Source organism: Leptinotarsa decemlineata, unplaced genomic scaffold, assembly GCF_025532065.1.
Source record: "Leptinotarsa decemlineata unplaced genomic scaffold, Ldec_3_MD MMD2_tig00026316_RagTag_RagTag, whole genome shotgun sequence".
Classification (NCBI taxonomy): Eukaryota; Metazoa; Arthropoda; class Insecta; order Coleoptera; family Chrysomelidae; genus Leptinotarsa; species Leptinotarsa decemlineata.
The window spans coordinates 2,052,710-2,272,004 of record NW_027412685.1 but is presented as its reverse complement, the minus strand read 5'-3'; the positions used below and the strand labels follow the sequence as shown (position 1 = coordinate 2,272,004).

At 34.3% G+C, this 219,295-nt stretch overlaps 8 protein-coding genes across 12 annotated transcripts; 5 read left to right on the top strand and 3 right to left on the bottom strand.

Moving 5' to 3' along the window:
* Positions 1-20,110: 20,110 nt before the first annotated feature.
* Positions 20,111-23,549, top strand: LOC141485339 (uncharacterized). Its single transcript, XM_074181831.1, has 2 exons — positions 20,111-22,603; positions 23,335-23,549. Exons 1-2 carry the CDS (start codon positions 22,327-22,329, stop codon positions 23,535-23,537), a joined length of 480 nt encoding a protein of 159 aa, XP_074037932.1. The 5' UTR covers positions 20,111-22,326; the 3' UTR covers positions 23,538-23,549.
* A 59-nt stretch (positions 23,550-23,608) lies between these two features.
* Positions 23,609-24,133, top strand: LOC141485328 (uncharacterized). The gene has a single exon (XM_074181821.1). It carries the CDS (start codon positions 23,609-23,611, stop codon positions 24,131-24,133), a length of 525 nt encoding a protein of 174 aa, XP_074037922.1.
* A 28,662-nt stretch (positions 24,134-52,795) lies between these two features.
* Positions 52,796-83,047, top strand: LOC111513560 (switch-associated protein 70). 2 transcript variants are annotated; one of them, XM_074181787.1, is made up of 9 exons: positions 52,796-52,983; positions 59,242-60,076; positions 66,560-66,824; positions 67,063-67,211; positions 74,865-77,487; positions 77,559-77,651; positions 77,895-78,092; positions 78,524-78,666; positions 80,394-83,047. In XM_074181787.1, the coding sequence occupies exons 1-5, from the start codon at positions 52,885-52,887 to the stop codon at positions 75,119-75,121; spliced, it is 1,605 nt and encodes a 534-aa protein (XP_074037888.1). In that variant the 5' UTR covers positions 52,796-52,884; the 3' UTR covers positions 75,122-77,487; positions 77,559-77,651; positions 77,895-78,092; positions 78,524-78,666; positions 80,394-83,047. The 2 variants fall into 2 exon arrangements, with proteins under 2 accessions (XP_074037888.1, XP_074037889.1); XM_074181788.1 differs by lacking the exon at positions 52,796-52,983 and adding an exon at positions 56,589-56,608.
* Positions 78,556-142,283, bottom strand: LOC111511223 (uncharacterized). 4 transcript variants are annotated; one of them, XM_074181789.1, is made up of 9 exons: positions 142,011-142,283; positions 133,972-134,157; positions 121,235-121,535; positions 117,652-117,787; positions 102,046-102,288; positions 92,259-92,473; positions 88,211-88,225; positions 88,127-88,153; positions 87,848-88,067 (listed from the first exon to the last, which is right to left on the bottom strand). In XM_074181789.1, exons 1-9 carry the CDS (start codon positions 142,266-142,268, stop codon positions 87,922-87,924), a joined length of 1,527 nt encoding a protein of 508 aa, XP_074037890.1. In that variant the 5' UTR covers positions 142,269-142,283; the 3' UTR covers positions 87,848-87,921. The 4 variants fall into 4 exon arrangements, with proteins under 4 accessions (XP_074037893.1, XP_074037890.1, XP_074037891.1 ...); XM_074181790.1 differs by having other exon boundaries at positions 88,214-88,225; XM_074181791.1 differs by lacking the exon at positions 88,211-88,225.
* LOC141485349 (uncharacterized) lies at positions 122,331-124,235 on the top strand. The gene is made up of 3 exons (XM_074181851.1): positions 122,331-122,354; positions 122,773-122,938; positions 123,141-124,235. The coding sequence occupies exons 1-3, from the start codon at positions 122,331-122,333 to the stop codon at positions 123,677-123,679; spliced, it is 729 nt and encodes a 242-aa protein (XP_074037952.1). The 3' UTR covers positions 123,680-124,235.
* Positions 127,879-129,313, bottom strand: LOC141485322 (uncharacterized). The gene is made up of 2 exons (XM_074181814.1): positions 129,102-129,313; positions 127,879-128,810 (listed from the first exon to the last, which is right to left on the bottom strand). The coding sequence occupies exon 2, from the start codon at positions 128,807-128,809 to the stop codon at positions 127,889-127,891; it is 921 nt and encodes a 306-aa protein (XP_074037915.1). The 5' UTR covers position 128,810; positions 129,102-129,313; the 3' UTR covers positions 127,879-127,888.
* A 102-nt stretch (positions 142,284-142,385) lies between the features above and the next one.
* Positions 142,386-209,415, top strand: LOC111509496 (dynein regulatory complex subunit 2). The gene is made up of 6 exons (XM_023165255.2): positions 142,386-142,542; positions 147,741-147,854; positions 147,915-148,277; positions 195,477-195,674; positions 206,324-206,753; positions 208,685-209,415. Exons 1-6 carry the CDS (start codon positions 142,399-142,401, stop codon positions 209,176-209,178), a joined length of 1,743 nt encoding a protein of 580 aa, XP_023021023.2. The 5' UTR covers positions 142,386-142,398; the 3' UTR covers positions 209,179-209,415.
* On the bottom strand, positions 159,829-171,090 carry Obp59a (Odorant-binding protein 59a). Its single transcript, XM_074181795.1, has 5 exons — positions 170,981-171,090; positions 165,966-166,158; positions 165,644-165,912; positions 160,085-160,211; positions 159,829-160,031 (listed from the first exon to the last, which is right to left on the bottom strand). The coding sequence occupies exons 1-5, from the start codon at positions 171,029-171,031 to the stop codon at positions 159,925-159,927; spliced, it is 747 nt and encodes a 248-aa protein (XP_074037896.1). The 5' UTR covers positions 171,032-171,090; the 3' UTR covers positions 159,829-159,924.
* Positions 209,416-219,295: the final 9,880 nt, after the last annotated feature.

Genomic DNA, 219,295 nt, shown 5'->3' with positions numbered 1-219,295 from the left:
TTATTTGTAAGTAATTGTAGATATCTTTCCGCAATCACTTGTCCGTCGAAAATTATTGGCCCCAAAAGTTTTCCTCCGATAATACCCATCCAGCAATTGAAACCAAATCGCTCTTGAAAATGTCCTTGCATCAGATGTAAATTTGTTTGAGATCAGTATCTTTTATTATTCCTATTGAACATAAACAAGTTGGTGAATCGGGTTTTATCTGAATAAATAATTTTAAATGGAAAACGTACATCTTCTATGTATTTAGTCAAAAACCAGTTGCAATAAGTCAATCTTCGGTTGTGATCGTTATCATAAAGATGTTGGTGTAGTTGGTACTAGAATGATCGATAATTATATTTGTGAAGAATTCTCCAAACGGCTGAATAACTTATATCACACTCAGAAACAATTTGGTGAATTGACGCCGTACAATTCACTTCAACATAGCCCAACACGTCTGCTTCTTTTTCTTCACTGACAGTGAAGTTATTGGCATTTTCTTCTGGTTCATTTCGCATTTTTCTTTCCAGTTTTGGAAAATAATGCCGAGTGGGATGGCGACGATTACGGAACCTCTCAGCATAAATTCGAGCTGCATCAGTTGCATTCTTTTTCGTTTCTCCGTAAATTAGCAACATGTCAATTTTCCCTTTTCTAGTATAATTTGCTATATCTAATTATAAACTACACAACAAATAAATTTTTAAAAGTAACAGCGTATTCATTAGACTATTTGTTTAGATAGTCCTAGCGACAGCTTCAATTGTTTGTCATGGATAACTAGAATAACAATTCTTAGTGCATAAGTATACCGAATACGTATTATTTGTTATAAGGTATGATTGTTTCTTACAATTATTCAGAAAAAAGAAGTGAAAGTGGGTGGGATCCAATCATTCGTAAGAGAATGATCTTTCACAATCCGAGGAGACACCCCCTTTCCATTTGAAAAAATCAAGTTAACTGGAAAAATTCATATTTGTGACTGTGAAATAATTCTTAAAACGACTGTGAAGTCATAAGCCTCAAAGTCGTAGTTTTCCCATGGTACTTGATCAAGAATGAAGCGATTCACACTTTCCATGGCATTCTAGATCAAAAAATATAAATTTGAATAAAAATAATTTTATACGTCAAATATTGACAAGTGAAGTATGGTTCGATTCAAAATGTCCTTCTCCATGGAAATATGTAAAAATATGTCGGATGTCTCATTTAAAAATCGAAAGTTAGGGTCATTTCCGGTCAAACCGGTAGTACAGCAAAGCAAGTAAATATAAATATATAAAAAAATGTAAATTGGACTATAATAAATAACTTTTAAATTTCGTTTTTCTATCTCCAATAATAAAAAAGTTATAGGAGTAATCCACCTTTAAGAATCCCCCGGGATATACCTTCTCTCGGTGTTAGGACAAATGCACGTATTTTGATATTTTTTGCCCTGTAGTTGTTTTTATGAATGTATATATTGTGCTAAGTTGTGAGGATAAGTTTATGTCTTTTGATATTAATGCACCCAGATTACCCATAGGATTACGGAACTCCTATTAATTCTTAGCTGCAAGTTTTCACCTGTTTCATAAACCTCTGTAATGAGCTTGAACTCTCCGTCTAAGTATTGCTATGTGTCAATGAATGAATAATTTCAAATATTGCAGGGAAAATCATAGAAAAGTCAATATAAAACAAAACATTTTTGTATAATTCATCACTTTTAAATTAACAAGGCAGTGGAATATACCTTGTGATCAAATGACGTTCTGATGCAATGGTTTGAAAATATATTTGTGCAGACTAATTAAAAGGCTTCAGATATTTTTTTCGAAAAATCTGATGTTCAAAATACTATTCGAAGCAATATTGCTTGTGTTTTGTCTTGAAAAAGGCGTGAATTAGTGGATTATTCATAACCGTGTATCAAATATAAAACTCAGCACTACAAAAACTGAAAGGGTAAAAATGAGAAAAAAATTTCTACTAAAAAAGGAGTCGTACATGTTACTATAGGATTTTCTTACATAATGGTAATGGAATAAAAAGTTAGGAAAGTAATTAACAATAATACTTTTGTATCAAAACAACGTTCCGGAATTGTTGACAGTGCTTTATTATAAGGTTTTATGCCTGTATAAATTTTGATAAAACTTTTTTTCATTAGTTGTGTGACCAAACCATGAAGACTTGATAAAAAATGGAATTTCATTAGATTAGTTGAAAAATCCACAGGATGTTAAAAATATTGCTTAGAAAAATCCATTTATATTATGAAATATTTCAACTAGATTATGGCCTCCAACTTGACTAACTATGCTCGAACAGGATTATAATGTTCACGAGATATCAAGCCTATAAAAAAGCCGTATGTGGCATGAGAGTGGAAATTCATTTCAGAAACGATATTGAGTCAAATAGACTAATAATTACAGTTCATTATTTGAAAGTTATGTAAATGAAACAATTTCATATAGAAGAATATTAGACTTAGAAAATTTATTTGGAAGGTACTAAAATTAATGACCAATGTATGTGCTCTTCTGTTTCATCATTTTTCAAACAGAGGCGACATACACTGTCTTCCGACAGTCCAAGTCGCTGCATATGATGATTCAAATGACAGTGACCAGTAAGAAGGCCTGTTAGACATCGTAGTTCATCCCTACTGTAGTCCAACAACTATTTGGTATCAAACTTCGAAGGGTGAATAAACGCCTTGGAGTGAGCCAATCCTGGAAAATTCTGCCAGAAGTCCATAAATCTTCCTCCCATCCATCAAAATTCTTTGAAAGCTGATATGTGGAGTAAATCTTATACAACACTGTGGATAGTTCAATTTCTGAAGAATAGACGGAATAAAAATCAAGAATCTATTTTTTGAAATTACTAGTATTTCATACCCGTGCTCATATCCTCGTGTTAGAATTCATGAAAAATTCATAAATAATCTAATATCCATTAGCATGTCATTAGAATAGAAATTAGTCTGATCAAATTTCCATGGAGGATATGACTATTGTTCATAATTACAATATAAATGACGGTAATCTGGGATTAGAATAAAATTACTGTAGAACTCATAACATTTCATTCAACATACGAGGACTGTTCAAAAAATAAGGGGAATGTTCAAATTTCGCGGGCTAAGTACCTATATTCGATTAGAGATTTTATAATTTTTTTGGTGGTACATTTTCAGCTGTTCAGCATGTTCAGTATATTGGTGAGCGGCATAAAAGTTACCAGTGTTCTGCTTGTTTGGCTATCAAAAAAAATGAATCAGAGAATTTCCATCGCTTTTCGTATTAAAAATGGAATTAGGTACTCAAAAACACTTGAAATATTGACAGGGGCACACGGTGATTGTGCTCTGAGTCAGAAAAATGTTTACAAGTGGTACCCGCTTTTCACATAGCGCCCCCAAAACATCAACAACGGTTGGAAGTGTTGGGAAAGTAAGGAAAATTTTTACAGAGGATCATCGAGTCACTATTAGAGGAGTTGCTAACGATGTCAACATATCATTTGACTCATGTCATGCAATTTTTTTCTAAATTTTGGGTATGCAGTGTGTGGCAACGAAGTTCCTTCCAAAATTGCTGAATTTTGACATGACATGACATGAGCATCGTTCAGGAATTGTTGAATGACGTCAACGGCGGTCCAGATTTTCTCAAAAGGATCATAACTGTTGACAAATCATATGTGCTTATGACATTGAAATCAAAGTCCAATCTTCCCAACGAATGGGCAAAGTAGAGCCAAGACCAAAAAAAGAACGCCAAGTTCGATCAAATACCAATGTTTTGCTCACTATTTTCTGCAAGGAGTTCTTTTCATATGTTAGTACAATCAATAAGAATTATTATCTTGAAGATATGCGAGAAGCAATACCCAACTAGCAATTTCGTATTTTATAATAGTTGCGGAAACGTTTCGGAGAAACAAATTATAAAACTGCATTTCTCGTAGAAATGTTTTCAATATGTTTATGAAACTGCTATAAATAGGAAATTGGCACCGTCTTATAAAACATTATATTTAGGCCTTTTACAAACACTACAAAACAGTTTTATAAACATTTTGGCAGTTACTATAAAATTTGTCTAACGCTTTTAAAAAGTAGTTTTGTAAAGACTTTCCTTACTGCACTTTTGCAACATATTCAAGCGATACTTATAAAATAATCAGAAGACAATTTTATAAGAGTTTTTTAGTAGTTCCAAGTAGGCGTTATAAAACATACTAGAGCCGAAAACCAAAACAATAAAATAAAAAAGTGTTGAAAATGTTTTCTTGGAGACGCAAGAAGTAATTTTGTATTGGACACTAGGAAAATATAATAGATATGTCACCAACTGAAAACTAACAAATAGAAAGGTTGAAGCCATTTTAAAATTTCACTTCTGCACTTATAAAACTGTTAAAGACATTGTTTATGTTTCGAAGATTGATATTTTTACTGCAAATGAAATTTTATTGACAAATATATAGCCTATTATATTATTAGCAAAATTTAAGCGCGCCACTCATTTATAAATGTTTTCGGTGAAATTATTAATTATACAAAAATTCACTCTGTCGACGTATTAATTTTCTAGTCGCAAACTTAATTCACTTCATTCTAAATAATATAATGTTATAATATTTATGTACTTTTCAGCTGTAAATATCAGTACGGTATTTCATATTTTCAACTCATCTAATTTCAGTATCCCGGATGGCTATCATTACAAATGGCGTCGTTCTATAAAATGAATTGGTATCAGTAGCAAGCATTTCAACGTATTTACCCCTATAAAACTGTTAAGAAACACTTAGTTCTGGGAGTGATGGTATTGCGGCAGAGTCGGACTACTTTTAAAGCTTTAGGTTTTTACAAAAGTGCTAGTATGAATGAAAGATTTCTCACATATAGTTTGGATGAATATTATCTGTCTTTGATTTTTTGACTAAAAAGTTTCTTTCATCGATTATAAAGGCTAAACGAGGGGGTTTAACCATTATCATAACCTTTTCCTGATTATCGCAAGAAAAAATTGAAGCACTAGGTTAGGTGGGATAATTTAAAGTGTTTTATCAGTATTTCCAATATACAGGGCGACTTAAAAAGCTTACAGAAAGTTTTTTTATGGAACACCAAGTCATTTCTTCGTCTATTTGAAACACCTTGAACTGAATCTAAAACTATTATATACCCTCCAATAAATGTTCAAAATGGCCGCCATTGAGTTATTATTTATTTTTATTTATATATTCGGGATACAAACTGAAAAATCCACTACAGTATCCACACAATGGAATTATTATCAAATTGAAAGTATAAATTAATACACTAGTATATGCATATCATAGTGTCTAAAATTAAGGATGAATAGAAACTGATTATTAGTTATTGACAAAATGTATCAATTAATTATAATTTATAAAAATGAGTTTTCAATATTTTTTTGGCCGTAAGCTACAATGTATTAAAAATATGGAAGTATTTTGCAAGAGTGTTACCTCATAATACTGGAGTTTTCTCCCAACACCAAACCGTTCTAGACCCACTATTAAGATTTCCGACCGTATATTTTTTAATAGATGGTTTTTCTGAAATAACTGAAACAGAACCAAACTAACCCAAACCAACCGTTATCCCTTCTTTCACTAAACAAAAAATTATAAAAAAATATTTTTTACAGATAGAGTATATTCGAACCCACCACAAAAATTAATCATACGTCAATTAGTCAACATCCCAACATCAAAGCCATTTACACTAACGAATACTTATGGATACGAATACTGTCACGAATTAATTATAGAAAGCGGATAGCGAACCTATACAATTGAATTTGAACGCGAACGCATACGCTCAAATCACATAATTATCGGAAACCTAGATACTCCCAAATGAATTAAATGCCGTGAATCACCTTGTATGGTTTAGCTGCTGAAACTGAACTCTCATCCAACCCTAACAACTCATTTCTATATGAAATATTTTTTCGAAACACAACTAAGCATCCCGTTATTTTGATGGTTTTTTTACACAGAATACTAAGAATACGGCCCTATTAATATTTGTTTGCCTTTCTGCTCCGCTGTGGCTCTGCTGTCGGTACACAACTATTGTGATTGTTTATAAGTTAGTTGGCAACATTTTTGCTAATAAATGACACTTTGGAGACTCTTATAATACAAATTACTTATATCCATCACATATTACCTTTTTTATGATAAATATTCGTTGTCTAATGCTAAATACATGTTATATTAGACATAACCTATATGAACGCGGGTTAAATATTGTTGATATTTAATTTGTCGTGCGTTTAGTGGAAATGACGGGTAAGTTTTTGATGTCAGAATATATCTTTTAATTAGCTTCAATAATTGACCAGATATTTGATAATTCAGGCCTATATTTTCAGTTGATAGTTTTGTGTTTTTGAAGCTGGATTTGACTCATTTCATCTACGTTTTAGGTATATATGTTCACCATAGTTCCGTCATCATGGGTAAATAATAACCAACTCTCATAGCCAAAAATTGATGCTGATAAGCTAATACGGAACCACAATTTTATGCCCGAAGCCAGTTGGTTGGCAATGATGTATAAACTAAAACAAAGTCATTTGATGACCTATCAAATTGCTGAAGAAGACCTATTAGAACGAATGCTGAAGAATGACGATACAGAACAAGATGAAATTATCAATTCTATGCAACCCAAAAAGCAAGCAGGGTTATTTTCATTCAAACAAGTTGTCACAAAAAGTGTGAAAAAGCCAGAGTGTGAAAAAGCCCAATGCCTTGAAAGTATTGAATTTACTTATGGGGTACCTATATTCAACAAAAATCAAATATTTAGAAGTTGCTGAAGAACTAATTTCCACCACGACATCGATGGTGCCACACTTGAATAACTCAACAAAAATATTCTCACTAAATACAACTAAAATTTTGAAGAATTTTCCAAAGCTGTGATTAGGAATCGATGTCAGCTTGTTGTTCTCAAATGCTGCATTTTATTCTTTGTGGCAGCAAATATATATTATCAAAAGCAATTTGATTTTATAACAGTTATGTTAGTGTTTTGGAATTGTAGTAAATATACCTTACTATAAAATAGTTGGGAAATTATCATTGAAGTGACAATATAGTAATGAAGATAAAATTGTGTCTGAAAGCATTTTAATAAAATAATTTCGTTAAAGCTACAGAAAACAGTTATAAAATAAGCTTGAAATAGTTTTATAACTATCATAAAATCTCGCAGAAAAGTGTTATAAAACTGCTACAAAACAATTCACTTTTATAGGAAAATAAGTTTTATAAGTTAGTTGTAAAAACGTTTCTGTGATAATCTCCTGACTATTTTATAATGGTTTTTCAATTTTATTTCATAAACATTTCTATGACAAATTTATAAAACACTTTTATTATCTACAACTGTATTGTGTTCACCGATCATCTAATACAATCAATTAGCATTTTGAAAGTAATTATAAAAATACTAATAAAATAAAACCGTTGCAACACCATGGAATTATAAAACAACTTTGCTGGTTGGGTACGAATAAAACGTCTGGTATTGTGGAAAAACAATTCACGAGTTCTGCATCACGATAATTCACCTGCTCACTCGTCATGCTTGCTCGTTAGTTTTTGGCCTGAAACAGCAGCGTAATCATGCCTTAGCCACCGTATTCACCAGATTTGCTCCCATGCAACTATTTCCTGTTCCCAAGATCGAAGCGATCCATGAAACAACGGCGATTTGCGACGATTGAGTAGATAAAAAGCGAGTCGCTGAGAGAGCTAAACGACATACCAATAAGTGCATATATAGGAACTGCTTCGAGGATTAGAAAAACCGCTGGCACAAGTTTATTATATCTAAGAAGGTTTACTTTGAAGGGGACAAAATAGAAATTGAAAAATGAATAAATATTTTTTGAGAAAAGTGAATATCACCCTTAATTTTTAACAGACCTCGTACATATATACCCTGATATATTTTTTATTTCAAATGAGTTTGATATTCGAATACCTGATATCGCTTTGATTCTCACGGTATTGTCTGATCATAATTTGGCAATGAAAACGTTAAAGTAAATTATTAGTATAATTTCTGATCCAAAATCCATACTCTACTCTCCTAAAAGAACATCCCAATTCGAATTTCAACAATGCTTTGAATATAACAATCTCCAAAGACTATTATGGATACTATCAATGGAAAAGTCGTAGCTCAATTTCAAATCTTTTCCACCATATTTCTAATTTGTACATCCTTAGAATTTCAGATATTGTTAACAGTTCAGTTGGTGCTTTTATACAGAATGTAACTGAATAAGTGTAAAACATTTGAGGTGATTCCTTATCGAAAAAAAGATAGGATCTTTCATACAAAGAAGTTCCATTGGAGCATCTCTTGTTAAGATAAAGCCCCTTAAAAGGACATAAAATTTGTAAAACAATTTTTTCCACAAGCACTAAAAAAGTTACAATATTGAAACTACCCTGACGTTTTCTACTACCAAAATGACACTTAGCCAGAAATTTATTTGGTTTACCTCATGTTCGTAAGGGGTGGAAAACGCAATCCCTAAAATATATTTCCAATGTAACTTTTTGTCTTATTATTTGTTTACCATTGTTTACCATTTGAAAATGTATTTCCGATAGCCTGTTTCATTCTAAACAAAAAATGTTTCTTGGGTTTTTTGCCCAAAATAAAACAGTTCGCAGCAAATCACTATTTTAGGAACAACTTCAGAGATACATCGTCATAAATTCGAAAATACGAAACTAATCTATCTAGTAGGTCGCTATTAGCGATAGTGACAATTAAACTGGTATGAAGCTGTCAGTTTGTGAATTTTCGAAATTGAATTAATACTAATTGTGAGTTGTTGTTCTGTTCTTAATTTGTCACTTTAATAATTCACTTGTTATTAAAATGGCATACACAAATGAGGAAATGGCTGATATGCATTACGTGTACGGTCTGTCGCAGGGAATGGGTTAGAAGCTTCTAGAAGATATGTTGAAATGTATCCTCAACGGTAGCATCCTTCACATAGAATATTTGCTCGACTTCATCAACGATTACAAGAATATGGTTCATTCGACAAAAGAACGCAGGATTGTGGTCGCCATCGAGAAGTACGAACACCACAGCTTGAGGAAGCAGTACTTAATTTGACTGAAGAACAACCTACTACCACTACTAGAAAGATTGCTTTCCAGTTAAATGTTGATCATATGACGGTATTTCGAATTTTAAAGGAACATACCCTTACCATCTGCAACGAGTACAGGCACTGTTACCACGAGACTTTCTGAACCGTCTTGAATTCTGCAATTGGATGCTGGAAATGATTAGAAGAAATTGTGACTTTCTGAAGACGATAGAATTCACAGACGAATTTAGTTTTTCTCGGAACAAGATTATTAATTTTCATAATTACCACATATGGGCTGATGAAAACCCTTACGCTATTGTCGAAACTAACCATCATGATGATTTAATTGGGCCTCATTTTCTACCTCTTCGATTAAATGGTGAGGCATACGTTCAATATTTGAGAGAAGTGCATCCAGTACTGCTGGAGGAACTTCCTTTGGGCGTCAGAAGGGATATGTTTTTTATGCATTATGGGACTCCCACCCATTTTAGTCAAGTAGCACGTCAGCATTTAACTGAAACATATGCAAATCAGTGGATAGGTCGATGAGGACCACAGAACTGGCCCGCTCGATCCGCGGATCTCAATCCTCTCGATTTCTCTATTTGGGGCCATTTACAGCATTTGGTTTATCGTACTCCTGTTCGCGATGTAGAAGACTTAAGAAACCGCATCATCGATGCGTGCAGGATAATCAGAGATACTCCAGGAATATTTGAGCGAATACGTGGCTCAATGCGCCGCCGTATAGACGCATGCGTAATGTCTGAAGGTAGACATATTGAACATTCACTATTATTTCTACATGTTTTGTGCGTTTTGTTATTAATAAATTAGTTTTGTTTATTACCCTTCAATCGTTTAATGCAGGTACCAACTACAAAATAACAATAAATCCAGTTCACATTTATGACGATGTATCTCTGTAGTTGTTCGTAAAATAATTTTTTGCTGCGAGCTGGTTTATTTTGGGCAAAAAACCCACGACACATTTTTTGTTTAGAATGAAACAGGCTATGGAAAATACATCTTTAAATGGTAAACAAATAATTAGACAAAACGTTACATTGGAAATAAATTTTAGGGGTTGGATATTCCACCCCTTACAACCATGGGGTAAAACAAAAAAATTACTGGCCAAGTGTCTTTTTGGTAGTACAAAACGTCAAGTTATTTTCAATATTGTAACTTTTTCAGTGCTTGTGAAAAAATTATTATACAAATTTTATGTACCCCCTTTAAGGGGCTGTATCTCAACAAGGGATGTTCCAATGAAGTTTCTTTATATGAAAGATCCTATCTTTTTTTTCGATGAGGAATCACCTCCTTGAATGTTTTACACTCATTCAGTTACACCCTCTATATCCGAGTTTCAGGGAGTATATCCATTCTATCAAAAAAAAAAAACGTGTGCGTCTCCGGACGCCCGACAACTAATCTAAGTTGATCTATTTGATTTTGACATTGTTCAACTTGAGACAAGCTTACTTTAATTTTATGTATATTAAAATGATATGAACAGAGTATTTATTAATAAAATATTTTAGTGATTATTTTGTGAACGTACATATATTATAGCTACCATAAGCCAATTGTCACTTAAATAATGATACTAATAACGTACATACACAAAATTATATCATCATTTTTAAGCCATGTTTCACATAATGAAAGAATATTACTTACGTGCTTGCTGGTTAGATTTTTACAGTAATCATAAGCAATATGTATATATACATACGCGCGTTTAAGCCGTTGCGTGTTTTATTTTGAAAGTAAATTTAGGAAATTTTGTTCCAAAGATCATTTTCTGCTTGTTTCATCAAATTCTCTTTAATCGCTTTCAAAAGCGGTGATAGTTTTACGTTGTTTGCTCACTATCAACAGTATACATTGTGTTAATTTTTAAACTCACAATGGGCTATATCTTACGAACGAAAGCTGATATCGAAACATTCTTGAAACCGTTTCTAGGATAGTGAGGGAGAACTAAAGTGACATGAAAGAGAACTCAACCCCATCAACCCCCTAGGCTCCACCCACCAAAACTCAAAAAGTTGAAATTGCAAACCCCTACTTATGATACATCATTGAAAAGACTATAAAAAATGCTATCCATTGGTACAAATGATAATTGTACAGGGTGAAGCAATAATTGTGAAACTTTGGCTTATAAGGAATATTCAATGAGGTTTTTGTTGAACTACAAATTTATTGAAAATGTCAATTGAGTAAATGTTCAAAGTGAGTTCCGCTGTTTTTTGAACAATAATACAGCGTATTGTCAAAGTCTGGACGAACTTTATTATCAGCCGGTTTACTATGACTTTTTAATTTGTAATGCTACCTCCCGGACTATTATTTTGAATGATAAGTGTCCGTTGATACTTTTTTGTTAAATAAAAACTTAATTTGCCGTTTTTGCAAAACAAGTTGGAAAGATCTGTTTTTTGGGTTCTGTCAGAGTCAATAATTTTTGGTTTGTTTGAGACTTTTAAATGTCATTACTTTTCATCATTTATACAATCTGTACTGTCATTCAGCTGTAGTTGTCACTATGGTTTACAGTATACCTGAGCGCGTGAGGATAATTTCCATATTTGCCTCCCAGAACCCGTGTTATTTAAAAACAGCTCAAATAGTTCATGAAAGGCATCCGAACAAAAATGTAAGTCCGCGATTTAGTTGAAAAGTTTAGAGAAACGGGATCAGTGGAAAATAAAAAAAGGAATGCCCCAAGATTTCTGAATGAAGCAACTCAATTTGAGGTCCTTGGAAATTTTGCAATGGAGCCTACTGCATCAACACGTCAAGAATCTGCAGTGACAGGACTTTCACATGAGTCGGTTAGAAAGGTGTTGAAATTACATAAGTTTCACCCGTACAAAACACAAATTCTTCAAGAACTAGGCGATGATGATCCAGACCGACGAATTGAGTTTTGTGAACTCATGACAGAAAGAATTCGCGTTGAACCGAAAATGCGAAGCCGCATCGATTCAGAGAAGGTCACACTCAATATCCTGAAAAACTGAATGTTTGGGCAGGAATATTAGGCGATGCTATAATTGCTCCCTTATTCATACCAGGCAATTTGAGTGGCGACATTCATCTCGATATGCTGGAAAACACCATCGAACCTTTAATTGTGCATGAATTAGAGAACCAGGGACAACCATGGCAACCTAGCTGTAGACGACGATTTGCTGCACTTCCAACAAGATGAAGCACCTCCTCACTATGTAGCTCCAGTTAGGCACTGGTTGGATATTAATTATCCGAACAAATGGATTGGAAGGAGAGGTCCCATTGAGTGGCCACCAAGGTCACCAGACTTGGCGCCACCTGACTTTTTTCTGTGTGGTCACCTCAGGTCAGTTGTTTATGAAACTCAACCTGCGTCATTTGGGGAATTGCGAAAGAGAATTAAGCAAGCATGTCGCGCCATTACTAGAATAATATTTGCCAAAGTTCGTGCAGAATTTGAAAATACGCTGTATTATCGTTTACAAAACAACGGAACACACCTTGAACATTTACTGAATTGATATTTTTAATAAATTTGCAGTTCAACATAAACCTCATTGAATAATCCATTCAAGCCAAAGTTTCACAATTTTTGCTTCACTCTGTACAATAATTATTTATACCATTGGATAGCATTTTTTATAGTATTTTCAATGATGTATCACAAAAAGGGGTTCGCAATTTAAACTTTTTGTGTTTTGGTGGGTGGGCCTATGGGGTTGATGGGGATGAGTTCTCTTTCATGTCACTTTAGTTCCCCCTTACTATCCTGGAAACGGTTTCAAGCATTTTTCGAAATCAGCTTTTGTTCGTGAGATATAGCCCATTGTAAGTTTTAAAATTGACACTATATGTTGATCGCACACTGAATACTGAGTCATATCAAGCGAGGAGAGAGAATCGTTCTTCCGAAATATGGTCAGCGCTATGGGTAAGGGTGAGGAGAAAGGGAAGCCAGACATACTGGCGCCGTTACGCGTTACGTTACCAAGCGGTTCACCCCCTCATAACCTCTGGCACACAAATCGACTATTTTGCATCAAATCTGGAATACTCCATATGTAACAACTATGTTGAGTATCTCAACATTAGTGATCATTTTGGATTGATATTTGTTTAAAAATTGAGAATATCAATAATGAAAGTACACAGAATGAAAAAAATCTTTATAAAACGAATTATGCATGACCCTAATTTGCTAGGATTCTAAGCACCGAGGATTACCAGTCTGTATATGAAGGTAACCTTGACGTCAATGAATGTTACAAACATTTTGTCAATATAACATACGCTTCAGACCTTCACTGTCCACCAGTTAAAATTAGAAATTTACCTAGAATTTAAAAGTAATGGATGTGTAACAGATGAAATTAAAGAGGAGAGTAGACGATTAAAAACTTATACTGGTTAACACTGCACTGCACTGCAGTAGAGGTGTATAATGTAATTATTTGCATGAGAAATAAAATATCTGTAGGTTTTGACCACTTACCTAATAATATTTTAAGTTTGTCGCCTCGTCTATTTCGGAACCACTTAGTTACATACTAAATAAGTCTGTCGAACAAAAAAACCATGTCCGGATACTTTGAAAATAGGAAAAATTATTCCTATATTTAAGAAAAATGACCCGCTGACCCTGAACAATTATCGACCCATCACGATTCCAAGTTCTATAAGCAAAACCATCGAAAAATGTATGCATAATAAATTGCTTGATTTTTTGTTGAGTAATAATATTTTGAGTTTCAGTAGTTGTTTGTCTGAATGGATCGACGGAAGAAGAGACTGCTACTTTCATTGAACAGATTTACAACAATGTTGACAAAGAAAAGTATGTCGGTGCACTCTTTTTCTTCGTGGAATATTTTAAAACTGGATATTATCATATGTAAGGTATAAAAGGGTATACGTTAGATGAAATGGTGTTGATTCGGACATGTTTGTCACTCCACTTGGAGTTCCACAGGGATCCATTTCGGGGCTGTTAATATTTCTGCTATACATTAATGACCTGCCAGAGTAAAGATCGGATCGTGTTTTCATAGCTCAGAAAAGGATTCTTCGCCTAATTTTTCACCTAAAGTCTCTCCAAATCCAAGATAGAGTAAAACAAAACAAAACCGAAGGGTGATGTTCACGTGATCGCCCAGTGTCATATGGAAAGGGCAGCGTTCATTGGTGAATTCGCCTTCTTGATACTAGTACCAGCACAGGGTTGTAATCAGTCGTTTGTGTGGCGTGCGTTATAGTATATTGTTCAACATTGTTTTCCAAGATGTCCAGTACAGACATTGACACTATGAGCTATCCTCTGAGTCCAGCCAGGAAAAGATCCAAAAAAAGACATTTGAGTGTTGAGATGAAAGAAGTGATTTTAAATGTGTTCAAGAAAGAGATGGAAGAAATTGAGACATCGACTGTCGACGAAGTCGTATCGAAAGTTTCCGATAAAATTGGAGTGTGTTGCGCTTCGATTCACAATGTTTTACGGGAATATAAACAAAATCATACATTTTCCAAACAGAATACAAATCAGAATCGTCAAATCATTATAAAATCAATAGATGATGCTGATAAACATACAATCAGGAGGAAAGTGCATGGGTACTTTTTCAGAAATGAAATATCCACGATAGACAAAGTACTCACAGAAATAAATGAAGATGTTTTATTGCCAAGTTTTAAGTGGTCAACATTCCATAAAGTATCGAAACATTTGAATTTTGTATGGAAAAAACGAGGGCGCAATAGTTTATTATTGGATAGAGAGGAAATTGTGTTATGGAGAAGAGAGTATTTGACCAAAATTGAATATTATAGGGAACAACAGAGAACAATTTATTATATGGATGAATCCTGGGTTAATGCTGGTCATACTATCCCTAAAGTATGGGTCGATGAAACTGTGACCTCATCTAGGAGGGCCTTTCTAGATGGATTATCGACCGGATTAACAAATCCATCAGGTTAACTTATATTTATATTGAGACCTGCCTCAATCTCAATATATAAAAAGTAACCCTCGTATTTTTTTTATTTACCTACATACCTCTTCATAATTTCAGGTAAAGGAAAACGGCAGTGAGAATGGGTTTGTTGCTGAAGGGCTGTGGTGTTTCGAGTCGAAAAAACTGGAGATTATCACGAAGAAATGAACGGTGAATCTTTCGAACAGTAGTTTTCCAAAGTTCTACCCCATCTGGAGGATAATGCTGTGATTGTAATGGACAATGCACCTTATCATTCGCGACGGTTAGAGAAGATTCCGACAACGTCTTCAAAGAAGGTTGAAATCCAAAATTGGCTGCGATCAAAGAATATTAGCTTTGAAGACTCAATGCTAAGAGTACAGCTACTAAAAATTGTCAAGGAGCGCCAGCTTGAATATCAAAAATATATAGTCGATGAGATGGATGGCAGCAGGCCAAAACAAAATTGTCCTTCGCCTGCCTCCATACCACTGCGAGCTCAATCCCATCGAGTTAATATGGGCGGATGTGAAGAATTTTGTAGGTCAGCATAACACCACGTTCAAATTTGCAGATCTCAAAGTACTTTTTGATGAGGCTTTGAAAAGAGTCACAGCGGAGAAATGGGAGAAATGTGTTCGGCATGTGATATCGGAAGTCGAGACAAAGATGTGGAAGCTTGATAACATAAAAGAGGCATAAATCGAGCCACTGATAATTCAGATTGGTGAGGATGACACTATTGATGAAGAGACAAATTCATCCATCAATAAAGAAATAATTACGTCACTTTTCATATAATGCTTGAGTGCGCTGTGAAAAATCCAATGAAAATCTTTTTATATTACACATATCTGTATTTTTCCTGTTAAACTGCAAAACTTGTACATTTCACTAGTTATTATAAAAAAGTTTTCCTGAGTATGATATAGCATTTGCGATCAACAAGATGTTGGTTCTGAATACGACCCTGGCCAATTCTTGGGATTTTCAATATCATGTGCGTAGGGAATGTCAATGTTTACATCCACTCTATCTTGGATTTGAATTTGCTTTAGATAGAACCGAATCATGTAGGCCCTCATTTAAACAAAATAAAATTTTGAGTTTCCCAGCAAGTTATATCTATGGTTGTTTGGTCTATACGTGGAAAAATATGATTGACTACGAGTCCAATCCGCAGTGTCATCGATATCCCACAATTTAATTAAAATTTAACAACATAGGACTTCAAGCTATGAAAAGCCTCCCTTTTGGCCGGAGCAAGACTTTTCAATTGTCTACGTACTCTCTAAAAAAATTCTCTGATATCAAAAAGTTCAAAACTAACCTCAAAGAGTTTTTAATTGATTGGACCATTTATTCAGTGGAAGACTTCTATAAAAGTGACCGTACATAATGTGTGTATTATTTATATGTATTTGAATGTATATTGTATATAATAAAATGTTTTTTACTTGATGTAACTTCGTTATATTTTATTCTGCATATTCTATTATTATTATTATCATCACTTTAAAATATATACGAAATATACCATTTGCATCGCGAAGAACTCCTTTGAAGGTTCAGATTCACAAGACCAAGAAAAACATTGAATTGAACAGATACATGTAGCCGTTTGATTATAAATGAATCCAAAACATAAATCTAATGGATACGTTCACTTTTTTAGTATATTGATGAAGAAAGAGAAACTGAATATATATTGAATAAATTTCACCTATCTATCATCACATATGATGCAAAATGGATGGTGACTTTGTACATGTGAAAAGTTGGAAATATAACAAATTGTCACCATCAACATAAACGAATAATTATTGTTATTCACTGATTGTGTCGAGGGCTTATGAAGAAGACCCGGAAAAAATAGCAGGGTTTTATGAATTTTGTGTGAAGCTTTTGACAAAATTCAACTGCTATAGAGATTAAAGTCACACAATATTGTTTGCACCGTAAATTTGGACCGTGGGCCTAGGGAAATATTTTCCAAATAAACATTCTACGAATAATTCTACGATACGGATCTGTCAAAAAGTTATTGTCGAAAGACAGATGTTGAACTGTAAAGATAGTGTGTCAATTGGACCTCCAGATTATACCATGTATGCATTACCGCAGTGGTAGAATGCCCTAAATCATATTCAAACATTTATGCCGTGAAATTATCTATGAAATAAAATATTTTTGGTGTTTCATTTCCATTTCACTTGTATTCAAAGTTCCGAAGAATTATTTGAAAAAACAGCCACAAAATAGTATTGAATGGGTCATGTTCACCTTTCAATTGTGTAATAATTTTCGTTACCTACTTGTGGTTGTAAAGCTCTTGTTTTTTTATTGCTATCTACTCATTGAACTGAAATAAAAAGCGAAAATATCATTCATGCCTTCATCAATTTATAAAAAATATATGAGTAATGTGTCGACATTCACTCGGTTGACTGTTCGTAACAATAATAATGTAGATAGGTTTTGTTACTGATGCGTTACGTAAAACAATAAAATTATTTTCCCGACCTTACAAACCATTATTAATGTAGTGAGAATGAATATACGCCAAAGTTATGTCACGACTCTTGAATTCTTTTGTAAACGCGTTGTCAGGTAATTAACATAATTACTCTCGTGATTTTCATAGCGATTTTCTAATATCCTGGGATATACCAACTCTCGAATATGTTTTGTTGCTTATTTACATTCATTGAAAATCGGCAGATACTTGATGAAAATCCATAACTAACGTATTCTAACAACACTTTATTAAGACACGCCCGAGGAAGCCATTGTACGGCGAAACACGTGTTGCGTTTTTCTGAAACTGTCTAGTAAAAATCACACAATAAAGTTTTTTTAGAATACGTTCATTGAAAATGATTTTTTTTCAATATTAATTGGTGATTCAAGATAGTTGATACTATTTTCTTTGAACTTGATAATCATTGAAGAAGCATGCTTTTTACAATAATTATGATGTTTTAACAATCTTTCAAAAATTAGGAATTGTCAGTCGTTTGGTTCACATAATAACACTTGGGCTGAAAAATCCCGGGCCTAAGAGAGAAGACGCGTTTTTTTTTGTTCAAATTCACTTCATTCATTTACGAGCCACACAATCATTCCAGCGCCGTTCCAACATTTCAGTACCACTTTTGTAGAACGATTTATCTTTGGCCTCAAAATAGGCCTCGGTTTCAGCAACAACCTCTCCATTCGATCGAAATTTTTTACAGGTGAGCATTTTTTGAGGTCTGCAAATAGCCAGTGGTCGCTGAGTGCCAAATCTGATGAATATGGAAGCCATTTTATGCAATTTTGCCATCGTTTTCATTGACGTGTGACACAGTGCATTGTCTTAATGAAGCAGTACTTTCTTTTTCTTCAAATGAGGTCGTTTTTTCCGGAATAATATTCACTGTTTACGGTATTTCCCTTCTCGAAATAGTCGATGAATATCACACCACGCATATCCCAAAATACCGAGGCCATAACTTTTCCAACCGATTGTTTTGCTTTCGGGCGCTTTGAACGAAGTTCACCAGTTGCTCTTCACTCAGATGAAGATAGTTTTGTGAAGTACATCACTTCACCATGTTCCATGCGTTGTCACACATAGACAAAAAAATTCCGGTTCGCTATGTTTAAACATAAGCAAAGGCTGTTCAAAAACATGAAGATGTTCTTGTTTTTGGTCGAATGTTAGATTTAGAAGGTATGTTTTTATCATTCCCTCTGTATATAGATTTTCTATTTAGTTTATGTGATGTCTGATAATATTTTTAGTTGAATCAAGTTTGTTAGTAAGAAAATTTTGATTAGAGATGGCAAATAAATAGAATAGAAGTCAGTAAGACTTTATTTGATAATAAAATTATATCCATCCCATATTTAAAATAGTGGCGACCGTGACAGGACTAAGTTATTGATGATGGATATTATCCAGAAAGAAAGACAGCAGCTGCGAAGACATTTTCGCAATACTAGCAGCGGCCTAGATGTAGCCTTGGGTACGAAGCAAACGGGTAAGGCACAAATACTATCACTCTTGAGACAATTGGAAGACAAGAGTGATCGAATATTCACTATTGATGAGAACTTCAAGGAGCAGTTATTTTCCGGAAAGTTCAACGATGCCGAAGTTCAACAAGAGTTCGATGATATGGAGTTTTATAGAGCTGAAATAATCAAATATAAATCTGAATGCGAAATTCGATTGGCAGATAACTAAATGCCAGCAGATTGTGGAACCAGTTCACACATTTCTTATGGTGAAAAAATTAATCGAAAATTCCGATTGCCAAAGTTAGAGCTGACCAAATTCGACGGAAATGTAAAAAGCTGGATCGGGTTCTGGGGACAGTTTAAAAAGATAGACCAGGATGAAGATATCGATTTAGAAGACAAGTTTCAGTATTTGGTGCAGACAATGGAACAGGGATCACCAGCACGAGAACTTGTGGAAAATTTTCCTCCATCCGGCACAAACTACAAAAAAAGCACTTGACCAGTTGAAAGTACGGTTCGCTAGAGACGAATTTCTGATTGAGGTTTATGTGAGAGAGTTGCTGAACCTATTTCTTCAACAGGTAAACAAAAATAAGACAGGTATGTCATTATCATCTTCATACGATAGTTTGGAGACTCAATTACAAGCGTTAGAGTCATTAGGTGAGACAACTGAAAAGTATGCTGCAATGCTTTTCCCATTGGTTGAATCCGCACTTCCGAGTGAGTTACTCAAGATTTGGTAAAGACATCGTAGTTCGAAGGTGAAAATACATAGTAGAAATAAAAGAGATACTTTTGCTTCTGATAACTATCTTACAATGTTGTTAGATTTCTTGAGAACCGAGGTGGATTCAGAAGAAAGAATAAATTTGGCAAAAATAAGTTTTGAAATTGAAAAGGAGCAGCCGAAACATAATAGTAAGGGAAAACGTTTACTGCAAGGTGAGCCTGAACTATATTCTGCTGCAGCATTGCATATTCCTCCAAAGGTAAGAAACCAAACTGTATATCTTGTGATAATAGTACCCATGCAAGTCAAGATTGTTTTGCTGCACAAAAACTTTTTTGGAAGCAAGTTGTGGAAAATAATCATATCAGCAAAAATTGCAAAGCTTTTGTAAGATGTTTAATGTGCGCACGGAAACATTTTCCAATAATGTGCTGTGATTTAGATTTAAAAAAGGTTCAACCAGATGAAAATTCCAAACAATAATTGGAAAATGTTTTGACAAGTAATTTTTCAACTGACACACTCTTACAAACTGTTATTGTCAAAGTGACAAATAATTGTAAACATTAACTTGTCAGGGCTTTGCTGGATTCCGGTTCTCAAAGATCATATATTTCATCGAAATGTGCAAAAGATTTGAATTTCAAGCCATCAGGAAAGGAAAATATTATAGAAGATGTTTTTGGTGGTTTTCAATCGTCTCCTAATCTCCATAATATATACGATATCGCAATGAGTGACATTAAAAATTACTTCACTTGCAAATTATCAGTATTGGAACAGAAAAAGATATTATAAACATTATTTTATGTGATATCAGTATACATAATCCTCCACAAAAAATTGAATTGGTGCTAGGGGCAGATATTTTTGAAAATTTAATTACAGGGTATATTGAAACTTTGAATAATAGACTTGTTGCCATAGAAACGCATCTTGAATGGACTATAATGGGACAACAAGTTCATAATACAAGTAACAATCTTATTTTTTCCGGTTTTACTGATTTTTCTATTGCTGATTTGTGGGAATTAGATGTTTTGGGTATAAAAAAGCCCGCAAATACCACACCAGAAGAAATTATTGATTTTAAAACGAAAAAGTATTTTAAAGAAACGATTTTGCAGACAGATGATGGTAGATATCAAGTAAATCTTCCTTGGAAAGAAGGTCATTCAAAACTTTCTAACAATAAAGAAATAGCTAAAGCAAGATTATTGTCTTCAACAAAAAAGTTAATCAGTTTTTGAAGATTATAGTAAGGTTTTTGCAGAATGGGAATCATTAGGTATTATAGAAGAAGTTAGGGAAGATTCAATTAATAGGCCTCGCGCCGTTATTAAAGAAAATAGTATTACTACTAAAATTAGGCTGCTATTCGACGCATCAACAAAGAATAATAACGGAAATTCACTAAATACATGTTTGGAAAAAGGTCCCAATCTGTTAGAATTGATTCCTTCATTGAATAGGACTAATAGGAGTTACATCTGATATAGAAAAAGCTTTTTTGCAAATAGATGTTAATCCTAATGAAAGGGACAATTTGAGGTTTCTTTGGTGGAAAGATGAATCAAAAACCGAAAAGAAAATCTTCAGGCACTGTCGGGTAGTTTTTGGTTTGCGACCTAACCCTTTTTTGTTAGGTGCAACTATCAATCATCATTTGTGTAGGGCATCAATTCATTTGAAAAACACTGCTGATAAATTGAAAACATCGTTTTACGTTGACAACTGTGTCACTAGTGTCAATAATATTGAAGAATTGGACACTTTTATTAGTCAATCAGAGTTATTGTCGACTGGAAAATTCAATCCCATACAATGGGTATATAATTCATCGGATAATTATGCTGGCGATTTTTTTAATGAAAGAAATGTGTCTCTTTTAGGTATTTCATGGTATTCTAAAAGAGATGTTCTATACTGTGATTTCTCCAGTCTCATTGATTTGAATATTACACCTAAAACGAAACGAGGTTTATTATCAATAGCTCAAAAGATCTTTGATCCCATTGGTTCCACATGTCCAGTAACGTTGATTCCGAAACTGTTATTACAGTTAACATGAACACTAAAAATTGATTGGGATGGAGAATTACCTAGTGACACAATCGATAAATTTGAAGAGTGGATGAAACAATTACGTTTTCCTAATGTATATAAAATCCCTAGATCTTAATAATTTAAATCATTTCATTCAGGAAAATGTTTTTATTCATGTATTTTGCGATGCCAGCAAAGCGGCATATGCATCATATGTATTTTTAAGAACAGAAACAGATAAGGAAGTCGTTCTACAACTCATTCAGGCTGAATCTAGAATAGCACCAAAAACACCACAATACCAAGGCTTGAGTTAATAAGTACAGTCATTGGAGTAAGATTATGTCAATCTATTAAGAGAGTGGAAGAGATGAAACACTTGAAAACATATTATTGGAGTGATTCCATGGAAGCCCTAACATGGATAAAAACAAAAGGGTCCTGGAATACTTTTGTGGGGAATCGCGTGAAAGAAATAAATTCGTGCAGTGATATTGATGATTGGTATCATGTACCAGGGGACCAAAATCTGGCAGATATTGCATCACGAGGATGCACTGCCAATATACTGATTGAATTAAAGTGGTGGGAAGGTCCTCAGTGGTTAAAACATAGTCCAGAAAATTGGCCCCATACAGAAATAATTTGTTCAACGGAGGATATAAATACTGAACAGTGAAAAATGATTTCTGTTAACTTCGCACAAAATGAAAATGTTTCCAGACATTTCGTACTTCTTTAAATAAACGAAAATTGTAAAAATGATGGGTTATATTTTGAGATTTTATAATAATTCTTTAAAGAAAAATCAAATCAAAACTGGCGAATAACTTTCAATGAAAAGGAAATGGCAGAACTTTGTATTTTAAAACTTATACGTAGGGAAAGTTTTGGTTTGGATAAGAAATCGATTGGAAATCTTCATTCAATGATAGACAGAAACAATAGTATACGTGTACAAACTAAACTTATACTGGGTGATGACCGTAATGATTTCAAGTATCCTGTTGTTTCACCATATAAACATGATATTGGTAGAAAATTGATCGAGGAACAACATAAAATACATCTTCACGCAGGGGCTCAAACACTTCTAGGAATACTTCGTGAAAGATGTTGGATACTGAAGTGAAGAAAGTTTGTTAAAATGTTATAGAAAAATATGTCCAGTGCAAACAATTCAGAAGTAAATGCATGAATACACCTTTTGCTCCACTACCGAAAGATAGGATAAACAATGTGTCCGCTTTTGAGATAACGGGAGTAGATTTAGCTGGACCATTGTACTTGAAAGAGGGAGAGAAGTCCTGGATCGTACTGTTTACCTGTAAAGTATATCGAGCAGTGCATCTGGAACTGGTGAAATCTTTATCAACAGACGCATTTTCATCATCACTGAGGCGATTTATAGCGAGAAGAGGAAGAGTTTCGGTTATATATTCTGACAACGGGACAAATTTTATTGGAGCAAAAAATTATTTGAAGAAGATAGACTGGAATAAAGTTATGGACTACTCTACAGTTAGAAAAATCAAATGGCATCAGAATCCTCCAACAGCCGCTTGGTGGGGCGGTTGGTGAGAACGCATGGTCAGAGTAATTTAGGAATTCGTAGAAACTTAGGGAAAGCAACTTTAACATATGAAGAATTGATGACGACTTTATGCGATTGTGAAGCCATAATCAATGCAAAGCCTTCAACTTATATTTCGGATGAAGATAATTTAAAACCTCTCAGCCCTTCTATGTTTATTTCGGATATATCTACCAGTGAAACTCCAGATTTCGATATCATAGACAGACATCATTTAGTGAAACGACATAGATACCTGCAAAAGATAAGAGATGGACTCCGAAACCGACTCAGAAAGGAGTATCTAGCCGAACTCGTACATACTGGTCAAAGGAAAATAGGTAGTTCAAAAATTGGAGATGTTGTTCTTGTCAGCAGCAACAATGTGAAGCGAATAAACTGGCCTATAGGAAAAGTATTGGAAATTTATCCTGGAAATGATGGCATACCCAGGATAGCGAAAATAAAAGTGAACAGTGGGGAACTTATTCGACCATTTCAGCGTTTACATCCTTTAGAAGTTACGACAGAACAGGACTGTAAGAATTTTCTTCAAATTGAAAAGAAAATGATTGAAGTCAATGGTAAAACTAATGGGGACTAGATAATAGAGGAGCAAGACATCAAAGAGAAAATTGAAGAGATAGTCACAAAAAGGGGGGGAAAAGTCAGAGATCCGCTTCATTATGGTTTCGAGTGAAATTTATAATGTTATTTTGAAATTTCTCTTTAGTTTTTTATTTCAATTTCAAAATGGGGGAGAATGTTAAGATATAAAATTTATGTTTTTATCATTTCCTCTGTATAAAGATTTTCTATTTAGTTTATGTGATGTCTGATAATATTTTTAGTTGAATCAAGTTTGTTACTAGGAAGATTTTGATTAGAGTTGTCAAATAAATAGAATTTGAAAACGTCAGTAAGACTTTATTTGATAATAAAATTATATCCATCCCATATTTAATATGGACAGTGAGCTCGCGCGGCACCCAGTTTGAACACAGATTTCTCATAGTCAAAAGCTCATGCATTATAAAACCAACATATTCTCTTGATATCTTCACAATGTCAGCTAACACTAACTTGTGGATTTTTTTAAGTTTTCTGGTGTTACTCCTCATTTGTACGTCCACTGCGTTGTGCATCATCGGTGTCTCTATGACCATGTTTGAAGTCAGAAAAGCAACATTTAATTGTTGTTTCTGATGAACCGGAGTCCTTATGACACTTTTCAAGCCATTGCTTCGTTTGAACGGTATTTTTCCCATCAAGAAGTATTGTAAAATTGAAACACAAAATTGTTTTTGATCCATTGTTTTGAAAATAATAAAAGTAGTGTCACGCTTAGCACAATAACTAACAAAGTTATAAGTGGAATACAATGAAATTTCCACAGCTCTCTGTTGAAGGCTAGTACTAACTAAAAAAGCGCTGAATGCAATAAGGCAAGCGCCATCTATATGTTAGCCCCGAGACTGTTCAGTCCTTGTAGTATATGTCATATTGGATGAAGTAGATTTCATAAATGTTTGATATAACTTCAATATCTTTTGGAGAAAAAATATTTTTGCTTTCTTCTTCTCCATCTCTACAGGAAAAATGTGGGGAAACTTCCGAAGAAGAAAAGAAAGCAATTTAATTCAAAATAAACTATTAACAAAGATGTATCGATCTTGCATGGAAGTTTATCTCTGTCTAGAACTGGAAGAAAACAAACTACTTCCACTTGAACGTTGGAATTCACTTTAGCTCGAATTCACTTCCTCTCCGAATGAACAAATATCTGTCAGAGTGAAAGATCATATTTCATTCACATACGATTCTCTCCGATATTTTTTTCCTTGAAAACTCATACCTGATCAGTCAAAAATAAACCAACATCTAGTTCCAAATACAAAATACAACATATACCTACTATGATAACCCACCTACCAAAATAAGACACCAAAACCATACCTTGACAATAATATCAAAAAAAAACAACGAAAAAAGAAAAAAAGAATATATGAAATTAGTTCAATAGTATCTGTGTAAATATTACAATACAAAATTGTTGTTCTAATATTAATGATAATTATATATATATATATATATATATATATATATATATATATATATATATATATGGATAAGTACTCTTTGATCATTCCCATATTGATTTCAATTTAAGAGCCACCGGTAGACAGCTGTTTCAGCCTATTGGGCATCGTCAGTACCGGGCAGGCGGTCCTCGATTGAAGACAAAATGAGAAAAAACCAAGAAAGTACTTGATAAAAATAGCTGCGTAAACGCAAGCGAAACATAAGTGGAACCACCTATTGGTGTGACACCCAAGTCAACTTGCCAAGTTTTTATGTCAGTGTTGGTGGTTTGACCAATCAACCGACAACTGCGGTAGCAGAAATTTGGGAAGCTAACCTGAAATGCCATCGGAAAACGAATCCACATGTTTCTAGAAATGATATGAAATCTAGAAAAGTTAAAGCAGTCAAGCTGCTGGAAAATAATTCCATGAAAATCAAAAAATAAATGGATAAGTACTCTTTGATCATTCCCATATTGATTTCAATTTAAGAGTATACAGCTGTTTCAGCCTATACAACCCTTGCCCGGTACTGACGATGCCCAATAGGCTGAAACAGCTGTATACCGGTGGCTCTTAAATTGAAATCAATATGGGAATGATCAAAGAGTACTTATCCATTTATTTTTTGATTTTCATGGAATTATTTTCCAGCAGCTTGACTGCATTAACCTTTCCAGATTTTATATATATATATATATATATATATATATATATATATATATATATATATATATATATATATATATATATATAAATTACAATGTAGGTTTTCACGGATGGTAGAATATGATGTGTTGTTTTTCCGGGTGTTCATCCGTTGTGTACTATTCGATAGTCCACGTTTCGCCATTCATCTCAGATGTCATTATCAAGACGAGTTACTGCTTCGCTTCGAGAGGTGTATATATATGTATATATATATATATATATATATATATATATATATATATATATATATATACATATATATATGTATATATAAACAGAAGTTAATATCGGACATAGCACTCATGAAAGTGGCAAACCATAGACACATGTTTCGGGCTTTTGGCCCATCATCAGTATGGTGCAGCCAAGTGTAAGGATGGGCAACACTTGGTTACCAAAAGATAGAAATACAAATGCACGGAGCCACCAACAGGAGCCAACCGCACACTTGTGGTTTCAGTTGATAGATCTCGTGTTCACAAGAAAACTATCAAAATCACCACGGAGGCAGCTATAGATACCTGCGTGACATCCGGGTCCAGGAAATTATACAAATATGAAAGTTATTGAGTGTCTTGATATATAAACAGAAGATAATATCGGACATAGCACTCATGAAAGTGGCAAACCATAGACACGTGTTTCGGGCTTTTGGCCCATCACGAGATCTATCAACTGAAACCACAAGTGTGCGGTTGGCTCCTGTTGGTGGCTCCGTGCATTTGTATTTCTATCTTTTGGTAACCAAGTGTTGCCCATCCCTTACACTTGGCTGCACCATACTGATGATGGGCCAAAAGCCCGAAACACGTGTCTATGGTTTGCCACTTTCATGAGTGCTATGTCCGATATTAACTTCTGTTTATATATCAAGACACTCAATAACTTTCATATTTGTATATGTATATATATATATATATATATATATATATATATATATATATATATATATATATATATATATATAAAATATATATTTGGTATTTGATCCGTGTATGTGATATTATCTCTAATTTCACCGACGTTTCGACAACATCTCATTTGTCATTATCTAGGTGTGCTGTTACGTGTTCAGAAATTTGTTGATCCTGCTCAACTCACTTCTTACTATACTGGTAAAATGGTATTCGTTACATGTTCAGAGATAGAGTATCCATAAACTCTCTACTATTAGAATATTAAACCTAGATAATGACAAATGAGATTTTGTCGAAATGTCGGTGAAATTAGAGATAATATCACATACACGGATCAAATACACGGAAAAACCAGTTCAGCATATTCCTATCCGTGAAAACTTCAGATTTAATATATATATATATATATATATATATATATATATATATATATATATATATTACTGTTGTATCCTATACTATATAAATATAGTATCACTTACCCCGCACCGTGGGGTAAGTGATCATTGGATCCGAGAATCATGTGACCTGAGCAAACGCAGTGAGCCAAGAAAGACAGTCTTCTGCATCTGTGCGGCTAAGATTATTATTATCATTATTATTTCTCATCAAAATTGCAAAAAACACATGTCTGCATTTTCAAAGTTGAGAGTGGTTCAAGTGAGACGATAATATAAAATCTTTAAGAAAACATTTTCAATAACGTGTACTTTTCATTTATGTATTTCTCATATATCTTCAGAACCAAAAAATCAGAATCGATTTCCTGGTCTTACTAAATAGTTCTCTAACTCGTGAAATCCCCGTTCCATAAGGAATTTTAAGATTGTTATGGTGTCACGTTGATAAAGTACCTAGTCATGGAAACCCTGACTATATGTTTTTTGAATCAGTTGAAATCTAAAAATCAACATTTTAACAAGACACACTGTTAACTTCATGAACTACCACTCACGATTTGATCTCCACAAACTGAAAACATCGAATAGAAGCCAGCCAGCACAAGATGTCATAAAAACGGGAAAATGAAATGGATAAAGAAATTGCAAAAACTGGAATATAGCAAGAGGGACAACGCCAATATATACCTTAATCAACAAAAAAAATGGAGATCAAATAGTGACTTGTAGTTTGTCAAATTATTATGGATCTTCATCAAGTAACGGCCGAATCAATCAAAAAAAAAAACACTGTTAACATTTTCGAGCAAACAAGGTATTTATTCAATATAATTACAATTCAATTAAGTTTCCTACAACAGAACAAAAACACGGTAGGTATTCACAAAAAACGCTTCATTGTGAGATTTTAACTAAACAGTTTTACAAAAACGCAATACGTGTTTCGCCATATAATGGAATCTTCAGCGTGTTTTTACACGCGTGTTGCATTTTTATAAAACTGTTTAGTGTTTTTTGATAAATGTATGGATTTGCATCCAGTATCGGCCGATTCCATCAAATAACAAAATACTGTATCTCCATTCGTGTTTCGCTAATTTACTGAACCAGTTTTAGTCATCCCCTGATGATGATAACTTAGTCAGGGATACGCGCATGAAGAGACAGTATTTTCTTCTAGTGAAGGAAATATGTTTCCAATAAATTTATTTCACGACGGAGTTTAAATTTACCCCTTGTCAAACATTTCATTATTTTCCGTTTTGAATGAGGATGAACTAAGTAAGGTTTCTGCCATCGACCAATATTATATTTTTCATTATTGGGATAGCTGCTCGTCGTTTATTATGATTTAGTTTCTCAATGTTTTGTCGAAAGGTTAGCATCTTCAGGATGTTGAGACCGTGAGAACCATGAGAGCTCATCCAATTCAGCATCAACCTCTACAGGAAGGAGATAAAAACGCTTTATAGAATACCGAAACGTTTATAAATAAAGCACATTTTTGGTGCCTGCGCAACGCCTTCAAGAAGAGTTGAAGAAAAGTGATTGTATTGAAAAAATATCCCTGTGTACGATCCACAGAGGTATTCTTCCACATTTTGACGATTTTTTCCATTATTTAGAATCTTCAATCGTATCGAGTTGAAGAAGTTGTAACAAAAATTTTCAGGCCGAACACTCTTCGCCCGTTCTACGGCCAATTGATCTCGTTACGCTAGTTGCACACACACCGATTTTGGACGGCCAGTATAAAATCGGCCGATATTTTATTGGTAGCGGGTGCTTGCAGTCTCACCGAATTTCTACCGGTCACCGTAATTAGCACGCGCAATACCAAAAGCAAGTTAATACGTAGTAACTACAATTTCACCGAGCAGTCGAAACTGGAATGGTCGGTAAAAACCGGTGACTATGCAAGAGTGTATTTAGCCACGTTCGCCACCACTTTCCGGTACTGCCGGCGATACAGTGGCAGTGGACGGCTGCCACATGTGAACCACATGTGGGAACGAGACCTGGTGACGACGCCGATCACCGGTCGGCGTGTGTGCCAGGTCCCGTACCCACATGTGTTTCACTATTGGGATTTGGACGACCGGTATAAAATCGGCCGTCCAAAATCGGTGTGTGTGGAATTAGCCTAACGAGTGTAGTTGAAGGACTCACGTACAACCTTTTTAAAATATTTTCAAAGTTTTTCGTTTTTTTGGTCTTATTGTTTCAAGATGAACATTGAACAAATCTAGTTCCGTTTAAGAGCACCCTACATTCTAGGATATGAGAAGTAAAATTTACTACCGTGGTGATGTACAGAGAAAACTATAGGCAAGAATTGCTGAGGAAATGAATGAAATGACAAACTGTTGGAAGTTGATTTTCAGAAGTATCTTAACTTCAATGTAGATATGTTGTGAAATTATTTGATTGAAAATTTTTGTTCAATGTTAATGAGTTATTATTAAATACCACTCACGTTAAGGGTACCGCTAAGCGTTCTTTTGGTAATATAACTTCTCCGAAATTTTACAATTTCGGAGAAGAAATGTATTGTATTGTCCTGAAACTCATTCGATAGTAATTAAAAAACTTGACAGTTTCCCCCTGGAGCTTGGTATGTAAATGGTGAAACGCATCAAGGCGACACCTTTCTCCAAGAATCGGATGGATCCAGTATTTTTGTGTTTTTATGCCTTCCATTTCTTTACATAGTAGAGAATATCTAATAGTTATATTAATTTCTCCACATTCATTTCAATAGCCCGTAGCTGGAGACATTCAACTGGTAACTGACGTCCGAACGACGGCTATTACAATGGACGGTCTTTCGGTTCTATTGCCGGCAGTCTGTTATTCGGTCCTATAACTGCCGAATACGGTTCCAATAGACGGCTAGGCTTAAATCAACGTCAAATATTATAAATAAAATGTAAATATAAAAAAAAACATTGCAACAAAAGAAAAACATAATAGCTATTTATGATATGAGTGTTAAAAGGTTTTACTCTCTGAGTGAACAAAATAAAACTTACTTTCAACAAAAATATCATACAAAGTTACAACTGTCCTGTTTTCATAACGAAATGAATTATTTCTATAAAAACACATTTTTACATCTCTTCACAGGTAACTATTTTCATGTTATCGCATTTGCTATGAAGTGGCCGTGTCAGGTGACGCCGAATCACCTGGTTACCAACAGACAGTATTGTTTACTTGCTGGTCAAAAAAAAATCGTGTTGAAAATTCTTTAAATACTAGTGTAAAAAATATGAAAGTTGTAAAAAAAAGGCATTTATGCTTTTGAACGTCAAAGCAAAGATACTATTTACTACCACTTTTTATTTGGCCCTTCAATTGACTATCATGATAGAGAAATCCCAAGATCAAGATATTCAGTTTTATCATCTCAACGACAGATCACTTATTTTGATAACGACAATAATAACAACGAGACAAATATATACACTATATACCCAGGTATACTCTATTTTTCACCTTTGTTATCAAATATGACCAATATTGGGGTCTTTTCGATGAAAAATGAATTTGTTGTCCTCTCGCCAATTTGCAAGGTTGAATACACGGATACATACTAATGCTTTTTTCATTCGAATGTAACGTTACTTCCATTTCTAATAAAGTCTTACGTCCTTTCAATTATAAGAAATCCCCATTAATTCGAGGGTCAAAGCAACATTCGGTGTTTAGCAATTATACAGTCTTATTACATATTATACCCTTCTGTAACAGACAAGTTTACGATCAAATGCTCGCGTGAAAAGGTCATTTTTGCATTTACGTTCACAGAATATTTATTGAACGTTTCTTTGAACTTCATGTTTCATTCAATTCGGATATAGCTTAATAGGTGGTTATGAATTTAAAGATTTCAGAGAAATAAGTATATTGCCAACTTTGTCGAAAGTTCTAGAGAAAGCTATGGAAACACAATTAAGTACGATTTGTTACTAAACATGTTACATTATATAGGTTTTTCAGAAAATTCACGATTGCTAATAGGCAATTATCTTAAGAATAGGCAGCAAAAAGTTGTTCTCGAAGATGAGAGCTCTGAATATTTGAAACTCAAGTCAGGTGTGCCGCAGGGATCTATAGTAGGACCTCTTCTGTTTACTATATACTCCTCACTCCTCTCATTTGGTGACTGAAATAAAAACCTGCAATATTCATTTATACGCTGATGATACCCAACTTTACTAGAGTTTCCTTCCGCATATGGTGGATGATGCATGCAATATTATTAATAATGATCTTGGGGCCTTCGCAAAAGCTGTCGAAAATCAAAAGTTGCGTTGTTTGGAAGTAGACTTCAGCGTAAAAAAGTGGAGGACTCTATCAATATTACGGTAAATAATAAGAAGCGGAAATGATATATAATATAATAATCGACATTTGTTACGCATTAAAGTTAAAAAATCATTATGTGAAACGCTAGTTTTATCAGCCTTAAATTATGTTGACATTAATTCAACAACACTCTATAAAAAAAGATACAGAAACTGCAAAACTCATGTCTGAAAATAATCTACAGTATTTGAAGAGGACAAAGAGTTTCTCATAAATTGAAAGAAATCGGGTGGTTGAATGTGGATAATAGAAGAAAACATCATGCTGTTGTTCTCTACTATAAAATAATTAGAAAACAAGTTCCCTCTTACTTACATAAGAAAATAACTTACCGTACAGATGTACATAATCTGACTAATTGAAATGAAGACCTACTGACTGTACCTCCCTTTAGAACGGAATAATTTAGACGGTCATTTGGCTACCAAATCTATTCTCTGTGCAATCCGGTTCTAAATATTATAAGACCACAAAATGCTCACAAATTCAGATAATTTCACAAAGAACATCTTCTTGAATCTCAAATTTTATTAGAATGTTTTTTTTTAGTTTTTAGCGAAATATGTTCTTTTTTTTTCTTGTATCATTACACAGGTTTGTTGGGGTTAAGTGGAAGAATATTTTCTGTCGTGTTTACACAACAGAAAATAAACTTCGCCCTTCATTTCCATATATGAACCTTGATTTCTAATATTTATTGTATTCTTCTGAATGTGGAATATTTTTATGTACTTCTCCTCCTTTACGATTCGTGATAAAACATCAAAATAAAACTTTTGCTGCTCGTCATTCATCAAAAATTTTGTGAATATGATAGTTTGAGATATAAAATGATCATCCCCATAAAATAAGATATTTATGCCGATATTGACATCAATATCACTTTTACACAAGACGTCGAAGAACCCCAATTATTTCGAAAATTCAAAAGTTTAATCGCCTTCCTTGAAATTCATGGTAACTAGTATAAATACAAAGAAACACTCAAGGCATAATTCAGAGAAGCATTATTTACACCAGCATTTTCCACAACTAGCAGAAGAGGCATCATTGAATGTCGTCTGGGGTCATCAAATTTGTCTTCCCTTGATATTTTTGTACAAATAACGTGAACCAACAAATATAACCTGGAAAGTGAAATACATAACAAAATCTGGAGAAAGTGATCTGATAGATCACTCACCAATTAAAGTAATTGGGTCGATTAAGAAGCTGAATTTATGAAAAATGAGAAATGAAAGTTTCTATGTTTTTTACCACTTTCATTTTGTAACTAACGTTTCTGCAGTTTCGTCCTATGAGGACATTTTCAAACTATTACAATAAACTGAAAATTAATTGATAATATCAGTCCTTTTCGTTAACCAGCTATCGCACCCCTACGAACGATAACTCTCACAAGTCGAAACTTGTGCGAGCTAAGGACAAACGAGGCCTTGCCTCTTAACGTGTGATTCCTAACACGGGTTGGACATACATTGAAAGCTGTCGAAATTTCAAAAGAAGCGATATATGGTCTACTTTGGCTTGATGTAATATAGCTAAAGTGTGAAGCTTACATTCGTTGTACGGTATGTTGAAGAACATATCTAATGAACAACTTGTTGAGACGTTTTCCTAGTTCCCTTACCAGACTGTTTATATACGAAATTACCAGTCTTATAGGGTTATCTGGGCTAATTTTGGTTGGTGGAAATGTGAGCTACAATATACCCTCGTGTGTTAAGTAGAGGGTCGACCACCTTGAAGTCATAATGGAGATCTTTCTTATGAAAGTGACGTAACACTATTTTTCATGATGCAATATTTTTGAAAAATTTAAAAACATTTCGTCACAATCAGTGAAACAGAAACTTTACGTGGAAAGTTCCTATATAATATCAAATCATATAAATAATAATATTACCAAATGCAATGCCAAACATTAATCTCATTCCTCTTCTACATAGCGATATTCGTTATTTGATTACGAAATAAAACCGTAAATACCTCAACGTAGTTGTTCTGCTCCGTGCTCAGTGAAAGATTTTATAACGATAGTAACTTAATGGAAACGAAACACTAAACACTAGACCCTTTAGGTTCTCTCCGTAGCTTGTAAGATTTGCTCTGTATTGACTTTATATAATGATTCGAACCGATTTCGGCAACTTCCTGATGCTGGACAAAAAAGTTTATCTAAAACCTGTCTTCTGTGAAAGATTTTCGATATAATTCAATATCCATATTGGTGTATGGCAGGATTTAGAAGTAATCTTCCAAAAATCGTTTCTCTCTTTTTGACTGAAAAAGGTTTCAGATAAGAATTGGTGATACCTTATTTTTGTCACTGAAAAATGAAATATGTCATGGCACAACCTGGATTTTGTATACTATTCTCTGTCGCAATGAATAGTTTAGCTGAGGGCACCAATTAACAAAAAATCGAGATCGAAGCTTGTCTTTGCAACTGATCGCCTTCGGGAGCCTCGTTTATCTTTGATATTCATAGATTGAGTAGTTTGTCGATATCATAGATGGCATCTTCGTAGGGAAAGATGTCATCGACTCCACCAGCATGCTTGTCTTTTTGGGGACAGTTCAGTGGTTCAGTCTAGCACCACTGATGGGACCTGGTGGCTCGAAACAACCCTGTCTGGTGTTGGTTCATCTAGATACCTACTTAATGACTTTCACTAGCGTTCACGCATGAACTAATCAAAAATTCAAACATTATGAAACAAAAATTCCAATTCATTGAATGGACATTCTTAATCTCTGTCCATCCAACAAACAAAGTAACCCAAACAATGATAGATGCGTGATCAAAGAATGATCACTACGTACATTTGCCTCTATTGGGTGAAATAAACAAGCCTCCTTACGCTGGCCAATCATCTTTAACTGCAATCGGCTGGTGGAATTTATTATTTCAGGTATATCGCTAATGGGTTGGAGTGGTGTAGTGGTGAGTTAAGCTTTAACGCCTATGGAGTGTACATACCTACTGATACGGCTGAAGAAACTGCTAATTTGTGTTCCTATACTCCACCTTAAAAAAATGTCTATACCCAGCTGCATATTATTAAAAAAAAACTTGTTGTTTCTTAGTGCGACTCTGTACAAGCAGCCTTGTATGGGATTTCACATGCACTATGCATGATAATGTTTTTGGAACACTCTATTACTCAGATGGACAAAGTATAGACATTAGATACATTAGAAAACAATTCATTTCTATTTGGCTATTTAGTAAATGTCACAAATTCTTGAATCTAATAATTTTCATCGACATTGGGAGCCGAAATTCGATTAGAGTTTCTGACAAAACAGGTAGATTTTGAAAAAACAACAACAGGTAATTTATGTTAATTATTCACATTCTTCGAAAATAAGTTTAACAGTGGTGAGTAAATAATTTCTTGTTGGTCGTTTAAAACAAATTTGAATGTTTGTTTTTGTTGATTTCCAGAGATTGCAGCAGGTTTGCTTTTTGTTCTTTATTTTCTGTACGTGATGTGCCGAAGTGCATGTTAAAATCGTGATTATTCTCTGAAAGATGGCAAGCACAGGGGAAATTGGTTTTCTTGAATTCAAAACTTCTTTCACTGTCGGAGATTTTCGTTTTGAAATTACTTGAAGCCTTTTTTATTGTTACGTTTTTCCCTGTGGGTTGACCAATAATTGACTACACTGAACAATAATCAGAGTTAACTTTATTTCACTTCGAATACAACAAACACTTCAACTATTATTCGAATGTATATCGCCTTACTAGATCTCTCCACGTGCCGCACTGTAATTTCCACTTTACTGTCTCGATGGGCGAGTGGATGGCGCTTTTATAAGGCAATCGAATGCGCTGGAACATTCCTCGGAATTTCATCGAAGTCGGTGGAATATTCGCCGGGAAATGTCGGTCAAGATTTACAACATAACATACACTTTTGGGCACGATCCGCTATGTTATTGTTCTTTTTTGTTGATAGTCTTTTCAATTTATTTTTACATTTTCCTTTATATGTGAGTGTTATGCAGGTGTTAATGTTATTTTGAATGTAGGGGTACACTGGGTTAATGGCTTGTTTGCAAAGTTTTTTGTCAAGGATGTGAAGAATCATGTTAGAGTTGAAGTTGTTCACTGCAATTTGTTTTATTGCAGGTGATTAGAATGTTTATTGATAATTGTGTTTATTAGTTTATAGATATTTGCGAAATCACGTTTATTGTTGAGTTCTATTCATTCATTTATTTGATTATTCATTGAGAAAATACATCCAACAGGTGATGAGACCCAATTACAAGAGTACATAATACAAAATGAACAGCTTATATTAGTCCTGAAAAACAAAAATTAAAACATAAAACGAAATTTTTATCAGCATTACATACCATGTAACATTAAATCAGTTATGTAGTGCATTATATATTGCTTTCCTAAACTGAGATAAGGTTAAGAAGAATATATCGATATTTTGTAGACTATTGTAGCTTCTACACATAGATGTCAAAGGACAGTGAAAGTGGTGTTGTGAGTTAGGTACGTCGATGTAAAAAGTTATCTGTGACCTGGAAGTTATACGAGGAACGTTTAAATTCAATGATGAAAGTAAAGTAGAAGAGTCGATTTGATTACGTATGATTTTGTACATAAAAATCAAGTCGTTAATTTGGCATCGTGATATATAGTTGAACTCTTCTAAGAGTATATCTTGTAATTTTGAGGTCCAAAAAGTAAATCGAACCATTGGTTTTCAGTTCTATAGTGAATTTTATGTTTACGTGAATGAAGTTGATGTATTGCAAAAATTACTGTTATTGTCGATGTGTTCCTATGGAACAGGCTATACCATCGTCAACATACCGATACCAATAAATACATTTTTGGAGAATGTGATGATGCTGAATAGTTTTTTGAAATTGTTCATAAACAAATTTCAGCATGGTGGAGCCTCGTAATGACAAGCTTCGGTTTAAATGAAAACACCATACCCTTGCCTGTCATGTGAACCTACGACTTTGTAAGTACGTGTGGTAGATACCCAAGAGGGAAACAACAACTAACCCAGTTAATGATGTGCAGAAAGCTGAAGTAAAACCATCAGACACGTGAGCCAGACATTAATTTATGCTTTTCATATAAGGTCAGGTGGGGCAAGTGCGATTTTGGGGAAAGTGCATCCAACGACCCTGAAAAATTAATTTCTAAAGTTTAGGGTGCGCCATCTATGGATTTTAATTGAAACGTTCATACCTCATCGTTAGGAATCGATAAAACGCGGAAACAGTGCGTGTCACTTCGGCAAAACCTGTTGGAACGCCAACGTGAATTGTAATATCCTTGTGTCAATTGGATTATTTCGTTCTGATAATTGATTTCTATGTTGTCGTTGGGTAAGTATAAAAGTGTTTTTATGTAATAGTGTTCGCTTTTGGTATAATTCAATGGGGGCATGTTGGTTTTTTAGAGATTAAGCTAAGAACAGAAATTCACTTAGGTGTGCACTTCCCCCTGCAAAATTTGATATTGGGAAAAGTGCGCATTTGTCGTAAGGGGGAAGTGCACATGGACTGTGCTCTTACCCCATTACATTTTCTTTATTTTATTTTGTAGTTTTTTTACAAAATGCCACGAGTTCACGTGAAAACTTCACAGCGAGGACAATCGTACACCCAAGAAACCTTGATACGTGCCGTGGAAGAAATTCGTAATGGTGTAATAAGACCAAAACGAGCTGCAGCGTTATACAGAATTCCATTATCAACCATTCGAGATCACCTAAAAGGAAGACGTGGAACGAAAAGTTCATCATTTGGTAGACCGCCTGCACTTCCAGAAGAACATGAACGAAAATTCGCAAATTGTTTAAAACAAATGGAGGCGTAGGGATTTGGCTTGAGCCGGTTGGAGTTGCTTGATATTGCAATACAATATGTTGACAAAAATAATTTAAAAACACCATTTAAATTCAACAAGCCTGGAGAAGACTGGTTTATTAACTTTAAAAAGCGGCATTCACTATCGATAAAAAAACCTCAGAGTATCGAATATGCACGGAAAAATATGACAGATCCTTTTATTATATATCTCTACTTCAACCTGCTTTAACAAACGCTTCAAGATCTCGAGTTAATGAATCGGCCAGATAAAATCTGGAATCTGGACGAGTGAAGTTTATGTCTTGATCCCAGCAAAACTAAAGTAGTGGGTGGAATTGGAAAGACTGCTTCAAGAACTGTGAGCAGTCCTGGAAGGGAGAATACAACCATATTGGCAGCTGTAAATGCTGCAGGAAAAAAGCACCGCCATTGATATTATTTAAAGCAAAAAATCTTTGGAATTTTTGGATTCCCGAAAATGAAATTTTTCCCGGTACCGCTCATGGCGCTACCAAAAACGGATGGATGGAAGCTGATGTTTTTTACAATTAGCAATTAGCAAAAACACTACTTTCAACAATGGGCGCGGAAAGACCTCAACTACTGATATACGATGGCCACAGCACACATGTGACTGAGAAAGTGATCGAACTTGCCATTCAAGAAAATATTACAATTCTTAAATTGCCCTCACATACGTCCCATTTATTACAACCGCTAGATCTATCAGTGTTTAAACCTTTGAAAGATAAATGGGACGCAAAATTAGTTACATGGCAGAGACACAATATAGGTGTTGAGGTACCAAAGGCTACATTTTCCACCATAGTCCAAAGCTCATGGCTAGAACTCCTTACGGAAACAATCTCAAATGGTTTTAAAAAGGCAGGTATTTTCCCGTACAATCCGAACGTGATATCTGAAAACGTGTTTGATCCCGAAAGCCTTAAACGTTGGAAGAGGACGCAGGAGGAAACACCTCAAGAAACGCAGGAGGAAACACCTCAAGAAACGCAGGAGGAAACACCTCAAGAAACGCAACAAGAAACAACTCAAGAAACCCCTCCTCAAGTAGAAAATATTGAGCCTGTAGCGAGTACTTCTGCAGAGCCAAATCTTCCAAACGGCAAAGTTTATCAACCGCCAAACGTTTCATTTGAGCAGCTTTTGTTGGAAACTATCAAACAATCCAAAAAAGACCCGATCACTAAACGTAAGCGTATCGCCCCCGGTTCAGAAATCATTACCTCCAAACAGGCTAAAACAAAAATGGAAGAGGTGGCAAAGAAGTCATGTAAAAAGAAAACCGAGGTGGCACCTGAAACAAGCGAATCTGATGACGCCTCCATAGATTATATTGATTCCGAGGACGATCTGGATGCGGAAGTCTTTTCTGATGTTTCTGACGAGGAGCAAGACTGTTTCTTAGCAATAGGTAAATGGGTGCTAGTACAATATAATACCAAAAAAACACAAAGACATTATATTGGACAAATCATTTAAAATGCTGGGGTAGAATGGACGATAAAATTTCTCAGGTCATACAAGGGGGCATTTATATGGCCTCAAGGAGAAGACTTTGTTACAATCGCAGAGGAGAACATCGTTAGAATTATTCTGCCTCAACCCACAACTGATCGACGTGGAAGACTTACTTTTTCAATAAAGTTCAGTGGAATCAAAAATTTGATGTGACTGCGTGCCAAAAAGTACAATTTCTCATTAGAGGTTAATATTTTCTTATGTTAGTTCAGGAAGATCATTTGTGTTGATTTGTTCAAGTTTTAAGTTGTTTAAAGCCAAATAAAAATTTCTGGCATAAAATTTAACATCTTCTGACTTTTCACTTTACCGACATCTTATCCATAAAAGCTTGTAACTCCCTTAAAAATTATCCAAATTCAATCTTCCTTATATAAAAATGTTCGTGAAAAATGGAATAAAACGCACTTATCCACAAAATCACATAATAAGAATGCAGTCATTAATCGCACAAAAGTATGCACTTGTCCCAATTCAATGGGGTAAGAGCATACCTACACATTGTTTTAAAAAAACTCAAATATTTTAACCAAATTGAAATATTTTGCTTCCCAAATACTCTGATATATTTGCAAAGGTATCAGGTACTTATAAAATCATAGTGAGAATTTGATCTTAATTTTTACTAATTTTGGAGATAACCAAAAAATTCAATTTATCGAAAATGGGGGTGCACTTACCTCACCTAACTTTACAGGGCTTCCTAACTATGGTACGAAACTTCAGAAGCAGTTTCAAGAAAAAAAGTTATTATTAACATATGTCCGGAGTTGCTTCATTTCTTAGATACAGGGCGTTAAAAAAAGGTATTTATATATAAAATATATCCTTACTCTGATTTGGTTGAAATTCGGTACAGTTATTTAAAGTAATAAGGCGCTTACTTAGCCCTAACTAGATTGCAATCATTAGGTACAGTAGAGTCTCAATGGGTACCACAGCCAACAATATTGGCAAAGTTAACTAGTTTAGTGATCCAATAATTTTTCTGTAGAACGGTTGTTTGGGTAAAAAAACCTCGTCAGTGCAAGGTAGTATCTATCATCGAATGGCAGTTGTAGAGCCAACAGAGTATTACAGAAATAACTTCAGTGAATAATCCTGCACTAACACCTGTCGAATATAATCCAATACCCTTCGTGGTATCAGCCCACGTTGTTCTCTGATGAGCGTCAGTCCATTAACCTACTGTGTAGGTAATTTCAGACTGGCCTGAATTAATTATTCTCTCAGAGAATTTTATTAACAGCCAGTCTCTAAGTATGTCCACTCAATTTGTGAAGTTTTTTTCCTCATTCGAGGGAGTGCGCAAATTTTGGATAAGCGGTTGGTAACCTCATTCACAGGCGAATGGGGTGATGAGAAACTTGTTGTTTGTCGTTCGCTTCAGCCTAGTTCGAGAAATGATGCTCTGAAGCAATTCGATTTTCAATTATCTGAAATCATCGACTTTATGTTGATGATAGACACTACCTTGCACTGACGAGTGGTCAGATAGCCCGGAACCGGGATATCTGACCACTGTGTGTTCAAATAATTGAAAATCGATTGCGGCAGTTGTATCGCCAACAGCCTATGCAGGAATAACTTCAGTGCACTAACACCTGTAGGATATAATCCAACGCCCTTCGTGGTATCAACCAGGAGAGTAGTTGTTTTCTGATAGGTATCAGTTCGTTAAACTACAGTGTTGGTTATTCGAGATTGGCCTGAACGAATTGTTCTTTTTGATAATTTGATTTTACAACCAGTCTTCAAGTTTGCCCACTCAATTTGTCAACTTTTTTTCTTAAAACGACCTAACGAATCATCCTCTGAAGTTTTGTACCGTAGTTGGGAAACACCCTGCATAAAAAGTAACTTGAGACGAATCTTCCAACTGGAAGACGTTGCACAGGTACCTGATGGTTTTACTTCAGCTTTCTGCACGGGTTTAGCTGGGTTAGTTGATGTTTTTCCGTCGAGTATATGCTAGAGACACTGTTTTTCATATTTCTTCTGGATATTTTATCCTACAAGTATTTGAATTGAAAAATGATATACTCAAGACACTCAGTTTGGCGTAGTCATATTTCAAATAATAGTTGGTGGAATCACCGCCATCATCCTGGATATTTATTTTTGAAGGACCTATTTGTTTTTTACCAAGTACATGCTCTATTTCAATCTATTTCATCTCTTGTTGGATTGAATATCAATATCTCAGAAGTCACAGCACGGCTCAGTTTTGTTTTCGTTTCGAATGGCTCTTGAATTTAATAAACAGAACACTTCCACCGAATGTTCCGAGAACCTTCCGTATGACCTTGGCAATATTTTTTTGCTCATATATGTCATTCATTGTCAATGCCTAACTCAATATGTATAAACTTTCAGCCTTCACATTGGAGAGAAACCGAGGCATACATTATTATGATGTTCACGTCTATCGCATACTCAAAGTGAATAATACCATATTTGGTGTAGTAATGAGAATAATTGCAATCATTCATTTGATTTTTTTACTGTATCCGGTAATCATTGTGAAAAATTGTGAGAACGTGCTAGTGGATAACAAATCAATTTACACGACTTTTTAGGATAATAGGATATGTCATGTACTCATGTTGATGCAATGAATGGAAACTGTTGAGGAACTCGTGAATACATTGCTCAGAAAATCAATCAAAGAATGTAACTTTAGGAACAGGTCAAACTTTTCATTCACTTCATTTCCGAAATCCTTAAAAAACTGGAAATTGCTCAGATCCGTCGAATTGTAATTCGAGGTAGAACTTTTTCCCCAAAAGATGTCTTTGTCCTATAAATTCCCTTCTCTTAAGCATCTACTAGGAAACCTTTAGTTGGACTACTTACTTGTGATATATCACTTTGAGGTGAATTCAATAGCATATATATGTTTGTGTGAAGTAATTGAGCAACAGGAGATGTGTTATGGAAAATTAAAAATGAAACGTCTTCAGAGCTCGATTCGTAGGAATAAAGATGTACAGAGGTGGGAATATGCCAACATTTTTTGTGAACAACAGTGAGAATATCTCAGAATATTATATCACAAATATTTTTTTATTCCTTCGCGCGGTGTGACGATGTAGTCTAGTTCACAAGTTAAAAATGGTGGAACAAGACCATGGTCGGAAAAATACGTGCGATTCGATTCGGAATGATATCTAGAAAAATATTTTGAAACCGTGTTTTAGCACATCCAAAAATATAAAGCAAATCAACAAATCAAGATGTAAAAATGGTATTTAGGTTTTGGCAAATATTTCAAAAACTATAAAGAATTAGGAAAGTCCCAACTGCCGAAACTCGTATCTTTTTAGCAGCCATATCAAATATGAATTCAAAAATTTATAAAACTTAGAGTGTATTCTGAATATCACAAAAATCGAATATTTTTAAAGAAAGTCTTAAAGTGAATTATTGAAAAAGCTAGAATTATAATTCAACAATATGTAACTTGACTTGCGTCTTCATTAAACACCACAAAACATGTTAAATGATTTTACAAAAAATTTTCCGCCTTGTGGAGTAGCTCTTTTCATCGGTGTATTAAATAAGATCACGTAATTGTTTTTTTGATATTTTGTTTATTATAATTTTTGTATAGCGATAAAGATAAATAATCGACGTATCGTTATGATTTTTTTAACTAATTTTCATATTCTCGTTTTTTCATTGAATAAAGACAAACGAAAAATGTTTAACGCCATTTGTTATGCTCAGAAATTGTTAATAAATAAATAGGCTATGTGAGTATTCGGGAAAAAAATATAATATTGTTTTCTTCATAATATAATAATTTAAAAAAAGATTTCTCAACAACAATCTTCTATAGTTTATAATCGTTTCTTTATGTTTCAAATGTTTTAATAATTAGTAAGTGAATGTTTCCTATTTTGAATATAAAAATTGACACTTCTCTACGAATTAAATGTTTCATTGATAATTTCATTGCTTATCAACTGAACAATTTTTTATGAACAAATTCCCAACCGCGATATATTTTTTTCTCAATTACAAAAATTACAAAAACAATCATACATTTCAAACTTTGAAAGATTTTTTTTCATTTTTATTTTGAAAATTATGTGACTGTTGAAGATATGAAAATAAACATTGAATACACTTTTATAGAAAATTGATAGATCTTTCAAGTGAATTTTTCAGCAAATCTTATACTATCATGAATCAATTGTTATTTGCATTTGTTTATAAAAATATAAAAATATCAGGCACTTTTGACGTTTTTTGATATTTTTTCACTTCCAGTATAATAAATTACGCAAATATGATAATATACCTTTAAGAAAATGTCATTCATTGATTCAATCTGCAACCGATGCAATTGTTCGTTTGAAAATCATTTGGTTTTGCATCTATTAATGTATTTTGTTTGAATGAATTGCAAAAAAATACATCAATACATGAAAAACCAAATAATGTTTAAATAAACCTAATCAATTTTAAGTAAAAAAATGGAGTGGTTCAATCAACTTTTGTAGCTCATAATAAAAGTACAATGAAATATCTAAAAATATTTTCGTCGAAAGTTTCGAAAGTATGAATATTTTTCAGCAGTTTGAGAAAAAAAATCATCGCGGTTGAGAATTTGTGTATAACAATTGGTTTAGTTAATATACAATAAGATTAATAATAATTTTTTTGTTAATTTGTAAAAATGTCAATTGAGATTTTAAAAATGAAAAACATATTCTAAATGATTATTTGAACATTTTAAATATAAAACAAGCTTATATATAATTAAAATAAAAAGTGTTATTGAGAACAAAATTTTCATCTAAAAATCATAACATAATAGTTTTTGAAAAATTTTCAAATTTTTTAAATTTTTGAAAAATTGCAAAAATTATGAGCCATCGCTCATAATTTTCCGAGCACTATCTCTATTTTTCAGCATTTTCAGTCTATGAACTGAACTAATATGAGTTTAATTAGTTATTATAGCGAGTATACAGGATGTTTCAAATTCCTCACCATTGGGATCTCGGAAACTATGAGAGATACGAAGATAGTTAAATCGAGACAGAGTTGCGTATTTAAATGACTAACAATCTGCTGTTGAGAAAGTTCTGAAATTCCGAGTATATCCGGAGAAATCCGGAAAAAACAGAAATTTCGAAAATGGTTTTTATTTTTTTCTGACATTATTTTTCGAAGGATTCGAAAATGAATTGCATTTCCACACTGCCACTTCTTCCCTGCTACATAATGGTTTTTTCAGATTTGCTATCCGACATTTCGTCTTCTGGCCACCATCATCAACTTTATTTTTTCTTAAGAGCGCTTCAGTGGATTCTTTTTGTTTTGAACACATCCAGATTTTGCCTTTTCAATGATGTATCAAAAGGTATCATTCTTTTTCTTTGATGTTTCTAAATTTGACTTTCAATTTGTTACACTCAATGACATTTCGTTATAGTACAAGTCAATGAATTTTTGGAGTAAAATGGTTTTAACGAATGAAGAAAAAAGAGATATGATACAAATTTATTACAAATCCAATAGAAATAGTGTTAGGACATCGGAAATGTTTTTAAACTTGTTTCCCAAAAGATGACACCCACATCGAACTATGTTCAAGTTATTGGATCAAAATTTCACTCGGCTTTTCAATGAACCAAAGTTCATTTGAAATCTACTGACCCGTGTTTCGCTAACCAAATTAGTATCATCAGAATATGACGATGTTATCATTTTCTGATGATGCTAACTTGGTGGCTAGCTAAATTTGCGTCGAGAGACAATATTTTGTTCCGGTGTGGGAAAAGTATTTTCAATGGATATGATAGATTTTTTTAATTTTATCATTTTAAAAAACACCAAAAAGAAGTTAAAAATCATTCTTTTTCGAAATTTTTCATTATTATTGTTCATTTAATTTATGCGTTATTTCATTGACATACTATATTTTTGTTCAAATCCAGGAATTACCTTTTTCATTCACTACATTGAGTAATGTTTTAGTTCCATTATGAATATTTGATTTACAAATGACAAAATTCAATATCCGCAGGAAAACTAGTTGTTTCAGATTCTCTTTGATTTATTGAATCTTGGTTATCTACTTGGAGAATTTCCATTCTGTTTTGAATTCTGAAAGAGAAGGAAAAATCAACAATAGGCATTTTGAAAAAAATTTGCTTTCATCAAACAGTTTTGCGAGAATTTGCTATTTCAAAAATTGAAACTGAAAAAAAATTCAACAGTCATTCGCATAATTAATGTGACATGATAATATTCATCACTTGAACGATACCAAACAATGTGGAAAACGGAAATATTCTCCAGAAGTTAATAGCAATGAAACGAATACCAAACACCAGGAAATATGTGGTTGAAAATCACAGGTTATTTATTATTCGTAATTTCTTTTGGAAGTATGTTTTTATTCCGACTGGCTTTCAAAGCATTCACGATAAAACTGTTTTATATAGTTTAGTTGATAGCGCCCTCTAGACGGTTGTTAGAGAAGTATAATGAAGTCCACGTATAACATCCAATACGATATGTAGGTAACTGTATTTCTTTGCGGTGAATAGCATAGGTCTCTCGGTTGATTCATGATAGATGACGGTCTTGTACATGTGAAAGGATGTAGTATTGAAAATGATTTTTGAATCTTTTTTTATTCATTCATTTTATAATTGATTTCGCAATCTCCCGCAATTATTGAAATACATTTGACCATCCTGAAAACGATAGATAACTTAAGATAATGATAATAATTCATTCAAACGGAATTTAATGAAAGTTAATATAGTAAAAAATTTGAACTAACGAAACAGCGGAAATCTGCTGTTTTCATAACTATAAAATATAAAATCGAATGAGATAAATCAAGAATGCAATGAAGTGAATAGAGAAACAAGAAAATGAAACAATAAAATATAAATTATTATTTTTCATCAATTATTTTAGGTAAAACTACTACTTCTGGCTGAAATCTTTGGCGAGGTTGTTCAATAACATTAAGGTCCCATTCCTTTGAAGAGATTTATTTGAAATCTTTACAGAACGAATTCAATAATATGAGAGACGATAGAAGATCAGGAAACATATTATGTAATACTTTTTATATTTTGTTTTTTTTTTAATTTATATTTTGAAAAAAACATTGCATTATTTTTGAGTTTTCGCTCTATTATGAAACATTTACAAAAAAAAATTTATTCATAATAGCTCTAATAGACTTTCTGTAATTGTCTGAAATGAATGTTTCACATCCCATAGTTTTATAGTGGACATGTGCATGTTTTATTAAAAAAAAACTTTATCTTGTGACCGGTGATATTTTATGCAGGAAATGTTTCATGAAAATGAGTTAAAATCGTCTCGGAATCTCAATATCCATTTTATATCTCCAGAATTAGTCATCGATTCCAAACAGCTTGTTTAATAATTTGGAAATGTTACCCCTACAAGACGATGATGAATCCATAATAGCGTATGTATTCTAGCAAACTTTTGAATTTCGGCTCGAGAGCTGAATATCTAGTTTTTTTGAGGAAACAAATGAATATCTTGAGAATGGTTCATTTTTGGTTTAGGATGTATTACTTCAACTCACTGTTGCCGGTTCATTTCTATGTATCGGTTTCTGTGGACTTTGAGAGTGCCGCCAACTTTAAGAGTGCACAATACCGTTTTCTTCGACTATAGCTTCGAGTATTTTACCACGCACAATGTGTGAAGATCTATACTCGCAATTATTCAGCCACTGCTGAAAAACTTCCTTGGTGAATAATTTAAGGTATATTTTTACATTTTGAATACCTGGTGAGTTGAAGTAATGCATCCTAAACCAAAAATAAACCATTCTCAAAATATTCATTTGTTTCCTCAAAAAAAAAACTAGGTATTCGGCTCTCGAGTGATTCCCCCATGAAATTCAAAAGTTTGATAGAATACATAAGCTATTATGGATTCATCATCGTTTTCTAGGGGTAACATTTCCAATTAAACAAGCTGTTCGGAATCGATGACTAATTCTGAAGATATAAAATGGATATTGAGATTCCGAGACGATTTTAACTCATTCTCATGAAACATTTCCTGCATAAAAAAACAACCGGTCACAAGATATAGTTTTTTTAAATAAAACTTGCACATGTCCACTATAAAAGTATGGGATGTGAAACATTTATTTCGGACAATTACAGAAAGTCTATTAGAGCTATAATGAACTATTTTTTTTTTGTAAATGTTTCATAAAAGAGCGAAAACTCAAAAATAATGTTTTTTCTAAATATAAATAATACCCATTGCAGGATCTGCATACACAATATTTTTAATATAGTCCATAGGGGACAAATCGAGAGAGGGTGATGGCCAAATGTACGGCCCATTATTTGCAATCCACCTATCATATTATAATTGATTGAGTAATACGCCTTTAGTCCCTCAATTGAGAGATGGTGTCCCATCCTGTTGGTACCAAATATTGGTACCGCGTCTTCATTTGATAAATTATTCCCTGCAATCTCACAATATTTTGTAGTATATAACAGTTTCCTTTACCATTCAAATTTTTATCATATATGTACAAACATAGAATCCTTTAGTGCTTTATTACATAATAAACGTTAAAACTCCTGAGCAATTTAACTCAGGGATACTTCCTTGTTCTCAATTTTTTTGTTTTTCACAAATCCCATATCGAATGGATGCTACTTTATCATTATTGTGAATCTTTTTTGAAGCCACCTACAACGCCGATTTCATTATCGCCACCACATTCAGTAACCACATTTCCTTTTGGAGGCTTCTTTTCGTCAACTATTTTCGATACGTTGAAAATATCTATGATTAGGTTGTCGTTGTTCAGGATACAATTCCTGATACACTGCCAAAGATTTGGCAGCATTTCTCAAACATCTCGAATAAACAAAACGCATATTCACTTTTTCGTCATTGGAAAAATTAATGTTTTTTCCTTAGAATCGCTTACCAAATTCTATTTTGTGTTTGACAAATAACTCAACATTCACATTCATGTATTAGAGTACATTTATTTCAGTACAAAGAATGCATCGAAATAAGGACTATAGTATTAGAAAAAGACAATATCTGAAAAACTGTTCATATTAGGTATAGGGAACCTCGAAATGAAATGAAAGAAAATTGAATTTTATACTGTTCAGACCAAAAAAATACGGGGTGTTCTATTTGAAATAACAAAGGTATCTTTTACTTATAATGTACTGTTTGGAACCTTTGGTGTAGTAATGAATATTACTGGAGTTTTGTCCCAACACCAAATCGTCATTTTTACACCTCGACACGTGTTTCGATCACCAAGTGATCATCTTCAAGAGGAAGATAAAACTCAGTTCCGTTGACCTGGCCGTCATTATGTACTTATGGTCTACTGTTTGGAACCTTTGGTGTAGTAATGAATATTACTAGGGTTTTTTCCCAACACCAAATCGTTATTTTTACACTTCGACACGTGTTTCGATCACCAAGTGATCATCTTCAAGAGAATTAATGAGAAACCTAAACTGACCTTAACATAGATTAACGAAAAATTGAGTGGCAGCGAAAAAACACAAGAGTCATGGCTGATTTATTTGAGTACATATTACTCTAAGATTGTAGATAATTTCGTTTGTCAATTAAAATTCACGATGAAGTGCATACACTGTGGACACTCATCTGTAACTTTCGATCCTTTCTGGAATTTTTCACCACCCATACCACAAAGAACTGGCGAATTGAGTTTATCACAAGAGGAAACTTTAGATGGATATGAAAAACCGACGTGTTCGAGTTGCAAGGAAAGAAGAATATGCCACAAACTCTCTATCTATCCATATGTTTTCCTATATTTTAGTCATTCATTTTAAAAGATTCTCGCTAACAGAAAGATTTAGAGGCAAATTGAATGGTGCCATCGAATATCCTCTGGATGGATTAGATATGAACAATTATGCAGCAGACAATGTTGACTCCTTGTCGTTGTGATCTATATGCACTTTCGAATCACAGTGGGTCTACCTATAGCGGACATCATACAGCATTCTGCAGACATCCCTATACTGGAACGTGGCACGAATACAATGATTCACACGTGTCACCAATTTCACCAGAATCGCTTGTGAGTGGAGATGCATACATCCTCTTTTATAAAAAAAAGGAAATGAGCGTTTTGAAAAGTTATTCTTGAACTGTTAAATTTAATATTATAATGAATTATGCCTATATTATTATGTAAATATCTGATGTACCTTTAAGATTCCAATATATGAAGGGAGATAAAACAACTACTTTTATGTGAATATGGAATTATACAATAAACACTTTTTCCCATTGAGTTTTTACTCCAGAAATTCGTTATGGAATTGAATCAGATAACATTCACAGGATTGCTACACAATATAGTATATGAAAAAAGAAAAATTCCACTTACATTGAACACTCTCATCCTCAATGGTGGACAGCTGATGTTTCAGAATGAGTCACTTGTCTTATTGCCTGTTCAACACCAATCTGAATAACATTACAAGATAAAGCATTCAGTTCATTTATAAAATTACAGCTTCACGTCATGAATGAGTTCAATCTACTAATCTCATTGATGACAGTACGTAAAGACATTCATAGGCTAATTTTATTTAATTTGATTCAAAAATAATAATTATTTGATATAAGTAAAATAAGCGAAATAATGTCATCTGATTACTTTTCATATATACTAATAAACTTTGTAGTTTACTGATGGTTGCAAAATGTGTTCAATTTCAGTATCATATGTTATGGATTATTTATTATATCTAATTTTGGTTGGTGTCGTATAATGTATCGATTCTTGTCGGTCCTGACTTAAAATTTCGTCATGATCTTCTATCGTCTTTTATATTATTGAATTCGTTTTGTAAATATTTCAAATAAATCTCTTCAAAGGAATGGGACTTAAATGTTATTGAACAACCTCGCCAAAGTTTCAGCCAGAAGTAGTAGTTTTACCTAAAATAATTGATGAAAAATAATCATTTATATTTTATCGTTTAATTTTCTTGTTTTTCTATTCACTTCATTGCATTCTTGATTTATCTCATTCGATTTTATATTTTATAGTTATGAAAATAGCAGATTTCCGCTGTTTCGTTAGTTCAAATTTTTTACTATATTAACTTTCATTAAATTCCGTTTGAATGAATTATCATCATTATCTTCAGTTATCTATCGTTTTCAGGATGGTCAAATGTATTTCAATAATTGCGGGAGATTGCGAAATCAATTCTAAAATGAATGAATAAAAAAAGGTTCAAAAATCATTTTCAATACTACATCCGATTCACATGTACAAGATCGCCATCTATCATGAATCAACCGAGAGACCTATGTTATCCACCGCAAAGAAATACAGTTACCTACATAGCGTATCGGATGCTATACGTGGACTTCATTATACTTCTCTAACAACCGTCTAGAGGAAGCTATCAAGTAAACTATATAAAAGGACCCCACATTTCAAACAGATAACAAAAGTTTTGAGTAATTATAACTGCACCAATATCGAATTTCAACACTCAAGTCGCGATCAGTTCCTAAACTGAACACGACGGCGATAACCATCCCCGCACTCCCGATTTCTGTTTTTTATCGCAACATGAAATTCAATTTTATAACTCTTCAGCCAGTTATAAAATTGAATTTCAAGTCATGTTACGGTGACAAAATTGGGAATGCGGGGATGGTTATTGCCGTCGTGTTCAGTTTAAAAACTGATCGCGATTTGGGTGTTGAAATTCGATATTGGTGCAGTTATAGTCACTCAAAATTTTTGTTATCTGTTTAAAATGTGGCGTCCTTGGACAAGTATTAATAGTAATAACAAGTGTGATAACAACGCAGACTTTTTCCAGTGTAGTGATTCCAAAAGCGATGGTAAACAATGCGAAAAAGAGATACCAGTGAATAAGATTCGGATGCATTTGAATATTGAAACACATAGAGAATTTTTCAATGCATATAAGAATCTACAACTCAAGTTTGGTTTCGAGGAAAACAAACTAAGTATTACAAGCAACATCAGATTTGACCGAAATTCCTTTCTCAACTGTACGTGAAAAAGTCAAAAACAAACCTTATGAACGCAAGACGCGATGTGATACAGGATTACCAAAACCTTTGGGGTGTTCATCTAATGAAAACTCTTCAGAATTGGTTAAAAAAAGACGAGTGGCAGAAAGGGATTAAAATAGTAATTTTAGTTGAAAAAGACTATATGGAGATTGAACACTTCCATATTAATGGTGGAAATAAATTCATTATTGATTTAAATGACGATATTGATAGTGAAAAACCAATAGGTGGTTCCACTTATGTATCGCTTGCGTTTACGCAGTTATTTCTCTTGAGTACGTTTTTCACATTTTGTCTTCAATCGAGGACCGCCTGCCCGGTACTGACGATGCCCAATAGGCTGAAACAGCTGTATACCGGTGGCTCTTAAATTGAAATCAATATGGGAATGATCAAAGAGTACTTATCTATTTATTTTTTGATTTTCATGGTATTATTTTCCAGCAGCTTGACTGCATTAATCTTTCTAGATTTCATATCATATCTAGAAACATGTGGATTCGTTTTCCGATGGCATTTCAGGTTAGCTTCCCAAATTTCTGCTACCGCAGTTGTCGGTTGATTGGTCAAACCACCAACACTGACATAAAAACTTGGCAAGTTGACTTGGGTGTCACACCAATAGGTGGTTCCACTTATGTTTCGCTTGCGTTTACGCAGCTATTTTTATCAAGTACTTTCTTGGTTTTTTCTCATTTTGTCTTCAATCGAGGACCGCCTGCCCGGTACTGACGATGCCCAATAGGCTGAAACAGCCGTATACCGGTGGCTCTTAAATTGAAATCAATATGGGAATGATCAAAGAGTACTTATCTATTTATTTTATATATATATATATATATATATATATATATATATATGGTACATAGTTCAGTTGAACTATACCAAAGAGAATGAGTATTCACTGCTCAAGCATACTCATTGGTATTTTCAGCACCAACTTGATATTCCGATTTCTAGCTATAATTTATGGTAGCTTTGATCATTTTTGAAATATTTCAATTTTGTTCGTAATGAATGTCAATATTTGAATATCGATGATCATAGATGGTGGAAAATAGTAAGGGATATTTTTCAAGAATGTCTTAATAAACAAAAAGTAAATAATCTCGTTTATAGCTTTGACCCGAATAAAAATAACGTATCGCTCACATGTTTTTGAATTTCTTTCTAAAATTTGATCTCTTGCGCCTAATTCTATTGGACTACGGAAGGAAACTGGTGTGTACCATTCCATCCAAGAAACTATAACAATCAACCAGTGGCGATCAGCTGGTTAGTGGGATTGTCGGCAGATATCGCGTTAACCGATGATTCACTTGCGTTAACTACGTGTTTGCAGTGAGCAATGTGAGCATGGCTGTGTTACTCGAAAACATATCAAACTGCGTTTGGCTAGCTTTCGAGGCCCTTCAACAAGATAAATCCGGGTTCGTGAATAAATCTAAGTTAAAGGTAGTGTAGAAACCAGACAGAAATGTATTTGGGTGTGAGATGAATCACAGGTGACACTAATAACATCACTAATCCTGCTTATTAAAAATTGGAAAGTGCGCGAAAATTTTGATTATAACAAATAATATAAGCACTTACACTATTTCCTGTTTACGTTAAAATAATTGTAATGACAACACAAACGTTTGCTGTCAGCTATTCATGATCCGCTTTTTCTATTCAGTGCATTATTTGACTTTTTTCGGTTGCGCCCCCTCAAATATAGAAAGTAAGAAGTGCGTCTGAAGTTCAATTGTGCCTAGATGTATCAGTAATGCTTTCATTTACGAAAAATTGAACAGATGGTGTTTTCACAATATGTCTAAATAAGGAAATTGGTTGAACAGGTTGATTTTAATGGAACGTAGTAGTGTGTCAAGGTTCACTGCAGTGCATTTACGAAAATAATACATAAGCTGTTAATACATAAGTATATTCATGTTATATTAGAAAAATAACATGTACTTATATTTGACCAGGGATAAAAAAATTACGAACATCAACGGTGATGTTATTATCTATTGCTATGTGGTAAAAGCGGTGACGAATGTTTGGGTCTTATCTACGAATAATGAGTTTGCATACTTGAAAAAGTTTTTCTTAACTGCATGAATTTATTAGTTGTTCATTCTAACATATTATCCATCGGTCGGTAGCCAAGCGGTTCGGCGTGGGTGATTTGTTCACTCACTCGAATTGACTGCCGTGTTGTTCGGTGGTTCAAGCCCTAGTCTGAACGATCGATCTTCACTTGCTATCGTCCAACCCGTGTTAGAAATCACACGTTAAAAGGTAAGACCTCGGTAATCCTTAGCTCGCACAAGTTTTGACTTCTGAGGGTTGTCGTTCGTAGGGGTGCGATAGCTGGTTAACGGAAAAACAGACAGATTTTTAAACAGATCTTCGTATGCTGTTTTGAAGGTATTTGTCCATTTTGATGGTAAAGCCGTTGTTTAAGAAGATATCCAGACAATATATTTTTGAAACTTAGTTGAGTTAGTATTTTAGTAGGTTTTAAACGAAACCTCCCAACTAGCAATTTCGTATTTTATAATAGTTGCGGAAACGTTTCGTAGAAACAAATTATAAAACTACATTTCTTCCGGAAATGTTTTCAATGTGTTTATAAAACTGCTATAAATAGGAAATTGACTCCGTTTTATAAAACATTATAGCTGCTATAAAATTTTTCTAACACTCTCAAAAAGTGGTTTTGTAAAGACTTCCCTTACTGCACTTTTGCAACATATTTAAGCGGTACCTATAAAATAATCAGAAGACAGTTTTATAAGAATTCTTTAGTAGTTCCAAGTAGGCGTTATAAAATATAATACAGCCGAAAACGATAACAATAAAATAAGAAAGTGTTAAAAATGTTTTTTTGAAGACGCAAGAAGTAATTTTGTATTGGACACTAAGAAAATATAATTGATATGTCACCAACTGAAAACTAAGAAATAGAAAGGTTGAAGTCATTTTAAAATTTCACTTTTGCACTCATAAAACTGTTGAAGACATAGTTTGTGTTTCGAAGATTGATATTTTTACTGCAAATGAAATTTTATTGACAAATATATAGCCTATTATTAGCAAAATTTAAGCGCGCCACTCATTTATAAATGTTTTCGGTAAAATTATTGATTATACAAAAATTCAAATTCAACATAATTTTCTAGACACAAACTCAACTCACTTTATTCTAAATAATATAATGTTATAATATTTATGTACTTTTCAGCTGAAAATATCACTATATGTGCGGTATTTCATATTTTCAACTCATCTAATTTCAATATCCCGGACCGCTATCATTTAAAATGGCGTCCTTCTATAAAATAAATTGGTATCAGTAGCAAGCATTTCAACGTATTTTAGCTACTATGTTACCCCTATAAAACTGTTAAGAAACACTTAGTTCTGGGAGTGATGGTATTGCGGCAGAGTCGGACTACTTTTAAAGCTGTAGGTTTTTACAAAAGTGCTTGTAAGAATAAAAGATTTCTCACAGTTTGGATAAATATTATCTATCAGAATGTTTTGGCTAAAAAGTTTTTTCATCGTTTATAAAGGCTAAGTGACGGGTTTTAACCATTATAATAATCTTTTTCTGTTTATCGCAAAAAAAATTGAAGCACTAGGTTAGGTGGGATAGTTTTAGGTGTTTTTTTAGTATTTCCAATATACAGTGCGACTCAAAGCTTCCAGAAAGTTTTTTTATGGAACATTTTCATTTCTTCGTCTATTTGAAGCACTTCGAACTGAATCTAAAACTATTATATACCCCCCAATAAATGTTCAAAATGGCTGCCATTGACTTATTATTTATTTTTATTTATATATTCGGGATACACACAGAAAAATCTACTACAGTATCCACACAATGGAATCATCATCAAATTGAAAGTATAACATATATATATATGTATATATATATATATATATATATATATATATATATATATACATATATATATATATATATATATATATATATATACATATATATGCATATCATAGTGCCTAAAATTGAGGATGGATTAAAAATATTGAATTTACTTATGGGGTACCTATACTCAATAAAAATCAAATATTTAGAAGTTGCTGGAGAACCACGATATCGATAGTGTCCAACTTGAATAACTAAACAAAAATATTCTTATTAAACATAACTAAGATTTTGAAGAATTTTTCAAAGCTGTGATTAGGAATCGATGTTAGCTGGTTGTTCTTAAATGCTGAATTTTATTCTTGGTGGCAGCAAATATATATTAGCAAAAGCAATTTGATTTTATAACAGTTATATTAGTGTTTTTGAATTGTAGTTAATGTACCATTCTATAAAATAGTTGAAAAATTATCATTGAAGTGACAATATGGTAATGAAAATGAAATAGTATCTGAAAGCATTCCAATAAAATAATTTCATTAAAGCTACAGCAAACAGGTATAAAATAAGCTTGAAATAGTTTTATAACTATCATCAAAATCTCGCAGAAAAGTAGTGTTATAAAACTGCTACATAATAATTTACTTTTATAGGAAAATAAGTTTTATAAGTTACTTGCAAAAACGTTTCTGTGATAATTTCCTGACTATTTTATAATGGTTTTTTAATTTTATTTCATAAACGTTTCCATGACAAATTTATAAAACACTTTTATTGCCTACAACTGTATTGTGTTCACCGATCATCTAATATAATCAGTTAGCATTTTGGAAGTAATTATAAAATACAAATAAAATAAAACTGATGCAACACCATGGAATTATACAACAACTTTGCTGGTTTTGGGCTATAATGAGGAGAGTAAAAAAATTATTTTTAGAAACTGGTGATTGAAGACTGAGGACATTCCGGAATATTTTTAAACATAATTAATGATTATTACCTCATATGAATCAACCTCCTGAATTGTTGAGAGACTTTGTTGAAACGTCATTTCAAGCCTTGAAATTATTTGGGAATGCAGGAAAAAGTAAAAGCCAAGGTATACTTTCATAACATTTTATTTCCAATATTTCGACAATGGGTATTGTCATCATCTGGGAGCTGCAAGATGATGAAAAGGATTATATTCTTTGAATGGTAATATGATAAATTAGTTAATTCTTACAGTGTCAAGTGAGGTTGTTAGGCGAAATGTTGATATAATGTAAAATAGTTAATTGTTAAGTGTTTAAATACATTAATTGAAATTGCGATTAAAAAGTAATAAAAAATGAATCATTTGTGAGTGAAAAGTATATAGTCAATCACAGTTCGAAAAGATATTGGAAATTATTTCATGTATAAACCATGAGAAACTCAATCAGGTTAGAAACGAAACGAAAGTGTCATTTGAATTACATGAGAGAAGAGATTACTTGGCCTAAGCTGCTTCGGCAGCTGGGTCAGTGAGGTGACCAGCAAGGTCTCCAGACTCAAGTGTTATGGAGACATTCTTATGGTATACACTGAAAAATTGATTTTATGGTCGAAGGAATATCAAAATATTAAGGACGTTCAACACAGCATTGTTAGAGAGTTCGGAAGATTGAGGAGGAGGGAAATTAATCGTGCAGTGAATAATATTCGAAAAAGGGCCAGCATTTTGAGCATTTGCTGTGATTTACTTTCGTTTTTACATTTTATTTAATTATTGCAATTTGTTCAAAGTTCTATTTTCATTGAAAAGGACATAATGTCCAATTTACCTCATACGCACCCCATTTATCAAATTTTGATTGTTGATTCTGTCTCCGTATTTTTTCATTGGTTTTTCAAACGAACCAAACCCGGTGAAATTTTGATCCAATAACTAGAACATAGTTCGATGTAGTTGTCGTCTTTTGGGATACAAGTTTAAATACATTTCCGATGTCCTAACACTGTTTCTATCTTATTTGTAATAAATTTGTATCATATCTCTTTTTCTTCATTCGTGAAAGTCATTTTTCGCCAAAAATTCAATGACTTGTACAATAACAGAATGTCATCGAGTGTAACAAATTAAAATTCAACCTTAGAAACATCAAAGTCAAAGTCTATTACGATAAGAATTAATTTTTTCCATATCTCCAATTTTCCGAAAAAGAATCATAACTTATGATACATCATTGAAAAGGTAATATCTGGTTCTATTCAAAACATAACAAATCCAATGTAGCGCCCATAAGAAACAATAAAGTTGATGACGGTGGCCAGAAGACGAAACGTCGGATAGCAAATCTGAAAACACCATTATATAGCAGGAAAAAAGTGGCAATGTGGAAATGCAATTTATTTTCGAATCCTTCAAAAAATGAAGCCAGAAAAAAATAAAAACCATTTCCGAAATTTCAGTTTTTTCCGGATATCTCCGGATATACTTGGAATTTCAGAACTTTCTCAACGAAATATTGTTAATCAGGTAAATGCGCAACTTTGCTTCAATTTAACCATCTTCGTATCTCTCATAGTTTCCGAGATCCCAATGGTGAGGATGGAATTTGAAACACCCTGTATATATAATTATTCATATATTATTATTCATTTGTAGTTGTAATTTATCTTGTAAATAGTTTACCAAGAATTGTCAATCTTAGTACGCGAAATTAACATTGGAATATCCTGCTAAAATTAGTGGCAACGTATGATAGTTTTCTTCTAATTCAGAGCCTACTCGACCGTAAATGTGAGATTGCACATCTCTCTCTTGCCCCTACGAAACGTAACTCTCTCTCTTTCTATCTCTACTTACTTATACCTTCCTCTCAAGTTCTGTTCGCGTCGCCCGATCACACATTTCGTAACACTCTCGTCACGCATTCACCAGCTTATTCCCCAAGTCAAGCGCGCGTAAAGAAGTTTTACTTCAAATCACGTTTTGTAGGATTGTCAATCACTCTTTCAGCTCTTTCATGATCCCGTTTTCATTATTTTTTTCCTATAATTCTACTCTACGTATTCAGTCTCCAATGAGTTTAATTGTAAACTACACATTTTCCCGTCAAATTTTTATTAAAATAATTGAAGTATGTACTTACTTCCTTTTTTTTAATTGAAATGCTCTCAATTAATTAAAATATAAACAGGTGCAGCACAAAAAATGGTGGCATCAGTGCAGAAAATATGTAAATATATTTTCATTTTACAGATCTTGAGGATTTTCTGTTCATGAATCAACAAGAATGATCGATTACTGCAAACAGAATTGAAAAAATTTTGATAACTTCTTGAGAAAATGCCCATAGAAAAACCATTCACAGAAAAATGCTCCGATATTTGAAAAACCGATGTCTCAGAATATCGAAAGATATCAAACATATTTATTTATTGCTTAGTAAAATTAGTCAAATAAAAACCAATCAATAGAGTTTATTCTATGATTTTCACTATAAGGGTTAGGGTTTCAAGCATAACTTGAAGTAGCTATTGTATAGCGAAACACGTGTCGCGGTTTTCGTAAAACCCTTATAGTAAAAATCATAGAAGAAACTCTATCGATTAGTTTTTTAAATATGGATTTTCATCAAGTATCGGCCAGTTCTATTCAATTAAGTCAAAATATAATGATTTTAACTAAACATGAATTACGAATTTTCTCAAAACATCCTATTTTTGGGTTCATCTCTACTTTCCACCACTACCACTACTTTACAAAATGATGACAGTTGTATTTTAAGAAACGCAAAATTCCATAATTTTCCTCCAATATATCTATGTCTTTCAGTTCATTCACAACTTTGATCGTTTTATAGGTCCTAACCGCCAATATAGGCACTCTCCTGGATCTATACGGTGTTGAAAAGGGTCTGGAACATTTCCGTAGCACTTCCACACTCAACTTCGACCAGTTCAAGTACTACCTCCAGAGGGAAGTTTTCTCTTCATTACCAGCTAAACTTCAAGTACCCGAACTTCGAATTTACGAAACTAAAATAGCGGAAGTATGTTGGCTCGTTTGCAGGAAGAAATATATTTCGAGGGAACACAGAATTTTTTCGGAGCATTCTCTTTTCCAAATATTCCGCATTTTTTGTGTTTTGGCAGATTTAGTGCCGGATAAAACCAGTGAGAATACATATCAGGTGCTGTTGCATCCTTCTGAGGTGTGCCCAATTGCTCAAACCTTAACAAATTCTCTGGGATGCATCTTTGACGAAGAGGACTTCGCTTGTCTCAGTATCTCCATGGGAAATTTTCGGCTGACTCCTTTTATAGCAGTTCTAGAATCCAAATGTTTGAATGGTGTCAAAGACGATGTAGCAATAAGTGAAGCTGTTACTGATATATACCAAAAAATAGTTGAAGATGTTATTAAAAAAGGGTTTCTTTCAAAAAAAGGCTACATACTCCCAACAATGAGAGAGTACTGGTTTGTTCTTAGGCCATTTGAACTCGTTTATTACAAAGCCAGAAATGAAAAAGATCGGTGCGGTTCTTTTCCGATAGAGCCTGGATGTAAAGTTGAACCGAAATCTGGTTACAGAATCTCGTTGAACACTTCAGAAAGAACTTTGGAGTTGGGTACATCAAATCATATGACTAGGCTGCAATGGATATCTGCTCTTCAGCTGGCATCTGATCATTCCGGTAAGAGAATATTCTCAATAATTGATATTATTGTACCCTATTAGGGATTTTTATGCTTTGAAATGTTGACCATACCAACAGTATTTACCTTAGTTTCAGTGTATAGAATAACATGTCCGCTTTGAATATCCAACTTTATAGTAAAAAAAAATCCATTTTCGCTTTTTTGCTCAAGAACAAAGTCTCATAAATAAATAACTCTGGTTCATGATGATTATATTTAGTACCCTATTGAGAAGGTTAGTCAGTTTCTCATATAGAAGCAGTATTTGTGAAAATAAACTATTTTCATGAACTACACTTTACGATTTGATCTAAACAAACTTTATGTGGGAATTATATCACACATGTTTCGCTAATACAGTAGCTTCTTCAACAGTGATTTGAATATTACAAGTTGCTTCTCACGCTAAAATGTATATACCACAGGTAACTACAATTGAGACTACCTTCATCAAATTACCTAAATCTCTACAACTTTTATATACCAGAGGTACCTCTTCAATTATGATTACCTGAAGCATATTACCTCACTTCTACATGAAAAATAATACAATAATACTTCCTCGGTTTTTTCAACAAGTTTAACAATGGTGATCTATTCAAATCCAGTTGGTCATTAATTAGAATGTTTGAATTTTTGAGTTTATAAATTTCCATTGCTTGCAAATGATTCAGTTTCAAACCTTTATTTTGTATGTGTAAAATTTCGAACTCTTCGTTAAAGATATGATTTTCTTCTAAAAGATGATTCGAATATGTTGAACTTGTTTTCTTATTTACATAGCTCAAATTATGTTAATGGATTCAATTCCTAAATGTTCTGCCAGTTTGACCAATATATACCTTTGGGCACGTTCCACACTCCTAGGATATATATTGGTCAAACTGGCAGAACATTTAGGAATCGAATCGAATTGAAATAAGTTACGATGAACAACAGAATTTTTAGGAAAAAGTAAATTATGAGAGCGAATCAGAAGGTTTTTTTTCACTTGCAAAAATTCTATTATTTTTTTTTCAGATTTTGAACGGTGAAAGTTCCATCAGAAATACTTGTTTTGGTTATATTTTTTTTAGATGTATGAGCAATGTCTTTGCATCTGAACTGACAAATTGAAGGTACAAAAAAATTTCGTAGTGAACGAAAGTAATATTTTCTGGTGTGGTCACGTTCACATTTTCTTTGAATTGTAAAGGGTCACATGAAAGTTTGCCATTGAACGTGTTCCCATTTGTTTCAGACGTTATCAATATTTTCGTTGACAGGATATCATTTTGAATGACATTCATTAATTTCATGTATTTTTTCCAGATATCATTGAATTATTATTGGTTATTTATATCATTTGATTAGCATTTTTATATTTTTTTTACTCAGAACTACTACGTAACACTACTTTCGGGGTGCCAAAGACTAGTCACAATCGATAACTCAATTTGGTATTTATTTATTATTTGGTATAGAATTCGTATATTGTCTGATGTTGAATACTCATTGTCAAGTCTATCGAAGTCATTATTATTAGGTTGTTTCAAATATTTTGTCTATTTTTATAAGTCGACTTCAAACTGTAATATATCTCAGTAAATACTTATTCAGTGCACTTTTGCCAACGTAACACAAGTCGATTAATTCCGTCAGCATGAAAATTGGATGAAGTTGAAGGCAATTGTTGCCTGGTCCTGATTTGTGAAGGTTCTACCGATGAGAAATTCAAAAGAAGTGCTTGAAAAGATGGAAGTCGGCCGGCAAAGAGTCTGGGGAGTATGGTGGTTGAGGCATAACTTCGACGCTCAATGTGTTTAATTTTCGGACGATGATTTGTGAAAAGTGCGGACGAGCGATGTCATCGAGCAGAATTGGACTTCTTCCGTAGACCACTGCCGGCTGCTGCTGCTAACGCAATTTTCGGTACATTTCGTCAGTCGAAATCTGACAATTTCTGGAGATTGTTCAAATCGTGGAGCACCCAGTTTTCGAGCTTTTTGAGCTTTCCAATATGTTTTGAAACATCACATACCGCATGAGAGCTGATGGCCAGTTCTTCCGCCATCGCACGCACCGTTTGTGATGGGCCAGTTTCCACCAGGGTCATTTAATCCTTGTAATGGATCACTGTAGGTCGACCACTTCGTGGCTCATCTTCGAGGCTGAAATCTCTGGAACGAAATTTTGCAAACCAACGTCAATGGGTGCGTTCAATACCACTATAATTGACAAATGTCTGGGAAATTTTTTGGGCTGTTTCGGCACCGCTTTGGATTTGAATTCGTACAGAAAATTTGTCTGAAAATCGCTCAACGACATCATATAGTATTAACCTGGAAAAATGCAAAAAATGGAATTTGGAAAAAGAAGCACAGCATATATATAAACTTGAGTACAAACTTTTCTATCGATCTGTAGGTATGTACTACGTTTCATAAGAAAACGTATTTAATGACTTATGAAGCTATAAAAACATATGACATTAAAACGGGTAAAACTTTTTAAACGATCTAATATTTGACATACTAGAAATTTGAATATAACAAATGTTTTTCAGAGTGCATTGGTTATTTATTGGGATATTCTTTTTATTCTTTCATATTTGTATATCTTCTTGTTACAACTTCAAATTTGATTCAAAGTTCATTGACCAACCACAATCTAACTTTCATTCCTGTAACTTCGGAAACCAAGCGACTTAGGTTAGGTCCAAAGTGAGTGGCTCTATTCAACCCTCCACCGCAACCTACAAAGGTTTATTGTGGCTCACAGTTATTTACACTCGATCAAATGAACCCAGCTTCTTAACGAAGCTTATTAGATTGTATGATGAGTGGTCTTCCAGGTCAGATGGTAAGAGTCCGGCTCCGCCAAACTCTTAAAACCTGATTTAGCCTCCAGCGGGCAGGCACAAAGTATTTGCTATACTGTTTTTCAAACAGAGGCAACACACACTGTCTTCTGACAGTCCGAGCGTCTGCATATGATGAAGAAAATAATAGTGGCCTGTTAGAAGGTCTATTAGACATCGTAGTTCATCCCCACTGTAGTCCAAGATGACAAGATCATCTGCATAAGCTTGCAGATCTACTTTTCTTCTGTCGAGGGCATCAAGGGGCGACCACAGAAGGTGAGATAGTACCCCACCTTGAGGGCAGCCTCTCGTGACCCTGATATGCATACTTGTGGTTATTTGGGGGAAAAGCATATAATAACATCCTCCCGATGTGTCAGTCCAGTATCCTCTCAAGTCCTCTCAACAGAAAGGATGTGAGGCTGATTGTCGTACCGATTTGGGGTGTGGGTCTCTTTGACCCACTTTAGATATACAACGTGACTCACGGTCGATGGTAGGTTAGACGTTTCTGGAAAACGCAAAGCATGATTTTTCTGAAAATTTCACCTTTCATATTTCATTACCTGTTCTATCGATCTAAAATATTTCCAGCATTGCGGCGTTGCCACTTCTATCAAAAAGTTCTAGCAATTATATTTTTTTAAATGGAACACCCCGTATATTAATACATTTTTGGAATCGCTCTAGTATTTTAATACTTTTTTGTTAATAATGTCCTATACCTATCTCTATCTGTTTTCGAGATAAAAAACAAATTGTGCTAAATATGGTCCAAAACATAGGGTTAATTGAAATTAAGTACATCAGTACTCTCAATTCATGAAAAGTTAATATTTTGATGATAGTTTGGACAAACTCGAAATATTCAAATAACATCAAGAAATCGACTCCATATCATACAGGGCGTGCTGAAATTACTATTATTTCCATTGTGCATAAAAGTAGTCGAAAGTTCATTTTTTCAAATGAAACCCTCTATATATTACTCGATAAATTGAAAGATGGTGAAAAATGCTTCAAGATGATGTACATGTCCCTATACCTAAATCGTCAAGTTTTCTTAGTAAGGCCGTTTTTGTGGAAAAATAGTTATTCACGTTTTACCTACAAGTGTTGAAAGTGGCATTTTATTTTTGTGAGTGGGGATTATTGCAAAACGGGCGTCAGCAAGTGGAGCAAACTCACGAGCAAAATAAAATCACTTTCAACAAATGTATCATACAATTTTTTTTGTATAACGTTACTGCTGATAATAAAAAAAATTATAGGGTTTAGAATGTAATGAACAACATTTTCAGCATTTATTGTGAAAATGTGATATTTTGTTTACAATTTTGTTATTTTGAATCATCCTATTCTGTTATTGTCTGTACTTTCACATGTTTCAGCCCACAAAATCTTACTTTTTACCTAGAAATGACTGATTTTTGGTACAGTTGTTCCCTGGAAACTTTGAGCCATAGTTAAGGAAATTATTTTGTAACCTTACAAACTTCCTCTCGTTCATTGGTGTTAATTCAGGATACCTACATTTGGTTGAATTTTTTACACTTTCTGACAATGATTTGATCACTTTGTTCATGTGTATAATAAATAATTTCATAAGAACTCCGTTTGAATAATCGATATTTGCATTCATTTAGGAAGATGATTCGAAACACCGTCGATAACTCTTTGTAAATTACTTATAAAAGTAACCGAACTGCTATAAGCTTGATAATTCCACTGCTACCCAAATCCAAATTCTAAAGAAAATAATGTTTCTAGAAGAAGCGACTTTATTGAGAAAACTTGACGATTTAGGTATAGGGATATGATGTATCATCTTGAAGCATTTTTCACCATCTTTCAATTTACCGAGTAGTATACAGGGGGTTTCATTTGAAAAAATGAACTTTTGACTACTTTTATGCACAATGGAAATAATAGTAATTTCAGCACGCCCTGTATGATATGGAGTCAATTTCTTGGTGTTATTGGAATATTTCGAGTTTGTCCAAACGATCATCAAAATATCAACTTAATTTCAATTAAGGCTATGTTTTGGACAATATTTAGCACAATTTATTTTTTATCTCGAAAACAGATAGAGATAGGTATAGGACATTATTAACAAAAAAGTATTAAAATACCAGAGCGATTCCAAAAATGTGGCAACGCCGCAATGCTGAAAATATTTTAGATCGATAGTACAGGTAAGGAAATGTGAGAGGTGAAATTTTCAGAAAAATCATGCTTTGCGTTTTCCAGAAACGTCTAACCTACCATCGACCGTGAGTCACGCTGTATATACCACCCTTGTTGCCAACCAACTGGGTGGTATATAGTTCCACGCCAGACTAACTCTATACAATTTTATGAGAATAGGTGAAATTATTTCCAGTCCGTTTTGAAGGAGAGCTGGAAATATGCCATCCTCTCCAGGAGATTTGACCAACCAGAATCTAATTTTTATTACTGTAACTTCGGAAACCAAGCACACCGACCTATATTGTCAGCTACAGTTTCTGTTCAAGATAATGAGGATAAAGTTTTTTGAACTCTAAAATTGATTTCAGGAAGCTGAACCTTTTGAAAGAGGTTAACAATAGGAAAGATAATCAGGGGATTCATTTTTTATTTATGTTCATTTAGTTGATGATATTATATCTACTATCTTCTGATAGCTTGAAAAGAAGAGTGGCAGTTGCACACATCATCAAATAATTTTAAAATCTGAATTAACCGGTACATTTTTGAACTCTTTTTCGAAACATTGTTTCTATTTATACAATTTTTATACAAATATAATATGCACTTCAAATTTGCCATTTTCACCCATTATTAAAAAAATCTGTGTGAGATTGCCCTTTTCGAGCCCTGGTTTCATCTGGTTGCCTGACTGTGGAAGGAAAGACGTGAGGCAACTTCTCGTTCGGGCTATAGGAATGTAGGCTTTCACGGCTGGTGTCAATGTTTTGGTTGGTTTCCGGGAAAGGAAGAGGAAACATCTACTAAAGATCTGGCACACAGCATTGAAAAGCGCCAAACGAAGCCAATTCAACCAAATCGCAGGGGAAGTACGAGCAAAACTGCCATTACAGAAAGTGCGCGAAAAACTAGTACTAGGAATGAGATGTTCAGTTTCAGTTGACACGTCAAGAAAAATACTTCGACCACGCCACTGAAGATGACTACCGCAATTGCAGTTGAAACGTTTGGAGATTATAACCGAAGAAGGCCACGGCAGAACCCGGAGACCAACCAAAACATTCCCGTTCGGTGGTCGATGTCGAAGCTCAGCATTGCGACTAACTTTTCTTTATTGTAGATAAGTAAGGTTTGAGTCTTCTATCAATCTCATAGATGGCGTTATCGTAAGTAGAGATGTCAATGCTCGCACAGAATTGTTTTTTAAGGACAGTTGAGTCCAACGAACAGTTCGTAGTCCAGCGCAGAGCCATTGATAAGACCTGAAACTTGGAAAAAGTGAACTAGTTTCCAGTAGTTCCCACCCTATGTGTTATGTTAGATATGTTCAAGAGTTTTTTTCGCAATATTTTCCATCAGTGAGATTGTAATAGAATATTTCACCTAATTTTTATTGTCTTTACGTTGAATGAAATTCAAAACTTTGTCTTGTAAACTTTTTCAGGAGGCTTTCAAAGTTTTCAACGACTCCAAGCAGCTAAGAGGCGGCTGCAGAGGCAAGGAAGAGTGCAAGAAATGATTAGGGCCCGCGCACAACTGCAACAGGAAAGAAATGCTAGACAAGCTGCAGAAGGACAGGCTAAAGAACTTGAAGCTGTTGTAAAAGAAGAAGCTAAAAAACTGACAGAGTTGGAGCAGTTGAGAGTGAAGTTGGAGAAATTATTGGAGGAAGAAACGCAAGCGAAGAGAGACGAGGAAATAGTAAGGGCGTAAGTGGAACAACTTTTTTTGAATTAAAAATTAGGATTTTTTGACAAGTAAACAGTGACCGCATGGTAACAATTAGTTATAGACTCTTGATTAGAAGATTGCATGTTCTTACTAAAGAAAACAATTACGAGATAATAATATCACGGTTATTGGAAGGGTTTGAAAATTATTTGATGATATGAAACATAAAAACCATCCCACATACTACCTTGAACTTTTAGTATGTATATATTTCAGATTACAAGCTAGAGTTTTGGCAGAGGAATGGGAAAAGAGGGAAGAACTAGAAACCCTACAACAAGAGCAGAGACTGCTCTTGGAGGAGGAAAGACAGAAACGAAGAGAATACGAGGAGCGTCAGAGGGAAAAAGAAGAACAACTTAGAAGTGAGTGTGTAATTTAAAATATACTTATATTGTTTTTATTTGGTAGGTGACAATATTGAAAATGGTTCAACAAACCTTTTTTTTCACACTGCTGTTACTAAGTGAGAACTTTTCAATAAAATGTCTCACACTGAAGCCGCATGAACCATTTTACTTTTATTCTGATGCATGGGGTCCGAGAGAAACCTTTATCATATCCTTGTCTATATAGCTGGTTGATAGGCATAGAATTTCTCAACCCTAGTTGCAGGCTCTGATGCTGTGGGCCTGACACAATGATTTATTAATCTGTATCTTTCAATATAATGCGGTATTGTCTAGACACCATTGTTGTCATATGGTGAAAAAAATATTGAATCTTTCACATAGAGTAAAAAGCTGAATTCATTGGAACTATGTAGCTCACAAATTGAGCCAGGTACAACCTAGTAAGTAACGAAATATTCTTCTTGGGCGAAACCAGTATCGTTCCAGGAAATAATTTTAAAAACATATGAAAGTATCTAGTTTTTCAACCAGTCGGTTGAAATGGGTCAGAATATAGTTGTCTCCGATGGAATGATAAATTTTCTACTCTCAAACCTCAAAATGATACATACTGGCTTGTCATAAGGTAAGAACACGATTTTTGGTCCCAATGATCACCCACAATGCAGGAAAAAGTTGTCATTAGTCGATGACATGTCCACCATACGGATCAGAAATTAGGACAGAGGGTATGTTTCTCAAAATCATATAAGATGAAACGATGTTTCTTCATCATCTGTAGAAGAAACCTTAAAATGATAAATGGTATTTTGATATCGTTGACTGGTTTACAAAAAATACGGTTTATACTATGGTGTGAATTCTTTGATGAATCATCTTGTATGTATGAACACTTATTCTCATCTAGAGCAAACTTCTACAAAATTTCCAAAAATAGGAAATACAGTTAGTTATATCCTGTTTTTTTCTCGTCATATTCACCGAAAAATAATTGGATAATCAGAAACATTTATTCCATAGTCTGTAATTCATAGAAAAACATCTACCAACACTAAATTTGATCGTGAGGCCCATAAAAAATCAAATGTGGGTTTGTTACAGTTAAACGTAGGCGCTTATATTTATTTGATGTATGTGTCTGTTTACGTAAACTAAAGATCAAGTATAATCAAGAAAAATATGAAAAATTAATTTGTCTCAATTCTTCAGTACCTAATAGTTGACTGACTGAATTGTTCAAACAAACTTGAAATAATAAACATGACAGTGAGTAAAATATATGGTGAAATCATCCTTTTGTGTTTATACGCTTGAAAAAATTTTGATATATTTAGTAAACAAGGTCATGAATTCATTCTATCGATTATATGAAATGTCGACACGGCTTTGAATATAGAAATTAATGAATTAACAGCTTCCAAACAGGTACTTTTTTCAAAGACAAAACACAAGCACTACAGGAAAATCCTGAGCGGTGCCTGTGCGAAAGTAGCGATTCACATTATATTTGAATCGCTGAAGATCCAATGATCACTTACCCCACGGTGTGGGGAGTGGTCATTGGTTGATAATGCTGGCGCGCCCTCCCGAATATATCGGGGCTTCGGGGGATAGGGCCTGACCAGCGCACACTACGGTGAAAAAAAAAAATAATAATAAGAAAAGAGGAGGAAAAACGGATTTAATATCGAGATTTTCTCTTCGAACTCCACTGACTCTATCCAGATCACTCTGTCAAGATGGTTGTTCTGATTATTGGAGTCCTTGGTGGAATGATGTCCTCTATACTCTCGAATCTTAAAATCATACCGGCTTGCCGCACTGAGTCAGAAATCTTAGCCGCATAGATGCAGAAGACTGTCATTCTCGGCTCACTGCGCTTGCTCAGGGCATATGATTCTCGGACCCAATGATCACTTACCCCACGGTGTGGGGAGTGGTCATTGGTTAATAATGCTGGCGCGCCCTCCCGAATGTATCGTGGCTTCGGGGGATAGGACCTGACCAGCGCACACTACGGTGAAAAAAAAATAATAATATACTTTATTGTCATTAAGAATAAATCTTGTAGACAAAGCTTGTGAAAAGTACTTACAAATGTAAATATAGAAAAGTAAAGTAAAGAACATACACTATAGTTCAATATCAAAATTTTGTTTCAACATGGTTGTGTACAGACTTGTTTAAAACCATAATTAACACTTATATAATAGACTTATGAACATATATATATATATATATATATATATATATATATATATATATATATATATATATATATATATATATATATATATATACTTATATATAATATAACACAAATAAACACACCCATTGAACCTGAATTCAAATATGCCCATTTTGTCACGTAAATTTATCATTATAGAACTCTTGCAAATTATAATAGGGTATATCAGCCAGAAATGTTTTTACTCCTATTCTAAATATTTGTTGGTCAAATTTGCCTGTTTTATATCTGAGGGCAAGTGATTAAACATCTTGACCCTATTGTAATAAATAGAATTCCTGACCAAATTTGTTAAAGGAATTGCCAATTTCAACGCGGTAGAGCGGGTGCTATAAGAATGGCATGAAGCGTCAAATAGGGACATATTTTTGTAAATGAGGCAAACCGTTTCCAAAATAAACAAAGCAATCACTGTTAAAATCTTTTCTTCAGCGAATTTGTGTCTGCATGAATCACTAGGTTTAATTTAACACATATACCTGACACATACAGTAATACATTTCTGCAGTACTGATACAGACAGAAGTGCTGATGAATTGCATATTCCCCAAAACGGTATTCCATAACGTAGGTGGGATTCAACGAGAGCGTAATACACCGTTCTGGCAGTTTTGATTCCCAAATTTATTGAAGTTACTCTCACTGCATAACATACAGAACAAATTTTACTTTTAAGATGTTTAAAATGCTCAACAAATTTGAGCTTGTTGTTAATATGAATACCTTGATATTTAGATTGAGTCTCGTTCCTGATCACTAAGTTATCTCCGAATGACAGGTCATCAAGAGCACATCTAAATGATAAAATGTTTGTTTTAGTGATATTGAAGTAAAGCAAATTAGCATCACACCACTCCTTGATTTTTTCTATATCAGTAGATATTGCATTGTGTAATACATTTGAGTTTTTGTTGTCATCAGCGAAAAGAGTAAAATTTCCAGAAATGCTCAAATTTGCAATGTCATTGACATATAATAAGAATAAGATGGGTTCCAAAACTGATCCTTGGGGAACAACACACCAAATTTCCTTTTTTTTTCTGAAAGTGCTGTTGTTCTTACCATTTGATTCCTTCCTGAAAGGTAAGATTCAAACCATTTGAGCGTCATTTCTCTGCAGCCGTATTGGTGAATTTTTCTTAGTAAGATCTTATAATCAACGCAATCAAACGCCTTAGAAAGATCACAAAAAACCGCAGCTGCTACACTACCAGAATTAAACTTGGAGTAAATATCATAAAGAAACGAAAAGATGTCGTCGTGCGTATTTTTATTGCTTTGAAAACTGATCTGACTTTCACTTAAAATATTGTGGTGATGTAGGTGGGCGAAGCGCGCGGTACGTTGCCCGAACAGAACACCCATTTTAATAAAACAATTTTATTAATTTTACGTGTTGTTGAATGATATATCCGTTCACGGTGATTTGGCCAAACAGACTCTATAAATGACAAATAATTTGACAGATGTAACTTCAACTAGATGGCCGTTATCAATTGTCAAAGTTCGTAACTTCCTGTTGGAGGACTCTTCTTATTTGTATGTGTGTATGTTTGTCTACACATTTCTCCAAAACTACACATTTTAATTGCTTGCATCCACTCCACCTTAGGAAACAGTGCAAGTTTCATCAAAACTGGTTCAGTAGTTTCCAAGATATGAACCAATACAGATAAGTGTGTTGGCCTAGCTTGTTGATTCGAGCTTCTGGTATAGTGTCAAAAAAAAACAATTTGAAACTTTTTTCAAACTCTAATGCATCTAAAAAAGCAATTAACTGGCCTCATGGTAAAAATCCGCGGCGAGAATTACATAATTAATAATGAGATTGACACGCAATACGATACGAGTTAACTGAAAATTGTAAAATTGAAAGCAATTCAACTAATTATTATAATACAAACATCAAAGTAACCAACAAATCAAAATCAAAAGTAGTTATATACGAGATAAATTAGGGGTAGCCAGCACTGAAGAAAAGAATCTGCTTTCCACCTACTTTTGAATTCGTTTCATTCCGTGTAGATACACATTATTTCATACACTCTGGATAATTTCTTCTCTAACTCGATCACATCAACCAATTGAAAATACTTCCCCAACACCAGAACAAACATTTCGGTCTCTCGACGTGCGTTTCGCTAACCAAGTTTGCGTCCTCAGGAGATCATTATGACTAAATTTTACTACGTCAGTATTTTCATATGCTAGAAGCTCAACTACTACATCTTAGTATCGCCTAACTAGACTGATTAGCATTATCTAACTACTACCTGTTTTCAAATACCTCTAATTTGTTATGTTAGTGGTTATCTCTAATATTTATCTGTTTTTCATAGGGCTGTTCGGAATAGGACCTTTGTCGCTATTCATAGAACTCATTTCGCACTTTTCGATTTCCAAGATTTCAAAGGCATCCAGAAATATGTTGTCATGTACCGGTCTCAACGATTTCAAACATTTCTCACTTATTCTATGATCGTTCTATATGGCATGTTGAGTGACACTAATTTCTCCGGTCTATGAAACTGGACATGCGAAACATGTTCCTTGCAGTGAGCTAATATAGTCACACATGCGAAAAAGGGAAAATGATGAATCTATTGGAATCTATGGAAATAAACAAGTCAAAGAAAAATCAAAATTCTATTGTCCTCAACAAACAACTTGATCTAAATAATAGTCCTTTCCTGAATCTATAATCTAGTTCCCAAAACCTACATTCTATCAAAAGCTTTGTTTTGTTATGTTCATGGATATTACAGGTATACAAAATGTAGGTACCAAATTATTTATGATAGGATAGGCAACTTAGGTATAAATTACTCAGATTTAAATGTAATCAGTTAGTTTTGAAAATGGTGTAATAGCCGAAACTAGTCAACAATAAAGAAATATCGTGAAAAATAGACAAAAGTGTGTTTTTGTAGTGTATCCTCAGCTAAAATAGTCCGTTTGGTTTGACCAATATACTTCTTATCACAATCCTTGCAGCTTATTTCGTAAATCCCAGACTTTTGTTTTTCGGACTTGTTGAAGTGTACGTGCAGTCTTGAAAACCACTCTTATATTCAATTTCTTGAATATTCAGACCAACCCATTGGTTTATTTGGGTTCATACAGAAGCACTATGAATTTTGAATCTTTCTCTTCTCGAAAAGTCGAGGCATTACGAAGATGCTCCCTCATTTTTGTTTTCTAATTAATTTATCCAATATGCTTGGTGGATACCTGTTGCTTTCAACCACCTCCCTAAAAACTTTCTTCTCAATCTCATACCTTCCTTTGCTCAAGGGAAATGTGAGCAGTCTATGGACAAGAAATTGAAGTCCTGCCATTCTTTATTGTGGGCAATGATGGATGCTGTCAAAGTATATACCTGAAAGTGCTCGTATTCTTTCAATATACATCAAACTCTAGACCCTTTTCGACATTTTTAATAACTAGTACACCCAGGAATGGTAGTTCTTTGTTATTTTCAATTTCATACGTGAATTTTATACTTGCAAGTCTGTTGTTGAGGAAAATATGAAATCCTCTACCTTACTCCTGAATCGATTTGATCATTTAACAGGTTGTATTCGCAGTGTTTATGCTTGTGAATTTCTGAGGATTCTAAATAATTTAGTTTGTAACCCTTCCTTGCATAGTGCAAAATTTCCAAGTCATGGTTTGAAAACGTCGAATCATTTTTTTCTACCCTGAAAGACCTTTCATGTTCAGCATATCGTTTTGGGAAATTTGGACCACATTGTCCCAAGCAAACACTATTACACGCCGGATACTTAAGCTTATAAACTCCAGATTTCTCTAACTTGTCCACTTCATCTTCGGCATTGAAAAGGAAATCAGATAACCTGGTATGTTGTCTGAATGCCACTTCCACATTGTTTTTTCTGAAGGAACCCGCAATTATCTCTGTTCTTTTTCTAAAATATGTTAGAGTTACCCATTTCTTGATTTCTGGATGTTTGACCTGAGGATATATAGGTACCAATCTGTATATGAATTTACGGCTTTGTTTTCTAACTAACTTCTGGATAGTATCTGCGTTGAAACCATTGTTATAATCTATGTGTGTAATTATATCAATTTCCCTAGCTAGATTGTTAGCAGACAAAGGCAGTGAGAATGCTGTGTGCAACATTGAATTGTAGGCTACTAATTTATGATTTTCTGGATGGAAAAAATTGCTTGGGATGGTAATGTCTGTATAGCTAGGTTTTCTGAAAATATTGAACTCGAATTTATTGAGATTGTGTGTAATGGTCACGTCTAAGAAATGTATCTGTTTCTCTATCTCTGTTTCGAGTGTGAACTGAATGTTGCTATTGAGATTATTCATGAATGTCATAAATTGATCCAGCTGTCGTGTAGTACCTCTGAAACAGGCGAGAATATCATCTACATATCTGTACCAAAAATGAATATGTTTTTTACCCAGGTCGGAATTTACTATAGTGGTCTCCAAGCTGTTCATAAATATGTCTGCTGAAAGTGGACCGAGGGGTGAGCCCATTGGTAAACCTAGATCCTGTTTATTAAATTTGTTGTTGAACTGTAGGTATCTCTGATTTAGGCACACATCGAAAGTTGTTGAAACTTCAAAGGAAGTGCTATGGTCTACTTTTGATTGATCTAATATATAAAAAATGAGAGACTTACACTTGTTGTACGGTGTGTTGGAGAACATACTCTTTACAACGAATGAAACTAAAATAGAATTATGTGGCGTGGTTTGGTTCCTTATGTTTTCTACTAAAGTCAGTGAATTTTCAATGCTGTGAGGTGGGACGAAATGGGTAATGATTTTGAACAACTTGTTAAGACGTATTCCTAGTTCTCTCACCGGACTATTTGTATACGAAACTACCGGTTTTATGGGGTTATCCTTTATGTGTTATTATCAGGCCATATATGTACTCAATAAAGACAAGTACCTGTATTATTACCTACAGGGTTACCATTGTTAGTTCAATGTATAAGTTTGAAAATGTCCTTATAGGACGAAACTGCAGTAACGTTAGTTACAAATAAAAGTGGTTAAAACATAGAAAGTTTTCAATTATTTCTTTTTCATTACCATTCATTTCATTTGGCTCTCCTGTCTCCACAACTGAGTTTTCACTACATAAAAGGACGTGGATAATTTGAACCCTGCATATTTTGGCATTTTTCATTGTTAGTTGTTGTTAAACGCATTCATAATTTGACTTTAAATTATCTTACCTGTCGAACACTGTTTGCTTTTCAATCCACAACTATTTAAAAATATGAATTTTATTCGAATCCATCCCAGATACTCAATTAAAAACGATTCCACGTATTCGAATGTAATCAACAATTCCGTTCAATTCTGTAATGAGAGTATCCTGTTTGTTTAACACAACAATACAATTTATAAAATTATTTTACAGATGCCGAGGAACGACTTGCCCAACTTGAGAACGAACGACGAGATTTAGACAAACAGCTCAAAACAGCGAATGAAAAAATGAAGTTTGCGGAGGACAAAAAAGAGCTACTCGAAGCGAAACTTTATCAGGTCGCTCCAGTGCTGAGAGATGGAGACAGAGTAAGGAGGGCTCATTCCTTCGTTCCGAGCACTAAAGAGAGACCCGTTATTTTGGAAGTGCGTTCTGCAACTCTGAAGAGAACCAACAATAAATCCTGATCTATATTTTGTTATAGGTCCAATGTTTCGAGATGTTACATTATTGATTTATTGAAAATGCCAATTATTTATTTTTTTGAAATTCTTTCTGTATGCATTTTTTATTATTGTAGATAAATATTTTATAAATGATATTTATTCGTAGATTCATAACAAAACTATTTTTCTATTGTACAAGGCGTCATCCCTCCATTCCAAGACAAACCGAAAGAACATTGAAAACTACACCATATACTAACGACTCTTTGGACTAATCCTACCACTAATGAATTTTGTTGTTTCTCGAGAAGACCAAGGAATGGACGACATCTAGGTATTTGAACGTCAACGTCTAGAAAAACATTGATTACTTTCATAATACATGTTTTCATTTCAACTTTCCCAAAAAACAAAATGTGTATAAAAAACACATAAACATATTCAAAGATAAATTGTCAAATGTGAAAATACTATCCATTCAATAAATATTTTTTGTACTTTGAATTTTAGAACAAACTTTGTTTTTAAACTTGGCGACAGCTCATTATTCAACATGAAACGTTTTCTAATTTTCATTTTTGGTTTGTTTGAATGTAATTCCTGAAATACTCTCGTGATAATTATGAATGAAATGATTTTTAGTGAATTTCAAACTGCTGAATTTTTCATTTATAATGGTATGGTGAATGAAGAAACAAATTGCCAAATAATAAAATGAATCGAAATTTATTAAGCTTCTCAGTTTATACAAATTTTCGGTTGTCGAATTTTATTTCGAATTTGCTTCTCAGTTTTAACCAAACTTAGGATCTCTTGTTACATTCATAACCGGAGAAAGCTTATTAACTTTCGCACTATCTATTTCCACTCTGGATAGGACTTGCAAACAGTATTGTTATCAGTTATATTATTTTTGATATTCTATTCAAAATCAAGAACTATATTTCTCTTGAATTAAAAAACATTTATTTCAGTCTTACATACTCAAAACTGCATTATCTTATTTCTATTTGGGGATCAGCTGAATAATCCATAATAACACCTTTGAAATCTTTACAAAATAAAACTATTCAATGCATATATACAATATTGTACTCGGAACATGGACGTAGAAAAATAAATGGACTCAGTTATTTACCTCATTAAATGAATCCGGTGAATGGGAGCATTCTAAGATCACGATGTGGATATGGACGTTGCCATATTGAATCCGTGATAAATCTTTAATATCACCAATGCTGTGCGGAACTTCAAAACTAACAAATTACATTCAACAGCATGAAGTTATGACCTCTATCATGAGGTTAAAATAGACATCAAACATTTCGGAACCTAAACTAGTGCCACATTCACTTCGAAAATATTTGTCATTACCATATAAATCGGCACAGTTCGTTACAAGTGAACTCGTGGCAACACTGTCGAATTTGTCGTTTGGAAGCCTACTACCTGCCTTGCCGTGATTTCAATTTGCCAGTAATTACTGCATTTGCAAGTAATCCGATTATTCAGAAACTAAAATGCAGTAATGAAGATATGCAAGGAAGTTGTAAGGACTTTCGATATTCTGCAAGGATTTTGGATGTCTCTCTTTATATAGTTATATATAGTGAGAGAGAGGGAAAGAGAAACAGTTGATTGAATAGAATAATTACATCGGCGACAGGTTGGTATGCATTTTGTACAATTCCCATTGGCAACACTGCTGCCTTGTTCTGTTTGTCTATGTTATCCTCGAGTGTTTACTGGTTCCCTCCACTTCGTATTGACATAGTTTGGTTTGTGATATTTATTGAAAATAGTGAATTTGTTACTGTGTTTGGTTTATATATAGTTGAATAATAGATAGAAACTAATAATGGCGCTTTACTGTTGGATTTGCAAGCAATCCCAATGTTCTAACCAAAAATTGACTTTCTTCTTCTTCTTCTTATGGCTCGGCCTTTTCGGCAATTTGCCAGAAAAATTGACCTTACACAGGTGAGTGAATACAGGATTTTGCTCATAGGCGTCACAGTGAGTTTCGAATTGCTATAGATAGGTACTTCAAAATGAAACCGAAATTCATTTTGCATGGCACGCAGTGAAATGCAATGTTTTCAGATGAAAATATTTTAAATATACAAATTCTAATAATTTCTATCTACACGTATTAATGAATAAAGAGCAAAAATTTTCAGATTTCCAACTGATGCCAATGAAAGAGCAGTTTGGTTTGACAATTTGGGATTGAAGCAACGCCCCGAAAATACACTAAAGTATGCGAGAATTTGTTCCGTTCATTTTGAGGGAGAAGCGTTTGAAGTGAAACCCAGTGGAAAAATATTCCTGAAAGAAGGTGCCCGTCCTTTGTCTTTTAATCAAGAGTATATTCCTACAACTTCAAGGTATAGTAATCATTCAACAGTTATCATTTTCTAACAATATTTTTTTCGTAACATAAATTAACTTTTTTCAGAAAGAATGACTCATCTACAGATTCAACAGATACAGCTTCAGAAAACAATTTTTTGGAAGTTAAAAAGTCTATTGATGGCCCTCCACTAAAGAGGTAAGATCAAATCCAGGTGGCGTAACATGATTGAGGCTCATTTTTATAACTATTTCTGCTCCTGGTATTGTGCTAATAATTAAATAATGATCTTTTATGCTCACGGAATTTTGTACTCTTAGTGCTAAAAAAAATATCAAAGGAAAACTGAATTGATTCCAATGTTTCCTGTGGGATTTTGAAACTAATAGTGTTGTTTTCCATTTAGAAATTGGCCCAATCTGAGCATTCTATAATTTTTAGATTAAGAAGCAATGTGCAGACTCATCAGACCGAAATATCTCATACTCTGACTCCAGAAATGGGCACACATTAAAAAGGAGAATATGAAAAATGTATTGATTCTAGTTCAGAAATATTGACTGCATCAGAAACTGAACTAATCCATAACTTAGTCACAGAAAGGGAAACAGACTCGCCCACAAATTTGCAGAAGAGAAAGTAAGTGAAAAATAATCTAACAGAGAAATAGTTTTAAGAAGTTATCACAAGCAATGGGTTAGCTGTATTTGTAAGCTAATTTTAACCACGATTCCCAAATCTGTATCCGTCAATAGTAACAATATGCGTTCAATAATAATAATTTCAGTTCATTTTGATATCTTAGGCCAGTATTTTTCTGCTTGTCATTTCAATGTAAATTAATTATTGTTGATATTTGCAGTCTAATCTTATAGTGCTTGCATGTGCTTGCTTGTGAATACAAATAACAGCTGGAACATTATTATTATTATTCTTTATTAATCCCAAGAAACATAAACGATGTTCATACTAGGGAAGTAATACTAAATTAATAAACTTCAATATAACAATTTAAAAAAAAGATGAACAGTTTCTGAAAATAAACTGAATTTTATTTATATTCATTTCAGAGCTCCTGATGACCTAGCTGCCAGTGATTTTTCAAATCCTCGTAAAGTCAGAAGAAATCTGAAAACAATGAAAAAAAATCTTGACAGGCCAGAAAACTAAAATTAGAACTTTACAACAGTTAGTGCGGAGTCTGCGGTCCAAGGTAACAAACTTGAATTCACTGATAAACCATTTGAAAGCTAAATCTTTGGTCCGTGAAGATTGTGAAAGTTCATAGAGAGTGAGTTAATAAGGTTTCAATCCGTTTCACCACCATGAAAATTATAGATTTTTGTAGAGTTGATTGCTCATGAACTTCTTTGCCGAGCAGAAAATATGATAATGATAATGAAATAGTCATCTTTGATGTCATAAGGAAGTGAGAGAAAAATTTTCGGTGCTATAATATGTAGCGCATTATGGGATATATTGGGTTTTGTGTTTATTTCTTTTCTATACACTTCATTTCAAGTAGCATTATGGGTACAGTTTAAACATATACAAAAATATGTCCTAATATTGAAGATAAAAAGTTTCGAAAGAAATTTAAAAACACTCATTGAGAAAATAAATATTCATTCACTACTTCCAGTTCTTATATAGTAGGACCTGGTTAATGCCCGGAAAACAACGATGAATCTTTCAGAATAGCAGTAGGACTTAGGACGGGTTTATCTACTTGGGTGCATCATACTTGTGTTTGCGGTAGTGTAGTTTATGAGAAAGGTACGCACGGTTTGAGTTGCAGGAGAAGTGCAGGGCGTACATCTCGACATCATCAGGTGAACGACATATTGAAACGAGCTATGTTGTCAGCGGATGCTGCTGCAATCGTGGAACCCTCAGGTACCAGTCGAGATGATGGTAAACGACCAGATGGTATGTCCCTCATACCATGGAAATACGGTAAACCTGTGGTATGACACTTGCGTTGACACGGTCGCAGCTTCCCATCTAGAGCCGAATCGATCCTTCTACGAAACCCTTCATCACTTGGAAGGATCGATTGCCGCTTGAGAAATGGTTTCGATACAGATTTTGTGAAACATATTCTCTCTTACGAATCATTAGACAGAAGTTCTGAAAATCTCGCGAAAAAAATTGGGTTAAATAATTTAGGACACACTTGCTACATGAATAGCATTTTACAAGTGTTGTTCATGACGAAGTATTTCAAGAACGAAGTTTTAACGATGGACGAGAACGAGTATGTTTCCTACTTATTCACCAAACTCAAACAATTGTTCATGCAGTTGCGGTTTCGTGAGAATATATCATCTCTCCCAGCAATCGATTTCCTGGAGTCTTTGAAGTCCACTAGATACTCGTTAGGACAACAAAAGGATTGCTCCAAATTCTTTGGATTCTTGTTGAATACTTTTCGTGAGCAAAAAATAGCAGAATAACTACTCCTGACCGCTCTGGATTGAATGATTCCGTACAGTCTATCTTGTAGATCTTGTGGTTGTAGATCTTTTGCTGGAAAAATCTTCACTTGTTAACTTTATAGTAAATGTTCAAGAGGTAGCAAAAACGTATGTTATTATCTGGAACTTCAACCAGCGTTTCCTAATATGACTCATAACCAGTCCGTGCAAAGCTTATTGTTAAATCATCTGAAAATGGAACTTTTAACGGGTGATGATCAACTGTAATGCCAAACATGTGCCAAACTCCTTTTTTTCCACTAACTCTATCTATGTTTATCATCTCAACAATTTGTGAAGGAATTGAAACAGAAGTTTTCTTTTATGAATAATCGACTCATTCTAAGAAGTTGAAAGTTTCAGCAACTTACTATTTTATGTTCTTTTGAATTCGTACATACTCTATCATGACAAATCATTTGATAACAACTTTTTGATCTTCAAAGATATCTTTTTGTTGCAGGCTTCTATGTCAGAGTCAACATCTGAACTTTTCAAAAGGATGCTTAAGGGTCCCAGAACTCAAAAATATACACCAGCACTTAGATCATTTGCTCTAACTCTGAGCTTTTATTCTACTAAGGCATATAATTATGTTAGGACGACATTCAATAATTCTTTACCGCACCCGACAACTTTATCAAAATGGTACCAATCAGTTGATGGTGCTCCTGGGTGGACAAAAGAAGCGTTAACAGCATTGAAACTGAAAGTTGATGCAGCTAAACAAAAAAAAAATGTGATATTATTTGTAATTTAATTTTTGAGGAAGTGCCCATTCGAAAACAAGTTGAATGGACTGGCAAAAAGTTTTGTGGGTATGTAGATATTGGTACTGATTTGGATAGCGATCAACTTCCTGCAGTTAAAGAAGTGTTGGTGTTTATGCTAGTTTGTTTGAACAGTTATTGAAAAATACCTGTTGGATATTTTCTCATAGATGGTATTTCTGGATCTGACAAAGCTGGTCTTGTTAAGAAATGTTTATAGTTGGTTGATGAAACTGGGGTAATTGTGTCCTCTATAACATTTGATGGTACTGCAGCCAATTTCAAGATGGCTTCAATTCTGGGAGCAGATTTCAATGTTTCACCAATGAAAACTCATTTTAATCATCCTGTTACGAAGGAAAAGGTATATTTATTTCTAGATCCATGTCATATGATAAAATTGGTAAGAAATTGTTTGGGATCTTATAAGAACTTGCAAGACTCTGATAAAAATCAAGTGAGTTGGAATTATTTTGACAAATTAGTTAACATTCAATATAATGAGGGGTTACATGCTGCAACAAAACTGCGAAAACGTCACATACTGTGGACTAGAGAAAAAATTAAAGTCAAAATCGCCACACAAACGCTAAGTAAAAGTGTAGCAGATTCTTTGATATATCTATGTAAAGATTTATTACTGCATGAATTCCAAGGAGAGGAAGCAACTGCATTGTTCGCCCGTTACTTCAATGATTTATTCGACATTTTCAATGCAAAAAATAGATTTGCTGAATATAATTATAAAAAACCTTTGTCTCCTGTAACGAGTAAGCAATTTTTCGACTATCTTGACATTATTAAGGAATATATATTGCATCTGTCTACAGGAAAAGTTGAGGTATTGAAATCAAAGAGAAAAATTGGTTTTTTTGGATTTCTTATTTGTATAGAGAGCCTCAAAGGCCTTTACAAATCTTATGTCGAATCTGGAAATCTGAAATATATTCTAACTTATAAATTATCCCAGGATCATGTTGAATTGTTCTTTGGAGCAGTTAGAAGTCGTGGGGGATTCAATAACAATCCAACTGCTAGACAATTTGAGGCTGCTTATAAAAGGTTGATAGTTCATTCAGAAATAAAAGCTGGAGATACGGGAAATTCTTTGAACTTAGATGCAACCTCGATATTATTTTGTAACAGTGGTCGAGTTACCATCAGTGAGAATGGGGAAGATCTTTCTTCGACTACTGACCAAGCAATATTTGAGAATAAACTGAGTGAAAACATACGAGCGTTGGATTTTCTCCATTCTTCTGCTTGGTGTTTAACAGATTATGTTAATGATATTGTCTGTTATATGGCGGGTTATGTGTCGAGGAGCCTGGAAAATATTGTTTCATGTTTTAGATGTAAGTTGTAATGTTCAAATTTCATTCTAAGAGTACATTAGTAATTACACGCCCTGTATGTGAAATCAATCTCATTTATTCAGCACACTTGTACATACAATTTAAAAATAAAAGGAATATCCCATTCCAACGAATCCGCCTCTGGTTGTTTGACTGGAGCTGAAAAAAAAAAGAATGTGTTAATTAGTTTAAGTAGAGGAAATATTTGTTATGATTTTATGGTGAATCGAACAATTCACTGTTAACGACCACATACCTAAATGATGAGGCAATACTCACCTTATTTCAGTAGTTGCAGAATAAGAGTCATAAGGGTTTTGTATATTTGTTTTCCTTAATCGAAAATCACTGAACGTAAACATTGTCCCGATCAGCTGATTCGAGTCGGACATCTAGCTAGCTTCTTCGAAGTCTAGTCGATAGTATTTTATAGGTCACGAGAGTCTGTAGTTCCTTGAGTAGCCGTAACTCGAGGAAAACTTATTATATTATATAGTAGATTGCATATTTGTACATAGAATAATCTTAGTAACGAGTATTTAGAAATTTAGGACACGAATATACGTAATGTTCGGATGTTTAGGTTTGTTTTGGAATTATTATTTAAAACATGCGTGAGCCATCTATGTGTAGAAGTGATAGGTAGGGATTTGTCATTTTTGATTAGGTCGAAAGGTGTTCACTCCCGTTTGGATCGTGTCCTTTTGAAAGTAAGCACTGGTTGAATTCGAGGTGTTTAATGATTTTTCAATCATCCTCAGTTGGGATAATCTCGAAATTCACCATTAAAGAGTCCTGTAGACTGTATAGTGTATTTGATGGGTTTGTTAATTTGAATACAATTCAGAACTGATCTAGTAAGAGGATTTTTAGTGGTATTTTTTTTTACGACAGAGTACAACGTTTACACGATCCTGTAAAGCTGTTACCATCTTGTGTGATACGTGGCAATTCTCTACAGTTCACGGAAGTGATAAAACCCCTTAGCAAGGGTAAGTTAACCTTTGTATATATGTATTTATTGAGATTTGTGTAATATTTATGTTTCAATAAAGAGACTACTGTAGGGCAGATTTACCTGACCCTCCACCTCAGCTTGTTCTCTGTGGTTTAGCTGTGGTGAAATTGCAGTCTTTCGTCTTTAGAAATTAATTGTCGTTGTTTTTCTTGTTTGTTTTGTGAACCGACAGAAATGTGTTAGAATCCTGTTCTGTTGGGAATTTAAATAACCATATAAGCTTTTAAGGCATACTTCTTTTTTAGGTTTTTTTTTGGGTAATTTTTATTTTCGTACCTGCTACGCTAGATTCCAAGCATTGGAAGCACCTAACCTAGAGGCAGAATTCCACACATCAACTGGGTGATCCATCACAACAGGCACCACCACCGGTGTGATTTTCCACTGTGACCCGGAGCATACTACAGGGTGTCCCGAGTTCTGAGGACTTTGAAGCTGGTACTCAATGCCGTGGGAGAGACGCAAGTTTAGATTCCATTTATCTTAAATATCTATTGTGCTATTGTGCTTATATATCTGCTTCATTGTAAAGGTGAAGTTTAATGCAAACTATTTGATACTTTATTATCATACATGTGAAGGGAAAATTTAATGCTTACTATTTTATGCTTGATTATGATACTGTGCGCCTACGCTTGAGCTCTCGCGACGCCGCCCTCAAATGTTGCATGCATTTTAATTTCGGCCCTGATATTTTTCGATACGATTCATGCTCGTCTTTAGTAGGTGGTGACAGATTGAGTTGACGCTTACCAGATTTGCTTGTGCTTTTATTTATTAGTGTTCGCATTGCTTCGCAAGTTAGATTCATCCATGTATAAATGTATATATATGTTTAGCTAAAATTTTGCTTCGTTTATGGAAATTGGTGTTGATGCTGTGAAATATAGTTCATGGAGTATCATGGTATCACGACTGTATATATAATTTGGATACTTGTGATCAGAGTTGCACATTTTATATTGCTATAAATTGCTACTGCTATAGCTACCGTCACTCACGCTAAATTATTATAGGAATTTTTCAGAAGGAGTCATCAAACCATCCAGTTGACTTTTAAACTTGTTTATGTTGAATAGTTCAGTTAATTTGCATATGTTGTTGTACACCGGTTCTGAATAAATCTATTTTATGAACCCGTTGTTTCCATGTCTTTTGGTAAATTAGGGATATAGGCACATAACTAAGGGTATTTGTGGGTAAATTTACCTGGTGCCCATTATTATTTTTTTAATACATGTTTTTAACGAACCACTCCCGTCTTTACTGAGTGTAGCCGCAAATACCCACTTGACACTTGTCGTTGGTCAAGTGCAATGCGTCTTTGATAGATCTGAAGGTCGCAAAGTCACTTTTATTTGATGAAAATGATGAAACTACCTCTACACTGCTTATAAGAAAGGAATATCGAAACCTCACTAAAGCATCAAAGTTAGTAGTAGAAGTTTGTGTTGTTGCTGAAAAGTATTTTAGATTTTTCCATAAAACTAACAACATATTCAGTAATAGAATAAAAAACCTAATGAATGTTTTGGTGAATAATACTCTGAAAAACATGTCACCAAAAATATATGATTATTTTGGTGATCACTTGTATGGTGAAGATGCCATTGGTGGTCATTCATTGCAGCTATTGAAACTGATTTTAAATAAATATTTCAACATTAGAATTCATCATGAAACATCCTCTAAATTAGATTCATCAACAAAACGAGTTAGGAGTATATTGACAAAAAATGTTTTGTTTCGAAATCAAACTGGAATCACTCGCACTCGACGCTCGTTCCACTAACCAAGTTAGAGCTAACTTGGTTAGCGAAACGTATGTAGAGTGCGAGATTCCAGTTTGGTGTTTGGGTTTTCATCTTCTTCAAAGTTCCTAATTTCAAACAACTATTTCTGAAAAATATTTCCATTCATATTATCGAGTGGGTTATTTATCAAAATTATTGGGTAGTTGTTTCAATATGATTATATAATACTATATAATTGTAAAAGGTTAATTTTTAATTGACTAGTTTCAATTGTGAACCGACAATATTTTTCATATAATATTATTCGGTATGGATTCATGGATATATTTATATTTGGTTCCTTTTCAAATTGTAATAATTTTTTTTATTGTTGTTATTGTTGTTTATTTTGTATTGTTTTATTTGTTCATTACAGTTATTCTTCAAACTCGAGTTGTTTAATTTACAATCCTACCTCAGAACAAGAAAAAGATACCATCTGAGATGCAAATAAAGACTTCCTCTTCGTGCAGGAAGCCGAATTCAAGCTTTTTCGAAAGCCTTATGAAGTTGATATAGTTGCAAAATATATCTGGTGATAGCACAAAAATAATAGTTGATGTAAAATCTAACAATGAGTTTTGATTTCAAAGAGAGGCAATGACACTTTTGATGATTTTCGTTGTTAGAGAGAGAAAGTCTGCTACGACAAAATAATGGTGGGTTGAAGAAAATTAGACAGTCAAATTGTAAATTCAATCAAGAGGTGAATATTATCTTCTTACTAATTAGTTTAGTAACCCATCTACTCTTAAAATTATAAAGAAATACCGTTTTGTGATTGTCATTTTGTACCTTCAATATAGATCAAAATACTCAATTCAAAACATTGTTCCTTTTTCCTCTTTTTTTATTTATCAATTTTCAACAGTTTTTTAAAGGAACCGACTTTTTCGAGTAATTATATTTATTTCGAATAAAATGAAGTTTTCCTGTAATTGATATCGGAAATATCTATAATCTCTAACAATAATTGATGAATAGATCTCTGAAGTTTTCATAAGTATATAACATTTTGCATATTTTCGTTTACATTGCCCATATTGAATTTATTGCGTGCGCCACTGTCGTTGGAGGGTATGTCACAGTCTATCGCAAGATTCCTCTTTCCCCGTAACCCGCTCGCCCAGAACCGAGAGGCTTCAAAACATTCTGTGTTGAAGGTATTGGTTTGCCGAGTGCATTTATTTTTCTACGTCCATGACTCGGAACAACGGGGAATTTGTATAAACCAAAAAATGTATTCGATTTGAACGCACTATATAAACAAAAATGTACTGTTTCTTTTATTCGAAAATAAATGAATAAAAAATTTCTAACATACATGTTATATTAGAAGAAACACAACATACATTTCATATAAAGCAATAATTTTTATATTCAATACACTAGAAAAACAAAATTATCATCAGTAATTTTAAATCTAATATTGGGCAGAAGTCAATTTATCATGATGGATTTATAATATATAATACAATTCCTGAAGAAATTAAAAAATCAGTTGAAAAAGTATTTAATGAATTGAATTGAAAATACAGGATTTCATGATTTTCATACAGGCAGAATACCCTAAATATTTTTATATCAAATATGGATATTTTCACATTTGACTGTTTGCTCATATCAATTATTTTACTCGTGTTTTCTGATTCAACTATTCATAATTTTTTAAAAAGTCTTCTGTTTTTAATATTTATCAACAAACTCATGTTCACTGCCCATATCAATTACTTGTATTTCTTGTTTAATATTTCATTATTTTGTATTTTCAGTAAATTTAGTTAATCCCTATTCATAAACATTGTATGTTTCTTGGATTCATAAAGACAATAAAAATATCATTTGTTACCCCTTTTTGCATATATTTTATGCTAATGTTAGACATTATTTCCAATAATGAGACAGTTCTGCAACAATTACAAGTCAATTCTGAGCAATTTTAAGAATTCAAGGATGCTCAATGAAAAAATGAATTCGTTCCAAAATAAAAATTATGTTAAGCTATCTCTTCTCAATAGTCAAACACCAATTATTCCAAGGAACCTATATGAAATATATTTATATTTCTTTTATGAAATATTCTTGTGATATATCCCGAACACCAAAAATGACACAGTTTAGGCCCCTATTGTTTTGATAAATATAAATTCCGAATCATAATGGAAATCTATAGATTCCATAAAATGGAATCTTCTATCTTTTTACGATAATGAAAAAAATAATCAGAAACGACATAGCAAGAAATGAATCCACTTCGACAGTAAACTATGGAATATTTTCGTTTCCTCAAAAAAAAAATATTTCCTGAACAACAACCCATTACATATAATGACGATTGTATGTAATAGATGGATAGACGAAAATTTGAAAGAATCTGGAAGAATTATCTTGAAAATCTGAGAAAAAACCTTTTTTCCTGATCGTTGTCCCTATTGTTGAGTATTCACAGTATACTACATTGATTCTCTTTTAGTAAAAAAATTATCAGAGATCGACGTGTATAAAATTTACATTAATGATAAATTTTCATAGGAACATAAGAATTCATTAATTTTACAATATGAGCTCAAATCAAGATTTCAAAACATTCCAAGAGTTTTGGTGGGAGCAATTTCGAACCAAAACTTGAATATTCCAAAATAAATTCAAATTATTACTGTTATCATTAATGCTATTGTTCTATTTCATCAAAATGTGGGAGTTTTTTGAGAAAGATTTAATCGTCAATGAGTAGTTTCCAATTATTAACATGTGCTATTGATGATTTTTATGGTTTTTCTTTAGGGTCTACAATGAATATATTTATTCTATGTCTTGAAAATATTATTATCATTCGATTCTATTTTAGTTTCCCCTCTTTGATATTTTCATTCTCCCGAACACTTCCACTACTTCTAGTGACTCCGATAGAGAAAAAAATGTAAGTTCACCGCTAGAATAAATCCCAGAAATTCTCTTAATTTGAGTGATGAACAATAGTATTAATATTATCTTTTTATAACTTCCTCTTTTCTGATACAATTCTGAAAGATATCAATCGATATGGCAACTGTTTTCACATGACAGTAGGTGTGGATTTTTGGAACAAATCTGGATCTTTATTCTCCAATTCTTCAAAGACATGGTCCTTTATCTTCCTATCGCTAGCAAGAGCAAGATTCGGATCACTGGTCCTAGTGACGGTTGCCTTCTTTGGTGCAACTGGAATTCAGTTCAGTTTTTCAATACTACCTCAAATAGAATTGATGTGGTTCACTCACCGGGTTCTTTCACTTTCTTCTTTTTCTCTTGTAAAGAAAAATTAGACTAATTAGTAGCTTTTCCTGAAGTTGGAGTTTTCTTACCACCTTTGCCTTTTCCTGAAAAAGGAATCAATACACCAACAATACACCAACAACTCTCATTCCATTTCAAAAAGAATATCATGAAAATAACATAAAAGAGAATAAACTTGTTTTCGTAAACTTAAAAAATCTGCACACCTGAAGTTTTATAGTCTTTAAATTTTGTTTCAATCTGTTTTATATTTAAAATGAGGTGAAACTATAATAATATCAAGGTAACAGAACAATTCAATCGTTTATTTTAGAAACCTGTCTAGGGACTTTTTTGGTGAAAATGAGAACCACAGTAATTTTCATTCGCATTATGTAAACTAAGATTTTCGTGCAAAAACCCATCATATGCCATGCCACCTATTTTTTTGTGAGGAAAATTAGTGTAAAAAATATGTCCTAATATTGAAGATAAAAAGTTTCGAAAGAAATTTAAAAACACTCATTGAGAAAATAAATATTCATTCACTTCTTCCAGTTCTTATATAGTAGGACCTGGTTAATGCCCACCGGAAAACAACGATGAATCTTTCAGAATAGCAGTAGGACTTAGGACGGGTTTATCTACTTGTGTGCATCATACTTGTGTTTGCGGTAGTGTAGTTTATGAGAAAGGTACGCATGGTTTGAGTTGCAGGAGAAGTGCAGGGCGTACATCTCGACATGATGTTCCTGCAATCGTGGAACCCTTAGGTACCAGTTGAGATGACGGTAAACGACCAGATGGTATGTCCCTCATACCATGGAAATACGGTAAACCTGTGGTATGACACTTGCGTTGACACGGTCGCAGCTTCCCATCTAGAGCCGAATCGATCCTTCTACGAAACCCTTCATCACTTGGAAGGATCGATTGCCGCTTGGCAATGTGAAACATGGTCTCTCTTACGAATCATTAGACAGTTGTTCTGAAAATCTCGCGAAAAAAATTCGGTTAAATAATTTAGGAAACATTTGCTACATGAATAGCATTTTACAAGTGTTGTTCATGACCAAGTATTTCAAGAACGAAGTTTTAACGATGAACAAAAACGAGCATGTTTCCTACTTATTCACCAAACTCAAACAATTGTTCATGCAGTTGCAGTTTCGTGAGAATATATCATCTCTCCCAGCAACCGATTTCCTGGAGTCTTTGAAGTCCACTAGATACTCGTTAGGACAACAAGAGGATTGCTCCAAATTCTTTGGATTCTTGTTGAATACTCTTCGTGAGCAAAAAAATAGCAGAATAAATACTCCTGACCGCTCTGGATTGAATGATTCCGTACAGTATATCTTGTAGATCTTGTGGTTGTAGATCTTTTGCTGGAAGAATCCTCACTTGTTAACTTTCTAGTAAATGTTCAAGAGGTAGCAAAAACGTATGTTACTTTCTGGAACTTCAACTAGCGTTTCCTAATATAACTGATAACCAGTCCGTGCAAAGCTTATTGTTAAATCATCTGAAAATGGAACTTTTAACGGGTGATGATCAACTGTAATGGCAAACATGTGCCAAACTGACTGACTATTATAAGAATACAAGTATAGCTGAGGCACCAGTCAACTTAATAATAACACTGATGATCTTCAAACATGACTCAACCTCTGACGGAAAAAGATGAACACTTCAATCTAGCAGACCACTATTATAATTTTCACGCAGTCATTGTTCATTGTTGTTCTGGCGTTGAATCTGGCCATTATTACGCATTGGTCAAAGACGAAACAGACTGGTTTAAGTTTGACGATAGTCGTGTCACGAAGTGTTCTGGCGATGTCTTGAATTTATTGGAGCCTCTGGAGAAACCCTACATTTTGTTTTACGAAAGAGAGGATATTGGCAAATCAAGATGATGGGGTGCTGCAGAGTTTTCCGAATTTTCCTGCAGCTGAAAAAGCAAATACGCCACTGGAATCAGTGAAGTCGCCCCGGAGCGCCAATTAATTTTTGTTGTTTCATAATTTCATAGTTTTTATTACTTTCTTATATATTTGACATTATAATTCAGATTAATAAATAGTACTCCTGCCTTGGATAATATCACGGTGGACGTTTATTCATGAGATGAAACTGCTACTAGTTAAAAAATCCTTCTCCCAGACGATGGTTCCTTGAGGTCAGTCCCAGGTACACTATTGTTTTGGTCGGAACTTTCTGACGACAGGTAGTACCCGAGAAACAGGTAGAAACAGGTCTGTAGATGGTCAACTCGAATGATTTCACCAAGGTCTTGCTGGTAGTTCATTTCGTGAACCTGAAGACATCAACTTGGTTGGTGAATTGGGCGTCGAGAAGTTTATTGCATTTTTGAACGTATGTATCTGTCCTCGATGTTTTCACGAACCGTAAGAAAGAACGACAATGAGCGTTGTCTTCTTTTAAATGGTTAATGTGTACATAGATACATTTGAAATGAAACAACAGATTGGTTTTCACGAACATGGATCCCATACGTGTAGAATGTATTTTTCATTTTTGACACAAATAGTAATATGGTAGTGGATTTTGTGTCTTGTCTCGACAACATTGACCCCCAAATATAAAGTTCACGTATGAAATTGAAAATAACGAAGTGCTACCGTTCCTAACTAAATGTTCTGGTTGAAAGAAAAACCTACAAGGGTTTAGAATTCGATGTTACTCCCCATCATTGCCTATAAAAAAAGCGGGAGCACACTTTTTAATCTATAGACTGGTCACATTCCCCTTGGGCAGAGAAAGATATAATGTCGAAAAAGAATTATCAGGGAATTAACATTTGTAGAGTATCTTCGTAACTCCTTGAAAAACAATATAGTTTTTTAAGGACAAAACAGAAGCACTACAGAAAAATTCGCTATTTCAGAGTGGTGCCTGTGCGAATGTAGCGATTCACATTGGATTTAAATCGCTGGAGATCAAATCTATTTGGAAAAACGTTCTCAGGATGTGTATTCCACATAAACGCAGTTCTCTAGATGAAAGATTTCTTAAACAGTGAAGTCCGAGGTTTAATGAGTTGATCCTCAAAACGATGAGTATTTCTGATATGTGCCGCTCTCGGTGGAATCAAATGTGCCAAATCATTTGAACACTTCCTGTGAAAGTATCTATAGAAGAGACTCAAATCTCCAACCCTTCTTCGATGTTCGCCTATCCAATCAGGCGGATGGCTCTTTTCTAAATGGAATCCAGCAACTTCAGGCTATGTTTGGGGGCAGAATCCTATACATAAGAACAATATTCCAAAGAAGGTCAAAAGATACTGAGGTATGTGAAGTTTTCTGGTGCAGAACAGTGTTTCAAGCTTTTGAGGAGCAGTCTTTGCAATTCCAGCGACGTGATTAATCCAAGACATATTGGTGTCCATTTTAACCCCCAACAAACTTATCGAAGTAGAAACCGGAATTGTCTGACCTGACATTATTATATTCGGTTCGGACACATTTATCTTCTTGGAGAAAACCGATGCCTGGGTTTTTGTGGAATTGAATTGAACCTGTTTACTTTCACCCCAATTCGAAATCACTTCTAGATCCTCATTAAGATATGCAACCTCCTGCTGCTGGTGGCTGCCGATGTCCTGGAATCAACAGCTCTTGATTCTCCATGTTTCTCGATGGCGTTATTTCAAATATGGGTGAAATAATGAATACAAACAGGCCTCATATATGAGGAATTGAGTGGTACTGATAAGTTTTTGCACGATTTCAAACATTACGCACAGGATCGGGCAGACGCGAAAAACTACCTTTGTGACGTTGAGGACGTGGTCTTTAGAAGCCTTTGCAGACTCAGAAATCGAAAAATGGTAATGAATTGAATTCGATATCGGCTGCTAATTTTCCTTTATTTTCAGTATTTTAATATTAAATTTTACAAAAAGGATTTGAAGCTTTATATCTTCTATTAATTATCTGCGAACGCTTTCGACAACTGGTCGTACTGTCGTAGTGCCTAGAGGATATATATAATATATATATATATATATATATATATATATATATATATATATATATATATATATATATATATATATATATATATATATATATATATATATATATATTCGATAAAAATCCTATACACTACCTTTCTTTCCTCTTCTTCTGGCTCGCCTCTCTCTGTAAGCTCTCCAGTATCTCTGTATTTTTCTAGCTGATCGATTCATCAAAAAGTGATAAGCCATTTCATTATAAATTCTCTCCTCTTCTAGTCGTTTCTCTTCCATAAGTCTTATATATTCTTCCTCTTGTTCATCTATTAATTCTTCAAATTTATCCATTTCTTTCTTTTTTTCGTCATATCTGTGATAATATTACTTTATATACATACAAAAGTGATTGTTATTACAGCTTAGCAAATCCAGTTGTGCCTCTGAGATGCGCGAACGATAGAGATGGTAATTATCCACCACCAACTTTTATCAGAAAGTACAGAAATTTTGACTTGAATGAATTCGGTCGACAACTAACTGCACATCTTCCAGTAGGGGATGGAGATCCCATGGAGAATAATTAAAAGGCAATGAGAAAAATATAATTGCAACTAGTAGATAAACTAACGACTGATCATTGAGAGATTATTGACTGCATAGTCGATAGAAATTATTTTGAAACGTAGCAGAACATTTAATGCAATGTTGTTAATAACATGCCACTATATTTTTTTTGTACCTTGGGAGCTGTCTGACTTATCCATTCAGTCCCAGTCTCCAGAAAACACTGCAGCCTCTTGGGCTTATTGCGTTTATCCTCCCATCTTCTCATGACACCCATTCCATCAGTCACGTTCCCTGTACTAGTTTGTATAGGTTCCGTGTTGGATGTTCGTCATATTCTTCTGGGGGTGATTTTGTACGTCCATATATTGCCTGCCTCCTGTGATTCAGTACCTCACATTCGCATAAGATGTGTGTTTCTATCCCTTCGTTGCATAATCTGCAGCTGAGGTCTCCGTTGTACTGCCCCATGTTATTCAGGTGTCCTCTAAGCGGACAATGAACGGTTAGTAACCCTGTAATTATTCTGAACCGATTCCTACTATATTGAATTTATTTGTTCTTCGGTTCTTTTCTCGGACGGTTCCCTAATGAAGGTTCTACTGTGTTTGTTGCCAGGTACTTTTGTCCAGTACTCTGTGTGCTTCTTATTGGTCCATGTCCTAATCTGGTACGTGCCAATGATTTTGGTACCTCCAGAGCTAGCTGAGGACCTATACGTGAAGTTGATGACCCGCGTCTAGCGCATTCATCAGCTTTATCATTACCTGTGATTCCTAAATGCCCTGTCACCCAGTACAAAGTTAATTTGTTTCTGTTTGCAAGTTCATTCAGTTCTTCATGTCATTCCCAGACCAGTTTTGATGTCACCTTCGTGACATCAAAACTGGTCTGGGAACTGTCACCTTCGTGACATCAAAACTGGTTTGTCAGAGCCCCTAGTGCGCTCTTGCTGTCTGTAAAAATATTGATCCGCTCATTTCTTTGAGGTCTCAATTTAATAAGCCTTGCACACTGCATGCTAGCATACACTTCCGCGTAAAAGATGGATGTGTATAGTCCTAGCGAATAGTTGTAGTTCAGATTTCTATCCTCTCGGTATATTCCAGCTCCCGTTCCATGTTTGGTCTTCGATCTATCTGTAAACCAGGTGTTTTTTCCAAACATGTTTTCGGGATGACTAATGGTCTTACACTTTTGACGGCTTATGATTTTGGCCGCGAAGTTTGTGTTAAAGGTGTACTTCGGTGTCATGTGGTTCGTGCACATATTCCACTTGTTCCGAAATTTCTGTTCGGTCCGATCTTTTGTAGTTCGGTGAGTTATTCAGTCTGAATCCCTTGGAGTAGTTCTCATTGCTCTTCTTATTGCTCCCGTCATTCCCAAACATGCAAGTCTTTGCACCTTGCCTAGTTTGTTGATGGCGGTTGCCTGCTTCATCTTCGGCCACCAGGCCAGAGATGTGTATTTTATCATGGGTTTAACCACCATCGTGTATAGCCAATATACCATGTCTAGTTTTAGCCCCCATGTTTTTCCATAGGTGCGTCTGGCGAGCATCAGTGCTACCTCCGCTTCCTTCTTTATCCTGTCCAAGTGTTGGTTCCAGGTACAATGACAAAAAAGTGGTATAAATATTTTGGAGCACATAAGAACATAATCTTGTTGAAAGAAATTACAACTAGTGAATGTATAAATAAAATTGTAAATAATTATTTTTTTATATTTTATTATTTTTCTCCTTTCGAATACTTATAGTAAATGACATATTTAGGGTGACTGTAGTAGGTGTGTTTGTAATAATTGAGGTGTAGGTCATATTTGGCCTTTGTCATATTCAGGTATTCTCTTATAGTCTGTTTGTTGTCAGCTTTGCGTGTATGCATGCTATATACAAACGGTTGGTGTTTTAACTGTAATTACTTTTTGAAAGTTTGGTTGACAAAATCATGAAACAGTGTCCTTTCGGAACGCAGAATCCAACTTTTTATAAATTTTTTCATAATAGAACTATTTAATTTTTTAATATACTCTGGTAGCATATTATGTAGGCGAGGTCCGAGATAATCTGAACATCGTTGTCCAATTGCTTTTTCTGATCTAAGTATCTTGTTTTGTTGGTTCCTGGTACTATAATTGTGATCGACAGATTCAAGTTGTTTTTCACATTAACTAATGCATTCGATGCAGTAAGCCTGCCTTACGTCAAATACATTGGCCTCTTCAAATAACTTTCTTATTAGTCAGTGGGCTATGCTTGAAGACTGGCCGTAAACAAATCTAAAGTAAATGGAACTTCAAACGTTCAAGCCAGTCTCTATATACCTACACAGTAGGTTTAATGGACTGACGTCTATCAGAAAACAACTACTCCCCTGGCTAATACCACGAAGGGCGTTGGATTATATCCGACAGGCGTCAGTGCAGGAATTTTCACAGAAAATGCCCTGCATATGCAATTGGCAATACAACTGAGAGAGTCGACCTTCAATTATGGAACGGGCACACTTGCAGACCGGTTTCGGGCTTATTAGCCACTCATCAGTGCAAGATAGTGACCATCATCGACCTAAAGTCAATGATATTCCACAATTGAAAATCGGAATTCCTTCAGAATATTTCATTCCTCTTCCAACGTTGAAGCGAACATCACAAAATGTCGCTCCATCTAGTGGACGAGGTACTAACCAACTGCATATCCGTAATTTGCCCGATTCCTCTGAATAAGGAAGAAAAACTTTTTTATTAGTCAGTGGGCTTAGTGGTATTAGCCAGGGGAGTAGTTGTTTTCTGTTTTCTAAACCTACTGTGTAGGTATATAGAGACTGGCTTGAACGTTTGAAGTTCCATTTACTTTAGATCTCTTCAAATAATTTTTCACTGGAGTATGTAGCTCTTCTTCCAAGGATAATTTTCAGTATCCATTTTTGAATAACATTGAGCATTTCCAAGTGACAGTCATTAACACCTCCCTAGCCAATTATACCGTAAGATATATGTGACTGTACCAGAGCATAGTATAATGTTTTCAAATGATAAATATCTATACATCCTTTCAAGAATTTGAATTTGAATGAAAGACCTCTCAGTTTTCCTACTATATTTTTAATTTGAAAATCCCATCCCAGATGTCTGTCTATCACAATGCCTGAGTATTTGATGGAGTTTACTTCTGAAATTTCTGAGTTATTTCCGAATCGTAATGAACCCATATTGGATACGTGATTGGAATAAGAAGTAAATGATAAGTACTTTGTTTTATCTAAATTCAGAGTTAATTGGTTATACCCAAACCACTTATCTATTTTACTAAAATCAGTTTCAGCTTTTATTTTTAAATTCAACCAAGTATCAGATTGACATAATATTGCAGTGTCATCTGCAAAACTCATTATTTTTCCCTTGGATTCAAGGTGTGAAATGCTGTTCATATACATTATAAATGGAAGAGGACCCAGTACTGTTCCTTGAGGTACGCCATATGTAACAGTCATAGGATCACTGAGAGTACCACATATGTCAACTTTTTGTTCGCGATCTGATAAGTACCTTTCTGAGATTTTATGAGTATTTCCTCTTAACCCATAGCATTCTAGTTTGTTCAGAAGCTTCTCATGAATTACCGTATCAAAGGCTTTTGAAAGGTCGACAAAGATACATAAGGCAGGTTTTTTTGTCCAATACATTATAAATATCACTTGTGAGATAATAGATCGTATCTTCTGTTGACTTTCCAACTGAGAGCTAGAAATGATGTTATGTTTGTTCAAGAAGCTCAGAAGTCTCATTTTGAGTATTTTTTCAATTATTTCGCTTAATTTGAGATGAGTGAAATCGGTCTGTAGTTGATTATGTTCAATTTATCTCCAGCCTTGTAGAGTGGCTTGATAATTACAATTTTGAGGATTCTTGGAAAACACCCTGTATCAAAGCATCTATTTATCAAGTAAGCCAGAGGTTTTTTGATTTCATTAGATATAGCCTTCAGTGTTTCCGAACGGATGTTATCGGGACCTGGTGATTTTAAGTTTTAATTCCATGATTACTTTATGAACCTCATTTTCATCAGTGTCGCAAAGATACATGGTGTCTTGCAAAGTATTTTCAGATTCATTGAAATTGTGAGGTACTGAAATTCCATCAGCTAATTTTTTTCCTATTGTACTGTAATGGTAATTGAAACTATTAGCGATTCGTCTATTGTTCTGTACTATTTTTCCATTTTCTAGTTTGATTTTTTCTATTTTGGTTTCGTTTCAAGTTTTATTGCAAATATTATTAACATACTCCCAAAGCCCTTTTGAGCCTATTTTTATCTATAATTTTTTTCGAGTAGTTCTTTTTCGCTGTTTTTGTGAGCTTGTTCAGCTTATTCCTATATAAATTATATTCTTCTCTCAAGACATGATTTTCAGGGTTTCTCAGTAATTTTGTGTGCATTTCACTTTTTTTCTTGATGGATTCATACAAAGCAGGAGTTATCCATTTTTTCCTAAAATTTACAACATTTTTCCTCAGTTTAACATCGCGTGTATTTTTTTCTATCAATGAATTTCATTTTGAGATGAAATGGAATATTTCTCTCTGATGACCATGACTACATATCGGCTTTTTTGATCGATGTCTTTGGCATTTCATCGATTAATTTTTTTTTTGAGGACAAAACACAAGCACTTCACGAAAATCCTTGAGGCGCTCTCAGAGCGGTGCCTGTGCCACAGTAATGATTCATATTGGATTTGAATCGCTGGAGATTAAATCCATCAGGAAGTTTATTCCACAGTTCTCCAAATGAAATAGTTCTCAATCAGTGAAATTCAAGGTGTGCTTAGTGGAACCGCATTACGATGAGCAGCCACAGTCCGTCGCGTATTTCTGATATGTACCGCTCTAGGTGGAATCAAATATGCCAATTCACTTGAACACTCCCCGTGAAAGTATATACAGGGTATTACTAAATAAGTGTAAAACATTCAAGGAGGTGATTCCTCATCAGAAAAAAGATAGGATCTTTCATATAAAGAAATTTCATTAGAGCATCCCTTGTTAAGATACAGCCCCTCAAAGGGGTACATAAAATTTGTAAAACAATTTTTTTCACAAGTACTAAAAAAGTTACAATATTGAAATTAATGTGACGTTTTGCACTACTAAAAAGACACTTAGCCACAAATTTATTTGGTTTACCCCATGGTTGTAAGGGGTGGAAAATGCAACCTCTGAAATTTATTTCCAATGAAACTCTTTGTCTTATTATTTATTTACCATTTGAAAATTTATTTTCGATAGCCTGTTTTATTCTAAACAAAAAATGTCTCTTGGGTTTTTCGTCCAACATAAACCAGTTCGCAGCAAAAAATTATTTTAGGAACAACTACAGAGACACATCGTCATGAATACGAAAATATGAAAATAATCCATCTAGTAGGTATCTATTAGCGATAGTGACAATTAAATTGGTATGACACTGTCAGTTTGTGAATTTTCGAAATTGAATTAATACTAATTGTGTGTTGTTGTCCTGTTTTTAATTTGTTACTTTAATAATCCACTTGTTATCAAAATGGCATACACAAACGAGGAAATGGCTGATACGCATTACGTTAACGGTCTGTCGCAGGGGAATCAACGGCAGCATCCTTCACATAGAATATTTGCTCGACTTCATCAACGATTACGAGAATATGGTTCATTCGACAGAAGAACAGTTTTCTCTTAATGTGTGGCTCTGAGTTATTGAGGATCATTTAATTGGGCCTTCTTTTTTACCTCCTCGATTAAATGTTGAGGCATACGTTCAATTTTTAAGAGAAGTGCATCCAGTACTGCTGGAGGAAGTTCCTTTGGGCGTCAGAAGGGATATGCTTTTTATGCATGATGGGGCTCCCGCCCATTTTAGTCAAGTAGCACGTTAGCATTTAACTGAAATATATGATAAATCAGTGGATAGGTCGAGGAGGACCACAGAACTGGCCCGCTCGATTCCTGGATCTCAATCCTCTCGATTTCTCTATTTGGGGTCATTTACAGCATTTGGTTCATCGTACTCTTGTTCGCGATGTAGAGGACTTAAGAAACCACATCATCGATGCGTGCAGGGTAATCAGAGAGACTCCAGGAATATTTGAGCAAATACGTGGCTCCATGCGCCGATGTCTAGACGCATGCGTAATGTCTGAAGGTAGACATATTGAACATTTACTATAATTTCTACATGTTGTGTGTTTTGCTATTAATAAATTAGTTTTGTTTATTACCCTTTAATTGTTTAATGCAGCTACTCATTACAAAATAACAATGAATCCAGTTCGCATTTATGAAGATGTATCTCTGTAGTTGTTCGTAAAATAATTTTTTGCTGCGAACTAGTTTATTTTGGGCAAAAAACCCAAGAGACATTTTTTGTTTAGAATGAAACGGGCTATCGGAAATAAATTTTTAAATGGTAAACAAATAATAAGACAAAAAGTTACATTGGATATAAATTTTAGGGATTGCGTTTTCCACCCGTTACAACCATGGGGTGAAACAAATAAATTACTGGCCAAGTGTCTTTTATGTAGTACAAAACGTCAAGTTATTTTCAATATTGTGACTTTTTCAGTGGTTGTGAAAAAAATTGTTATACAAATTTTATGTACTCCCTTCAAGGGGTTGTATCTTAACAAGGGATGCTTCAATGAAGTTTCTTCATATGGAAGATCCTATCTTTTTATCTTTTTTTGGATGAGGAATCATCTCCTTATATGTATTACACTTATTCAGTTACACCCTGTATAGAAGAGAGACAAATCTCCAACCTTTCTTCGATGTTCCAGGCTATCAAGGTTGCACGGGATGTTCGCATCCCCAATCAGGTGGATGGCTCTTTTCTGAATGAAATCTGACCTTTATAAAGCATGAAAAGTTGCTGAGGTGTGTATAGTTTTCTGGTTCGGAACCGTGTTTCAATCTTTTGAGAAGCAACTTTTGCAATTTCAGCGACATGATTGTGCCAAGACAAATTGGTGTCCATTTTAACCTCACAACAAACTTATCGAAGCAGAAAGCGGAATTGTCGGACCTGACGTTATTACATCCGATTCGTAGACATTCATCTTCTTGGTGAAAACCGATTCCTGGGTTTTTGTGGCATTGAATTGAACCTGGTTACTTTCATTCCAATTCGAAATCACCTCTAGATCCTCATGAAGATATGCAACCTCCTGCTGCCGGTGAAGATGAGCCTTCGTAGCCGATATCCTGCAATCTAAATCGACGCGACAAGTGTGCTATCGTCAGCAAAGCAATCTATTGGAATATTGTTTCTTTAAATTATAGTATGGTACATTTTCGATCACCACAACGCAAATTCGGAATCACCTATATCGATACCTATTTCTTATAATTGTCAAAATTCAACTGTTCCGATACCTATTTTTTATAATTGTCAAAATTCATCTCGTTGTGATAATCCCCTGTATTACAATTTGATTGTCATTCAATGTAAGCATTAGACACAAATCCAGGCTCACCACCTGTATGTTTTATGATCAGACGTTGCCTCACTAACAGGTTTTTTTAGAACTTCCATAGTATGACTACTTCAATCTTTGTGGTTCGTGTGTGTAGCGTGAATATATGTTTCAAAAATATGAATAATAGGTCGATATTCTTCTCTATAGGTCCATATTTTTTTCAAGAATTATATACCAAGTAGTCGAATAAGCTATCATTTCATCAAAGTTTCTCTCTCATTTTCAACCTTCCTTTATCGAAATCCAAGCTTATGAATGTTTTTCGCAGACATCCTGTTACCCTAATAGAAGTCAATATTTCGGATGATATTTTTATGAATTTCTTTAAGCGTAGAAAGTCGTTTCTCTTTGATATGGAAATGAATTATGCATCTGCGTGAAATTGTCATATCAGCATCGCCCATTACATTTTAGAATTTTTAATACATCTTTTTTCCTAATGGAGTTGAAAAGTTTTTTCTCACCATCTTCTATTTTTTTCATCTCTGACTTTTTTTCGCATATTTTGCACGCAAACCCCTGTAGCTTGAGCTACTCTTTCTTCAACTATCAAAATTAAAATACTATATTTGTGACAATTTTACTCATCATTACTATCAATTCTTACCTTTGCAAGTGAAATTGTCATTTCATCTTCCGTTGCTCCCGCTTACATACATCTCAATATGTTATTCAACAATTTCTGTGCTTTGCCCACAGATAACTTTGTTTTTCAGTTTACTGGTCGAATGCATTTCTAAAGACAACAAATAAGTCAGAGATTACCACACAGACCTATTTCTCAACTTACTATACGACATGAGTTCCTCGATATTTAGAGGCACAACTAGATTTGCCAAGTTGTAGTCATATGATAGAAAATCACAAGAACTATTTGTAATACAGATGAAGTTTCAACAACTTATAAACGTTCGAATTCATGATCACTAATTTCGTATTCGATTTGCAGAGTATTTCTGTTTATCCGGTGCATATTATGAAATAATTTATGATTGAGATATAGAGGATCTACAAACAAAATTAAAACTTTCAAATGACATAATTCCACCAAATATTGATATGGATAAATTATTTAGTCAGTTTAAAGAGACAACTTCAGATAAAGAATAAAGATATATAAAAATGATTGCGATATTGAAAAAATGAGTTAAAAAATCACAGCTAATGAAGATTATAGTTTGAATTATAATGAAAATTAGAAACATATTGAAACGGTCATAGGGAAAGCCACAGCAGAATTTTGTAAAAATCAATTTGAGATCGCCTCCCCAAAATCAATTTGGACTACTTTGATCCCGATAATCTACAATGGACCACCAAGAAACTGTCAAATCAAATCCTTTAGGCTCAGAAGATCAAAATTAAATATGTGAAACACTCAATTAGTAAACTTCTATTCTACAGCAGGTTTCATCGGCAGAATATGTTTGAGTGTTGTTATTGTTTTCATAACTTATAACATTTTGTACTAAATGTTTCCATGCGATCATGCTAAATAAGTAGATTTAATATTTATGTAGGTCGCCTCGACCAATTCTGATCAATTATATTGTGATGACTGATTCTAAACAAATCTTATTCTGTTAAGTTGATATATTTCATTTTATTTCAATTTATAAAATTTTAATCATTGATTTTTTGTGATTGCTATTGACATATCCCATCCAAATTTGGTGTTTGTCTAATGGGATAAAAAATAAATGAATAAAAATGTATAGAATAAATACAACTTGTTATACAAAAAAAGGATTTTCATTGCATCATAGTAAAATAAAAATAATTTTTTTTGATATTTCAATAAGAAAAGATTCATTAACTCGAAAAATTATTTTTTTCACCTTAATGTTTATGAATTACTCACTCTTTCTTAAGAACTTCATATTGTGTTTGCCTCTCTCCAATATCTTGATCATAACTAGCCAACCAGTTTTGCAATTGTGTTTCTGTTTTGAATCTTTTGGATCTAGCAGCTTTCTCTACATCCAAATGATCCGCTAACAGAGTTTCATATTGGTTAACTAATTTCTTGGCTTCTTCCGAGAGTTCTGCTTGTTTGGCATCACTTTTTATGGTTTTGTGCATCATTATTTCTTCCGATTTGTGCCTGTAAATGATAATTAGTATAATCAATTCAATTACTACTTTCCTCAAAAAATTTGTTTTTTGTGATCAGTTTCTCAATCTTCAGGAGGCTTCGATTAACCTTTGAGAGTACATCCCTTTCAAATATTATTGGGTACATATCCAAATTTTAAATCAGTCAATGATCTGGCTTATTTCCTTTTGATAAAAAACCTGACTGATTTACATTTCACTATTCTATTGATTCAGCAACATGGATGAGAATCAAATATAATTTAACTTGAGTTACCAATTGAATTTTCACTGAATATGTCCATTAGTATTCATGAGTGAATCTACTACTATTATATGACTTCTTAGCAGCCACTAGCATTCGTACTCTATCAAGGCAATGATATTTGGTTGTCAGTAGACCGCTGTGACTCAAAGTGTGATGGATACGGCGTAGTTTGGCGGCTATTCGCCGCACTGCGAGCGTGAAAGGCACGCTGGCCGTTCTGTAATCCATCACACATTGGATACGAGACGCGTATCGCCTACATCTTGTGTAGCTGCCGTTCTATCTTCCGAACCGCAAGGCCGTCGTTCGGATTCTGAAAGCGATTGGACGATACTATACACGGTGGTGTGAATTTGCCAGATGTCAGCCTCTTCTGTTAAAACACTATGAGACTCCACATCCAAACAAGCCAGTCCTTATGGCTTCAGGGATCTAATTATGTGGAGCGCCCTGCGTGTTCTGATCATTTCCATTGGTAGCATGATTAGAGTCTCCTCTCCAGCTATGTCAACGGATGATAAAACTGTCATTTCTACTATAGTATGAACATCTTTATAGTATACTTATGTTAGCTTATGTTACTTCGTTAGCAAGCTGGGAAGGAGCTATACAGGCTGATTCACGGTGGATGACACATTAGACGTTTCTGGTGAACCAAACAACGGATCACTTTGAAAATTTAATGGAGGGCATATTCGGACATTCTCTAGCCAACTAAAATATTTTCGGCAATGCGGTGTTGCCGCTTCTATTGGAAAGCAGTAGCAACTTTGATTTTTCAAATGGAACACTCTGTATATAATATTATTTTTGGAATCTCCAACAATTGCCCGACAACTTTTCTTGATATTTCCCTATACCTATCTGTTACCGTTTTCGAAATAAAAATTAATTTCAATTTTTTTCTCCGAAAATCATGACTCCTAAAAATGCCGATATCTTTTAGTTAAGAAGTACTATGATATCGAAATTTGGTTTGGAGTTAGGTGATACTTGGACACTTCCCACACGTCAGCCTAATCTCCGTTACTTCAATACAGGGTGGTAAAAAAATACAGTTTTTTCGTTTGCTTGAAAAAGTTGCTGAAATTTGATTATTTTAAATAGAACACCCTGTATATTATTGAAAATTCGGAAAGCTGCTGAAATTTGCTTTCTTTCAATGTATATCATACCTATACCTAACTAGTCAAGTTTCGGACTTATGAACATTTATTTGTGAAAATGTCCCTTCAGAATAGTATTTCCATTCGGTATTTGGTAAGCAGGCCATGATTACTATTTGACAGTAGCGTTGTGACATTCTCCTAATAATATCGACATTTTTGTCACTTCAGAAGTTGCAAATACCTTCAAAACGATGGAACAAAACTATTCAAATGAAGTTCTTATGAATTTGTTTATTATTTTTGAACAGTGTGACAAAATCATCAGCAGAATATGTAGAAAGTTCAATGATATGTATCCGAATCTACCGCCAATGAACCTCAAGAAATTTATACGAATTCAGAAAAACTTCAATGCATTTGGATCAACTTTAAAAGCACCAAGAAACTTGCTTCGACCCGTAACTTTCGAAGACAACCAGATTAATGTCTTAGCATATTTTCACGCATTTCCCGAGTCATCGATAAGAAGTGCTGAAGAAGATTTGGGTATAAAATTTTCATCGGTTCAAAGAATCTTGCGAAGACATAAAATGCATGATTATAAATTCACCAAAATTCAAGCAATGAAGCCTCAAGATCCTCAACAGAGAGTAGAATTTTGTGAAATGTTGTTGACACGCATTCAAGAAGATCCACTTTTTTTAAATAAAATTATTTGGACTGATGAATCGAAATTTTCGAGAGAAGGGATTTTCAATAGAAAAAATCGTCATTATTGGTCCAGTGAAAATCCTCACGTCACAAAAGAAGCCGGATTTCAAGAAAAATTTAGTTTTAATGTCTTCTGCATGTTGATGGACAACAAATTGAGGTACGTGATATACGAGGAGTCATTAGCATCCAGAAGCTACCTGAATATTTTGGAGAATACTGTAGACAGTTTCGTGGATAATCTGCCACTCGAAGATTATCGAAACTGTTGGTACCAACTGGACGGAGCTCCTGCACATTGCACAAGAGAAGTGAACGCAGAACTGGATAGACTATTTGACGATCGGTGGATGAGGCGCTTGGGACCATGGAATTGGCCAGCGAGATCACCCGATCTTAAACCATTAGATTTTTATTTGTGGGGAATGTTTAAAGAGAAAGTTTACAAAATACCCGTGCGTTCGAGAGATGAATTGTTGAAAGGATTGCCCAAACATTTGAATATTTGGATCCCAATGAAATCAGATCTGCCACCACGAAAGCAGTCAACACCCGCATTTTAAAGTGCTTGGAAGTGAACGGCCAGCGATTCGAACATATTTTGAAATATTCCACATGATTGTTTTACTTTTTTATAATTATTCATATCAATATTTCCAATTTCAAGTTTCTTGGTGCTTTTTTAAAGTTTATCCAAACATATTGAAATTGTTCTGAATTCGTTTAAATTTCTTGAGGTTCATTGGCGGTAGATTCGGATACATTTCATTGAATTTTCTACATGTTCTGCTGATAATTTTGTCACACTCTCCAAAAATAATAAACAAATTCATAAGAACTTCGTTTGAATAGTTTTGTTCCATCGTTTTGAAGGTATTTGCAACTTCTGAAGTGACAAAAATGTCGATATTATTAGGAGAATGTCACAACGCTACTGTCAAATAGTAATCATGGCCTGCTTACCAAATACCGAATGGAAGTCCGAATGTTCATAAGTCCGAAACTTGACTAGTTAGGTATAGGTATGATATACATAGAAAGAAAGCAAATTTCAGCAGCTTTCCGAATTTTCAATAATATACAGGGTGTTCCTTTTAAAATAATCAAATTTCAGCAACTTTTTCAAGCAAACGAAAAAACTGTATTTTTTTACCACCCTGTATTGAAGTAACGGAGATTAGGCTGACGTGTGGGAAGTGTCCAAGTATCACCAAACTCCAAACCAAATTTCGATATCATAGTACTTCTTAACTAAAAGATATCGGCATTTTTAGAAGTCATGATTTTCGAAGAAAAAAATTGAAATTAATTTTTATTTCGAAAACAGTAACAGATAGGTATAGGGAAATATCAAGAAAAGTTGTCGGGCAATTGTTGGAGATTCCAAAAATAATATTATATACAGAGTGTTCCATTTGAAAAATCAAAGTTGCTACTGCTTTCTAATAGAAGCGGCAACACCGCATCGTCGAAAATATCTTAGTTGGCTAGAGAATGTCCGAATATGTCCTCCATTGAATTTTCAAAGTGATCCGTTGTCTGGTTCACCAGAAACGTCTAATGTGCCATCCACCGTGAATCAGCCTGTATAGCCCTGCCGCCGAAAATAGGATACGTAATCTCTAAGATTTTGTGTTTCACACCACAGAGCATGCATTCTTGCCATGTACCTTCTTCACGCGGGCTCACTACTCTAGTAACAATTTATGTTATTGAGAGTCACACACAAGTGAAATCAAAAAGTATCTTGATAGTACTCTGATAAAATATGATAGGCTCTCTCACAGAAAAAATCCTTCAAAACTTCCCTGAAGTTCCTGTTATTACATGCACCTTCTAGATACGATAGGATGTGATTGAATATTTTCAACCCATTATAAATGAAAGAGTTTTTGATACCGCAGAAAGGGATTCCGTATCGAAGGTAAGATTATATGAGAGAGTGATATGTAACTTTGGCAGCTGCAAATCTTAACTACTAAGATGTCAGCCTCTTAGGTTAAGACCCAGAGGATGACTTTGATTTGAGACCTCTTCAAATTTCAAATCACTGTCAATAGTCAACTTGTAAACTGGTAATGAAACATTTGAAGCAAACTACGAGTTATGGAACGACCGTTCCCACGGATTGCTGCTCTCACGGAAACATGATCTGCTGACAGCGGTTTTCCAAGAAATCCTTATCTGGACTTGCGAGGCGACGTTGATCATTTTAACGTTCATTTTTATTCATTCTATTTGTAACTCTTGATAGGGAAAGTCGTTTCCAATTGTACATTTATGAAATAAATATTTTTTTAAAACACAATTCTCCGTTCAAAGTATTTAACTGGCGCAGTCGATAGGATTTGTGCAGTGCGTTAAAAGTAATTTTTCGTGACTTGGAGTGTCTACTTCTTAAGCACAAATTCGAAAAATCGTGATCCATCGAGGATTGTACCGGACGGACCAAGAAACGACCCTACTTCTGGAGGCTACAAAGAATCATTGGAGGAGGAACTGGCGACTACAAGATTCTGGACCACCAAAATAACTGTAAGTGCCAAATTTCCTTTTCGCCTTTACTGAACCCTCTGCATAAGGATTTCGGTGAAGATAATTTAGGACAGTTCATTGCGAACAAAAACGGCGTCTATACTAGACGAGTAATTTAGGAAGAAAAAAAAATCAATTTTGTGAATTTTTGTTAAGAAATTTCAATAAATTCGAATCTGAAGTCAATAATACAGAATTATTGATTGAATATTGATTCATGAACGAACTTGACGATACTTTGAATAGACTAGGTAATTTATCAGTACAAAAAATTCAGTAGTTAGCGAAAGTAATTCCGAACCTGAACTACTATTACCAATAATTACAATGGCTCTACCACAGCAACAAAATGTTCAAATGAACTGGGATCTTTTCAAGTCTCGACCTAATAACCTGAAACCTTTCGATGGTGACAGGAACGCACTTAATAAATTTATTGATAGGTGCGATTCATTGATTAACACCTATGAAACATTCAACGATGCATCTTTGAACAAACATGTCTTTGAATGCATCCAGGAAAAATTGATCGGGAAAGCAGAATACATGGTTGGAAATCGACCAGAACTCAATACTTGGGAAAGTTTGAAAAATGCTCTGAAACAGTGTTTTTCTGATCGTAGGAATATAGATTGTCTCGTTCTGGAACTAACGAGGAGTCGACCTCATAAAGGTGAAGACTTACTCAGTTTCGGAAGTAGGTTGTAACTGATTAGAAGTAGCATGGTACAGAGAATCAGTAATGATTCTAATTTGAGTAGAGAACAGAAACTTTGTCAAATAACACATTATGATAAGGTTGCACTTGGTACATTCATTGCTGGATGTACAGGTATTCTCAGAAATAATTTACATCTTAAAAACCCAAATTCTCTTGAAGACGCAATGGCGTATGTGAACGAATACGAAAATTTTGAAAAGTTATATGGCACCGCCCAAGATAACTATAGAACCAAATTCAATACTCATACCAACAGACATACCCACATGACCAATGTCTCAACGAACACCACCGTTCAACAAACAATACCAAATCAATCACAGAGACAATTCAATTATCCCAACACCAATTTTTCGAACTCAAACTTCTCTCCGAGACCCATTTGGCCCAATCAACCAATAAATGTCCAACCCGGGCAACTACCACCCCGAAAATATCCTACTAATCGAGAAGTGTTTGGTACCCCTCAAAATGTCTTCAAACCCAAACAAATTTCTCCAAACCAATTGCCAAAACCTGAACCCATGTCGACTACTTCTAGAAACCCCACTAGGATGTCCCACCAACAAATTCCTCAATACCGGCAAGACCCCAGGACCAACTTCAGAACGCAATATGGTTCAAACCAATTCCAAAACCAACCACGATTCTTCCAGCAGAATCAAAACCCAAATTTCATTTCAGAGGAATTATTTTCAAATGAATATGAAAACCCGATAGATTTTTATGATTAACCTACCAACCAATATCAATATTATGAACACCCCAATACAGACGAAAGCCCTGATCAAGGCAATTATTTCGAAAATGAATTCGATCAACAACCACCTTGTATCTCAAACGATGACATTTTAGACTCTGACGAAATCGCAAATTTTCAGACGGCGAGCCAACGGGACCAATCGACCTAGCTGAAATCAATCTCTCATGCAATAATGCCTTACCATATGTAGAAACCAACAACCCAAAATTCAAACTACTTATCGATACGGAAAGCTCTCGATCGATAATCAAACCTTCGATAATTGAAAAATTATTTTCAGATAAAATATATCACTCCAATACCATTATAAAAACGGCAACTGGTTGTCAAGAGGTCAGATATCAAGCTTCAATACCAGCCTTTTCTGAATTTAATACGGATTATGAAATTGATTTCATCTTATTCGATTTTCATGACTATTTCGATGGCGTTTTAGGACTGACAGATTTAATAAACATGAACCTCAATATCGATTTGATTAATATGAAATTGATAGGAAAAAATATTGAAATACCTTTCAAATTCAGACAACCTTCAGATTTCAGTGTTTCTTTTTCAGTAAACCCGCTGGAAAAGATGATAAAAAATCTGCCAGTGAGTGTGTATGAAGGCGAAATTTTGACAATCGAAGGAACTATGAATAATCTCATTATTCCCCAAATATTGACTATTGCCAAAAACGGGTATGCCCTGATTGAAATTCAAAACCCCACCAATAAAACAATTTCAGTAAACTTACTTGAACCCCTACCTGTCACCCAATTTGTATCCTCGACATACGAAATATTCACCCTCGAATCTTTCACAAACCCCGACAAATAGACAGATGACCATTCCGTATCATACGAAGCCGACCTTCAGGTCGGCTTCGCAGACTTAATTCACATTGACCACATGAATTCAGAGGAAAAGATCGCTATAATCAGAGTATGCAAAGAGTATTCGGATATCTTTCTCAAACCAGGAGACGGGTTGACATTTACTTAAAAAATCAAACATGAGATAAGGACTACAGATGAAATACCGGTACACACCAAATCATATAGGTATCCATACGTCCACAGACAAAAAGTCGAACGTCAGATCAATGATATGCTTGAGAAAAATATCATACGACCCAGCTGTAGCCCGTGGTCGTCCCCCATTTGGATCGTGCACAAAAAACTCGATTCATCTGGTAAACAAAAATGGAGAATAGTTGTGTTGATTATCGTAAAATCAACGAAAAAAACTATAGATGATCGATACCCAATCCCCAATATTAATGACATATTGGATAAATTGAGACGTGCTCAATATTTTACTACCCTCGATCTGGCCAGTGGGTTCCTCCAAATTGAAATGGCCCAAAATGTTATCGAAAAAACCGCATTTAATGTGGATCATGGTCATTATGAGTACTTGAGGATGCCGTTTGGTCTCAAAAACGCACCATCAAGCTTTCAACGAGTAATGAATGAGGTCCTCAAAGACTTGCAAAATAAAATCTGCATGGTCTACATGGATGACTTCATCATATTCAGCACCGGACTTCAGGAGCACATTCAAAACCTCAAATTGGTATTTTCCAAATTGCGTGAAGCTCGTTTGAAAATTCAATTAGATAAATCGGAATTCCTTCGAAAAGAAGTCGAATTTTTAGGACATGTGATTACACCCGAAGGTATCAAACCTAATCCCCTAAAAATCACGGCTATCAAAAATTTCCCAATTCCAAAGACTCGAAAAGATATAAAATCATTTTTGGGACTATTGGGCTATTATCAGAAATTCATTAAGAATTTCGCCAGACTCACAAAACCCATGACCAAATGTCTAAAGAAAAATGAAAAAGTAGAGCACACGAAAGACTTCATTGATTGCTTCAATACATGCAAATCAATCCTTATGTCTGAACCTGTTCTAGCATATCCTGACTTCGAGAAACCATTCGAACTGACCACAGACGCCTCAAATTTCGCAATAGGCGCCATATTATCCCAAAATGACCACCCAATATGCTATGCCTCCCGGACACTAAACCCAGCAGAAGTCAATTATTCGACAATCAAAAAAGAACTTCTTGCCATCGTCTGGAGCTGAAAATATTTCCGGCCCTATTCATTCGGTCGAAAGTTTACAATATTTTCCGATCAAAAACCCCTTCAGTGGCTCTCTTCATTGAAAGAACCCAACTCTAGGTTGGTACGCTGGCGTTTAAAACTCGAAGAGTTTGAATACGTCATACAGTACAAAAAAGGCAAGTCAAATCAAGCAGCTGATGCCCTTTCGAGAAACCCTTCCAACGCCGATTTGAATGCCCTGGAAACTTTATACATTCAAAATAATCCAGGTGACGTCGACGAAATAATCAGAGTCATATTGACAAATCCCGAAGAAATCCCCGAATTGGACGAGACCGTTCTCCAAATTATCGAACCCCCGAAAAATCCACAGAAAATCAATATAATTTCTGACATTCAAATCATTCCTCCAAAAGAAAAAGAAGAAAATTCTGACTCAGAAACTGTTCACACTTCACTTGAGGACCCTACATGTAATATTCCCATTTCAGATCGGGCTATAAATACATATAAAAACCAGGTAATCATCACACTTGGGGATATAGAAAAATTGAAGTGCAAGATCGAAAAAGTATTTGAAAATTTTCGGTCATATGTCACACTACCGAGAAAAAACATCAAAAATAACATCGTCAAATACATTGATCCAAAACAAACATACACTTTAAGGACCCTTCATTGCAAAGGCTTTTCAGCAACACGATACAATATCTTTTCAAAAATTCTTCTTTCAAAATTGTCGAATGTCCCACATTTCTTACTGATGTGGAAACATCAAATGACCAAGAGGAAAAACTTCAACTTTACCATACAAAAAAAACGTGTCACAGAGGTATCAATGAAATGAAACAATCTCTGAGTTCACGGTTTTATTGGCCTAAAATGATTGATGATATCCAAAATTTTGTCAATAACTGCGGAATATGTCAAAAGAATGAATATGATCGAAATCCCCCAATCATAAAATTCAATCTCACTCCTACCACTTCAAAATCATTCGAACATCCACGATATCGAACGAAAGTTTTACTACAATTATCGATATGGTCAAGCATACCCCTTAAGAGCCCTTACCGGTGTCCTAGTTCTCGAAAGCCTTCTCAATTTCATTTCTCATCATGGATTACCGCTAAAAATTACCACTGACTCTGGTACTGAGTTCAAAAATAAATAACTAGAAAACTTCTGTAAATTATATAGAATAGAACTTCATTATACAAGTCCCAAAAATAGCAATTCCAATTCCCCTGTGGAGAGGTTTCACTCGACCTTGATCGAACATTATCGATGCTTGAGAGAGGAAAACAAGAATCTTCCCCCTGAGCAATTAATGAAACGCGCCCTCCTCGGATACAATAACTCAATTCATAGTGTCACAAAATTCACCCCGTTCGAAGTAGTGAAAGGTCACATCAATAATACGAATCCATTCGATCTCAGTGATCATATCATTATGTCAGAATACGTTCAAGCCCATAAAGACACTACCCAAAAATTGTACCAATCTATATAACAGACAAACCAACAAACCAAAGAAAAATGTATAGAAAAGAGAAATGAAAACCGAGATGAACCCCCTGATTTTTCTGATCAACAAGTAGCATATATCAGGACCAAAGCACGACAAAAAGACCGACCCAAATTCAACCTATCACAAAAATATTGCCCAAAAGCCCTTGACTAACAAAAAAACTTTGTTACAGGGAACTGACGAAAATGAGGTTACCAATCCTGACCCTAATATTTCACGTACTTCAAGTACTATGTGACGAAGACATTCAAATCAATACCATTCATAACCCCATTCTTCCCATACAATTAGGCAACGCCAAAATTATCTATAGTAAACATACATTTCCTTACTACATCGATTTGAGTCCAATTATCAATCAATTAAATAACTTGAAAATATATTTCAATATAATCAAAAATAATTTCAATAAGGAAAATGTTACCAATCCAATTTCCTACCATGGTCTATCCGAAAATATGCTTCAGAGAACTGAATATCTCATTCAAACAACTCAGACAAAACTGGACAACCTTCAACCACATATTCGTGTTAAACGTGGTATGATCAATGGAATCGGCAAAATCAATAAATTGCTTTTCGGAACACTTGACGCTAATGACGGAAAGCGTTACGATCAAACCATTGCAATATTGGAAAAAAATCAAGAAAATATCATTCACGAATTGCATCTTCAAACCTCTCTATCAAAACAATTAATCAATCATTATAATCGAACCATTCGAACGCTCAATTCAAATCAAGAAGCGCTCGAAAACAGCTTGCCATTCAAAAAACCATTGTCGATCTCTGCCAAAATATCATAACATTCATTGACAACCTAGAAGACGCAATTACCTTCGCAAAATTGAATGCTTTGCATAATTCATTTATATCCAGTTCGGTTCTGAAAGAAATGATAAAATACTTGAGTCAAATTTACGATGAAAGCGAAATTTCAAAATTAGAAAATATTTTGTCAAACTACCAATTCTTTGGCACACAAGTTACATTTTCGAACACGAAATTGATTTTCTCAATTCATGTTCCAATTATCAGAAACGAAATTTTTATGTTTTATCACCTGTACCCCATCATCCAAAACCACCATATTTTTGTCCTCAAATATCCCTATTTGGCGCGAGCAGCTTCGAAAAATCAATTCGAATCAAACCTGTGTCCATTATTGGAGGAAACATATTTCTGTATCGAAGACTACTACCCACAGGACCAGTGCATAACCCAGCTGATTGAAGGCAATATCACAACAAATTGCCAACCCATTCCAATCAACGTAGGCGAATCCATAGCCGAACAAATCACCCCGTACGAGAAGAAAGAATTTTCTCAAAGTGCAGAGCTGATCGATATATCGAAGTTAACATCCCCACACTCGTCAAAATACCCAAATTTATATACATAAGAAATAATAGTAGACCAAGAACTGCGCTTTGAGGAACTCCATAGTTTGTTTCACCTTTCTTAGAATAACTAGACGTCTGGCTACGCTCAGTCAAATAAGATTTAAACCATACTGTTTTAGTTTCCGAAGCCGTGAACCATGACTAACATAGTCGAACGCCTTAGATACGCCACCCACAGAACACAGTAGCTGCAGTATATCCACCATTTAATTTGTTATATAGACTGTACAGTAATGGAAAATGGCATCATTTGTGTTTTTTCTACTGTGGAATCCAAACGGACATTTATTCAATATCTGGTTTTTCTCGACAAAATACACTAGTCTTTTGTAGACTAGTTCATCTATAATTTTTGTAAGTGTTGTCATTAAAGAAATAGATCGAATTGTCATTAAAGAAATAGATCGAAAGTCCAAAGAGATATAGTTCAAATAAAAGATATACTTAGTGCCCCCTACCTTCTAGCAGTTCCCCTTTAATAACTCACACAACGCGGTACTCATCGCTACATTCTGTTGGTCACCGTAACATGACTTCAAATTTAATTTTATGACTCTTAGCCAATCATAAAACTCGGTTAGTAAAAATTATCCAATACGAACCGCCAATTCTTCAGTCCACGTGGACTAATTCGTTGCGGCATAATTCCTTCGTATCGGTTTTTTTGGCCTTTGACTTCGCCGACACCTTTAAGATTACTATATCGGTTACTTCGACTATACCAATATCTCCACCTTCATGAAGAGGAATCACAACAGAAGTTTATAGAATATTTGGAAAAACTTCTTCATTAAATAGTGCTAAGAGCTTTATCTAGCAGATTTTCGGAAATATTCAAGGATATGTCGTCAATTCCTGAAGTGTGTTTGTTTTCTTTCTTCCTAATGACCCTATTAATTCTGAGAGGTTTGTGTCATAAAGAGTGAAATTATCTGATATAATAACCAATTAAATTATCTAGTGGATCATACAGAATGTGAATATTTTTAGTTAGTTTCTCTTCAATTACTTAGGTAAAAATAGTGGATGATAATAGAATATCCAATTTTTACTTTCAACCATTTCTTGAAGACCAATAATTATCTACCATGTTTTTTTGACTTATTGCTTGCTTTCTTTATTATGTTAGTATAAAGAGTTTCAGCAGTTTTAATGGTGTTTTAGTAAAGTCTGCGGTAGTGGATGAAATAATTTAGGAAATATGCGGATATTGTTAATTTTTTGGGAACCAAAATTTGAGTCTACCGAGTGGTTAGCCCTGTAGATCCACGGCCGAATAATGTTCTCCCTCTTGGGCGTGCCTGGGCTGCCGGTCCGGTTTTGCACCAGTTGCTCGGGTAAGTGGTGGTGCAACTCACCGAAGGACTTAGAAGGTGTTAGATGCCATTTCTGCTTATTATTATTATTTTTGATTTTTTAATGTGAATTATTCGCGATAGTTGGCTGCGTAGACTTTTGATACCCATACAAAAAAGTCTAGTGGTGTGGAATCGGGAATCTAGGTAACCATTCTGTAGAAAATCTTCTTCGAATCCATCGACCCAAAAAGTTATTATCGAGGAACTATTGAACTATAACAACGCGTTGAGGTGGAAAAACTAATCTTTTTCACGATAGAGGATCTAAATGGATGTCGTTGTTGATGCTGATTTCACCTCAAATATTTATCTAATTCAAATATCCTCCATCAATTAGGTTTGCTGATGATTTAGTTTTTGGGGACATTGGGAGTAAATTTGGCGTAAAATATTGGGATTTGAATCACTCTAGTATCGAAAATTTTAACGATTTAGTTGTCTTTCAAGGTGGAAGCTACCCGAATAACATGTGTTATATAACAAAGATATATCAAGGTTGGCACGCTCGGAGAGGATATTTTCTAATAATACATCCTCTTTCAATCATTTTCACTATCTGAGAATAAAATTTTTGTCGATAAAGGATTCTGAAAACTATTGTACGACTCGCTTTAGAGGCTTGGTCAATTTTCAAAGACGGCGCGTTTTTCTTCAATACAACGTGGCCTAAAACTGCAACATTGATGTTCCCATGAATTTATGAATTTATTTAATTTATTTAAATATAACATCTGTTCTTAAAAATCTCGGGCCTGAGAAACAAAAGGCGTTTTTTTTTGTTCAAAGTAGGCCTTATTCACCAACGTAATCTCCAACAAGAGACACACAATCATTACAGTGCCGCTCTGACATTTCAATACCAGTTTTTAAAACTATTCATATATTGCATCAAAATAGGCTCTAGTTTCAACAATAAACTCTTCATTCGAAAGAAACTTACCGGTGAGTATATTTTTGAGGTATGTGAATAGCCCGTAGTCACTGGGAGCCAAATTTGACGTATATGATACATGCGGGGCAATTCGAAGCCCATTTCATGGAATTCAGCCATCGTTTTCATCGATTTGTAATACTGTGCATTGTCTTGGTGAAGCAGCACTTTCGTTTCCTTCAGATAGGGTCGTTTTTCCGCAATTTCGACTTTTATACGCTCCAAAAACGCTATATAATATTTACTGTTGATGGTATTTCCTCTCTCAAGATAGTCGATAAATATTACACCCAAAATACCGAGGCCATAAATGTTCCAGCCGATTGTTGTGCTTTCTGGCTCTTTGGGCGAGGTTCATCAGTTGCTCTCCACTCAGATGACTATCGTTTTGATTCCGGAGTGAAGTGATGGATTCATTTTACATCCATTATCACATATCGACGCCAAAATTTCAGTTTGTTATGTCCAATCACTGATCAGAATCACCAAAATGTTCTTATTTTTGGTCAACAGTGAGTTCGTGCGCCACCCACTTTGAACAGAGCTTTCTCATAGTCAAATGCTCATGCAGTATAAAATCAACACGTTCTTTTGATATATTTACAATGTCAGCTATCTCACACAAGATCACTTTCCGATAATTCAAAGAGATTTTGAGAATGTTTTATGGTATCAAGTCATTGCTTCGCTTGAAAGGTATTTTTTCTTATCATTGTTTTAAAAATAACAAGTATTGCCACTCTTAGCACAATAACTCACAAACTTATGAGTAGAATATCATGAAATTTCAACAGCTTTCTTTTGAAATCGAAAGAAATGAACTTTAAACGATCAAGCCAATCTCGAATATACCTACACAGTAGATTGAATGGACTGACGCCTATCAGAAAACAACTACTCCCCTGGCTAATACCACGAAACGCGTTGGATTATATCCGAGAGGCGTTAGTGCAAGAAACTTCACAGAAAATTTCCTGCATATGCAATTGGCAATACAACTGAAAGAGTCGACCTTCAATTTTGGAACGGACACACTTGCAGACCGGTTTCGGGCTCATTAGCCACTCATCAGTGCAAGATAGTGGCCATCATCGACTTATAGTCAATGATATTCCATAATTGAAAATCGGAATTATTTTAGAGTATTTCATTCCTCTTCCTAAGTTGGAGCGAACAACAAAATGTCACTCCATCTAGTGGACGAGTTACTAACTAACTGCATATCCGTAATTTGCCCGATTCTTCTGAATAAGGAAGAAAAACTTTCTTATTAGTCAGTGGGCTATGCTTGAAGACTGGCAGTGAACAAATCTAAAGAAATGAACTTCAAAAGCATAGCCCACTGACTATTAAGAAAGTTTTTCTTCATTATTCAGAGCAATCGGGCGAATTGAAGATATGCAGTTGGTTAGTACCTCGTCCACTAGATGGAGTGGAATTTTGTTGTTCGCTCCAACTTAGAAAGAGAAATGAAATACTCTGAAAGAATTCCGATTTTCAATTATGGAATATCATTGACTTTATGTCGATGGTGGCCACTATCTTGCACTGATGAGTAGTTAATGAGCCCGAAACCGGTCTGCAAGTGTGCCCGTTCCAAAATTTAAGGACGACTCTTTCAGTTGTATTGCCAATTGCATATGCGTGAAATTTTTTGTGAAGGTTCCTGCACTGACGCCTGTCGGATATAATCCAATGCCCTTCGTGGTATTAGCCAGGGTAGTAGTTGTTTTCTGATAGACATCAGTCCATTCAACCTACCGTGTATTTGAGACTGTATATTCGAGACTGGCTTGAACGTTAAAAGTTCATTTCTTTAGATTTGATTACTGTCAGTCTTCAAGCATAGCCCACTTACTAATAAGAAATATTTCTTTTGAACAGACAGCGTACAAATTTTGATTGGGCAACGAATAAAGAAATCTCATTCGTCACACACCTAAGAGACCACAGTAAAAAAAATATTTTTACTTTACTCACAGTGTTCTCTTCATTTGAATTTCGAAATTTTGCATGATTGTTTCCATTTTTTTGTGGTACTTTTCGAATATTCCAACCTTCTGATCCAGCTGATCACCTAATTCTTTTCTTTGTTTTTCCAATTGCTCCTTCAGATCTAAAAATTATATCGTGAAATATCAAGATGAATTGATTTTTGTAAATATTTCTAAAAATATACCTAGTGGGTAATTTGGTTATATTAAATCTGATATTTGTAACGTTTGAAACAGTTTCATTTATATTTTCTTCGCTATTTAACTTCATTATCGTCATCTCAACTTCCCCAAGAAACATTAGATGATTTTTATAGAAGAATTCAAACTCAAAATGTGTTTGAAAATATTTAGACATTTAACTGTGAAAATACTAGTCATCTAATGAATTAATCTCACAACTTGGCTGGCAGCTCATTATAAATTATTACACCATTATGCAAGATGCAACGTTTTCCAATTTCCGTTTTTGATCTGCTTGGATGTAATTCTTGAAATATTCCTGAGCGATAATTATGAATTGGATACTGTTTTTTTTCGTCTATAATGGTGAAGTGAATGAAAGAGCTAATTAACAATTTACAAAGTGGATCTAAATTCGACAACCTTTTCCGTTTATATAAATTTTCAGTTGGTTCTAAGTGAGGAAGTTCATTAATACATTTGATAGACCTATTTTTAATGGTTCAGGAATTGCGATATTTGCAGATCCTCATATGGAAATCAAATATTTTAATCGAGAATAAATGAAACCATTATATGTTCATCAAATACGATCAATATGATTTCGTATTCTATGAAAATATTCGATAATCGATGTTCATTTCAATCAAGATTTTCATCATAATAGAGTCCTACAAATTTTGAATATGATTCTACATTCAGATATTATGATCTCATTACTTTTGAATTGGTCAGATGATTAACATCTGATAAATACCCTTTGTAAAAGATAAATTCGTATGTGAATTGGCTAAAAAGTTCATTGCTTTGTAGCTAGATGACGGTTTTGTATCCAAAATCAGGTAAACCAGGTGGAAATTTCCATAATTTGATTTTGAAGGAGCGTTATAACAATACAGGGTCAAAATAAAAAAAAATTCCATAGATACAATGTTTTGAAAAATTTCAACAAAATGTAGGTATATCGAAAATGAATGATTTTTTCGAAAAAAGTTGTATAGGAAAAAGTTGTTTATTTTGACGAGATCCACCACATACTCAGTTTTTCTAAATTCTCTGCAACTTTTCGTAGGGCCATAAAAATGATATGCATCGATATATAAAATTCTAAATATTTCGAAAACGATCACTTTCAGCGTTGTTGAGGAAGTATACCTTTTTTACTTGGAAATGGTGTGGGAATTAGGTTTTTTCATGAATACTACCAAAAGTTTACTGTCAGAAACTTAGGGTAATTTGAAATAAATAATGAGAGCCTCAGCAGCGCCCTCTAGATGTTATATGAGATTTATTACGAACCTATGATTTTCCACTTCAAAAAACTCGAGTACCAAATTTCGTGTAGATGACGTATTTTTTGCAAAAGTTATTTTATAAAAACGAACAAAAAATTCAATTTCAACACCCTCTTTCTCCGAAACGAAGCATTTTAGGACACAGGTTTTTATAGACGTTTTTTCTTAAAATTATCTCAGAAACACGTGACTTGAATATTTCAACATATTTATGTAACACCCTGTAAAAAAATAGATTACAATTAATCAAATCTATTTATAAATGTAAAAATGAAAAAAATAAAACTGAATCAATTGAGATGTAAAAAATATCAATTGGAAAAATTAAATCATCTTTCATTTTGGCAAACCTTCCACCCACAGAAGGAGCAGTAGAACAACATTATTACAGGGCCAAGCGGTTCGGCGTTGGTGCTTTGTTCACTCACTCGAATTGACTGCCGTGTTGGTCGGTGGTTCAAGCCCTAGTCTGAACGAACGATCACTTGCTGTCATCTAACCCGTGTCAGGAATTACACGTTAAAATGTAAGACCTCGTTAATCCTTAGCTCGCACAAGTTTCGACTTCTGAGGGTTGTCTTTCGTAGGGGTGCGACAGCTGGTTAACGGAAAAACATATTTTTTAAACAGATATTATCAGCTTCAAACTTGGTTGGGTAACGAACTGACAGCAACAGATTGGGGCTGGAAGCAACATCAACGTGACATTATGCCCAAATTTACAGAAAAGAAATTAATTCCGGAAGCATTGTTTAAAACTATTTGCTGCAGCTGTGCAACAGTTTAAAATGTGGCTGTCGAAAACATGGTTTAAAGTGTACAAATTTATGCTACAATTGTCATGGTTCTAAAAATTGCTCCAATATGGAAGAAAAAACATACGAGGAAGTAGTTGATTCAGATAAAATTGTGGATGTAGAACCAATGCAGACTGAAAATAATATTGAAGATGAAGAAGATGATGGTCTTGAAAATTTCGAAGATCAACTAGAATTGGAAAGGTTTGTCGAATCTAACGATGAAGAAATGCCAATAGACAAAAACTAATGGATATGTGAATAAAATTCGAGATAAAGTATATATAAATAACAAGATTAACGATTTTGAAAATATTATAAATAATAACGTAACTGAATGAAGTAACTAAATTCAATAGTACAATTTACATGTATATATTTATTTTTCATGAGATTTTCTATGACATGAATGTAATTAGAATTAAATGAATGAACATTTCAACTGAATAAAATTGCAGTAATGACATTTTTTTGATGAAATTGTACATAAAATTATTGAAAAAAAATTTCGAATTCGGTTTTTTGCATTTTCTGAGAACATTTACTAAAGTGATGTATATATTTTTCACACCATCAGAAAGTAGATATTTTAACGAACAAAAAACATACCTAATGAAGCTGATATTTTGATTGAATTTTCCATTGAAAATCAGGGTGCTTTTTTGATATTAACTTAAAACAAGGTAAAAAAATGAATATTACATATCATATATTGGTTTTCACCAAATTTCATTAAAAAAATAAAAATTAAAAACCAGAAACTTGGTTATCTGAATTTTTCACATAAATTTTGATGTTATGTGAGAAAATTGTAGATACAAAACTTGTAGATCTTTTTATTACTTACAACTTTCCATTTCAACTTTTTTCTATAGGATTTGTAGTCTTGCCGAAAATCGGGATAAACCATTTTTTACCCTTAAAAACTCAACCCCAACCCACTTCTCGAAATCAGATCGCCCATGATTTATTTTTCCTTTCATTCTCATTATATTCCCCTCCGTTTCTAATGGGTTTCCCTCTACTCTTATTTTTATGGCTTCAAAAATTATCGACCCTGACGCTTTTGTTATAAAAACACATCTTGTAATGTTATCGAATGTTACGTAATAAAAATACCTATATAAGTTATATAAGTTCACTTCTAACATTCACCTCTCACAGATTGACATGTGTTTTTCGAGGAAGGTAAGTAATTTTCAGTTGTCTTCCTCATAATAAATGAGACGTTTTGAGTGAACCATTTCGATATTTCATTCATTGAATTTATTAATGGAGAGAGAGAAATGAATACCTTCGATAACAACAGTGAGCAATTCATTGGATTTGTAAGCTCTTCTCAGTTCCTTGTTCCTTGCCTCTTCCTTTTGCCCACTAACGTAAACCTTGCTCTTGGCAACGGCTTTTAAATCTTGAAATGTTTTAATGAGATTCATCAAGTTTCTATCAGTTGGCGGATTATCAGCTTTTGCAATAACTGCTCTGAGGCATTTACTATAAAATAAAATATCCACCATATGGAGTATTTGTGGGTCTGTCATTGCATCTGTGATAGATTTTATAGTTGCTGAAGAACGACCTCCAGTTTTTCCATACTGAAATAAAGAAGAAAGATTTACAAATACAAGTTTTTTGTAATAATCACAGCGATATTTTCGACTCAGCTGAATGAGTTGTAACATATTAAATTGAATACTTTCTGAACGAATGTAGAATTGGAGTGATAGTATTTTGGAGAATGCTTGAGTCGATCATTTCTGTTCTGCTCAGAGAAACGGGAACTTGAACATTTTTTTCGATGGTTTCTAATTGAGACAAGTCAGCTATCAACTGATCAATCTCTTACATATATTCGTTAGTGTGATAAATGTACATATTTTTCCGTGAATTAACCCAAAATCGAAGGGTCCGTAGTTCATTTTCCTTCTTGTAGTGTATTTGGATTTCTTTTCCTTCAGAACTTTTGTTAGCTTTGGATATATTTTACAAATTTCCACAGGGGCATTTTTAATTGAACGCATTTATTAGCTTGCTCTTTGGATCAAATTCAGCAATAGGGAATATGCATGAAAAATAAAATGTCCTGATTTTTTTCCTGAGCTTTTAAGGTCCTACATTACACTCAATTCGTTATTTTCTAACTTAATATGTATTTAATTATTCAAAATATGAATCAAAAAGTGAAAAATTTACGAGCGAAATTCAAATTTGTAAAATGCCCCACCATTGGTCGAAATGAAACGTGACGTCATAGGGCATGTCCTGTCAATCACCTGTGATTTATTTTCATACATTCAGGTTGTGTTGGAGAGAAAAATTGGTTGTATTGCTATTCTAGCTTAGTTTTCTGATATTTTAATATCAATAAATACTAAGCGTCATCAACAGCAATGACGGACAAAGGTTTTGTGAAAGTACATTCGGATAATCTTCCAAAAATAGATGCATTCATGATGACCACATATTTTGCGTCAAACCCGGATTTTACATCTGCTGAGGTTAAGAGACTAAAAGCTGCAAGGTAATTATTGTAAAATATGGTATTTTTAATCTAGTAAATCTGTTTTTATGCATACATGCACTTATAAAATTATTTCCCTCAATTTAACCTCAAATGTTGTTTACATTCATTGTAGGTACTTTATTAGAATTAGATCTAATATATAGAATTTTATGTGTGTGAAATTGTCAGTGTTCATACTTACTTCTCCATCAAACACTTATGAAGTAGATCATCCGATCAATCGCATGTTTTTATGTAAGTAGGTAAGTAAACCTAGATTATTGTTTGTTACAGATCTCAACGAGAATCATACGGCGATTCAGCTGTAGGATATACATATACAAATAAAACGAGAGGGGAACTTATGTGTAGTGAAAGCTCGCATCACACCGGAGCACAATGTTCGTCGGAAGTCATATGCAGTACAAGCTATATGTGATGAAGCTGCAGAAACTGTAATTTCTGTGGAATGTCTGGATTGCGCAGCACACTTAGGTACGATCTCTTTCACTTACTTTGTGTATGTGGCTGATGATATACTGTTATCTAAATGAAACTCTTGACAGTCATAGGGTTTGTATAACCATAAAGATTGTCAAATTACATGAGGTCAAGAACTTATAGCAGCATTAGGTTAACCGTTACTACCAGAGTGATATTATTATGTAAGAAACATAATTTTATTATTTTGTTTCAGGAGGATGTAAACATGCTGTTGCATGGCTTCACCGACGTAGTAAAGATCCGCCAAGTACAAGCATTGAGTGCTATTGGAAAAAATCCAGGCTTTCTTCAATTGGTACTAGCTTGAAGTTTATTAAAGCAAAATATATTTGCAAAGCACCTAAATTTATTCCTGCACCAAATTCCTCAAGCACTGGCAATTTTCTATCAATGGTAAAAAATAATTGTGTAACTGTTGGTGATACAAATAATCATCTGATGAAATTTTATCAATCTCCAAACAATATAGAGAAACTGTCAATCCACCATTTAATTCTTGCAAGCAAGGCTACAAACCCTGTTGAGTTTGTTGAATATTGTAAACTGGTGAGGAGTACAGAAGCATGCGAACAAGCTGAATTGGTAACTAAGGATCAAAATGACTGTCCATTATGGCATGAGCTAAGATATGGGAGATTCACAGCTTCTAAGGCATATGATGCTGCACATTGTAAAGTTCTGGATGGTTCCTTAACGGAGAACATATTGGAAGCAAGGACACAGAAGCTATGAAAAGGGGGCGATTTTTGGAAAGTCGAGTATTGACAGAGGTAGAGAAAATTAAACAAATAAAAATAAATAAGTGCGGTTTGAAATCAAATGCGGCTCATCCTATACTGGATGCTTCTTCAGATGGGGAAAGTACTGTGTACAGCATATAAAGTAAATGCCCATCATCAGAAAAAGCGTTGAACCGTTATATTGACAGCAATAGTGAAGTGGCTCCAAAATATATGGCACAACTACAACTTCAGATGCATTTTTCTAACAAAACTAAGGGTCTTTTTTGTGTTGCTCATAACAATTTTGAAACCTCTAAAAGAGTATATAAAGGTGCATTATAGAAAAATATATGAAACAATTATAGAAAACTGTTTTGGCATTAAGCCATTTTACCAAAAATATGTACATTGTAAAAATTGTAAAATCTTAAAATGTGTAACTTTATCTGAACTAAAACAAATGTATTCTTGATTCATTTTTTTATTATAACATCCTGAATATTTACCAAACCACATGCTAATGTTATTGCATTATCAATGACAGGTATTAAATTATAGTCTACACAAGCATGAGGCAGCAACATATGAAACTCTCTTAATCTATTTATTTCTCGTTCAACTTGAGTTCTCGAAGCTGCTATTCGCTTTGACTGCTTTACTTCATCTTTGGTGCTAAGGTTAGATTGTGAAACAGAAGGTGGCCGAACGAGAGTACAGTTTCTAGCTTCCAGTAAATGTGACAAGTCTTTGAACTCTCTGTCAGCCATCACTGCTTTTTTTGGAGGTAAACAGTCCAAGTAACCACACTCTTGCACTATCATGACATCTGTAGCTCTTCCACCATATCCATCGGATATAAAATCAATCAATCCGTCTGGTGTACATGAAATTAAATACTTCAATGTATTACATTTTTGGTACACTAACCAAGTAAGTGATTGCTGGACTGGATCGGAAGTTTTTCCAAATTGGATTTCAAAGCAATCAATAATAGAAATAACATTTGAATACCTAGCTCTGAATGATATAGGTAAATTTTTGTATACCTCAGTTGGTGTTGGCCACATAATCAAGTCTTTCATTTTTGATGCGATAAGAGGTAAACTTTCATTGAATCTACTGATAGTGCTCTGTGAGTAGCCAAAATGTAAAGCAAGTATGCTGAATGATTCATTTAACTTCAATTTCTAAGTTTTATTAATACGTCTACAGTTGAAAGTGGAATGTTTTCACTTAAAAGTTTCATTATATGGTATGACTGTTTAGGTAATCATAGTAACATTTTGGGTTCTCTATCTATAGCACTTAAAATACTACTGCGCATTATATTTTTAAAATGTTCTTCATCATCTAAATCTTCTGATTCATCTTGCACACAATAACTTAAGTCAGATGAGCTACAGGATTCATAATCATGAGATATCTATGAAGAAATAGATGTACTATCAGAGTTAGTTGCAAATAATTTTCTTTTTACAACAGTTGTCACAGGTTTTATTGGTGAAGTTCCAATATTTTGTGATGGAAGGGGAAAAGGAGATAAAGCTACATTTGTCTTTTTTGTAGTCAAATTAACTTGAACAGCTTTACTTCTGAAGTTTGATCTCTTATTTATTTGCACACACTTGTCACTAAGTAAGATTTCTGTATTAGTAGAGACTTCAACATGGGATGTACTGGGCTCTATTACAGAGAGAGGTACTAGGCCTCACTAGATAATTTTCACAGCCTTCACTATAGGAAGTACTTGGTCCGGCATCACAATAACTTGTTTGTGAAGTTTCACTTTCTAAAACATTTTCACTATTGACTTCAGGTTCGGAGAGAAATTTATTCATAAGTGATAATCTTCTTTTCTTAACAGCATACATTATCTCCTGTGGTGATGGAACATTTCGTTTTTGGCATTGAAATTTATGAGGCATAATCCCTTTATTCAACATTAATTTAACTTTTTCGCCTTGTTCCTTCATGAGCTTGTATTTAATATAATTTACTGTATCTTCCTTGATCTGAAATAAACACAACACTTTGTGAAGCATCTTGGGATACCTAAGTAGAAATAATAAATAACTTCACGTATAGGTACATAGAAAATAGTTTTTTTTTAAGTCTATGCAGAGCTTAGATGAAGAATCTTCTAAGATGTTATGGCATACGTAAATAAGGTTATGAACTTATAGAAAGTTTTGTAACCTAGGGATTTCTACAAAACTACACGATGTTATTTGTCTAAATATAATATACTTACATTAAAATGATCTTCACAACAATGTTGACGCGATTTTGGAGATACATTATCCCTTCGCATAACCTTATACCATTGTTTACGTATGTTTGGATCTCTTGGAACAGCAAAAAAACTTTATCTGGTGTACTTTTTATAGTGTTCGGACACATTGGTACCATGCAATATCTATAAAATGGCCTTTTTTCTTCTTCCATGATTATTACGCGATATTTAAACTAAAACACCTTGTTAACTATCAAACTAACTCTCAATGCAAACAATAAACTGACAGGACGTGCCCTATGACGTCACGCCTCAAGCGCGCGACAAATAGGAGCGTTTGAACTTGTCAAATTAAACCAATATTTTTAAGATTTTATGAAAAAATTATTACTACTCTTACAGCTTTGTTAATTTTTTTTTCTATATCAAAATGAAGTGAATATTGAATAAAAAATATAAAAAAATTGCCTGCATAATCCCTATTGAAGTTTGACCCCCTTCCTGTTGACAGATTGATCTGATATCTGGTAGGGGAGACCGAGGAGGGTTGTGACACTTTTTGCTTTCACTCATATATTTTGGTTAAAAATTGACCTATATCTGTGAACTTTACATCAGTCAAAGCTTGTTCTATTCTCTATTAGAATCAAAAATAAAAATACACAAAACTAATAAGTTTCCCGAGATAATGGATTAAAACCAAAGCGACAACCCGTGTCACAACTCTCCTAATACCAAAGTAAGTTGTGACAGTGCTCGAGGTGAGTTGTGACACTTCAGTGTTTGGAATTTATCGGCACTTTTTGTAGATTAAAAATGAACAAGTAATTACGAAACAGTTTTAATCATAATCTTTGGCTAATTAAGTAACATAATTATTAAAACTTAACAAAATAAATCATCTTTCTAAATGGCACAGAGAGAATAAAAATACTTAATATTAGTTTAATCCGAAAAACAATTATGACACTCGTATTGCAGTTCTCCCCCAGTACAATCTTCATGTGACCATCCTTTGCAATTAATGCATTGCACCCATTTTTCGTTAGGCCTGCTATTGGCAAAGGGCTCGAGGCAACATAAGCAAAAACATTCATTTTCTGTGCCATCACTGCCCTCATTATCGTCCTCCTCTTCGTCACGAATATTCTTTGTCTTTGATTTATTTTTTGGTTTTTTCCCCTTTGGTTTCTTAGCATTTTTATCAGTAAAAATGCGCTTCTTCACGTTCTTCACTTTCCTATTTTCCTCTATGGCAGCAATTTCATCTTTAACTGGTGTATCTGTTAGCACGGCAGACTTGATCTTACGTCTATTCTGTTGCGTGGCTTTTCTTGGCGGAGCTTTAGGCAACGGCCTTATTGTTTCTGGCGAGAATACATTAGATTGGGTGGCAAGTGGATTACGAACTGTAGATGTAGATGCAACAGGTTCAATATTTGCAGGCTCTTTAGAGTTGTCGCCGGTCATAACAAGAGGAGTCACATTACGTTCTTCACATCCAACGTGCTCGTTGTGATCTCTTTTTTCTAGACCTTCCCCAACAACAACGTCGTTCTCAACTATATCAACTGACAAATTTTGGGTGGGGGTTCCTTCTTCCGGATTTTCTATCAATTCTTCTTCTGCAGTAATGGAAGCTTGTTCTGGCACAGGATTGGTCAAAATGCGATCTGTAACTTGGCTTGGCAAAAAATCTGCTTCTCCAAAAATATCTGTATTAACAGGCCATGTTCCTGTTGCAGCAAAACCAGCGCTGATATTTTTTGCAGTGATCGCCACATCAAAGGCAGTTTTTGTTATGGAAGGGATATCATAGATAGACATAACTTTGCCAGCATTTGACCGCATCCAATTATCACAAGCTGTGTTAATGGCCTTTTTAAGAGGACCAAAAATTGCACGATCCATTGGTTGCAGCTTGTGTGTGCAGTGTGGAGGGAACGTGAGCAAAATTATGCCGTTTTCCCTGCAAAACTCTATATTTTACAAAGCCATGTGGGATGAATGGTTATCCAGAAGTAACAAAGCTTTTTGCTCTTTTGTTGGCCTCACGTGGTTTGTAAAATGTTCAAGAAAAAAGTGAAAGTCGTCTTCCTGCATCCACCCGGATCCATTTGCTGTTCCTACTGAACCTGTTGGGCCATCCCGAATAAAATGTTCTTGAAATCGCTTCCGAGGGAATATAAACATAGGTGGTATATAATTACCCAAGGCGTTCCCAGCAAAAGCCAGCGTTACTAAGGTTCCTCTTTCCGCAGAAGTCATCGCACTGACTTGTTTTTCTCCACGTCGTGCGATTACTCTATCAGGTTTTTGGACTGTAGTAATCCCGGTCTCGTCGACGTTCCATACATCTTTACCGCTGAGAGTATGCTTGGCCAAGACTCCTGTATAGTTTTCAAAAAAGGCAGCGACATTTGTCCTATTAAAGCTCGTGGCGCGAGCGATGCTTGTAGCTTGAGGTAGCCTAAGAGATAAATTTGAATGTCTCTTCATGAATAGCTTTAACCACACTTCTCCAGCCATTTCGTTTTTTTCCCATGATTCAGGAACTTTTTTATTGTGTTTTTTTGCTAATAAATAGGCTAAACTCCTTGTCTCTTTTGTAGTCAGTCCATAATTAGACGCGGCACAAGTCAACAAATAATCGCTCAATATCTTTTCTTCGTCCTTCGTAAAAACTGTTGGGCTGATATAGCCTACAGATGGAGCCTCGTCTGATAATTGTTGTTGATGTGCCTTTTTCTTTTTAATGTATCTTTGTAAAGACATATAATTTAGATTATATGAAGATGCTGCACTTCGAAGGCTTTGGCCTCTAACCGTCACCTCTTCAAAGGCCAGATCGTAAATTTCGATACTAGCCATTCCTCTCTCTGTTTTACGAACATATGTATTAGGCATTCTGAAATAATAAAAAAGCAATGCAGCAATCGAATGCATACAAAATAGCCATATCACTTGTTAGTAAATAAAATAGGAGAGTTGTGACAGCCTGTCACAACTCTCCTAGGTGCGCAAAATCGTGAGTGTGCCAGAATAATAATGTATAACCTCCAAACAGTAAGAGATCTCAATAAAATTATGAATGGCTTTGAATCTTGAAGGCCCGATGCAAATTAGAAAAAATATTACACTAATGCTCCCGTAATACATAGCAAAAGACAGAATAAGAAAGTTATGATCAAAAACTTACTTTTGGTCGTTTTTTAGATGACAGCGTCACAGTAACTCAGCCGCTCCTCGTGGGCCGTTGGCGCGTACTAAATCCAATAAGCAGTCTAGAAAACAATAAATGTGCGACGTTGACAGCTCGCTAACGGTCACAGATACAGCGAAATCGCGCGTGTCACAACTCTCCTCTGTCACAACCCTCCTCGGTCTCCCCTACACACATTCAATTTTGATGTCAATACAATTTACCAAATTCTGTATCGTTGTGAATCCAAGATGACCGCAGCTACAAAATGTTGGGTTACATATTTTTTCACAATTACTTCAATATGCTGCGGCCCAATATTGACGTATCGAAAGGATTGGCAAACGGTGCTATCGGCTGCATTGCAGAAAATTTTTGGCCTCAGTTTCGTCGAAATCAGATGAACGAAACAAATGTGCTGTCAGTACAGATCAACTTTGAAAGAACGGCGGACATCTTACCCACCTCAAAGCTATACAGTTTCCAGCAAAGTTCAATTATGGGACGGCTGAAAGAAGGATGTTACCCTTAGCTTTTTCATGGGCTTCCAGGGTCTACAAAACGCAAAGCAGCACTGTATACCACGTAGTTGTGTATTTAGGCTCGGAATGAATTGAAGAAGGACAAGCATACGTGGCCCTAAGTCGAGTAAGAGTTTTTGAAAAATGTATGTATTGAGAAGTAGGATTGCAACAAATTGTCAGGAAATAAACTTTGTTTAATTAGAAACCAAAAACCGGAAAATAAACTAAGTGAAAATTGTATATTTCACTTGAAAGTTTTTATTAAAAAAAGATAATGATGTAGATAAAGCTGAAAGAAAAAAATTTAAAAAAACTTTGGGCGTAGCGTTGCCTGAGTAAATGTGTAAATACTACGTTCAACGATTTTATTATTTTTTTATCTGATCAATACCGTAAATTGCTGAGGGGAGTGGTCTCATGACTGCTACCTAGGACCTTTCGAATTCTTTTTTAGCTTTCAGTGCATTAGCTACAACATTCATTTTCAATAAAACCTGTAACATAAATTTTTTTTCTTTTTTTATTTTTGTTTGAATCTACATACTTGAGTAATACATATTCCCTGCTTTTTATTTGACACAAAGTCTGGTACTTTTTGTGAATTTCAATAAGTTTCCTAATGGAAATCTAAATAATTCATATTTGATGAAAAAGTTATTGATAAAAATAAAATATCCAAAGCCAGATACAAACATACAAAAAGGTATATTAGTGGCCACGTAGATACGAACCGTGGTACAAACTGTAAAATTTCGAAATGTATGGTTTCTCCTGTGTACCTTTGGAACCAAAACAGCAAGATTAGAATAGGCAGCTTTGTCACGATTCACTCTGGACAACAGTCCGCAGAATAAATGTATCGTGGACATTTCTCACTAACAGAATATCAATCCGACGGTTTCAACTGTAATGTTTCGAACCAACAAATATATCTCTTCTATGTATCGGTTCAGTTAGTAAGGTTTTTTCCCGTTTAAATTTACCAAAATTTGGATCTAGTTTCTATTCACCCCACCCCTCATTTCAATTGTAATATTTATATACAAGCATAGAAAATACTTTTCAACTTATTCGCAAGTAAAAGCGTGAAATTTTCTATCAATAAACCTACGTTTTCAAACGGTTTTCCACGAATAGCTTCAAAAGTTAGTACTCAATCGTAAAAAATAATTCCTATTAAAAACGTACTCCATAAAAAAATGATGTGTTCATGTTATCTGTAGATCCAATACAGACGAAATAATAGGTCTCTGAAGGTTAGTTCTTATCCGTCAAACGCTAACATTGAAATAAACAATGAAAATGAAATAAACAAGGAAAACTTATAGACGCTTTTGTGAAGTGTATCGAAAAACATCATTTATTCTCTTCATAATAGTTCCTAACATCAAAAATAAGCGAGTTACGGTGAAATTTATATTGGTTGCTATTTTTTAGTGACAAAAAATGTGAAAATCACCTCCAAATCACTCACCCAATGAACCTTTTTCCTGAGAATAATACAGCGAACGTGTAACGAGAGGCAGCACTAGTAGTAGGGACAAACATAAACTATTTATATGTAAAACAGTGTTATTTACGTAATATTAATTTATTATTTAAAAACATGAATCTGATGTGAAAAATTATTTTGTGCTAGTATAATGCCAACAAAACATTGCTCTTTTGCGAATTGTACGTCGGATAATCGATATCCGAAAAAAAATGTGTTTTTCATACCATTTATAAAACCTCATATTGATGAAGTTAGATGTAAGAAATGTATACATGCTTCGAGGAGAGTGGATTTAACAGTGCAAAAAATAAATATTTATATGTATGCTCTAAACATGAAATGAATAGTAAATTTTTCGTAGTTAATTACCATTGATTAGAATGAGATATAACCTCAATCGTTTATCAAATTATATTCATTTATTATATTTAATCAAATTTATTTCATTACCATCTATATTTGATTCATATCTCACTCGGAAATAAATCTGAAATTCATTATTATTTTAAATGTCTTCTATTACAGTTTGAATCTACCGCTACCCTTTCACTAGAGTCTGTATACTAACCTGTCTATTAATTCACTTGTTTTCCAGTTACTTTTAAAGTACGGCATGAAAGCCAACGTTTTAATGTTACAACATTGTTATCCTTCATAGTTACAAATTTTTGTTTCGCTCCAGAAACATCTTCTGTTGAAAACATTATTTTTTAATTGTACTTTACCATAATATGTTTATATGAGGATTAGGCAGTGTTTGTCCCTACCGAACTACTAGCGCTGCTAGTGAGTGATTTTTCGTACTTCAGAAAAAAGGCTTATTGGAAGGGATCATTACTACTTGTTACTCGTAATTTATAATGTGATGGTAGTTCAACCGGTTTCAGGTGCTTAGTTTTTGAAAATATTCGAACTTCAGTTGAGAACAGCATTTTTATAATTTTGCAGAATATAGCAAAAGCGGGTAGTCAACAATGCTCTAATTGATAGTTTTTGATGAAGTTCGATTCTTTTTTCCTCAAAACTGAGCACTTCAAAGCGGTCAAACTTCTAGAGTATATTACAGGTACATAAATGCAGTGAACTGCTAAGTGGTTAGGATTTTTTCAGTTGGGGATGATTTTCACTATTATCACTATTATCACTGAAAAAAATAGGAAGAAATATTATTTTCGTAATAAGTTGCTTAGTTTTGATGCTGAGAACTCTCATGAAGAGATGAAAATGAAGGTATATTCAAGTAGTTCATAAAGGTTCTATGAGTTTTTCTAGGAAATGCATGATTTTTTGGTTATTTCAAGTTAAAATTTTCAATTTCGGTATCTGACGAATAAAAACTAACCTTCAACAAACTATTATTCAGTTTGTATCAGCCTACGGACACAATATTGAAAAATTTACATTTTTAGTCGGACATAAGTCGAAAATTATCAACTTCAGAAAAAACTTTATGAAACAAAAGTTGCTTACAATCAGTCAGTTCTAAAGGGTCTTCCAACAGGGACTTGATAACGGCCATCGTGTTGAAGCTACATCTGTCAAATTAGTTGTTATAAAAGTGGGTCTTCTGTTCGGGCAATGTACCGCGCGCTTCGCTCATTTTATGGTCGACGTAATCGTCCTACCGAGATGACTATTTGCAATGTGACGGATGAATTTGAGTCCACTGGCTCAGTAAACGATCGACCAACACCCGTACGTCGACGAAACGCAAGATCTACCGAAAACATCGCCGCTCTCTGTGTGCAGGAGAATCTGAGGGTCGATTTCGCCTCGCTCACAAAAACTCGACCTTTCGCAGACTATAACTTGGCTAATTTTGCGTCATGACTTGAACCTGCACCCGTACAATATTCAACTAACCCAAGAACTGAAGGTAAATAACCATAGACAACTACGTTGTTTGCGGAATGGACTCTGGAGCAGATGGCAACTGACCCTAATTTACATAGGCAATGAGGCCCATTTATGAATGAATGGGTACGTGAACAAACAAAATTGTCTGATTTGGGACGATACCAATCCACTTGGGATCCAAGAGCGTCTTATTACTAAAAAGTCACTCTTCGGTGTGGATTCTGGCCTGGCGGCGTCATCGGTTCATATTTATTCGAGAACGACGTTGGCTAGGCCATCACTATCAACGGCAAGCACTGAAAGTCGATCATTAACAACTTCTTTTGGCTTGAATGGGATGATCTGAACACCAGCAGCTTGTGGTTTCAACAGGACGGCGTTACGTGCCTGACTGTTCATGTCAAATCAGATATTCTGCTCGAACAATTTGAGGGCATGGTCATCTCACGTGGAGGTGATGTGAACTAGCCTCCGAGATCGTGCGATTTGATTCCGTTAGACTTTTTCTTCAGTCGCTGGCGTATGCGAATAACCCACAAACCGCAACGGTCTTCAAAGACAACGTAACCCATGTCATCGGTCAATGAAATATCCTATATTTATTACCATTTTCAGTTCAGACAGCTGTACAGTGTCTTTGACAGGGACTATCGTGTATATTCCTTAACACATTGTATCAAATTTGTTTGACAAAATGTTTCAAGTATTCAATATATGATACTGTTCAAATTGTGATTACAATATGGTCGTTGAATGTCACTCTCTCTTTGTAACCTTTAGACTTCTTCACGTGTTGCTTTTTGGTGATTTTAAACTTTCTCGGAGATGTTTTAAAATATCAAATACCTTATTCCTCATTATCAATGATATTTCCTCAAAATACCTTGCTTGAAATTCTCCCTCAGGCTGAACGCTTTAGTCTATTAAGAGTAAATAATGATATTATTGTATGATGAATTAATTATTATTATTCACTTTCATTAACACTCACCATATATGATGGATATATAGGGGGATTCGTTCTCAAAAGTTCTTCAGGTATTGTCACAGTAGATATATTTGTTTTGAAATCTACACCCCAGCTCGAGACCAGCTGGAGAATGGAAGATGCCTCAACGTGTTTCATGTATTTACGAATTATTTCACCATCATTTTCCAGCAAAAAAGGGAGATGGGCCTGAAACATGAGGTAATTATAAAAAAGTTTCAAATGTGAAAAAAAGGAAAATGTGACGTTTTCTTCAAATGAGTTTTTACATTAGGCAGCTGTCGAGCTGAGTATTAAGGAGGTCTTATCTTTCAACATGGGATTTCCAACACAAGTCAGCCCGTTAAGAGCATGTCTATTGAGAAAACAAATTTAGCATACTGTTTAGTGTTGATTTTCATGTTTCACAGTCACAAGGAGATTATGAAATTATTGTCATGATGAAAAGTTGTTTATTGTCAATCCTATACTTTTTCACAAAACAATAAAGAACCTCATGACATTCTCTAATTTTCTGTAATTTCAAATAGTTGCGGATCCAGACACATAGTTTCCTAAAACATGAGCTTTAAAAGTTGTGAATTATAATGGAAATGTTTCTGTCAAAGTCATCCTCTCATCCTGTGAATCTCTGATATTGTACCTGGAGATGAAACAAAATCATGTAGTCTAGAAATTAATATTTCTGAAGCAGATACAGAATTTACTTTCGAAAGTTTCAGTTGTTTTGATAATATTCAGTCATTATCAGTGGAAAATTATTGCATGTATTGGAAGGTTTTCATTCGATAACTGAAAATCATAATGATGTTAAAATATCAACATTCTTAATTTTCCACTATAATGAATCCAGTTTTCTAAAACATACAACTCAATAGAATGATTGAAAATTGTCCGGTACAATTTTTGAAATGACTCAAAATTCATTGAATTATATTCTGAGGAAATTGATATTTGGACTACATTCATCGTACTGGTAAATTTTTTCAGTAGGCCATGGCAATTGTTTATTTGGTAACTGTTATATCATTTCTCGTTTTCACTTACCATATATGCAGTTCAAAGTTTTTAAAACGTGATTGCGACTCATCAAGTAATGAATACTTCTACAGTGCGAAACACTTAAGATGTAGACAACCCTACATTTTAGTAATTTTTGAAAGCAGAGATTTGATTTTGTGTACAGGCATAGACCTTCATGGGCCGCACTTTTCACAATAGCCCGATATTTTGCTTCGCGTTAGAGATACCAAAATACGTTATTTGAAAAAATTGCTTACAAATCGATTTTGACCCCACGTTTGGACCTTCAACCCAAAATTCAAAATTTACTTTTTTTCTAATTTTCCTGTCTGATTTTCAGTTCATGGTTCCAAATAAGAAGCTACAGAAATGATGAAGTAGTCAAAATCGATTAAATAGATGTATTCACAATGAATAATGAGTTTTTCATTCTTATTTCTACATTATAACGAATTTATTATTGTCGTAGTTTTTTTCAAAACCATTAATTGGAAATCGGACTGGAATATGGAATTCGATAGTAATATAAAATTATAGTAATAAACGTGTTCAAAATGACAAGTTGAAGTGCCTAAGGTACACTACTCCCATCCTGGTGATCTTAATCGACGGTTGGTGTGGCGTTATTGAACAGAGCGGAGAAAACCCATATTTTGGACAGACGATTCTATCTTAATTTTTCGGAAACTTCCTTTGTGGAATATTGGAAGATATTTTATTAGTACAAATTCAAAATATGTGTTTTCAACATGATGGGGCGGGCTCACCTCATACCAGCATGGTGATATAAGATTTTTTGAATGAACAATTTTCTAACAAGTGAATAGGAAATGATGGTGTGGTTCGATTCGGTGAGATCTCCGGACCTCACTCCACTTGACTTTTTTCACTAGGAGGGTTTTAAAGGACCTTGTTTATCGAAATGAGTTTTATCAATTTGATTGAACACGAATTTTCTAGAATGATGGAAAGACAAATGATCTGATCCAGTAGTAAAATGAAGAAAAAATTTCGTTTATGTGTCGATCAGTAGGGCCGCCCGTTTGAGCACCTACTATGGCTCAAAAAGAAACATATCGTTTAACTTGAGTGCGTTGATTTCATTTCGTGATAGAATACTATCAATGAATCGTTGCATTTTTCTCTCTGAAAATCTATACAATTTTTATGTCCGAAAAGCACTCATGAAGTCATATGAAGCTTTTCACTCAGAAACTCATAGGAATTGTTTGTGATGAAAAAATATACTAAATATTATCAAATGAAAATTCGCATTAAATTATGAAATTGATGAAAAATCACATTATTTTAACCCTATGAACTATCTAAACAATTATAGTACATCGTTCATCTTCATTTCGGAAGATGATCAAATATTTTATATTGATCCAATAAATCTAATCAGCTGAAACTTTTGAAAGTTGTCCGATTTCATAATCAAACATGGCCCTAAAAAGATAGGAAAAATGAATTGAAAAATACAGGTCCATATTTGAAAATTCATAGTTTTTGCAGCATATATTTACAGCTTTTCAAAAGTTGCAGTGGAAAAGTATAACCAGGTTTTGAATATCGGTTGAAATGAATAAGAAATAAATACAAAAAGGAATCGTATTTTTAAAATTTTCTGAATGTCGTTAAAAGTTTTTCAGACATTGTTACTCATATGTCTTATACCGTTTTGAACTAATTCTACGTGTAACTTTCAGTTGGTTGGACATGGTGTACCTCAAGGTTCCTTACTGGGTCTACTCTTGTTTGTTCAACTCAATACAGTTTCAACTCGAAACATTTCAAATTCATTTCAGAAAAACGTCAGAAATTATATTTTTCTCAAGTCAGGGATAAATAATTTGGTATCACCGCAATTGTCGGTAAATATTCGTTTTGAGGGCACCCGGTGATTTTCAAAAAATTTTGAGTGCGGCGCTCTCCATTATTTAAGAAGTTACGGCCCTTCAAAGTTCAGAAAAGGACAATTTTCAGCCTTTTTTTCACAAGATAAACAATTCAAAAACACAAGCATCCATTCACTAGGTCACCTTCACACCTTATTTCTCTTCAGTTGACAATTTTCAATTCAACAATCAACATTTTTCTTATAAAAATATTAACTCAAAAACGAATGCTTCTTCTGGTGACATTATCCTATTTCTAGGTGACATTTCAGAAAAAAGCTCAACATGCACCTACCATCTGAATGGAATTGGCCAAAGTCATATACACTGTCCGCCCCTCGCGATGGAACACCCCATTTTTACGGTAAAACATATTAGGGGGCAAAATAGGCTCAAAATTCCTTCAGACTCGTGATCAGGACTACCAACTTACTACGAATACACTTTTTTCCTGAAAAAAATTTCAGTCCTGAAAAATCCGAATTTGTCTCCCTTCTTATGGAAACAACCCCGTATCTTCCGTAATATTCGAGGTGGAACGATGAAACTCTCAGGACTGATGGAAATGCTCAAAATGCTCAACACCTGAACGGGGTTGGCAAAAGTGATATACACTGTACGCCACTCGCGATGGAACACCCCATTTTTAGGTAAAACATATTACGGTGCAAAATAGTTTGCTTCCAATACCTGAACCCCTTCATTCTATCTGGAGAGTACTTTAAGGTATGAAAGATACAGATACTGTGAGATTCTATCATCCATTTTGAGTATATCTGAGGAAAATGTCACAGCACCACATTCTCAGATTATCGAGATAGTGTGAAGCAGTGTATGAAAAATTATCGATCGTGGCATCTATTATAACTAAAGAAGATTATTCGTAAAACTAATTCTGGTTGCTGAACATCCAAATTCTATCCCAACCAGAAGTGAGAGCTCTCGATTGATGAGCAAAAACTGCAAAAAATCTATATTCAAAGGTTCACATCTCGAAAACTGTACAATTCTGAGCTTTGGCTGTATACACCTTCAATCAGCACATCAAGAACTACAACATATCAACATTTCGGCAAAATTCAAGGCAAGCCATTTCTCATAAGAAATGTGCGGAGTTTTATCAAAATATTGAGGACACATTTTACCATCCGAAACAAAATTAATCTTCATACTCATTGCAACACCGAAACAACTGTTAATTTTTAAAGCAAAAATCTCTGTGAACAGGTAGAATTTAGATTATTTTACCTACTTGCTGAATTGTTGTCTGAAATCATTTGAAGGAATTGAATTACATCAGTTTCATTGAATCATGCGGTGCCCTGAAATCACCATGGAAAACAGTTGCTCATTGATATTTACTGTCAACCTGACAATATTGTTGAAAGATCTTGTTGTATTTACCCCCAGACCAGTTTTCATTGCATTTGTTGTTTCTAATATTGTTGTTCTTTGAATCACCGTTGTTCCTGTTGTTTCTGCCGTGTTTTTGTTCCCATTGTGTTTATTGTTCCTGTATTTGTGTTGGATATTGTTCCTGTGTACCAGTTGTTTTCTGTTCGTGAGTTCCTGTTCATATTTTAATATTTCTGAAGTTCCCATTTGAACTTATATCAGCTCATTTTGATTGACAAAGTTCAACATGGCACGTCTGTCACTTCAAGCAAAAATTGAAATTGTTTTAATCGTTGGTGAAGGGGGGAGGTCGTATCGTGATGCGGCCGCTGAATTTAATAGAAGACACCCGCTAGAGGTAGCGGTACACCCTGGAACCGTACATAAAATATATAATCTATTCGTGAGCACCGGCCAAGTAACAAAGGACAGAAAAATTGTAAAACATCATATTGATGATGATACGACATTGGCGGCTCATCAAGCTGATCCTAGAATTAGTTTGAGAAACATATCGCTTTAACCCAATATGAGCCGCAGTAAAATACGGAGGTATTTAAAGAGGCATAAAATGCATGCGTTTAAACCCAAATTTGTACATACTTTGCACGAAGGAGATGAAATCCGCCGTATGGAGTATTGTTTATGGATGCAGGGAAATTATCTCAATGAAAGGAATTTTTTAAAGTATATCTTATACAGTGATGAGGCTACCTTTACCACGAATGGTGTTGTATCTTCCCAGAACATGAAGTTTTGGACTGAACAAAATCAAAATTGAGGGGAGAATTGAAGAGATCAAATATCCCAGAAAGATAATGTATGGTGTGGTTTCCTGAACGAAAATATTATCGGGCCATTTTTTTTCGATCAAAATTTTAAAGTTGATTTTCTCGAAAATGCATTTCCCGATGTGTTGGAAGAACTACCTTTGGATGTGGGACACAGCATAATTTTTCAGTTAGATGGGTCAACAGTTCACAATAGTGGAATAACAAGGGTTTGGTTGAATAGGAATCTACCTATGAAATGGATAGGACCCAACAGCCCTCTCGTAGTATGGCCACCACGATCCCCAGATTTAACTGCACTGGATTTTTATTTCATAGAAATTTCCCTCAAATCGAACTATATATAAAATTGTCAACAGTTAAATGAAATAAAAATAAACACACAATTGAAATTGATTGTTTTGTTTTTCAATCGAAAATGTGATTTTGAAAGTAGCACTTCGAAAGAATTTTGAACTACATAACATTTTTCGCCACAAAATATCCTTGTTTTTTTTTAATAATGGGAAAATGAGAATATGAACTGACATTAACCATCCTTAAACCTCACTGATTACATGTTCCCGTTCCTCTTACAAAATTACCATTTTCTCTCTTATTGAGAAGGAATAACTTTCCTGATAACAAAATAAAAAATAAATTATTTATGTGAAAACAAAAGTTGAGTTTCTCTTAAACAATTTCGTTCATGTTTTGAGTTAAAACCAGAGAAAAATCTACCTCAATTATTACTGAAGATTCAGGGGTATGTCCATAAGAAATGAAACTAATTTTTCAGGTTTGTTTGAAGGTGATTGACAATGTTTCGTGATGAATTTCACTAGTTCGGACTTCCATTGTCTATTATATAAAATGATTTGAAATCCCTGAAACAAGTAAAAAAGAATGATTAAAAAAGAATAGTTGAAAATAACAATTATATTAAGCAACAATAAACCTGAAATGAAATGATAGTAAAATAACCTACAAGTAAAAATATAATAATTGAATAAATAAATAAAAATTAAAGGAATGCAAAAAAGAAAATAATAAAAATAAAAAAGTGTAGAGATTCCAAGTCACGTTAGTTCACGACGTTTCGATTGTTGGTATCTACAATCGTCTTCATCACCCGAAGACGATTGTAGATACCAACAATCGAAACGTCGTGAACTAACGTGACTTGGAATCTCTACACTTTTTTATTTTTATTATTTTCTTTTTTGCATTCCTTTAATTTTTATTTATTTATTCAATTATTATATTTTTACTTGTAGGTTATTTTACTATCATTTCATTTCAGGTTTATTGTTGCTTAATATAATTGTTATTTTCAACTATTCTTTTTTAATCATTCTTTTTTACTTGTTTCAGGGATTTCAAATCATTTTATATAATAGACAATGGAAGTCCGAACTAGTAAAATTTTTCAGGACTGAAATTTTTTCACGAAAAAATGGTATTCGTAGTAAATTGGTAGTCCTGATCAGGTGATAGCTGCATTTTGAGCATTTCCATCACTCCTGAGAGTTTCATCGTTCCACCTCGAATATTACGGAAGATACGGGGGTGTTTCCATAAGAAGGGAGACAAATTCGGATTTTTCAGGACTGAAATTTTTTCAGGAAAAAAGTGTATTGGTAGTCCTGATCACGAGTCTGAAGGAATTTTGAGCCTATTTTGCCCCCTAATATGTTTTACCGTAAAAATGAGGTGTTCCATCGCGAGTGGCGGACAGTGTATATCACTTTGGCCAACCCCATTCAGGTGGTGGGTGCATGTTGAGCATTTCCATCAGTCCTGAGAGTTTCATCGTTCCACCTCGAATATTACGGAAGATACGGGGGTGTTTCCATAAGAAGGGAGACAATTTCGGATTTTTCAGGACTAAAATTTTTTCAGGAGAAAAAGTGTATTTGTAGAAGGTTGGTAGTCCTGATCACGAATCTGAAGGAACTTTGAGCCTATTTTGCCCCCTAATATGTTTTACCGTAAAAATGAGGTGTTCCATCGCGAGTGGTGGACAGTGTACATCACTTTGGCCAACCCCATTCAGGTGGTAGGTGCATGTTGAGCATTTCCATCAGTCCTGAAAGTTTCATCGTTCTACCACGAATATTACGGAAGATACGGGGGTGTTTCCATGAGAAGTGAGACATACTGTATATAACCAAAAAGCAGCTCCGTACATTTTTTAACATTTTTATTAGAAAAATGTTGATTGTTGAAGTGAAAAGTGTCAAGGAAGGAGGAATAAGGTGTAAAGGTGACCTAGTGAATAAATTCTTGTGTTTTCAGATAGCTATCTTGTGAAAAAGAAGACTGAAAAGTTGCCCTTTTCTGTAGTTTGAAGGGCCGTAACTTTGTAAATAAGAGCGCCGCTTTTTCCTTTCGGATTCGTAATCTACGCATAAAAATACGTAAGTACACTCAAAACTTTTTTTCAAAACGAATATTTACCCAATTTGCTAACTAGATCAAACCATATAGATCAGCTATGAAATTGACTATGTGAAATATTTTTTCATTATGGTTTCATTATGGACATTATCATTTGGGCAAACTTCTCTGGAGCCCTAAAATATTCTAATTCAAAAATGAGCCATCACACTGCATATTTTACTCTATCTCAAATTTTTACTCTAGATATCAATATGATTAGTAAAAAGTTAAATCTGAAGAACATTCAATAATTTTTTTCAGCGAATCCAAGTTATCAATATAAATGTAGGTACCTACTTTAGTGTTACTGAGATGTTTCTCACTTTCAAAAGTAGTAAAAAATGATGGAATATATTTTTATATTACATATTTTATTTTGTATAGATTCAATTATAAATAGTTCTATGAATGTGACTTGCTGCAAATACTGTTTCCAATGAAAACTATTGAATAAAGGTCCCTATCGTGAAAAAATCACCAAAAAAAATTAAAGATTGAATATTTGGTTTCTCACCATGATACTGAGTTTTGCCATGCATCTATTGATGACATAAATCACCCTATCTGCTTGAATTTTCAAGTCCATTTCTACAGGACTCATTTCTTTATCATTATATTTTTCAAAAACCTCCATAAACTGCTCATCCATTTCGATTTCTGCTAAAACTGACCGTGCGGTAAATTTCGGCATTTTTCTTTCTATATTTTGACGTTTGTAATAGAATATATCCACTTCGTGTTTTATATTATTTTCAGACAGCCTAGCAACCATAGTTAGGTCTCCTAGGCGATGCATCAAAGTTATCGAGCAAATAACAATATTGATTTATATCCAGAATTCTAGGTTGAATATTTTGTTTCCGTGTTCGTTCTCTTTAGAATTCTGTGAGATTTCATCAGACATGGCTGGTAAAAAGAAAAAATCTTTGGCAAATAAGCTTGCCAAAATGTCAGATGAAGAGAGAGCAAGATATCTTCAAAACAGGGCTGATATCGAAGAGGAAGCAAAAAGAAGAAAAGAACAATTGATTGCAACTTTTCTGAAGGTATTTCTATAACTTTTTCAATTACATAAATACCTGAGTTAACTTCCATATCAATTTAACTGATAATGCATTACTAAGACCTTGTTAGTCCATAGCTCGTACAAGTTTCTCAACTTCTGAGAGTTGTCGTTCCTATGGGGGCGACAGCTGATTAACGAATAAACAGATTTTAAAACAGATTTTTTTATTCACCAGGACAATGATTACTGAAACTTTGGATAGGCTTTCAGTTACAAAAATAACAATTCTTCAGTTTAATAATTAACATATTATCTTTAAAAAACTTTAGTAATATACCGAGCTCCTTTTTGGTTATATTTTAGGTTTTCCAGGTTCAAAATCGATGCTCTTGAATTACAGCCTTCCACTTACAAAAATTACAACTCTTCAGTTTGATATTTAACATATTTTCTGAAAATTTAAAATTTATACGGAGCTTCTTTTGGTAATAAATCTTCCTATTTTACGTTTTTCAGGTTGATGTCATTGTTGGCATCGCATTTTGAATTCAAATTAATTGTATTTACCTTCATTATTGGGATCTTCAATTGTTTTTGAGGCTATATTAAGTATAAATTGCATGTAAAAAATGAATCAACATTAACTGCTGCAAAATAAATCAAGTGAATATGCATTGCAGAATAATTTTGAAAGTTCAATTTTGTAATCAATTATGTAGATGATGCATTTTTGTTACATTCTTCATTGTATTTGTTACAGCATATTGTTGCTGCGAATACAATTTGAACAAAAAAGAGAGTCAAAATCTCTCTCACTTTGACTAAATTTGAAATTCCTTTTAACTTCATGTTCGAGTTATTTACAAATAGTTCACGTCTAAATGGACATTTGAATCGTACGCTTTTTTTTAGAAATGCTACTAGTATATAACTTTTAAATTGAAGGATGCCACCAGAAAACAGATCCATTGTTAAATCAAGTTTTTTTATAGAAAAAATTAAACTGAAAAGTTTCAATGCACGTGAAATAAGATGACCTACACATCTTTGTATAGAGTTGATTTTTTTTAATTGATTACTTATTTCCTTTCTTTGGAAGATTCCCACATTTTTTTTTGTATGAAGATGAAGGGGAAAGCCAAAACATTTTTTTCCCAAAAATTAATTACTCCTAAAAATATACCTCTTTCAATTTCAGATGTGAATATTGTGTGGTGTTTTTCTATAGGTATTCTGCAAAAAAGCCTGAAGACTGCAATTTTCGAAACTTTGAATATATTTGTTTGAAGGTGGTTGACAATGTTTCGTGGTGTATTTCATCAGTTCGGACTTCCATTGTCTAATATAATATAAATTTATTTGAAATCCCTGAAAAAAATTCGCTCGATTGGAGGTTTCCATATGTTACGTATCTTTACGCTAGCTTGACTAAAAGCGTTGTTGGACAACATATACACTGCTTCTTTGAATTTTATCCTAAACCAGTGTTCCTCTTTGTGGATGATTTCAGCTTGAGCCCACTTGATGTTATGTTGATGAGTCCAAACATGCTCTGCTATTTCGGATTTGCAGGTTTCTCCTCGATGTGTGTGCTTCTTGTGCTCAGCAATGCGAACTTTCAATGGCCTCTTAGTTTCACCGATGTATGATTCTCCGCACTCGCAGGGTATCCGGTAAATGCAATTCTTGGAATCGCAGTCCGCGTTTGGTGACCTGGTTTTCGTGAGGCTGCTACGGATAGTGTTCCCAGATCTGAAGCAGGTCCTGATGTTATACTTGGACCCAATCCTTTTCATCCTTTCCGATAATCCTCTGATGTAGGGAAGTACAAGTACTGATTGTGGCGGCTTCTCTTCCTTGTGGAGTTCTTGCTGTCTTCTAGCTAAGGCCTGTTTACCATCACACTTGAGTAACCATTCCGTTGAAGGTCATTTTTGATGATGCCTAGTTCCTTTTCGAGACCTTCCTTTGTATTACAGAGCCCAAAAGCATGGTCTAGTAGAGTCTTGATGATTCCTCCCTTAGTCGATTGATGGTGATTGGATTTCTGGTTCTAATACTGCCTGTGAGTGGTTTTTCGATATACAGATGTTTCCCATTTAGTGTCGGTCCTCTTCATCAATACGTCTAAGAAAGGCAATTCGTTGTGGACTTTCTTCTCCATTGTGAAAGTGACGGAAGGACTTACGTTGTTGATGTGCTTCAGGAAAGTGTCTAGTTCTGCATTACCATGGTTCCATATTATGAAGGTGTCGTCTACGTATCTCAACCAGACTCGGGACTTCTAATGGGCTTCTTCAATGGCCAGAGTTTCAAACCACTGATATATATTGGCTATAACAGGTGAAAGTGGCGATCCCATTGGCAGACCCTAATCTTGCGTAAAGATTTCGTCCTTCAGTTGGAAGTAGCGGTTTCGTACAAGTAATCATGGAATTACTGGGATGCTGTGTACGTTTCTAGAGGCATATCTTCTAGAGTACATTCAAAAGTTACTAGATTTGATTACATTTATGTCTCTAAATATCTTAATATTCAAATCGTCAATAGTTTTACCAAGCAAATAATATAATTCATCCAGAAATGTGTATACCCGGTAAATCATTTGTATATTATACAAGAAAAAGAAGGGGTACTAAAACCGATCCTTGTGTATGCCCAACTTGTAAAGACTAGTATTCATTCGGCATTCGCTAGGGGAAGTTTCAGCTGCTCTGGTGTCCTTCTAAAAACATTTGTTGAGCACGTGTTATATATAGTTGGTTACGTGGTTTTTATTTTTTGTGCCGTTAAACATGGACATTTTGCATATCCCTCCGAATCAGAAAGTCACTTCACTGAAATGTTCTATCACACAAATTATAGTCCGATAGCTGTGCAATTGGTACACGTGCCTTTTGAAGGTTAGGTTAGGTTTACTAAAAATCATATCATATAAAATTTCAATTTGACATATTGATATTCTTGGTTTATGTTGTTTCTTCGGTAGAGTCATCAGATTAATTTGATGTATGAAAAAGGGTTAATTCATTGCTTGGCGGTAAGAGTAGAGAACCACACCTTCTCTACAGAAAAGACTTGATAGGATACTGGACAGCATGTCAAACTAGTTCATTACTTGATAGCTTTGTAAATATTTAATGGAATCAATGCTCACTTCGAAACATTATAAAGTTTTTGAAATGCCCAAATATTTATACATAACAAAAATGTACAAACAGTCATCACTTTGAGGATACTTTTACCTTTCAGACTATACTACAATGCAGAAAAGGAAAATCCTCTCGAAAATTACATTCATTTTCAACAATAAAGGATCACCATTAATGTTTTCGCAATGCTCATTCATATCTCATAAACTAAACCGAAGAGTTTTGTGTTAATCATATAATATCGTGTCGAATGGAAGATGGTCGATAAAAAGTATCAACAGAAGCCCCTTTCCTCTGATCGATGACGTTTAAATGAATTTAACAATCAGAAAGCTCCACTCGCATGATAATCCTACTAGAAAACTATTTATTTTGCATCTTCGGAACACCTTGGATCGTCATGACTGGCGGATAAACAGACTTTCTAGCTTGGTTTTTACTGGACAAATCAGGAAGCCTCCTTGAATATGCGCCCCTGGACTATGATTGGCATCACAACCAATATACTATTTCTCGGTTTTCTCTATTCCTCAGTTATCATCCAAATACTATTGTGAAACAACTCTGTCCATTCAACAAACAAAGTGAACCAAACAATGATAGATGGGCATATTTGAATCTATTGGGTAAAATAAACAAGCCTCCTTACGCTGGCCAATCAAATTCAACTGCAATCGGCTGGCGGAATTCATTCAGTTATATCACTACAGGTTGGAGTGATATAACTGATATATATATATATATATATATATATATATATATATATATATATATATATATATGTATACAAAACGCCTGTTTTGTATACATATACGGTATTTTAAAGTTTAAAATTTTTAAAATGTCAAGTACTGATACGGCTGAAAAAACTGATAGTTTGTGCCCCTAAACTCTACCTAAAAAATTTTCCTATACCCAGACGTATATTATTAAAAAAAAATTTGGTCTTTCCTTAGTACGACTCTGTACAAGCACCCTTGCTTGGGAATTCACATTCACTATGCATGATAATGTTTTGCAGAACTCTGTTGCTTGTATGGAGTAAAGGTTCTTTCCCCTTTTTTTCATATTTTACATTTTCCATTGTTTATTTTTATTTTATTTCCATTTCGAAATATTTGACATTTTACAAATTATTTTCTCTTGAGGTACAAAAATTTTCCTATTTTACTGAATAATTCGATAGGGTAATTTTCAGTAATTTCCATGAATTTAACATTTCATCTGTTTTCATTTCGTATGTTCTTCTATAGATTTCAAATCTATTAACACCTCCTTCAGAAAATGGAAGTTCGAATATTCACCAAGATACATTGTCGACCACTTTAAGATAGATGGATTTTTTTATTATTGTTGAATATACCTGAAGTAGATTAATTCCAAAAAAATATTGAATCAATCAAGAGCACTGTAACCACCGACGCGCTATTTATAGTCACGTGCCTCCGCCCCCCGGCCGGTACCGCCGCAACCGCTATGTCCCTGTATTCACAAGGTGTAAAGGGTCATATTTATCTATATTGAATGCATAATGTATTTAAGGTACTTGATTGGATGAGGATTAATGCTGTATTGCTTAAAATCGCTTCGTAAATAAGCCATTTTTCTCAAGGAAAAAATTGTTATTGTGGGTTATCTCTGAGAAATAGACATATACCATCGCGAATCTTTTTAAGGTGAACAATACTGTAGTACATTTTTTGATCTATATCGTAGGATTCAGCCAGCGTTTGAAATGTAAGCACAAAAAAATGGGTTTATTAACATCACATTAGAAAACTCTAACATAATTCAAGAAAACCTACAATTTTCAATAAGTAATTAAAAAAAAAAGTTTCTCAAAAAAAATGAGAACTGAAAATTTTAGCGAGGCAAAAGATGTAATTTGGGTTGCCTACTCCTTAGAAAACCTGGGATAACATCTGGGATAACATCTGGGATAACATTCATTCGCTCAGAAAAATTCACCAACTTTTCTGTTCCGCTTAGAATCATTCAGTGAATAAATTCTCAATGAATAAATGAATTTCATCAGACCAAAAATAAAATAAGAACTAATAACTAATAACTGACTTGTTATCTCCAGAAAAAAATCAAGAAAGAAGAAGCATTTTCGAGGTTGAATCTTGCCAAAATCAATCAGAATTGGCATCAGATACTGCGAAAAGCTAAATGTCAAGAGATGAGGAAGAATGTTGATGTAAGAAAGAATTTAATGCTTGATTTTTTTTCAAATCATCACTGTTCATTTCTATTTCAGCATATGAGGGAGTGGATAGAAAGACTCGTAGCGTACAAAAATAATACAATCCAAAAGTTATTGAAACAACTGGAGGAAACTGAAGAAGAATATTCAATCAATTTTAGATCGCATTCAACTCACATCGATGATATTTTAGAACACCAAAATCAATATGTGGATCAACTCAAGAAGCAATATGAGAAAGATCGTGAAGCATTGATTATTTGCGCAGAAAGAGAAAAGAAAGTGATGGAAAATAATGCTGATGCAAATGAGAAATATTTAAAAACAATTTTGTTCGGACAGGACTCGCAGGCTAAAGGAATCTTGAGAAAAGAATATGAAGGTTACATGCTGAAATGCTACGAAGCCGAATACAATGTAAGTAAAAGTGAAACGTTTCATTAATATGAGATATAAACCATGGATGATTTACATGTACAATATGACAATTTTGATTATAACATCAACTGTAGAAATACAACTGATTATATTCTTTGAAAAACATTTTTTTCTGGAGGACTCAATATTTACTACTGTTTTTTGGGGTGTATAAACTTTCACAATCTGAAAAATGAATGAAGCTAAATCAATAGACAATCTGCTGCTTTCTTCAGTGGTTGACGTTTCGGAAAACACTCTCTTTCCGTTTTCAAAACCTGTATGAAGATTCAATTTTTATGAATTAATTTTTTTAATTTGTAGGCAAAATTTACGGATACGACAAGTTACTGACTAATTGAACTTTATAGTGATTTATATTACTCAGTAACTTTTCGGAGTTAACTTTTTAGTTTGCCCTTCATTACACTTCAGCAGATTCTCTATTGATTTAGCTTTGTATATTTTTCAGATTGTGGAAGGTTATAAACTCAAAGAAAGTAGGAAACAATTCATTATGTTACAAGTAATTTGAATTAAATTTTATTCAAAACATATTTGAGAAAAAATATGTAATGGACAGGTTATCATTTTGAAACAATTCTTTGACCGGAATCAAAATAAGTATATTCTATTAAGCAGCAGATAATTGAACCATCATCAAGTTGCTGTTCCATTTGCCTGCATAATTGAGTCCGTTGAAAATTGAATAATATAGTATTTATTTTGAAAAATCAATGCTGTTGTATGATTTGATGTGACAAACTGGCCTGAACGAATTGCTCTTTTAGATAATATTCGCTTTACAGCCAGTCTCCAAGTAATTCCTCTCAATTTGTGAAGAATTTTCATAGTTGTATAGGTACGGCGAGTAAAAAAATATGGAACGCTTGCATTAGCAATTCAAAGATTTTTTTTATTCAACACCAAAAATTGTTTTTGCTTCCAAAATTAGATTGAATATTCAATACTTTATAGGAAAAGCACTATTTAATATATCATATACCTGCATAGGTTACTTGATTGAATCAGGCATTCCTGAGATGTTTCCAATTTTTCTTGGAACAAAGACTGATGTCATGATTCGATCTGACCTAATAGTACCCTGATAAGTTACTTCATTACCTGTAGAAAATCAATTTAAAAGTCTTTATCAGTATTGTTATAAGTGTATCCCGTGAAGGGCGGCACTGATGTCTAAGGACTTCATGCCGTCATCCATCAGTCATGTACCCATTGGTCCATCTCAAGGCCAATGATCAGCCGAAAGGGTAGGGGAGCTGGTCTCCAAATCCTGAATGAAATGAAGATGATCGTCAAGTTGTTATAAGTGAATTACAAAGTGTGTGAATTAAAATGGTCACTTTGATTTTCTCTAGTAAGACGAATGAGGAAACACCCTTTTACTGTTAACGAAAAGATTATTATTCTCAATGTAATGACACTAAAATTCTTAGTATGCCATTAATACTCTAGTAAAAATGTGTTCGCGAATAACGGAAGTTTCAGAATCATCTATACAGGGTGTTCCTTAAACACATGCTAATATTTAAGGAGGTAATTTTTAGACCCATTTTGAGAAAAAAACTTCCTATGGACGTATGTCCAAAACGCCTTAACTTTTGAGATACAGGGTGTCAAAGTTTTCAAAAATAATCAGTTTTTTAATAGTAACTGAGATAATTTTGTAGACATATTTGCCATATTTGGTACATATGTTCCATGCCTCAAGGCGCATTTTCTGATGTACACAAATTTGTATTTTTTCAAACAGTGGCATCCCTACGGGTTTCGCATTGAATATTTTTGGGGAAAAAGTACAACGCCAATGCTTTCTTTTCAAAATAAAATCATTTTTAAAATCCTCATTTATTTTTGAGAAAATTTGATCTCCTGGTATTTCTTTGTCCGACGCATGATTTTCACTCAAAAAAATAAAAATCGACAAAAAGCAAATTAAGAAATTAGATTAATTTTAAAATGAATGAGAATCTGAAAATTGCTTCATAACGCATTACCAATTCCCTAATAAATTTGAAAACATAATCTGCAAAAAAATAAATTTTTCACAAAAACGAGTTTTATTTTATTTTGTGACAGTAAGTCTAAACGAATAGCACAATTTTGTTAATTAGTAATAATACCAAAACTGATTATAAACATTGTTGGAAGTGGCCACCTGCACTTAGTATGCATGCTTCCGCCCTTCTACGCATGGAATTACGCACCCGTTCAAACATTCCCGGCGTATTTCGTATAGTTTCACACGAGGCAACTATTCGCTCTCTTAAATCTTCTAAAGTATCAACGGGAGTTTTATACACAAGTGTTTCAAGATGACCCCATAAAAAAAAATCTAAACTGTTGAGATCGGGGGATCTTGCTTGCCATTGCTGAGGTTCTCCGCGACCTATCCAACGATTAGGATAAACTGTATTTAAATGGTTTCGGACAATTACACTGAAATGAGCAGGGGCGCTATCGTGCATGTACCATATTCGATTCCTTCTTCGAAAAAGTGTAAATAAGAACGACCATCCTGGTAGAAAAAATAGGCCCATTGAATGATCACCTATAATTCCTGCCCATACATTAACCGAAAATTGGTGTTGGAAATGGGTTTCGGTTATTGCATGGGGATTTTCTTCAGCCCACACATGATTGTTATGGAAATTTTGAATGGCATTCCGAGAAAAATTTGCTTCGTTTGTGAACAAAATTTGTGTCTCAGACTGCGGATTTAGTGCAATACTTTGTAGATACCACTGACTGAAGTTCACACACTGTGGAAAATCTCTGGGGAGTAATGCCTGCACTCTTGAAATATTGTATGGGTATAACAAAAAATCAACCAAAATACGCCAAACAATTTGATGACAAATATCCAGAGTTCTAGCGATCTTCCTCGTACTCGTCTCAGGATGTTCCTCAATTTCTTGCAGCACCGCTTCCTCAATTTCAGGAGTTCTTACTACACGAGGTCTACCTTCCGGAGTACCTTTCTTGAAACTACCAGTTTTCCCAAGTCGACGATGAATATTTGAAAAGGTTCGGCTATCTGGTAAGGCACAATTAGGATATCTTTCCTGATAAATGCGCCTGGCTTCTGTTGCATTACCATCGGCAAGGCCATATACGTATACATTTGCGCCATTTCCGCATTCGTATAATTTACCATATTTACTGATATTCAGAAAAACAGCGGACTACCAAAATAACTTCAATAACACTTCAAAATCAATCAAAACGCGCTGTGACAGTTTTTAACACCAACACCTTACTTTAAACCAACATCAATATTAGCTACTGACGTTTGTACATACAGAGAATTCGTTTTTTATTGCTATGGTGGGTACGCTGTTTTTTCTGCTTTTAATCTTTAAAAGAAATCACATATCGACAAAGTCCATATATCCAAGAGGTGCAGTAAACAAATTCTGCTACACGTCATTTATTCCAGGATAGCTAAATTTATGTTTTCAAAAATTATTAAGCGGTGCTGCGTTATGACGTAATTTTAATTGAGAACAGTGCATCTGACAACAAACAAATACCTTTTAGATTCTCAATTATTCTGCAACAAATCTGATCTCTTAGTTTGCTTCCAGTCGATGCACGATACCGCATCAGATTTTTAAGGAATTTATCCTTAAGTGAAGCGATTTTTAATTTTTTGAGCGAAAACCATGCGTCGTACAAAGAAAACCCAACAGATCAAATGTGCTCAAAAATGTATGGAGATTTTAAAAATAATTTTTAATTCAAGATAAAGGAGTTGCGTAGTATTTTTTTCGCTAAAAATATACATTTCAAAACTCGTACGTACGCCACTGGCAGAGAAAATTAGGTAAATTGTACATCAGAAAATGCGCCTTGAGGCATGGAACATATGTACCAAATATGCCAAAGATGTCTTCAAAATTATCTCAGTTATTATTTAAAAACTGATTATTTTTGAAAACTTTGCCACCCTGTATCTCAAAAGTTAAGGCGTTTAGGACATACGTCCATAGGACGTTTTTTCCTTAAAATGGGTCTAAGAATTACCTCCTTGAATATTAGCATGTGTTTAAAGAACACCCTGTATATAGATTCAACAATGAGAAAAAAAGATTGTCGTGAAATCACGAAAACCATCATTAGAAAAAAGAACACAATGAGCTGAACAGAAATATCGACCCTAGAAAAAACAATGTGAGTCTTGACAGGCAGAAAGAAATTGTGGAAAACTTTGAAAGAAATAAATATCAGCTGGGAAAAACAAAACAGAAAATCGCTCTTGATCAAAAATGATGATGCTGGAGAAGTTATTACCTGAAGTAGATACGAAAGTTTCAATATATAAAGATGTATTGTCTGTGTTTTAACAAAAGGATAAGTATACCATTGGAAAGATGTGGCAAGACGAAAATTTTACAACTTCTCGACAAGCATTTTCAGAAGGATCACCTACCGGATTGAAGTCACCTTCTGGAAAAGAAAAGCGACTGATCACCCCAGTGGCGTAGCGTGGGTATCGGCTGCCCGGGGCGGAAGACAATTTTATGTATACTATAAATATAATATAATTCTATATAATTCTAGAAAATTTTCGGCAAGAATAGTCATCATGATTTTGCATTATATAAGTTATATTTTAAATAAAAGTTTATTTGTTTTACAATCACATTTATTAATACAAAAACTCTTACTTCAACCATTGATATAAAAGGTACATAGGTATTATTTATTCGACATTATTAAATAATTAGCGAATTGAATATAAAACGAAAATCAGTTTTCAATTAGAACTAGGATGATACTATTGAGTAATTTTTATATCTTTTTGAAGAATACTATAGGTAGGTACTTGTTTGATGTAAAAACAAAATCTCCGACTTCCATCAAAAATTTAAACGTCTACTTTTGTTAAGAGCAAAGAATTTTATTGAACCATCAATGTCTGTAGCATCACACACCTCTTGTTCAATAGACAAGATAGGCAAATTTGTTAGTCTTAGAGTAACTTATTGTCGACCTTAAATAATTTTTAATTAGTTCAAATTTCGAAAAACTTCTCTCACAGCTGGCATTGCTTATGGCAACTGTAAAAATATTCGCAGTATGATTTAAATTATGGGCAGAGTGTCTTCCAGCTTATATTTTACAATAAACTTCAATAATTCAAGTGATTCAGCATTAATTGATTTATTTTCGTTACTGGGTTTGAAGGTCCAGTTGACTGTGATGAATTTAAGTCTAATGTAGAATCTGACGTCTCAGGAACAACACTTTTCACATATTTAAGTAAATCCCCTTCATTTACCCTAATATTTTCCAACTTAGCTCATCTATTGTTAGGTTAAGATGCCCCACTTCCTTTTACTCTTTTCATTTTTGATGCTGAAATGAAAAAAATAGTAATGATAAAAGTTAGAGTTACAAAAGAAAGTAGACAATAAAGTATATTTTCGTGATCGTAAAATAAGTCACAAACGGAGGTCGCATATTGCTCCTTCTTGTAATTTCAAATTATTTAAAAATTAGCTATCGTATTTAGCACTTTCAACTTTTTTGTATCAAATACTATACATATTTTGCAATTATTAACAATAACTTGGTCACATACTTAAGCAAAAAAAATTGAAACCCAGAACACTTCAATAAAACGTCCGCGCTGGTCACTAATTAGTTTCACATTGAAAACAGTTTTTTCCATTTCGTGCCGAACACTTTTTATGATTAGAAGATTTTTTGCAAAAAAGAGCAGTCACAAAACGGAATGTTCCTGTTGGCTGAAATTTAATTTTTAATTTACGATTTTGATTTTTATTTATTTTTATTATAGAATAATAATATTGATACTTCTAACTGATAAACTCGACTTTTACGAATTCAATTGTATTTATAAATCATTCTCAATATACATTTTTTTGGAATCATAGTTTATTCAAGATAGTTTATTTTCACTAAAATTATTTATACTCTGCTTTAAGCATAAAGGGGATTCCCCGAATTCGTCACAGAATAAGTAATGAAAAATTCCGTGCTCATTTCAATCGGTCTGAATTTATAGTCGCGTTAAAATATGAAATGGTTCAAATATTTACAAAATATATTTTATTATTTACTGTGAAATTTTGCCGCTCCCTGAAAAGTGCCGCCCGGGGCGGGCCGCACCCCTCGCTTCCCCTACGCTACGCCACTGGATTACCCTCATTAGAAGTGTTGATGGTTTGTGTCAAACCATTCTGGCGATATGTGGAAGACATGAACGCTAATGTGTTTGAAAAATATTTAAATCAAATGGTAGACCTCTATCGACTTAACTCTGTGATTGTGATGGAAAATGCAAGTTATCATTCCAGAGAAGTTGAAAGAATACAAGCTAATGCACGGAGAGAAGCGGATATTATGGAGTGGCTTCGACAAAAAACATATTATTTGATGAAGATAAGTTTTAATGTAGTATGTAGTATGTAACATAGTATGTTCAAATAAAGATCATATTATTCACATATCTGTTATTGATCCACATCGATTGCTTGCATTATTCGTTCTTTCAGTTGACTTCAAATCATCGTCGTCGACATCATTATTTTCTTCATCGACAAATATCGCTTCCATATTGACCAGATTGAGTAGTTTTTCATATAAATGAGTTTTGTGGAATGTTCCATTTGAATACAGTGCTATTAGATGGATTGTATGAAGGAGTTCATTTTGTGGTAGGATAAAACTTTTCGATAAAATTTCGGATAAGCTGCACTCTCCCATTAAAAAATGGGTGTACTTCATTTTGACGCATAGATTTCGAATCCGAAAAGAAAAAATTATGCTCTCCATTATTTCCAGACTTACAGCCCTCCACAGTTCTAAAAATTGCAACTATTCAGCATTCTTTTTCCACAATACAAACTGAAGAAACACACGATGTTTATTGACCACGTTACCTTCACACTTCTTTTCAAAATATTTTACACTTTCCAGTGTGATGATCGACATTTTCCTGTACATTTTTTATTAATATAAGGAGCTGCTTATTGATGATGAATATCTTGATTTTGGGGTTATCATAGTTGGCATCAATAATTTATATCAACATTTCAAATTCGAATAAAGTGTTTTTACCTTCATTGTTGGGATCTTCAAATATTTTTTGACGTTAAGAGAGATCCACTGCTTTCGTTCAACTTTTTAGTAAGAATCAAAAGAATGCACCTTATGTATAACTACTATGATATAATGAAAAACCTGTACAATTATTAGTTGGATGAGGAAAATGGTTTTGCCAAATAAATAAGACGAATAAAACAAAATTATACTCTTCATTATTTATTTCGGTCAAACTGTGGGACAATTTGATTCTCCAGTTAGTTCAAGTTGGAGTGTTTGTAGCAAAAATACATTGCACCAACTTCATCGATAACTGCAAATTGAAATAAGATACTTTGCTGTACAGATGTGACAAAAATCGAAGAGTTAAAGTAGATTGGTTAAGGCTTTCGCGGCCGAGCAGCTGGAGCGGTCCTCAACTTACTGACGAGCACTTCATCAAGACTGACATCTGAGCTACTGCGGTAGAAAGCCACCCTTTAGGTGCTTTTACTTTCTTGTCTGGTATTTCCTTAATCGTGACTTCACTTGAATGTAATTCATTGCATGGGCCCCCCAAAAACTAACCGGAGACGCGTGTCTTCAGAACGCGAGCAAATGGTTCCCAGTGAATTTGAAAAAGAAGTGAATTTGAAATCTGGTTAAGAAGATTTTATACTTACCGGAGCCGCCTGATAGTGACTTTCGGGGGTGGTCTCTGATTCAACTTGGTTGGCCTCTTGTGTTTGTCTCACTGTCGGAATATTGGGTCTTTCCTGTTGAGTGCTTCGTGTAGATCGCGCAGCGCTGGACTGTTGTATCTATTTGGTATGTATCTCGAAGCGTTTACGGAGGCTTGCACGCAACCGTTCATGAATGTCGGGATACTGCATCTATGTCGCTGCGCACTTGCCCCAGGCAGTTCAGGCATACAGGATGATTGGGAGTAGTACGGTCTTGATTAGCAGCAGTTTCACGTGGAGTCCCATGCTGCTTTTGCGACCTATAATTGGATATAGGTATGTGTGCCCGAAATATTAGTCTTCTGCCGAGAGTCACTCCCAGATATTTCGCTTCGTTGGTCCACGGAATCTCTCGCCGTTGAAGGTTGCGTTTCCTTCCGGGTGAACAATATTGCCTGACTCTTGTCGGGGTTTATGCTGATCTTCCGAAGGTTGGCCATTCCTCTAATATGTCCGCTTGCTGTTGCAAGTATCTGGTAACTTGCGCAAGACTAGTTGATCTCGCCAGTAGAGCTGTGTCGTCCGCGTGGAGTGACAACTTGTTGAAGTTGTTCTCAGGCTTGGGAACGTCTGCTGTGTATATTGAGAGGGGGTGTGGCAAAAGTATTGCATCTTATGGGACACCTGCTTCCAGTGATCGCATGGTGGAGAGTTCTTGTCCTACTCTGCAGCTGCATCGCCGGTCAGTTAGAAAATATTCGATCAGTCTCACTATTTGTTTCGAGTAGCCAAAATTGCTCATTTTGACTAGTAGTCAATCGTGCCAAACTGTGTCGAATGCCTTGGAGACGTCTAGGAATATCGCTCCGGTGTGGTATCCTTTGCCCATGTTGAAACCTTCTGTCGCATAGTCTACTACCATCAGGACTTGCAGTTCAGTCGAGTGTTCGGGTATGAAACCAAACTGTTTATCGTGTAAGATTCCGAGTTCGCTGGTTTGGTCTTCTAGTTTTTTCAAGATGACTCATCGTTCTGCAACTTTGCTTATGGAAAGGATTGAGCTTACTGGCCTATGGTTATCCGGAAATATGTGTTTCTTCTTTGGCTTCTGTTCCTTCCTAAGAACTTTCTGCATTTTCCATGCAGACTGGTCTTCGGTGTTGAGTTCTTCAAGACGGGTTGTCCATTGTCGGTATCGAATTGCACGCAGCTCTTGCCGCAGGATTCTGTCGGCTCTGTGCAAACTCCTTCTGTCCATTGGAGCAAGTGTCCGTTGGTATCTCTCTCGCTAGAATCTGCTCCAGTCGATGATTCTCTTTGTCGGATTATCTGATTCCTCTTCGCCTCTTCCCATTATGAGTAGGACGGGGTTGTGGTCTGACGATCCTTAGTCTAGTACTTCCATCTTCGATGTAGGGATGTTTTGCACTAATGCGATGTCTAGTATGTCTGGGACTTGGTTTTCTCGCGGATAATGCGTTGGGGCTTCGGGAGTGACTACCGCGATGTCCTCAATTTCTTCTAGCTGCCTGGTTTATTTCTATACCCCTCTGGTTTCCGTTTCTGCAGTTCCAGTCGTGTGACTTCGCGTTGATATCCTCTATGGTTACTGTTGAATGATGATCTGGCAACACTTCTGCTATGTCGGTTTTCTCTAGTATCCCTTGCGGAGGCAGATATACCTACGAAATTTTCAGCTGTTCGTAGCGTTTCAGTTTTACTCTGACCACCACTGTCTCTCCGAACTGCAGTTCCTACTTTTTGTCTTCATGTTGCGCTAGTCTGGTTTTACTAGTAGCGCCGCGCCCCCTGCGACTTGTCGTCCTCCTGGCTTGTCTGTCCTATATGTTGTATATCCTGGGATGTGGAAGTTCTTGTTACTTCGTATCTTTGTCTTCTGGATTGCCATGACATTTATGCTTAGCCTTGATAGCAGTTCTAGGAGCTCGTTTTTCCTTTCTGTGGTACTTGGATGTTCCACGATCCTATTTTTAGTGATTCTGGAATCCGTAAGGCATTAACATTGTCCAGGTACTTGTGATGATACAGCTAATACAGCTTGCGCGATTTTCTGCTGTTCTGTCATCAGTTTTCCTTGCACGTACCAGTGGTACCACCGTACCAGTTAGCTAGTTGTATAATAATGGCGTAACCAATAACAACCCTCTAACAGGTACGGCGGGAATAGATACATCATTAATAGTAATAACACTTCGGCCAAAAGCAACACATCAACAAGAGAGTCGAACTACCTGTCGCAACATAAATACAACCTATGACCTAGAAATCAACATAACCTCTGTAATTTCCAGAAAACTTTGAAAACGTGTAGTAGGTGGAAAGTTATATTCAAATTGGTTACCAAAAATGTCTTGATATGATCATGTTACAGGAATAGCTATGTCAGCTTCTCATCTGTTCAGAATTTTTTTTCCGTTAATCAGCTGTCGCCCCCATACGAACGACAACTCTCAGGAGTTGAGAAACTTGTGCAAGCTAAGGACTCACGAGGTTTTACCTTTTAACGTATGATTACTAACACCTTGAACATCATTTAGAAATTTGTATATATCTCATTAATTTTCGAAGTTTCATGTTACAATGTACAAATTCGACTTCCTTTGAAATATTGCTCATGTATATAAGGAGAGTAATAAGAAAAATTAATTAACACAAATAAAACAAGGCAGCAGACACAGAAACCTACAGAGAAGCGATGCAGATATATAGATCATTTCATTATCCAACACTGAAGGGCCGAATAAGATAAAATATATATGAATGAAGAAAAGTGAGAGTGAATGAGATTTAGAATTCATAGTCGACCCCGACATAAGGAGGAACAGAAATATAAAATAGAATATGTAATTGAAAAAAAATTAGTCATTGACTTTTTTCCGTGTAATTTTGACAGACAGCGCAAATGTTCAATAAAATTTGAATTCAGATTCTACTCACCCTCTACTTAAAAGTTGAGTCTAGGAATATGATTTTACTCTGATATGCCCCCCCTTTCTTGAAGGTGAAAAATATTTTATTGATAAGATCGAAAATAGATGGATTGACTAATTCTGAGCAACTTACCAACCTTTAAAATGTACTATTGATAGGAGATCTATTTCTAAAAATGACATCGTAGTTATTCTAGATGACAAGTTACCAAGAAGGTCTTGGATATTAGGAAAAGTCAAGAGTCTTTCTTGGACTAGATGTAAGAGTTCGTGTGTCAAAGACTTTTTCTGGAATTTGTTGTTGCCCAGTATTCAAGTTGTGCCGCACTGATATAGCTTACTTACGATGAGGGGCAATGTTGAAATATAATTCAATAATTGTTTTATTTTCGTAATACTTTATGTGGTTGAAGATTATTTTGATTTTTCACGTTAACTTCAGATTCACATAATTTGTGTGACTTGTCAGAATAGCAGTACACGTGTTTTAGGGAAAAAGACAGAAAGTTTCGTTTATTGAAGTCAAAACACTTTTGCTCGGATGGTTTTTCTGCTTTTTTTTGTTATAGTGTTTAGTGCTACACACAGATAGGAAGTGATTGCTCATTTAGCAATCAATATCAATGTTTAGCTGTTCAGTTTTGGAACACTGGTTTATTTTGAAATATTCATTATTATTTCAATGAAATTTCATTTTTCCACAGTCATCTTCATTGTTTTTTTCGTATTGAAAGTTGACCGAATAGTAAATACTTTTATGATTTAGAGTGAAGATCTACGTAATATGATATATTCAATTACTCGGCATTACCCAGTCAGAATAAAAACATCTTGTGAATGAAATCATAGTTCCTAACAATTTTTATTGATAGTCTTCCTTGACAGTTTTTGAAAATAGAACCCACAACCTTTACTTGCTAATTTACATAACAGATCCATTCAAAATGGTAGACCACCAGCTGGCCAATCGGCACAATTAGCTCTTCCTCTTTCTGCCAAACAAGTTACCAACTTTGTTGAGTACGAGCAAGAATCCATATCAGTTTCTGAAAATATAGGCTGAATATATTTGAATTTTTCAAATGCGAAATGCGTTTACCCTCGTTCATCTCTTGAAAACATTCATCCGTAGTTTCTTGTAGAAAATTTCGTAATTCACGTCCGGTTGCACTTTTCAGTAGCTCTTCAGACAACTTTGTGCGTTCTGGTAGGCCATTATCATCAATCTGTGAAAAACATTATATCTTATATCAGTAATTTTTCAGCGGAAATTGTCACCTGAAATTTTTCTGTTATCGATAATAAAATTTAATTTTGATTGATAGTAACAATTCCAAAAAACATTTCAGAATAGATTATTTTCTCTCCGGGAACACTCTGGAAATTTCGTCTAGTTGGTATTACACAAATTATACAAAAAAGAAATTGAGTCAAACAGATGTATTTAGGATATTTAGATTGAAGTTTGATCATTATGTTTATTGAGTATATTCTAAACTCACTCACCCGGTGACTGAATTCGTCCAATGTAAGACGAAAATGGGTGAGAAATAGTAAAAGTACTGACTCTATTCTAAAACCTTTATAGAACTCGACTTATCTTCTCAAGTGACCAAAAAGTGACATAATCAATCAAATCGCACAAACTCAGAGATTACAAAAAATATATGAACTATATAATCAAACACAGTATTCACGTAACACTTTATTGTGAGATTTCAACTAGATAGTTCGCAAAACCTCAACACGTGTTACGCTAGACAATAGCTTCATCCAGCGTATTCAAAAAATACACTTCAATGTGAAATTTTCACTTGAGAATTCAGAAAACTGCGACACGTATTTCACTATACATTGTGACGCCAGTTTATGCTATTGTATAACGAAACACGTGTCGCGGTTTTGTGAAGTTTTAAGTGGAAAGTTCACATTGAAGTATGTTTTTTGAATACATTTCAATGAATTTTCATTAGGTATCGGTCAGTTCTATCATAGCTTCATTAAGCGTTTTCATACTATGAAACCGCTTCATACTATGGAAACGATTGATAAAGCTTTTGTATAGCGAAACACGTGTTGCGGTTTTGTAAGCTGTTTGGTGGAATAGTAGAAATCTTACAATGAATTGTTACTTCATTTAGTTATGAATTTTCATCAAACATCGGCCAATTTCATCACATAATTTAATCATTGAATTTTTCATCATTGGTTCTCTAAGACCATCAAATAAGTTGAAAGATCTGTTCCATTCTGAAAGAGAATGGTCATTGCAGTTCTACCTCTAAACTGTACCTTAGTTTTCTACTAAGGAAATACTTACCATTCAAGTTTCGTGTGAATTTATCAACAAAGTATCATTTAGTAATGATAATTGTTTATAGAATCACATCACGTGTTCCATTATACATATTTCTATTATTGTAAATATCAATAATGATTTTCACTAATTACCTTATCACCAATAATTGATGATAATTTTAGGAACCAGATTACTGCAAACAAGACAAAAATTCCTCATGGAAATTAAAAGATTTAGTCCTGTACCTCTTTCAAATATGATACATTCTTCATAATCAGTATTAGGCTTGTTATGTCAGTCTTTTCAATTAAATATGCTCTATGCCCTTTTATTCTTTTGAACAAAGTTTTTTATTTTGGACCAATGGAAAAGAAGCACAAGCCGATTTTACTTTAATTAATTATTGTTTGTTCTATAATTCATGTCCTCGTTTTTATTTATTTTTGGTGGATTCGTTTCTTGAAGTTCGATAAACTTGAAATCATGGTGAATCATGAAAAATGATTTTTTTATTTTCCACAAATATAATTGAACTTACATTTTTATGCATATATACTTCGTCTACAGATCAGCATAATGTAACATTATATAAAACAATTTTTCGCAAAAATGAGCATTGGAAAGTCGATACTTTGAACAAAAAACTAGAAAAAATTGATTTGAAATTATATAAAAAGCTTCATGCTGCCACATAAATTGAAGAATTAGTAAGAAATGATTTGCAAAGGTAACTTCCCCTTTGATACGCAAATTTTTCTGCGCCGGCCGGCGCCGTAGGGAAGATAAATAATTTAAATATAAAATATGTGGTGTGTAGGAGCAAAAGATGTTATCAAATTGTAAGATCGGATTCTTCGGGAGTGTCTTCACCAAATTTATTCTACATATTCAATTCTTGATATACCAAATTTTCCAATTTGAATTACGTACATTCCAAGTTCCTGAGTTGTAACGAATTAAATTATCTGAGCTTATGTCCCAGTTTCCACATTTGAAAAAATAGGTAGTTTTTCAATTCTAATTGATCATTCAATAAATTACTCGAATTCTCGAATCTATTGATTTGTAAACATTCTGGAAGATTGAGTTTAAAATTTTTCTCTTCTATTTTGTAAATGTGGAATTGGTCTTTTTATTTACAAAACTACTTCTATTCTTTTTAATTCTTTGGTAAAATGATCTCCCTGTTTGGCCAATATACAGTTTTGGGCAAGAGACACAAGTCAACCGGTCGAAAATGCGCCATATATAGTTGATGAACAAAGTCTCATGAAAACCATGAAAACCGAAGGAGGAGTATCTCGTGGTCGAAGTATGAAAGAAAGTGTTTTGTGTAAATGGGTATATGCTATGTACGCCACAAATACTATTTGTGAGAAAATGGAGAAGTTCTGTAATATCTCCTTGGAGTCAACCGAGCAACACGTAGATTCCAGAGACTCAAGAGTGAAAAAAGACAATGCTGACGTAAATATACTATTTGATAAACTCCATGATCCTTTTCCAAATACTAAGCAGTTAATATCGATAGCTTCTGGAATTGTTGGAAATGAGCAAATTAACTGCCACGGAGCTTACGAAATTGGATTAGAGTCTATGAAGAAGATCACCGGCTTATCATTTAATGAAATGAAATTGAAACGTTCCAAAAAAGTAATACCGCTTTCCAATGTTAACAAATGTGTAAAAATAAATGATTGTAAAGTTTCAGTGGACCCTTTATTACTCTTCCAAAGAATTACTGTCAGCAAACAATTTGAAAGTAATCTTGAAGAATATTTTCATTGTATGTCAACATGAGCCCAATTGATTTTGTTCTCAATGAAAATAATGTGACGTTCATTATTGATGGCGGATTTCTGCTTCATCATGTTGTATGGAGCAGAGAAGATACTTTTTCTATTACTTTTGATGAATACATGAATTATTCACAAAGGCATTACAGTTCCAAAATAATTGTTATATTTGACGGATACTCAGACTACAGTAAGAACGTAAAAGCTATGGAGCAGCAGAGATGAACTGCTGCACTTTCAAAAACATATGAAGTCTGTTTCGTTGAAACAATGGTTGTACCAGTTACTCAAGAAAAATTCTTATCGAATAGAAATAACAAAGATATGCTCGTCAATATGTTAATTGAAAAATTACAAGCTACAAATATTACTACTAAACAAGCCAGAGATGATGCGGATGTTCTTATTGTTGAAACTGCAATAGAAGAATCAAAGTCTGAAGAAACTGCAGTTATAATAGGGCAATATGGGGTTGGAGCCTATCATGACAATTTTATCACCTGCTCCAGAATATTTGCTAAATACAATTTTCTGCAACTGCAAGAGTGGTTGTGATTCGCGATGCGGATGCAGGAAAGCAGGCTTGCAATGCTCTTTAGCTTGTGGCCAATGTAATGGGCAAGCTTGTCTCAATGCTCTACCATATCAGAGCGACATTAACGAAGATGGGACCTTTGACCCCGAAATCATGGAAGAACTTGAGACAAATGTCGTTGAAGACGATAATGAAGACCAGTTTAAAATTACCAGCAGCCGGAAGACGACGATGAAGAGGAAGAAGATCATTAAAATTATAAATTTTAGTTTTTGTACCCTCTATTCCATTTTTTACTTTTAATAAAAATAAATGTATTGATTCATGATTTATTTAATTTTTTTTCATCATGTAAGAAGTTATTAATTAGGTTAAAATTCAAATATAATTCCTATATTTTCATTAACAATTCTGCAATTACATACATGGGCAGGTGAGTGTTGTTAAATACATTAATACTGAATAAAAAGTGGATAGGTTAGGAAAAAAATTATAAAATATAATATAATAGTTTATAAAAATTGACAAATATTTATAATCATTGATTTATCGATAGTTCATCAACTATATATGGCGCGTTTTCGACAGGAGGCACCGGTTGAACTGAAGTAATCCTGTGACCGCGCGCTCTCCGCCCTCTATCTCGAAAACGGTATGAAAACCGTATGAAAACTTTTTTTAAAATGTATAGAGAATTTTGTATTCTACAATATTGATAATAATTACAAATAGCAAAAAACCCATAGGAAATGAGATATTTACAAAAAAAGCGCAAAAAAACGAGTTTTGTGACCTTTGACCTTCAAATTTGATAGTTGCGTACACCCTACCATATGTAGGTTTTGAGACAACTTTCAGGGTGTCAATATACAAGTATTTACAGACTTACAGCTGGGTATCTCGAATTCCGAGGTGAACTTACTATAATGACTGTACTATAAGGAAATCCATCCGAGCCGCAAAAAAGGTCGAAATACCTGAAGAAGACTCTGAAAAGGATAGTAGCGATTCGGAGGATGATGTTGGATGTATATTTTGTAAGGAATTATATTCCCGTTTCCGTGCGGAAGAAACATGGGTACGATGTCAGACTTGTTTGAAATGTACCAAAACCGAATGCGCTTGCTTATCTAAAGCAACAAATGTATTTGTTTGTGAGATATATGCCAACTTTAGTAGGCAGTTTTACACTATGTCATCTCACCAAAAATTGTGTTGATGAGATGGCATATGAAGAGTTTTTTTTTAATTGTATAAAAAAATGTATGAAGTTTTTCGGAGTAATAAAGTTATGTTTTAATAAATAAGTGTTTTAAGTGTTCATTTCACTCCTTACCAATTCTGTAACTTCAAAGTGTTACTAGTAATTAAGTATAGAAAAAAAGTATGCCGTCTCAAGCATATCTCCCCTACCTTATAATCATTTTTGACCGCGATTTGTTTGATCAAACTCGCTCTCTCTGGAAATTACTCTACGACAGTGGAATACGACGTATTACATTTAGAAGAGAAAAATTTGAAACTCAATCTTCTAGAATGTTTAGAAATCAACAGATTCAAGAATTCGGGTAATTTAGTGAAAATGGGACATAAGCTCAGGTAACTCAATACATGTAGGTACTTCAAATTGTTAAATCAAGTATATTAAGCATTGAATATGTAGATATGGTTAGTAAAGACACGTCCGAAGAAGCCATTATATGGCGAAACACGTGTTGCGTTTTTGTGAAACTGTTTAATGAAAATCTCGCAATATTAAGTGTCATTGAATACTTTAATATTATTTTCTCAATGTTCGGAATGAAAAAGTTCACTAGTTTTTTAACTGACTCAGGAATGAATTAACGTAGAAATTTGAAATATCTAGAGCAGTTTGAACCTACTTCAGAAGTGCTCCTGTCTTATCAATTTTCAAAAAAAAAATTCTGTCAATATTTTTTCCATTTCTCAGTCTATATTTGGAAATTACAGCATGAGAATGATTTTGATCGAGTATTGTTATTGTAAAAGAAACTGGGTTTTACTTACCATATTTAGTTGTTCCAAAACACAGTGAATAATGCAATTCTCAGAAGAATCTGAGCTGGTCTCTGTTGTTCCTTCTGATAGTTCATTTCCTTCATTTTCATGACTATCATGCCCGTCCTTTGAATCATGTTTGCTGAGATCGGAATCATCCGTCTTTTCTTTTTCATCGGTGTCTCTTCCAGTCTTTTTTGAAATAGGTTGTTGATTTTTCAAAACTGATTTTGCTCGTTTGATTCTAGCCAACTTGCCATTCTTTCCGCTTTTTGGCGCTATACATAATGTATTACAATGAATTATTTCAGAATGATGTTGAATTACTTACTACTAGTTGTACTTTTCAATTCCTCTTCTTCCGATTCTGACTCTGAATCTTCTCCTTTCGAAGGTTCATTTCTTGAAGATGATTCTGATGTCATCTCCCAAATTCTCTCTAAGGTTTCATTATTTTTTACACAGATTTTCAATGCTTGTTTGATTTCATTTTGATTTTTTTTAGCAATACCACATTCCAGCGCCTGTAATAATGACAATTCTAATAATAATGATAATATTTATTTTATTAATTTATAACTTGCAAGATAGTTTTGGACTGTCTTGGACGGTCTGGGAAAATGAAATGTGAGATAATATCTATCACCATATTAATATTGATAGTATTACTACTGAATTCACTGAAAATACGGAATTCTGTAGGAACGAGCATACAAAAAAGTTAGAATGGAAAAACATAAACCGAACCGCCTTGAACCACCCGAATAATTTTGAAGAAAAAACATTGTTGAAAAATTGACAAAAGAAGCCAAAAAACAGTACTTTTCAAAACAAATACTCATGCGGAAAAACAAAACGTAAACCAAAAATTGAAGTTACGGAGATGTGAAATATGAGCTTTAGAGATGTGATACGTCTAGAAAACAAGAACGGCATTGAAAATCAATTTAACACTGACTTCAGTCACTTTGCAAAATCTTACGCGAAAATTATTCCTGATTAGTTACTACAAGGATAATACCACATTAACGGGATCATACGCATGTATGTGCATAACATTGGTAAGCAAAAACACTTGAATTAGAAAAATCCCTAGAATTTGAGAACAGCAGGGTTGACATTCAAGAAGAGATTAAAAAAAAAACTAATAATATTTTCAATTAATACATGCTTTGATACAGACTATTTTCTAAAAGTTTTTGAAAATGAAATAATCATATCACTTTACGAAAACGTAAGCAGAACATGTATAAAAAACTGTATATCTATCACACTTACATCTGATATAGCAAAAATTATCGAAATATTGATAAAAAATACCTTGTAAATTCCTTAATATCTTTTCTGTGAGAGTGTCAATATGACTGAGAGGAGAAATCTGCTGTGAAAAATTCAAAATCTACGGAATAAGAGAAAACTATACCGTAAACAAGTATTGGACATTGATGGTGTATATACTGTAACAAAACAGTAATTTTTGGCGTACCTCAAAGAACTGTTCTAAGACCAGTTTTGTTCAATATATACTTGAACAATATGCTGAACCTTCAGGCAAGTAGAAAATTAGGGAGCTTTAATGACGATACGCTGATTCTATATATTGTGACAAGTTAAAAAAACTCAAAAAAATCGAAAATTTTCCTATAATACTTATAATTCAGTAAGTAAACGATCAATTATGATCTTACGTTATCTTCCTTTCACATTTTATATGAGTAGTTTATCCAGTTTCATTCCTTCACAAATATAATTAAATTCTCAATTCCTGAAGGGGAAAATCAAATAACTTAATATTATTATTTTTCACTTAGAAGATTGCGTTGTGTAAAATTAAATATTCTCGCTTAAGGAATTGTAAATAACACTGCAACATAAATTTAGTAAATAATCGATAAAAATTAATTAAGGATTAAATAATTCTTTTCTTTAGGAGTATTATTTGATAAGAAAACATTGAACCATTTTAAATCATATTTATGTACATTTGTGGAACATGAAAATTTCCACGAAGTAGGCAAAATATTTTTTTCTCGTGATTTTTGAAAAATGATGAATCATACTGTTAATTGTTTTAGATTTAGATACTTAGTTTAACAGAACTCAACGTTAAAAACACATTTGTCTATCAAATTCCAATGAGAAAGTGAATTTCGAAGAAAAATTTTCTAAGGTGTCAAAATAAAAAATAGAATCTCTTGAACCTTATGAATTCTCTGTGGAAAATTGACTTGGTCTTTTTTCCTGGAATCCACAATTTCTTCAAAATTACTCATTCCAATCATATTATTCATGTTATATAAAAATTGGAATATTATTACCTTAATTTTTCATCCTGGAACTTTCATTTCCAACAATCGGCATTTGATTTATAACATGGATATACAGTGCTATTCAAATTCGTTTCTGTACATAGGGATCTCGTAAACTATAAGAGATACAGTGTCGGTTGAATTGTGGCATAGTTGCGTATTTTAGAGACCTATTTAATGATTTGAAGAAATAGAATATAGCTCTTTTGGTTCTGGAGATATACAGGAAAAACAAAAAATCCCAAATTATTTTCTTGTCTATATCTTCTTTATTTGCAGACATATTGAAAATCTGTCTACATTTTGCTATTAGCACTTTATGTGGGTCATCGGAATATGTCCATGAATCTTTTATATAGGGTGTCATCTGACTTGGGCCACCCCCATCTTTGAATTTTTAAATACGAACCTGTATTATTTGTTGTAGTTTTTGGATCGTAGATTCATACTGAAAAATTAAATTCAATTTTATATTTCGTGATTTTTCGGTAATATTCGATTATAATTGTGTGAAATATTCCCTTTTGAATTACGGCCCTGGAAATTGGTTGGCTGAGTTGAATAAAAACACAATAGCAACTTCCACATCTCCCTATGTACCGTAGAGTTTTTCAAGAGTTTTTTTTTTCATTTTTAGGTACCTATTCATATTTTTTCCATTGCTCTGAGCGTTTTCTACAATGAACTTCGAATATAAAAACTTTTTATGATTATCTGAAACATATTTACAACAAAAATATATTATATGTGTTTTGATGAGCAGAAAAAAATGTTAGCAATGATAACATCCGAAACGAACACTATAATTATAATGAAAATTGAAATGAAGTAAGTAATTTATATACCTAAAAAATTAATTGTGCAATAAATGTTCGAATTGGAGTTCTTCGATTCCAAGACAAATAATGGGGCAATAAGATGGTGTGCAAGATCACCAGATCTTACTATTTTGGACTATTTTCTATGGGGGACATTGAAAAATAGGATTTACGCTGGCAGAGAGATAGAAAATGTGGAAGACTTGAGATTGAGGATTTTGAATGATTTCGCAACAATGCAGCAAATAAGTGTATTGAAGGCAGTAAATAATATGAAAAACCGAGTTCAAAAATGTCTCGAAATGGAAGGACTCCAATTCGAACATTTATTGCGCCAATAATTTTTTTGGGTACCTATATAAATTACTTCATTTCAATTTTCATTACAATTATAGTATTCGTTTCGGATGTTATTATTGCTATCATTTCTTTTTCTGCTTATTTAAACACATATAATATATTTTTGATGTAAATATGTTTCAAATAATCATAAAGGGTTTTTTTTATTCGAAGTTCATTGTAGAAAACGCTCAGAGCAATGGAAAAAATATGAATAGGTACCTAAAAATGAAAACAAATTCTCGAAAAACTCTTCGATACATAGGGAGACGTGAAAGTTGATATAATGTTTTTATTCAACTCAGTCAACCAATTTCCAGGGCCGTAATTTGAAAGGGAATAATTCACAAAATTATAATCGAATATTACCGAAACATCCCAAAATATAAAATTGAATTTAATTTCTCAGTATGAAGTGAACGTCTACGATCCAAAAACTACAACAAAAAATACAGGTCCGTATTTAAAAATTCATAGATGGGGGTGGCCCAAGTTCAGATGACCCCCTGCATAAAAGATTCATGATATATTCTGAGAGCCCACATCAAGTGCCAATAGCAAAATGTGGACAGATTTTCAATATGTCTGCGAATAAATAAGATATAGACAAAAAATAATTTGGGATTTTTTGGTTTTTCCTGTATATCTCCAGAACCAAAAGAGCTATATTCGATTTCTTTACATCATTGAATAGGTCTCTAATATACACAACTTTGCCACAATTTAACCGACACTGTATCTCTTATCGTTTACGAGATCCCCATATACAGAAACAAATTTGAATAGCCCTGTATATACTGTGAGTAAAATATATTCCAAACTTACAAAGTTACATGGAACGATAATTGTGCTGTTTGTTCATCATCATACACCCATGAAAGTACAGCCACCTTTTTCAAAAAATCTGACTGCCAATTGATGATATTGAAATCTTGAAAGCTATATATTTCTCTGGAGCCCTATGAATTCTTTGTGAAAAATAATATGTTTCTCTCTGTTTTTTCACCGTTTCTCAAAAATTGTTTGATCGATCATGATATATTAAAATTGGAATGTTATTACTTACATTTTTTGTCATAAAACTCTCGTATCAAACAATCGGTGTTTTAGACGATTTACCATGTTTTTGGAATGAAATTATAATCTATGTTATCATACTGAGCATGAAATTTTTCAATACTGTCATAATTTTTTGTTCATATTCCATAAATCTGTTTGGCCTCTAAGTTTTTATGTCTAATATATTTTATCAAAATTCTGGTGTTTTATTGATTCTTTTACAATAATATGGATAAATATTATGAAGTGGTTACTAGTAACAATGATGCAGATTTCTGGTACGAAAGTGTAAACACATTTCGACACGCATTTCCGAAAACTATTACATTTTCATTTGCCCAACCATAATACAATAATTTGTATCTGGAAACTAATTTTTCGAAATCTCCTTTCATTATAAAAAACATTTGTAAAGGACATTTTCTTTTTGATCAAGGGACAAAAATTTTATGAATATTCCTCAAATATTGAAATAGATACCAGTAATTTTTTAGCGAATTACTTCTAGTATATGACACATAATGATCGATATACAGATATTCCAATGATTATTGCGATAATCATTACTTTAATAGATATTAAAACTAGTAGAGAGACTATAGTTCAGCCGAGCTGATAGAACGAACAATTTTAAGAATATTTATTTTCTTTTTAGGACCACTACTGAAATTTTTATTGATTTTCTATTTTCGTCATAGGATAATGAAATTCTTGCATGCATTTACTGCAACTAATATTATTTTTACTGCAGCAGGTAGAATCAAATAAGCTCGATGGAAAAATTACACAGTATTACTCCAAATGAATGAGAATCATCATACCATTGAATATGACACGAAATAAGATATGAACAACAACACGGCACTTCTCATTTCAATTTATATGTAAATATCACCTCAGTAACTATTCAACTGATCAAAAAATAGTATCGATCCTTTTTATATTGTCATTGATGATTTCCATGTTCTTGAACACGTATCATATGATGGGATGTATGCCAAATTAACACAAGTAAACAAAGGATAATGAGGTCCGCAAAAGAGAATTGAATATAGAACTAATTTGTCAATCAATTTGTAAATAATTTATACTTCCGGATTGTGTTGCATGATTTTGAATAGGAAAAAATAATCTATACACAGAATGGAAAAGTTTTCATTTTTTCAATATAAATTAATTATGAATGTTCAGGTATAATAGAAGGAAACTTTGAACGAATTATCAAAATATCTCTACAAATGAGGAAGTTGCCGGCAGTTGCAGTTGCAAACTGCAAGCTGCAAGAATAATTTCGTTCAGCGTGTGACGTTATCTGACCTAATCCGCTGAACATGACATCAAAAACAATCCAAATAAATTCTGGGCATATGAAAATAACAAAAAAGTTCTACCAGCATTTCGGACAGAATGGACAATCTCTAGATACTCCTTCAGATATTTTTGATAGCTTCGCTGATTTTTTTCTCAAAATCATATATCACCAGCTCTCCAACCGAACTGAGCGTTGACCATCCGTATTCACAAGTCTTGAACATTCATTACTCCGAAGAAAATGAAGTGTTCGCTGCTTTGCAACAAATAAAACTGAAAATGACAACAGGTCCCGACAGCATCCCTGCACTGATTGTCAGAGATTGTGCATATGTTTTGGCTCGTCTTTTGACAATATTAATAAATATCTGCATCAGAACTAGTACCATCCCAGATCTTTGGAAATAATCTAAAGTTCGTCCAATTTATAAAAACGGGGGCAAGTTTGATGTCGGTAATTATAGACCCAAAGTGTTTGAAATCCTCATCTATAGCAGGTTATATCCTCATTCGAGCAATCAAATTACAACACTTCAACATAGTTTCATGAAAGGTCGGTCGACAATCACCAACCTTTTCAATGTTACCCAATATATATGAGTATGGTGTGTCTCAAGGAACAATTCTGTGTACAATCCTTTTCAATACTTACCTCTACGACTTATATATGCAGCTAGTTAAAGGAGATATTATCAGCTACGCAGACGACACTGCTAAACTGTATACTGCAGAGAACTGGAATGAGTTAAAGGGTATTGCAGAAACAGATTTCAAACAAGTTATCCAATGGTTCAGTAGTCGTCTTCCAACAATAAATTTTGACGAAATCATTTTCATTCCCTTTACGTCATACCCCAAATTTCTTCCAACATATAAATCCTTCAGTATTACTTTGAGGGATAAGGAAGTAGTGAAACTATCCACAGCAGATCATATAAAATACTTAGGTATCTTTGGGAAAGAAAGTTTTTGGCTTTCTACTACTCCATCTTGATACAAAAAAAGGATGAGGGAATCTTCCAAAGGAAGGATGGAAGTAATCAAGTAAAATAACTAACTCTACACATGGATGTGTAAATCATGCAAAGAAGTAACTTTCAGACACAAACTGGAAGAAAGTTCTCCTGAAACAGCTACTTTCATATAAATATTGAATTACACGAAAGAAAAAAATTCCTTTGAAACAAATACTTCTATATGAACACTGAATTATACAGAAGATACTTTTCTCTACTCAGTTTGTATTTCAAGCATTCGTTGTGGAATAAAAATCAGATATCATTCACATGAGTTCTACTTTAAATGAATGGTAACAAATTGCACTTACATGGAACACTGTGATCCTCACTGGTATACATCGATGTTTCGCCTTAAGACACTTGCCCCAAGGCTCTTCAGTACCACAATTGAATAACATTATAGAAAGTACACACAATTCATTCATGAATTACGTTTTTAATGTCACGGAATAAGCTTGATCTGCTCATGTCATCTTATGTATCATTGTAGATCCACACTTGAAATGGAAGGACTTTATAAATGCCACTGTAAAGAAACTCCAGTATGTGCTTTATAGAAAAAGGTATTACAATAATTTTCTCAACATCCAACAAATGAAAACACTATACTATGCCCATGTGCAAAGCCTCATTAATTACGGTATAATTGCATGGGGAGCAGCTTATTCCAATCATCTGTCTCCGCTGGAAATGTTACAAAAGAGATTTCTTAAAGTTATTTTCCGTAAGCCACAAGACTATCCAACGAAAATGTTATATAATGAAATAGTAAAAGTAATAGATGTCAGACAGCTATTCTTCTTGAAAATAGTTATTAATCTACACAAAAACAAAAAACAGCGACTAGTATTAGCCATGTACATGATACTCGAAATAGGAACAATATTCTCAAAATACCTAGACCCGAAAAAAAACACCCTAAAGAGAAATTACACCTATCTGTCTCCTCGGTGCTACAATATGATACCTAATGAACTATATATTCATTCCACAAGCAATTGATTTCCTGGATAAAAGCCCAACCACGGAAAAAAATCCACCAGTACATTGACCTTTGAGTGTAAAAGTGTACTCGGAAAGCTAATGAATGAAAACTTATAATAAATTTTGATATAATCCTCGAATTTTATTAATGTTGTATTGTGAATAGTCTTTATATAAGTGAGTATAATTATCGTGAATATGTGTGTGTGTGACTATGCAGACTGTGTTATCGTGTCAATATGCATTAATTTGATAATCTATCTATACTCATTAAATTATTCTCACCACCTCCACATACAGGGGAAACCCTCGTGGAGTTCAACCGTATTCATTTCATTATATATCGAAATTTTGTATCATTCTATGTATTGATATTTTGAAATGATTATTATTATTATATTTCTGAAACCATTGATAGGAGATCCCAAACTCATGTCATATATATGGACTTCTATAAGGTGTTTGACAGACTTGATCACGGATTACTGATATCGAAATTGTACAGGTACGGCTTTTCTCTAACCCTGATCCAACTTTTTATACCATACTTCGCTGACAGGCGTCAGTATGTTATATTCAATGGCTTCAAGTCTGTGGAATATGCAGCTTCCTCGGGTGTTCCACAAGAAAGCAACCTATGTCCACTTGTCTATAACGCCTTCATAAACGACATAGTTGAGGTCAGTGACATCAACTGTTTGATATACGTGGATGACCTGGAATTATATTGTCAATGGCATTAAGGATTGTCTTCAACTAACTCTCCCTCAATCTGAAACGTGTTGAGCAATGGTGTTTTCGCAACAATCTTCCTTTAAGCGCGAGTTAATGTAATGTAATGACGTACACATTGAAAAATCTCCTTTTTCATATCAATATTTAATAAACGATATTCCACTCCAACGGCCCCTCACATTGACTGATCTAGGTGTTACCTTCGACATAAAACTTTCCTTCGTACCACACGTTGAAGCCATTATGTCTGCTGCAAACAGAATGTATGGATTTATTGCACGAATCTCCAGAGATTTCTCGGATCCATCTACATCGAAAAGCTTATACTATGCTTTCATCAGATCAAAATCAGAATATGCATCCATAATCTGAAATCCATCTCATCAGTATTATACAGAGAAAGTTGAATCAGTACAACGTCGTTTCCTAAAACTTCTCTCCTATAGATCAGACAATATCTATGCTATGAATAACTTTCTTTGCCTTCGTGATTGTCACTCCACAACTTTTCTTTTTAAACTTATTAATAATTTAATTATTGGCCCACATATTCTGCAAAAACTGAATTTCAATGTACCTAGACCAACCTCTAGAATGGTTAATCCTTTTTATCTGCCCACACCACGTACAAATATTCTGAAACGTTCACCTCTGCATAACATGTGTGTCTAAGGCAAATCTGCAAGTTGTCAGTTCGACATTTTTTACTGTTCCATCTCTGAGGCAAGGTCTTTTTACTTTAGCTAATTCTATATGTATTGTTTTTATCTTATAACTTATTGTAATTATATCGTATTGTGATTTGACTTATATCCCTGTTCTGTAGTTGGGTATAACCTGTAGAACAGTGTATAAATAAATGAATAAAAAATAAAATTCAGGTATGTTCCTTCAGTTGTCTTAATACCTACTTCCCACTCTCGTCGTATTTCTTTCGTTACGACATCTGAAACTTAAGAATACTCTTACAAATATTTTATAGCGACGGTCGCGTCAAGGTCAGATGACATGAGCTGCCAGTCGTTCTACGCGAAAATACGCAGAATCCAATGATCCATTTCTCAATACATTTATTGGTGAATTTTCAAAAGTATCCACTGTTTCCACCGTTTTGTTTTATATTTCAAATTAATCTGGCATTACCAATACCGTGAAACATGTCCATTCGGCATTTTATACTCTCATTTGTCACAGAAAACAACTGGAGATGATTTTTTTTTTCAATTAGTCAGGTGGCCTTTTTAGACAAAAAAAATAGTTTAAGGAACCTTCAATTGGGGTAGCTTTGCTCAGTTTTGAAAAAGCAGTTTCGTGCCTCCATAGTAAATAGCTGAAAGGTCGTTTGAGGCCCAGCAGTCAATAAAACATACCTCCTCAATGACAACGAGATATTCTATAGTTTGTAGGTCGTTCCAGAGCTATCACCAGTTAACTGTTTTATTTGTAACGTGTGTTATCCATGAAAATTTTAGCTCTTCAAAGTTACATATACACAGCTTCTACGAAAACGAAGTGAGTTTCATCACTTATTATTATTAGAAGAAGAATTTAATCCACTTGCAATTTCGTTCCTGCACCCAACCTGTTGATCATTTTTCGACTGGGCAATGCCACTTCACGTTTTACACGAAAATCGGGGTCACTTTGTCCACCTTTTATTTAAAGTGTCGACAGTCCTGGCAACTGTAGTAATTATTTTCGATTTTTTGAGCAATTTTTCTCTTTACTGTAGCTCTTGTAAAACCCTGAGGAGGTGGCTTTGTCCATCTTTTATTCATAGCTTTGTTATGCAAAGAAAACATCTGTTGGGCAAAGTGACCCCACTTCACGAGGTGACTTTGCCCACTCATAAATAACACCTATAACCACCTTCCAAAGGTACATATTTCATCTAGGATATCAAAAAATGGGTTATGTGAAAATTATCAACTTCAATTTCAAAACTGGGTAATGTCATCCCAATTGACCGGTATCCAATTATGTAATTCGAAAGTTTCGTGCAAACTTCAGTAATGTAGTATGTGACTTTATGAGCCATTCAATCAAGTGCGACTCATCGAAAGAATTATTTTCTTTATTCAAATTTGTTATATTTTATGGATGAATGACTTCACTTCTCGTTCAAAACATCTTTTTTTTTGCAGATGCCTCGTCCAGGATATATTTGAAAACAAAATTTGTGTAATGAATATGATTTTTAGTCTTGTTGGGAAAGCTCCAAGATATCATGAAAGCATACCGCCATTTAATTCTTGCGAAGAAGTATTCTAAAGCAACTTTGAACACATTAAGATCACTAGACATTTTGAGAAAAAGTAACAATATAGAAATCTCGAATAACTTGAATGCTGTGAACCCCTAATTAACATTAACTTTAGTTCAATTTCCTAACCTGAGCGTTCAAAGTTCAAACTATCAAATTTCTTTCTAAGAACGATACCGTTCTCCTATAAACCTGCAGTTATACATAATTGCCTGAATCGTCTCAAAAGTAACGCAGTTGGCTCAGACAATATCTCACTCCTAATAATCCACCTCTTAGATAATCTTATATTGGGTCAGTAAACCTGTCTCGCTGATGCCACATGACCTATGAGTGTCTTCCCAAGTTGTTGGCAGAACGATGTGATTATTCATTCAGTTAAGTGCAACTTTTCAACTGTCGATGAAAGTAAATAAACTTGTTTAGTACTTCTGGACTACACTAAAGCCTTCGACACTCTTGATTTTGAGATCCTGTGCGATAAACTCAGCTTCTTTGGCTTTTCTGTGAATGCGCTGTCTCTGGTGAGAAGTTACTTATCAAACCGAACTCAAAGAGTTATGGTGGACGGTATCAGCTCAGAGACTCTGCCTGCAACTAAAGGTATTCCTCAAAAATCCATCCTCTGTCCTTTACTATTCAGAATATACAGGGTTATTCAAATTCGTTTCTGTACACGGGGATCTCGCAGACATATTGAAAATCTGTCCACTTTGCTATTGGCACTTGATGTGGGCTCTCAGAATATATCCATGAATCTTTTATACAGGGTGTCATCTGACTTGGGCCACCCCTATCTTTGAATGTTCAAATACGGACCTGTATTTTTGTTGTAGTTTTTGGATCGTAAACGTTCACTTCATACTGAGAAATCAAATTCAATTTTATATTTCGTAATTTTTCGGTAATATTCAATTATAATTGTGTGACTGCCTTGAAAAAAAACACAATAACAACTTTCACGTCTCCCTCGGTTTTTCATATTATTTATTGCCCTTAATACACTTATTTGCTACATTGTTGCGAAATCATTCAAAATCCTCAATCTCGAGTCTTTCACATTTTCTATCTCTCTTCTCATAGAAAATAGTCCAAAATAGTGAGATCTGGTGATCTTGCAGACCATCTTATCGTCCCATTATTTGTCTCGAAATGGAAGGACTCCAGTTCGAACATTTATTGCACAATTAATTTTTTGTGTATATAAATTACTTACTTCATTTCAATTTTCATTATAATTATAGTGTTCGTTTCGGATGTTATTATTGCTACCATTTTTTTTTCTGCTTATCAAAACACATGAAATATATTTTTGTTGTAGATATGTTTCAGATGATCATAAAAGGATTTCTTATTCCAAGTTCATTGTAGAAAACGCTCAGAGAAATGGGAAAAATTTGAATGGGTATCTAAATTTTAAGAAAAACTCTCGAAAAACTCTACGGTACATAAGGAGACGTGAAAGTTTTTTTATTCAACTCAGTCAACCAATTTCCAGGGCCGTAATTTAAAAGGGAATAATTCACACAATTATAATCGAATATTACCGTAAAATCCCGAAATATGAAATCGAATTTAATTTCTCAGTATGAAGTGAACGTCTACGATCCAAAAATCACAACAAAAATACAGGTCCGTATTTAAAAATTCAAAGATGGGGGTGGCCCAAGTTAGATGACACCCTGTATAGAAGATCATGGATATATTCTGAGAGTCCACATCAAGCGCCAATAGCAAAATGTGAACAGATTTTCAACATGTCTGTGAATAAAGAAGATATACGCAAAAAAATAATTTGGGATTTTTTGGTTTTTCTTGTATATCTCCAGAACCAAAAGAGCTATATTCGATTTTTTACATCATTGAATAGGTCTCTAAAATACGCAACTTTGCCACAATTTAACCGACACTGTATCTCTTATCGTTTACGAGATCCCAATATACAGAAACGAATTCGAATAGCCCTGTATATTTGTGACTTCCATCAGTCGGTGGAAAAATGCAACATTTTCCATTACGCAAATGATACTCAGATGTACGACTCTTTTCAGTTCCCCGACGTTGATTCCGCTCAAAACCTCATCAATCGTGATCTACAGATCATCTTTGATATTTCATCAGCTCATAAATTGATGTTGAACTCCAAAAAGTTAGCAGTAATGATCTTTGGACCGAAAAGATTGCGTGATATTGCTAAAAATAGTCTTCATATCCATATAAATGGTGACGTTCTACCTTTTGTAAGTGAAACAAAGAACTAAGGCCTGTGGTTTGATTCTGAACTGCGCTCCATAAAACACGTTAGCTTTTTTATCCTTAAGGCAACTGTTTCCAAATCGGGACTTATTCACCAAACAACTCAAACAAAAATCATTTCGAAAGTTCCATATTGCTTTAGCATTTATGGCCCTGCGTTACTTCAATCTGATTCCCTCCGTCTTCAACGAATCCAAAACAGTTGCCTTCGTTTTTTTTTGGCATTCGAAAATACGATCACATATCACCGGTCATGAAAGAATCAGGTTGGCTGCAACTAGAGAAACTCAGGACACTGCACCTACTCATAAACACCCACCCTGAAGAGCGGAATACCACAGTATTTAATGAAAAAATTAAATAATTTCTCAAATATTAATAGCTTTTCCACTAGAAATAGGTCAGTGCGAGTAATTCCTGAACATAGGTCTTCTGTTTTCACTCGCAGCTTCTCATACAACGTAGCTACATTCTACAATCTCGTGCCCTGTGAATTCCGATCGTAACGTTAAAAAACTCTGAAAAAAGACTCAAAGAGCATTTATTGGGTAGTTCGCTGACCGTGGCTCATTCGTTTACGCAAAAGATTTGGTGACCGAATAATTATTATTTTTTGAAAATGTATGTATTTATTGTAGTTTTCTTTCATTCATTTCAAATAAAATTTCTTTTCTTGTTTTTACGAAGGTTGAGTTTAAAAATAGCTGGTTCATTACCAAACATTAAATTTTTATTTCTTTTTTTTTTTCTTTCATTATTTTTGTTCCACACTTGTAAATATGGTTTAGGGTGCATTTACAATTTATGCGGGCAAATAATTTAAATTATTGTTTTTCAAGAACCTTACTTTGATGAAATCCTACTACTTATTCCTACTATTCAAATCTACTCATGCCTATCCTGTCCTCTTTTTTTGTTTTCCTCGAATTTGTCGTTCCGAAATGTATTCAAGGAGAGGAGCAGAGAGACGAAAAACCTTCGTCGTCGTGATTGGGTGTAAAAACTGCAATACAATTACGTCGTGGTGCGAACCCACAAAGTTACATGTGCGATTTTTCCTTGTCTAATAAGGAACTTCCACTCCTACCATACATCCTTCTGCCATACTACATCAAACAAGGTGAGTCAACTTATTCATCTTGCAATTGATTTTTTTTATTCGTACTTTTACGCAAAGTTCGAGATCAAAACAAATCTCAGTGGTGAATCTGCGTCCCTATTTCATACACCGCTTAAAAAACGTTCATGGTCCTTCGAGCCGGATGTAGTTTCTCAACATTTAGATTTGTAGTTTCAAACTTTGCAATAATATAAATTTTGAATGCAACCTAAATTTTTCTCGCGAAATAGCTAGATATATTTGATTTATTATTGTTTGCAACTTTGCATTTCTTCATAAACATTTATCTTTTTTTTTGCGTTCCAACCTCACAGTTCAGAAAACCATCGTTTCTGAGAGTTGGCTGACGTTTTTTCGCGCATTTTTTGTACTGGTGTTTTGGTTCAGATCTTTGTTATTTCAAGGTCCGGCATTGAATTATTTGTTTTGAAATCAGATTCATTTGATTTAACTATAATGAATTCAAATGATAAGCTTGCTCGTACACGAGCATTGCGTTCTATTGCTCTTAGTCATTTTAAATTGATTGAAGAATCGTCAAAAAATGTTGATGACGAGGAACATAAAAATAAGTTCAAAGTCAGCTTTCGGAAGTTGAAAAAGGTAACCAAAGATTTTGAGAAACATCATAATATGCTTATTACTTTGATTGCCAATGAAGCGGATGAGTTGATTACGGAAAATAAAATATTCGACGATTTCACTAGGAGATGTGATGAGGTGGAAACTATTTATTTTGAATTGTTTGAACTCCCTACCGAAGAACAATCTGAGACAACGCTTCCTTCTGCCTCAAATAGTACTCTGATGCATTCTAATGACGTTTGTTGTTTGCCAAAATTGAAGTTGAAAACATTTTCCGGTGACATGACAGAATTTCCTGCGTTTCATCAAATGTTTATGTCCTCTGTTCATGTCAATCGTTCAATTTCTAACGTAGAAAAATTCAATTACTTGATATCTGTTTTGAGTGGTGCGGCACTGGAATTGATTGACGACATTCCAGTTACATCGGCTAATTATCAATCAGCTTATAATCTTCTCCTAGAACGATACAACAATAAACGGGAACAAGCTTTTACTCACTGGAGTAGAATAGAAGCCTGTCAAGCTTTGCGTACTGAAGATGCAACTTCTTTACGAAACTTAATTTTCACTTTCAAAAAAAATATTTCTGTTTTGAGAATTATGGGTTTAGAAACAGATAAATGGGATTTCATTTTATCGTATATGTTGCTAAATCGTTTAGATTCACATACTCGTAAATGTTTTGAACAAAAACATGCCTCGAATGCTATTCCCAAATATGATGATATTCAATCATTTTTGGAAAAACAGTGTATTGCTTTGGAATCTGCAGCTGAAACTTCTAGTAAGCTGTTGAATTTACCAAAAAATAATAATAAATGCATTACTTCTAGTTCATCCTGCAAAAAAAACAGTTTCAATTCAGCTCAAAATAAATCAGCTTTCCTTGTTCAATCTCACAAACAGTATAAGTGTTTTTTGTGCTCAGATGATCATATTATTTTTCATTGTCCAATTTTCAAATCGAAAGATCCTAAACAGAGATTTGATATCGCTAAACAAAATAAAGCATGCATAAATTGTTTGGCCACTTCTCACAACACTTTGCAGTGTTCCTCTACTGGACGATGTAAAGTTTGTAAAAAATCACATCACACCTTATTGCATTTTGAAAATAAATTAGATACAGATTTGAATCAGAATTCGAATTCTCCTGATCCGTCAGGTTCTCGTGCAAACAATGAGGAAATTCCTCAACTTTCTCGAGTTGGGATGTTACTTAACTCTAATTATGAGATACTATTATCTACAGCGATGCTCAAAATTAAAGATAATTTCGATCAGTGGCTAACTGTTCGTGCCGTGCTTGATTGTGGAGAGCAATCTTCATTTATTAGTAGATCTTTAGCCAATAAATTGGGTTTAAAAAAGTCTAAAATATCCATGTCATTACAGGGGTTGGGAGAAATGTATTCATCTTCTCAGTTGGGGGTCAGTTGTACCATTTCATCATTGACGCAACCTGAGTATTGTTGTACTTTGGAATTTATAATTATAGACAAAATTGGTGATGAACTTCCTTCGACTTCATTTTCAAAATATGAGATGCCATTCACAGATCACCTTAAATTAGCTGATCCTGATTTCAATAAAAAATCTCGGATAGATTTATTATTAGGTAATGACATTTTTCCTTATATTTTGAAAGAAGGAAAAGTTTCATTGGGGGAAAATAAACCGGTTTATCTGAATACAGTTTTTGGATGGATTGTTATGGGTAAAGTACCTCAAATATCTGATAAATGTGATACTATCAAAGTTAATTCATTTTTTACTAAAGTATCAAATCCAACATTGGACAATATATTACAGAAATTTTGGACTTTAGAGGAGGTTCCCGATATTAAGGTCATTTCGTCTGAAGATAGATTTTGTGAAAATTATTTTATCAAAACTACTACTCGCTACCCTGACGGCAAGTATGTAGTTTCCCTGCCCTTCAAGTCAACAAATCTGGATTTTGGAAATACCCGAGAGATTGCTTTACGGCGTTTTCTTTCTTTGGAAAAACGTCTATCTCAGGATAAAAAATTATGTCTTTCGTATTCAAATGTTTTGAGTGATTATTTACAAAAAGGTCATCTCATCAAAGTACCACCTCCTCCGGTAACTGAATTGACTGATTATTTTTACATCCCTCATCACGCTGTCATAAAACATGAATCTTCGACCACTCCTCTTAGAGTTGTTTTCGATGCATCTAGTCATTCCGCGAATAAACCATCGTTAAATGATACTTTATATGTGGGTCCAAAGTTACAAAATGACTTGGTCAAATTACTTCTACGTTTTCGGTTACATTTGTATGTATTCACATGTGATATCGAAAAAATGTACCGAATGATTTGGTTAGCAGAAGAACATCGTAAATTTCAGAGAATACTGTGGCGATTTTCACCTTCTGAGCCTATTGCAGATTACCAACTCAATACCGTTACATTTGGAGTTGCTTCTTCACCGTACTTGGCAATACGTACCCTACATCAGCTTGCCAATGACTATTTAGAATATCCTCTGGCTTCAGAAGTTTTAAAGCATTCAATATATATTGATGATATTCTGGATGGTCATAATTCATTAAAAATCTGCAGTACGATGAAAAATGAAATAATTGAATTGTTGCGTAAAGGGGGTTTCGAAGCTCGTAAATGGGCTAGTAATTCTCCAGAACTATTACATGATTTACCAGAGTCATATAAACAAAATATAGATGTTTGTTTGGATTTGGAAAATAATATAACCAAAATTTTAGGATTACGTTGGAATCCCATCAAAGACTTATTTTTTTATTCTATTACAGCTGATCAAGATAAAATATGTACAAAGCGTAACATTTTATCCGAACTAGCCCGTATATTTGATCCCCTGGGTTTTTTGACTCCAGTAACATTCTTTGCGAAATTGATTATACAACGTCTTTGGTCGATGGGTCTCGGTTGGGATGATCGACCCCCTATTGATGTATCGAACAAGTGGGAAATGTTTAAGTCCGAACTACCTAAACTCCGGGAAATCAAAATACCAAGACAAATTATTACATTTGGTGGGAAAGCATACGAATTAGTCGGATTTTGTGACTCATCTCTTAAGGGATACTGTGGAGTCGTTTACGTTAGAACAACTTTTACCAATTCTGAAGCTAAAACTTATCTCGTGTGTTCAAAGTCCAAGATTGCACCTTTAAAACCGGTCACAATACCTCGATTGGAACTTTGTGCCGCAGTTCTTTTAGCAAAACTAATGGAGTTTCTTCTAGATACTTTCAAAGACAAGATTCGTTTTGAAAATATTTTTGCCTTTACCGATAGCTCGGTTGCTCTTCAGTGGATCAAAGGTTCACCCCATTGTTGGCAAACATTTGTAAGCAATCGGGTATCTTTTATCCAGGAGCGACTTGCACCTAGTTTATGGTATCACATTTCTTCGGAATTGAACCCCGCTGATGGTGGTTCACGTGGTATATTTCCAAGTGAAATGATTAATAATACTTTATGGTGGAATGGGCCCCCCTTTCTGGAAAATCCCATTCACACTTGGCCTTTAGATAAATTTGTATCCGTGAAATCGGCAGATATTAATAAGGAGAAACGAAACATTGTTTTGAATATTATCGTGGAGAAACATTTCATTGATAATCTTATAGAGAAATTCAACTCATTTTTTAAAATTAAAAGAGTAACTGCACTCGCTTTGCGAGCTATTCATAATTTCAAGAATTACAAATCTCGAAACACTGATTACCTCACCTCTGTTGAGCTATACCATGCGGTTGTTTGCTTAATTCGACATATTCAGTCTATATGCTTTGTTAAAGAGATAGGTTCAATAAGGAATGGTGTCCCACTTTGCAAATCTATTAGGTCATTGAGTCCGTTTATTGACGATAAAGGCTTGCTACGGGTGGGTGGAAGGATTTCTCATTCCGCCGCTTCCTATGATAAAAAATACCCCTTTCTTCTGCCAAATAATTCTAAATTCACCAACTTGCTAATAAATGAGGTTCATATTAACTATTTACATTGTGGCATACAATCCACTCATTTTTTCTTGTCACAAAATTTTTGGATAATTTCTGCAAAAAAGGTTATTCGAAAGGTACTGAGTAAATGTTACATTTGTTGGAAAACTCAACCCAAACCTTTACAGCCTCCAATAGGTAATTTGCCCAAATTCAGAATTTGTCAAGCCGAAACATTTTCCAATGTTGGAATTGATTTCTGTGGTCCCTTTTCTATAAGAGCCTCTCGTTTGCGAGGAGCCAAAATACTAAAATCCTATGTCTGTTTATTCATTTGTTGTGCGACTAAAGCTGTTCATCTTTAACTTGTATCAGATATGTCCTCCGAGGCCTTTCTGGCTGCTTTACGTAGGTTTATTGCCCGAAGAGGCACCTGCTTGAACATATACTCAGATTGTGGTTCTAATTTTATAGGAAGTGAGTCATATTTACGTCAGATATTTGCAAAATCCGCTAGATCTGAGTCCATCTCATGGCATTTCAATCCCACTTATTCTCCTCATATGGGCGGAATTTGGGAGGCTAACATCAAATCTTTCAAAACTCATCTCAAACGTATCGTTGGCAATCAAATTCTCACATATGAGGAATTCAACACCGTAATCATTCAGATAGAGTCAGTGATGAATTCCAGACCATTGTGTTCTATTAGTACAGACCCTAATGATCCGGCAGTGCTTACACCTGCTCATTTTCTTACATTAGAGCCTCTTTCAGCTTTACCGGATCCTGATGTATCTCATTTGACGATCAATCGTTTAAATAGATGGCAATTATTACAAAGACTTCATCGTGACTTCTGGAAACGATGGCGCCTTGAATACTTACATACTCTACAACAAAGATATAAATGGACTAAACCACTTGAAACTATTACTCCAGGAACCATGGTTGCTATTAAAAATGATAATGCTAATCCTTTAGATTGGCTAATGGGCCGAGTAACTGAATTAACTTTAGGTACTGACGGGGTCCCTCGTGTTGCTATTGTAAAAACTACAAAAGGTCTCATTAAAAGACCTTTAGTTAAATTATGTCCTCTTCCTGATTACGATGACTACTTCTGAAAATACGCTAAGTATTTTCAGGGCGGTGGGAAATGGTTCATTACCAAACATTAAATTTTCATTTCTTTTTTTTTTCTTTCATTATTTTTGTTTCACACTTGTAAATATGGTTTAGGGTGCATTTACAATTTATGCGGGCAAATAATTTAAATTGTTGTTTTTCAAGAACCTTACTTTGATGAAATCCTACTACTTATTCTTACTATTCAAATCTACTCATGCCGATCCTGTCCTCTTTTTTTGTTTTCCTCGAATTTGTCGTTCCGAAATATATTCAAGGAGAGGAGCAGAGAGACGAAAAACCTTCGTCGTCGTGATTGGGTGTAAAAACTGCAATACAATTACGTCGTGGTGCGAACCCACAAAGTTACATGTGCGATTTTTCCTTGTCTAATAAGAAACTTCCACTCCTACCATACATCCTTCTGCCATACTACATCAAACAAGGTGAGTCAACTTATTCATCTTGCAATTGATTTTTTTTATTCGTACTTTTACGCAAAGTTTGAGATCAAAACAAATCTCAGTGATGAATCTGCGTCCCTATTTCATACACCGCTTAAAAAACGTTCAATAGCTTTGCTGAGACTCCGTCCATTCACCTCAATGTTTTTTTGTATATTTTGTATGTTCTTACTTCAGGTGAATAAAGACATTTTTTTTCACCGTAGTGTGCGCTGGTCAGGTCCTATCCCCCGAAGCCCCGATACACTCGGGAGGGCGCGCCAGCATTATCAACCAATGACCACTCCCCACACCATGGGGTAAGTTATCATTGGGTCCGAGAATCATGTGCCCTGAGCAAGCGCAGTGAGCCAAGAATGACAGCCTTCTGCATCTGTGCGGCTAAGATTTCTGCCTCAGTGCGGCAAGCCGGTATGATTTTAAGATTCGAGAGTAGAGAGGACATCATTACACCAAGGACTCCAGTAATCAGAACAACCAACTTGACAGCGTGATCTGGATAGAGTCTGTGGAGTTCGAAGAGAAAATCTCGATATTTTATCCGTTTTTCCTCCTCTTTTCTGACGATATTCGTCTCGCCAGGACCTGAAAACTCCACGACAAATATCGTTTTGCTTTGGTGATCGAGAAGGACTACATCAGGCCTATTAGCTTGTATGAGCCTGAGGGTGGGGAACGAATAGTTCCAATAAATTCGAAACTTCTCGTTCCCTACAACGGATTCAATATCCCCCGGAGCGTAGGGCAACACCGCTGTCTCGTCAATACCGTAAGAGTGCCGTAGATGGTGATATAGCACTCCTAAGGCCGCGTTATGTCGATGGATATAGGCCGCGACCGCATATGCTGGACATGCTGATAGCAAGTGCATTAGGGTTTCAGGCGCCTCGCGGCAGGCCCTGCACCTTGTGTCAGGAACCTCTATACCCATCACGCGACTGCGGTAGACTGAGGTGTTGAAGACAACATCCTGGCAAGCCTTGACGAAACCCTCAGTTTCCGACTTCAGCCCACTCGACCTGAGAAAAGCAAACGTCAGGCGCTTTGATAAGCCAAGGTCTCCAATGTTATTGAAGAAGACCCCATGCATTGGCTTATCCCTGTGTCTCCGCAGGGAGACACAGGGATAAGCCAATGCTTATCCTGAAAGGTATCTGGAAATTCAGAAGTGAAATGTTCAAGGGTCAACGATTATTTGTAAGTACTGATATCATTTTGGACATTTTGGCATGAAAAATGCAAAAGTAGGATTTTTTTTATTTCGAATTCTATAACTTGTTTGAAACAAAGATGTAACCAACAGAAGTAGATGTTGATGTATCAACAATACCATCATATAAAATTCGGTTTAGGAGGAACCATATATTTTGTCGTTATCGATTATTTTACTTAACGAGTTGAAGCAGTAGGTATCTCTGCAATATCAATTTTAGTTAACAGACCGAAATTCAAATAAGATCAGTTTGCTACTACAAACTGCTTATATTTTTGATGAGCTGCATCCAGAAAAACAACTTGACTACTGAATGGTCAGTTGAATTTTGAAATATTTGAACAGTAGAAGCAGCACAACCTGATTTTCATTGATATATTTATTCATTTTGAATATTTTGAAAATGAATCAACTTCTAAAATAAAAGATATTATATTTTTCTAAAAATGTAGGTGATAAACCAGATAAACGTGTCACAATTTTGTTGAGTTAACAAAAACGATTAGTATCCAAATACAAAGGTTTTGAGTGGTATATCGAATAATAAATTAGTTAGTCCGTTCTTGAGAAAATTTCAACGATGATAGTCACTTTGAATTTTCGAAAAATTAATTGCGAGACTATTTGTATAACATAACCGTTTAAGAACTACGAGTGTACAATCTATGAATTCAACGAGATCGATGCAATATTGTCTATTCCAATAGTGATGTTTTGGTTAGGACCACATAACTACCCATCAGCTTTCTCCTTCTAGATCCAGACTGCCGGGTTTTCTTCTCATGGGGATATTTTAACTTGTTACAAGTTACTGTTTCAAAAAAAAATCTGTTCAAAACCAGCTGTCGCACCCCCACGAACGTCAACTCTCAGAAGTCGAAACTTGTGCGAGCTAAGGACTAACGAATCACATTTTAAGGTGTGATTCCTGACACGGGTTGAACGATAGCAAGTGAAAATCGATCGTTCAGCCTGCGGCTTGAACCACCGACCATCGACCGTCGGTCGATTTGAGTGGGTGAACAAAGCACCCACGTCGAACCGACCGGCTTCCGACCGATTGAACTGAAGAGCTTGAAATTCTCCTAAAGGTGGCCCTAAACGATCAATCTGCTTGATCAAACGATTGAGTCAATCGATTGACACGCGCTTCAATCGACTGCAATCAGCACTTCAACAGTATGCACTGTTGTATGCAAATCGCTCGTGCAGAATATCCAATGTGGCATGAGCAGTGAGGCACGTAGCGCCGTCCTGTTGAAACCACATATCGTTGGTGTCCAGATCACCCAGTTCAGGGCAAACAAAGTTGGTAATCATCGATATATTGTGCTTACCGTTGACAATGCTAGAGCCCATTTAGCAAACACACGTCGTTGTCTATGGTCGTTTAACTTAAGTTTCTGGATCATATGAATTTTGTACAGGTGGAGGCCCAAGTCACGACGTGAAATTCGCCAATTTGTGGTCTATGAAAGGCCGAGTTCTTGTGGGAGACGCGAAATTGCTGGCTCGGATTTCTCCTGCACCTTCGAGAAAGATTGTTAAATAGTAACAGCTCGAAGCCGAAGGTATCATATATGCAGTTGAGCCGCATTGAAATTAATCGAGTCCAGGCGCTTTGCTGTATGGGTGGGATCTTTCCTGCACTGATGAAAGGTTATATCTTGAAACCGGTTCAGCATGGTAGTGTTGCTGGATGAACAAAAAACATCTGCGAGACCACCGTATAGATGTAAACACAAGTAAATTCACTCCCGTCGGCGTCTTTGATGTTTCGGGTCGAGATTTTATTTTTTGATGGCATGGGGCGGTGCAGTGGAGTGTAGGCTAAGAGCTATCGAGTACCTCTGCACGAGGATCGATCAAAAAATATGTGCCCATGATTTGACTTCATCCTTGCTACGAGGAGTTCATAATAAATATCTCATATGATTGTGAACTAATTAGGAATTGATGAAAAATAAGTCAAGGTGGTGAAGTAAACCTATATTTTGTGAAGTAAGATTATACAATTTAGGTCGAAAAGCTATGCTAATCTATTCTGAAGGTTTTTCAGAATGATGAATTTTTGTTTTTTTTTAAACATTTGTTTTCAAATTTTTATTGGCAAATTTCAAAGAATAATATATTCTTACACTTGTAAAAAAGGAAAATAACTAATCCTAAGGAAAACTATCACAAAGGTGACTTGATTGTCTATGCTATCATATGGCACATAAATTATAGAAATGATAAGGAAATTCTGTCTCTAGATGAATGATACTTTCTTGAAATGAATCTGGAGGCATATATAAATTTACAAACTGTTTGGCTTCTGTATCACCGTATGCCTTGAAATAACTATATACATTTGTTTCATTCAATGCGATAATAGCCGCCATGGTAAAATTAGTACATACTTTACATGAATGTTTTCCTAAACATTTTCACAAAAGATATCCACAAACAAGCTGTTGCCTTCGGGAATGGCTCGAGTTCTATAATCATTTGTCTATACTCTTAAACGTTTACAGGGATTTTTTGGAACTTCCACAAGAATCTTCACTCTATTTATGTCAGCATCTGTAATTTAGATAGAATCTCACTAGTATCTTATAGTCAGGTAGTTCCTGCTGACTGTGTGAAATACTGAAGAGTAAATGCGTTTTTAAAAGCTCTGGTAACTTGAACAGGAGTTGGGTTCCTGGCATTTCCACGACTACTTCTCTGTTAACCAAAATAATTTTCCACACAGTCCTATGTAGGTTTTCTAAAAGTTGCAGAAATGCTAAAATTGTTATCTGCCACCCCTCAATGAATCTCATTTGTCCAGTCGTGTTTTTTCCTTTTTTTAATATTACAGTTAATTTGCTGAGAAATATTTTCATCTCTTTCAGAGATGTTTTGATGTTCCGAAAAAAGTTTTATTAAAATGTTTGATATCGTCAAATCAATTTGAATTCAAAGTAACAAACACTTCATCCATTTTTCCAATGAAAGTACCCGTCAAATTAATTTATTCGTAATTGCAACGTGCATGGATATGCACGTCATGTATTACACTCACACACGAATTGACAATTGACTTAGAAACATGTAGTTAAAAATAGAAAATATAATATATAATGGTAAATGGTCGTTGTGACTGATTCATTCTAACGAGTCATTGAAGAATTCTCTAACCGATTAATATGCTTTTGCCAACATCATTTTTTTAATTGTTTGTTTGTACTTTCCGAAACTCATGTTCTGTAAGCTGCTCGGTAGTTTGTTAAAAAACTTAGCTCCGACATATCCTGGACTTTTTTCAAATTTTGTTTATTTATGTTGAGTTACGCTCAATTCATTTGCAGTTCTTGTTGGATAATTATGAAAGGATGAGTTTCTCTTGAATGAATGTATGTTTCCTTTTACATAACTTAATGTTTCATAGATATATATGCAAGGAAAAGTCAATATTTTGTTGTCAATAAATATAGTCTTGCAGCTATATTCGGATTTCATACTGAATATAAGCCTCAGGATGCGTTTTTGGCACACAAAAATTCTTTCAGCATTAGTGCAATCTCCCTAAGAATAACGTTGTATGTGAGGTGGCAGTATACTAGTGAATAGTATATGTCCAAAAGAACGGTTTTGTCCATTGTTTTTTTTAGCTTCAGTATAGCAAAAAATCTAGAATAATTTTTTTTTGTATGTGTTGAAGATGGTTGTCCCATGATATATATTGATCTAGGTGGAGTTCTAAGAATTTGGTCGATTCCGAGTTTTGAATTACGGCAAGAGAAGAACTGGGACTGTTTCTTCTGCACATAAATTGGATATATATCTATATTGCTTTTCCTTATCCAAGTTGTTCAAGTTGTCCAAGATGACTCATGTTCGTTGTGAATTCATCAAATTTCAAAAAGTCATCGAAAAAATGGTTTCTGCTACATTTCAGCAGATGAGGAGTATCAAAAAAGTAAAATATTTGTTTCGCATCAACAAAGAAATATGGATATTTTGAAATTTCATTTCGAAATATTAATTTTTTTGTACGTATGTATCTCTCGTCGATACATCCTTCAGACACGTTTCGATCTCTGTTAGAGTAGTCTGTATGTAGGTGATCTCTCGAATAATTTCAGCATGGTTCTGCTGCTGGAAGAACGAGAAACATCTGTGAAACTTATCTCTGTGAGGTATCTTGCATAAATGTCTGTTGGATATAATTCAATAGCCATTGGTATTAGCCGGGGAAGTAGTTTTTTTTGGCAGGCATTTATCAGAACATACGGTGTAGGTAATTGGCAGAAATGAATATTTCGAGATTGTTATTTCTCTTTGAAAATATTTCCTTTTCAAGTTAATTAAATCGGAATACTAAAAAATATATCATATGAGTACAAACGTAACATTTAATCTCAAGCGAATTTTCTACATAATATTCTACTAAATTTTTCAAAATGTTATATTTCCTGTATTCAACATTACAATTATTATAACAATAAACCCTTGAAACAAAGCAATATAAAAAATTGTAGGTGCCACTGATGTTATTTATTATTTTTAATATTACAATTATATGGTTCATAATTTTGGACATTATTTGATGAAGATTTCTCTCAACCTGATGGAGAACAATAAATGAAAAAAATTTCAAAAACTACGCCTCACGATTTGATCTTCACAAACTTTATCAAATCGTGAGGTGTAGTTTTTGGAATTACTATGGATCTTCATCAAGTAACGGCCGAATCAATCAGAAAAAAAAAATGAAAAAAATGTGAACACTCTTTACTGTATCAGGTATCTCTTCACCTATGGAGATAAACGTGACAGAATGAATTTTGCTGCCATCTGTTGCCGTCTTTTCTATATATTTATAAATAGTTACAGCCTTCTGTCATTTATATTATTCTCTTTTTAGTATATACCTACCTTTAAGTTAGATAACCATTCGTTGGTGGCTAGCAATTCTTTGTGTTAATAATGTTGAGTCAGGTTTTTCTGTTGGCTTTCGATCAACAGCAGACTCGATAGTATGCCTGCTGCTGCTGATTTTTTACGTACACATTGAATATGCTTGTACCATGTGCCTCACGTTCAAAGATATGTTGTTCTCTCACGAGTAATTGGACTTGAAAATACACTTACTCTATATTCACAATTGTTGTTGCCAACGTTTTGACGATTATAATTGCCTTCTTCAGAGTTGCAATGAATATAATATCCTGAATCTAAAAACATCACCAATTTTACTAATTTCAGAAAAATTGCAGTGCAATAAAATTATGTTCAGAAAACTGACCCTAATTGTAACGGAGAGTAAAGATAGCCAAATGACATTCACATTGGATTTTTGAGAATAGTTCAAATAATTATGTACTTTCAATGAATATGTGGTCTATGTACTGATAGGTGAAACAAACAGGAAATATATGAAATTGTCACAATCACAACACATTTATCAAGTTTTTTTTGGGAAAGAAAGTTTTTGGCTTTCTACTACTCCATCTGATACAAAAAAAAAATGAGAGAATCTTCCAAAGAAAGGAAGGAAGTAATCAATTTGAAACTATATACATGAATGTGTAGATCATGCAAAGAAGTAACTTTCAGACACAAACTGAAAGAAAGTCCTCCTGAAACAGCTACTTTCATATAAACATTGAATTACACGTAAGAAAATAATTCTTTCGAAACAAATACTTCTATATGAACACTGAATTATACAGAAGATACTTTTCTGTACTCAGTTTGTATTTCAAACATTTGTTGTGGAATAAGAATCAGATATCATTCACATGAGTTCTACTTTGAATGAATGATTATAAATTGTACTCACATAGAACACTGTCACCCTCACTGGTATACACCGATGTTTCGCCTTAAGACACTTGCCCTAAGGCTCTTCAGTACCAAATTGGATAACATTATAGAAAATACACACACTTCATTCATGAATTACGATTTTGAATGTCACGGAATAAGCTAGATCTGCTTATGTCATCGATGACATCGTAATGACATTCATTCACCTATTTTATTTAATCCCAGCCAAGAGGAATCTTATTTGAATTGAACCCCTTCAATTCAAATTTATCAAGTGTTGTTCAAAAATCAGCTGTATCTTGGATCTACCATATTTTCTGGTTTGATATCTTTTTTCCCTCGTGTATACAGATAAAAAGATGTAAATATATATTTTTGAAATTATCGGTTTTTTGATTCACACTTTTTTCATCAGTGACTATATAAGCCATTTCAAAAACCAATACATATATCTGACAATATAGTGTCCTTACCCATTATTCTGCTTGAACAAAAGTCCAACTTGTGATCCAACGAAATGGTAGGTACTAGGTACTCAATATTGTTTTGTTGGTTTACTATCGGTTCATTCCTTTCTGGTATTATACTGCAACTGTGAAGAAGGCGATAAAAATGACCACAAAAAAGTTGGCATTAAAAATTTTTAATACAGAGTAGTGTACTCTTAAGTCCGATTGATCGTGATAAAACCACCTGTAATGATCTATATTGAAAGGGTTTATTTTTGGGAGAGATTAATTTTTGGAAAAAAAGTTTTTGGCTTTCTTCTTTTCCATCTTGATACAGAAAATGTGGGCATCTTTCAAAACAGCTATTCTCATATAAACATTGAATTATATGAAAGAAAAATATTTTCGAAACAAATACTTTTTTATGATCGCTAAATTATAAGAAAGACACTTTTCTCTCTTCCGTTTGTATTCCAAACATCCGTATGGGATCGAATCAGATATCATTCATAGGATTTCTGCACATTATAATCAATGAAAGAAGTAAAATTTCACTTACATGGAACACTGTCTTCCTCACTGCTAGACATCCGATGTTTCGCCGTAAGACACTTGTGTCTGAAACTTACTCCTTTGCATGATTTACATATATTTGTATAAGAGTTAGTTTTTTAAAATTGATTTCTTTCTTCCGTTCTTCAGAAGATTACCAAATTATTTGTATCAACATGGAGAAGTAGAAGGCGAAAAATTCTCTTTCTCAAAGACTTTTTTTTAAATCAATGTATGAATCTTTCAAATAATGAACTTTATTGGACACAAATTTGAATAATTACAAGAAAGTAATTCAAATCATGAAATTATGAAACAACAACAAAAATTAATTAGCGCAGCGGCAGGAAAACCCGAAAAAACCTGCAGCACCACATCATCTGAAGATTTTGATCTGCCAATGCTCTCTCTCTCTTTCATGAAACAAAATGTAGGGTATCTCCAGAGGTTCCAATAAATTCAAGACATCGCCAGAACACTTAAAGAAGTCCGTTTCGTCTTTGACCAATGCGTAATAATGACCAGATTCAAGTAATAGTTTCATAGCCATTCAAAGTAATCTTGAACTTGTATTGAAGTGAGTTTCTACAACCTGCATAAACCTTCTTGAATAGTGGGTTTCACGAAAACCCTGAGAAAACTCATTACAAACTGCAGATAAGTTCGTATCTCAAGATTTCGAAATATTTATATTGATCAATATACAATTTTGTTAAGGAAATGAAACATTATTTCAGCAGAAGAACATTGGTGTAACGGTATCTCAGGGTTTTGCTCCGTTGGTAAGGTTTCAATAAGGGTTCAGTTCAGAAGTGGATAGAAAGTTTATTGAGAACAGCTAGAGCGGTTGAAATAATTACCTAACACAAATAAAATATGTTCTTAACACAGATAAAATACTTAAATTTCGGTAATCTCATAATTGATTGATAAATAACAATTATTTTGTGATGAAAATATTACTACCCATCTCATATAATCACAGGGGCAGTTTCCAATAATTAATAATTCATAGATAGGTAGGTACATATAAAACCAAAAAACAATTATGGCAATCGCCAAAACAGCTGGATTTGGTCGACGTGAAAGCAGTAAACCCGAAAAACTCGTGTAATATAAAGATCGGAAAAAATTATCCCTGTATTAGTCGCGACAGAATGAATAAAATCAACACACGTAGGGAAACAACTGACCCAACATATTTATCAAAATGGGGTACCGCAGCTATTGATAATGTTTGATGATATTTCATTATAACCTGCACATTATGCTCCCACCTCATAAATAAATTCTGGATCCATTCGTGTTATATCATTTTGTTTTCGGTTTTAGCGGTGCTGATTGTTCAAATGAGGATTCCGTTTCTGTGTTCTATTTCATGAGCCAAATATACTTTTGTTTGAAATATAAGCCGCCTCTGTACCTGATCACAAGTGAGGTGGCGGTATCTACCGGTAGACTTATGAAAAAAATTTCAGTTTCAGTCGAAGCTGAACAACCTCAGGAAATCTCGTGAGGGTATTAGCGGGGCCATCTGGAAGCAAATAGCTGAAACTGTGGAGCAATATGTCACTCAAACTGACTTGAGACGCTCACATCTGGCTGAATTGAAAAGGTTGGATTCGGAGAGCGCTGTTGAAATTTTTAAAAACGAGGAGCGCATAAAAAAGGAAGAGGTAATACATTCCAGTTAGTTATTAGAATAAAATATTGAAGAAGTATAGTATCTGAAAATGGAAAAATAATAATTCTCAAACATTGCTTGCTCAATTGAATAGTGTCCACCTTGCATATCCGAAAACGTAAGAATCCAATCAGTCAGTAACTTATCGTATTCATAAATTTTGACTGAAAATTGAAAATATCAATTGAAAAAAATCAAATACCTATTTTTACTTATAGCTTTCGTCAGTGATCGACGTTTCGGAAATCATTCTTTTTCCGTTTCCAAACCTGAAATTCACTATAAAACATAAGCCTCAAATTGTGGTGGCTCCAATTCTTTTGGCATATGTCATTCACTATAATTCACTATGAAACGTGATCCTCATATTGTGATAGCTCCAATTCTTTCGACATAATAATATGTCATTCACTATAATTCACTATGAAACGTGAGCCTCATATTGTGATAGCTTTAATTCTTTTGACATATGTCCAGATCTCATTTGAGAATGTTTTTTGAGAATTCAGTTGAGGTTCACTTGGGATAATTAATACTCTTCAGCAGATTATCTAATGATTTACCTTAGTTTATTTTTTTGAATGTGTAAAGTTATATACCCAAAAAACAAAGGAAAAATACATCGAATCATCACTTTATTAATGTTACTTCTAATTGATCCCTCCACTGACGTCATCGATTTTTGAGTGACTTAAAAAGTTTTCTCTGTAACGAATATTGTTCAAAGAAGCGGTAAATGCAAACATCCCCAATGTTTGGATAGTAACATTTTGCAAAGAGTTATAGGCGGGGCATTTTTGGAAATTTGAATTTCCCATCAGTTTTTTGCACCTGGAAATAAGGGTAAACCCTAACCCTTATTTTCATTTCGATATGAAATAGTCTGATATTGAGAAACAATTTTGATTGAAATGAGTAATTGTTATTGAACCACCTAGATTCATGTTTAAATGTATGTTGTTTATGATTTTTGCTGTTGAATTTATTATATTTCTATTTCCGGTGTTTTTGAATCACATATATTTTTAACACATAATAATCACACTCGAATGTACAGAATGTTCTCATTAGAATCATCAGTTTTGGAATATCAAAAAATCATCAAGTACCAGTCTCGATGAACCGTTTTCATGAATATTTTACAATATTTCATGATTTAAATTCACTATTGCAAAATCTCATGTGTTGAGATTGTACTCATTTTCGAAATATTTTAGGAAACTCTGTTTTGAACTCGAGTTCAGATCGGAACCTTTCAAATTATAAATACATTTGAAAAAACAAGAACCACCAATTTTTTGTGAAAGCCAGGTCATAGCTTTCTACTTCTACATCTTTATACAAAAAAATGTGGAAATCTTCCAAAGACAAGAAGGAAGCACTTACTTTAAAAAAATTAACCCTATACAAAGATGTGAAGATCATACAAAAAAGTAATGTTCAAATACAAACTGGAAAAAAGCCCTCTCGAAATAGCTGCTTTCGTATAAACATAGAATTACACGAAAGAAAAATTCTTTCGAAACAAATACTTTTACAAACACCGAATTATTCAAAAAACACTTTTCTCTGTTCAGCTTGTATTTCAAACATTCGTCATGTGATTGAATCAAATATCATTAACGGAAAAACAGATTTTAAAACAGAACATTCACAGAATTGCTACAAAATATAATAATGAATGGGAGAGGTAAAATTCCACTCACGTGGAACACTCTCAAGTCGCTTATTTGATTGAATCCCAGCCATAGGAATCTTGTTTAAATTGAAAGGGATATATTTTTTAGGAGAGTTTAATTTTTTGAGGAGGAAATGTGATGGCATTCTACTTCCACATCTTTATACAAAACCTGCCTTTCCCAAAAAATGTATCTCTCATGAAAATATGCTCCTTTCAATTTAATCCAATTTTTATATTTCACACTTCACACACTCGTAAGTTGTCAATAAAAGAATTATGGTAGACTTTGAGACGTGTAACTTCTGTTGAATTATTTTTTGAATACAAAATTTTTGGTCGGTGTAAATGGGTGCAACAATGTTAATAGTTTGGTGAACATATAGACTACCAATCGCAAACCGGAATTGATGTTCAAAAAGGTTGATTTTCAAACTAAATTCAAGACATAACATATTAAAATAATTACAGGTTGTATAAAATTCATTCAATGAGCATGTATGAATAGCTTTCTCAAGCAATCTATGCTTGAGGAAGCTTTTGTGTAGCGAAACACGTCGCGGTTTGTAAAAGCCTTTATAGTGAAAATCATACAATAAACTGTATTAATTAGGTATTTTTTTTTACTCAGATTACTTGTAAGTATTGTCCATATTTTTAGTTCCTTTCTATTGCATTTTATTTAAGTCTCTATTCAGAGACTTGAATAATATATATATATATATATATATATATATATATATATATATATATATATATATATATATACAGGGTCCTGCAACAGTGGCGCGGTGTTCCATATCTCTATATAGGAAGCAGATAGGAATCTAATTTTCTATAATATTACCTTATTGCTCGAGCTCGACAAAATAAAAATATTGGCGGTCACACAGGGTGTTCGATTTTTTCTGGGCGGATCCCAACTGTGTCTTTTTAAATGGCAACCTATATTTTTTATCGCTTTTTCGGTTTCTTCATAGAAAATAAAATAAACTTTATGTATATCTGCACTTCGAAAATATTGATGGTTTTCGAGATATCTAGCATGACAGGTTTTTTTTTTCAATATTCGTCACTCAGAATATTTGAAATTATAAAGTGGTGCCAAGTCCAGTTGAAATTTTTTTTTGGTCGAATATTCTACATTGGTAACTCTCTCAAACGATATATCTGAAATCGACCTGTGATATACAGGGTATGAAAAACCGCTTGCCAAATATTGTAAATGAAGATTTGCAAAATCTTCCTTATATTAAATGGAACACCCTGTATATTATTGATCCATAAGAAGCGCCAATGAAACCTCTACAAATTTCATTAAGTATTCCCTATGGCTAAATTCAATAGTTTTTCTTAAATGAGCATTTCTTTCGAAAAATGGTCATTTATTCAAAGCGAAATCCATTTGACGACTGATAAGAATATACAAAAAATACCCTTTCCTTAAAATATCGCCCATTCCTAAAATTACCTGTTGCTAGATAAACAAGTTGCGAATTACACCACAAAATGGACGTTCTTGAATAGTTACAATAATTTCAAAAATCTCGGAATTTGTGCCATATTCTTTCGGTCTAAAACAACCTTTCAGCGAATGACATATTTATTGGAAATCAAGTAGTCTGGCAAATGACAGAACAAAATATTTGGCTGCAAATGAATATTGAAATTTTTAGTCAATCGTGAAGTTGAACTGTCGGTATAATTTCATCAGAATGTTGTTATCAAAAAGTGATTTGATTGATATGATTTTCATATTAGGTGAATCAGACAGGAATTGTTTATTGGCAAGTAGAATTTATTCTCAACGGTATCCAGATAGAAGGCATCCAGATGAAAGATCTTTCCGAAAGGTCTTGGGACGATTCGTTGAAACTGGATCTATTAATTATTCCAAAAATGAGCGCATCAAGCCAGCTACTAATGAAGATAATGAATTGCAAGTTCTTCTTGCTGTTGAAGAAGATCCTAGTAGGAGTCAACGACAAATTGGGGAAATAGTGGATATAAGTGAGAGATCAGTGCAACGAGTATTGAAGAAACATCTCTTGCATCCATACCACGTTCAGTTACATCAAGAACTACTGTATGCTGATTTCGAGAAAAGAGTGAGATTTTGCAATTGGGCCATGAACAAAATTCGTCGAAATGAATATTTTTTCAATAATATTTTGTGGTCGGATGAATCGACATTCCATAAAAATGGATTTGTAAATCGACATAATTACCATTATTATGCGACAGAAAATCCTCACTTATTGAGACAGGTGGATTATCAACATAGGTGGTCGATAAATGTCTGGGGAGGCATCATTGGAGAATATGTAATTGGTCCATACTTTTTTGAGGGACATATGAATGGTGCAATGTATCTCAATTTCTTACGAAATGATTTACCAGGTTTGTTAGATGATATTCCTCTTGACCTCCGCAATAGAATGTGGTTACAACATGATGGTGCACCTGCTCACTATTCGGCAGAAGTGAGAGATCATCTAAATGAATTATTTCCCAATAAATGGATAGGACGGAATGGGCCTGTACGGTGGCCCGCTAGATCACCAGATTTGACGAAACTAGATTTTTTCTTATGGGGATACATAAAAAATATGGTTTACGTTGAGCCACCAACTTCTCCCGAAAATATGCGACTTAGAATAACGAATGCTTTTCGCAGCATTACACCAGCTGTCTTGCGCAAGGTAGAACAGTCTTTCAAACATAGACTTCAGCTCTGCATTCAAGAAAATGGAAGACATGTTGAACATATTTTATAAACCTTAATTAAACTCTCCCTTTTGTAGTTTTGTAATTTGCCAGTTGACAAATTTGAATATCTAGAACTCAAGCTCTGAATGAATATAATAACATGAAAAAAATAGTTATTTATAATGTTTCTTTCTTTTTACTTGTTTGGTTTGATATTGCACGATTTATGAGTGAAATTCTGCATTCAATGAAAAAATAATTTTCCATTTAGCAAAAAGTGATAGGTACATACATTTATTTCGTTAAAAAATATTTGTTTGGACACCTTCTAATGTACAAAATTGAAACAAGATATCTTTCGTATATTTTTATCAGTCGTCAAATGGATTTCGCTTTGAAAAAATGACCATTTTTCGAAAGAAATGCTCATTTAAGAAAAACTATTGAACTTAGCCATAGGGAATACTTAATGAAATTTGTAGAGGTTTCGTTGGCGCTTCTTATGGATCAATAATATACAGGGTGTTCCATTTAATCTAAGGAAGATTTTGCAAATTTTCATTTACAATATTTGGCAAGCGGTTTTTCATACCCTGTATATCACAGGTCGATTTCAGATATATCGTTTGAGAGAGTTACCAATGTAGAATATTCGACCAAAAAAAAATTTCAACTGGACTTGGCACCACTTTATAATTTCAAATATTCTGAGGGACGAATATTGGAAAAAAAAACCTGTCATGCTAGATATCTCGAAAACCGTCAATATTTTCGAAGTGCAGATATACATAAAGTTTATTTTATTTTCTATGAAGAAACCGAAAAAGCGATAAAAAATATAGGTTGCCATTTAAAAAGACACAGTTGGGATCCGCCCAGAAAAAATCGAACACCCTGTGTGACCGCCAATATTTTTATTTTGTCGAGCTCGAGCAATAAGGTAATATTATAGAAAATTAGATTCCTATCTGCTTCCTATATAGAGATATGGAACACCGCGCCACTGTTGCAGGACCCTGTATATATATATATATATCGGGTGTCCCACATTTTATGTGACAGGCAATATCTGGTTTGTTGAAGGAGATACACAAAAATGTTTCATACAAAAGTTTTAGGAGTTCATGAGAGCTATATTTTGATATAACTTTTAAATATACAGGGTGTTTGGTGTAGGTGCTACAGACCAAAATTCCATTTTTTCAAATAGAACGCCCTGTATATCATTACATATTCACATGCTACGTTAAATTCTGATATTATTTCATGTTTGGTTTTTGAAATTCGGTTACGGCGTTGTTGAGTTATTGCTTAAAATGTAAAGTCTTGAGAACGACTATTATTTTTTAAAATATCTCATACAATTATTCTCTCTGCATCAGATCACATGAAAATTAATCAAAATTTTGGGTGTTCGAAATACTGGTTTCAATTTTGAGTTGTGGAATTCAGTCATGAATCATTTTGAATATGAAACAATTGCGAAATTGAAAGAGGTGTATTCGAAAACAAATCTTTAATTAATAACAATGTAAATAACATAACTTGATAAATCATTTCATAAGAATGGTAGGTACCTAGAAATAAGTCATAAAAATTGTTCAAAGTGATGCCCATTAGATATTATACAGGCTTCGAAACGTCGAATCACTTCTCTCGTACAAGTCGCTCTTATAATATCAGGCGTAATATCACTGCACGCTAGTCGAATTTTCATTTTCAGAGAATCCACATTCAAAGGGGGAGTAGTGAAAACAATATCTTTTGAATAACCCCATGGGAAAAAATCAAGCGGTGATAAATCTGGGGAACGAGCCGGTCACCGAATTGGACCCTTATTACCAATCCATCTATTTGGGTACGTTCTATCCAGATATTCAGTAACAACCTGTGAATTGTGAGGAGAAGCACCATCTTGTTGCCACCAAATTCCTTGTCGTTCTGCTATGGGAATATCTTCCATCAACTAGATCAAATCATTTTCTAGAAAATGTAAATATCTCAATCCATTGAGATTTTCATTGAAAAAGTAAGGTCCTATGATGCGGCCATTGAACAATCCACACCATACATTAATACCCCAAGTAGTTTGAAAATTACTTTCGCGGACCCAGTGGGGATTTTCTTGAGACCAATAGTGACTGTGAATGTCGATTCACAACTCCATTATTGTGGAATCGCGATTCATCGCTCCACAAAATTTGACTGAATATGTTAGGACTTTCATATAATATTACCTGAATACAAGCAAGTCCGTGGGTTTCAAACCTTGTACCAACTGAATTTTGAATGGGTGGTATTTATTTTCTTTCAGAATTCTCTGTACATTAGATTTACTCACACCGACTTCTTCTGCAAGAGTACGGATAGAAACATGTGGATGAATAATAATATAAGCCAACACATTGATCTCTAAATCTTCAGTTCTAACAGATCTCGTATGATGACGATGCTTTATAGTAGAAGGAAATGACCCAGTTCGCAATTTTTCTACAACTCTCGAAAAAGTCATTCATGGCGGAATGGGTCTGTCTGGAAAACGTTCTTGGTATAGACGTTGTGCTTGACGGCAGTTTTTCTGACATTCCCCAAAAATTAATAACATATCAATGCAATCACTTGGACTAAACGCGAAAGGCATACTGGAGTTTTTGCACAAAGAACACAGTTACTGTTTTGCAAAGAATCACTGAATCGAACTGACAAGTAGATACAATTCAACAACATTTGTTACTATGGCATCAACAAGCATAAGCTACTTGATGAAATTATGCAATATAAAGCAATTCACCCTCAAGAATTTCAATATTATATTCAACTGATATCGATATCGTATCGTAGAGGTGAGAATAATGGTTTGTATTCAGTAGTAGTCTAGTTCAATTTAATAAAAGATATAGACTGGATTCGTGTACGAGTAAATAAGTTTTTTTGAAACTTTATATTTAAGGAAAAGTGTAATAACTCAACAACGCCGTAACCGAATTTCAAAAACCAAACATGAAATGATATCAGAATTTGACGTAGCATCTGAATATGTAATGATATACAGGGGGTTCTATTTTAAAAAATGGAATTTTGGTCTGTAGCACCTACATCAAACACCCTGTATATTTAAAAATATCAAAATATAGCTCTCATGAACTCCTAAAACTTTTGTATGAAACATTTTTGTGTATCTCCTTCAACAAACCAGATATTGCCTGTCACATAAAATGTGGGACACCCGGTATATATATTTTTTTTCTGATACAGTTTCTTAAGTCCTCTACATCGCGAACAGGAGTTCGATAAATCAAATGCTGTAAATGACCCCAAATAGAGAAATCGAGAGGATTGAGACCCATGGATCGAGCGGGCCAGTTCTGTGGTCCTCCTCGACCTATTCACTGATTTGCATATGTTTCAGTCAAATGCTGACGTGCTACTTGACTGAAATGGGCGGGAGCCCCATCATGCATGAGAAACATATCCCTTCTGACGCCCAAAGAAACTTTCTCCAGCAGTACTGGATGCACTTCTCTTAAAAATTGAACGTATGCCTCACCATTTAATCGAGGAGGTAGAAGATGAGGCCCAATCAAATCATCCCCAATAACTCCGAGTCACACGTTAAGAGAAAACTGTTCTTGATGGTTAGTTTTGACACTAGCGTGAGGGTTTTCAACAGCTCATATGTGGCAATTATGGAAATTAATGATTTTGTCCCGAGAAAAACTACATTCGTCTGTGAATTCTATCGTCTTCAGAAAGTCACAATTTCTTCTAATCATTTCCAGCATCCAATTGCAAAATTTAAGACGGTTCGGAAAGTCTCGCGATAACAGTGCATGTACTCGTTGCTGATGGTAAGGGTATAGCAGTTGTTCCTTTAAAATTCGAAATACCGTCATATGATCAACATTTAGCTGGAAAGCAATCTTTCTAGTACTGGTAGTAGGTTGTTCTTCAATCAAATTAAGTACTGCTTCCTCAAGCTGTGGTGTTCGTACTTCTTGATGGCGACCACAATCCTGCGTTCTTTTGTCGAATGAACCATATTCTCGTAATCGTTGATGAAGTCGAGCAAATATTCTCTGTGAAGGATGCTGCCGTTGAGGATACATTTCAGCATATCTTCTAGAAGCTTCTAACCCATTCCTCTGCGACAGACCGTAAACGTAATGCATATCAGCCATGCTGCGGATGTGCCTCACACGACAGAGCATGCATTCTCACCATGTATCCTCTTCTTGCGGGCTCACTTCTCTCGTAGCAATGCATAAGGCTATCTCTTAGCTCATGGTCCACTCAAAGCATCCGTTGTCATTGCCAGGGTTGTTATCGGTAGGCAAATCATCGTTATGGGCCCTACCGCCTTGCCTTTAACCCCTCCGAGCGGGTCGAGTGTGGGAGCTCCTTTCTCGATTACTAGGAACCAAGTCTTGGGTTCACCGGGTGGTTAGCCCTGTGGACTCACGGCCGGCACCGGAGGGAGAATAGTGTTCTCGTTTCCGGGTTCGCCTGGGCTGCCGGTTCGGTTTTGCACCAGTTGCTCGAGTAAGTGGGGGCGCAACTCACCAAAGGCCAAGGGTGTTAGTGGCCATCCCTGCTTATTATCATTATTATCTACAAGTGAAAACTATATGGAAAATAGTTCGTTGGTTCGGATAGACAGACGCAGCGGGAGTCTTTATTTTATAATATGTAGTGATGAAAAACAACACATTATCACATACAAAAAAAACAAATTATTTTTTACTTTCGCGACAATTATGAATTCAAGTTTTCATTTGTATTGGGTAGTTATAGGTAGGTATAATAGATGAGAAAACAGAGCATTCAGAAAAACTTTCCTAATCCACCTCTAACGATTCATTTGCTGAAGCCCTGGTGTTATTTGAAACTGATAGTAAAATAGCATGTTTGTATAGAAAGCGCAACTGAACGATACCGAAATAAAATATTGTATCTCTTTTTCTGCCGTTAGTAATGTGAGATGAACAATCAATAAATAGTCGATGTTAGTTAAAAAAATTAATCTCAAAGCGATCATTTTCAAATTTACGATTATATTGTGAAATGAAGTCTATATCCATTTCCAATGTGTGTAATAGAAATTCTTGGAAACTTCTCATGAAAATTCTCAACAGATGCACTGACAGGTTTATTAAATTGTTTATACCTCATCATTTCACTATGAAGGGGGAACGCGAGATAAAATAATTAAAACTGGTTTTATATCGTTCGGGGTATGGACGTCCAGGAAATAATTGAGATGTAAATTTTGTCTGATTTTTGTTGTTTAGACATTCGAAACTTATTTTAGAGAAACCTAAGTACCATGACAGTTCAATTAGTAATATACTTTTTTTCTACCGGTGGAAATTATTTGAAACAAACAATCTTTGCTTTCACTTCATTTGGTTATCTTTTTTTAGGATCTGTTTATTCATACAGTGTGGACTTATTTTCATCTGCATCTACTTTAAAACTATAGGTAGTAAAAGAGTTAGATGATGGAATAAAGATAACCATCCCTTGTCACAATTGTGTTACAGGATATCTACACAATATAGTGAATGAAAGGTAAAATTTCACGTACATGAAACACTATCAGTCTCACTGGTAACATATCGCTGTAAATCAATTGTCTTATTAGCTGTTCAGTACCGAATCTGGGTTAGCTGTTTCGAGAGAGCTTTTTCTTCCATTTTGTGTTTGGAAGTTACTTCTTTGCATGATCTACACATCTTTGAATAGGCTTAATTTTTTGAAATTGATTGCGTCTTTCCTTTCTGTGGAAGAGTCTCACATTTTTTTGTATCAAGATGGGGAAGTAGAAAGCCAAACACTTTCTTTCCCAACCATTAATGTGATCATTTTCTGATTGATTCGGCCGTTACTTGATGAAGATCCATAGTAATTTCATAAACTACACCTCACGATTTGATCTCCACAAACTTTATTTGAAAAATATATCACGACATGATTCGCTAACACAGTAGCTTCTTCAACAGTGATTTGAATTCAAATGAATAAATAATGAATAAATAAAACAAATAAAGTTTGTGGAGATCAAGTCGAGAGGTGTAGTTTATGAAATTATATTCTAAATTATCAATTTGAAAGTATTCACCGCACTGAAGTCCCTGAATATTGTATATTCACGATTCGAAAGTATCAGATAGGATGATTTAGCTGTTCACTTTGTAGGTCCCTTTTTCTCGATATCCATTTATTGCGGCAAACTCTACAGAATTGTTTTTTTGCAGATTGCGATAGATAACTCAAAAAAAGAATACGCTATAGTGCAACATGCTCAGGAAGGTAAAATCAATTACCTTGAACTTCAACTGAAAATCCTGAACAAGCATTTCTTGAACATTCGCAGAAATCTTCAGTTGGATCTTCAAACCGATGAGAAACAGATGAAACTCCTCACCGATATATCTGCCAAATCATTGAAATATTTAGAAAATTTGAACCAGAAAGGACAACACATCACCAACCTAGCTGAAACTTGTAAAAAGTTTGAAACTGATAGGGAAAAACTTGTTAAGTGGATACCAAAAACACGCGAGTTTCTAAATAGTGGAGAGGAAAGTCCGCCTGAAATGGAATCTGATGACATGAAAAAAACGATGCCGGAAATATCTGTTGATGGTTCAAAAGTCTTTGAAGATCACTCAAGTAACATACCGGGTATTGACGAATTTATATCTTCATTTAATTTATTTTAAGAGGCTTACAAATTATTATTTTTTGAACTCCAATGAATCTTTGTGCGAAACATTTACAAAAAAAAATGTATTAAGTAGTTTCAAGAGTTTTGTTCGTTATAATGTCATGTATTTTTGTAGCTCCATATCCCAATGAATATTTATTCTACTGTGTCATGGTATACAGGGCGTTCCAACGAAAACTTGACCCCCACTATAAGTCAGAAAAAGACGTGTAATCAAATATTTCAAAGAAATATGAATGATAACTAATTCTGATATACCAATCATACCCGAAACTTTACCCCCTGCGGTCAGCAACTACCCCCCCTATTTTCTCAATGGCATAGGGGTTGAGTGATACATCATTTGAAAGGTCTTGCGGCCCTTTATTACTTCTGTAATTTTTTCGGAATTGGTTCATTCGTTCTTGAGAAATTTAATGTTGAACTTTCTATTAAAAAAAAACAGGAAATTCGCTGTCGCTCATTTTATTGAGGAAATCAACAAAAGTAATATCAATGACAACACATTCAAGTGTTCAAAATGACCTCCACCTAGTTCCAAATTATAAATTCTTGCAGCAGCTTTAGCACATTCATTATTTCGATGATAGGCTGCAACAATTGCTATTCTTTCATCAGTAGAATAAACCATGTTGAAACACAGTGAAGAAGGATGACAGAATAATAATTCGTGAAGAAGTGACAGTGGCCAAGTATCTACGTTTTGATCTGCGACAACTAGATTCAACAAAAACTACCAGTGCAGAAAAAACTAACAGTGTCGTCCATTTTAAAACGTTTACTACTAATTGAATAAATTCTACATAAGTAGAAGACCAACTAAATCAGTTACAATGAGCTTATTCTGTAATGAACGGGTTCAATTTTTTTTCAACACATTCTTTACCGAAGGAAGCATAGTAATATTTGACCTTTCAAATTAGAAAGTCAACACATTTCGCTACTGTTGCATTTTTTGTTGCTTCAAAAGGAAATGAAACGGAAATCAAGGAAATGAAGTCAAAATCTGAGATTATATTAAATATGTAGAATTTCACATTTGACTGTTTGCTCATATGAATTATTTCACTTGTTTTCTCATTTAATTATTTACATATATATACCCTATTTACAACATACACAATTTTAAGACAACGATAAAAATAAAATAAATACAACATTAAAAATTAATTGGCGCTCCGGGGCGACTTCATTGATTCCAGTGGCGCATTTGCTTTTTCAGCTGCAGGAAAACCCGGAAAAACCTGCAGCACCACATCATCTGAAGATCTTGATCCAACAATGTCCTCTCTCTCATAAAACAAAATGTAGGGTGTCTCCAGAGGCTCCAATAAATTCAATGCATCGCCAGAACACTTCGTGACACGACTATCGTCAAACTTAAATCTGTCCGTTTCTTCTTTGACCAAGGCGTAATAATGACCACATTCAACGCCAGAACCACAGTGAACAATGACTGCATGAATATTATAACAGTGGTCTGCTAGGTTGAAATGTTCATCTATTTCGAACCTTCCAAAGAGTTTCTTGCTTCCGTTAGAGGTTGAGTCTTGTTTGAAAATCATCATATATTTTCTCCATTTTCATTTTAGTTTCTAATACCTATTCACAAACTTAATATACACTATTCATATTGATACTTGTGTTTTCTTGATGATCCCTATTAAAAAAAAGATTCTTGGAATAATGAAGACAATACAATACAAAATCTCTAGGCAGATCAAAAATGTTCCTAATTGAAAGTAGTTCAAATAACCTTGCTGCTTCTCTTGCTTGAGATACAGTTTTGTCAATCAAATTTCCATTTACAAAAATAAACGTTCCTCAATACTACATGTCACTATAACATTTTCATTTGATGTAAAGTAATATAACAATATGTTTTCAGATTATGCCAAATCAAAATCAAGATCTGCTCCATCAGAAGATCGCCAAAGGCCCAAAACGTCAATTGCTGAAAGGATTCTATCGCCGCAGAAGACAATTCCAAATACTCCAACTCCGGAACCTAACAATGTGACAACTATTCAAAATATCGTGTTACAAGCAAAACCTCATTCCAAAAGCTCATCGCCATCATCGTCTGATTCTTCTGTATCTCTTGAAGACAAATCAAAGAGCATTTTGGAACGGTGTTTTGAATCATTGAAAGACTTGGAAGGTTTCTGGATTTCCTATAATAAAGTAGAAGTCGACTTTCTGGAAATTAAAGACGAAAAGAAGCTTCTCGAGAAGGAAAATAAACAATTGAGGGGCATGATTAGAGCAGTCTTAGAAGCAGCAGCTCTTTCAAAGTCGTTTCCTAATAGTAAAGTTTCCACTAGACTACCTTCTAGGCGAAGAAGTATATATTCTGCTCCTTTGAGACGAATAATTTTTTAATTGATTTATCAAATATAGTTTTTCACCGTGAAGGAACGGCTACATGGAATGACATACACTACGGAGGCTAATGCTAGCTTATAGAAGTATGAGACAAGTCTTGTTTTCTAATTGAGAACGTTTTTTCTCTCGCATCAATTTTTTTCATAATATTAAGGTATAATCTGGTTGTATGAAACAATTTAAATTACTTATTTATCATTTCAATTATAATATCAATATTCTAATGTGAAACGTTATAAATCAAAAATCAGTTAATCCTTATTATTCTTCAACATTAAGTCTAGACAGTTAAACAAACATCTTTGGGTTTGACCCAACGAAAAATATCAAACACATTTATCGAATTGAATGAAAAATGAAAATTTTGTTTTATTTCAGCTTTCTCAATTACTTCGACGGTAGCACATAATTCAGCTACGATACTGTAATAGGGTATTTTTTCAAACAATTATTCTTCTTAACTGAACATTTGTAGAAAATCAAGTTCTTGCAACCATTTTTTGGAACTTTTCATGATTTCGGGATTTTATATCGTCATCTGCTTGAATTTCTTCCTTTCATTTCGTTAGCGCCAGTGAATGGCATCTTCAGAGATCAATTAACAGAAGGATGTTTGAAAGGTTTGATCAGCTTAGTTTGTTCCTTATGCTGAGTAGGTCCAAGCGTTCTCGACGTACAACAACGCAACAGCAAAAGCTTTTCAACCCTTCATTTCAAAAGTAACCGACAGGGTCTGTCGCCTTCTTGTAAAATACCATATCACCTGTGGTAAAGTATATATTTGTAAAACCAAGCGTTCCGTCAGAACAAAGTCTATGGATCACAAGGAAGACTGCAGACTGTGACAAAAGGATAAATCAGCTGTGGCAGAATATACAGTGAGTTCTGAGAAGTTCCGAGTACACCCAACTTCTTTTCCACTGGTCAGGTTTTCACAACCAATCAATTTCTGAATCATCTGGAATCAATGAATAATTTTAACCGAAGATGAGAAACTATGACGATTAATTATATTTGGACAACAACTTTTCGAAAATCCAGTACGACGAGAATACTCGGACCGATAAGAACAACTGCCAAATAATCTGCAGATGATTTGTATGGAATAACCTCACCCTTCTGTCCGGCCACTCATAAATATAGTCTGCATTATGTTTTTTTTACACTCTCCACAGTTCATTGAAAAATGACAATGATAGAAATTCGGTATAGCAGCTATTGACACCAGTGTCCATCACTAGATGTAGTTTCTGAAATCGCAGTGAGGAAGATTGACCCATGTACTGCCAAGTAATAATGGCACAGTCGTTGTATTCTTCTCTGATAATTTCGTTTTCTTTCGGATTACCCTTGTCGTGTCAACTAACGAGTTCTCTTGCTGCCCCCTTCCCGGAGTGAAGTGCCCTAAGATAGAATCTTCCTCACACGGTTACTGTGTGCAGAAGCTAGGATCTCGTCCATCCATCCCCACTTATTCCTGAGTGAACCTCAATCTGCTGATGGGCACTTCACGCAAAGTTGATATCTGACCGGTCGAAAGTCAGCCTTAAGGTGCTTTCACTCTCGTTGTCTGTTGATTTTGATTTATCATGATTTCACTGTGTGTAATGTTTGCATGGGGATCCCCTTAACCTTGAGACAAGTGTCTATCGGTCGCGAACTATATGTGTGTATCTGTAAGAAAGTGTGTGTATAGTCCTGCGGTCCGCAACCCTGGGGTATTTATGGGGTCGTCAAAAAAGTCAACAAGGTCCTGTACTTATCGAGTTTTATTAAGGTTTATGCGTAAAATATAACCTCTCTTTACTTACACAATTACACAATGAATCGAAAATAATTACGACCGCTCCCGCGCCCCCACCCCGATTTCTCTTCCTTCGTTCAGTCCAGCCAGTCTGTCTGTTCAGTCAGTTCTATCCGCACGTGCGTACGCATCGCCGCTTTGTCGATTGCAAATACATACCTCTATATTTATAGGTACTAAATTGATTTCAAAACACGAAAAATAACTTCCGTAGAAAGTTTTTTTAGAAAATTAGTGTTCTCGTGGATGACTGTGCACTCACTCACTGCGTCAACGCGGCGCGGCCATGTTGGACGCGTGGGTTGAATATCGAAACCAGAATTTTTTATTTTTTCATACGTATTTATTATTGCAGTTAATAATGGATAAGTGGCTAATAAAACGCACATCTAAAGATACATGTGGCGGAAGTCCTGATAACGCATCACAAAACAAAAGAATTAAACACGTAGTTCTTGACAACAGTGTCGCCTCATATTCTACAATGACAACTACTGTTACGAGTAATATGAGTCGTGAAAACAATGCCGCCACTTCAAGTACTAGTAGTGTTATTACTATCGATGACAGCAGAGCAACATCTAGTTCCACTACTATAACTATTAGTCATAACAGCGATGATTGTAGAGCCATTTCACGTTCAACAGCCACATCTACCATACAAATCGATACAGAGAGTGACGCTTCAACTTCAACTAAAAAAGCAACAGGTACATTGGAGACAACTGGGAAGCGTCAACGCATTTTTAAAGAATCGTACATCCAGTTTGGTTTTAAATGTACAGTGTTGAATTTTGAAGAACGTCCACAGTGCGTTGTTTGTTCGGAGGTTTTGGCAAACGAGAGCATAAAGCCGGCCAAATTGAAAAGGCACCTAGAAACTAAGCATCCACAGGTAAAGAATAGAGATGAATCTCATTTTCAATGACATGCCGCCAAACTAACGTCACAGCAGATTAATTTCCGAAAATACACAACAGTTAACTAAAAAGCGTTACAAGCATCTTTCGGGGTTTCCTTTTTGATTGTCAAAACTAAAAAACCTCACAACATTTGGCGAGATGCTCATTTTGCCAGCTGCAATGAAAATGGTTTCGATCATGCAAGAATATCTCTACTTGAACGGGAACCAAAGCTAGCGGAATATTTCTTGAATGAAAATTGGCTGGCAACAGTTGGCTATCTTTCGGACATTTTTGAAAAACTTAATGATTTAAATCAATCGTTGTAAGGAAAAAGTACGAATGTATTGATTTTGTCTAACAAAATAAAAGCTTTTTGTAGGAAAATAAGGTTGTGGATAGACGAAATCAGTGCTGAAAACTACGAGATGTTCGCATGTTTGAGAAATTTTCTGAAGAAAGCAATATAAAGCTCGAAGAAGAAATTAAAACCAAAATCATCATGCATCTTACAAACCTTAAGCAAGACTTGGTAATACGATTCCCAGATACGTCACACGGCGACCAATGGATAATTAATCCATTCACTTGTGATCTTAACACTGTGAAGATGAACTTAAAAGAAAAGGAGCAGCTGATCGATTTATTGTCCAATGAAAGCCTTCGATCTATTTTCAAAACCACGGATCTATCCAAATTCTGGGTAATGATGGAAAAGGAATATTCACTGTCATACAAAGCATCTCTGCTGAAATTGCTGCTATTCGCATCTACATACCTGTGCGAGACAGCTTTCCCCACATTGACTGCTATAAAAACAAAATATTGCTCCAGACTTAACGTAGAACCTGATTTGAGGTATATGTATCTATTTTTTTCTTAAATAAAATGTTGAAATAATTGCTTATCTCATTTAATGCCATCATAAATATTATGTTAAATGCATATTTTCTAGTTTGCTCTAATATTACTTTCCAAAATAAATAAAATCTTCAACATAATTTACGAAATAAAAAGAGCTAAGTAAAACATGGAGAATAATTGAAGTTTACCTTAATTTCGTTACCTGAATCAACCTTTGCACTTGTTAATTTAGTGATTTTTTTTCTGGGGTCGCTCATAACTTTTTTTTTTATTTTGGGGTCGCAATATCAAAAAGGTTGCGGACCGCTGGTATAGTCTATCCATTTCCAATTGGAACGGCAATAAAAAGATGAGTACAGTCATAAACATTTCTTGCCTAGTCGCCTAGTTGTCCAGAAAGGCTCGGCTAGCTGGACTGGCTGAAAACTAATTTTTTGTCGTTTCACAATATTTCTTTATCAATGCCGTCTGTTCGTGGGGTTAGGTGAGGTAGTAAGTGGTTTTGCAAACCGATTTTTGAATACTTTTTCTTGAGATCAAGTACCCTAACACCAAATTGATATTTTTGCACTGGACGCACGTTTCACTAACAAGGTTAGCATCTTCAGGAGAAGCAAATTGATACTGAATCTGAAGACAAGGGTTAGCTGTTTATATACCTAAATAAACAAACTAATTTGTCAACAATAGATATGGCTTTCTGGAGACCTTTTGAAACAAATGATAACATTACGTGTGAGGAATCTGTGTCAATCGACAGGGATCCGGAATTTGAAAATAAGTACTTACATGTTCAAGTTCAGCGAGTAATTTTGAATATTCATGAAGAAAACTGTCACACTTCACAGAATGCTATTGTGAATAGAATATGCGAGTTAACGAAACTATCTCATTCGACAGTTCTTCGAGTCAAAATAGGGGATGTCATTGACCATGCAATGAAACGAAAACAAACGAATAAAAAATTCGCAAACGTTGATGGTGCTACAAAAGATGTGATTCGGCGAACAATTTATGGTATATACCAAAAAAAATGAAGTACCAACCTTGAAAATGATTTGGTATAAATTACTCGACTATACCGATTACAATTACAAATCTTTAGAAACTCTACGAGGTGTCTTATTGTCTTGTGGTTTCAAATATAAAAAATTGAACAAACGGATGGTCATAATGGAATCGACACGCATTGTTCAACTCCAACAAGAATATTTGAGGCGAATGAAAAGCTACCGAGAATCCAGAAGACATATAATCTACCTCGACAAAAACTTGGTTTGACACCCATGATGTTGTCAAATATGGCTGGGTAGACGAAACCAAGTATTGTGCTTTGAACACACTTTCTTCAAGGGGAAAACGTGTTATAATTTTGCATGCCGGGAATGAAAGTGGTTTCGTACCTAACGTCTGCTGATTACCACGAAGATATGACTGCGGCTTTATTCGAAACCTGGTTCAGTGAGCAGCTTCTCCCAAATATTCCTCCAAACTCGGTAATTGTAATGGATAACGCTTCGTATCATTCTCGATTATTGACAACAATACCAAACAATAACACAAAAAAGCATATATTGTTGATTTCATGCGAAATCATGACATGGAAATACCCGAAAATATTCCAACGAAAAAGGTATTACTGGCGACCATAAAACAACGTAATTTCAAAAAAGAGTATATTATTGATTCGATGTGTGAAACACGTGGTCATATTTTCTTATGTTTGCCTCCATACTATCATACTATTGTTTGTTCAATCCAATTGAAATGGTTTGAGCCACAATGAAAGAAACCTTGCGGAAATGTAATCAGTCACTGACTTTGAATGCTGTAGTGCTTGACAATATAAGGCGAGTGGTGAATGAAATAGGTGATAGTGATGTGTGGAAGAACTGTGTGGCCCACGTTATAAAAGAAGAGAACAAATATTATGTGCAAAGTTCCATAAATCCGATCGTTATTCAACTCGATGATGATTCCACCTCATCCGAATGTAGCGAAGAAAAATTTTAATTTTTCTAACAATTTTGTTGGCCTCTATTATTTTGTAAATATATGTTTGACGAGAATTCGGTGTGATTATTTGTGTTTTCATTGTATTTTAGAGTTTTTGACTCGGAAATTAACTACCTTAAATTTCGAAGTTTTTCATAAATACCCATGGTGGAAAAATTCAGTTGAGATAACTTTTTCATGGGGTGATCAATTGCTATGATTGTTAGAATAAGTAACTGAAAAACTACCACTGAAAAATAATATGCCGACGCCTATGTCGGCATATTATTTTTTGCTGTTCCAATTGGTATTGGAAATATTGGGATCATCCCTGTCGAGCGCTTCATGTAGGACTGGACTGGCGTGTGTTCGTATTCTTTCAAATACGTTTTCGTCGTGTTCTCTCATGTCTTCGTCTACATAGTGGATGTTAAGGTCCAGGTCCTAGTAGATACAAATGTTAGGCATGTATCTTGAAGCGTTTACGGCAGCTCGTAAGCATGCGTTCATGAACGTCTGGATACTGCTTCTGTATGTCGCTACGCACTTGCACCAGGTATATAGTGGAGGAATACAAAATGATAGGTGGTAGAACGGTGTTGATTAGAAGCAGTTTCACTCTCTTGCTGCAAAACTCGTCTTCAATTTATATGTCGTTTTGCACGCTGATTTGAGGAGACGGTAAAAGGAGCTCTCTTACGATTTCAACATAAATTTCACATGGAAATGATAGAAATGATGATTAATATCTATGAATTACTTATTTTCTTCAATATTTTCCAACTGGCATATCATTACAGTCCACGGGCACACCATTATACCTCCAGTCTTGGAAGCTATAAGATAGACCTCTGAACTCAGAAGATGCCACCATTCGCGTTGGAAAATCTCTCAGTCGAAAGTCGATCTTTCCTTATAGTGTATTCATCTCTCATCAGAGTTTTGTGTATGAATTTCAAAGTTTGTCAGTCAGTTACGTTTGGGCTCAATATGAAGAAAACTTTTATATCTGTCAAAGTTTCGACAGTGTTCACTGTTTTCTCCAGAGCACCTGTAATTTAAATTATAATTATATTTAATTATTTATTCAATTATTTTTAATTATCAATGGAATGCATAAGTAGTATAAGTATGAACTGAATACAGGGCTGATATCACAATAAAGTGTTACTTGAATTCGTTGAAGGAGTATGTCATTTAATTTTTTTGTCGACCTGAAAAATAAAAATGCAAAACGTAGTAAGTTGAAGAGAAGTTGAAAAACATTCAACGAATCGTTCCAAAGACATTCTCACTTAGATTCATGAAAATAAACTGTAACAATATTTCATTATGAGTGTATTAAAATCTGTATACCACACTTCCTTGAAAGAATCTGAAAGACTTTACAAACATTTTGCAACAACATTCTTATTATATGAAACGATTCATCGAATCGACCAGGACACAAAACCTTTATCGTTGAATGGATTGAGGTTATGTCGAAATGAATCACTTTCGATTGCATATCATGGAGTTTGAAAATTCATTATAGCCATTAATTAGAAAAATTAACGTGTCTTGAATACAAGTTGACTTGAATTCTTTACTTTTTTCTGAAAATTTGGAAAGGAAAATGAAAACACGAATCAGAATTCAAGATATGCGTCTTGAACTCATTCTCCAAAGTGAGAAAAAGCCGTATATGAACAAATTATGTTTTTTCTCGATATGGATTTCGTCGGGATTTCTCGATCGAGACTGTCTCGGCCAAAATGATACAATATATTCATGAAAGTTTAAATGATAGACTACATGTTTGTGGTATCTTTTTTGACCTCACACGAGCCTTCGAACCCATAAATCCTAAATTCTTGTGTAAAAAATTATGTAAAATAGGCATACGAGGACCCATCAACAGTTGGATTCATTCATACATGACTGAAAGAATAATTGAACTAAAGATAAATAAGACGTGCTCAGAAGAACGGCAGACCGAAATCGGTACGCCGCAGGGAAGAATAATGGGACCTCTTATTTTCCTTCTTTATGTTAATGACTTGCCCCGTTTCATTGAACATGGTAAGCCATTCATGTATGCCAACGATACAAGTATCATGGTAATAGCGCAAAACGTATCCCTCCTAAAATAAAAATTAACCCATGTAATTAACAACTTCACAGCATGGTGCCAAAAAAATCATCTCATTAACAATATGTCTAAAGCAGTTTGCGTTGAATTCATGAGCAAGATGGGTAAGTCTAATGACTTGAATCTAAATATAGATTCGGTTTCCTTGGCAACCTCACCTCTTACAAAATTTTTAGGAACACAACTAGACAGCAAACTTGACTTCAAAAAACATATCGAATTCTTCTGCAAAAAACTCGGTAAAACATTCTTTGCGTTTGCCATTCTGAAAAATAACTTCAATAAATAGTATTTGCTAGATTTATATTACTCTCTCGTATATTCAACTCTGTGTGTGAACATAATGGTTTGGGGACAATCAGTGGAAGTAGAAAGAGTTTTTGTTATCCAAAAAAGATTTGTTAGATTAATCTTCGATCTAAAATACAACGAATCATGTAGAGAAAAAGTCTTCTTTAAAAATAAAATTCTGACGATATTTGGTATCTATCTTTATAAATTACTGTCTTACGTCCACTCAAATTTGTCATCGTTCACTAGATCTCACGAAATACACGATTACCCCACTAGACAAAACCATGAAATTCATCTTAGGAAATGTAATCTTACGAAATACAAAAAATCGCCAAGATATGCCGGAGCAATGGCTTTCAACCACCTTCCAGGAAAAATTAAAGGTATTCCCGATCACAAAAAGTTTAAAAAACAATTGAAGATATTTTTATTGGAAATCAATTTTTATTCACTTAGTGAATTTTTAAATCATAAAAAACTTTTAAAATGAATGTGACTGTATTTTTATAAGTTTCTACAATTATCTTCGATTTTCAGCTTTTATGTTTTTTTATATTGACCTGTCTTATGTATACCATGTGTACCTATAGAGATGAAATATATATATATACCTAGAGATGAAATATATATATATATATATATATATATATATATATATATATATATATATATATATATATATATATATATATATCTTATCTTTCTTATAAATTCGAAAGTCAGTTAACACTCATTCATCTCTGTTTCTCCGTACTTGTAAGTCCTAGGAAGGTAAAATTTGTTATATACGTGCTTCTTGAATTTGAGATGTGCAATAAGACAGAATTTTCAAATATTCCAACTGCCCCCCCGAGGGGGGGTTAAAAGGGACGCGTTTACTTATGAAAATGAACTTTCGATCACTGTTCCTCCATACCGCTATATTTTGGTAGGCTGAAATTTTCTGTGTGGATTCATTTCAGATGTGCGATAAGAAACCGTTCAAATATTTACTCAATCATATTTATTACAACCACCCGCAGCCTATAGTCCATACATAATATTTGACCAGCCCCTAAGGAAAGATTTTCAAATATTCCAATTGCGCGTTTACATATAAAAATTACCTTTTCATCACTGTTTCTCCGACCCGCTATATTTTCGGAGGCTGAAATTTTGTATGTAGGTTTGTTTTATGTTGTAGATGTGCAATAAAAAAGAATATTTAAATATTCCAACTGGGGATCCCCCACAGGGGATAAAAGGGGTGCTTCAACTGGGGAGCCAGCCGCGGAAGAAAACGTCGCATTCATGAAATAAAGTTACTTTTTCATCATTATTTCAACATGCCCTTATATTTCCGCTGGGTGAATTTATATTTAGTATCAGCATTGCATCCGTGCGGGGCCGGAGCGGTCGCTAGTGTTTTGCTGATAGGAAGAACATCATATTATAGTCTATTTCAAAAGAGTGTAGAGTAATAAATCATGAAGTGTCATAAAATTTGCCTGAATTTCGTTGTCGTCCATGGGCGTAGGCAAATCTTAGGATTATTAGACTTAATAATTAAAGTAAATTAAAAATTACAGACATAGATAATAATAAAAGGCCATTTTTGGGAAGTAATTTGGTCTAAAACTAAGTACCTACATGTATTTAGGTAAGTAAAATTTCTTAAAAAAAGATTAAGATTAATTTTAGTGGTTCTTGTAAACTTATTTAATATGCAATTTGGGTTCATATACTTGAGCATGATTTCTCAAAAAAGGGTTAACACTTAGTTCCGAGGTGCCATGTCATTATAATAATCCCTTTTTGACCCTGCCCACCAATCATGCAATACCTATTAAACCCAGGTAATTAAGAAAAAGGGTTTAAATATATTGTAATGGTGTCTTAAACATTCGAGTTATAATAGTAATTGTTACTACACCAATTAAACGTACAGTGATATTGTGATATAGAAATAGTGAAAAAGTTATAAAATGGGGACATTTACTCCAAAGAAAAGAAGTGTAAAAAATTCTCCGCTATCTGTTTGCGAAAAAGTTATAATTTTAAATGTATATGATTGCATAAAACACGATCACCCTAGTTTGTCTGTGCAAGAAAGTGTTGAGCGATGTGCCCGAATGACTGGAATTG

Coding starts and splice junctions, on each gene's coding strand:
- LOC111513560 (XM_074181787.1), top strand. CDS start 52,885: ATGGCTGTGTTACTCGAAAACATATCAAACTGCGTTTGGCTAGCTTTC. Junction 66,825..67,062: donor GACGAGGAAATAGTAAGGGC/GTAAGTGGAACA, acceptor TATATATTTCAG/ATTACAAGCTAGAGTTTTGG. Junction 67,212..74,864: donor AAAAGAAGAACAACTTAGAA/GTGAGTGTGTAA, acceptor ATTATTTTACAG/ATGCCGAGGAACGACTTGCC.
- Obp59a (XM_074181795.1), bottom strand. CDS start 171,031: ATGAGAAGTGCCGTGTTGTTGTTCATATCTTATTTCGTGTCATATTCA. Junction 160,212..165,643: donor TTTTGGAACAACTAAATATG/GTAAGTAAAACC, acceptor TGTTTTTCACAG/ATTGATGATAATGGCCTACC. Junction 160,032..160,084: donor TTTTCAAGAGATGAACGAGG/GTAAACGCATTT, acceptor CTATATTTTCAG/AAACTGATATGGATTCTTGC.
- LOC141485349 (XM_074181851.1), top strand. CDS start 122,331: ATGACGGACAAAGGTTTTGTGAAA. Junction 122,355..122,772: donor CGGACAAAGGTTTTGTGAAA/GTACATTCGGAT, acceptor ATTCAGCTGTAG/GATATACATATACAAATAAA. Junction 122,939..123,140: donor GGATTGCGCAGCACACTTAG/GTACGATCTCTT, acceptor ATTTTGTTTCAG/GAGGATGTAAACATGCTGTT.
- LOC141485322 (XM_074181814.1), bottom strand. CDS start 128,809: ATGCCTAATACATATGTTCGTAAAACAGAGAGAGGAATGGCTAGTATC.
- LOC111511223 (XM_074181789.1), bottom strand. CDS start 142,268: ATGGTTGCTAGGCTGTCTGAAAATAATATAAAACACGAAGTGGATATA. Junction 121,536..133,971: donor CTATATATCCATCATATATG/GTGAGTGTTAAT, acceptor TCTTTATTTCAG/TATGGAAAAACTGGAGGTCG. Junction 117,788..121,234: donor GCTCACTGTTGTTATCGAAG/GTATTCATTTCT, acceptor TATAATTTTTAG/ATCTGAAGGAGCAATTGGAA.
- LOC141485339 (XM_074181831.1), top strand. CDS start 22,327: ATGAAACACTTGAAAACATATTATTGGAGTGATTCCATGGAAGCCCTA. Junction 22,604..23,334: donor GCCCCATACAGAAATAATTT/GTTCAACGGAGG, acceptor CTTTATCAACAG/ACGCATTTTCATCATCACTG.
- LOC141485328 (XM_074181821.1), top strand. CDS start 23,609: ATGACGACTTTATGCGATTGTGAAGCCATAATCAATGCAAAGCCTTCA.
- LOC111509496 (XM_023165255.2), top strand. CDS start 142,399: ATGGCTGGTAAAAAGAAAAAATCTTTGGCAAATAAGCTTGCCAAAATG. Junction 142,543..147,740: donor TGATTGCAACTTTTCTGAAG/GTATTTCTATAA, acceptor TGTTATCTCCAG/AAAAAAATCAAGAAAGAAGA. Junction 147,855..147,914: donor AGATGAGGAAGAATGTTGAT/GTAAGAAAGAAT, acceptor TTTCTATTTCAG/CATATGAGGGAGTGGATAGA.